The sequence below is a fragment of the Corvus hawaiiensis genome, chromosome 4 (genome assembly GCF_020740725.1).
Source record: "Corvus hawaiiensis isolate bCorHaw1 chromosome 4, bCorHaw1.pri.cur, whole genome shotgun sequence".
Classification (NCBI taxonomy): domain Eukaryota; kingdom Metazoa; phylum Chordata; class Aves; order Passeriformes; family Corvidae; genus Corvus; species Corvus hawaiiensis.
The window spans coordinates 2,922,992-3,211,349 of NC_063216.1; the positions used below are offsets into that span (position 1 = coordinate 2,922,992).

At 41.4% G+C, this 288,358-nt stretch overlaps 2 protein-coding genes and 1 long non-coding RNA gene across 8 annotated transcripts in view; 1 reads left to right on the plus strand and 2 right to left on the minus strand.

Moving 5' to 3' along the window:
• Positions 1-23,343: 23,343 nt before the first annotated feature.
• Positions 23,344-29,305, minus strand: LOC125325456. The gene is made up of 2 exons (XR_007203341.1): positions 29,198-29,305; positions 23,344-25,494 (listed from the first exon to the last, which is right to left on the minus strand). It is a non-coding gene; the product is annotated as an uncharacterized LOC125325456 (long non-coding RNA).
• PTPRO (protein tyrosine phosphatase receptor type O) lies at positions 28,462-173,935 on the plus strand. Of its 3 annotated transcripts, XM_048302501.1 has the most exons (27): positions 28,462-28,921; positions 109,476-109,749; positions 120,731-120,889; positions 122,681-122,833; positions 124,445-124,891; positions 125,291-125,452; positions 128,124-128,323; positions 130,623-130,743; positions 132,652-132,845; positions 135,256-135,367; positions 140,483-140,634; positions 143,164-143,284; positions 146,710-146,849; positions 149,465-149,597; positions 150,604-150,724; positions 152,288-152,356; positions 155,811-155,894; positions 159,060-159,095; positions 160,380-160,461; positions 161,478-161,568; positions 162,125-162,201; positions 164,496-164,630; positions 166,073-166,195; positions 167,372-167,526; positions 168,992-169,127; positions 171,383-171,503; positions 172,522-173,935. In XM_048302501.1, exons 1-26 carry the CDS (start codon positions 28,706-28,708, stop codon positions 171,485-171,487), a joined length of 3,798 nt encoding a protein of 1,265 aa, XP_048158458.1. In that variant the 5' UTR covers positions 28,462-28,705; the 3' UTR covers positions 171,488-171,503; positions 172,522-173,935. The 3 variants fall into 3 exon arrangements, with proteins under 3 accessions (XP_048158458.1, XP_048158459.1, XP_048158460.1); XM_048302502.1 differs by lacking the exon at positions 155,811-155,894; XM_048302503.1 differs by lacking the exon at positions 28,462-28,921 and having other exon boundaries at positions 109,480-109,547.
• Positions 173,936-178,501: 4,566 nt separating this feature from the next.
• EPS8 (epidermal growth factor receptor pathway substrate 8) overlaps positions 178,502-288,358 on the minus strand; it is a 127,554-nt gene continuing 17,697 nt past the window's right edge. For 2 of the 4 annotated variants that reach the window (XM_048302506.1, XM_048302505.1), the window contains exons 2-22: positions 273,076-273,215; positions 230,136-230,226; positions 229,002-229,075; positions 219,584-219,651; positions 217,480-217,641; positions 217,126-217,275; positions 214,761-214,843; positions 212,594-212,730; positions 210,792-210,865; positions 209,606-209,732; positions 209,151-209,239; positions 206,828-206,902; positions 206,072-206,220; positions 203,876-204,059; positions 200,003-200,136; positions 196,586-196,697; positions 195,569-195,712; positions 187,455-187,692; positions 183,769-183,949; positions 183,209-183,338; positions 178,502-179,927 (exon numbers count right to left, since the gene is read on the minus strand). In XM_048302506.1, coding sequence (XP_048158463.1) covers positions 179,814-179,927; positions 183,209-183,338; positions 183,769-183,949; positions 187,455-187,692; positions 195,569-195,712; positions 196,586-196,697; positions 200,003-200,136; positions 203,876-204,059; positions 206,072-206,220; positions 206,828-206,902; positions 209,151-209,239; positions 209,606-209,732; positions 210,792-210,865; positions 212,594-212,730; positions 214,761-214,843; positions 217,126-217,275; positions 217,480-217,641; positions 219,584-219,651; positions 229,002-229,075; positions 230,136-230,197 — 2,487 coding nt within the window. In that variant the 5' untranslated portion in view covers positions 230,198-230,226; positions 273,076-273,215 and the 3' untranslated portion in view covers positions 178,502-179,813. Of the gene's footprint in view, positions 179,928-183,208; positions 183,339-183,768; positions 183,950-187,454; positions 187,693-195,568; positions 195,713-196,585; positions 196,698-200,002; positions 200,137-203,875; positions 204,060-206,071; positions 206,221-206,827; positions 206,903-209,150; positions 209,240-209,605; positions 209,733-210,791; positions 210,866-212,593; positions 212,731-214,760; positions 214,844-217,125; positions 217,276-217,479; positions 217,642-219,583; positions 219,652-229,001; positions 229,076-230,135; positions 230,227-249,503; positions 249,624-273,075; positions 273,216-288,358 lie in introns of those variants that run through there. The other 2 variants (XM_048302508.1, XM_048302507.1) reach the window with 2 other exon arrangements.

Consider the following 288,358-nt stretch of genomic DNA (forward strand, 5'->3'; position numbering starts at 1 on the left):
ACTATGTAGAATCTACATCAGTTACAAAAATTAACAAACTGGTTTTTCCTCTGTGAAATATCTCAACTTTTTAAGGAAATTTTTTAAGTCCTGAAAGGTTAAGGCTTGACTAAGGAAGAGCTGTCTGAGGAGTTCTGTGTTCCAAAGGGCCAACAGTGTGTGAGTGCTTCTTCCAGCAGGTTTGTAGCATGCCATGGGTGATGTCCCTTCTTCATTGTTATCTCATGGTCACGTCTACCTAAATGAAACAGCAGAAAACTCTTTTCCTTGTGTAACCAGGCTCAGACAGACTGCAGAAATGTGCTGAAAATGGGTTCTCTGAAGACAAGTGTCAAAAGCCTGTAGTATTTTTAGTTGTATGACTTCATAACCCATGGGATTTATGGCTTTTCTTTACTTCATCTTGGTTAGCACGAGCACATGGCGTTTCCTCTCTATGGGATTCTTGCGTGGGCCTGGGAGTTCTTGCTGCAAGGAGATTTTTCCCTGCACAAGCTGCAAGTCTCGTGCAAACCAACGTGCTGGGGAAAGAGGTTGTCTGTGCCCCTCACGATCTCTTGTGCAGCTCAGAAAAGAGGCAGAAATAAGGGAGAGGCTCCCACTGCGCCATCCCAGAGTATGTGGGAAAAGGGAGGGTGTGTGAGCACACACACACAGGCTGGGCTTGAAGTCAGAGGGGATGAATGTTGACCTGGATTCAGGAAAGGAAGAGGGTGTGAGCACACACACACAGGCTGGGCTTGAAGACAGACTGAATTTTGACCTGGATTCAGGTGTTTTACTGCTGTGCTGCTCCTTAGTGGAGCTTGTCAGCTAGAGCTCGCTTTGGCAAGGAATATGAAATGTAGTCCTGGAGCTGTGGTCTTTGCCAACAGGCAGGTTTTGCTGGTTGCTTAGAGCCTTAATTAGTCCTAATGGCTGTGGGAGCAAGTTGTTGGGAGGAACGTGCTCCCTGGGTGGATTATCTGCAACAATGTCCTTCAGGGTGAGGCTTGGTGGAAAAGGCTGAGTTCCAGGGGGAAAATAATCATTTGCATCATATAATTAAGAAATGTCTCACTGAGTATGCACCTAGTGAAGGTGAATTATGGAGGCTTTTGGCTAGATTAAGTCTGGAATTTCATATTGTGTGTGTTCTTCTTGCGGTTTTTTTTAAATGTAAGCTATTAAAACAGCTCACAAGATGGGTATTTGATCTGAAACTGTACAGAAAAGACTAATAATGCAATACCTTATAAACAGACAGACAATTCAAGTCATTTTGGGAAGTGCAGCTGCTATGAAAGGCAGCAGCTTTCCTTGTAGGTGTTGCACGCAGCAAAGGTGCCACAACAATATTCTGTGACATTCACCTATAGGAAGGGACATGAAGACAAATAGATTTTAATTACAGCTCTTAACAAGACATGAAAAAATTTCAGATTTCTAAATATTTTTTTGAAGCCATTCTTTACTTTCTGCCTTAATTAGGCTACACCCTGACTCCAGAACCTGGGAACAGTCTTTAGGTCCAGATGGATTTTGACACAAGTCAAGGCGAGACCCCAGCATGCAGCAGCAGTCAAAGTCTGCCTTGCTTTCCACCAAAAGGCATCTGGGAGCCATCTGGCAGCAACACCAAAGGTATCTTCTCATATCTCCAGAGAGCAGCATAAATGTAGGCAGCTTATCAGGGCCCTGGCTCTACGCAGGGACTTGTGCTGCCAGTGGAACTGATCAAATTATTCGGGGTACCCCCGATCTGCAATGAGATGCTCTCAAGATGCACCTATTCTGTGACCAGCCCAGCTTGCTTTTCTTGCTCAAGGCTGCCTCGCTGCATGTCTTGGTTAAAACATACCCTGAAGGAACAGTCACACAAGATTGTATTCATATTGACAGTAAAGAATTAACATGCATCCCATCATTGCCTTCTACCAAAGCAGATTTTGTTTGAGGGATCATGTGTAACAGTCCTTAATTGTATTAGCTTTAGTCAGAAGCATTCTTTCCTCACAGAAATATATCCCTAGATATACTTGCTCAATAGCCACCTGGGCTTTTGCTAGGATAGTCAAGTAATAATTCTTTGAAAAAGAGCAACTAAGAGCTCAAAATATTGAAGAAAATCAGGATTCATTAATTATTTACTACATTAGAAGCAGTTTGTATCTTTAATAAAAATAACAGATATTGAAAATTCTAGCACTTTTTTTGAGATGAAAGTAGGAACAATCTGCTTAGAATGATTTGCCTTAAAGTGAGCTTGAGTATTGTTGTTTACTAGATTAGACAGGATGCATTTCAGTCGATAAATAAAGAATGGAGCTTTTGCCAGATGACTCATTTCCCCTAAATCATGATTGACTTTGAAAGGATTTGCTTTGCTTCTTATGTAGTTTTTCTGTTACACAGCTTGCCTGAGATGAGCTTTGACCAGCTCTGCAATGAGATGTGATTACTCTCTACTGCTCTATTTAACTGCAAAAATTGCTGTGAGCTGAAAATCCACTCACATGTTGAAGTTTAGACTGAGCTGTCATCAGAGCTATGGAGAGAAACTCCATGCAAGAGATTGCATCACTCATTCTGCATCCTTTTGAGAAGGCAGGGACAGAGCAGATTTTGCCCATCAATGTGCAATAAATGGTGTCAATTGCAGCACCCTGTGGAAATGATAAGATATTACTCAGAAAATTCTGGCAAATAATTTTAAACTGAAAAAAACACGGTGAAATTGCCTGGGAGGTGAAGTCAGGAGCAATGTGAAGGGCTGACTTTGATATGCTCTGAATTCAATTAGAACAAAGGAAACCCAAATTTTCCAACTCCTCACACATAAATGAGGATTTATTCCCTAGCAGGCTGTGGAATTTCTGACTCAGAGATTTTTGCCAGAAATATTGTTAATTTGTTGTTTAAAGACCTGCTACATCTAAAAATTAAACATGCAGGCCTCTAAACCTTATTGGAATAATGGATTTTAATTCCCTTGCTCTCTTCCTTGTTTAAGCTCTCTTGGTTTATGCTTGTTATCAGGAAGAGCTTGTGATTATCTCGTTGGCAAAGACCCTGTGCTTTTATCATTCTTATCATAAAGAGGAGAAAAAATATACTTTGGTACAGTTTTATGCAACTGTAGAGTAGGAAAGAGGTTTTTTCCTAGTGACCAGTTTCCTGAAACCAGCAGTGCATAAACACATCCATTCACCCAGATAATAATTTTCCCAGATTTGATTTAAGACACTTCATTGAAGTTACTATGCTCATGTAAAAGAGCAACCATATATGAGTGAGCCAGGCCTTAGGCCTTGATTTTCCTCTGAAAGATGAAAGCAAATGAAGAAATTCAGAGAACAAAACAATGGGTAAAAAACTGGAACTGAACCATTTCTGGAGGGAGATTTAGGACTTAATCCTTCGAAGAAAAACCTGCTCTGGCCCTGATCCAAAACAGTACTCAAGCCTTAACTCCAACTCCATCAGCAGTTTCACTGAAGCCTAATGTATCTCCAAGTGCTTTGTAGACTGGGGCCAGAATATCAGTAATTTGCAAGACTAAGCCCTCAAAGAAATGATCTTGGTCAAGTGATAAGGACTGGTAATGAGCTGAATTTGTAAGAGATAGAAGGAGCTGGCTGTGGGCATATCAGTGGGTTGTAAAATGAGGGTTAGTAGGGAAGTTGGAGCAAAACCCACTGAAAGAAATAGCCCTACTACTATTTAAACTTGTACAACTTTATTTTTTTTTTCTCAATAAAATAATTTCTAAATAGGTTTTGAAACAATACAATGTTTCTGAGAACTGATAATTTTTGTTGTGGCAAAACTCTTTTGTTTTTGTCCTCCAACCTTCTATCCAAATTTATTAGGTCAGAATTTAGAATCAGAATTTAGGCATGTGTGAATGCCTCTGCCTTTGTTCTCTGGAGGTAGAACAAAGCTTGGCTTTCTTCTCCAATAAATACCTCTGCTGCTCATCTAGTTATTTGATGTCACTCTTCTTTTTGCACAGTTCAGTGGTACACGTGTATAAATGGTGTATGTAATATATTCCTATTATTTGCTATCAGCATACTAATGCAGCCTATACCATTACCCATCCCTTGCAGATTGCTGCTCCTTAAACCAAAATCTTTACTGAACCATTTAAAATAATGTTTGTTCCATGGTTCCCACTCCTTTCAGGTAGACAAGAGAGCAGTGTTTTGGCTGTGGGCGAAAAAGGCAGCGCCTGAATGGTGAATTTCTTTTTGTAAGGCAACTATGCCTGTGGCAACATCAGTGGAGATGGAAATAGATTGTAGATAACTGCTTGGCACTGAATGTAGGTGAGGTGAGAGCACTGAATGCTAAGTGAGGTGGGAGAGCAGCCCAGAGCTGGCCAGCCTGCCTCCAGAGGTGACACCAAGGACTCTGCTTTGGGGGGTTTGCAGGTGGGTGGCCGAATCTGCCTGTGGTGTCGCCTCTCCAAGGCCAGGCTGCGTTCCAGCGAAGGGAGCAGGCTCAGTGTCCCCCCCAGCCCTGGACAGACGTGGTGGCAGAGGCTCCTGGGCTGGGAGAGTGACCCTGCTGCCTTCTGCCAGAGCTGGGCTCTCAGTGGGTTCAAGTCCTGCAGGGCCAGTTATGTCTGGAACTCACTGCAGGGCTGCTGTGGTTTGGGTTCTGCGTGTTCCTTTTCAAACTAAATGTGATAAAAAATTACTTTATAAGGAGTGATTTGTGCAAATAACCCAGGAATCCATATCTCATATGTGGGTCAGAGTTCAGCTTCAATTTTGAGCTCACACGTGCTGGCTTACAGTGAGCTGATTTAGAACTCCTCACGCTTCCCAAGATTTGCATTAGCATCCAGTGTTTGTTTGTTGTTTCTTTTATTCTTGGGTGTCTGGATGTGGGACTGTGGTTTGTGCCATTTGAGAGAGGACATTCAGATCCAGACAGAGAGTTTAAATGTAGATTTAATCTGAGACGTCTGTAGTTATGAACACATGTAGAGGAAGAGAAATGGGGAATAAAGAAAGCGACTAAATTTCTTGGTCCTCCAAAAGTGTTTCACTTATATTTGGACAGAGGTTTGAAATAATTTTCAAATTATTTAAACAGACCGTCTCCTTATGTCTTAATCTAAACTGGACCTCTTTCTAAACAGATCTTTTTAGAAGTGCTGCTCTAAACCAATTATAAATTACTGACGTGATGCAGGAATTCCTAATTCAGAATCTATGGCTTATGGTATTTTGCCATTTCCACTGGGTGATATACTGGCTAATCATTAAGGTGGTTAAGAGGAAGACATGAACAAAAGTAACTGCAGATGGTCCCCAAGCAGCTGGAGTGCTACATCCAGATTTCAGAGAGACCTCCAGCTGTTGAGGTTCTCATTATGCAAAGCAAGGGTTGCCCCAGAATTAACTTTTACTGCAAGCCCCCCACCAAGGCTTTGACCACCCAAATGCCTACAAAGAAAATTTCTACAGCATACCACCTCATTTTCCTTTATGCCACACTTCATTATATGTGCTAAATAAGGATTAGATAACAACCAACCAACAAGTGTCCTTTTGCCTACCACCCCACATGGGAATCATCTAACCTTAGTACGGAAGATGTGCTTTTGGAGTTCAACCAAGCTGGTAGTAGTCCTTCTACATTAGCTTGTCCTTAAGAAAATGCAGTTCATGCCCTTTCCCACTGAGTAAATGGTTCTAATTATCTGGAACATTAATCACTGGCTTCCAAAAAGCCTGGACTTGGAACAGAGTCTTGAAACTCTGCATGACCACAACAGTTTAGCTCTTATCTGACTTAATCTTGCCCACCTCAGGGACAATTTACAGCTATTTGATCTGTTGAAAGAGATACAGCCAAGGTTATTGACCTCCAGTGCCACTTGCTCACACAAGATATACCAGGGTTGCTTTAGCTCAATTGAGCGAGAATATTTTCTAAAAGTAGCCCCAGTGAAACTTGTAGGGCTGGCCACTTGTTTAGGAAAGTCATGTTTATGGTGTGAAAGTACCAAAGTTGAACTTGGGATAATGCTGCTTCCTTGATAAAGACACTTGCCAGGGAAATTCTACAGCTGGTAGAAAAATAAAATAAAACAATAAAAACCCCACTAGAGCCCGTATCATTAACAGCATTCCTAAAAGAGGAAATCTACACTTACCTGAAAATCGATGGGTTTTTACAGGGCCTCAGAAGACTGAAAGATTCATGTAGATCATCCTACAGCTTTTGCCTGTTGTTTAGGATGGGAGAGGATCCTCCAGCAAACACTTGGGCACAGCGTTTGCTGTGCTCCAGAAGTGGCTGTCTCCCAGTACTCTGATGGCTTCAGGCAAACTGGGGGTTAATCATACACTCTGCAGTAAGTGGAAAAGGGGTGGCCTCTTGGGTGTCTACGTTTGACATGACTACTCACTCTGCACAAGACACAAAAAAGAAAGGTGTTATCTCAGGGAGCAATCCGTTTTTTTGGTTGGGTAGGAGGTTTTTTTGTTTCTCTCTGCTGTTAACTGAATGACTTAATATTTTGAGAAAGTTAATTCGGATGGACTTATGAAGATGAAAGTGTAATTAAGGGTTTAATCCATCTCCACATCTGAGAAACTGTGTAAAACCAGTGAGAAGGAGCTGTACAGCCACAGTCACATGTGCTCCTTAAGCCTGATGCTGATAGTGGCTCCTTGGCTGGGACCGTGTGTGACCTTTTAAAGGCTTGTAATGGAAAGAGGAAGAAATGTCTCCTGACTGTAAAAGTCTAGTTTACCCTTTCAGCCTGTGATAAATTAACTGCTTTGTTAAAGTGACAGTTTATCCTGTTTGCATGCCAACAAAGGCAAAAAATGCAAGCATGCCTGCCTGGCATGAAGCATGGAAGTAAACCACATGCCTCCATTCACCCCTGGCTCTCTAAATCCACAGAAACGAAGGATTTGGAATGTATGTAGGAATGCCTTGGATGCAGCATCAAAGCATTGTCCTGATCACCATCATCCATTCACAATCTTGCAGAGTGTAGTAATGCATATTTTCTTGCTTATTCTTAGATTTGTAGTTTGACCCATGAGAATTATTTTAACTCTTGCTGGGATCGGGGGAGCAGACAGGCTACAACTCCAGCTTTGATATATTAGCTGATTAGAGCTTCTGGCAGCCTCCAGGATGGAGTTTCTCAGCAGCAAGTTCTCCAGAGGATTTCTCAGGGTGGGATTTAAGTTTTTTTCCTTCATCACAGTCCTGCTGCTAGTGGAGTGTGTGAAACAAAAGTTCAAATGTTGGCATATTCTCCTGTGGGATAGCCATACTCACAGTAGATAATTTCCATATCTGAAATAAGCTACACAATGATATGTTTTTCAGCTGCTGCACCCAGCTGAAGCATAATCAGTGATTACTAGTCTAGTTATTAATGCTTCTGTACTACTTTTCCCATGCTCATGCAAATTAATGTGAAAAGAAAAAAAAATATCATAGAAGCTATGTGATGTTTTTTCTATAAAAACAGAGCATCAAGAATTGAGAAATCAGGAATTCCTGCTCCCTCAGATGCCTGAGTTAGAAGCAGAGTAATTTTTCAGCTCTGATGCAGTCTTTGTAGAAAGTTTGACAGCTGAATTTCCTCCAAAAATGCTGATTCTCTCCAACGACAAGAGAAGAATCTTCCTGTACCTAGGTTCTTAAATTCAACACTTAAATTTGGATGGGTTTAGTTATTCCCCTCACAACAGCTGGCGCCTTTTGGGGCTTGCTTCTGTTCCTCAAGAGCTTTGAAAACTGTGATAGAAATCTAACTGTAGTTTCTTTTTCTTTCTCACTCAGTTTGGAACTGGGCATGGACCTTACTGCAGTACACTGGTAAACTGGGAGACTATCAAGAAACAGTATGTTTCAGACAGTTTAAAATAGATTCAAAACAACCAAAATACAGGAGTTGCAGCCTTTTACCAGCCCCACAACACGTGCAGGATAATTGAGCAATATAAACTGATGATCTTCACTACACATGTAATATTACGTTTAGGGGAATTTTAAAAGGGTCTAAGAGATTTTAAAATAATCTTAAAATTTGCTCCCTGCAGTAGTTAATCACCAGCTGTGAGCACTGGTTTTTCTCCAGTGCTTCTACTGAAGAAGGTGGGAGTTTCTTTCTCTCATCTAGCTGAGTAAGAGAGCTGGGATCTGAGATGTGTATGATCCTTGTGGCTTCCAGAGGAGATGCTACAGCTGAGCAAAAGCTCCTTTCCACCTCCTGGCTGTATATTCCTCATTACAATACATTGCCAAAATCTATTCTGGAATTCCCACTGTTACCATCTTCCCTTGCTGCTGTCCCCAGAGTCCCACTGAGACTTTTAGAGGAAGAAGAGTTTCCTTTCCATGTTCTCCCATGCCCCTTCAGCGATCAGGTCCCAGCCATGGGCATGGCTGAGGTGCCCCTGGGTGCCCTCCCCCTGCACCAACCCACGCAGCTGTCACTGCATCACCCATCCCTGCCACACCAGAGCATCACACCACAGGAGGGGCTGCTGCCTCGCACTTCCAGCTACTCTTGAAACTGTGGGTTTTTGTGTGCTTTTGAAGGAGAAGCAGGAGTACCCCAGATAAGATGACCTCGGTGCTCCCTCTGCCTCAGTGTGTGGGGTCAAAAGGAGTCCCTGATCTCTGTGGGATCAGCAGATAAGGTGTGATGAAGTGTGCACACAGCCACGTTGCTGCATTTGTCATTTCATTTCTGCACCTCTGATTGGCATGGTGATACAGAGGGCTAAGCCCACGTGCAGCTCACACCACCTTATGGCTTGATAATGAGGTCTAGGGGGACTTAGCATCTGCTAGCTTCATGTCTGTGGAGAAAAAAGGAAAGGAAGAGAAATTATGGATACTCTCCCTTGTAGCAGTACTGAAAGTGTTGAGGCTCCTGGAATAAATCCTTGGCCCAAAGAAGTCTTAAATGTATTGAGTGTGGAGTGGTAATTCACACCTCCTTTGAGCCTGTCAAGGTCGGCCAAGTAGAGGCTACAGAAAGCATCAAGTAGAGAATTTAATGAAATCTAATTCTTCCATACTCCCAGAACTTTATTGCTCCACAAAACCCGGCTAGGAAACCTGCAAATGATGGAAGATTAAGCACAAGTATCAACAAATTAGAAGTGAATTCAGCACTGGAACGTATCTTACGGTGAGTGCCCAGTGTAGGATGAGAATAAACAAGAAACGATCCATGAAATGGAAAATAGGAGCAATGAGAAGACAACTGCAATGCATCTTCAGGCCACTCTGTGCATCGCAATCCTGAAAAGCCGATCCAACATTGCCACCTGCGGGTGGCTTTGGCGAGGAGTGCAGGGGCCACGGCAGCGCTTCCCGGCGAGGGGGCACGGGCACGGACCCGAAGGAGAGTGGGAATGTGGGAATGCAGCGGCAAGCCTTTGGGAAGGGCAATGGCCAGCACATTCTGTTCTTCAAACGCAAAATGTGGTGCTGCCGTGAGACGCTGCTAAATGAAACACTCTTCCTGTTGTAAAACACCACTGTCGCTGACTGAAGAGAGGGAATCATTAATCACAGAGGCGTGGAATCATTGAATCAGTCAGGCTGGAAAAGGCCTTTAAGATCATTGAGTCCAACCACTAGCCCAGCACTGTCGGGCCCACCAGTACACCATGTCCCCAGGTGCCATATCTACGTGGCTTTTAAATCCCTCCAGGGATGGTGACTCCATCCCTTCCCTGGGTAGCCTATTCCAGGGCTTGACAACCTTCTCCATGAAGGAATTTTTCCTAATATCCAACCTAAATCTCCCCTGGCACAACTTGAGGCTGTTTCCTCTTGTCTCCTGGACAAGAGGCTTGCTACCTGGGAGAAGAGACTGGCCCCCACCTGGCTACAACATCCTTTAGGGTGGTTTTGGAGAGCAGTAAGGTCTTCCCTGAGCCTCCTTTTTTCTTCAGTTCCCCCCTTAGGTCAGATAACAGCATTGGTGATCCAGCTAAGTTTCTCTTTGTGGTTTTACCTGAGGATTTGGAGCCACATCTCATTCTCTTTTGCAATGGAGGTTTCTCAGTAGCTCCCTTCACTTCCCTGGGTGGTACTTGCAGGGAATTTTGGCTTCAGGTGAGTTTTGAGAGAATTTGTCAGTTACTGGCAGGTCTCTGGTTGAGCGCAGTCACTGATCATTGTTAAAAATTATATTCAAGAAGAACCTTTATTTCAGCAAAGGGTGAATTTAGCAGATATACATTCATGCAATAGTATTGTATTTAACTGCAGGTTTTAAATAAATATTGCAGTTTTTTCATAGTTTCATTCACTAATCATACATTCTGATTGCAGTACCTACATTAGTTTTTCTTAAAAATGAAATACAACAACAAACAGAATGCAATTGTTATAAACCAAAAGAACGTGCTTCACTGGTATTGACTATAAATATATATATATGTAAAAGATTTGCTATGTTCATGCCTACAAAGAAGCCAAAGTAAGAGGATAATGATGCACCTAACTTCTCCAAGGAATGGGCATCATTGAACTAGCTTGTGCAGTGGTCTGTTCATGCAGGTGCTGGGTTCATTTAGAGAAGCACTAGAACATACCATGGGCAGTATCCCACTGCTTTCCAGAAGGTTCCCTTCCCTCCACAGGGAGTGCAGAGAAATGAATAAAGTGCTGATTTCCCTGGATTTGTGCCTTCTATGGAGACGGGCTGAGAGAGTTGGAGTTGTTCAGCCCTGAGAAGAGAAGGCTCTGGGGAGATCTTACAGGACCTTCCAATATACAAAGGACCTACAGGAAAGCTGGAGAGGGCACGCAGTGACAGGGCAAGAGGGAATGGCTTTGGACTGTGAGAGGGTAGCGTTAGATTACACACAAGGAAGAAATTCTTTGCTGTGAGGGGGGGTGAGGCACTGGAATAAGTTGCCCAGAGAAGTCTCCCCATCCCTGGAGCTGTTCAAGGCCAGGTCAGATGGGGCCCTGAGCAGCGTGGAAAGTGTAGAAAGTATCCCTGCCTATGGCAGGGGGTTTGGAACCAGGGGACCTTTGAGGTTCCTTCCAACCCAAACCATTCTACGAGTGCATGACTTTCAGGTGAAGGTCTGGAATCTGGCAGAAAAATCCATATTGCTTGGCAAGTATTGCTTGGCAAGTGTTTTACTGACCAGGTTTCTCTTCTGGAAGGACCGAATGAAGCAGGTGGCAATCTCACAGAGCGTGTTGCCTGGATTCAGGATGACAAGTGGTCAGCTGGAGCAGGAGAGCTGCTGGCGTGAGGAGAGCTGAGGTGGAAAGGTGACCTATGCCATCTCTGCCAGGGAGAACTATAAAAACAACCCCCAGGAGACCTTGGAGCATTACACACACACGGCTCTTCTGGGGAAAAATGAAAGCAGAACTTCTCATGTTCTGCCCTGTGGGTGGTACCATACTTGCTGTGTATTCCAAGGAGGGGTGGAACTCCTTCTGCTACACTTGTAGTTAAACCAGCCACATCTCACTTCTTTCTGAATTATCTGTCACTCCTGTAAAGGTTCTGCACAACTTGCAATCCATTATTTTTTCTTAGATGAAAGTATTATAATAATATATGGCATATACCTTATGTATTCAGGTGGACTTTTTTTTTTGCTATTATTTCAGATGCAGCTAGGAATGGGAAAGGAGGGTCTGCTGTGCAAGAAGAGAGTTATATTTCCAACACTATATTTTAATCCAAGTGTAATACTGGATTTCTCCACCTTCAGAAGCTTGAATGTTAGGGTTTTTTAACACATCATTGCTCACAGAACATAGAGTTTGTAGGTTATGCTAAATGAAATTACTCTTGTTTAAACTATCATTCCGTGTTGTGAAAAACACGTACTTCAAGTAATTGTTCTGGAATATAACTGTGTGGGACAAAAGGAAACTGAACTGAAAAACCTCCTTCTAAAATAATTGAGACCCTCAGAATTATTTAATGTTCCTCCTTCTATATTCTCTGGCTTGTTTCACAGTCATGACATTTGTAGTCTCTCTGGGACTTGATATATTTCTTGTCTAATTGCAGAGCAAAGACATCAGATTGACTTAGGCTGTATCATTTGAAGGTGTATGTTCGTATGTTCCTATCAGACTTTAGGTTTTTTTTAGAATTGGACTGAAATTTCTTATCCCTCTTGACTTTTGTCTCTGTCTTCCCCCTTGGAAGGCCCTGGTTGTGTTCATAGCCTCGTTACCCCACCTCCCCACAGGCCAGGGAGAAGCAAATGAGGCCAGGCTGTTGCTTCAGCCTCTGCTTTAGGGTTTTGCTTCTTCTGCGTCCTGTGCATTGTGATATGCAAACCTCTGTTGGCCAGAAATCCCCAGTCTGGTCAGAATGAATGCAGATCATAAAAGGGAAGGGAAGGGTAGCATGCATTTTAATGTTTTTAAGCTTTTCTGAGGACATCTGGCCTGTGGTGATTTGCTTAGAAGAGGATTAATTGTAATGCAAACTCAGGAAGAATGGGGATCCTTTAATGACAAGTGTCACGTATACAGGAAATATATTGTGCATAAGAGCCAGTGGAATCAAAACAGAATTATAAAACCTTTCTAGGCTCTCCCTGATGTTCCAAAATGCTTTAGAGAAATCCATTATATGTGGAGAATTTCCCCAGCAGGAATTCTTCGTGGCCTCAGTGTCTTCCATTTTAGTAAAGAACTTGTTTGAAATCCAAAGTTACAGCAAATGAGGTGAAGGCTACACTGTGTTTTCCTCATGCACAGAAGTGCTTTGCACAAATGCAAAATGCAGCAAATGGACTGGTTTGTGTCAAATCACAGTGTTTGTGCCATGTAATTAAATTCTGACTATGTGGATGCAGATAGACATCAATATGGACCCACAACCTGATTCCTGTGGGTGAGTATTTGCAGCCCTACAGCCTTACAACCTGAGGAAGGAGTCAGAAAGCCCAGGCATCTCCTGGGGAGCTGGAGGCTGGTACAGAGATATCCAAAGCACCAGAGCTTCCAGCCACTGGGAATTTCCAACGCAGGAACCAGGTTTTCCAACACGGCTCTGAATGCAGCCCGGCCTCTTTTTGTGAGCTATGGTGCTCGGGCTAACAAACCTGGCCCAGGAGAGTCTTTGGCTGTGGTCCTACAGATGCCCATGGGGACAGATTAATAAATAAACCAGAGGTGTAATATGTTTCCTGAAGGGTGACACTGGACCAACTGGATTTTCTAATAGCAACGGCACTCGCTGGTTTTGAAAATGAGATACTGAGAATGGGAAATTGCTACTTTCAGAATAACATGGAGGCCAACTACTACAATGTCTGTAGGAAAGAAATATTGGATACCCATAAATAAGTCATGTTAGAGATGTTAGAAGGCTTTGGCTTTTTGTTCTGAGAACAAAAATGTAGAGCATCAGAGAGGAAGGCTGTGGTGTATGTTTTAAATGAAGGCTTTATTTTTTCCCATTCCCTCTAGAAGTTTTTTGAGAATCTGAGCTTAAATGCCAAGGCTGTCAGGAAAGTAGCTCTGTGGTCAGGAGTGCCAGGGAGAGAGAGCCCTGTCTGGCAACTGGAACTTAATTTTCTAAAAGTCTGTGTATGAAGGAGATTCAGAACAGCTGAGTTCCCTTTTTTTTTTTTTTCTTTTTTTCACTTGTGTAACTAACTGCTTGTGAGACCCAGAGCCACAAGCAAATAAAATTGTCATTTTCCTAAGACAAAATCTCCAAAAGGCAGGAGAGGGATAAAAATGTTTTTTTACTTGGTAGTGGTACTTGTTAGATTGCTTACTGCTTCAGATTGAGGCTTGCTTCCAAACAAAACATAAATTTAACATGACAAATGAAAACAAGATTGAAATACTAAAACATTTTCAACAACTTGAGATTTTTTTCAGGTAATTTCATGAATTTACTACAAATTTGTGAATCAGCTGATAAAAATGTTTACCTTTGCCAAAATGTTTTACCTGACTCTACTGTGACCTTTCCCAGTCGCTTCTCCTTTTGTGTGTTCATAGAAGCAGCACAACCAGATCCAGGTAAAAAGAGGGACACCTACGGAATTAGTGTGTGGTAAAAGTATTTCATGCTTTGCTTGTTCTTCTGAACACTCAGCTCAGCTTTTGTGAAAGTTTCTCTGCAGAAGGATGCTGTTCCCATCAAATAATAATCATTCAAAACAAGCTCATCCCACTCACCCTCCATTATGACTGTACTTTAGACTTGGTTCAGTGAAAAGACCTAAATCTCTCCTTTAAGGCACATTTTTCATCTTGCCTCTTTTAAAACTTCCCTTCGACTTCCCCAATCAGCTAATTACAGTTAAAAGTAATGGAGAGGGTCACTCTCAGCACTGGCTATATGCAGCTAATCCATTTTACAGCAGGGGAGGTAAAGAAGTATCTCATCCAACAGGAAAGAGCTTTGGAAGAGTTCGATCATATTATCCAGACAAGAACTTGGCTATGATGGTGCATTTAGCACCTGTAATCCTAATGGATGAGCTGTAGAATCCTTAGTAATCACAGGAGTAGTTAGGAAATTGGTTTTATGCCTCATCCAAAAGAAGTTAAAAAGATAGAGGAAGGAAGCAGTGAGTACCTGCCTGTGTATGACTAAATCAGTGGTGTCCACTGCAAATTTTTTCACTTTCTTAGGAGCACCTGCTCAGGATCCTTTGCATGGTCACAATTTTTCTGCTGACCAGGCAACAGAATTGTTATCAGCATGCTTGCACGTGCCTCCTTGAAAGTGGAGCAGGTTCCAAGCAGGGTTCTAACTGGACACTTGGGACAGCACACCCTTTCTGTACATCACCTGTATTTGTTGCCTTGATTACAGCTGTGTTGAGACACCACTTCCAAACAAGAATCTTTCGCCGGATGCAGTGGGGATTTCTGGGTGCTGCTAGATTTCTGGGTGGCAGGGAAGCAAAAGGAAGCAATAAGCACCTGTCCTGCTGGGGGCAGCCCCTGCATAAACCATGGTGCACCTTAAGCTTCCACAGTTTGATTTCCAAAAACAACCTGCCTCTGGCTTCCTGCATTTGCTGCTGATTACAGGCACCAGGAGTTTTTCACTTTCCCCTAAGCTGCTTAATGTTAAACTGCATTTAGGGGTTTTTCTGAAGCATGGAAAAGCATAGCTGTTTTCTGGGAAGGGCTGAGGGAGGATCTCATCATCCTCACTGCTTGAAATCTCATGAGGTCCCTTTCATAGCTGTGGTTTCTGTTTTCTACCCTGTAGAAAGCACTGCATTATGATAATATCAAGGCTGAGTGCTGATGCAGGCTGAAATCAGGAATCACTGAAGTTAAAGCTGTGTACACTGACATAGTGCTGCTTCTCACTGTTTTTTGAGACTTTTTTTTTCCTATATCATAACTGGAGCTATTTCTTTTCCAGAAATCTTTCCCTTTTCAACATTATCTGCCATAAAGGTTAAAAACAGATTTTACAGCAATAGAAAACTGCTTAACTGTTCAGTGGAGAATTGAAAATCTTATACTTTGAATTGCCACAGCGTGGCAATATTTCAGAGAATTTTGGTCGAGTCTGCTGACAATATTGGTGAACCCCAGCATTGAGCTGATGGTGGAGCATTTCCCTGTAACCCTCTCTGTACTCTGCATAATTCAGCGTGGCAGCGACAAGCTCCTGGGTAAAAGAGGGAGGAAGAATGCACTGAGATGCTGTGGTAGAGAATGAATTGCAGTGATTGGGGTGAGGATAGGGTACAGGGATTTAATTATATATTTTTAAAATTCTCATCATGTTTTTAATTTGGGTGGGAGACACTAGCATTGCTGTTCTCTGAGCTCTCCATGTTCTCTTCCTGATATTTCCCCCCTGCTAGGTCCTACTCAATTAATTTATTTTTCTGTAGGAAAAATCAAAACTGTGATTTTTTGAAACTAAGCAATGGGCAGAATGTCATACCTGCCTGTTTCTTACACGTTTGTATCCAAATATTCTGTAATGTGAAAATAGCATATTAAGATTCTGAATTGAAGTAAGGTTGTTTACAATCTTCCACATTATTGTTTTGTTTCATAAAGTAAAGTAACCATGGCAGTATCACACAGATGCTGTTTTAACCTCCCAATGCACTGACACTTGTGCCTCTTGGAAGCTTTACTCCAATAAAGGCCTGTGAAGGAGCAAATGTCAATATAATTTCTGAAATTAGCTGTATTTGACAAGGATCAGAGAGAGGACACAGCCCAAATCCTGGATCCAGCTAGCTTCAAGCTTAGCCAGAGTCTTGTAGCTGAGGCAGCTATCTCTATATTGCCTCTGTGTCCATATTTCCTTACAGAATTATTCACATTTAAATATTTGAATGGGGAAAAAATCAATTTGTTGGATTTTGGTTAATCCCTGGAATTACGTCTTGACATTATGCCCCGTAATCGTGTAAAATCAAAGATAGCTTTTCCTTTTCCCTGGATGTGATACCTTTTCCTTCCCCTTTTGCCTAATCTTGAGGTGGAGCCCCAGGGCTCTGCAAACACACCTGCTCTGTCCAGACTCCATCAGCTAAAAGCATCCAAACTTGTTTTCTGTGCTTTGGAAGGTTATGCTCAATGTTTAGCTTTATTTTCACCCACAAACAAGGTCCAGGGGGACATTATGGCTGCTGCTGGTGCAAGAAGAATTTCACTGTCAGTGTCAATTTGTACAGCACGTGGTGAATGGGTTGCACATCAATACCCTGGTGTGCCTGTGTTCCTTCTCTATCAAGAATCTCTAATGCATCTCCTTGCCCCATCCCTCTCCTTTCAGAGGTGCATCTCTGAACGTCCCTCCCAGCACAGGGAGCACCCTGAGCACTAGGAATTAATAGCTCTGTCCCACCAATTCACTGATGCTCTTTTTGAATCTTACCAAGTTTGGCACAGGCCTACTTTAACACCTATTATTTCCCAATGACATTCATGTTCCTGAGGGGATCTTAAATTCATTGAAGGGTTTTCCTTGCTCACTGTAAGATATTAAGCAATAGAGTTATCGTTGATACCAATTTAATTAATTCTGCTGCAAGACACTAATGTATTCAGAAGGCTACCACGGATATTACACGCACACTGTATTGCTCATAGCTACTCTAATTTACTGTGCTGCACTGGTATTGATTTTTGCTGTGGCAAAATCGAGTCAGACAATAATGCATGGATTTGGAAAAGCTTTATGGTTCATAAACATTGGCACATTCATATTTGACTTTGTCAGCAAAGGAAAATTAGTTCAAACAAGGTGCAATGATGCATTCACTGCTCTGGGAGCCTCTAGTTCAGAACTTGACACTGATAAACTATTATAATTAATTCTTTCCATTTAATGAGATGGCTTATACTATCAGCAAATGTGAGCTTTGATGTCAACATATTATATTGACCATCTTCCTATATTAATTAGAACACAACTTGATGGAGTCTTTTCTGATGGAAGACCAAAAGACAAATACAGTGAAATTTGTTTATGTGCCTAACTAACTACACATATTGAGGCAGCTCATGTGTGCTTACCCAGAGCCAGAGAATGGTTTTCAGCGATAAAGCAGAAGAAATTGGGAAAGTGAACTTCTTGGCTCTATTCCTGCATTTGTCAATGAGTCAGGCAAGTCATTAGACACAGTCTAAGTCCAGCTTACCTATCTGTTTAATGGAGATAATAAGACTTTCCTGTTAGGGAGAGGGATTTTAAGGCTTAATTAATTAATATTGTGGAGCTCTTTGCCACATTAAAATGAAAGTCAAAATATTGCTTGCTGTAGGTTAAATTGTGTGAAAACAAAGTGTAATCTGATAGTGCTTTAATTTTACGCATTTTTACTGAAAATTACACTAACTTGATTACAGTGATGCTAACATTCAAATACTTCAGAGATATTGGAGAGCTTGTAGGAAAAATGAGTGCAATAATAGTTTACAGATCTGCATGCAAAGGGCTAAGAATAGCTGGTTACTGATCCTGTTCTCATTTGATGATTTTATTTCGCTTTATAAGTGCAGAGAACGTGCCAGAAAAATAAAAAGTTGCAGTATGTTTTGACATTAACAGACACGAATAAGTGGTACTCAGTGGAGCTGAAAAATAAAGTGATTAAGTAGGTCAGCTTACTTAAAGAATAGGGAATAAAAACAAGGCTAAAACAGAGGTGAAAATGGGTAGAAAGCATGAAATCCATAGAAGACAGCAAGATTTGTACAGGTGTGCCCAGGTAATGCATTGGTAGTGACAAAAGAGGCATTTTTAACGCAAAACATTCTGGCAAAACAGGGTATTTGAGATCCATGTGCTGGATTCCTACAGCACTGTGCATGGGAAGGAGGGGCAGAAGCAAGTGCTTGAGCAGCTGATGGTGACTGATGTCAGCCTCAAACTGCTCTGTGCCATGTCAGGCTATGGCAGCACCTGTGTCCTTTGAATTCTGGGGGTTTGAGTGCCTGGCCACAAGACAAGGGCTCTGCTTACTCCTCAGTCTCTCTGCCAGACCCCTGCTTGATCATTTTTTTTGGATGAGGGCTTGCTCAGAGTAAGCATCACCTTAAATATCCACCTCTATGTGTTCTTCATGGATGGTGATCTCGGCAGGAAGTTTTCAATTGACTCCCACCTTTGTTACTATCTCCTTTCTTACAAATATTTTCCAACATTACTAGTTCCATCCCAGTGATAAGAACACTGCTATCTTGTGTCTCTTTGATGTCTACTCTGCTCATGAGAATTTTGGAAGAAAACAGGTATTTTCAGGCTCAGTCAAGCCTTTGTCCAGCAATGTTTATTCCTGTCATTGCAACAATGAACTTGTTCCCAGCGTAGTAACCAGCTTCACCTTTCTGATTACAGTCATGTTGACTGCTTGAATCAATATTGCACCTTAAAATGATAAAATACCTTGATTCAGGTTGGATGGATCAGCGCCTTGAGGATGATTGACAGAAATCTTGCAGATAAGTCTCCGACACTTAGAATGCACTGAAAATTATCCTGAAAATCTGTGTTTTCATTGGGGTGTTGTCCGTCATTTTAGTTTCATCCTCTTTTCCACACTAATTTCAGCTGACCTCAATATGTTGCGTTGGTTTTTTTTTCCTAGCACAGACTGATTTTTGTAATGAAGTGTGTTGTTATATATAACAGGATCCCATTTCTCATCTCTGTCAAATGTAATTACTTTGATGCCAATGCATTCAAATCCACCTTGATATTACAATCGTAGCTGGTTCACTCTGTGATGGGACAGAAACTGAAGACCGGTTTCTTTCCTTAACAAGGGCTTTTATGGTCAAACATTCACAACTTTAATTTGTGTTTTGGCAATCTGAACCCCAGCGTGTATCTGTGCCTTTCTGCTATTTGGGTGTGCTACTGGAGTAATGGAGCCCTCTTAATTTCAAGCTGTCCAAGGTCAGACAGCTCCTTGAGTTAGAAGCAGACCTGAGTGAAATTCCTGGGAGAAAGTACCTAACAAGACTTGGACAGTGGCGGGGTGTTGTGCTGGCCACATCAGGATGGGTTGAAAATGGGTGTGAATCCTAAAGCTGAAGTATTCTTGAGATATATGTGAATTATTTTCAGTCTCACCCCGTGAATTTCATGAACTGAGTTCTGAATTAAATTATGCTGAATAAAAGGTATTTTCTCCTATGAACTGATCCACTGACTTGAGTAGACATTTGTTACAGGAATGTGATGCTCTAACAGAGTAAGCCATTGTCAGGAAGCAGTCACAGCACTTCCCACACCTCTAATGGTGAATTCCACATTGCCACTTCCTTTGCCGAATAGAAATGCAAGGTGTATCAAATCTCACGGACATCACCCTTCGTTAGCTGCTTCTGCTCACACTCAAAGTTTGGGAGTTCATGTACCCGGGTGCCTTTGGTTTTGGTGTTTTCAGCCCTCTGCACCTATTTGGGTCACGTCAGCCAGCAGCCTACTTCAGAGGGGCTGCTGCCACGCACAGCCTGAGCACAGCTCCACATTTAATTATTACAGCTGAAGCTATTAGGCTTGCAAACACATTACCTCTCTCGAAGTCCCCATAATGTCATTTTGATGTTTTCTACGCTATTGATCTACCTCCTGCTTTGTGCAGCTTTCCTAAGCTGACAGAGAATGTCAGAGCTGTCTTGTCCAAAAGCACTGGGCCACTCCAGCCATGCCGTAGCCGCCCCCGGTTTTACGAGGCGCTGGGCACGCGTTTGAACAGCTCTGTAGATGCCTGTTTGATGTGTGATGTGCAGCCTCCCAGGGCTCCAGAGTTTCACCCCAAGCTAATGCCAAGGTTCTACTCTGTGATATGGAAATGCCAAGGTAATTTCATGCTTTGTAAAGCTCTATGAATATTTTTAATTATGACAAAAATGCCATGGAAATGAAGATTGTTCTGGGTTTTATTGTTGCATGTAGTTTTGTATGACTCTAATTTCATAGCAATTTAGTTCATTTGGTACTTTGAGATTTGTGGGTTGTCTGGAAGCATAAGAAAGTGCACCCCATATTTGTCATGGGTTTGATAACCTTGGCTAAGCTAATGTAGGCACTCTTTTGCACACTGCTAGCAGTGATGGATTTTTACTTTTTTGCCACTGATAGTCTCGAGGCTCTGACATGCCTCTGAAGTACAGTATTTCCCCACACTCCTTCAGCAGAATTCAATGCCACCCTGTAAGAACCATGTGGGTCAGGGCAGAAGACAATATGTTACTTCGTCTTTGTCAGCTCAAACTTTGGGTTCTCTTCAGAATCAGTGGGAGCTCTTCCTTGTAAAATCCTTTCTGCCTTGTCGTGAACTCGGAGCATCAGATGGTTTCCTTTAGGACCCAGGAACTCCATGACTAAATAAAACCCCCTAGTTTACTAGGTTGATACCTGCACTCAGTTTGGGCCACGTGTGTCTTTTTATCTGTTATCCTACCTTGAGCTTGAGGTGGGCATAGCTTTTGCTGTGCTCCCGTTGGGACTGGGTAAGGACACTGGCAGGAGTGTCCTTCATGGGGAGAGGACAGGCACTTGTCTTCTCCCTCAGCTTGTCCCCATCTTACCCAGGTCAATGTCACTGCCAGGAGGTCTTGTCCTCTGTCCTCCTCCAGAATTAGGAAAACGGGCTGATTGCAAACACGTTTTGGTCACGGAGAAGTAACTGAGAGCCCAGGCAGAGTGAGCTGTCACCTGCTGGTGACCCTTGGTGACGCTCAATGGCTGGTGGTGGACACAAAGCTGCCTGTCATCCTCCTGGTGGGGCTGGGTGCAGAGTGGACACCTGTACCGGCAGGCTTTGCTGGTCCAAGGGGCCAGAAGCTTGCAGATGTGCTCAGGGGACTCGTGCTCACCCCATCTGACATTTCAGCTTCTCCATTGGAAAAGGAGGCGCTGGTGTGTCTGCCCAGGGAGGTGGTGGAGTCACCGTCCCTGGACGTGGCACTCAATGCCATGGTTTAGTTGAAGAGGAGATGTTAGATTAGGCCATAGGTTGGACCTGATGATCTCAAAGGTCTTTTCCAACCTAGTTCATTCTGTGAGTCTGTGCTGGTTTCAGCTGAGGGCTCAGCTTTTGCTAACTCACCCTGACAGCACAGCCACCTGGCTGCCTTGCTCAGGTCTGCTGGCTTTCTTCTCATTTAAGGGCTCGTTCAAGATATCAGGGTAGGCACAGCAAACCACGGTCTTGGCATATTTTCACACCCAGCTCTTTCTCTATGGACTGTGAAGGATCATTCCTGGAGGTGAAAGCTGTGTTGGAAGACACAGTTGGCTGATGGATCCTATCAATTGCTGTTAGATTACTTTTCAAAAAAGAAGGCATCCTATGTCTGCTGGAGTAAAAAAATGCAAATCCTATTAGTGTGAGAGTGTGTTAGCTCATAATTGATGTATTTGACATATTAGTGTGCTAATTTATGTAAACTGGGTAGACTGTGAAAGACGATCATGAAAAAGGAAAGCAGGCCATTTTTAATTAACATCTTCCAAATAGGTATGTAGCGGGTCTAAAAATGGAGGGGGAATTCTATTGAGATGTTCTAACAGTTATGTTTCAAAAAGATTTTTTTTCCCTTCCTACTCTTGGAATGAGCCCACATATAATGTACAGGAAGGCAGAAATGAAAAAAAAAATATCATGCATCATTCTGTTCTTTAACAGTCTTTTTGACCCTTGAGATTTTGAAAAGGTAAAGATTGAAATTAAATAACAAACATTTCTGCCTTAGCTGGTAAATCTACAGATTTTCGTGCTATTTCCATATAATAGGTAAAATTCTCTTAAATCCTTCCAACCCGCTTTCCTCGGTGATTAGAATACCTGACTGTGCCAATAATATATTTGCTGAATCTTCTCTTTTCTTGCTCTCCTTTGAATGAAATTCACCCCCTAGGAAGTAAATTGTTAGTGAATGAAATGGGATTTTTAGGAATACATTTATGATTTCAAGCGCTTTCCCCCATCCTCACGTAGCCGCAGGCCCACTTTCCACACGGGGTTGCTTTTGAAATTGTTTACTCTGAGTGCCCAGTAATTGGCACAATTAATCAAACGGTGTGACCGATTGCTTTAGTCAGGTGCTGTTGCCTGATTGATCAGCTGGGGTTTTCTGACACTACACAGCACGAGCTACACACTTCCCTCACCTGCACAGTCAGGGGGGCAGATACTCCTTTGAAAAATGCTTCAGTACCTGTGTTTGGGAAGTAACACGTCGAAGCAAATAATACCTTTGCATAGAAAAAGACTATTTCTAAAATAAAAAAGGCTGCTCAGTGATGCCATTTGGGAAATGGGAGTGAAAAGGCACTGGTTTAAGGCGTGCATATTTGTATCAGGATATGGTACCCCCATACCATGGGGAGAGAGGAAAAAAATTCAGCATCGATGCCAGGGAACAAAAGGATGTTATCTGTGCAAAAATTTCAGCTCCTACTGTTAATTTCTGGGGAGAGAAATGTTTCCTGTAACTATGACTCAGATTTCTGTGAATCAATAGAGCCTCTGAGGGTCAGAGGAAGTCAGTATATTTCAGAGGTGAAAGGTGCTAAAGTCTGTGGCTGACTGGAGCCCAATTTTTCTTCTGGATATTTTTCCTTATTTTTTTTTTCCTTCTTTTTTTGATAAAAAGCTCAGATGGTTCTGCAATGTAAAGTACAGTTGAATCACTGAGGATTACCTCCCAGAAAGATATACCCCTTTTTCCCCCCCTTTTTTTCAACTTATATGGCTGTAGAAGTTGCTAAAGACAGTCAGAAACTCCCACCCTCCCTCTTTCCCCAGTGCAAGTGTGCCTTCGGCCGGCTTAGATCATAGACAAAAATGAAGAAGCAAGTTGCATCTGGAAGGAAACACTGAGGGTGCAATACAAAATATGAACAGTTAGAAACTGCAGTGATTTATTTTCATTTTTATCAACCATGTCTGCTGAGACTTGAGGGAGAACTATGAGAGTAAAAGAGACAGTTCTTGATAACAGTCAGGCTGGCCAAATACCTAATAGCTCACTAGAAAGGTAAATATATGAATTTTTTTAAATATAGAACTCTGTTCACAGAACTTGAGCTGTTTCTCAGGCATCCTGTAGCATCCAGACACCATAGGACAGATAAATGAAAGTGGCATACACTGGTTAAATGTTAAATAATCTCACCAGCCTTATGGGTACGTTTACTGCTTCCCTTCTGGAAAAAAAACCCCACACAAACCAACTCAGTGCCTCTCCATACCCGATTTCAGTGAACACTGCACAGTGCTGAAGGAACAAAATATCAGACAAAAATCTTTCCTATGCTTATTTATGAGGAAAAGATTCAATGTCAAAGGCAGGTTTCTGACTACTTTAAAAAGGGAAATGACCTTTTGCAGAATAGTTCACTGCTTCTCCTGCACTGAGAGACTAATAAGTGTCTGGAAGCTGATCAGGTTGCACATCTGAAGTGTGTCAATCATTCTTGTTATGAAAAGACAGATTTTGAAAAAACCTGACAACTTGTTTGTTAGGGGGGCTGTGGGACACACTTTTAAAAGTCACAGGGCCCGTACTTATCAAACTGAAATCGAAGATAAATTTGCACTTGAACACCTAAGTGCCAACCCTTGTACATTATTCTAGCCACCCTTTGCACTTGTTTTTGTTATTGTTTTATCCATTGCTGTCATTGAAATGAAAGGGCTTTAGGTGAGAATACATTTAAGAAGGAACCACACTTTATTTTCATCAGAGCATTTGTCACTGAAAAATAGCTTTGCTTCAAAAACTTCATGGACCAGGATGACTTCTTCTTAGGCTGGGCTTTTTTTATAAAACTCCTTTCATGCCATGTTTATCCAGACTTGCTGAGGCCTGTAAAGCTTCATATAAATCTGGGTTTATACTGCAAGTAGAAATAAATGCTAATTTATAGCTTTTTTCCCTCAGACAGGCAAAGTTGGTAGATCTGACAGAATGTTGCTTAGGGGTTTTCAGGGGTAAGGGAAGAATTTACCACAAACCTTAAATCAAGTCCACGTAAGCTACCAGCAGGAACACTTATAGTAACATTTGAAACCACAAAACATCTTGATTTCTATTTTTCTCTGATAATCAAGGGTGGTATATGGTAATTAATACTCATTTAGTTATGATGATACATTCATTAAATCGCTGATTAAAGCAACCACCAGTGTTTTAATTCATCAGGTCATTAAATAAAGGTAAAGCTCTAGCACTGTAACTAACACAAGCTTCAAGGGGTTGATGAGATACCTGAGAAGCTCTTGAAACTGTGTGTTTGATGTGGAGTCTTCCTTGTAGGTGGTGCTCTTAAAATGCAAGAGGATTTTCTTTAAACCATTTTTGTCTTCTAGGGCTGTGTCCTATAATGCCTTGAAATACTTTATCATGTTCCTGCATATTGTGCATCAGAAAATAATTCCTGCCCAGCTTTTACAGTAAATCTAGTGAGTAGAGACAGGACCGTGCATCATAAGACCATGTTATGCACCTCACTGTCAGGCCCCTCTGCTCTAAATTCTCTGCTTCACTGTGATTCTGCCAGGCTCATTCAGAAAGAACCAAAGTCCCTTAAGCCTGCTCTGACAGGTACTCACTGCAGCCCAGAGTTTGTCATAGATCAAGAAAAAATTAGGATGCCTTCCAAGTAGATGCTTAGGACAGATCCCAAAGGAAAAATGAGAGATATTTGTAATGCAATGTGGTCTTGTCATGTATCCATGCTGTAATGGAGGAGCTGGGCTTTGATGATCCTTGTGGGTCCTTTCCAACTCAGGATATTCTGTAATGCCATAAATGACCTTTGATGAATTCTGGGAAAAGGTGGCAGAGATCCACACGTGTCAGTTTGATGTGTGTGAAGGGAACTTGCTGGGGGAGTGAAGGACTCCCTGGTCAGAGAGCTGCTCTGTGTTGCAGGAGCTCCACAAATGCAAAGGTCAGGGCTTTCACTTACTCCTTGCTATAGGGCTGTCCTGGTAACTGGGAAGATGTTTCAGCTTCTGCTGTGCCAAGAGGGTTTTTTCCGGGTTTCTGGAATGCGAACAAGAGAGGGGAAAAAAAATTTAGTTCAAACCACCAAAATCACAGTATCTGATTCAGAAAAAGCTGTGTTTGACTCCAGAATGTGTTGCCCATTTGAGCACTTTTTTGCCAATTTTTACTTTTAAAATTTTTCTCAAGTGCTTGTGTGTTTTTCATCCAAATAAATGAAACTCCAATTTGTGAGGTATTCTGCTGAATACTTCCTTCCTTTCCCCCTGGGCTCATGGAGAGGGTTACAGAGCTCTGAGGAAGCCTTTTCACTGAGGGTGAACCTTTGAGCAGAGGATTGGGGCTTGAAGGATGTCTGGAGCTTCTGAAACACCCTTGCATCAGTATCTTTCTCTAACTGACCTCTTGCAAACACAAATTACCCTGTTTCTTTCTCCATGAGTACATAAAAGTTATCTCATTGTCTCTCCTTTCACAGCTTTGCTGGTTTATTAATAGACACGCTGCTTTTATTGTTTAGATTCTAGAAACAAATAAGGTTGCCTTTGTTTTCATAGATCCTCTTCTTTTTTTCCTCTGCTCTGTATTTTTTTTTCACTCCTATTCAGTAAAGAAAAAATTTCTTTTGCTCGTCCTTCGTGTTCTACCTTCTTGTGTTCTTAAGAACTGCTTTTTATGATTGTCCAGGTTTCATCCATTGAAAATGCCTGGAGCCAATCTTTGCTTGTTAGCTTTACTCACGGTGTGCATTCTTTCCCTGTGTGGGTGTGGGCTTTCCTTGCAAGGTGCTATTCTACTGCCTGTCTCTAACACACTTCTCAACAGCTGCTAGAAAGCACCTTTTTAAAATTTTTTTTAAACAATAATAAGACCTAATTATCACTTTCTGGAGGATTAGTTTCTACTTACAAACTGGAATCTTCCAAAGCATCGGTCCTTTGTTAAAAATGTTCAGTAATACTAGAGCCCCATAACTTAAAGAGGATGCAATCCTTGAATTCTCTTGGCTTGTATTTTCCTCTACTTCAACAGCCAGACCAGAATGCTTTAATATCTTGGTACTTTATTGAAGGTTTAATTCCAGAAATGTTTCTCGCTTCTTCCAGCTATTGTTCACTCTAACTCTTTGATTCTGATAGTGTTGTCCTGAGGCTAAAATGCTACCAGAATTTTATACCTTTTTTCTTTCTTTTTAAATATCTTTAATCTTTAGCTTTGCTGATGCCATTCTCCTTTTAATGTCTAAATATTTGTAAATTAGTGGAATACTGGAGAAGAAAGATGCATAAAATACAGTCCTAAGGACAAAAATCATGGACTGTTTCAGTTCAATTTACCTGATAAACAAGAGGTTCCCAGCCTAAAGTTTGATCTACAGCGCTCAAATACCGGTGAAATTTTAATTTCCTGAAGAAATTCACATCTTTGTCTTTCAGATAACCTCTCTTCATCCTAAACCTGAGTACTGAAGGAAATTTAGCTATGCTTAACCCCTTGCATACCAATTTCAGACAATGCTCCAAACATTATCAGAGTGGGGAGTACCCAAGAGAGGTCTGCGTCCTTCACTGGTAGCATTGAGCAGGTCTCCAATGTCCCTAGCTTCTTATAAATGAACATATGAATAGCATTTGCCTTTTGGATTTCTAAATTTAGGCTTTTTGCCAGTATCTACACGGGACCTGAATTTCTCCTTCACTTTCTGAATTAATCCCCATCAAGTGTGGCAAATCTTTGCTCAAGGGCCCATTTCAGTACAAAATAAGCACATCCCTCTCTGGCTTTGGCCACTTTGAAATCAAGCTTTTGTTGACTGAATGTCCAAATTATAAGAAAATCAAAAACATGCCATGTATAAGCTGGGCAGGGCTTTGAAACACAGATTCATTATTGTCCAATTTAGCAGCGCTCTTAGAAAACAGCTTTGTAATTGTTCGGTTTAAAGGACATTCCCACAAGACTGTGATAGAGTTCATCTTGCCTAAATGACTTAGAAAATTTGAAAACTATCCCAAGAATCTACTTTTAGCCTCTACTTTATCTCTTTAAGGAAGAGTGAGATGGTGGCCCATTACTCTAAGAAATGGCACGACACCTAGATCCAAAAGTTGCTCTAAAGTTTAATGCCCCAGACTTATTTTTATTACACTTACAACCCTATTTTGTTTGAATTGATCTTTGTTACAGCTCTGGTTGTGGTACCAAGGATGCACCCTAATTTACACCGGTGTGAGTGAGAGTGTGGTGTGTGACAAACCAGATTCTGAGGCAGTCTCCTAATTTTGGAAAGACTGTTTTCATCGTGGTGGTCGAACGGAGAAGGTGTTTAAGTACTTTGGGGTTTTGTTTTGGTTCCTCAAAGTGTTTGGGGTTTGTTTTTTTTTTTTTTCTGGGGACATCATCTTAAGCTAAGGTGAATAGCTTGTGTTTGCAGATGGCCCGGATTAACTTGCAGGGCTGCAGGGTGGGATGTGGGGGGAAGACACAACAGGGGAGGTGTATCCCTGGCATCCCTGGGCCTGAGTATCTTGTGGGACAGGATGAGTTCTCCATCCCTTGCAGGTTCAGCCCTGCACCTTGAACATTTGAAGAGCTGACCACCCGCTTAACGTGATTCCTGAGAACAGCCATAGGGACGTCTGCCTTGTGTCTGCTGCCAGTACCTGGCACGGGCTCCTGCTCCTGCAGCTGTAGCCCCAGCAGCGCCGCAGCCCCGCAGCCGCCTCCCAGGGCAGGGTCTGGCCGGTCCTTTCCCTGCCCCACCAGCCGGGCCCCGCGGATGCTGGCGGCATTTCTGTCCCCTGTTCGCGGCGGGGCAGGAAAAAAGACATCGGGGAGGGGTTGGTGCGCTCGATGGGGAGCGGCAGTGAGGATGCCTTTTTGCCCGCCGCCTTGTGTTCCTGCCCGCGGGGAGGAGATGCTGTGGGGAGGGGGGGGCCGGGGGTAGGGCGGTGCGGGGGCCGAGGGCGGCGGCTCCCATCTCCCGGCTCCCATCTCCCGGCTCCCATCCCTCGCCTTCCGCCGGGGGCTGCTGCCGCCCCCGCCCAGGAGCCGGCGCTCCCGGAGCCGGCGAGCGGCGCGATCGCCCAAACTCCTGGGAGGGGAGACACCACCCGCCGTCGCCTCCTCTTCCTTCTCCACCTCCTCCTCCTCCTCCTCCTCCCCCCCTCCCCAAACCCCAAATAAAAGGGGCGGGGGGCGGCAGGATGCGCCGCTCGGAAGGGAGGTCGGCGCTGCCGCCGGCCGCCTGATGCTGCCGCAATTCGCCATTGCCGGGCACGGCTCGGAGCCGAGCGGAGGGAGGCGGGGGGCAGAGCCGGGGGTCCCGGGGGCAGAGGAGCAGCAGCCCCCCGTGCCCGGCCGCCCCCGCGGGCCGCGGCCGCCGTCCTCCCCAATGCCCGACCGCCGCCGGCGGGGGGCCCCGGGGGCCCGCTCCTGTCTCCTCTGGCTCTTTGTGTTGCTGAAGGTAAGTGCCGGGGAAGGGGAGGGGTGCGGGCCCCGAGCCCCCTCCGCGCCGCCTTTGTGTGCCTGCCCGGCGGGACCGCCGCGCCCGCGCACGGCCCGCTGCCCGCTCCGCCTCCCCGCGGCTGGCCCCGCTTTGTGCTGCGGGGGACGTGCGGGGGGCTCCGGGGCAGCGGCGGGCGGGGAGCAGCCCTGTGCGCCGTGCCCCGGGGCGAGGTGCGCTCCTTCTCTCTGCCACGTCCCCCCGAAAGTGCCGGCAGCCCGAGGGAGCGGCGCTTACCCCCATCCTCGGCCCCCTCCAAAGTTGCCCGGCTCGGGGTGCCGAGAGAGGGGCGGGCTGGCGTTTTGGGGAGCGCTGCCCGCGGGCCGGGGGCAGCGGGAGCGCCGCGCTGTCCTTCAGCACCGCCCGGCTGCGGGGCTGCCCCGCCCGCTCCCCTCAAACACCTCGTACCTTTCCCCTGCCAGACGGCCGCTAATGAAGATGCCGCTAACAAAGGGGCGGCTGGTGGATCGTGTTTGGTTTATCGTGGCACAACTGAACAGTTCTTTTCTGATCGGCGCCGTGCTGTGTTCAACCTCAGCCTATCTTCTCGGCAGATTAATTTTTTCAAAGTTCTGCCTAATACCGCAAGCTTGGTTTCACATGACGTTTTTTGTCTTGACACTTTAGCTCATTTGATGGTTTCTTAAGTGTATTTAATATGCTTCGTGTAACTTCTAAAAGAAAATGTATGTCCTGCCCAGGTGAATACTGCTGGCTGCAAATGTCATTGCCCTAAAGAGCAGAGCTCGGCACTACTAAAAACTTTCTTGTATATTTGTCAGTCACTGTTAAGGAGAGCTCTGCGACTAAGGACCTGACCTTTCAGAGCCTTATAAATGTAAATGTTCTGTGGAAATCATCCGGACTCCCTGTGTGAATAAGAGTTTGCAGGATCATGTCCTAGAACAGCAGTGGTGTCGCTTCTAAAATTGACACTGCATTGACAGAACTATTTCAAGGGAAGCTTTCACAGCATCTGTTCACATATAGTAGTCAACTGTCAGCTGTCTCATTTTCATAACTGCTGAAACATACATTTATGCAAGATAAAATGTTAATATACAGACAAAATTTTGTTCCGTGGAATGTGGTAGTTTAAAAAACAAAAAAAAATTTAAGACAGTAAGTCTGTGGATGTTATGGCCCAGTAGAAAGATGAAGTTTCTAGTTTGTTCACAAACACAGAGGTGCACACAGTTTAAAGTATCTGTTTTATCCCACAGTCAGAGAATGTGCATTAGTTTATGTCTTGGTTTTTTTTTTTTTTTTAACGAAGATGTTTATGTGGTGTGTTCTTTTCTTTTACTAGCACTGCTGTGGTAAAGTAAGACAGAAGGTGGGTAGTTTAAATTTGTATTAAATGAATAATAATCTCAAGTAATTGGGTAAGGTAAAAAAACCCAAGGCCCAGGTTTTCATTCTGTTGGAAAACAACCATCACTTCTCAGCTGAATAAACCCAGGGCTGGGAGGACAAAGAAAGCTGATGAGTATTAGCAGAATTTTGTAGCGTAGGAGAAGGTAAAGCTGCAGCTTCAGATAGAGGTGCATCAGTATCACCCTGCGTGACTGGATTATGACTGGCTGGATAGCAAGCCCACTGTAATTAGTTATCTTTGCGTTATTAGTGGACACTACAATAAAAGAACTGAGACTTCAGAAGATAGTCAAAGTACATGTGGTTACAGGAGAGGAGTTGGAGAAGCAAGAACAGTGCTTGTTTCACATCACCACAACAGGACCATTTTCCTGAGCCTCAAATTCACTGAGTATTCTTCAAGATCTGTGTAATTTTTTCAGTGACAAATAATTGAAAAGAACTCACTTCAAAACAAGGCATTTCTCCAGTTTTGTGCTGTTTACTTCTGCCAGCTTGTTGAAGCAATACTAAGCTTAACCAACCTCAATTTATTAAATGGGTGCTTCACCTGGAAGTTAATCTCGTTGAGAAAGCAGTGGCATTGAACTGATGAATCTGAAGACAGGCAAAACTGATGTCTGTGTGCTTGCTGTTTCAGTGTTAGCAGCCCAAATGTCACTTGCTAAGCTGAATCTGCTTGATGTGGCCTTGATGCCCATCTGGCGATTTGTAAAATCATCAGCAGGCTTTGCAAAGTGATAAAGCTGCTCAAAGTACATTTTCTCTTCTCTTGGCTTCCAATTGTCATTATTTCATGGTGCAAATAGTGCCAACTTACTCCAACTCCTGGTGCTCTCTGAGGCTGCTGGTAGGGTCAGCGACAAGAGGAGGTCAAACAGGGGTATTGCCCACTGCGTTTCATGTGCCTGATACGGTTGCCCACGGGCTAGTAAGATTTACTTGCCCCTTTCAGAGTGTGATGTGAATGCTTTCTGTGCTCCAGGGTAGGAGCGTAGTACTATTTTTGGACATACAGCAATGTGATCTTGAACCTTTACCATTCTCCTTCTTTAGCAGTTTTCTTATGTGATGGCTGACTTAGAAATTAGCAGAAGGAAGGCATTGTGTGTGAGCTCAGACACCAGGATGGATTTGCAGTAGTTGTGAGAGGAGCAGGGCTGTGTATTTTGCTTCAGAGAACACTCCAACCAAGCTGCTGTAGGAATCTCTTAAAATATTGCCATTTTGTAGTGGGTCTGCGTTCTCTGTCAGTTTGTTTCAGTCAGGATGGCTGGAAGGCAGAGTCTTTAGCAGCTTGCTCTGTAATAATCTCATTTTGGTGTGGCAAAGGCAGGGCTGAACACAGCCCAAAGGAAAAGCTGTAGTTCAGCTAAATAAATAAGAATAAAAAGTGGACACATTCCCTCATTCCAGTGACTGATGTTATGTTTCCCATCTTTTCTATTTACAACCCAACAACCTTCCCTTAGTCATGACTACACTGAGCTTGGCCAGCTGAAGCTCTGCTCTGGATGATGTCCCTGATCTGTCAGATGTCCCATGCTGTTGGTAGCTTGCACCTGGGATATTTAAGGTTGCTTTATTGTATTATTTCCGGGAGAGAAGGTAGAGCGTAATTAGAAGACAAAAGCATCTTGAACAAGCCAAAGCTGATGCTGAGACATTGTTTACCACGTGTGACACCTCCAAGGTGTTCTGAGCAAGGCTCTCAGTAGGAAAATAATGAGAAAACTGGTTGTCACAGTGGTCCCATGTCTGGGCTAAATAGGAGCAATGACACTCTTCAGAAAAATTTTCTATAAGTGGAATAATGCATCTCTTATTTCCAGGAGACTGAGGTCTTTGTATATCAATCCTATATAAGCTCTTTGTTTAAATCCACAGCACCCTCTTTCTTTCTCTTAGCAAGGACAACTTTTTGTGTCTCGCAAGGTACAATTTTGTCCAATACTACAGCATTTTTTGTAGTTTGGCATCATAGTGAGGTCTCAATTCAGGTTTACACAGACCAAGACATTCAAAGAGGTTGAGGTTCTGTAAGACTTTACTCAACCTTACCCAACAAAGGAAATATGTTTCTACAGGTGTAATTTTCAAGAATATCCACATCTTCAGTTAATAACCTGAAGCAAAAGCCTTACCACCAGGATACTGCCTTTTTCTGTGGGAAAAACCTTTTTAAGAGAGAGGCTGATTTCACAGCTGAGAGCCCCAGTGTGTCACTGCTATTTCCTCCTGCTGGGAAAAGCAATGAATGCATAATTTGAATTTTGTTATGGAGTCCTTTTGGCATCTCTTCTGTCTCCCAAGAGATGGTGGCTGAAACTCTTATTGAGACAATTCCTCATGATCATGTTCTACTAGTGTCAGAATAAAATAAGGAAAGCCCCAAACCTATCTTGCCAGCTCATTTTTGTTTGCAAAACAAATGTAAGGGCTCCCCATGATGGGACAGGCCCAGAGGTAAAAGTCTTTTCTTCCTACCACTGTCCAGCCTGTATGGGAGAGAAAATCATCCTCCCAGGAAAAGCAGAGACTTTTCTTTTTAAAAGACCTATGAATAGTCATCCTTGGCCCAAAACTTCTACAGGTCATGTTCTCTCTCATTTCATCATTTTCATGGATTATATCTAGATCAGGGTGGTTCTGGAGGGCAGAGCTAAAGAAGAGGATGCTTGTGCCGAGTCATGTTTACGGAACTGCAGTAGGCACTTGCAAACCCCTCTCTGCCAGTGAAATAAGAGTCTTCTATTACCCTTTGGCAGATTTCATTGTGATGAAATGACAGTGGACCATTGAGAAAAGATCTTTCATGCCTGCAGGAGTTATGAGCCCCAGACTCAAATTGCACGAGGTCAGTAAGGCAATTTCTAGGTTGTATCACCTTGGTCAGAAGCTGCACTCAGGAGTGATCCCTCATCCAGGTTGAGATGGGCTGTGCTGAATATAGGCTTACCTGTGGTGATCCCATGGCAATTCATTAAAGGGCTCTCGGGCAGCGCTGGCTGAACTTGAGAATCCCACTAATCTCTGCATTTCTGCTGTCACCACACAGAGCAATCCAGGCAGATCATGAAATGACCTTACAGAGCTTCAGAATGAATGCTAAACTGAACAGTGTAAATCCATCTTGAGACTTACTTTACCAGACAGTCTCAGCTCTGGGGAAGGGAGCTTTTTTTTTACTCAGGCATATGGGTCAGGACAATAAATGTCAAAAATAAACCTTTGAAAACAGGTCTGTTTGCTGAGGAACTTAAAAGACTCATAGCTAACTTTGATTCTAAGTGTTCTTTAAAATTATTTTCCTTTTTAGTTGGAGAAATATGCATTGTCATCCTGAGCACTCTTATCTTGTAATAAATTAGCAATTTCATTTTTTGTTACTCAATGTTTTAAAGATTCTGTTCTTGAGACAAAGCTGAATTGGTTGCAGTGTGAAGAAAAAAAGAAAACTCTAATAAATACTAAGAATATTTTGAAATTAAAATCTTCACACAGACTTGAGTACCCACGAGTGCACTAATAAAAATTGAGAGACTGGTTTATTAAATTTCACATGAAAGTTGTAACTCTTTCTTTTTTTTCTTTTTCTTATTGAAGTTCTATTAATGTAGAGTTGAAAAGGGGAAAATCTTTGAGACAAACGTGGCAACATATGCTAGCTGCCACATATGTAGTATAACAGATGAATAGAGAATGGGAAATACTTGAAACAGAAAGGTTACCTTGCTTTTCATAGCACTCTGTAATCTTGAATGAGTGGCAGCCAGTGAAGGGAGCAAATCCTAGGGAAGGAGTTTGCCTTCTTACGGCAAGCCAAACATGATGCATTCCATTTCTGGAACTCCCTCATTCTTGTGCTGGGAAATTGCGGTGGCTTTTAGATGGAGTTCCAGAAATAAAATTATATGCATCATGTCTGGCTTGCCATAAAGATAGCACATTGTATCAGGGCTGTGCTGGAATGAGTGTGGCAAGCTCTGCAGCTTCCCTTCTTGTTCCATGCATGTGTTAAGGGAAGAAATGCTTTATAGTAAGTGTTGGTGATGGGAAAGTTGGTGACACAGCTGACAGTAGCAGGGAAGAGAGTTAGCTGGAGGAGTTTTAAGGGAATTAGTGCAGTCAGCTTTAAATATGCTGATCTTGAGGTGGTAGCGTGGACATGAGAAGAGAATATGTGGGATAGGCAGTTTGAGCTGGAAACGTAATACTGGGGATGGCAAAATGTGAGCATGGTACTTAAGCACAAGCCTTGAGCACTTCAGAGGAGCTGAATGGAGATAACAAGTAAACAACTCTGAGCTATTATTCTATGTCAGCCAGAGATTTAACGTGAGGGAGCTATTTGGTGGATATGAACCTCTTGGGGGATAAAAATCCTAAATTCCTTTCTAAATTCTCTGGTAAAAACAGATAAGGTTGCCTGTCAATCTAACAGTTGTGATTTTGAAATGATTTGGCCTCAGCACTTTTCTAGGTTGTTGAGACAAGGGCCTTCTAGTCTTGTCAGAAGGCTTTGAAGAACTGTAGGTCCTTCATGTGCTATAAACCTGCAGGTCCTCAAATTAGTTTTGTTGGTTTCCAGCTATATCACATGGAGGCCAAGTCTTTGGGATAAGAGAGGTCCCAGTCACTAAGTTGTCATCCGATCAGCAACTCCTTCAATTTTAAAGGCTTTCAATAATTTCCTTGTCACATCCTCTAGAATCAGCCACGAAGGGGCTTTTCTTCCATGCTGAGAGGAGCCCCCAGAGCAGGCAGACAGTCCCAATTGTCTTGTTCCCTTTGTGTCATTTGCTTTTTGTCTGTGATCTGCACCACAGCTATTCTGGATCATTTCGTGTTTGTTCATATAGAAGTCATTTGAACATGGGAAATCTTCACTCCTCACTGATCTATTATGAGAAGGAATGTTTTCATTCTGCTTACAAACAGCAAAGAAACGTTACATTTGAGCAACGGAAAAAAAGCCAACAAAACACTGGAAAAAACCCCACACACCCAAAATCCCAACATCTATTAAATGTGGTGAAGAACATGTGGGGAGAGAAAAAAAACACATGGAAAGAATGCTAATTAGTGTTTTCCTAAAGTACTGCAAGGCAGATTGGGGAAAAAAATGAACATTTTCCAAGAGCAATGACATTAATTTATTTATTATTTGCTTAGCGCTGCTGTGCCTAGCTTTGTTCTGTATGCAAAAAACCTGCAGACTCTGCCTGGAGTCTGAAAGATAGACACATCAAAATAAGGATGCTCTCAATAACTTAGAAATGATTATCATATATGCCAGTTGTTGGTACTCTCTGAGGGCTGATATACCTTACAAACAGAGGTCACAATTGTTTCCCCCAGGAGCTGAGCAGAGGGGTTGTTGTTGTTTGTTACTTTTTCTTTTTTTTCTTAATTCAGTATTGATTTCTACAGGATGTTGCTCTTCAGAGCTTCTGGACATTTACATCAGCTTAAAACATCAAAAAATAATTAATAATCAATGTGACTAATCCCTTCAAAGAGAACCCATTAACCTACAAAAAATGCTCTAGCTCACAATAGTTTCATGAAAGTAACTGTAAGCAGGGCAAGAGATGAAAGACAGAAACATCACTCAGATATTTTCCCTTTTCAAAGAGAACTTGTATTTGAAACAGAGAATGTAGCTATTATTTTATTGTAGTTGACTTACTGTAAATTAGGAGGTTTGGGGTTTTTAAAAATAATTTTCTTTAACTCGCCTGCCCCTGCATAATCTTGTACTGGTATTTTCTTGAGTCACCAGTGTCTGCTTCTGAGGAAAAGATGATGATGTCACAAAATCAATATCAGAGGATACTACACTGTAATCCCTTTTCAGGGAAGTCCATTAAATCAATGCCTCTCCTTCTGTGAGTAATGACTGTAGAATCAAGCCCTCTAATTTCACTGTGTGAAGGAATAAGCAGATGGGATGGGATTTTACAAATTAGCCAGCAGTTACTAAATAAAACAGGAAAAATTATGATGTTTTCTGAAAGAGAAACGAATACATAGTGAATATTTAAGTGTATTTCAAAATTATCTCTGCTATAAAATTACTTCTCAGTTGCATTGCAAAGTAACGTGTTAAACCAAAAATGCTTTTTTATTTTTAAACCTTTTGAAAACTTACTGAAGACTCCATAGACTTGGAAGCCCCACCAGGTTTCCTCAGCAGCACTGGGGGAAGCCATGAAAACTACAGAATGGCAGCACCATGTGATGTCACCAGCACTGAACTGAAATTGAGGCACTCTGGGAATAGGGATAATAACTTTGCCATCTCACCTGTTGTTTATGTGCAGCATCAATGCCTGTTAGCTGGAACCAGAACTGACGAGTTTCCTCTAATTCTGAGGAGGCTGGGAGCTATCAGAGAGTCTACTGTGCTTCTGGGAACGGCTCCAAAGCCCCAGTGAAGTCAATGGATGTTTTTATGTTGCTTTAAATGGGCTTTGGAGCAAGCTGTAGTGGGCAGACCTGCAGTCTCAGGCGGGTGATGCTGAGAAGTCTGACATGCAGCACAGAGCCAACGGTGACGGGGTGGTGGCCTTGGGCTCGCTGCAGTGCCGGCAGTACAAGCTGGAGGCCACAGAATGGGTTTGATTTCCAGAATCTGAGAGTCTGATAGCTTAAAGAAACTCCCCATCAGATAAATCTTGAGCAACTTTCATGTTTAGGGAGTAGCTGTATTGGCAAGAGTTGGTGTGTTGTAAGCCACGGCTGAAGCCAGTGTAGGAACTAACGTGAGTGCTTCTGCTCTGGGGTGCTTTTCTCCAGACAGAGCCATCCATCTCCTCTTTCTCTTCCTCTGTTTATTTCAGGGCTGCTCAAATAAGAGTTCAGATTTAAGCACATTTTAACCTTTAGCTCCTGTTGCTGGCATTGCAGCATTAACACAGATACATGGATGTATGGAAACCAGATTCTGCATCAGTACCAGATACTTGTATCTGGATCTGAAAAATCCAGCTGGTCCCTGCTTCTTTAACCATGGTACCAAACCCCAGTGACCATCTGAGGCCTTTGAATTTCAGAACATAAACTCTCATCCTGCTCAGCTCAGGTGCAATCTGAACACAGCTATTATTTCCTAGACCCCTTCCACTTAGGCCTTTGCAGCTAACTAGAGACCAGCAGACCGCCATAGCTGTGATAATACAGATGGAAACAACAGTTCAAAATATGCTTATCTGAAATGGAGGGGTGAACCAAAATTTGAGAAGTAACTTGAGATCGGTGTCTGGAATAATGCATCTCTAAAGGGCAAATGCACAGCCAGATTAACAACTGGCAATGATTCCGAGTTACATACTGGGTAGGAGAGCTGCTCGTGCTTGGAGGAACTCATGGTGGAGTCAAGCCCTTTAAATTCTTTCCATGAAGAAAAGTGGATGTATTCTTAGATGTACATGCAGAGTAATGGTAGAGATTAACTAAGCACTGTCTGTTTCTGCATGGACATGTTTAATTAGTTAATTTAATTAATACAGAATTAAAGGGCTGCATAGTCAAAAGGAATTGACAGTATCAGTAAGTAATGAAAGAGTTCTGGCTGTTTGACTGTGGTGCTTCACAACAGCTTTAAATGGGATCTACATCACTATTTACTCCATTTTGTAAATATTCTTTAAAAATATGATATTTAGGTTTTGGTGGTTTTTAGAAAATGTTTTGTCATAAGTGAACTGAACTTTGCAGGATCCTTTTTGCAAAGTATTGTGGCAGCCAAATACAATGCCAGTGTCACCCTGACTGGTGGGATGGGGAGGAAAATCAGGAAGAAAGAATGGGTTGAGATAAGAAAAGTTAAAAATTGAAATTGAGTAGACTAGAGTAACAATAACAATAATGGCTGTCCTGGCCACACTCCCTCCCAGACTCCTGTGCAGCTGCTCCATAGCAGAGCATGAGACACTGGAAAGTCCTTGCTTTACTCTAAGCCCTACCTAGCAACAACTGAAATATCAATGTGTTATCAACATTAATGTCATACTAAACCCAAAACATAGCTCTGTGGCAGCTACTAGGGAGAAAATGAACTCCATTGCTCCTGAAATCAGGGCAGCAAAGCAACATGCCAGGGAGCAGCTGGCTGTAGCAGACCTCATGGTTGATGCAAGGACACCAAACTCTATGCACTGAATTACAGCCTAACTATCAGGCACCAGCTTTTCCTGGTAGGCATTACTGCACAAGGTGATGGACAGCCCAAGTCAGGATATCAGTAAGGGTCCAGGTGGAGGAAACAAATTCTGGAATGTCTGTTGTATGATGCATGAGCGTTCAGCTTGGAGCAGAGCCACAATGCCTTCCCTATGGCCTCGCGAGAAGGACTGGTGTGACCGGAATAGTTGCAGGTGACATTATTTCAAGCACAAATAAAACATGTTTGTGGACATTATGAGGTTAGGAGATAAAATGGAAAAGAAGCAGAAGCATTTTGGAACGTGCCAGAGCATATCTTGCCTGCTTTGTCTGTTCCAGTTACGTACAAGGTTATTTTTGCATCCTGCCTGCATTTGGTAGCTAATCTTTAATAAAGACGTGACCTGTTTGGAGATTGCCTTTTAGTAATGGTATCTTGTAATGATTGTATGGGATCAGCTGTTTGTTGTCAACATGTACTGTGAGCAAAAGTCACCTACTGATCAGAGCATTTTCAGTTTTATCTGAAAGATTTTTCTTTCTTTCTCCCCACCCTGGAGGGAGGGATTTACCCTTACAGGTGCTGGTTATGTGATTAAAGCACATGAGAGCTACTGGACTATCATAGGTGTCTACTTGTTTATCCTTCTAGCTGGCTTTAAGTTGACAGCAAGGCTGCTACTTCTCACTCCGTTGCATAGCTGGGTGTAGAGGGCAACTGGAGCACATGGGGAAAGGAGGAGGCAAGAGATTGCAGTGGGGGTGTTGAGGAAGCAGGCGCTTCAGGATTGTCCCCTGGTTGTCATCAGAAGGGCGAAGAATGTGCTGTGGAGGAGGGGCTCTGTGCATCTCAGCGGATCGTGGACACATGTAACAGTTTAGAGTTGTGCAGTGATTTAGGCTGGAAGGGATGTCTGGAGACCATCTGGTCTGAGCCTCTGCTCAGGGTGAGGCCAAGTAGGTCAGGGGCTCAGGGCCGTGTCCGGATGGGTTTTGAGCATTTGTAAGGATGGAGATTCCACCGCCTCTCTGGACAGCTTCTTAGCACCCTGCAGGAGAGCAGTGACAGCCAATTAAATCCTTTTAAGGATCATGAATCGGGACACAAAAATGTATGAAATTTCTATTAACCTGACTGTTCTGTTGTTTTGCGAATTCATTTTAAAATAATTTGGGCTATCTTTCTTTGTAGAATTTCAAACTCTGCGTTACAGTCATAAGCTTTATGCTGAACTCTGCTTGTTTTCTTGCATTTATCAGTGCCTTGAAGCTTGAGCTTTAAATATTATATCAAGGATAAAATTCTTAGGGCTGCCAGTGTTAGACTGTACCTTAATTATCACTTTAGCTTTCTGCAGAGTCAGGCAGGTATCTGCCATCGCTGCACATTCACTTCACACGTTCAGAATTCTCAAGGTTTTTGGATTTTTTTTTTTCCCCCCTTAATTTTTTCCCTCCTCCTCTGAGTTACACTTCTGGGAGGAGAACTATGACTTCATATATTTTACAAGCTTAGGTCTTAGGCATGCAGGAAACCATTAAAGCTTCACCGAGGGGATACTTGTGAGCAACATAAATTAAAGGCTCTTGGTGTAGGACGGGCCTCTGTCCTGGCAGGCTTAGGGCTGGAGCAGAGGAATCTGTCATCACTGCACCCTGTGACCAAAACTTGTATAAATCAAGGTGGAAAAATACATGTCTCAAGGAAATACGTGGAATCTTTTCTGGAAATTTCCCTTATACTTTTTGTATTGATAACCAAAGCACTGCTCCTAAAATCAATAGGAGATTGCAGGGACTCAATACATTTAATGAGCTCCAAAGGAATAGTTTGGGCTGTGATTACAGCTTCTGCTGCCTGAATCTGCATCGTACTTGGATTTTATTCCTAGTAACTTATAATGTTGGAGGGGAGGATGAATATGGGAATTCATTAGTTTTTTTTCACAGATTCTTGCCTTGAACTTATGTTAGCTCATACTTTTAGATGTTTACTTGTCCATGCTAAAATACAGGTTTCTGGTTTTTAACTACAGGATACAGAATGAAAAAACCAAACACCCCTCTTCCCCCTTCCCCACCTCAAAAAAAAAACCGAACCAAAAAAACCCCAACCCCCAACAAACCCCCCACAAAAACCCAAACACAAAACCTCCCCAAAGTTTAAAAAGTCCCCAAGATGGTGGTTGTCTTACGGCCTTTCTATCTTCCAGTTCTCTTCCCTGAATCTTGATTTCCAAGCAATATCCCCCTAAAAAAGCCTTATTCTTGTATCTTTATAAAGTCAGATCTTCCAGTGGATAACATAAAAGCCTATCTTGCAGTTCAAAAAACTATTAAAAAAAAATCTCATAATTTCATCTGTTAGAGAAACAAAGTGATGTGTTTCCCCTGGAGACCCTACAATGCCAATTCTAATTTATTTTGGAAAGAAAGAGTATTCTGCAGAATGTGTTTACCATTTGTGAAGTAAAAGGTGTCAGCAGAGAGTGTGAAGATATCTTGGGGAACAGAGCTTACACAGAAGCAGATGAGTTTATAGAGAAAAATGAAAAACCTCTGGACTACTTTATATTTAACATAAAAGAAATGGATAGATGGGATTTGGAGATGTCATGCACAGCCTAGGGCACATCACCTGTGCTCAGACTGTGGTTTCAGAAAGTTTCGTCCTCTAATCCCAACTCTTTCAAATCCAGGCTTAGCTGTGGCAAGCTCTGGCCTCCCCTTCACAGCGAGGGTGGTGTGGAGGAGGAGACCTCGAGGTTCCTTCACATCCTGCTGTGCCCAGCAGAGCTCAGAGCACGTGGGAAAGGGCTCCAGGCTGGAACAGCTCTGCTGCAGAGCCCCTTGCCTGCGGCACAGTTTAAATGCATGATTTCAGTGAATATTAATAATTTGGGAGGCTTATAGATTATTAACACAGGAATTTCCTGACAGCTACTTGTCATGTGGATATGGGAGCTTCATACACCTTCTGCTTTTCCATAGCATGTTGGGGTTTTTTTCTGGTCTTTTACAAGTTTAAAGAACAAAGTCTAGAGGTGCCAGAGGATGCCTGAGGTTGTTCCTTTATGTTTTTGTCCAGAACACCCCACCCTTCAGTACTGTGTGAGGGATAGCTGGGAATTGCTGGATGGCCAGTGTGAATTTTTGCAATGATAACAGAAAGCCTTTTTGCATGAGGAGATGAGCCCTCAGCCTGAGTGTGAGAGGAAGCAGATGGACTGCAGAGATGTGCCTGCATCCTGCACCCAGGAATGCACGTGCTGTGTTAAGAAGGCTCAAAGAGGGGAAGAGCAGTGTCCCCTTCTGCCCCCTGATAAATCCATCCCTGTGCTGTCAGAAATGGCTGCGAAATGGGAGCTCTGTGATTTTTCTCTGCAGAAATGGTCTAGTCACATTTATCTCTTCTCCTCTTTGCATATTGGCATGTTCTTTCTGTGTGTGTATTTATCCGAAGTCTTTACTTGGAGTGTTGGACTAAAGGTCATATCATTTTTTTTCCCTCTTTCTCTCCTTTTTTTTTTTCCCCTCTAGTCCCTCTGTTTCTAAAGATGTCAAGCTAAATAACTGATGATTTCTTCTGATGCCAGAAGGCCTTCATAATATGCATATTAGGGTTTAGTGTATTTTTCTTTCCTGCATCTCAGTGCTCTCAATTTGTATGCAGAGCCATCCTCTTACCATGAGCTCCTATGCCCAGAGCTGAGGATTATGTTCTTATCCAACATATGTACTCAGCCTGAAATGCTAAATCTCAGCTACTAGAGGAACAGAAAGATGTTATGGTTAAAGGAACTGTGTCAAAGCAGCCAGTCAGATCAATCTATAAATCATTTTGTTTCAGAGGCAAGATAAAGATACACTTTGAATGTCTGTGTCCCCTGACCAGTACTAATTCATAAATTTAAATATTGCCACTCTGACTGTGAGGGATTAAACAAATATGGGTTTTAATTTAAAATAATAAAAACCACTTTTGTGACAGTGACAGAGGAGTCTCTGTGGATGCTGTTTTATAGAGCAAGGGCCAGATTTTGGTAACCTGTAGCATAGGGACTGTGGAAACAGCATGGCAGTGGCATAGTGGGTTGTTCCCTCGCCCCTTCAGCCAGCCTTGCAGAGAGACCAGAAGCAGCTCCTGCACGACTCCACCTGCTGATGTCCCTGTTCCATCCTATCCCTACTGGAGCAGCTTGTGTAGGAGGAGAAGAGAGGGCAGAATAACTCATCTGGCTTTGCAGCTGCACCCATTTGTGCATCCATGTATAAACTGTGGGGTAATCTGGTTTCCAGTTCCTGAAACTGTACTTGAGGGAGAGAGGAGGAACACCTCTGAGGCAGCATCTTGTTGGAGGGTTGAAAGGAATTTCTAGGAAAGTGAAAAGATGAATCTTTTCTTCTTTTCCCTCAGGAATTAAATACTAGATGATTTTTTTTTAATGGGCAGTGTGTGGATGTTTTATTTATTAATGCTGTGTAAAAAAATACTGTAGAGGTTGGGTATTCAGAAGGTTTTAAAGGCAAAATAATAATTTGGATTATTGACAAACACTATTTTTATAGTTTTTGCTATGATAGAGAAGCCTAAGAAGCTTCCCGGGAAATATTTCTGTTCTCCAGAAAGAGCACTTCAGTCCCAAGCTTTCAGCCCTCTCTAAAGTAAAAAAGAGGCAGGGGCTGTCAGTCAAGGAAAATTCAACAACTAACAACCATTTGAAGTTATCTGCAAATAGTTGCAATTGTCTGAGAGCTGTATTTTTCCAAGAATAAAATACTATCCCATTTTTCACATTTATCCTCTGCAGTGTTTGTCCCCTTGCTATTGTTTCCTTGGCCTCTTTCCTCTCCAGCCCACTTCATCCCTTTCTGCTTCATTTGTCATCCCTGAATCTCCTCCATCTGCACTTAACCCTGCTCGAGTCCCTTTGGCTCACACCCAGCCTCTCACACACCCTCCTCACCTAGAGTGTGTAACCTCATTTCTCAAGTATTTTGCTTTTAGCTTCTGCGTGAAGTCGTATTTCTCCAGTAAACATTTTGGGATTGCGTTTTATAACAATCAGCGGAAAGGCTTCTCTGCACACACCATTTGCAGTCATTTAGCTCCATAGTTAACTTCCAGTGGAATGCTAAATAGTCACAAAAAGACTGTGATTGCATGAAAAGACTATTTTAGTGAAGATAACTGTTATTCAAATAGAGATCATATTTCTCAGGGAAAAAAGGGCCAATTACTGAGCTTTGTCACCTACACTGTGAATTCAAATGAGCTTCATCTGAAGCGGTGTTGTTACACTGATTTTTACCAAACCTAACTAAACCCAGAATCAGTCGCTGTGCCTTTCTGCTCAGCTGGCTGTAGCTATGCTGGGTTCCAGAACCTTGTCCTGGTTACAGTTCACAGAATCATGACATGGTTGAGGTTGGAGAGAACCTCTGGAGGTCCAACACCCTGGCTCAGGCAGGGTCACCAGAGCTGGATGCCCACGACTGTGTGCAGACAGCTTTTGAGTGTCCCTTAGCAGGGATCTCCATACCCTCTTTGGGCTGGCCTTACACCAGCACCAGCTGGCTCTGGGATAGCAGCACAGAATCAACACACATCTTGATATAGATACACTACTGTAAAATATTAATAGGTTTATTTATGAACTTTTCCCCCCAAACTAAAAATTATTACTTTCTTAGAAATATGTGGTTGATTGTCTTAAAAATACTGTGCTATAATCTTAGAAGAATGGGGGCTCCAAGCCTTTGTGAAGACCTTAAAATTGATTTTTATTCTCCCCACCACTGCCTTCACCTTTTCATGTGAAACATTCAATGCAAGTTTGTTTGGGTTTTTTTGTCTGTCTGAATTATATATGTTTCTTCCATTTATCATACTCTAAGCTTTCTGGTAGATAAATTGGTCGTCCTCTACACCAGGACAAGTTGATGGCCCATAAAATAGATTTTCTAGGACTATAGCTATGGTTATGTGATTTATACCAAGGCCCTCCCTAAGTTCTAAACCCACAGTTACTAACAATAGTGGGGCTCCCACACGACATAGAGGAATTTAATTGATCCCATTATTAGCAAACAGGGATGCTTTCCCTGGAAGGTAAATGACCTTGCTTGGGAATATCACTGTTTTAAGTTCTTACAGTTTTTGCTAGAAAACCAGTCACTCTGTCACTTTGTGAAACCAAATAAATAGTGGACTAAAACCACAAAAGCACATTTTGGGAAGGTTCTCTTCAGAGTTGCATCCACGGATGGAAAGCCGGTGGCTCGGTGCAGGCTCTGATATCCAGGGAATTGAGTGGCAACTGTAAGCTGCAGCTGGGGATGGTGTGAGACCCCTTCAAGAGGGGTGTCCTGCTGAGGGCACAATTCTGGTGGCTTCTGGAGTGTGGGGACCTCGAGCAGGTGGTGCAGCTGGACAGGCGGCTCTGGAGGTGTGCGGAGTGGCACGTGGATCACGGAGCAGCAGAGAGGGGCCAAGCTGTGGAGGTGAAGCAGGGACACGTGCTAGGGGCAAACAAGCAAGCCTCAGGTGGCTCTGCAGATGTTTCCTCTTCTTCCTTGCAGAAATTCTGTCAAGACACATTTCCATGACTTCAGAAGTCTTCCCTGATTTCTGGGTGTCTCATAGCCAGAGCAGGTTGGATACTGCTCCTAGGAGCTCCAAGGCTTTGCTAAGCAGCAGGTCCAACCTGCTGAGAGTGCTGAAAATGCTGTGCAGGTGCAGAATAACTTAGAGTTAAGAGAAAAAGTGTTGCCTTTATGCTTCTGAACGTGTTAGGAAGAACTGCAAATGACTTCAGAGACATCTGCCTGTGTGTTTCTACACAGACCCAGCAGTTTGGTTTCCTTAATGTCACACTAACATAATTAGAGGTGGAGCAGCAAGGCAGAAATTTGTGAAGGAAGGATGCTGGGACTGCTGCCTTTCATGTCCTGTAACACATTTCCTGGATTGTCTTTGTTAGTGGGACAGACAGTAAAGAATGGCCAAAATTTTGATGAAGACCAGATCACTTTTAACTGTGGGAGTTCCATTGCCTTCTGGCCATCTCTAGAAATGATTTGTCATTAAGTAAGACTGTACATCTCAGCTGTCACTTGAAATAGGGTCTGGAATTGAAATACATTCAAAGTATTTCCCATTATTAAGCAAATGAAGTGACCTGAAATAGAAGCATTCACTTGGTCAAGCAAAGCAATTACTAATGTAAAACCTTGCTTGACTTCATTTTGGTAAACTGCAGTCCTGCACTGGAAGTGGTTATTTTTAGGTTTTTACTTCAGTAAAGACAGATAGGAATTTCTGCTGAGGTGGAAGCATCTCTGCAGATTAGCATGGGACAAAGGATAATTAAATCCTGGCACCTAAAGAAGCTGAGGGGTAGAGAGTATCCTCACTGGTGTTCAATACTTGCTCATGTCTGTCTCATTTCCGCAGGAAAATGAAAATTAACGATGCAGTATTTTATATTTTGATGACTCCGTATCTGTGTTTAATTGCAGTTTGTAATCCTGCAGGTTGTAAACCTGTCATGATTATGCAATGAATATTCCGAGTTTATTTTCTGTTTTGTTTTTTTAATTATAGATGAACATGTCCTTTTCAGACAGCTTACAGCTGGGTATTCTGCCCATGACACACCTAATGCACTTGCAGAAAGGGGAATAAGATCCAGGAAAGCAAATTGCTGCCTGTTCTGATCACAGGAATGAGCAATTTACTGAAAACAGACTAAATTTCAGTCATAAGTAATGCATTAACATTGGTATTACACCATCAGCATTGCCCTTCTGCCCTTAGTAAAACTAAAGGAAGTTCACCTTTTAAATTGTATTCAGATTTATAATTGAGCACTTTGAGTGATGGGTTCATCTAATGCAAGCAAAAGGAAGTGATTTACAATGTCTGTCAGTAGAACATTGTTATGTGAGGAGAGATTAACAATCATAATTTCAGACTCAACAGTATTTAGAATTCTGAATTGTCTGTTTTAATGCAAATGCTCTGTCTTTAAATACTGTGCTCTGTCTTAATTAGGTAAAATAACCCTTCCGTGCTTGGGTAGTCCCCTAAATTAGTGACCACCTTCAGGATCATGCTTTTTCATTTTTCAATCTATTCTGATCACACAAAATGAAAGAAAAAAAGAAGAAACTGGTCCCTTACATATGGAGCACGAGAGGCATGGCTTCAGATCTAAACTCCTTTGGATTCCTTTCCAGTCTTTCATTTTAAGAAGAGACTGATAGGCATCAGTGGGCTCAGGTCAGACTTTGCCCGACTGAGCAGCTTCCATACCTCACTCTTTGGGAATTTCTGCACCACAGAGGTGGTGTCAGTGGAGAGTTAACTGATGCCATGAAGATTTTTTGCCTTTTCTTTTATACCCCTGTTATACCTTTTTACAATTTCTATATTCCTAGTGGTTTTAGCTTACGTTCTTGGACTTGTTTGCCAAGCTAGGAGACTAAACACTTTAGAAGCTTCGTAGTTAGGGATCAGTGTGCCCCAGACCCCAAGGTCCTCTCCAGAACACATTCTGTAAACCAAGATAGAACCATCCAGGGGAAGGTTCCTTGGGGAGGGGGGCTCACTCGAGCCTCTCATTGGGGAATCTTTGATAGATCTGCTAATGAGTAACACCTATAACGTTATACCAGATCTTTTGGGGTGGGCATTGTGGTGTGCATGGAGGTGCATTCGACCTGGCCGTGTGCACCTAAGGATCCTTAAAATAAATACCAAGGTAAAATCCCTTTTTCCCTTCTAACCGTGTTTGACTCTTGATTTTAAGACCAGGAAAAGGCATCATAACCAAAGCAGCACCAGTGTGACCAGTGCACTGCTGACACAATGAACAGAGGACACTTGGGCAAGGGAGTGAGATCTGGGACTGGTCCCTGTGCTGACAGCAGTAACCCGCTGGCGCTCTGGCTGGATGGGCCTGCAGTGCGATTGGGATACATGATTACATCTCAGGTACTTGTGCATAAAATGCTTTTAATCTAATCAGGTCAGCTACCATCAGCAGCAGAGCTGTGGGGCTGCAGCTGCTGAGTGTGCAGCCAAGGTGCAGCCTGTGCTGATGTTTCCATGGCTCCACAGCGAGCGGGCACGGGGCCAAACTCCCTGCCACATGTGTAATCCTGTTAAACTGAGTGGGACCACTTCCATGAGGGCAGAGCAGCAGAATCAGACTGTGAAGCATAACCAGATTAAAATTGCTTGGCAGTGGAGTGCAGCTGCATTTGCAGGAGGAGCTTCTGGGAGCGATGGATAACCAGCCCACGCTGGCAGCGGCTCCTCCCGTCACAGAAGGACAAACTGCTTCCTGGGGCTTGGCCACTGCAGCTGAGGCCTGTGTCTGGGATGAGATATATCTCACATTATCCATTAAACAGATGTGTGTAGCCTGGGCATGAGCTGTATTTTCTGCTGTATACTCAGTGGAAGGGAGTGGATTATACATCCCAGATGTTTCATATTGGTGCTTACCCTCCAGACCCAGTCATCTCTGTCCAGACAGCATGAATCCAACTTGCTCAGACCAAGTGCCCCAGTTTTGAAGAGTTTCAGCTCGGGATGAAAGAAGTCCAGTGAGGAAACTCCAGGTTTTCTGGCAGCAGCCAGCCTCCATGGCCAGGAGTCTCTTCCTTTGTGGCTTGGGTTGTTCCTGTGATGGTTTTTCTTGTCCATGTGACAACACACGTAGAGGGATTTGGAGACAACAGATACCAGATTAAAATGTAGCATTGAAAATTACCTGGCATCCTTGAATATTAAGATTCAAATGAAATTTCATTTAAAAGTTGTTTGTAGATTATATGGAAAAGTGAGTGGTGCAGTCTTTGTAGCAGTGCATGGAAAGATCCTTTGTGGGGGTTTTGTGCTTCAAAAAATTATGATTTTTTGAGAACTGACAGCTTTAAACTTTCACATGTTACTGATATTACAAGCAGTATCTCTAATAATTATTAGACATCACAGTGAAACCTGCCTGGCCTCTGGTTCCACTATAATTTTGAAACTCCCATTAGACTCTTTGGATGCTATAACTGAAGTTCATATCTCTTAAATGCACCTTTCGGGCTGCATACGATTTTATGGTGCAAAAAGCACAGGAATTTCAGTATCTCTTGTTCATGAAAGCTCCTGGGTAATTTCAGCAGTTTTGAATGAAGTAATTTGGACTACAGTTTTCAAAGCTCTGAGAGAGATTTAGAAGACCATTAATGCGAGGTGAATATTAAAGCATCAAACCTGTGTTTTAAGTCCAGAATTGATTTCAGCTGCCATTTCAGAGTTAGGATTTCACCCTGAAGACTCAGTGATGAAACTAGCTTGAAAACTAGTCAGCTCTCTTTCCCTTTGTCATGGTGTAGGTCAAGCCAAGAAAGCATGTGTGAAATAAAGAAATATTTATGAGAGACCTTCCACTTGCTGTTTTGGAGATAGAGAAGAGTTTGTGTTTTAGGGTGCATTCAAAGCCATGTGATTATTCAGCTCTGACTACAGGAAGTACCACCTGTGTTGGATCCTCAGTGCCACAGACAAAGGTGTAAGACTTGGAGTATAGTACATCATTACCTTAGCAAATGAGGTAATTTATTCCATCAGCCTCCAGCTTTTGGATCTCCACAGGCTGCAGAGGTTTTCCAGATTGTTTGTGTTGGTTATTGTATTTCTGTCTGTAGACTCCTACCTCTTGTATTAACCTCCATACAGGTAGCTGAGAAAATTTCACTAATTTTGGCAAGCACTTGGTTAGATTTCTTGGAAATCTTTTAATTCGTGTTACCCAATCCATGAGAAGTGCTGTGGGAAGTGGCACAGAGATCTCATGTTAAGCTGAAGGAGAAACAGTAGCATTGTTTCTTTTTACACTTAATCTGCTTATCAAAAATGACTTGAACTCAGACAAGATTCATTTGCAAAACATCCTCTCCACAAGTTGAAATATTAACACCAGAAATAAAGTCAGCCTTAAAGTGCTTTCTTTTTCATTGATGTATCTACCTAGATGCTTCTTACAGTACACAGTGAACCCACATTGTTTCACTTCGTATACTTTGCTGGGTTCCATTTAGGAGTTTGGATTTTTTTACTTGATTCTCATGGTCTAACATGGTGTTATGGTTGTTCTTTTAAACAGAAGAAAAAGGTGGGGGCTTGGGGATTTCTTTGGTTATTTATTTTTAATTTTTTTTTTCTTTTTTGTCGTATTTCTTGTGCGTTCTTTAAATGTAATATTCCTAAAATATTTGTGTTCACATCAGGCTCCATAATATTTTTCCTATTCTCTTTGTTATTGTTACTAATGTTTTACAAAAAAACAAATTGGTATGCACCCTCTGAAAGGCTGAAATTTGTCTTTGAAGTGTAGTGTGATACAGACTTGACAGCTCTTTGAAACAAGCAAGGCTGGAGATGTGGTTTGCAGAAATCCTCCTGGATACAACCCATTTCTGGTGCCTGAGTTTCAGGGAAGTGGGTCAGCAGATTGTGCTGGTGGATAAAATGTGTGGTTAGGATTGTTTGCTTGCTTTGGTTCTTGGAGATGGATCAGATTTGTGTTTCTTCTCTCTCTTGTTGTCACAGGCAACAAGATCTATAATCTAGATTTTTGGTTCAGGTGTCCTATTCCTTTTCAAATCAGGATAGTACATTGCTTATATTTCAAGTTGTTCTTACTCTATGTATTCCTATTATGTGTAAAGCATAAGCCTTACACATAAAATAGTACGAGTAGGGAAGACAAAAGCTCACACACTGCCTGATAATTAGGCATACATCAAGACCCATAAACTGTGGAATTTTTTAAAGTCATACCTGAATCCTATGGTAATATGATTTTAAACAAATATTTCTTGAACGAACTGGGTGGCTAGGAGTGGTTTTTCTCTTTCCAAAACTGAATAATACCAGCAGTACATGATAATAGTTAATACCCATGGGAATATTTCCATTTCAGCTGCCAATCTCCCCCTGCTTTACACAAAAGTGTAAGTAGCTTTTCTCGCCGGGTTTATAGGAGGGAGTTTGCTGTACCACACACACCTCACAGATGGTTATGATTTCTACAGCCGTCACTCAATTGAGCTTGATCGTAATTTAGCCCATGGGAATCCTTCTCACTTATGTTGCTCTTCCCTTTTGTTAACATCAAAAAAAAAAAAAAAAAAAAAAAAAATCAGGAAGTGGATAACCAACACCAAAGCCTCTTTCCTATGGAAAGGTAGAATTTCCCTCCTGCAGTATGCCCCTGCCCTGGACCATCACCACACCTCCGTGCAGACACAGCTTTGTTTGGTTACTGGACCAGTGAAACCTGGACTTTTCCTTAGCAGGTGTGGGTGAAACACTTCCTCTGACCCTCTCACTGCGCCTCTGCTGGGGCTGCTGCTCCTGTTACAGCCTCCTGGTTTTTAGGGATGAGCCTCCCAGCCAGGCTTATCTACTGCCACAAGAAGGCAGCAACATTTGCTCTCTAATGCCCTTGGAGCTGGATTAAGTAGAAACCTACAAAAGAGGCCATATATCCCTTTCCAGTGCCGTGAAGCCATTTATTCCTATTAGCATAACTTTTTTGGCATCAACTTATTTTCACTCGCTAAGATCATTATCAAAATGCAGCGAAATTAATTCAGAAAAGAATATGCAAAGGAAATAAAAATATGCTAATCCCAGGGAATTACTTTTTCATGGCTCAAATAAAAGCAGCTTCCTTCTCTTTCTTTTTCTGCCTTTCTGCTTTTTATTTCACTTTTATGACTGCAATTTGAAATCTTAGGCCCTCGTTTTTACTGAGCGTAAGAACAGCTTACATGTTTCACTGGCACATGCAGAGGTCTTAATGTGACTGTATCTTCACCTTGTCAGAGGGGTATTAAGAGACTTGTGACAGATGTTCTGGTTCTACCAGAACGAAATTTTAAGCAGGGTGCAAGTGAATATGACATGGATATTGTAACTGGTTTATGCCTGGTTTATGCCCCTTCTTTTTCTCAATTTTTTCTTTTCTTCCCCTTAAACTTCTTTCCCCTCTTTCTTCAGAAATCAGAAAAGGTTTGTAATTAGCTGGGCAAGTTAGTGTTTAATCTCCTGATTTCCACCAGATGTAGGTGCTGGGGTTTGCAAATACAAGCGAAGCTTTGGACCAGTAACACTCTCTGAATTGAAAAAAATAAGAAAAATCAAGGAAATATCTCAGATTGTAATCTGAATAATGTATGGGAGTCCTATAAGACCTCAGAGTAGATAGTTGGAGTTCCATGACTTTTAAGACTGCTGGTATGTTTAGAACACTTTATTGCTCTGTGGAGCACTGATGAAATCTGATTTCAGTGTCAGGAGAGGGGCATCTGTGATTCCTGTTCTGCAAAACCCAAACCCTGTTACTGTGAGGGACCATATTGTAAGTCAGTGCCAAATTAATTTCATTCCCCTTGTGTTTACATGTTGAGTGAGTGAGAGCAAACATTTCAGCACCTTGGAATTCTTCTAGTTACTTGCCATGTAATGCTCTTATCAGACAAACTGTAAATAAGAGTGTAATTAATTATTTTCTACTTACATGACAAGTTGGATATAAATTCCATCCCCCTGGGAGTCTGTTATTTACCTGAAAACGAGGGCAAATTACTGCAGGGTTATCTGGAGACTACCTGGAAGATGAACATGGGTTTTGTGTTCAGTTGTTTGCACATCCTTCCCAACCTGAGAGCCAGATTTCTCCTAGGACTCCCACAAAGAAGGAAGGATTTAGGAGACACCAGCTCTTATAATTGCAGCTGGCTCGTTTTCACTTTCCTGAAAGAATCAACATACGGCAAATTCTTTATTCCCAAGTAAATTTTCTGCGCAAGAAAGCTGCCAAATTGTTAATTCTGGAGACAAAATCGCAGTGCTTATCCACACTAAAGATGCCACTGAAAGCAATGCCAGCTCCACATGTTGCAGTTCTTTCCCAGAGGCACTTCCTCGGGGTGAATCTGTACTTTGTGTCCATGGTAAGAGATCCTCTGCTTCCTTCTGCTGTAACCACTGGATATGGAGTGCTCTCCGGGCCAGGGACTGACTGCATTGTGTTCCTGGATGGCTCATTCGTGGTGTATGTAAGAAACATCAGGAAATCTGTTTTTCTTTTCCAACAGTAGTAGAACTGCAGTCTTGTGTTTTCTGTTCCCTTGTTCTGGCCCTCTCTTCTTTCTGATGTCTTAAAAGAAAAACATTAGGCAGAAAATTTAAGTATGGCTAAGTGTGAAAAGTCCTCCAAAATGTGAGACAGGAGAGGCGTGAAGACATTTGCAGAAGAAGAAAGGAGGGAAGGGTCTAATTAACCTTTTGCTTTGTCATTTTCATCCTTTTGCCTTGAAATTTTTATGCACCTTCCAAATTTCAAAGCAAAGATCTAATGTATGAACAGGTACAAAAATACTTCTCCCCTCCTTGCCCCAACTGTAATTTGTGGGGAGGGAAATAATAATTTTAAGTGATTTTCTCTTGCAGTACTGTAAACTAGAAGAGATTATATGGAGACCATAGAAACCTTAATTAGAAACCTCATTAATAACTACTGTAATGTTAACAAATGCTTTAGGATGATCCAAGTGTTAAATAAGTAAACCTTTGTACAGAACTTTCCCCAAGTGCAGTCGATGGCAGCATTAGCATTGACCTCGCAGGAGGTGAGACTGAACGCTGTAGCTTCTCAGTATGCAATCAGTGTAATTCAAGGTTGTGTGACATAATGATTTTTCTTATCTTCCTCCAGCTATTCTGTCTGTTTTGTAATTACCTACTGCTTCTCCAGGCACTGGAAACAAGATCGTACTTCTAATAGATATTGAGAGATTTGGGGCTTTTCTTAACAGAATATAGAAAGACACTTAGCATGTTAATAGCACACTGTGATCTGAAAACACTCTTTTTTTTAGAAATCGAGTTCACAGTTAAATCTCTTGAAGTGTTTCCATTTTGTTCAGTTGGGCTTCATTTAAAAAAAAAAAATCTTGCAAGGAGTAAGATTAGCTCCTTAGTGGAATTATCATTTTGGATTTCATCTGTAAAGGAAGGAGATTCATTGACCACCTTACTGATATCAGATGTGCCCTGTTGGAGATGGTCTCTGAGACTGAAAGGCAGTTATTGTGCATCCCTCCAACTAGTTCTGTCCACTTCTGCTCTTCCTGATTATCCATAATTTACAGCAGAAGTATGGCTTGGTGGAGCAGGCTCTCTCAGGACCAACTGGTGTGGTAAAGACACCTCCTCCACTCCAACATTACCATTTTTTTAGCTCTTTCTCTTCATGTAAATTGGATATTCATGTGAGTCTTTTCTGTGGTCTTGTGTCTGGATAAATTTTTCCTGGCTGATTGTCTCAGCACTATTGCAAATATTAGCCCTACCAAAGAAGAAAAAAAAGGACAAAAAATGGCAAATACATAGATCTGAATGCTGCTTGAAAGGGAAGAGGTAAATGAAGTGGAAGAAAGGCTTTACAGATTAGAAATAGGCTAAAGAAAAGCAGCTTAATTCAGTAACCAATTGCCCAGAGCCAATTTTAACCATGAAGAGGTTTGTTGTTTCAGCTTAGAATAAAATTGGGGGAAAAGAAACCAAAAACAAACCCAAAAATGAAACAGTTTGCCTTTCAGGATGAGGAGAGAGCTGTGAGACAGTAGCAAACCAACACATTTGCACACAACCAGTAGCAGGAAGCAGCCAGAATAGCATTTCTCACTTACCTGCATGCCAGGGCATGATCCTGACTACAGCTTTCCAGGTTTATGGGAAATTGGTCCTCAAATGTCATTGCAATTCAATTGGAGACGGCTGTCTCATTTCCTCCTCTGCAAATCTCATTTTCTATGAAGGACACAGCCAGAGAGGGCCAAAAGCAACATCCCTCAGGTAACACCCCTGTGTTCAGCATGCTGAGCTCTGTACTCAAGAGTTTACCCTGACAGAAATTGTGGTTTAAACCAGCAGCACCAACAGGGACGTGACAACGGCCTTTAGTATCATTTAAGGATGTGATTTTAATCGTAATTCCGCAAAATGAAATTTTGGAAGAGAGAAAAGAATGTTTTACACAGGAAAGGGAAAGCTGCTGAATGGAAATGCTAAATTCCCATCAACCCTTTGGCGGGAAAAGGACATCTTAGAAGCTTCAAAGTTCTCTGTTATTGTGTAAGAATTTGCATAAACCTCTCATCCCAGAAATGAAAATACCAAATGCCTCAAGCCACAAAATACTCTGTGTATTCCTGATTCCACTGTCACAAAGAAGCGTTGGCAATCTCAAGGAGATGAGTGCTCTCCAGGGATGCCACTCTGATTTCCTTTAGAAGTTGGCACAGCATAGGTGTAAAATGGCTTCAGATGAAATGATTGACGAAGTAATTAAAATAAAAAAACAAAGCAAACCAGCCTGGTGAATGAGGTATCTTCAAACCATGGTCCTATGATGTAGATGAGAATCCCATCAATATTCAGCAGTGAATTTTATGCCTTGCATTTTTCTGGGGTTAGCTCGTGGACTCCTTGACCTTCACTCTCATACTTCAGGGAATGAGTACTCCCTTTTTCTTTACACTGCAGTTGGCTCTTTGAGTTACACCAATTTGTCCTTTCTCAGTCCACTAAACAGCCTTCAGCTTCTTGTGAAAGTCAGGAATATGAAGAGGATTGCAATAAAATAACATTGTTCTGATGCCTTTTCCTGGTGTTAAAATCAAGAGTCAAACACGCTTAGAAGGCAAAAAGGGATTTTACCTTGGTATTTATTTTAAGGGTCCTTAGGTGGACATGTCGAGGTCAAATGCACCTCAATGCACACCACAATGCCCACCCCAAAAGATCTGGTACAGCATTATAGGTGTTACTCATTAGCATATCTATCAAAGATTCCCCAATGAGAGGCTCGAGTGAGCCCCCCTCCCCAAGGAGCCTTCTCCTGGATGGTTCTATCTTAGTTTACAGAATGTGTTCTGGAGAGGACCTTGGGCTCTGGGGCACACTGATCCCTAGCTACGAAGCTTCTAAAGTGTTTAATCTCTCAGCTTGGCAAACAAGTCCAAGAATGTAGGCAAAAAGCACTGAGAATACAGGAGTTGTAAAAAGGTATAACAGGGGTATAAAAGAAAAGGCAAAAAATCATCATGGCATCAGTTCCAAAATGTGCTTTTTTATTAGCATTAAATCTGGGAGCAGCTGCTAAGGGGAAAGGGTCATAAACATTATTGGGCACTTTTAATTACAGTAAAAGACAGTTCCAGATTGTGTTATCCTATCATCATTTGTATTCAGCTTCAGTCTTTTGATGGTAAAACTATAATACTGAGTTCTGTCAATATAGTATTCCCAAAATCATATGCCTATGGAAGCCACATCCTGTTTGCTTTCAAAGCCAGGTAGACCTATCAACAGAAACATCAAGTTAGTTAAGTGAAAGATATGTCACACTTGCTTTGTTTGGCATGAAGTGAACAATGCCAATGACTATTATTTACAGTCTATAAATATTCATGGGGAGAAGCTTAGTTTCTGTGACACACAGTGGAACTGGGTTGGTTTGTTGAATTTTTGCATCAAACTCTGGGGAAATTCAGATAAGGTGAGACTAAAAAAAGAGTAAATAAACTCAGCCAAAATGGGTTTGTCTGTGATTTCTCTCAGTATGGCATCTGTTCGCATTCCTTGAGTCAGAGCCTGGGGTTTAAACACTAACTTGACTTGTGTTTAAACTGCTGAAGTGACAAGCCTGGACTCCAGTTCTACTGACCCACTTCTCTCTTCAGAAGATCTCCTTTCTCTGCAGAGCAAGTGATGTGTTTGTGACAGGGCACGCCTGTGCTCCAGTCCTTACGTGATCAGAATTAGCCAGTAAGTTTTGTATGTTTTCATTTTCAAGCCGCTTGCAAAGTGTTGTGGTAGGTTTTTTGGGTGTGGGGTTTTTTTTTTGTTCTTTGTTTTTTCTTTTCTGCTATGAACATTAATCTTAGGCTGACGTATTTCTCAGCATTGCCAGTACTTATCTACCACTGCACTGACTGATTTTTTGTGCACAAAACAAAAAATAAGCTTGTTGGAGTTTCTAATGGAGTGAAATCCAGCAGCTGTAAATTAGCAGCTATATGGGATGTGAGATAGGTGAAGAGAATTGACTCCTGAGTTATTCCTAAGAAGGACTGGTCCAAAATAGTGTTGGTTGCTCTGCTCCCTTGGGCCCCGCTCACTTAATCTCTGCCCAGAGGTCAGCACTCTCTTCATACAGCAGTCAGCCAACCTGTACAGCAGCAAACATAGGTCTGTGTGGGGTATTTACACCCCACTGCAGGGATTCTGCTACAGGGTTTTATTTTCTCTCTTGGGGGCAGACAACCTCAGATGCAGATACAACAACCTGGACACAAGTGACCACACTGCCTGCTTCCATGGCACACGTGGAGTGGGATCACGTCTCACTGTCAGAAGGACCAAAGTGCAAATCCTGGTCCCTACCTTGGGTTCCTCTGATCAGTCCTGTATTACAGGTTAATGACTTTTTCCAGGTAAGAAGTGTGGTGGTTTTACTGAAGGATACTCATGGAAAAACTGGAGCTGAGTTGGTGACTTTGACTGTGTTGCATGTAATTCTGTTTTCCTTGTAGTTAGTACCTTCCCACTTTCAAAAAGGTGATGGAAAGGGGCCTCAGCAGTGTTTAATAACTTGCAAATTCATCTGTTTAAAGGAGTATTTTGGAAAAGATCTGGCTGCAACTTAGCAGAGCTTTTTCTATATCTTGATTAAAAGCATTTTCAGGGGCAGCTACAGGGAAAGCAAAAATATTGGTTGCCTGGTACTGGTTTTAATTTATCAGATAAAAGAGGAAAAGTCCAGTAATTAGGAAGAGAAGCTCTTGTCTAATCATGCCCACCTCTGCAGACCACTGGCACTGCTGCTTATAAGAGATCCTCTTCTGACAGCCCCATGCTGCCAAACCTGTCTGCAAGCTTTTGGATATCTTTTATCCAGATGCTGGATCATCTCAGGTATGCTCAATCCAGTTCCCAACTACCTGGTTATTCTGCAGCCCTGCATATCCTGCAAACCAGGCCACATCCCTGCTGCCCAGCATTGGTGAGGTGGGAAAACTGTACTGTTTCAGTGGGAACCCAGAGTGAACTTCTCTCCTATAAATCACCAGTAATGTCACTGCTGGCTTGGTGTGGGTAGGATTCAAAGACACATTCTCAGTGTTTGTAGGGTGGTTTGTCAAAATCGCTTACTCTTTGTTAGATTCTGGCTTTCAGAAGGAACTTGTATGGAGTCTTGGAGTAGGGACAGCTGTAGGAACTGGTGATGTGGTTGACAATCATAACAAGATGATCTACAAATGATACACATTTTTTATTTCTTGACAATCATTACATCTTGATGAAACCAGCAAGAGGTTTAACTTAGAAGAGGGAATGACTGACAGAAAATTACTCTTGGATACACCAGAAAATAGACCAGCATTATTTGTTGGTTTAATTCCTTTTTATTTCCCATGGGTCTGGTCATATCTGCCTCACCTGTTGAGCACAGGTGCATTTTTTTGTGAAAGTCCAGCTTTATTCACCCAGCTTATTTGCTTATGCAGAAGCACAAAGTTAGGAGAGGCCTGGGCTGAGCTCCTGTGCTCATGAAGGCAGAGAGCCAAACCCATCCCAGTGTACAGCTCGAGCCACCTCTGCCTTCTGCCTGTGGGCACAGTGGCCCGGGAGTGAAGGTGCAAGTGAGGACAAGCACTGCCTTGTGAGGGAGGCATTTTCTGAATGCCAGGCTCATCCTCTGGTCTTTCTGGAGGGGGACCTTCCTCTTCTTCTCCTCAGGTGGCCCTGATCATCCTCTGCCAGACAGGGGAAGTCAGAGGGCACTAGAGGTGAGGTGGGAGATGGTCATCAGAGCATGGTGGGATTTGGCAGACAGTTCTACTGCTTCAAACATAGGATTTTTAGGATATTAAATTTAGCTGTTACCAGCTGTCTTCCATGCACTCCCAAATCAGTGTAACAAATTTAAGGACAGTCTTTTAGCTCTTGAGCCTCTTGGCTAGAATTAGCTGGGGAATTTCCCAGGGGGAGTGACGCAGAGAAGGTGAGCCAGGAGGGAAACTGGATCTTTGTGCTAATCCTAAGTTAAAATCTGCTGAAGTAAATAAAAGCTCTCTATGGACTTAAAAGTGTTCAGTCAGGAAGTGCAAGTGCATTTGTACATGCAGAAGCAAAAAAGAGGTGAACAATCTGCTTGTGTCAGCTCAGCTCATCCTGAAGATACATGCATGGCTTTGGCTTCTTCTTTTATTTTTTTTTTTTCTTCCCTCTAACAAGAGTATATGTCCTGAGAGTGACCCAAAGAAAAGATTATTATTTTATCTAAAAATTTTTGTTCTGGGTTTGTTTTCCTGCTCCATAAAAATCCCATTGAAATGTAAGAAATTCATCCATCTCATTTCATTTCTCTATTAGCATCCAGACTCCACGCTGAGGTCATTAGTACCTCAGGTGTATTACCTCACCACAGTCTGTTGCTATGGAAATAGCTCCAAGCATTTTCAGTGTCTTGGCTGTACACTGCCCATGCATTTTGGCAAGAAAGGCTGCATGCAAGGGAGCAAAGAGTAGTTTTAAAACATGCTGTGCAAAATCTAAATATTTACAGCTATTTCAAAATCTTTACCTACCTGTAAATCTACCCATGCTTGCTGGGGATTTTATGCAGACATATTTCCTTCTTGCCTGCCTGATTTTTATCCCTCACTTTTGTGTGAAAGTGATTTCTGAAGAAAAGGAATGGCCTCTACAGAAAATAATAATCATATAAAGAAAAAGTTTTTTCCTCCCTTCTGCCTTTCAGTTTTCTCTTCCTGTGCACAGTTTCAAGCAATGTAACTATACAAGCACTGCATCTTATATGCTACTGAATTTAATAACAGGCCAAGCAGCAGATAGTGTCCTGTTCTCCCTGAACTTAATGGTTTGACTTATTCTCTTCATCCTATACTGGTAATTGTTGAATGGCTTAAACACAGCTTCACAGGCTGTTTTGCACCTTTCATTTAAGGATCTTCACTGGCTTTATACAAGTTAGGACTGAACTGAGCTGCTCTTACCTCTCTGAGCGAATATGGAAGAATTATCATGATGTTTTCTCTGTTCCAGCCTCAGGCTGTGGCTGCTGTCTCTGTGGTTTACAGCAATAACCCTTGGCTTAAAGGAGAGGGGACATTTTATGTGTGTGGGCCATGTGCATGGTGCTGTGCCCCTGTGACAGCGAGGAAGGGTGACAGATCAGGGAGGCCGATGGTCCCTGGTACTGCCAGGATTCCCCTGGAGAACTATTTGCTGCTGCAGTCAAATTAAAGGCACTTGTGAAAGCTGATCTTAAATTTCTTGAAGACTGAAGTGCTCTCCTTTCCTCCCCAAGCTTCAAGGTTGGGAAAGCCTAAAGGTGAAATAAAGCAAAAAGAGGGAGATTTTTCTTCTTTTTTTATTTTTCTTTTTTGTTGTTGTTGTTGTTTTGTTTTCCCACCCAAGCTGCTTACTTTAACTACGAGGTAGCATACTTCTGATTAACCCAGTGGAGAAAGTTTTAGATGTTTTCAGTAGAGAAAATCAGCCAACCCTTGTACCTAGGAAGGAAGCTGCAGCATTAGCAGGAGCACCTCCTCTCTGGGAGATGCACAGTGAATGTCTCTTGCCTGTGTGCTGTCTTTGCCTTTCTGCTTCTCTGCTCTTCCCTGCTGCCACTAAAACTTGGAAGCCCTTTTTTTCTTTTCTTTCTTCTTTTTGTCCCTCTCTAGAATGCCTTTCAGAAAACCCCAGGCAGGGCAATGAGCAAGACTTACGTTTTTAATCTACCTGGTTTGAGACGCACAGTGAGCAGTCCTCCTGTCATTCCTGCTCACTTGATTGTGCTGTAAGCTTATAAACTTCTGTTTGGTAGAGTGCTCTGGAGGCTTGCTAGCAGCTAATAATTTCTATAATCCTATCTCCCAGACCCAGGAGTGTGGGCTATATTCTGTTTCCACCTTTTTCTCAGAGCATAATCACTTCCAGTGGTGTCAAACAGATGTAACGGGGAGAAAATTTATTCTACGCAGTTTCAGAGACCTCACGAGGTGTTCTGGTATGAAACCTGTTTATCAGTGATTATCAGTGGGTTGAATTAGTATTACAGATGGTTTCCTAGTACTCCTTCCTGGCTGCTGGTGTAGGTAATTGGCCCATTTAGATCAGCAGGCTGGCTCAGGCAGCAGCCATGAAGCCTGAGGTGATGCAAAACCCCATAAAACCCCCTAGAGCACGGGTTTGTTTGAACCGTAGCAGGCAGAGTAGAAATGCTTGCAGGATTTCTTGCTAACCCTTGTTAGTGATAGACTCAGGCTTTGAAGCTGTGAGATTTGATTACCTTGTTTTCCCCCTCTGCACTTCATGCACCTAACACACACACACAAACACACACACACACACACAATTTTCCTCAGCTCCTCTTCAGCATAACAGGCTTGGAGAGGGGCAGTAGGGACGAAGGGGCAGCAGTAGCACACAATACTTTTCCTTCTGAACATGCAATTCCCAGTCTTGCTGTTATCCAAGCATGTATTTTATGCTTTCACTTGAAAGAGAAGACTTTTTCAAGCTTTAAAATTCCCTAGAGAAGATAATACTGGGGTTTTTATTGCCTGTTCTTTCATCTGTCATTTTTAAGATGTGCAGAAAGGGAGACATCCTTGCCTGATAGTGGCTGGTAGTACTCTTAACTATGAGGAATCTCTGCCAAGTTACACCCAACATGATCAGGCTTATTTTGGAAGGTTCTGTGCCGGGAGATTATCATGGAGTGAGATGTCAGAGTTGTGACGATACAGAATGTTGCACCTAATATTTAGCAGTGGAATTTGGCTTGATTTGGAGTGTTCTCACTGACTATGACCTCTGCTATGATGGAAGCTTTCATAATGTTTAAGAAAAGTATTATCAAATTAATTCTTAATGGCTGCTACCTTCAATTCCTGATTTGGTTGGTGGGGTGCAGAGTTTCTGCTGGGATTATAAATACAAGGCATTGCTGTCATGCTTTTTTGCATGATGAGCTGTATGTGGCCCCAAGGGTCACTTAACTTGTATCACCTCCCCAAAAGGAGTGGAGAGGTGGGAAGGGAGCACTGTTTGCTCCCAAGATGTTGACTGTAAGCATTTGTTAGAGACCAGAAGTATGCATTAATAGGAATCCCTTCTCTGAAGAAGCATATCCATCCTGGGACAGGTCTTTCCCTGCCAGTATCTTGTAGGGAGGGAGAGGGACAGTGATGGAGAAGAGAGTTGCTGGCACTGAAGGAGAGCTTTTGTTTGTTGATGAAATGTTGCTTGTGAGGAGCTGAAGTGAGTGTCTGCCAGGGTGTCATGACTGCTTTTGCTAACTTCTGTGTTCATGTGTAAACATCAAATCCACCGAACAGAAACTTTTCTCTTTTTTGGAGGATTTGGAGAGGGGAAATGCTGACTACTTCAGGTATCACTAATGCTGATTATTGGCAGTAATAGACACATGGAGCCCAAGCAAGAAAGACCAACATCTTCCTGTATCTTCATAATTGTTTGATGGAACTTTAGGTAATTATATTGCAGGAGATTGTCGTGCCAAGCTCCTGCTGATGCTGTTGTCAGTGGACCTATAGTACTGCAGGAAATAGTGGGCAGTCCTTTACAAAATAAAGCTTTGCACAGATATATGCTATTTGCAGACATCATTGAAAAAAAATGACATTTAGAACAGACCAGAATGAGAAAGGTACAGTTTGCTGGTAGGAATTAATGAAGTCCATATATTACTGGTTTTATTGACAAAGACATTAAGAAGTGACAGCTGACTTCAGGCAAAATAATTGTGGATCCTCAAACAGAGATGAGTTAAAGGCTAGTGACATGCAAGTATTAGGCACTGAACAACTTATGATGGTGTGGACATATATATTTTTCTGTTTATACTCCACACTTGCCACTTGCCAGTCATACAGGTCTGTGCCATGCAAACTCATATCTGAGAAAAACTATTGTAAGAGAAAAAAAAAAAAACCAGACCAACTGTGCTGTCTCTAATGTCAAATGCCTTGGAAAATGATCCCACCTGATTCTATTTTAATTTCCATGTCTAAAATGTGTCACATTTATTTATAGAACTATGCTGTATTTTCCTTTTTTTTGACACAGAAGAAAATCCAAGATCTAAACAAGAGTTTAAAGGAGTGGGAAAAAACCCCAAAAGCCACTTCCCTTCTATACCAACACTGTAAATTTCAATACCAGAAATGTAGTCAGATCAAGTGCAGGGCCATGTATTTCCTTCAGCTGTCAGTTCTGCAGCTTTTTGTTTATTCTTGCTGGAGATGAAGAATGCATCCATTTTGAAAGAACTCTGTATTATAAACCACTAGTCTATCAGTTCTGATTCTGTGGGATTGTTTTTACATTAAAATTTGTACTAAAGGCATGAGGACAAAGAAGAACCCCGAATCAGGCCCATAGCCAGAAATATGTGAAAACTTAAAAGCCAAGCAGAATAATTGGATCTTCGCTAACAAACTGACAGAAACTGTCACAGATAATCAGATTAACATGGCAGAAAGCCCCGGAAACAGTGAGAGAGTAATGTTCATTTCTTACCCACAGGAAACTTCGAGTTTAACAAGCCAAAGAACAGGCTAGCTGTGCATAATGTCATTATCAAAGCCAGAGTGATGTTTGCTGTCGCACCTGTATGTCTCTCTTAAACCTTTTGAAGAAAGGCAGCACCTGCAGGTGCTTCCCAGAGGAAGCTGGTTATTTCTCTCTGTGCCCCCTGCCTTTCCCAGTGCCACCCTTCACAGCCACAGCTGCCTCCTCATTTTGCACTGTGACCACAGCCAGAGCTGGATCACCACGAGTGGCAGTGACCATCTGAACCTTCCCTCGGAGTGATATAGCTGCAAATAGCTGCAGCTGCAAAAATGGGAAAGTATTTTTAGCACAGCTGAGCATGTTGGAAAAGCATTCTCCCAGAGCTGTTGTCAGCTGATAAGATACGTATGCAAAAGACTTGCGTGACTTATTTGATTGGGCCTTTCAGAGGCAAAATTAAGATAGGCTAGGGTAGAAGAAAAGAGTGAAAAAAGCAGCAAAAAGACAAACATAAGCCTATTTCCAAATCCTTTCCCTTTATAATATCCAATATAGTGATAGCAAAATCCTAATTCTCCAGATGTGTATTTGGGGGTGCTTAATGTGTGAAGAGACTTCTCTTTAAGCCTGGGCTTTGTGGAAACCTGCATTCAATTTCTTCAAACTGCATCTATTGTCTTAGGCAAATCACTTTAATCTTCCCCCGCTTCAAATCTCTGTAGTGTGTAGCACAGATAGATTAAGTTTACTGCAGATATCCAAATTATCAATGGCACAAACCCTCCAGGAAAAGATTCCTTTGATCTCACAGTAAGCAGAGCCCTAAGTGAAGCTGATGAGACTGAACATGCAGGATAAGTGCTGCTGTAGGTATAATAAAGCTACTGGTGAGCTGGGAAGGAGAGTAATTTTTCCTCTGCATCAAGATTGCATTTTGTTGGTGGAGGGACAGTGGAAATCCTAGTTGAGTCCATGTTTGTGTCTATGAAATGCCACTACATTTTTGTCAGGCTGCTTACGTATGCGTTCTGCTGTCCCCGCGTTCCTCATGAGTTTCTAATCCATCCTCCTCCAGTGACCCAGCAGTGATGAATTACCTCTCCTCCGCATCGTTTCATCACACTTGTGTTCTGCGTGGCACAGCTGTCTTGCGCTTGCTCCTGCTGGAATAAAATGTGCTACTTCAGGCTTTCCCCTCCCAGGGGGCTGACCTGCCCGGTGTTGAGAGGTGCTCTGGGTGACACCTCCCAACTCAACTGCAGGTCATGGGGCTGGGGCTGAAAATTGGTGGGTTGAAACCTGTGGCCTGTGTTGTGAGGGGTGTTGGCTGAGGAGGTCAGAGTGCCTTGAAGATGTTCAGTCTGTGCAGTCCTGGCAGTGAGGTGTTCAGGATTGCCAAGACTGAAGCTGGAGCCCCTTCTAGCAAAGCTTGTTCCTGCAAAGTGGTACTTGAAGAGTGAAGAGCATCACAAAGTCGCAGGCTGTTATTTGATGTATTTATTTTGCTAACTCTGCTGTCACTCTGCCTACGTAATTTTGGTGGAGCTTTGTTAAGTGCTGCCTTTCTGTCCTTTGTCATGCTTTCTTTATATTCTGAGTGCTGTAGCAAAGACACAAAGTATTTGGCCATATCCTTTTGTGGTGGTTAGGCATGCTGTTCGAAGACTGTTCCCGAGACCAGAGATGATGGAAAATACATTTATTTTCTAGTTTTCTCTACACAGTTACTTTTATTCTTGATTGACAGGGAGATCCCTCATTATTCATCTTGTAACTCCACGTTACAGGACCACAGAATAATTAAAACAGGAAGGGATCTCTGGTGGTCATCCGGTGCAACCCTCTGTTTAAAGCTGTGAATCTATTTTGTAGAAATAATGAACTTTGGTTAAAAAACAGAAGGGGAATTTTGAAGATGTGCATTGACTTTTCTTCTCTTCCTTAGGTTTCTTTCAGCAATCTCTGTATTATTATTTCTAGTAAAAATCCTACAGGTATTTTATTGTTTAGGTCTTTTTATACTGTTCTTGCTGCTTAGCTCAGCTAATGCTTCCTTTTCCTGTGCTTTGTCTATTTTTTGGTGATAATCACACTCCTTTAGGGAAAGGACTAGTTGTTACTCCATACAACAGCTAGTACAGATGAATTTTGATGGTGGTTAGATTATAGTAACAATACTCTTTAAAAAAGATGACACCACCACCTGCAGACAGGCTTTTCGTAGAGATGCTAGATACTAATTTTCTGTGACAGGACTGTGGTACGGGATGTCCAACATCCATCATAAAATGTTCTTTCTTGAAGCAATGAATGTTGGTGATAAAGAGTCACCACTGTCTCTTGTGCATAAAAGAAAATGAATGTTAATCATGGTAGTGAGTAATGACCCCAGGATGCATCTTGTGGAAGCAAATGTATGTTGATTTGCTTCGAAAATGGTCGTATTTGCCTCAATAACAGAATACAAAATGCTACAAAATAAGTCTGCTCTTAGAGGCTTTTCTGCTACCTGTCAGAGGTCCGTTACTGTGTTGTGGTGGTGTTACGTGGAAAAAGAAGGTATACAGCATATTGGATCCCTGCCTATGTGGAACACTTAAATGAAAACTGTGTGCCAAGGCAACTACAGGCAGCTTGTCAGGCTGAGGCAAAGCTCAGTACAAGTTCAAACAAGTTCAAAACATGTACAAGTTCAAACAGGCTTTTTTAATATGCAAGTGCTTGTAATTGCAGTTTTCATCAGCTGCTGACCTGGTTCCTTTGCAAAGCAGGGACTCTTACAAATTGTTCTGTGGACCAGAGGTCTCTTGGTTTAGGCTTCTCTTCCCTCCAGGAGAGGGAAAGACACGTCAAAGCCCCTAAGCACAGGAGGATTTGATGCTGCAGGTCTGCTGTGCTTCAGCAAGTGCATTCCAAACTTGGCAGAAGTTGAGGTATTAGGGCCCTGTTGGGTCACCCCCACATCCTGAAGTTCAACTGGGCTGTTTACTGGGTTGGTCTTTCCTGTACATTAAAGGTTTACAGAATAAATTGACAATGCCAAGGGGGTTGCAAATGACCTTTTAAGCAGTCCTAACCATCAGAGCAGGCTGAAAGCTTAGGGTCAAGGACTATGAACTATTTTGGTTGGTTTGTACTAGCATGGATCACTAATGTGAGCCTTTGTTTTGGTGTAGTTTCATTTCTGTTCTCTGAAATGACTTCTGCTTTGGACTGCTGTGTAGCACACAGGTTAATATGTGAACTAGCTAGGCTAAGATCTTTTAAGGCTCTGCCTACAGCAGGAAAAATAGGTTTTAACTTCCTAATTAAAAAAAAAAAAAACAACCACTTGGAATCTCTTTCAGTGTTTCATATTTTCAGACTTTGAGATGTTTTTACATGAGTGCAGTTTGGGTGCTGGGTGCTGCTCAAACACAAATAGGCAGGCAAGTTCCACACCAGACATCGACCTAGGAAAGACAAATCCAGGCAGCTTGATCAGCAATCTTGCAGCTGCAGGTGGTTGAAGATGGAGTGATGCTGTGATATGAGTTGACAGGGACTAAGCAGATGTGCAGTATGGCTTAATTGGATGCAGGGGGAGAACAATACCTGCCACCAACATAAACATCACTTGCAGAAAAACTGACTGGCAGCAAGAAAGGCTAGCAAAAAATAAAATAAAATAAAATAAAATAAAATAAAATAAAATAAAATAAAATAAAGAAGCCAGAAATACAGAGCCACCACTGTGTGAGAGTGGGATTTGTTGGGTTTGTGTTTTGGTTCAGATTCAAAGACACAGCACAGATCTTCATCTTCCTACGCAAACAGCTGTGTGTGCCTCAAATCTAGCTTTATTTTAAGAATAATCTCTTGGGCTAGCTTTTTGCTGATCAGTCAGAACTTTACTTAGGCATATATCAATTTCAAGCAGACTTTCGCTGAAAAAAGTTACTGGGTGCAAAATGACCCAAAATTACTTCAGTTTTGAAGAAACACTGATTCTGCAAGAGGTGGTATTTCAAAGACCTGAGTGTCCACCTGAGGTGTGCAGCCCTTAGGTTTTCCACCTGTTTCAGCAGGCTGCCCCTTGACAAGCAAATTCCCCCAATTATGGATGGTTGGGGCTCTCAGCCTTTCTGGTTGGAGCTGTTAATGTGCAGAGCTCCAACATAGGAGTGCCTGATGGAAATCAAGCCCTTTGTATGGGATGCAGTGAGCAGAGGGGTCTGAACTCTAATTTTCTACTACTCATCCTTATTCTTTGGACTATAAGCTCAATTTCTTGTAGGCCCTGTTAACATGTGTACACACAGAAAGAGATGACTCCAGGAGATGAAACACACAAAACCTGCACCAAAATAATGAGTTCAGCTGCAGTTAAAGGCAGCAAAACTTTTCAAAGGGGCATGTCTTACCTGTCCATCTTCTTCCCTTTCTTTTACTCTGGCTTTTCCTACTCTCCCTGCTGCTCTCTTCCCTTTCTCCTACCTTGTGTTTCTTGTTTCCGTGGAAAATTTTGCAAGCTTTGTTTCATCTTGGTGAAGAATAGGGAAAAAATAAATCTCAGTTTCTTTCTGCAAGGTGAAAGAACAATGCCCCACCACCTCAACTGATGTTCTAGTCAGGCAAAAACTAAAGAACCTGCATATTCAGAAAGCAAAACAGATTGTAATTATTACTCCCACTAAATACAGTAATTTTTCACTGCTGCCAAGTAGATCTTATAAAGGTGAGAAATTATTTATTAACACTTGTGAATGACAAATGTAAGGAAATAAAATATTTCTTGGCGTGGTCCAGCAATTTTAATAAGAGGGGAGAGAAAACAGAGGATGTGGGAAGAAAAAGAGCACAGAAGAAAAATACTCTGTTAGGAGGGAAGATAGGATTATGCCTTTTAGCAGTGTCAGTGCTGACATAATTAAGCTGGTGTCGGGCCTGGTTTGTGAGCAGTTGCTACAGAAGCAGCAGTGTTTTCTTTGTATCAAGTCTTATTCCTTACCAGTGACTTATTATTGCTTCCACTCGCTTTGCAGAGGTGGAAGCAGCTGCACAAAGCCTCCTCGGAAGAGCTGGGTGAAAAGCATGGAGAGGTGCTGGGGAGCAGTGAATAGAGCTGCAGAAAGAGTGAATTTTTAAGTCAGCAAATTTTTAACACCTTTTTTTAAATTGGCAGGCAGGATTTGGATAGTTCAGGGATGATTAATCTAACATACTCTGTCTGCAAAAGCAGGGGCTTTGACAGCTGTGTGCAGGCTTTGGGCTCCCCCCACTTCTCCTTTTCTCCCATTCCAGTGCCACAGTGAGACCTGACCCCACTGTTAGCCAGTCTTTGCTTTGGACAGCATCCTGGTTATCCTTTCCTCCCCAGGCTTTCCTTCTTTTCCCCTGTGTTTTTTGCCTTTAACCCAGATCAGTTTAATGGCTGGGTTCAGCGCAGGGCCTCAGAGTGGTGTTCCTAGGCAGGAGTGTGGGATGGAGAGGTGGGCAGTGCTGGGAGGGAGGGCATTGGTGCTGCAGGACCACTTTCAGTCAGCACCATGGCCATGGAACTTCCCCACTGACTGCTTTATATCAGGTGGGAGTTTCACAGCTTTTCCTTTGGTGCTGGTTAGAGTCATGCCAGAAAAGGAGCCCCTTCTGCACCTGCTGTACCCTTCACCGGCTCACTCCTGTCGCTACCCTTAGGCCATCCTGTTCCTAGGCCAGCCTTCATGTGTGTGGCTACACAGAGAAGGAGACTGGAGGAGAGTTTTGACTTGGAAATAACCACTCTGAGTGAAACAATGCAATGTGTGAGTACTGTGCCTCCAAGCAATGGCACAGGCTCCTTGTTTATCATTGTTCCTGGTACAATTGTAATTTGTGCCACAAGAGAGAGTGTCTCATTGTTATCCAACCTCTGTCCTTCTCCAAGTGGCTGAGTAGCACACCCTTAGAGCTACCACCTGGCTCAGACTTTACAGGGCTCCATAACAAAGTTTCTAACTGAGCATTTCCTCAGAGAAGAGTATTAGATTTGTTTCCAGGAGTGTCTGGCTTTATCTTACCCTGAAACGTCAGATATGTACAGTAACTGACTGTTCAGAGATTAAACTCATCATCTTTCCCACTCCCATGCAGCTGAAAGTTTCTCCTCTCCAAGGAGATGCCTCAGTGCGGAAGGGAAGCCACATGGGAAGGGGGAAGACTGAATTCTTCTCTTGCTCTGAGGATGGTGAAAGCAGTGAGAGGGTTGGCAGAGGAGCAGCAGGATTCCTCAGGAGGTTGCATCTCTTGTAGATCAGTACAAATGAATAACAAAGAGGGTCCCTGAAACATTAAGAGACAGAGGGACTGTCTCCTCTCTCTCCCCAAGCCAAAATCCACAGCCCCTCCTTGCCTCAGCAGCAGCTTTAGGAGCCCCCTGTCCTTCCTCCTGCCTCACAGTGCTGCGATGCAGAGCCTGTGAGTGGCTGATGTTCTCTGCTTTCCAGAGGCATAAAATGCAGCAGCCCAGAATGCAGGCAATCAGGGCCGGGGCAGAAATGCCAAGATTAGTTTGCAAATGTGTCAATTCATGCATTTTTAAACAGGTGACAGAAAGGGTGGTTGTTGTTTCAAAAGGCGTTTAATTGGCATTCCAGTTTGCCTTGTTTTAATTGCACAAAAATGCAGTGAGAAGAAAACCTGTGAGTGGGAGGTTAAATAGGACAGTCTGTCTGCAATAAAATGGAGTTTCTTTAATTAAATCTGCTCAGTAGTTGCAAAAATTTTGTCACTTGTTTTATTTCACCATTTAGTTTCTGGAAAGAGGGGAGCAAGTGGGTATTTTCACACAAAAATAATTTATTACTATAATTTGTGTAGGTGTCTTAACAGGCTGATGTTGCAGGGTAGAGTTCCTGGCAGAGAAATGGTTGAGTCACAAAGGCTTTTAGTTTTTTTAGGACTTCTGCACAGAAAATTCAGGAATTCTTTGAATTCTCAGCATCTGCGTGTGTCATATCTGAATCCATGTATGGACTTGGGAAATGCACTCGCTGTTTAACAGTATGAAGCAAGACAGTAAAAACTAAAGAGCATGACCCTAATCCCTGGCTGTTATACTAATATATTCCCTACTTTTAGCAAGGGAATGCCATGAATCTGCCAAGTCCACCACTAAACCATGTCTGTAAGTGCCACATCTACTTATCTTTTTAAATACTTCCAGGGATGATGGCTTAACCACTTCCTTGGGCAGCCTGTTCCAGTGCTTGACAAGCCTTTCTGGGAAGAAGTTTTTCAGAATATCCAGCCTAAGCCTCTCCTGGTGCAAATTGAGGTCATTACCTCTTGTCCTGTCGCTTGTTTCCCGTGAGAAGAGGCTGAGCCCCACCTTTCTACAGCCTTCTCCTGGGTCAGCCTGTTGAGTGTTTGCCCTGGGGAGAGGGGTGGTTTTTTCCATTTTATCCAGAATGTGGTGTTCATGCTTCCATAGAAGGAAACCAACAAATGCAGGTGAAATTTCCATAGGCCTCACCTGGCAAGCGGCACATAATGAGTTGGGTTAATGATACCACTTCCCCAGGAGCTAACTGGGGACTTTAGCTGCTGCAGTTGGTAATTAGGGATTTCAGCTGTTCTGCACAGAATGAGGTTGAGCTGACAAAAAGGTAATTACGCTGCAGTGCATTAAAAAGCAGGTAATGCATGTACAATTACTCAGGAATTTGTGTGTGTGTTTTCTTAGCTTCATAGTCATCCCCTAACAACAGAACCAGGGACGGCTGGTGCAGGGTGCTTGCCAAGAAAAGCAAATTAGGAGGGTTATTACAAACCAATGTTTTCCTGTGTTCAAAGCCAAATTTAACAAATGCTCACTCCCTCTTGAGAGGGGGAGTAAGAAATGGAAAGAGAACCAGAGAGCTGAATTTCTGAAAGAAATTAAAACACTTTGTTTATGTCTGTATGGTTATCTTCTGCCTTTGCTTTACCACTTCTAATATAATAACACAGCAGAATGGCAGTACATGGAAGAGTCTCAGAAAGCCTTCAGAATTTATTTCCATGTGGGGTTTTCTGATGTGCAGTGGCCATCTCTGTGGAGCTGGGTGGGAGCAGCAGTAGCCTCTGCCTTAGTGTTTCAAACTGCAGCAGCCAAGGGATGGGTGTCCCTTGCCTGGGGACTCCGCTGCCTCTTTTTGCTGGTCCCTCTGCTGCAGGGCTCATCCTGTGAGGGAGACTGGGAAACCACCAGCATTTCAGTGATGGATGTTGTTAGTTACCAGAAGCACTCTTGTGTCTCCTACGGCCTTTTGGTTCTGGCATTTCATCTGTTTTACGTTTCAGCTGGATCTTACATTCTCATTTGGTAGATGCTGTGCGATATCTTCATCTGTTAACATCCCCAGCCCTTCGCCCTTCGCTTTATGGGGACAGCTCTGCTCCTGCTGCCAGGAGGGGTGATTCCCTTTTTCTCCTCCCCTCCTTTCCATCCCCATCCCTTGAAAGGGTCAGGAACATGACAGCAGCTCTGTTCACTTCCAAGATCATTCATACGCAGGGCATCTTTGCCCGTGCGGAACTGCTGGGGCAGCTGAGAGGCGAGGCCATCTGTGTCAGCAATGACAGTCACTGTCTGTGAAGATTAACTTGGAAGTTCCCATTGTCAGGACCTCCTAGCTGTGGTCCTGTGTGTCCCCTGGGGTGTTTTGGTGGTGGTCTGGCAGGTCACCTCCTGGTGAGTGACTCAGGGCTCAGCTGGTGCAGTGACTCCAGGGCCAGGGCACTGGGCTAGTGTGCCGTGCCATCGCTCCACTTCCCTTCAGCATGGCAGTTCGGGCACAGCCCATCCCTCTAGTGTTTAAGTTACTGGAATAGTCAAGACAGAGATTGGTTGGATGGAGAAACTCATGGTGCTTGTGAGCATATTCAATGAATATTCCTTTTCCTGCAAAGCAAGGCAGTGTAGCCTCTCAGATCATGTGAAAAGGTGAGGAGCTCTGGGCTGGGTTTTCTCACCAGCTGTGATCACTGACCTGAAGCTACCTTCTTGACGTTTTGCATGAGAAATATATAAATTCAGCAAATTAAATGCTGTTAAAGGAGACCAACTACTTGTGAAAGGATCTTCAGCAAGGTCCCAGGCCGTGCTGTGTCTCCCCGGCCCAAAGAACAAATGGGGCTTTCCTGAGCAGGAAGGGAGGATGGAGAAACATCCCCTGCAGTTCCACAGGTTTTCAGTCTGCAAACAGAGGTGATCAGGAGTGACTGCATCTAAATTAAAAGGGAAAGTGATAATAATGTGCTGGTACCATGATGGGTGTTTCATCCCTACCTAGGTAGATCAAATTAGCCTTGCAAGGCATTACACAGCAAAACACTTCTGGGTACAATACATAAAAAATGAATTTGTAGTTGCCTTTTGTAGATAAAGTTGAGGGCTTCAGACCCTGGAGATCACAGCTTGTACATTGTCCATCCTCTTTTTTCGCATAGAGGTGTAAAGGAAAAGGAGGGTTAGTCTTCAGAGACACCACATCTGACTGGGGACAAGTTCCTGGATGAATTACACTTCTCCAGCCTGTGCTTAAGGTATGACCAAAGAATGGAGATGCCGACATTCTACTTCTGTATTCAAGAAGCTGCTAAAGATCTTTTCAGCAGGAATGCAGGGAGAACAGCAAATATGGCTGTGATGCCTTAGAAGGGCATTTTTTCCATCTGCAGGACACGTAAATGTAGAGAAAAGAATGGACTAGTGAAATGCTTGCTTGGTGGTATCTGTCAAGCTTCCCCAAAAACCCTAAAATCCAATACTAAAATTTTATAGGCTCAGGGAAAAGAATGCTGATTGGCATGCTGCAACAAAAAAAAAATGCAGGACTTTTTCATGACATAGATACAAGTGTAAAATAAACTTCTTTTCTCTGTAGCCAAATAAATCAGAAAGAACGCAATATAATAATGTATTGTTGGTACATGAACTTTTTTCACAGAGAGTAATTTCCACCTAAGGCAAAGTGCTGCTTTATCATAAGCAAAACAAGAGTAACAGTGAATGCAAATAAGGTTATCTTTTTCCTGATGGTCCAAATTGTGAGTCTGCTGCTGTAGACATGGCAGAGATGAGCATCCTGCCTGAGCAAGGAGCCCCAGCTGCATTCTGAGACGGTGGCACTGAGGATAAGGGAAGTCTGCTCGTGCTTCACGTCCTAAATTATTAATCTAGTTCTGCCTGCCAACTTAAGTATTTCTGAGGTCTTCAGGCAGCCAGATTTGCTCTGCCACGTGAAAAACCTTAGTTTCTTTCATGTTCTTCCACTCAACCCCCCTCTAGAAAAAAAAGAACAAAATAACAAAAAAGCCCCACAAACAAACAAACAAACAAAAAAACGAACACCAAAAAAAACCGAAAAACCAACCAACCAAAAAAAAATCTCAAAAAACCAAACCTATAGCTCAAAACCATGGAGGTTTTTATAACCAGCTCTAGTAAGCTGTTCTGTTGTGTTTTCTTGGTCACAAAGCAGTTGCATGGTACTCCCCTGGCTTTTTTGACATAGAAAGTCTTTTCTCTACAAGTCTGCATTGTTTCCAGTGTTGAATCTAATTTGCATGTGCTCAGGTACAAAGTTGTCCAGAAGCAAAACTGCTGGAAATTGGATTCTTAAGAGAGCCAAACACTTGCAGCAGAGTAACTACGATTATATCTGCAGTTATTGTGGTAGACTTTCCATCTTCATAATGGAAGAGTCTTTGCTGATAAAATAAGAATGAAGTTCTGCATTACACGGTGAAAGGCTCATGGAGATGCTGTTTACTTGAGTCTGGCACAGTTATCTGAAAGTTATTGAAAATTTTTAGTGCAGTATAACGTGATTCCTGTGGCATCCTGACAGCCCTGTTGTCATCCAGGGAGGATAGCAGTGGTGTGGGGATAGGAAATGCTTTCATTAGACAGGAGGGAACAAGATGATGCTGATGAAATTCCTCCAGATCAATAGGTCCTGGGTTAAATATTACCATGAGATTTGTCATTTCAGTGTCTCTGCAGATACAGCTTGTACTGCACAGATTTTTTTTTTTTCTAGACACATTCTCAACTATTTCCTGATCAGGAGAATTTATAAAATATTTTCTTTTTTTCTCTCTTCTTAGCAAAGGTTTAACTTTTAGTGCACTTACATAACAGTAGCAAACATATTGATGTGTCCTGGGCTATAGCAGCTTGCCATAGTCCATCAGCAGGTTTAGTTTAGAGGTTACAGAGGGGGAAAAAGCATTTTAAACAATAGCTATGAAAGGTCCCATTGGAATTCTTTCTTTCTTTCTTTCTTTCTTTCTTTCTTTCTTTCTTTCTTTCTCTCTTTCTCTCTTTCTCTCTTTCTCTCTTTCTCTCTTTCTCTCTTTCTCTCTTTCTCTCTTTCTCTTTCTCTCTTTCTTTCCTTTCTTTCTTTCTTTCTCTCTTTCTCTCTTTCTCTCTTTCTCTCTTTCTCTCTTTCTTTCTTTCTCTCTCTCTCTCTTTCTCTCTCTCTTTTCCTTCCTTCCTTCCTTCCTTCCTTCCTTCCTTCCTTCCTTCCTTCCTTCCTTCCTTCCGAATTCCTTCTGAATTCCTTCCTTCCTTCCGAATTCCTTCCTTCCGAATTCCTTCCTTCCTTCCGAATTCCTTCCGAATGCCTTCCTTCCTTCCTTCCTTCCAAATTCCTTCCTTCCTTCCTTCCTTCCTTCCTTCCTTCCTTCCTTCCTTCCTTCTGAATTCCTTCCGAATTCCTTCCTTCCTTTTCTCTCTCTTTCTCTCTCTTTCTTCCTTTTCTTTCTCTTTCCTATCAAATTAAGTTTTCCTGCTCCTTATACTTCCAGCCAACCAGGCTTGAATCATTCATGTGAGCAAGACACATTTACATTTAACAGTTGTATAAAAGGATGAGGGTTCCTCACCAAAGGCAGTATAGAGAGAGGCAATTTTCCTTCCCCAGCAAGAGCTGGTAAGTGGTTTAAACAAAGCGGTTTTTGCTAATTCTTACTCTCTCTAGAGATGGACTTTCACCCTTCAGCAAAATGTGGAAGAAAGATAATATGATGCAAAATAAACTTTCTTTTCTTAATATCTCTACGTCTTCCTAGATCTCCTTCTGCTGCCTTTGGGTAGGCTAGGTTCATTTCAGTCACAGATCTCAATTAGAGGTTATGAGGTTTCTTTATCACAAACATGCAATTTCACCAATAATTTTATTTCTGGACTAATAAGAACCAGCTTCTGCTGGATCTAGTAATGACATCCAACTGCCTGGTCTTATGACTCTGCAGGCTGCTTCTAAGCTGTATTTTTGATGTAACTTAAAACAGAATGCCACAAATTTGAAAAAGGCTTAGGGAAAAAGGTATGAGAGTGGTGCTTGGGGAACATAACTTAGAGTGGGAGATTAAAGAAGCTTGGTCTAGTTAGTTTATCCATGGGAAGGGAAGGAGTCACTTTGGTTGTGGTCTAGAAGAACCAACATTGATAGGAGACTTTTGATACTCAATAGTGTTTTGATCTCTGTATTTCTTATTCTGTTAGATCTAAGGATTTGATGCTGAGTTTAATATGCAAAAAAATACATTATGGATAATTAATCTCTGTAGATACTTAGGGAAGTAATGGATTCTTCTCACTTGTAAGACTTTAGTTCAGTTTTTCTTTTATAAGGCAAAGGAAAGTTGATACAGATGATGCCAAGAATCTGTGTAAAACTTTTATGGCTCAAGCAGAGGTTTAGGCTTTAGGCTTAAGAGAAATTGGTCAGTGTTCTCTGCCCTGAGTTTTGTAAAAGATCATGACAGAGGACAGAATGCTGCCTTTTTTCCTTACAAAAATAAATCTGAGATACGATCAGTAAGTAAAGTGAGCTGTTACAAATCAAGGGGTACTACTTAGCAAAGAAATCTGTAGCAGCCACATATGTTGGGAGAGAAATGACCAAATTAGGATTTTCCTATCTTGTTTCCTTCTGTCTTAGCAAACTTTGTCAATTCCAATGACTGCTATTATTGAACCAGTAATGGCCAGTTGTGCTTTATTGTCTCTGTTAACATCCAACAGTTGTGCAGGAGTAAAGCTCCCAGGCTGCTGCTGGTTACCCTGTCAGGGAAAGGCCAGTTAGCCCAATGATTCTGCAGAGATTAAGCAATGCAAAATAATCAGGCCTCTGGGAACTTTTAAGATTACCACCACAAGCCTTGGATTCCCCTGGGTGTATTTATCACACGGGGTCCTCTCCATAGAGTGGTTATTAATAGACAGCTGTTTGTGTTAGAAATGTTTTGCTGCTACTGGTGTGGTCCCTTGGAACATTCATCTGCCCTGTTTGACTCGCTATCAAAGGAGACAGTAAAGCCGCACTGCTGACTTTCAAGCTCTGCTTCTTAAGCTTAATACTGCTTTTCACTGGCACCCAGGTACAAGGAGAGGTCCTCATGTTACCTATCTCATTGAATTTGCACTGGAAGTAAAAACACTGGCTCCAGCAGCAGGGCTGTCAGGGATCAGTGGGCCAGCACTGACAACCCATCTCTCCCTGTAAAGCAGTCAGCAGGTGAGAAGCTCTCCTATAAATGACCTAAATAAACTGAGATGCCCTGTCAGTGACAGCTTGTTTCCCATGCTCTGCCAGAGATGAGAGTTTTACGTGACTTTATGGTGCAAATCTCTCTCACAAACTCAGTCCATTTCTGGTATGGCAGAGAAGAAAGGAAAGAGCCTTCTGTCCAGGAGGCTTTCCAGCTGCATGCCACAGCTGTGGGCTGCACGTGCCAGAGTGGGGCAAAAAGGACTGCCTGCAGGTCTGTCATCCCTGCAGCAAGGTTGGCTCTTGTGCTTTCTTTACCCTTCACTTTCTACACATACTTCATGTGATCTGCCCTCTCCTCGTGTCTGATGGAAGGTGAAGCTCAAGTCAGCCACTGAAAAGTTCATGTGCTAGAATCCCGTTTCTCTGCTTTTTTTACACCTTTTTAGAGCAGAAGGAAATAGCAGAAGTGAAACCATCAGTCTTCATGTAGGCTGCTAACATGCCACATGAGGAAAGTCCTTGGCAGAGCTTGATTAGCTGAAGCATGGGGTCATGTCACTTGTGTCCCTGTGGCTCCTGGATGAAGCAAGGCTGCACAGGCAGCCTGAAGCCTGGGCAAACCATTTTCCCATCTGTCTGCAGAAAACCTCTGTGGACATAGCCTGAGTAACTCAAGCTCTTTCAATTAAAAAAAATAATTGGGATTAGCAATTAGCCCGTTGTTTCAATGAGCTTTGGCTGGGGTTGAAGGCAAGTCCATATGCAGTACCTGGGAGATACCTGAAATAGATATAAATGAACTGCTGCTCAGCAGCACTGATGAGGCTCTGGAAAGGCTGCTCTGGCGTGGCTGCACTGCTGTGTTTCCCAAGTGCCCTGCTTCCTCCTGTCTTGTGTGGATGCCTCTTGGAACACAGTGCAGGAAGTAAAAGCCCTGCAGTCCCCATTCGTGCAGATAATGCTGTTGCCACCACTAAAATGATTTGTGTGGCGTAAGGCTTGAAGTTTGATCAGTCTTTTCTCCTAATTTAGGTTTTTTGTTTAGCTCTTCTGGAAGAGTTTTCAGATTATGCATTAGGAGGAAAGAACAGGACGACAGACATCTGAATTTTCTAAAAGACAGCGTGAGCATCCTGGCTTAATAACTGATTACTTTTGCATGTCAGCCTGTGAAATCTCCCTGGTTGGATCAGAAGATCCCTGTAGACTCAAACGACAAACTTTTGGCTTGTGTAGATACAGGATTTTGCACACAAAAAAAGATTTTGCAAAAGTCTTGAGAGTCTAATTTGAGAATCGTCCTCACTTAACATACAGGATTTTTGGGATGGTGGTGGGTGGGGTTTGTTTGTTTGTTCTTTTGAAAGGTCTACAGTAAAGAAACTGAGAGGAGAACTAAGAAAACAGATTGTAGAATACAGATATTATTGGGGCCAGCTTTGTAGCTTAATCAGATTCAATTAACAGACTTTAGCAGTGTTTTTCTCACTGTTGCATTGACTGGATTTAAGATAGTTTTACTGGAAGGGAGGGAATGTTAGAAGTGGATGATGTAATCTTAAACTGTTGACACCCCATAAATGAGAATTTGCCTTTGAAAGCCAAGTTAAAGTGTTATCTATTGAATAATGATGCAGTGAGCAACTATTGCCTTCTTGCTCTTAGCACCTGTCAGGTTAAGTAACTTCTGCATCAGTCATTCTGCATCGTGCAAAGTGTCATTGTACTAGGGCAGTGACATGGGATCAATAATACCTTCTTTGAGAATTAATTGTATTAGTCTTGTGCTGCTTGCTGGATCTTCAGGAGATCACAAATAAAGCAGAAAGTATTCAGGGTAACACAGAAGTGAATAAAACTGGGTTTCGGTAGTAGTATTGAAATATCCAGCATTAGGGGGTTTGCTGTCCTGAGACAATGGCCTCATCTTCTGAGACAGCCTTAAGTCTACCTAAATTAATTATTTACATGTTTGCTGGACATGCATGCATGGAGAAAACTGAGGAAAAGTTGCAGGCAGCTGTCCTGGCACAGGAACACACGGTGAATCTTATTTCAGTGGGAAGACACTCTCACATCATATGGGTGGAACAGGCCCAGTGAATCCATAAATCAACTGGTTCTTGCACACATGGTAAAAAGGTCTTTAGCCATCCACCACATTGGCACCATCACTGCCAAGAAAGGGACTTCTTACAGTCTCCTGTCTTTTCCTAATTGTACTGCACAACTCAGGGGCTCACACAGCTGAGGGCAAAACTGCCAATAAGGTTAATATCTGGGTTGGATGACTTAATGAAAAAAATGTGGGGAAGGATAACTTAGACAATGCAGCGGATACAGCAATATGGTAATTAAAAGAACTTACACTTCCCCTAAATTGCTCCAAATTTATAGCTCTGCAAGTGGTAGGGAACTGGAAGCAGACATGAAGCTTGGTGAAAGGGAGCTTCAGGAAGCAGAGGAATAGCACAGGCTTGGAAAAAAGAACCTGCAGGGGAAAGAGCTGAATTGCTGTTATTAAAACATAATAATCCAATTTTCTATTCATTTTTTGCTGATTTTCACAATGTGTAAAATTGAGTTCATTTTTAGTCATCCAATGGTATAGCCTTAAATACCTAAATACGTTCTTATATCCGTACATTTCAATAATATTTCATCTTTTTATCTTTTTCTTACTGGTTATGAGCATTGATCAAGTTCAGATAGGACAGTGTATTTATTTTGACCCATGATAGTATCTGTGGATGCTGCTTCATGTCATCTTCGTCATCAGATCCCATAACTTTTCCCATGAACAGAGTAAATTGGTCCATTTATTTGAGAAAAAAAGAAAAAAAAGAATAAAAAAAGGCATTGATGGTTTATGTCCTTAAAAAATGGACATGAAGTCTACAGTTCTTGAAAATTAGTGAATATTCCTGGCTGTAATAACAGACAGAAGCTCAGATGCAGATTTCCAGGTAGCCACATCAGGAACAGACGTATGCATTCAAGCATGTGAAAAATGGTCCTAACTACTGAAAAATCAGGGGGTAACTTGTACTCAGACCTGGTCAGTCTGAAACACCTTTACCAGTCTGAGACTGCACACATGCCATACACAGCTGTTCATATCCACGTGTCTATAGTGACAGCTGGGCAAGGGGTGGAAGGCACAGGCATTCCTCTGAGAGCAATGGACAGTAGGGGACCCTAAAGGGCTATATGTGAGTGAAAGCACCTTTGGATGCTGTTCTGTTTGTTTGAAAATAGATATTCTGGTGTTGCCTTTATCTTGGCACTGCATTCAAACCAGAAACCAGCACGCTGCTGGAGATTTTTCGAACTCGGTATTTGTCCTGAGAGCCAGAATGGGAGATTTTAGTTGTTGGGGTCGCTTCTGCGTGGAATTTCTCACAGCTTTGCAGGACTGGAGGTAGAATTAATGTCTGAAAGCTACCTGAATGAGCAGAGTGAGGGTGTGCACTCAGCTTTCAGATTCAGCCTTGCTCTCCTCAGAAACTCAGTTCTAAATTGAGAACAGGATGCCTGAAAAGGCTTCTTATGTTATTTCTGTGCTCATCATTGCTCTCAACATGTCAGCGTGATGAAAGCCACTATAGAAATGTAAGATCATTATGATCATTCTTGTTTTCCTCAGTATGGAATGAAAAAGAGGTCATGGAGAATGATGCTAACAAAAATGACTGGAGAAAGGCGAATGAAACACAGCTATTTGACTTCTAGTGAACATCTTGATGGATTAGATTGGAAACAGGACATTTCCTTGCTGTGACTGAAATCACTGCTGACCAGAACACCACAAATAGTAAGAGAAATGTCAATGCTGGATCCACATGCAGCATTGCTTTCCCTTATCTTCTCTGGAAACGTGATAATAAAACACGTTTAAAACAAGAATCAAGAGTAGAGCCATCAGTGATTTCCCCCCATCCTGTCCCACTTTCACAGCTCTTACGTGGCAGTCAGTTCCCTGGAGTCACATCTGCTTCCTGCTGCTGCCAGTGCAGAGTCTGGTGAGGGGAGCTGGCAGAAGGGGCTGTTGGTTTGGGCTCTGTCCCCACCTCAGACCCTGGCTTGAGCCTTGACCTTGGAATAGCTGATCCTTCCCCTTTCCTGCTGTGAAAAACCTGTAGTGGAATAATTCTGAATTACCTTGCAAGGCTATTGGGGGGGTCTTAATGAATATTTGCAGAGCACTTTGAGACCCTTAAATGAAAGAAGCTATAAAAATGCAAGATGTTATTATTTATTTATGAGGGTCCTTTGGGTTTTGGCCAACAGCATGAATTGTTGACATTTAATTATTGAAACAGTATGCCTATCAGACCCCTTATGGTAGGAGGAGATAAATAATGCAGAAGACTTCAGAAAACCTGGTCAATACCCTCTTGAGATCTGAAGCAAATATACCAGACACATAGCTCTAGCCTAAAAAGAACTGAATAATTAAACCAAGGAATGAGATCAGTTCTTTGGAATTCTTTTTATAATTTGTGCACAATGTTCTACAAATTGTTTATTATTAGTCCATTACTGCCAAGCAGCCTTTTCTGAATAAATACCATCCAGCTTTGCCTATAAGAGTGTCTTCATTGGGTGATTGTATTAAGGACCACTGAGAATGAATGAGCATTTTAAGTTATTTGAGCAATTACAATGTTTCTTCCTGGTATCTTGAAGTGTTAAGGGTTTTTTAAAAAAACCTTATCATAGCACTAAATTAATACTTTTAAATATGCAATCAGTCATTTTCATATGAAAAGAAAAAAGGATTTAGATGCTTAGAATGCTTTTGAAGAAGTTGCTTAAAAAGGAGGAAGAGTCTGTGCAGTCACATTAATTATACAGTATACTTTAGATGATGTTTTTCATCCAAGCGTGGCAAAGTTTTTACAACTGTTGAGGCTTAGTGTCACTGCAAGGCAAAGTACATAATTTACAGTACTGATGGATAAAGTGAGACACTGCTGTCTTAAATAATTGCTCAAATAACTTAAAATGCTCAAATACTTTCACTGGTCCTTGATACGTTCACCCAATAAAGAGACCCTTAGAGGATCTCAGGTGCACAGCAAGGAATCAGCAAGAAAATTCTATTCTTCCTCTCCAGGGAATACTTCCTTCTCTCCAAACTGTAGAAAAGCAGTGGTATTAGCATTTACAGAGAGTTACTAGAAGGGAGAGAGACTTCAAGAAACCAGCAAACCAACACCTTTTGCCCCACCTTCTCATTCGCTTGCTCATTTTAGCACCTAAATTTTGGAGGCACGAAGATTTATAAATAGGTGCAGTTGACTGACTCCAGGACGTTCTGGTTTATCTGATGCTGTGCTGCAGGCTGAGTGGATTTGAGATGAGAGCTGCTCCATTCCGTGGCGATGCAGTGATGCGTGGACGCGATGTTGAATGAAACCTCTGAGTGAGCAGTGGCATTGTAGCTGTGATTTGAATGGAGGGACTTCCCTGCCAACTTTCTTGCAAGACATTATTTCAGGAATGTATCCATTCCAATAGATCATAGTGACTTCGACTAACTTAGAGCTGTTCATTAAGTTATTATATTCTGTCATTTCAAGTAGAAAGAGTACTTCTTTTTGTTTCCAGCTGTGTCAGTTCTATCACAGCTGGCTGTACTGAGGGAATAATGCCCTGTGCAGAATCATGCAAAGTGGAATCTGCTGTCCATCCATTAATCAGCATCATCTCCATAGCATCTTGCCTCTCTCTGGCTGTCTCTTTATTAAAGTACTGACTGTGTCTGACCCTGCCTCAGTTATCAGATATGACAAGCTCACAGCCCTAGGTAGTGTGACTCAGAAATAGTTGGGGAAAGGGAGAACAGCCAATTTCTGTGACAGCTGTAGAAGAGGATTAGTAAATTCCACAGATGTGAATGATTCCTTCCAGCAATGCAACTACTGAGCTAGAGAATACTGAAGGAAACTAATAATTCAGGCTGAAAATCCTCTGGCTGGGGCAAGTGGTGCTGCTGGATGTTGCTCCTTACCTGAGTGGGGGCTGAAAGAATAAAAAATCACGTTCACTCTCACTTTTCTCTTGTTCTTTCTTTGTGTTTCCCTGATCCTTAGATGCTGCAGTTCAGGGTAACCATTATACATTTGATACTTCCAATGTATTTGTAAACTTTTGGAAACAGAACTGAAGATTAATATTTCATCTGACACGGAAAAATAGAAAGGGCAGATGATTTTCTCGGACTGTTAAAGGGGTTTCCTTTGCTTTATATTATACAAAAGGCTACAATGAGCAAATTACTTTTAAATTCTTATTGATGTGTTGTTCAGCTCAGTTTTTGCAGTTAAGCAGTTAAGCTTTCCAAACATTTGCTCTGATACTGAAACAATAGGAATTTCACATGCTGCAAGTATATGGCATTTTGGAAGAGTCTATTTTATAGCACTACGTGTGTGCCTTCCATTTGACTTTGTCACCAGTAAGCACTGTGCTTAGTATAAAGTCCAGAAATTAAATTGTCCATGCCATAAACCAGGATAGTGGAATATTGAAAACAGAAACCATATCCCAAAATACATCCCATGCTTAAAAATCCAGGGCGTTCTGGGATCACTGACAGAATGCAAAATGTTCCCGTGATCACCTTTCTCTAATGATTCTGCTTAATTGTCTTAAAGATTAAAGACAGTCTGAGGTGGGGAGAAACTGGTGGAAGGGGCAGGCTTAAAACATGAATGAGAACGTCTAGAATCAATCTGTGGCATTGACTTAGCTTAGTGATGCTAAATAAATCAGATTCTCTTCCTTTCCTTGCTGTATTCATTGAGAGGGAGGAATGAGAATGTCTGTACTTGTCTGGGACAGCTGGAGCCTGTGGCTGTACAGTGCTCAGGACAGTGTTACCCCTAGCTTGAATAATGTGAATTTGACACAAACTTCAGGAGCGCTGTGGTACGGGGCGTGGCAGGGGAGGCACAAAGGGGTTGTGGATATTAAAACTACTGCAGGTTTTGAGAAGCAAGGTCTTGTATTAATTTCTTCCTGTCATTAACTTTCCCAGTCTCACCAACGTTTTTTGTAGGAGGTGAAGTCATATCTGATATTGATTGCTGTGTAGTCTGAAGCCCAGATCAGTGTCAGCTTGCATTAAGCCGTAGTTAGACCTCTCCCCTCCTCCTCAGCCCTCCCCCTTCCCCTCAGTGCTTTAATGCTGTAAGTAGGTCATTGCAGAACTGGAAGCTGTGTTTTTTCCTTCTCCCCCATGTGGTTGCTGGAATACATTTAATTGCAAAGCAGAGCATCAAAGCTGGAGTAGCCAAGCTCACCTCCAAAAGATAATTAGTGCATCTCTGGTAGTGCAGGGTGCTGCAGGGTGAGCTGCAGTTGGAGATGGATAAATAAGCTGGCATTTGGAATCCTCACGTTTTTAAAAACAATTTCTCTTTGAGACTTCAACTGATGTGTGTTTTCCTGGGCCAGAGCAATGCTTGGATTCCCAGTTTGAATGCTCTGATGAGTACATAGGGAAGTAACGGGGACTTGGATGTCTTCAGTGCTGTACTTTGGGGTCTCGGCTAAAACATAAACCAGAAGTAACAAACTGAGGCTGAGGAGAAGGAGAGAAATGAGATTTTACTCAAAACTGTTGTCAGGTAGAGTGCAAAGGGCCAGCTTCCAGCAGACATGTGGTGAAGCTGTAATACAGCCAGTGATGCCTGGCATGCTTTTGGCACCAGCCCCGTCACTGTGAATATATGAGGACAGCAGTTTGAAAACACTTGATTTCTGGATGTGTTTAACACAAGGCCTGGTTAAGCTTTGGAAGGTTGAGATGGAGAATTGATCAGAGTAGGGTTTGGCTGTAAAAGTTTAGACAAACTGCTAGGTTTAAGTATAGGATAAGAAATTAGGATATCACGAGTGTCTTCACAACTCTGCTAGGAACTTCCTAAATTAACTCCCTGTATGAATTTTTACAGTAACCTAGTTCCCCAAATAAGGATTATGGTATTATTTTAAAGACTTTAGTAAATCATTCCACATTAGTGATTATGAGATAAACTGATAAGCATTGTCACAAAAATCTTTATTTACGACCCAAATATAGACTCTGATTTTGCCATTTTGAGCATCATACCAACATATTTTGGGGCGTTTGGTTGAGTATGGGTTTGGTTTGGGTTTTTTATGTGGGATAAACTTCCCCATCTTGGTCATATAGATTGTCTTAGTAATTGGACAGTTAAATGATAGAAATTTTATCCGGAATTTTCCTGCGGCCATAAATGCACATGTTGTCATTCGTCACTGGAAAGGGCTGTATCTGCAGGGACAACCTGTCACACATTAATACTGCTAATTAAGCTTCATTGGCAGCTACAGCCAGAAGATTTTTAATCCAGATGGCTTCCTTTCAGGTCAGGAAAAAAATTATACGTAGTCCTAAAATTCCAGAAGTTAACTTTTAGCTCTGCATAGTATGTCGAGCCCTCACGTTACCATTAAAGGAGAGATTACTGATGGCTTTTCTGGAGGCAGCTGGGGAATTCTGAAGGGGCTGTGACCTGTCTCAGGATGGGATGTCCAGAGGAGCTGAGGGCCCTGAGCAGAGCAGACCTGGGAAGGTGCAGCCCTGTGGGACTCCACAGCCCAGGGCTTTGCTCATGTTCTTCATCTCACCCCGGGGACAAGAGTAGAGTTTGGCAGTGCCCGTCAGATTTGAGAGGGTGGGTCAAGTTCAGAGCTGAGGTGAATCTCCCTTGAACTTGTGCCAAGATGGAAGTGACCCTACATGCTGTAACTCTTTGGAGCAATTATGTTAAGGATCTTTATATGGATCTTTATGAAGCTTTGGAAAAATGTGCATGCTGGCTCTTGACTGCTACACTTTACCCATTTTCTGAAATAGGGTAATAATTTCGTGTGGTGGGTTTTTTCTTGGCATGGTCGGCCTTGTCAAAAGCAAGGCTGGTTTATTCACTTGCAGCTAAATTCAGATTGAGAAAGGCAGGAAAGATTTTAGCCCAGAGTCAATGTGAACTACTACCTCCTTTCACCCTCACACCAGCTTTGCTTTACTTGGACATAAGGCTCCTCAGTTCCTGAGTTTTCTGAGTCATTTTTCTGTAGCTTTCCAGTCTGCCCTAAATCCTTGTGGGTATCTTTTTTTCTTGCCTTTTGAGACCCTGTCTCTGGATCTGCTACTATCTCTGCTGGCTACATGTTCCTTTCTGTGCCTTAATTTGTGGAACAGGGTAATGCTACTTTCTTCCTTTATAAACCCATTGAAGAGTTACAGCTGAAGAGTGAGCTTGCTATCATTTTTTTCCCTTGCTATGTGGGGAGCTCCTTTTCTGTGGCAGAAATTATAACATTCGTTCTTGGTTTATTGAAATTACAAATGGAATCTGTGGCTTCTGTGCAGAGACAGTGGCAGCACCGCAGCTCCGGGGTGCAGCACACAGAGTCAGGCCCTGGGCTGGTACAGCTCAGCATATTCCACTGGAGGGGGAATGAAGCTGGAATGTGAAATGGGATTTCCAGCAGATAAGCATTTACGGTATCTCTGAAAGCTCTCTCCACAATCTGTCACCTGCTATTGCGGGCTCAGCAGCAGGATGAGATAATAGGAAAGATAAGGAATGATGGGAAGGCTTGCTTTCTCCTAAAAGTGGCCAAAGAGCTTGGTCAGAAGAGCAAGACATAGGTTAGTCCATCTGTACTGCAAGGAGCACTGGCTCCAGCCGCTGTCCAGTACCTTTCATTCTGGGCCTCTTGTGGTTTTCCCAAACTTTAGGGTCACATTTCCAAGCCAGCCCTCTAGGCACTGGTTAATGGCAAGACAGTGTGTGATGAAGCGCACTAAAACGAGCTCCCTGAGTCTGTGCAGCTGGATATCCTTACCTGTGGGCTAGGATAGCTCCAAGGTTTCCCAGGACAGCTCCTACCTTTTCCACCCACAGCATGCAAAGCCAACCACGGCGGGGAACAGCGCTGCCACGTCCCAGTCCCTGGCTCCATCCCTGGGCACGTGGGCAGCTGCAGGACGGGCAGAGGAAGCTGCCTGTGTTGGCTCTGAGCTAGAAAATCCTGCAATTTCCCTTGCTCTTTGCTGCTGGAGCAGCTCAAAAAGAGCAGATGGCTTGAAGTGATTTGGTCAATGCTGTTTTTACTGTTCATTCCGCTGTAGAGCTTGCACATGAAATCTGTGGTTAGAGCCTTGCTCTATAGATAGATTTTGAGAGGAGTTATATGCACATCGTTGCAAAAACAAACTATTGAAGGAACAAGGTTTTTGCATTCTTTGTTGTCGTGGAGTTGAGATGTGTCACCTGCCATACTTTTAACTGAAACTTTTAAACTACTTTTTGGTGCTAATTTTTGCATTTACTACAGATATTTTTGAGGAAGAAAGTTCAACAATCAATGGCTTTTTGGTTTTCAACAGTCACTTTTGGTTCAATAGCCTTAGAAATATACAACTTCAGTTTATTTAAAGACGGGGGGTTTTTTTTAAGCATAAATTGTATGCTTTACCTTTAAATGCAAGATTTTTTTCTCTGAGGTGTGAAAGCCTGCTCTTCACTTTTCTTCAAAGACAGAAAATGTTGGATGACATTATTCAGCGACCATTTTTGAAGCTGTGTTTCTTTATTTTGTATTTCTGTTGAATGCCATGGAAAGCTAATTATTATTTGGTTTTACTGGCTGAAATGCGTAAGGTCTCTGACAAGAAAGTGGTGTTCCCTTTTCAGTGGGCATCAAAGAGACACTTCATCAATCTAATCTAACACCTTATCTAACTAATTTCCTTCCAGAGATTTTATTTCTTTAATTCAAACTCCAAAAATACCACAGTTTTTCCATGTGCTTGTTCTTTCAGACATCTCTTACTCAGGTGACAGATCTCTCTTTCATAAAATTAGAGATCATTTAAAAAGCTGCAGATTTCAGATCTTTCTCTTCAGGGAACTGCCTTTTGGGCCATAAAGAAAAAACCTGAAAATTATGCTTTTCCTGTGAAGTATAATTAGACCACTTTAAAGAAATTCCATTATGAAATAAGATGCTGAGTTAGTGTACAAAAGCACATCAGGTGTTTCCTTGAATTTCCTTAGAGAGCAAAAAGAATTTATTGCTATTATTATTATTATTTTTATTTTTATTTTTACTTGGCAGCTGATGTTATAGCATTGTTGTGTCACTGCCTTTTTTCTGAGGCCCTATCATTAAGGCTGAGCTAAGCCTTTTCAAAAAAATTGAGATTTTTTTTTTTGTCTTTAGTCCTGCAAATAATCCTTGCTGCATATTAAATCTGAACTTTTTCTAGCTGGTGAATTTTTTGGCAATCTTGTTTTCCATGCCTGATATCCATTCAGTACAGGAAGTGGAAGTACCAGAAATGCAGCAGGAAAATTGGATGAAAAACTGTAACAGCAGAAAAAGTATCTGAGATCACCAGCTGAAGATTCCTTATTTACCATATTAAGCTCAAAATGGCATGAATTTGAGCCTGACTTTTGATCCTCAGCCTACTCAGATGTACAGAAATCTGTTTGAATAGACAGAATATTTAAGTGCTTGTCATACATATCTGTGGCACATTTAAAGTAGATTGATGCATTTCCTTGGCTCTAGGGGTGTTTTTTTGTGATCTCGACATAAAAAAAATAATTTTTTTAAATACTAAAATTTGCATTCCTGAGTAATCTTGAGCAGTGCATCTCAGACCTTGTTTTATGGATATTAAAAATGTTAACAAATTCACATTGTTCTTCTCCTCCCCAGAGTCTAAGGGACATAAGCCCCTCTGAAGTCAGCAGGAGAGCTACCAGCATATCGCTGGCAACTTTCAGTGTCACCCCTGACCCTCTGAGACACACGGGGCCACGTGTACCAAAACTCACTAGAAAATTCTGTCCGATTTTTGTACATGGTCTGACTTTCCCTCCGAAATAAATGTGATCTGTTGAGGCTGTGTAGGTAAGGCTGACACAGAGACCTGGGTTTGGAGTAGAGAGTTTTATGATCATCTGGAGATTATTCTAAAGTTTTCTCCTTTTGGGACATAAAACACTTTAATGTTGCACTGATGCTACAAACTTACTTTTGCTGTTTGTTGACTCTGCATCTTGATAGGGATGTGGAATGAGTAAGAAATGTTCCCCAGCAGCATGAAATGTAAAGCGTTTAAAATGGAAACCCACATTCTCATTCCTCCTGCTGGAGGACTGGTAAGATACTGAGGGAACAGGCAGTCTCTTGTTTGGTTTTGGGAGAGGTAACAGTTTCTCTGTGTCAATTTTCCTTCTTTGAAACTTTCTTTTGCAACTTAATTGACTTGCTGTGAGAAGGGAGCTGGGTTTTCAGGTTGCAGTTAATGCATGACTGACCCATGGGGGCACTAGTGACCTTTGATTCACTTCGGTGTTGAGTGCTGAACCTTCCTATCAAACAAATTTTGGTTGTCTCATTTTTTAAACCTGTAAAAAGAAAAATACTGGACAAAATTTGCTGCAACCTGGTTGCATCTTGTTCTCCAAACAGTTACAGAAATTGGATATCAACAAGAAGAGGTGAAATTGGTGGGGAGGTGCTCTTTAAATGCTCTGAGCAGTATGACAGGAATGCAGCAGTCCCTGGAAGTAGTGATTTATGCTAACCTCAACACAGTCAGTTAATTTAGAGCTTCCTGTTTACTCTCTGCCCAGAGTATAAAATGCTGTGAGCCTCTGCATAATGCACACTTGTTCAGGTTGCTTCATATTCTGTTTCATTGTTGGGTGCCCTCATGATCCTAAAGGGTTTGACTGGGTTAGGTCTGTGTTCTGGGGATTTATGATCCCTTCTGAATGCAGACTCCATTGCAGGGCATTTTCTTCTATAAATGCCTAATGAGAAATAGAGTATTCTAAAGCCTCGATGAGCAAAGCCCCTTATTTAGCTAACCAAAAGACAGGGCATCTGGAGACACACTGCTTTTTTTTTTTTCTTTTTCTTTAAAGTTGTAACATGAGGATGTGTGAGGATCAGGAACAAAAAGTTTCAGAAGGGCTGAGAGCAGTCACCAAAGGATGGCAAAACCTGACCTAGATTGTCAGTTTATCCTTTTTAGTTTCAAAACGTATATTTTTAGCTGCTAAGACCTTCTTCTGTCAGATTTTTTGGGGCTTGGGGATTTGCATTTATTTTGAACTAGTCATCTGAATACTCTTTGTGGGTTTGTGGGCATAGGCACACACACACATATATAAGATGTTCTTGACAGATTTGCTGGGTTGTATCACATACACTGTTCCATGCTTTTCTTTCCCTTCTGTGGTACATGTTGTTTTGTGCTGTCTCACACAGGATAAATTGGAGGTGACAGTAAACAACGAGCCTGACTTAGTGCCTTGTACGTGATCTGAGGGCAATGTCGATTCCATCTCTCACGGATTTCCCTCAAGATCTGTACCTCAGCCTCAGATGTGCCAGGGCTAAAAGATGCTTCCTGTCAGAACTGAACCCCTTTGCACAATAAAACTTTCAGATAGGCTTGCAGCAAACTACATTAGAAATGAGTCAGTTTCCAGTGAAAGTAGAATAAATTTGACCAGTTTAGTGCAAAATTTGTTTCCGGTTGCAGAAGTGCCTCCTCCCACCCTCCCTGCAGAGGAGGGAATCTTTCCTTGCAGGTCTCAGTGTTACTACCCTGATTTACCTTTCACCCTGGAATTCACCCTGTGCAAAAGCTGTATCCATTCTGCTATGCCAACGTACACCCCACCACGAGCCATGGTAGCACTTCAATCATTGAATCAGGAGTCATGTTTTTAGTTTTGTTGTAAAAACCTCACTGCTGTAGTTTCTTAAAAAGGTGCTCACCTTACTGGAAGTTGAATCCAGATTCAATCCAGTCCTACATATGCAACAGTGTGAATGAATATTAGACTGATGCATAATTATTTTGTGGAGTTGACAGATAATTTCCATGGAGGAGCAGGACTGTGTGCAATTAAATTGCTGAAGGAATTACATGGACAATTATCATATATTTTGGGTAATGAAGAAATGCCAGCTCACTAAATGGATGTCTTCTGAGTAAACAGTTATGTTCATTTCAAACCTCATTTGTATAATGAATGATAAGCAAACTGCATTTGGACCGTAGTAGATACAGCTCGGGTCACCAGCTAATTTAAAATACATATAAATAATACAACTCCCTTGCAGATATAATTAGTGGAAAGTACCAAATTTGGAGCCTCTGGTCTTGAAAATGGGAGCCTTAACTTCAAAAACTGGTAGATTTATTTGTCAAATTGCTGCACAGCTTCACCCAACCTTCTGCTGGTCAAAGGAATAAGTTACTCTTCCCGCTGCATGAGGTTTCCACCTCCTTTCTCCACCTCCTTGACCCCAAACTGTCTTTGTCTTTCCCCCTGAAATACAGGAGGCTCCTAAGGTCATTTTTTCCCCTCCCCAAAGCTATTAACTCTTGTGAATAGGGGCCACTTCAATTTTAACTCCGTCAGGTGTTTCACAAGAACACTGATTTTTCTGAATTTTACCCTACCAGAAATGGTGATGAATCCTTTCAGGAGCCTTTCAGGCTGTGGAAGCAGCTGTCTCCCAGACAGTCCATGACTGACTGATCCCAGGGCACAGCAGTTTCTCTCAGGTTCTCTCTTGGTGATTGCACATGTTTTGTCACCAATTTTTCTCTTAGTTTTTCATGGATTGGTCATCCTTAGCAAGCCAAAGGCCAGTAGGGTGAGGGCTGTGCTGTGTTGCTGCAACATGTGAGGAGATGCACTTGAATTTTCTCATGTTTCTCCCACTGTTTCAGATGAAATTCTTGGAGCAATGTATGAAATTCTTCAGAGCATTTTCTTACTGACAAAGAAACAGAGCCCATCCGTGTACACTGTTTGCAGTATGGCAGACTAGGCTGAGATAGAAACCTTTCAAATGGCAAAGTTCTTAATTCAGTCTTTAATTACTACAGGAAAGGCTTAAGTACATCACTTAGATGGGTTTAAACTTCAGTGTACTTTTTGAATTGACAAAGGCAGAGAATTGAATTTATTCCATTTAAATCAAAATTTGCAGACTTGAATTCTTAGCAATTATAGCAATGACAGAATGAAACTTGTAGTGGTTATGGATGGCTTAGAGTTCAGAGGTACATTCTAGCTACAGAAGCTGCTCTGGGATTTGAATATGGGGAAGTTTGGAGCTATTTGGCTGCAGGATAAGGAGGAACCGTTAACAAAGACAAGAAGTGAGTATGGGTGTCAGTGTGGGAAGAGTGGGAGCTGAGACTCCTGGGTTTAGCTGACACCTAGGAAGCTGCTCTCTCTGGTCTTCCTCCCGCTTGGAGGACAGGGGGAAGCATCTTCCTCTCCACTTTCTCCTCCTTTTTTTGCTCTGAGAGGACAATGCAGCTACTGGGAGTTTCTCCTTTCCCTCCACCCTGTCTCAGTTCTCTCATGTCTGTGAATGCTGCCAGTGAAGTTTGCCTGCCTTGTTTGGGTTGAATTCCACCACGTCAATCATCCGGCGTGCAGGAAAGAAAGAAATCACTATGAAATGGGTGGTTTGATCCACCTTTCTTGATTCCACTGAGACTGGGCTAAAGATATCTAGCTATTGTGGTTTCAACTCTATTATTTACCCTCTGTGGGGCCTTGAACCATCTGTTTAACTTGTGGTAGTTCACAGACAGGCATTATTTTACCTTCCCATCCTCTAAGCTAGCAGAGGAGGTTAACACTGGCTAGTGCTAACCCCATGCTAATATACTTGACCTCTCATCAAGCTGTATGAGCACAGAGTCCTATTTATCTCAATTAAAAAGCGTCTGTCTGGCTCACAGTTCCTGTAAAGCACCAAGCAAACAAATCCTTCACATGTCTTCATTATTGCTCTGCCTCTTAATGGGGTAATTGCCACAGGAGTAGAGTGAACACTTCGAAATTACAAAGGGCTTTTCTGGAACTCAGTGTTAATAGTTAATTAAGCTAAGTAAAAATGCCATTCAGTTAGGGGCATAGGTAAGTTTAAGAGATTAAATATAGCTTTTCCTCCTGCTTTTTAATTAAAATCAAGTCCCACTGAGGATCTGTGCCTTTTGGATCCATATCCATCCCCCAGCAAAGTTCCTGTTCTTCCTTGCACCCTGCTGTAGACCACTGGCATAGTATGGGATGTTTAACCTAGGAGCTGTTAATACATCGCTTTAGACTTTATTTTCTTACTAGAAGAATGCTCTAAATTTTTGCCAAGAGAACTGTACTGAGAGGGCTGTGGTGAGCAGGGAACATTTCTCTCAGCCTGAATCCTGCTAACTAGAGTCAGCCTTGAGGCAGATTGACCCCTGAAGACACAGGTACTGCTATTTTGGCTAAGTTCTCACAGAGGAATTTGCCTGAATGCTGCTCTGTCACTCTTGTTCAAGCAGCAGTGTAGGTGATGTAAAATTAATAAGCCACATGAGTCATATACGCATGATACTGTATTTATAGCAATCTTGTGAGGGCTCATTAACATGTACTTGTAGAAAAGTACTTTGATATTCTTCAGAGAAGGATACCATATCACAGAAATACAGAGCAGTTTCCAATCTTGATATCAGCTTTAGTAAGTTCTTCAGTTTAAATTGTCTATATCTGAACTTCAGTTTAGGTTTCTCTCCTTCGAGGCGGCAGGAGCTGGAAAACTGAATGAGGGCCCAACAAGTCTATGGCTTGAGCACTTCCCATGTTACATTTGTACCATAAACCACACAGATTTTCTCATCTTCCCCAGTCAGCTGCAATAGCAACAGTAGAGCCACATAATTAACCAAAAATATTCTTTCATTACTATTTGTTAACATAATAGTTGGGAACGTAGGCTCAGCTAGTGAACCAAAACATACTCCTTTGCTACAGAATTTGGAGTGGGAGGAAGCGTGCTGGGGAAGAGAACATGAGTACAAATTGCCTTTTCTCCTCCACTCTCATTTGTTTTCAGAACTGAGCTGCCTTCTGAAAGGGAGAGAGACAGAGTTAAGGGAGCAAATTGGGATTAGTCACTGCAGCAATCATGCACAGAGGAATACACGATTATTTCAGGCTGACTTTCCTTGGTCTCTTGTCAAAAAGCACTGTTTCTGTGCACAAAATCAGAGGAAACTTAGCAGAAGGATTTTCTGGGCTGCCACGACTGACTTTAGAAAATAGTTCACAACTGAAGGCTTTTCAAACGAAATTATTGGCGGGGTTGTCACGTTGCTTCAGGTCAGGCTCTTATGTGTTAAAGAGGATGACATCCTTTGCACTGCACAGAGGAGATGCAAAACCCTTATCCTTTTGGGGAGGAAGAAATTAAAATTAAGATAGACTTCTTATCCCATAGCTGTGCTGGATGGCTGCAATGCAGACTGAAGGAGCAGTGAGGGCTCCTGGCAGGGCTGGAAATCTATTGGGCTGGTTGCTGGGTGAGGTAACCAGCTTAGTCTCCACAGGAGCAGCATCAATCCACATCAGTCAGGAGCAAGAAAAAAGAAAAAACAACCAGTACAGAAGAAGAGAGGGAGAGACTGCTGAGTGCAACACACGTGAATTGGTTGCAGACACAAAACACTTACGTTTCTGGTTTTTAAAAATCCATTTAAAAAGTGAGGAACATAAGAGCAAACCATATGCAAGTTTTATATGAAATATGCTTCCTATTGATATAATTTTTAAATACATACATGAAGCTAATTGACAGAAGCTGTTGAGATTTATGACGAACCTCTATATAAAGAAGGCATTATTGATTATTGATGGCAGGACAGTGTCATTTACAGGGAGCAGTAGGAAAAGAAGCAGAAATAGGTAGTTGTGGCTCCTGCTACTGGCAGAATAGGAGGCAGGTAATGGGAAAGAGTGGCATCAAATAATGGTAGTGGAAAAGGATAAAACCTTCGTCTGTGCAGGATAACCAGTGAAGGGATTCAGTATGAAAGCTGACATCATGGAAACACACAGGAAATGTATTTTAAATATTAAGTGTTCAATTCAACTTTCAATTATCCAGGATAACAGGAGCTGGGATAAACCAAAGCCAGGAGGAATAAAACATTTATAAACAGGGCTCTAAGAACACGAGCAGTGCATCCACCTTGAAAAGTGACAAACACGTACATGGTGTTGCAGTGGAGGCAGCAGAGGAGGGCAGAGCCCGAGTGGCTGGAGCTGTGTGTCTGTGCCTGTGGGCAGCCCTGGGCAGGCAGGGGAGCTGGGGGAGAGCAGAGCCAACGTGAGAGCTCCACACCTGCCCACACCAGTGCGGCTGTGCTGCGTGGGTGCAGCCTCCAGTTTGATCACCCAGCAGTGGCTCCAGGGGGTTGTTATTCACAGCAAAAAATGCTGTGTCAAACCCCTTGTGTTCCTCCGGTTTCTAACATGACACACAGCCACCAGAGCAGGCCTTGCTGTTACCTACCTGGTGCTGCTCCCACTGCAGAACAAGCCCTCCCTCTGTTGAGACACAGAGAAATGTATTTAGCTTCTCAAATTACTGAATCAATGTTTTTTTCCCCCCTCCTCCCCCAAATTCCTTGGTTTCTCCTTCTGCCAGAGATCACTGTAGCAGGAAAGAAGTCTAACAGCACTTAATGCAGATAATTACTTCCTGGATGGTATTGTTTTTTCTTTTGGATATGATGCCTGACAGTTAAAATCTTAAGAAAAAAAACCCCAACAACTGAGCGGTATTTAATTAAATCCCTCTTAAAAAAGTAAATCTGTCTTACCAGGACAAAATCCTTCTTACCATTTCTTTTTTGTGTATGTAGAATCAAATCAATTAGTTCTCACAGTTGTAGCTTCTTCTTCTCTTTGAGGAGTTTTGTTTAAATTATAATCATTATTCTGTCTGTGCTCTTGGTCTTTCTCCCTAGCTCCTCATTCTTGAGCTGCTTTTGCTAAAGCATTCTGAAATGTCTAGGAATAGCTCACATGAAATACTTATAATGAAACAAACCAAAACCAGCCATATAAGATGGGGACATCAAATATATTCATAATAAGTTTTCAATATTTAAGTGTGAATAGAATAACATGCAAGTTTTTCAGCTTCAGGTAAAATAGTTGAGGTCTCTTAACAAACATAAAGCAACATTAACATCAGTGAGTTAGCCTAGTTGTGCAGGAATTGTGCTTTGGCCCATGGTATGGAAGTCATAAAGGCCAGATTTGTAGGTCTGTGAAGATGCCGGTGCCAGTGGGATTTTTAAAAGCAAAACTTTTTATACTGGATCTTTAAATATCTTAAAAAATTTGAAAGTGCTTTGCAGCTACTGCCAACACCTCTGCCACTACCTTGCCAAGCCACAAGGCCAGGCAAACTTTGGGGTGGTCACAGTGAGGCTTGGCACATTCCTGAGCCTGCGTGCTGAGGTCACAGCTTCCCTGGTGGGGCGTAAGGAAGGATGATCTTGCTGTTCACCTGGCGCACTGGAACCCGAGGAAAACTGACCCAATTCACAGTGGAATGGAAAAGGTGGCTTTGTTTCCGTCCTCACGTCTGCAGTGACCAAAATGTGCTGTATTAGGTGATGATGAGAGCTGTAGGGATTTGATTTCAAGCTATATTCAGGCCAGACTGGGCAACTGTGTTTTTCTGACCTGCATCTGAAGGAGAGCTACTGGCTTTCCTAGGACATCATGGTCTTCACTTTCCAGCTTCTGTTTCACCACATGTGGATGCAGACTGCTTTTTTTCTGGCAGAGCCATCATTTTGTGTGTTTGGAATTAAATATTTCTAACGTGAATGTAGCAGATTTCAACCAAGAACGGTGCCTCAAAGTTTTTTTTCTTTTTTTTCTTTTTTTTTCCTTATTCACTTTGATGTGGAAGATGGAGTTGCTCTGTAAGCCATTAAAATTTAGAGGTAGCACAATTGCTCGTAGGCTGAAGAGGCTCCAGTGCTCTATGCTGCACTGGGCACATTACTGGGCCTGGTTTTTTTTCATTAGCTCTGCAAGAGGAGAAAACTTAGATTTGAGATCATACCTGTGTCACTTCATAATCATTCTTTAGATCTCAAAAATCTTCTGTTCCTCCACAAACTTCTTGTCAGGTTAGGGAATTAGTAATGAGCAGCGTCTGAGGTAACAGTACCTTGTATCTCGGAGCGGTGTGAAGAGGAAAAATTTGAGAAGTTCAAATACGAGGCACAGAGCCTCATCTGAGGGAATGAAACTGTTATGTGCTCATAAAGATCTCTCTGAATTGCAAAGCCATCCAGGGCTATAAAGATGTAGCTGTTTCATTCTATTTTTGCTCTGCGTGCCTCGCGAACAATTGGTGTGGTGTGACTTTTTGATTTCACACTTGCTAATTGCTATGGGTTCCAGGAGCATGTGCCAGTTTTGTTTCACAGCAAGAGCCCTAATCATGAATGACTCCTCGGTGCTACTGTGCACTTTCAAATCTATTCTAGGTTAGTGGAAAAAGTCACACTTTATGGCAGTGTGAGGCACTTGGAAAGAGGCCTTTTTTATGACAGAGGTTACACCAAGACAGCGTATTGAGAGAATAATAGATCTCCCAAATTTGTATTCATCTGCACATGTTGTTTTGTACATAGTGGGACTTTCATCTGGCTCAAGGAATACAGGACAAATTATTTCACAAGGATGATATGTCCTTGTACTCTTTCTCCAGTGAATTGGACACAAATAGGTTTTCCATTATCATCAGTCATGCATGTCTCTTTTTTCCCCTCTTTCAAGTAGAGACAAATGGGGAAAAAAATTCCAAGATTTCCCCAGCTTCTCTTTTTACCGTGGCCAATACTAAGACATTGCTGCTCTTTGGAGCATGGTCTCTACTCTTTGGGTCTAATTTTCTTATTAATGTAGACATTCTGCACTTGTGTGCAACTTCACGAGGATGTTGCTGTTTTTCTCTGTCTGCCTTTTTGGTATGCAAAGTGTGAGAACTGAATGAAGAGCTTACAGGGCTAATAAGGCGAGAAAGAAGAATACTGTCAAACTGATTACAGTTTATTCATAAACATGCAAATACTTAGTGCAAGCATTAATGTTCACTTTCACATGTGTGCTCTAAGTGCTTGCAGCAGCAGAGACAAGGACAGCATGGCTAATTTTGTTGTCATAGGTAAATACATTTTTTGTTTATAGACTGAGCTACGCCAACTGATTGTGTTTATGGCCCTAATCTTTGTGGTAATTTAAGTCAGTCAGTTTTGCCTGGTGGTTGAACTCAGAGAGTGCAGAGTCTATTACTGCTGGTGTTTCATTAAGCTGTGGGGAAGCTGTTGCTTGCAAATGACTTTTGCTCCTTCGAATTGCAGGGAGCTCAGGGTGCTGTTGGGTGATGAGTTTCTCCTCTGAAGTGTGGGGGGCTGGACAGAAAACTCCATGACTCACTAAGTGTGGTGTACTGTCCCCAGTTCTTTCATCACTTGAGAAATCATCACAGAAACATGCCTGGGGTTAAAATACTTGGTGTAACCTATTGGCAGCCACAAAAAAGAACCCCAAAAAACCACCAGCCTTCTTCCTTCTCTGCTGCTTTAAGTTTCTAAAGGCTGATGGGAAGCAGCTTGGTCAGGAGCATACTTCTGTCCATTGGCTCTCCTGGCACCTGAGTTAGGTGGCAAAAATTGCATCAGGAGTAAACCTGAGCTGAGAAACAACATTGTAGACTGATACTGATGATAAAGAGCTTCCACTGCTCTTTATGAGTGTATGAGCACACTGGAGTGGGAGAGGAGGGAAAACTGGATGATGTCAGTAGGGACCTGGCAGAGAATAAGTAAATAAAGTGATTAAAATTTAAAAAGGCTATAAAAAACTAAGAGAAACCACTCATTTGGCTTGGAGATGAAGCTGTTGCTGTTACCACAGGGGCTCAGTGCTGCCAGTGTGCCTCTTCTTGCATCTTTCTGTTGTACATATACGTGAAGGACCGTCCTGTGAGAGGTTTAAAGGTGCACATCTAAGTTAAAGTAAAAAAATATCTTGGTGCCCAACTCTGTTTTTTTGAAGGATCTCATAGATACTTACCTGCGTTATAGGACACCATATACATTTACAAAACTTCCCTGCTGACATTTTCTGGTCACATTTAGGGAAAAGGAGCCGTGTCAGTTTTGTAATTCCGAAGTGCAGGCAGCTGTGCTCCCAAGAGGATCATGAAAAATATTTTGGTTTAGTCAAAGAGTTGGGTAAGAGCTTAGGCAGTGTATTTATTGCATGAATTTGAAGTGCAGGAGTTGATGAGATGAGAGAGATCTGTATACTTGCGCTGCAGTTACTGAGGAATTACCATACTAAGACCTGCAAATGGCAGTCAGACAAGCAGGCTGATGTATTTTTGCCTGGATTAGTATAATGCAAAATGACCAGTGCTTATGTATGGAAGTACCACTTGCTGTGAATTAAATAGAAGGCAAAAGAAAAAAAAAATCCATGTCATCATCCTTCATTCTTATCCTTCCCTTTCACTGGCAACAAAAATTCTTCATAAAATGGAAGAAGAAAGTTATAGCATAAACAAATACATGGGGAAATAGTATCTAGAAGCTAACTAGGAAAGAAAATCATTATCACTTTTAAACTGTGCATATTCTTAAATGTCAGAATGATAGGATTACATATTGCATTGTCTAGCAGCCTGAAAGCTTTTTATATTAGCAATGAGTTAATGCCTATGAAATAAAGCTCAGTAAATATTTACTGTGGTGTATGTCTGGGAAAGGTCATGTTGACTCATTTAAGGTCATGCTGTTTATAAATTCATCCTTTTCAGAAGACACTACAGAGGTTTAGCATCCTGAGTTAAAATGAGGAAACAGCGTTCTGAAAATTTCTATTTTTGTTTTACAGTCAATTCTGCTGTAGGGAACAGGCTTCCCATTGCTGATGTCCACACAGCCTTTTCTCAGCTGATCTCATCTCTCAGTTTATTAAGCCTTCTCTGGCCTGGCTAGCCATTGTCATGCCTGGGGAAAAGCTCTGTCAGGTATTAAAAGAGAAATATATATAAAAGAAAGCTAATGGCTAAAGTTTAATTCTTTTAATTCTGCACTCACAGGGTATGTAGCTGCCAAACCAGACAGAAACTTGATGTGTATGCTCTCCATACCGTAACTGCTGAGCTACCTCAGCTGAAGATATTAGGCTGATGAATCTATTTGTAGTGGTTTGTCTGTGTCCCTCTTGGCCACTGGGTAACTGCCAAGTGTAAAAACCACATGACCACAGCAAGGAATAATAATTTCTGTGAAGAGAACACTAAACCTGCAGAACAGGGGTCTCAGCATCACATAAGAGACCAAGACTTTTATTATGCTTTGAGTGATTTTTTAGCAACCTCACTTCATCAAAGACTCAAAACAAATTAGAAGGAAGTTTCAGGGGGTTATTACTCTTTGGCAGATCCAGAAAAGAGACCTTGATCTCCTGATTGATTCTTTGTACTCAGGGCCTGCCTTTGTCACAGAGGCAAAGGATTTATGGACAAGCTTACATCTTTTGCTGAGTAGGACCTTCTGTGTGCATAAAGTTATTTGCCTTGCTCAGTCCTGGCCATCATGCACTTTTATACTGCTGAAAAAGAGAATAGCTAAACAAAATTTAAACCTTATAATATCAATTTGGACAAAAAAAGACTAGGAGCCATAATACATAAAAATGGCTTTACAAATCTGAGTTGCAGCTGCCATCATACCATACACAGCTGTTTCTGGTCTCATCTGGCTCTTGATGTTTAAATGGAAGGTGCACAGGGAGAGATAAGCATCTGCAGAAGGCAGCTTGTTTGAGGGTAAGTGGATAAATCAAATTCTTCAGATCTATCTCTCCCTACAGAGTACAGAGGGAACCTAGATGATTAGATTTGACTACACGCCCAATTTGTATTATGATAAAATGAAGCCAGATTAATCCCCCCCTAAGTACAGAAGTCTCATCACGAAAGTTCTGACCACTGTGTCTTTAAGGTGTCCTCAGTTTGAAGGCAGCAGCATATTCAACCTTTTAGTAATACTCACAGAAGTGTGCAGAATATTTAAGCAAGTTCTTGTGACAGCACAGAAGTAGCTGAAACATAAATGTGGTGGCTGTTGAAGCAGAAGGAATTACTGCTTTCCTACTCTGGTTAAACACAGTTGCAGAAGATCCTGTTCTGTGAGTTGAAGTCACTAAGCTGGTAGGAGAGGACATCGTAGCAGAATTATGTGTTTCATGAAGGACATAGAACACTCAGTAACCTGGACTGACATCCCTCTGTCAGGCAACAGCTGTCATTGTCCCCTGGCCAGTCTTCCTCTGGGCAGGTGGGGTGGCACTGTTACATCTGAAGGGACTTTGCAGCAGCTGAGGAGCCCGACTCCGTTCCTGAGCTCTTTGTATTCACTCCTCTCTTTTGCTTCCTTCAAGTCAGCCTGTGGCAGTTGTGCTAAAAACTAAATGCTTGATACACTACGAGCAAATAAATCCTGCTGGAGCTATCCCTGCAGGGCAAGGTGGCAGTGACAAGTTATGAGCTTTTTCAGCATTAGAGTTTGGGAGTGTTTATGACTTCAGAGCAGCGCGTTGCCAGCGCCGGTGTGACAGAGCATTCGTCTGTGGGTATGAACTTATCAGATCAGTACAAATGGCTGAACTGAGCCTAAAGCCACACTAGAAATGAATTGAAAATTGGGCTGTAGCCACAATTGAAATGTTCTGTGTGGATTTGCAATTGACCCTGTGCTGTACAAAGAGTTACAGAGCTCATCTCTTGCTAGTAATCAGGGAAATGGCACTGTCAGCTTGCTTCCCTTGGAGCACAGGTTAGAAAAAAGCAAAAAAACCCCTACCAAGCAAAACAATCTATCCCACACACACACTCTACCACAGCAAATACTTTAGCAAGAAAAGAGACCATTCATCTGCAGAAACTATACATAAATAACAAGAGAAAATGTCAGCAGCTTGTCTGTTCATCTCTTGCCAGTTTAGAGAACACAGGAATGCCACAAGGTAATCAAAGTGCAGAACGTCAGGTTCTGCTTGGATCTGAGAACAAAATAAACCTGCACTTGAACCTGAGTAAGCAATCTTTCAGGGATAGCCATAGCCACATTACACTTGTGGCTCAGGGAAGAAGGGTAGCAAGTATTTTCAGGCATAGAATATGAAAACTGGGGATCTGGATTTAGACCTAGGTTTTCCAGACCATGCCGTGACTCCTGTGACCACTGAAGAAAGGGTGGTGGGGGTTTGCAGCTTTTTTCCTGGGGAGCTGAGGGACAGGGGGTGATAGAAGAATGACCAGCAGTAAGGCAGACCACTTGTTTAAGGAGAACACCAGACCAAAGTGATGTCAACAGACTTAGATGGGGACAAAGTGTACCCCACATCTGCCTCTGGATTCTTCATGTCACAAAACCAGATTTGGAACAGGATGATTTTTTTTTTTTTTTGGTGAATGCATCCCAATTTCAAATTTCCAAACCTCTTTAGTAGTTTCAGAATTTTGAAAATACTTAAGAGCATTTTGGTGCCTAATCCCCTTTAAAAACATTTGCAGATACAGAACAAAGGGTTAGGATTGTGGAATAGCCCCTGTCTACAAGTCAATTCATTGTGTTTAGTCTGTTCTCTTATAATAGATTAACATGGTGGAGGGACAGAAAGTCTTGTTCTCTTCCACCATTTTCCCTTACATTGCTTTGTGATTATAAATTAATTTGATAACCACTTTGGTCTCCAATTTCTCTGACAAGTGAGAACTCTTAATTTCCTCCCAGCTGTGCTCTTTATAGATAATGCAAGTAGCAAAGCTTTGTATTCTGCCTTTAAAAACTAACTCACTTGTGCACGTATGAAGGGTATATATGCACCCTATCCATTCAAAATTGAGGCATTTCCACTCTTGTAGCACCCACCAGGCTCAGTGTCCACCCCTCTGTCATACTCCCTGCCAAAGCATGTAATATGAAGTTCAGCTGACTCCGGTCCAGTCCAACTCCTCTCAGCTGCACCGCGGTGCTGGAATAGTTTTCTCATGATGCAACATCAGTCTTCCCGTTCTGTTGAACATCAGGAATTTTCTGTGTAACTTCCTAATGTCACCTTTCAGCATCAGCAGCTGTTCAGAAACTGTTTCAGCATCAGAAGCTTCTGTTGCAGACTTCCATTATCGGCAGAGGTGAATCCACAATTTTGGAGCTGAAGGACTGAGCAGCATGAATGAATTTGTCCTTCATCACCAAAACCCACTTCTCCAGTATTCCTTCTCATCTCCCACAGGGCACTTTGCAATGTAAGACACCTCAGAGATTATTTCACACCATGGAAGGAGAGATTCCTTTCAAATAAGTCAAATTCTTCAAAAATCTACCTTGATTTGTCACTCACTTGTTCTCTCTGCCTTCTTCAGCCTCGTCATGAGGTGATCTGTTCCTCCTTGCCTCTGTGGACTGTGAACTGTAGTTGCAGGTGTTTTGCCCTGTGGATGCTGTGCTGTGAGAGCACTTACTCTCAGTTGCTGGAGAGTGTGTATGTTCTTAGGATAATGTGTACACTCTTGGGAGAATGTGCACATGGGGTATATCTTTCTCTTCCCTTCCCCCTATTTGTTCTTTCTGGCATTTAGTGGGGGATCCACCTAACACCTCCCACCTGGCGTATGTTCAACTCTGATCATGTTACATTGGTTCAGGCAGAAATTTGGTCTCGTTCTTGTCCCAGAGAACAAGCAGTGACTGGAGAAGGGCCATTTTGGTGGAATTACGGGAATTGAGGCAATGTGGTGTGTTTGCTGTGTCCTTACTCATTTTCTGTTACTCACAGACAGGCTCAAGAGGATGTGTTTGAATTAAAGCACAACGTTCATCTAGCGTGTGTTTGGCTGCATCCATAAGGGATGGCTAAAGTTCAATTGCAGAGGCCCCATAAAGATCTGAGTTGGGGAAGGGAACCAAAATCATACTTTCTTTTGGCAGAATTACGCTTTTGGACATAATTTTAGTACTAGGGAAAAGCTGAAAATCCAGAGTGGAGAGAAACCAAACTCTGTCTGGATGTGAATTCCTGTTGTATTTGGGGTGTACATGTACAGTCAGGATCAAAAAGAGGCAGAAATGCCATCCTAGAAGTCGTAACTTCGTTTCAAACTTCGTTAACATCAAGGTCTCTGAATTTACTGTGCTTGGGTTTTGCCCTCTGCAGTTTGCACTAGAAAGATGGGCTAGAAGTATATATTTGGCAATAATTTATTAAGTATTGGACATGTTAACAGTGTGATACATAAGATATTAGCCTTAACTGAAATTAGCATTCTGGCATCCTTAATGCTGTCGTAGTAGCAGTTGATTGTGTGAAGAAATATTTCCTTCCAGGTTATTAACTTCAGAATGGCAGCAAAACATGGTGGGCTGTACATACCATAATGATGTTTGCTTAAAAAAACCCGCCCTCATGTTCTGCATTTGTGGGCAGAGGTGGGAAAAAATACTTGTCCCTTTAAAAGCTGTCTCCCAGAGCAAAGAAATGTGGAAGCTCATTTATAAAATATGACCAGAGGATTGTTATTACTGGCTTTTTGAGACTCAGAATAGCAACAGGGCTGAGGACACTATTCATAGAGCAGAATGCCAGAAACGATGTGTTAACCTGAATCACAAACCATAAATTATTGAGAACTGCAGCTTCTGCTATCTTTTTACATGTTAAAATATTCCTTTTTGCATGGAAAATCTTAACTATACAGATTTGCATTTTTCCCATGGAGTATTTCTTCTGAAGAGTATTTATTAAGGGATGATCTTTACACAACCTGTGGGAAAGTGTAGGTAGAAACAAAAGCCCCAGAAATAAATAGGCTTTTTTTTTCCAAAAGTCTTTACATTGTTGCCACAAGGCTGTAACATTTTTGTTCATGCTTTTGAAGATCACATCAATCCTTTTCTCTTGCAGTCAGCGCTCAGGTCTATGCCTGCTCCAGAATTCACTGGAACACGTGGAAAGCTTAGGATGTTATTTCCCTAAGTTCTGTAAGGATGTCTTTACCTATTTTGTTCAGGAGCTAATAAGGATAGCTAGCAATTCCAGGGAAGCATGTTTTGCTATACTGTTTATTTCTTATGTGCTTTCTGTGGAGGTACCACTGCAAGACTGTAGCAGAGGCCAAAATCCTGAAACCTGCATCCCGGTCCTGTCTTTTTTGGACTCACTGCACCCAGTGACAGAGGGCTGCAGGAATATTGCCCAGCTGGGACCATCAGCCCTTAGGCTGTTTAGTGCATTTTCAAAAGTAATTCCAGCCTTAGATGAATCCACAGGTATTCTATCTGAAAAGGTCATGCTGGCTTAGTCGTTTCCGTTTAAGTACCTAAGATTAAGTGAGTTGAATCGTGGTGAGAATGAGTCATCGTATGATTTAGAATGAAATTAGCATTATTGGCCACCAGCACAAAATGTATCAGAGTGTAGTAGAATCATTCAGAAAATTGCCAGTATTTCATCCAAGAGGTCTGGATATAGTGTTCAGTATTGTCTTGTACTTGCATTGAGGTTATTTTTGTCCAGCATCATACAGTAGGTGATCATAATGGTAGCTAAGAAGTAGATCCTTGTAGCTTTAAAATTTGCTCCTGCTTTGGGATTTCAGATGTCCACTTTGAAAATTCTGTGATGCTGCACGATTTACTCAGTAAAAGCTGACAAAAGTCAGATTTGTTTGGGATTTTATTTCCACTTGTCTAGCATTAGATAATGAGATGTAGTTACCAGTACTTTAATTTTACAGAGCTGATGAGTGTCCGCAGCTCCTCTTAAAGTCAGCAGAACTTGTAACTACTTGCACTTCTGGTAATTGGGTTCTGGCACAATGTGTTTCGGAATGAGGCATTCAAAAGCCAGAGTACTTAAGATTAGGAGTTGTTTTGCAGCTTTGATCTCTTCCTCATGTGTAAAACTCATTCCGTTGTATGGAAATAAACTGAGGATATAAACTTCTGAAAAAGAACTCTGAGCTCTGCTGCACACCATTTATTTTCCTATTACTCTTTGCATATTGTTTATTCGATATGTTGTATATCTCCTTGCCTCCCCTTGCTTTTTATTTTAATTGGGACCTGGTTATTGGCTGGAAATTCCACTAGCATGACTCATCCCTGCTCTGTAAATGACTGTGAACAGGCATCACAATTGTGGGATTTACTTTCCTCTCCTTTTTTTTTTTTTTCCTAAGTGCTTTATCGTGGCACGAGCTTGTAATAATAAACTAGGAAGGAAGTTGGAGCTAATCATTGGGTTCTGAATGCACACCCCCTGCCAAATTTCCCCACAGGCATGAAACAGCCGCTCAAGCTGTGACACCAGCAAATTAAATCCTGGAGGTAGCTGACCAGAAGTAATGAAATGTGTATTTACCATACTGATGCTGTCAGTCTTAAGACACACTGCCTTTACAATCTAGTTAAGTGGGGCACGTTTGTCACTTCTAGTGGTGCTTAGAGAAAATACTCAGGTTTCTTCCTAGCCTTCTTTTCAAAATCACAAGCCCAGTGCTGGCTGGTAACCCTCACCTTGTTCAGCATGAAGAAAAGATGACCAGAATGGTCTGTTCTTTTAAAACACTGCCTGAGTGAAATCCATATTCCAAAGGAGATAAATGATTTCGTCTTATGACATGTTAATTGCCAATTCTTTTTGTTGATCTCTTACCTGCCACTCCAGTCTTAGAAGATGAAATTAAAGGATGAAAGTTATTTTAAGAGCCAGTGGATATGAAACAGCAGATGTCTCCCACAAGCCGTGTGTCCCATGCGTGCAGCAATTGAAAAGCCTGTGAGCACACAGGGGTGTGGAGGAGGGACACATAGCCACTGGAAGGGGACCACTCAAGAGAGGGATGCATTCTGCAGATGGGTAAAGGAAGGGGTTGGATGGGGCACATGGCTTCTAAAGAGAGGGCCCTCAAAAAAATGCATCATGGCAGCAGTGGTTCCAAAGCATCTGGACCACAGGTACATGGAGCAGGGAAGCTATCATTTCACAATCCCCACATGCTTAAGGTGATAGAGGACTCAGAAAAAGCTATTTACCCCAGATAGGTATTGTCATAGGTAACAACAGCATCCATCTGAGAGTTTTATTTAGCTAGCAGAGGCATTCCATGCTAATTGTGTGAGAGCTGTTGTAGAAGGCTCATGAATCATTTGCTGGATGGTGCTTGCTGTGGATTCACGAGAACATTAAGGGGAAAAAATAAAAGTACAGTCTTCATCATGGTTAATACAATACCCGTGGAAGAGTCAAAGAATAAAATCACAACCCATATGAGCATTCTCTGAAAGCATCTAATTATATCTTAGGAATGTCCATGACTCCGCAATTGTATGCTTAAATTCCAGCTGTACTTGGTTAGCATAGCAAATGATTTATAGCACAACCAGCTATAAGGAGCTTGCTTTGAACTGTTCGTTTGGCCCTGCTGGGTGGTTCTGCATAGCAAGGTAGGGACGTGGAGTTGGTACTGTGGAATTCAGTGCCAAGGCCAAGGGAAGGCCAGAATAATTTTAGAGATAACACCATTCTTTTTCCTCTAGTGTAGCATTCAAGTGCAAGTCTATGGAAGGTCAAAACCCACAGATACATGAACTTCAAGCTTATGTAGAAGTAACCTTGATGAGTCCTTGCTCGGTCTTGCAAGACAACCATGGCTTCTGTGATGAAATACTGCGTGTGCTTTTGGAAAGCCATCTCATCTGTGCCTTCCTTCTCCTGTCTTCCCACAGCAGGAGGGCTGAAGTAGGATTAATTCCACATTTTCTTAGTGAGCACAAAATAGGGAGGAAGAAGAATAAGAGAAACCCTACTTGGTTTTGACCAGATCTAAGCATAATGCCCAGTTAAAGGTTTGAATCTGTGTGAATCCAAATGCTAGACTGGGATTTAAGGCAAAATACAACCGCTTGAAGTGTAGAGTTTTGATCTACTCAAGGGTAAGCCTTTTGAATTCAGCTGAGGCTGAGGAAAACGCATGGAAGCTTTTATGTAGTCGTAGTCTTATATTGTAAGCCATTTGGAACAGTTGCTTTGCCATCTGTGAAAAATTACCCAGACTTCTGCACCAAAATATTCTCCCATTGATAACATTGGCAGATACAATTTTAACAACTTAAAAGTAATTTTTTAAAAGACTAATTAAAGTGAACCTCAGATCAGCAGCTGAGGTTGCATTGCCTCTGTTTTTAATCTCAGGCTTGAAGGTGTCCAGACAGGTTATCCTATTTGGGTTGGACTGGTTATATTCTTTGTGCCTTGTTCTCATGCTGGATCAGATGAGTGGGTTTGCTTAGGGCCTTTGTCTCAAGCCTGTAGCTTGGCCTATAGGGTGGTATAACATTAGGTACACTGTAGATGCCAAAGCCCAATGATAATACCATGAATTGTAAAGACAAACTGCTGCTGTTTTAAATCTTACACTCCTAGAACAAATTTTTTTTCTTGGTGGGTTTCTTGTTGTTGTTGTTAGGAGGTTTTTTTGCTGTTGTTTTTGTTGAGCTGTTTTTTTGAATTCTGGGAGTTGGCAGCACCATGTGTGTGAATTTCAAATAGGGATCCTGCTTCTTGCAGCATAAATCCTAGAAATATTGTTTTCATGGAAAAATTCCCACTAAACAAAACCACAAGAAGATAGGAGGTAATCAGGCTGCTAGAATTAATCTCTGTAGGAGGTCTCTACCTCTCTGGTACAGGGGCAACTCGATCGAATAAATTGCAAACTAACCTTGATTTTGCACCTTTCCCTGAGAGCTCTCAGCCTGTGAAATACGAAGGAAAAAGAAATACTGTGGAGTTGGGAACTGAAAATACCAGCTATTACAGTTTTTAGGGGGGGTAGAAAATTATAAGCTGTGGTGTGGTCTAATAAACAAAAAAGCAACTCTTAATGTAAGCTTGAACTTTTCCTTCTCATTAATGATCATGAATCTGTTTTGAAATTCCTGTAGAGAACAAGTGCTTCTCCTGACAGCTGGTTTGAAATTAATAAAAAGGAAAATGTTTTCAGCCAGCAATGACTTAACATGCTCATGATATATGAAAACAAGGTTAAATTGCTCCTTTCTCTCTGCTACTAATAAAAGAAATATTGAAAATTAAATGCTGTAGCTTAGGAAGTGAAAAGTGCCAGCCAAAACTGTGGACATAGCGGTGAGAGCTGCTTATCACTTGGTACTTGCTGGAACAGGCATATTTGGAAAAGCTTAGGCAGTGCCAAAAATTATTCTTCAGTTGTAGGCTTTCAGAATATATTGCATTGAGGAATATATGATCCTGTTTCTGCAAGATAAGAGTCTTGATTTAATCACCTCCTTTTTTTGGGATTTAAATGACTTTGAGGCTTTATCGGAAATCCTCTTGCCCCTGATACCCTTTACAATCTCATCCTTCTTCTGCTCTACTTCACCTTTCCTCATGAAAGAATGACAGAGGCTTTATTCCTCAGGATGTAAGGAATGGAGTATCTGGAGTATCAGAAAACACACAGCAGGATCCAGCCTCTGCTGCAGAGAGACTGGCCTCTGATAATCAGATACCTGTGGGCTTTGGCTGACTGTGAATTGTAGCCTGAAATAATTGCTCCTGTTTGATGTTAACTCTCTTGTAGAATATAAGATGTAACTTTATTGCAAATATAACGTGAGTATCTTTTGACTATCAAGGGAAATAGGTGAAAGTAAAATACTAGATTTTACTTCAACAAACTCTTTATTCTTGTCTTGTAGAATGCAGAACCTTTCCAAGTTGCTGTCCGAGAAGACAATTGTATCGTTGTCTCCCTGGAAGCATCAGATGTGGTGAGCTCATCCTCTGTATATGTTGTGAAGATAGCTGGAGAATCCAAGAACTACTTTTTCCAGTTCGACGAATTCAATAGCACTTTACCTGCCCCTGTGGTTTTTAATGCCAAATACCATGGCCTGTATTACATAGTAACTCTCTTGGTAGTGAACTCAAATATGGTTTCCAAGTCAGCGAGATCAATCACTGTGTTAACCAGTAAGTAACACCTTATTCTTCTTTTCTTCTGTTTCTTGTCTTTGTGTGTGGCTTTTTTCCCCAGAAGTTCTTCCTGTGAAGAAGGTTGGGTGGTTGTTGGGTTTTTTCAGTGGGTCCTGCTTGTGTGTAGGATGCACCCCTGTGTGAGAACAGTAGGGAAAAAGTCCTGACAACGTGTGAGTGAAAATTCACAAGTTGTGGGCGAAAAGAAAGGCAATGCTGTAGGTTTCCCCTGGCTGACCCTTCCTGAACACTGAGGTGTGACATACTAAAATAGTGTGATGAACGAACCCCCCTTTTCAGATGTTTATCCTAAACCCTTTGAACCAGGAGTTCCAAAAATCTGGTAAAGGGCATGACAGGTGTTGACTGACATTTCAGTGTAAGCACTCCTGTCGTATGGGGAGTTTTATCCTGTTTTAAATGCTGTAACATTGTTCTTTGATTGCTAATATGTTGAGGCAATGCTAAACTTGGAAAGCAGACACCAGTCACCAAAACCATGTGTTTGTGCCAGTACAGCTGAAGGTGTTTGTGATGGAGAACACATCTGTAGTAGCCTGTCTGTTACTATTTCCAGGTGCATTGATCCTGGGGGAGATGTGTGATTTTGTGTGCTCTGTCACCATACAAAGTACCACAGATTTCCAGCTGTGCTTCTGGCTCTGAGGTTGATCCAGGACTGGTTGCATGTGCCAACCTGAAAGTAATTTGTAGAATATAAAATAGTTTCTTCATCTGGAAGATGACAAAAATCTGTTTGGATGGAGCAGGACTAATTTCCAGATATTATTTTTTTTTCCCCTAAATGGCACCTTGGAATGTATGGGTAGTTTCAGTTGTCTTACATCTGAGGAATTGTTACGATTTTTTGTACCTGTATTATTGTGTCAATGAGGAAACACCATCCACTCTAACAGCATTCAGAGCATGTTAAAGCAGGCTCATGTGTTATTGAGTGAGGTTCCTAAAATTTAGGAGTAAGAAGATTTTGCATCATCTATATCATCAATTTGCATCATGTGTATCATCTTCAGCCTTCCCTTCTGTGCTCAAGTTGTGCCCTGGTGAGGAAAACCATGAAGGGCCCCATGGGAAGAAGTATCATGTTGTTGAGTAATGCAAGTACTGAACAATTTCAGGATTCACAGGCAGCCTGAATTTCCTTTCCTTTGACTACTTTAACCTTGTAAGCAAAGTAGTAATTTTAATCCAATTTTCTATTTCATGTTTGTTTTCTTCAAAGAAAATAATTGAAGCATGCATTGTCATATACAACTGTTGCAGTGGGGATCCTGCAACACGCATATATCAAACCAGGAGTCCCGTGGAAAGGAAATATATACGGACAGACAGATTCTTGATAGCTGTTTCAAAGAGATGTTTATTTCTCCAGCCGCATGGCCGGAGCTCTGCTCAGGAACTGTCCCAGTCACGGGACCAAGGGTCCTTCTCCCGCGCAGGGAACACAAACCAACCAATGGGAACGAGGCTGAGCAGGGGCAGGGAAGCCCCGTGTCTGTGCCCTCAGGGCCCCTCTCCCAGGGCTACAGGCAGGGGAGGGACCCCAACACCTCACCCGTTTTATTTTAATAAAAGGAGAATGAAAACAACTGGATAAACATAACAAGAACAGTTTCAAAACAAAACAAGCCACCCTCCTGAGTCTTTAAATGTCCAAACAGATTCTCTGGAACATCTTAGGGCTGACAGAAGGGAGACAGAATTCTCTGAGCATGCTTTGTGGGGAAACTGAGGCAGGAGAGGGTTTAACTTCTTCCCTCCCCCTTTTCATCCCCCACTCGGCATTGGAAAGGGATTTTTGGGGAAACAATTGGCAAAAGCATGGTTTTGTGAGGGAAACCATGGATGAAAAAACGGATTGGGAATACACTGGGGGTAATAGGACATAGGGTAAAAGGGAAAGGTGGGATTAGGAAAGGGAAACTGTAGGGGGGGCTTACAATGGAGATACTGTCTAACATGACTACGATTTTTTGCATATATACTGCCTTTTACAGGAACACCATCAGGCCCAGTGACCTGCGATGCTTGTAACCCTTTTCTCCCTAGTACAATATTAAATTCCACCACTTCTCCATCTCCCAAGCTCGGGATGCATTTTTCAGGGTTATTCTTTTTAATAGCAGTTCTATGCACGAATATGTCTTGCTGGTTGTCACACCTTGTTATAAAACCATAATTTTGCTTAACATTATACCATTTTACTATCCCTAAGGTCTTAGCTGCTATGATCTTTTCCTTTTTCCGAGTGTCTGCTGTTTTCTGTCTCACTGCGTCTTTGTTCTCTCTTTCGGTCGCTCCCGTGTTGGAATTGTCGGGGCTGCTGGTGCCTGCGCGCTCTTCCCGGGGTCGCGTTCGGGGCTGCGCAGGCCGGGCCGGGCCGCGCCGCTCAGTTCTCCGTGCGTCGCCTCCTCTGGTCGCAGCTTCGCTGCCGCTGCCGGGCGCTGCACCCACGTCTCGGCCGGGCCCCCGAGCGACGACTCCCCCGCGCCCCGCTCCAGCGCGCGTCTCGGCCGGGCGCGGCTCCGTTCCACCGCCACCGCCTCCAGCCGCCGCCCGCATGCCGCCCCTCTCGGTCGGGCATTCACGGGGCTCGCTCCACCACGCGCTGCACGGGGCCATTCGGGCACCGCCGGGTCCCGCCGCTCCCGCCGCGCCTCGCTCCGGCACCGACACTGCGGCTCGCATGGCTCCGCCCGCGCGCGGGAACTGCCTCGCTGCTGCTCGCAGAGCGCTCGGTGCACGTGGCCTGGGCCGCACGGTCCCTGCGCCACGCTTCCCTTCACCAGGACACAGCTGACATTGCTCAACAGTCTCAGTAACTAAATAATATTCACGAAAATATTCTTCCATCGGCATATATTTTGACTCCAATATTAACTGTGTCCAAACGGTTTTCCAAAAGCCCTTGGTAAGAATTAAATCCCAAGAAACATAGAAAAAGTTCTTAAACAACCATGCCAGGAAATGTTTCAGTTCTTTTTGAGCTTGAATCAAGCTAAAATTTACAAATCGTTGTTCAAGAATCATTTTAAGTTTAAGATAAATGTCCATATGCGGCTCTGAGAGCCAAGAGTCTTCCCACGGTTCCTCCATAGTTCAGATATGGAATAGCAAAGCAAAACCAAGAAGAGGAATCCAAAGTTTCCAGGGTTTACTCACACAAATCAGTCGCTTAGGGATCGGGGATCGTTCTGCTCACAAATCTCCACCATTTGTTGCAGTGGGGATCCTGCAACACGCATATATCAAACCAGGAGTCCCGTGGAAAGGAAATATATATGGACAGACAGATTCTTGATAGCTGTTTCAGAGATGTTTATTTCTCCAGCCGCATGGCCGGAGCTCTGCTGAGGAACTGTTCCAGTCACGGGACCAAGGGTCCTTCTGCCCGCGCAGGGAACACAAACCAACCAATGGGAACGAGGCTGAGCAGGGGCAGGGAAGCCCCGTGTCTGTGCCCTCAGGGCCCCTCTCCCAGGGCTACAGGCAGGGGAGGGACCCCAACATACAACTGAAAAAAAAAATGCCTCACTATGCGTTTTTAGCTGGTTTTGGATGCTGCATTTGGAGTTGTGCAGCAGGGCTCATTGCTCTTTGATTTCCAGAGCCCACGAGGGTCTCTGGGAGCAGGGAAAGTGTGATCCAAGCTGGCAGATGGTGCACACGCTCCTGTGCAGGGAATCTCTGAAGGAAGAAGGGAGCCAGAGTCACTCAGCCCATCAAAGCCAGCCCCAGGCTTCCCATTTGTGACTCAGGGGGTTTCCACAAGGTGTTCCTGGAAAAGTCTGAGTCTGATGGCTCCAAGGGCATATCCTGGATCACCCTCCCTCCTCCAAGGCTTGATGGTTTCACCACCTGTCTTACGGGGGTGTGCTGGCAGCATCTTGGGGTTTCCTGCTGCGACCTCTTCTGCTCCCCCAGACCTTGGAAGGAGCAGTGATTGTGGCATGCAGCCAGTGCTGCCAGTGGAAAATGTGTAACAAAGAGAGAACAGTGGATTTCTCTGGTTTTATCTCACCAGAGAGACAACCACGTTCATGGGAAAGAAAGGGCAATCCTGCAGGCAGCATTGAAGGATGTACTGAACCCTAAAAGTAGGTTGTAAATTGTGAGCTTTGGAAGGGAAAGGATCCAGTCTCCTCTGTGATATTTTCTGTCAGGCAGATGGATGAGTGCTGGCTCTCTTGTAGCAGCCTCTGCTCCTAAGTTCATCTTTTGGAGCACAAGGCTACAGAACTGAAAGGAAATTTGGAATGAAAAGACAGCATGGCAGCGTGGGCTTTTTCAGGTGTGTCGGTACCCTTCAGGTTTTGAGAAGAGATCTTAAAAACTCCTGTAGTGACCACTGGTTTCTCTTACAAAAATGTATGAGGTTGTACTTGGTTTGTTGTTGGGTTTTTTTCTCCTCTTATTGGTATTGTCCACTGCCTGTTTTACATAATTTTATGATTATGAATTAACTTGATTTTTTTGGCAGACAATAATTAGGATAGATTTGTATTTTTCTTTTTGCCATATGCTGTCTGACTGTTTAATATTCTTGGCTTATTTAATCATGCAAAGACATGTAACTATCTAAGTTATTCCTTATTCCTTCTGTATCTTACACATGAAAGAATGGCACATTGCAATTAGCTTCCAGTACCAAATTAATTCCTGTTCTAACTTCATTGGTGTCAGGAGAGCTTTACCAGTGGCAGATTGACCCCATTCATTAGGCTGCCACAAAATAAATCAAGCAGGATAGCCAGTGATGCCAATGTGGTTATTCCCAAGACAGTACTCTCAAGAGGTTTCTGGGATCTCCTGGAGTTTGCAAAGGACACTGTGCAGGGAGATGCAGCCTTTCAGCGTGGCCGTGTGCTGGAGATTTGAGTTTCACACAGGGTAACCAAATACTGCTTGTCAGAACGAGACCAAGGTCCCTCAAAGGCATTGCCTACTTAGGAATTCAGGGAGAGTCCTGGAAGACCTCTGCTTTCCGATGGTGTATCCTGATGACATTTCCTTTCTCCTGTTCACGTCCCCCATCAATATGCTACATCTAAGGGAATTGGAAAGAAATGGCTATGTCTCTTTACAGGCTGAAACTTTTTAAGCAAGAGAAGAACCCATTTAAGAGAAGACTTTTGTTTTACCCCTTGAAGGTTTCTGGCCGGAAAAGCATTGGAAAGCTAACAAAATATGTATTTTATACATTATAGATAGGCATATATATTATATATATATATATGTGTGTATGTGTAACTCTTCACGTAAATGTATGGGCATAAATATGTACATATAAAAATACAAAATCATGTCACAGAAATACACATATAACATAGAATCATAGTATCATTTAGGTTGGAAAAGACCTCTGAGATCATCAAGTTCAACCCTTAACCCAACACTGTCAAGTTCACCGCCAGACCATGTCCCCAGGTGCCACCTCCACGCATTCTTTGAACACTTCCAGGGATGGCGACTCAACCACTTCCCTGGGCGAGCTATTCCAGTGCCTGACCACCCTTTCAGTGAAGAAGTTTTTCCTCCTATGCAGTGTAAACCTCCAGATTTGTCAGCACAGTTTGCCTCTGGTGAAGCCATGCCGGCTGTCTTGGATCACCTCCTTGTCTTGCACGTGCGTGTAAGCACATCCACGCACGTATTCGTGCACGTATGTTACCACTTGAGGTTCCATTGTTCATTTGGTCCTTTTCTACAAGACTGCACAGTTCTGATCGGCTCTGATAGGAATAATTTCATTGGAATAATTTCTCATGTTAATCAAAACACCACAAACTGTAGAACTTCCTCGTTTAGGCGCCGTGGTCCAGATTGTTGTAATGAAAAGGATGAGCTATTTGAAAACTCTTAGATAGGAAACCTGTAACATGGAATTTGAGCACAAAATGGTGTTTTTTGCTCCTGATTCTGTAGCAAAGTTGTGTTCAGCCAAATTGGGCTCTCACTGAAGGAGAAGAGCTGAAACCCTGACCACTTTTTAAAGATCTCTGCAATGGTTTTGACAAGAATAGTTGTGAGACTCTCACCCTGCTGGCCAGATTCCTTTGAGTGCGATTATGCTCTGCCTGTCAAAGTGACCTTCCTTCCAGTCTTCAGTCTGGACAATGTTAGAAGTAGTTCTGGTATCTAACACAACTATTTCAGGCCTGCTTTCCTCTGCTCTTGGAGCTTTGGCTTTTCAATGGGGAAGGAGTAACTCCAGAATTTATGTAATTAATTGAGTGCTTTGAAATATTTGAAATAAAGTTTCACCTTTTTACTAATTGATTTTAAAGTAGTTTATGAGATAAATAAAGAGTACATCTGTAATACCAGTGACTGATACTCTCACTCATTCATCCTACGTTTTCCCAGCTTGAAGCCTTATTTTATTCTTCCCAGGGTGAGTCATACCCATATAGCATCTTTTTCTTCTTTTTTTTTTTTTTTTCAAATCCACTGTCAACTTTATACTGTGAAGGAAAAAAAAAAAAAAATTGTACATTAGAAGGAATGGGGAAAGCAGTACATTGCAAAGCTATTGTGTCCTGCAGGAAAAATGTGTCTCTGCTGGGAATTGGAGAAATCCAGATCTGAGGAGCTCTGATGGTGATTAAGAGCAGCTCTGCCTGGCTTTTATTTTAGCTGGTGATTAGGAGTTTTGAGTGGTAAATGTCTCATTGTTTCAAGAGCTGATGATTCCTTACATACATGACTGTGAAATATATTCCCTTCAGGGAGAGTTGTGCCTCTGTGTCTCCTACAAAAAGTATTCTCCTCGAGAGACCAACAGGCTGCTGCCTGGGACTCTGATCTCCAGCTCTCAGAGAGTAATTGGCATTAGACCCGGTTAATGCTCCGTTGTCATTGTGCCAGATGCTGCAGGAAGTGATTCAGCAGGTCCAGTCCTTTCCTCTGCCTTGTTAATGGATCAGAGTTCTTTAACTCGGAGCTTCAGAGGGTTTTTTCCCCTAATGAAATGTGAAACTTCAGCCCTTCATGTTTTTCTTTCTTAAAGGATGATGTGAAACATCTTTAGAAGGGCTGCTTATCTGTGGCAGCCCTAACTTTGAAATGTAACTCAGAATAGCATCTAGGTCCATTAGTGCTCAGCTTTTCCCAGCAAATAAACCATGTTATCCTCTTTTTAGGGTGGAAAAACCTCTCCATCAGAATCAAAGAAACAGAAAGAACTGCAACCATATGATTTCCTGCTGTAATTTCCATTGTAAGGAGGATCTAAACAATTGGCCTAAATCTGTTCAAGAACAATAGCTATGCCTTTGTTCGTGGAACAACATTATTTTTTAGGTTGTGTCATCTTTGTATTTATCATCCTATGGGGCCATGTAGAAATGGCACTATGTATCATCATTTCTCAGGAACTATTTTCACTTATATTCCCCCTTTGTAAGCAGTAGCACAAGATCTCTATTACCTATCATAAACTTGAACATTATGTTCCCAAAGTATTAAACAACATCTTCTTTAATCTCAAAGATGGTTTCTTTTTAACAAGAGATAAAACATCCTAAAGTTTACAGCATAATGGAAGCTTTACCCTGGCTGTGCCTTACTCCTGGTAATCATACAGATGTATGAACAGTGTCATCCAGATAATTCACAACTTCTTCCTGTGAATAAAGGGAATTACCCATGGGGGTTAGGTCACTCCATTAATGGGGCATCTTTTTCATAAAAGTCACAATATGGAGGTAAATAATGATTAATCTGCATTCCAGTGTGAGAAGCAAGGGAGTTGAGCTCAGTCCTACATGTAATGCTATGTCTAAGCTACCACAATAATCAATCTAATTCAATTTGTGGAGTGACCCAGTCTACAAATATTACAAACAAATTGATGTGGATTGAAATATGGTACCTATTTTCACAGTACTTTCCCCACCCCCCCCAAATTGCAGATATTAATGTGTCTGACACAAAGTGAATGCATTAATGGAGGATATAGCATTCAGAATTTCCCAGGACATTTGAGGAACATGTTAGGCACATTTATTGTGCTGTCTTGATGCTTGTGTAATGCAAGTTATATGCTAAATGCAAAGTGCTGGAAAGTCCAGGGTAAACAGAGAAGTTAAGTTTCCTGTTAACAGATAAGATGGGAAAGCAGTTGCTACAGAAGCAGTAGATTGTGAGACACAGAGAAAAATGGCAGATTTAGGACTTGGTCCTGCAATCTTGTCTCTCTGTGTGTAATATAATCTGCAAGTCTAAAAATAAAGAGATTGTAAGTGAAGAGGTGCCTTAAACTATTAGAGGGACATTGAAATGCACTAAGTCCCTTCTGTAATACGAATTCAATGTAGTACAGAGGTTTTATAAAGCTCTAAGTATTATATTTCTGTAATTCCACTTTATTTAAGCTATTTCTTGACAGCCCCTGAAATCTGTGACAAGGTGCATCCTAAACACTGAAAATGGTAAAATTAAAAAGACCAGACTGTTTATGCTCTGAATTATAAATCTAGGTAGTAAAGGGTGGCATTTTACGTATTCTTTAATTTTAATAACCCTAGGAGCTATTAGTAAGTGAAAGACAGAACATGATGGTTATCTGCTGAGTGTTCTTTTAATTTCACCGTGTGCAAATAGCTTTTGATGTGAAGATTTGGTGCCGAAGGAAGTAAGATAATGGAAGAATCTTTAAATTGCATTATATCACTCATGCAGCTCTGCTAACATCAGCCATGAGCAAGGAGAGGATAGCGAGCGGAAGATAGCGACACGAAAGAGAGTCTGCAGTGATTACCGCTTAATTCAATTGTTGGTTAATTAAATCAAAGCATCAGGAGGAAAAATCATTTGGATTAAAAATGAATATAACTTCCATCCTTTATTTGATTTGTTGTAGGAAGGAATAAATGGGGTAATTGAATCACTGGCATAAGAAAGTTTCAGTAATTCTTTCAGAAATGAGGAGACCTCAGATGTGAATGAGATAGCAGGAGAAAGCCCAGGGCACACCCGCTAACATGAGAGATGACTGCACATAAGCATTGTGCTATTTAGAGATTGTTATTGACATTTAAACTACTCTCATGTGCTGTGTGAGCTGTGATATGAACCCTCTGGTCATGTGGGCAGTCATCTCCACTGTTTATTTCGGAATAAGCGATGGGAGGAGTGTCGGCAGAAAGAAGAGGGTAGGCTTTGTTTCCTGTGATCTGCTTTACTCCTATTTGTTTCTAGGCTATCGTGAAATGTCAGCAGAATTTTCACAGATCCCATCACTGAAGTGCCTGTTGGTATCTGTGAGATGGGGAGTTTCTATTTGTATCTGGTTAATGTACAAATATATGGATATATATCTGACAAAGATAATTGGGTGCCTTTGCCATAAGAAATAGTTTCATAATCCCACACCATTGCATTTCCAAGCTCTGGCAAAGTTAGAAATGATGACACGTTGGTCTTGGTGAGAGATTCTGTTTGCATCTATGGTTTTGTTCCAAGTTGCTTTTTCTTCTGTGTTTCCCATCACATCTGGAAAGTTACAGCTGTAGTGAAAGTACTGTACTGGTCATTGGGATTTCCTTTTGTCTTTCACTACAGTCTTGCTTTTCCACCTTTGATTAACCTACCCTACCTCCTGCAGGATAATTCCACTTTTGATACTGATACTAATCTTCCCTTTCATCTACTCTTTCTTTTGCCCATTGTGACTGTATGCTCTTTGGTGAAAAATATTTTATTAGTTTTTCTCCAGGGCCTGTGGCAGCAGAATTTTGAACTCAAACAGGTCCTCTAATGCCGTGCTAATCAACAGCCTAAATTTTGCACTCTGATCCCTGTAGTATGCAAGAACTAAATCAACGTGCTAATCTTTCTAAGGATGTAGGCCTAATTGCATTAACTATCTCTATTAAAATATGTTAGCAGGAAAAAATTCAGCTAACAGGATAACCTTGCTTTGAGTATCTGCTTGGACCTCTTAACCACAGGCTAGGTGGGTTGCTGTCAATTTTTTCTTGCTGAGGAGAGCATTGAAAAAAAAGGTGTTTTTTTCTTTTAGTTTTTGTTGGGGTTTTTTTATGAATAGAGAAGGCTGAATAAAAATGTGGCTCTCTGATTGTCAGCAACAATCCAGCCTCCCAGCTGCAGTGAACTGGCATGGCTTTCCTGTGCTGATGGAGCTACACTGGTCTGGATTTCAGATGACAGGACACAGGATATTTTTCTTAGTTTTTGCAGCCTACCTGACTCTGAGTTCAGAGCATTAGATCAGCAGTTCCTGACTTAGCTCCTTCCTATGCACAGGCTTTCCCTGTGCCATCCAATAAACCACTTTATTTCTCTGTACCTCGGTTCTTCATCTGTAAAATAATGGTAATGGTACTGTTTAGTTTGTAGAACTTTGATGGGGATAAATATGTTAAAGGTGGTGGCCCTCTTACATGGTAGGAATGGGGGCTGTGTAACTACCCATGAAATAAAGAAATGTATAGATACCAAAATAGAAAATCTTCATTCATGTGGCTCCCTTTGGCCATTACACTGATAATCTTCTCAGCTCATTTTAAAAGCTCTACATTTATGCTGAAGTCACAGCAGTTTCAAGTGTTGCAATGTTTTTGTCTGGGCACTTTCACATGATTGACAAGTTTTAAAGATGAAAATCTTTCTGAGGTGATGACTGTGAGTGCTTAAATAATAACATATTTTGAATGTCAAATATGGAAATTTTTCCCTTACAGTGTAAGTGTTAGGAAGATCAATTCTTTGGAGGGAGGGGAATACTGAAATACTGGCTTTGTCAATGTCCCAGGTAGCTTTGCCCCACACCTCAGTGAAGCCCCAGATATCACCTGGTAGATTTAAGAGTGCCTGTGCCATACCTACAAAACCATTTATTTTCATTGGTATTGTATATGTGTAAAGAACTCAGTTTGCCTATTAATCCGCTCCTTTCTTCCTTTTTTCCCCTTTTTGTTTGTACATCCTTTAGAACCACTTCCAGTGAGCAATGTTTCTATCTATGATTACAAACCATCTCCAGAAACAGGAGTGTTGTTTGAAATTCAGTACCCAGAGAAGTACAATGTTTTTACCAGGGTAAATATAAGCTATTGGGAAGGAAAAGACTACCGAACAATGCTGTACAAAGGTAGGAGGAAACTGTTTCACCAAAATTCAATACTAATTCTGCTGGAAACATTTTAAACCGTGGTCTTAGGTGGGGTTTTGATATGTATTTATATTTCTGGTAATGTCTTTATGTAACAGCTTTTATATCATGAAGTAAGGGATGGGTCTTTGAATGGAGCTGGTGGTTCACTTGGGATTTTTAAATTGCTAGAATACTAGTTCTAGTGATGCTCTCTTTCTTTTGGATTTTAGAGGAAGACTTGGTGGTCTGGATTTTTGTAATCAGGCTGAAATCAGCCTGGGAAGGCATCCCCAGGTGCTGGTGCTTGTGTGTCAGTCCAAAGCAATACAAAAGCTCCCAGGCTCTTCCCTCTGACGAAGGTTTCCTCTTTGGTCTATAGCCGATAGGAAAGCTCTGGGATATCCCAGAGGAGGGAAACCCATTCAATAAACCTGATTGTTGGCACGGGACCAAACCTGGAGCCAAATTCTGTATCAGCATACAGTGACACAGTGCTGACAGTGTATATAGTACATTACTGCAGCATTCAGTGTTGTCCCTAAGCTAATAAACCCTCCTGCATAATACAAATTTCAGTGTTCTTAGACTAATCTAATCAAGGGCAATCAATCTAACAGTCTAGACAGCCAGCCTAAACAAACAACCAACCTAACCATCTAAATGATCTAAAAAGAGCAAATTCTTTCTTTATCTGTTTGTAACTGAACCTTTTCATGTATTTGTTTACAACTTTCGCCCTGCAGTATAGCTTAAGCACAGTATCTGTCTCAGAGATATAAACGGGGCTGTCCTGTGGGAAGCACCCTAAAAGGTGAGGAAGGCACCCACATACTCTGTGGGCCCTGAAATCCCAATGATTTAACATTCCATAGTGCCAGTAAAATGCCTTTGGGCAATCCAGTAGGTGCCGAGTTGAATTTTACACACTGAATTAAGGATCCCAAAACAGAAAACTGGTCATTGTAAACTCACTTTAAAGTCAGCAGAGGGAGATACACACCTCCAGAAAGGAGGTCAGAAAATTGGGGAGTCTCCTTGCTACAATACGAAGTGGGGCTAGAAATCACATTTTCAATGCTGTAAAGTGCCAAAAGTTAGGAAGGGTAAAGTCTGGACTGTAGCAGAAAATACAGGTGACCTCTTTCCAGAGAACAAAAGGGATGCCAGCAGTAATTTTTATCTTCTGCAGCTAATAGATGGTTCCAGGGGCTGTAACGCTAAAGCTGCTGATAAATAAAAGAGTCAACCTAAATTAGGAGATTCCCTAATCAGCTTGCATGCTCCTTCCCACAGCCAGATAGCCCTAAGCAAGTTCTCTTCAGCCCACACGTGTTGTGCTGGTGGCTCGTGCTCGATGGCAGGCGGGTGTTCCTTTGAAGGTCCCCCCTGAACGCTGGGCCTCAGTCAGCAAAAGACCAAAGAGGCTTTTGCGTGCAGCAGTTAAAGGTCTGCAGGAACTGTCAGATGCTCTTTGAGATATTCAGTGTCATGTGGAGCAGGTTGCCAGATTCAGTTCCCTTGCTGGTGAAAAGCAGCTCATGTTTCTTGTGCTGGGCCCTTTTTTTTTTTTCCTTTTTTTTTTTCTGGTAGCAAAGTGGCTTTGACAGCCAGGAAAAGTGTTGGCAAACTGAATTATTACAATTTCATGTCTCAGAGCAGGTTGAAAAAATGTTTAAACATCTAAAACATTGCCCATTCACCATGTGCAGTCATATTATGAGAAAGTGAACATTTGATGCATTATCCTCTTTTTTTTCCTTTCTTCTTCTCACTTTAAACCTTCTGCAGATTTCTTTAAAGGTAAAACAGTTTTCAATCACTGGCTGCCAGGCATATGCTACAGTAACATCACATTTCAGTTGGTATCAGAAGCAACCTTCAACAAGAGCACGCTCGTGGAATACAGCGGGGTCCAGCATGAGCCCAAACAGCACAGAACAGGTGAAGAAAATTCTTACACACCACTTCTTCCAAGTCTGTATTGCTGCTTTTCTTGCTTCTCTGGGGAGGGGATTGATCCCACAGAGAGGAGGGTCTGTGTGGGGGCAGTCCTGGGAGCAAGGGAGGAGGATGTTGTGGCTATTCCATAGGCTTGTGTGTACAAGCCCTGCAGAGGGAAATTTGTGTGGGTGTTCCTGTCATAAAAGCTTGCTTCTTAGAAAATAACTTCTGCTTCACGTGAGATATCCTGGGCCTTCTGCTAGGAATTAATTTTTAAGCCTCAGGAATAGCTGCACTGAGCAGACTATTGATCTATCTCTATTGGTCTCTCTCCTTGTGCACTGAATCATAGCTAAACTGCTTGAGAAGGCTTTCCTCACTGTGCACTTTTCTAGCACGGAGAAGAATGTCATAGTTGCCCGACTTGGCCGCCAGTTTGTGCCCTGAAGCATGAACTTTTAATTTCCAAGACAGCAATGTTGCAGAGGCTGAAAATTGCATTTGTTCAGGGTCCAGAACTAATTTAATTTGGTCCTGGGACAGTGCCCAAAACTTTTTTGTTAATCTGTTGGACCGCAGACATTTATCAAGGTCCAAAGTGAAATGAACCAGTGATAAAAATCAAAAGGCCAAATCTTCAGATGAATACACTCATGTTGGTCCATTGCCTTGGACAGAACAAAGCCAACTGATGCCAGCTGAGTTCCGTCCTGAAGATCCTAAATACAGTTCTTGAGATACTGAACCATAACCACCAGGATCACCTTTTTTTTTTTTCCTGCTGCCCTCCCATCCCTCATTTTTCACATGAACTGCAATGAGAATGTAGAGTTGGGTTTTCTCTTAGTGGCTGTGGCTGGGATGGGAGCTGAACAAATTAGTGTGCTGTAAAGTGCCAGCTTAAAAGGTGCCAGGCAAAATTATTTGCAGAGGCTACTCACAGTTAGAGTGTGTAAGGAAAGGCAGACAAGCAATTACAGTGAGACAGACAAAATGCTGTGTGTTCACGTCCTGGCATCAGCTGAAGTAACTTCTTTGCGTGCCAGAATCTTGTCTTGTGGAGACCCAAATCTTAAGATCAAGCTTTCACAAATATTAAAATTTAAACTGATGTTTAATGCTTGTGAAAAGGTGGCTGCTAAAAGCATATGAAAAGCCCTAGAGCAACGTGAAGGTTGTTTTTTTTTAATATGAGCTATGCCATATATGAGTTTTGCATATATGTTTCATTTCTACAGAGGTGGGGTTTTTTTCCATGATCAAGATCTTCCTGGAAGACACAATAAAATAGATGTAGATTCACTGTTAAAAATTCACACTGGAGGAGCCTTGCTGTTATAATAGCACTCAAGTTTGATTTACTGTGACTGCACATCTACTTTACTTCCTGGCATTCTTGACTTGTGATGATTCTGTGAATTTATACTCGTCTTCATCCCACTAGAATCACTTCTGGTATATGTATAAGAATATATAAGAGAAGGGAGAATCTTAGTAAGAACAAGTTATTTCAAACAATCCCTAGAAAATTGTTATTTGTCTGGGGAATTAATACATTTAAAGGTGTACAGAACATACCTATTAAAAGACTAACCCTTGCTTCTCTTTTAGTTCCTTACCCACCTCGAAACATTTCTGTCCAGATTGTACCAATCAACAGAAACAACTGGGAAGAGCACAGTGGGAATTTTGCGGAAGAATCCTTCATGGGACCACAAGAAATCATAAGGAAAGAGAAAGTTAGCCATCCTTCTGACAGCCCAGCTGAAATCCCAGCAGCAAACACATCTGCAGCCTGGCTGGATGACCGCTCCAACGGCACCGAGTACGAGGCCACCTCACAGCCATCCTGGTGGTCTAACGAAGCCGAGTCATCCGAGGGGGAAGAGGAGTTTGTCAATGCAGTTTCCAGTGATTATGAAGCCAGTGAGGCCAACACATCTGGCAGACCCACAGCAGAGCCCCCTCCCTTCCTTCCTGTGCAGATGGTGCTGACCTGGTTACCCCCAAAGCCCCCTACTGCGTTTGATGGCTTCCATATCAATATTGAAAGGGAAGGTAAAGCAGAGCCTTGTGCCTTCCTCATGCTTCTTTTCTATAACTCCACTGGTGGATTGTCTCCTCTACAAATTATTAATTATCTAGTATGGTGCTTCAGAGGGCTTTGTTAGAGCCCCTGTATTTCTTGAGGAGTTTCTTGCATTGAATAGCATCTACTTCTGGCTGGGCAACATAAAAGTGAGGGAGGAGGAGTAAATCGCAGTTTGCAGTTCTCTTTTGTTAAACAAGATTTATGCTGTTGTACACATTGCCACACTGTTTAAATGCAGTCCTTCTGGATGCCTTTTAATCCCACAGCTGAAACAAAATTAGCATTTCTAATGTAAATAATTTTCTTGGTGGCTGGAACCTTTCAAGTTTCAATTAATCCGCACTCTTTTCCCCCCCCCGATTTAGAGAATGCAACTGAATTTTTGACAGTGAGTGAGGACACTCAAAAATTTGTTGCTGAGCTGAAAGAACCAGGAAAATATAAGTTGTCTGTAACAACATTTAGCTCCTCTGGCTCTTGTGAAGTTCGGGGAAGTCAATCAGCAAAAACACTTAGCTTTTATATCAGTAAGTATCTCATCAAACCCATCTTTTTCTCCCTAAGCAACATAGCTGTAACGTGCAGAGTTTGACCACTGTGGCATCTCTGGCATCTGCTGATGGATCACAAGGGCCTGGTCTTCTGGAATTCCCTGTTGCAGGGAAGGAAATGCAGTGCAAATATGTTACATATTGCAACCTGCCTGGATGGGCCTTTGTTGTGCCGTCTTGGCAGTCTTAAGAACTGAAAGCAGGTGATGTGATGGAGTCAGTGTTCAGAAGTGGCTCACTGAAACGAGTCACCCTTTTGCATCTCTCACAGTGAGGATTTAATTCCAAGAATTAATTTGGTGGTTATGGAGAGTCTTGGAAATATTTAACTTCCTTACTCCTGGAGTACATACTGGGTTAGGGATGAAGGGCAGCTCAGGCTGAGAGTATGGGAATTGCACAATTAAACACTGAACTCTGAAATGGCATGGTCTCTGAGCAAATTACAGTAGATGAAGTGGTTCAGCCTGCTAAATTCAAAGGAGAAAAAGTAATTTATTATTTCCTTTTAGAATCCCAGAGTTTCTTAACTGGAGATTAGTAAAAGACAAAGTAATCATACGCTGCTGTGTAAGCTAATACCATGACTGACAATTAGATCAGCAAGTGAGACAGGTGTTGGTGAATTCAGACCATTATCCTTCTGATGGCTGTGGTCACCTTTGTACCTTTTTCTGCAAAAGGAAATAGATATACCCCAGAGAATGCCCATGGAATGAGAAAGGGGAATGCTCTCAGCACTGCACAATTTTGCATGCGGGAAGATAATGCCTTCCCAAACCGTGAACGCTGCAACAAGACACAGTAGCTGAAGCTGGCAGAAAAATTCATATTAAAAGGAAATGTACTCCAGTAGTTCAGTATATTATGAATAAAAATTGTGCCTTTAATAGCTCGTAACATCTACAAATTCTAAGTATTTAGACTTAATCATATTGCTGGACTGGATGTAGCAATTGCACTATTGCTCCCGTTCTTAACAGCTTTATAGTTAAAAAAACAAGAATGGGAAAACATCGAGAAAACATCGAGAAAACGACCCTCATGAGAGAGAGGGTCTCTGCTCTTGTAATTTCACTGTCTTCTGCTTTTCTTTAGGAATAGCTAGACAGCTTCATTATATGGAAAGCATCAAAGTAGATAAAGATATATGTAACATTACTATTAGTACCAAATGTTACTCCGTTTTGCAAGGTGTGACAGATTTTCATTAAGCAGTATTTAACACAGTGTTCTCCATGAAGTGTGCTAACTGTGGACCTGAGAGAAATGAGGACATGTTAATCCAAAGTATAGGGGTATGGATGGCTGAATTAAGGATGAATTCGAATCTCATTGTGTATAAAGTATTAAACTGTTACAGGAACATAATGATATTTTAATTTTACATGTAGCACATAAGAGCTTTTGGTTTTTTGAGTTTTGTCAGTTAGTTTTAGAGGCTTTAAAACAAAATGAGGGTTCTTGGCAGTTGTCTTATATATTCTGTCAAACACAAGGTCCTTAGTATTTTAGATATTTTTTATATGTATTTCTGGTAAAATGCTGAGTTGGAGATAGGCACAAATGCTCTCAGGTTGAAATTGCTTTTCCATTCCTCTTTATGACTCTGATCAAGTAGGCTTTGTGTGGGGACTACAACTCTGGGTCATGACATGAGGTATCTCTGCTCCCTTAATGCCAGTGCTGAAACAGTTTCTGAATAGTGAGAGCTACCTGTACATCCACTGTCTCCAGAGATTAATCTAATAATCAAATTCCTCTTTGTCACCTGCGTGGGTGTGGGTCTGCTGCTGTGACTAAATTTTGCCCACAGCATCAGTCTTACCTTTTCCTTGTAGCACTTGGTCAGTGAATCATCCTGTCAAATTACTGGCTTGTGTTACATATTTTTGTTACATCCAGATAGCAGTCAAATCTTATAGGCCGATCTTAAACCCCATTCTTGCACTGGCATTTGTTTTATTTTATCAATAAATGTAAATTACCACTGGAGTTGCACGGAGGAAGAATGTCAAGGAGAGAGCTGTCACAAGTATCACTTAAAAGTGACAAGAAAAATGGGCTACTTTCATGAAATACTAAATTTTTACCAGGTCTGGCTGAAGTTATTTTCCAAGCTGTTCTTTTATCTATATTTAAAGCTGTGTTCTCTACCAAGTGCTCCAAAAAGTCTGGTGGAGAGTGAGATTCTTCACTGTGGTAACCTCTGTGAACTTGATTTTCATGCTTCAAGGCTGTGGTACGCTCAGAGGGTGTGTTAGTATGTGGAGAGGCGAAAAATTCTGTGTGCTTATCCTTTAATATTGGTCAATGATCTGTACATTATTGGCTGTCACTGCTTTTAAGCATTCCCTTGGAGCAAATCTGATACTGCTGGGTGGTTTCTGGTAAGCAACAGAGAATACTGCAGTCTGAATTTTCACAGTCACGTTTGTCGTGTCATCAGCTCTGCTGCATGAGCAGCAACCTCAGGCTGTTTCCCAGGGCTGCCATCTCTCCTGCCTGCGGGCTGTGGAGGTGGACAGCTGCCAGTCCAACCTCCCTCACCAGCAATAAATAATTCCCTGAAAGTGGGATGTTTTATCACAAGTGCCTCAAGTGGATAGAGTGGCTTGCTGACCTGTGCTTTTGGAACATGTCCCAGGCCCCACAGGTGAGTGGATAGAGGAGCTCACTGAGAAGCCCCAGCATGTGACTGTGACGGTGCTGAGCTCCACGACTGCCCTGACATCCTGGACGGCGTCCCATGAGAGCAGTGGCAACAGCACCATCGTGTCTGTGCTCTCCCTCACCTGCCAGAAGCAAAAGGAAAGTCAGAGGCTTGAAAAACATTACTGCACTGAGGTAAGGGGCAGAAGACGGAGCATTTTCCAGTCCAGGAAAAAGTCGTCCTGCTGTTTAGAATCCTTGTGCCCCAGGGCTCTATCAGGCTGCAGAGGACAGTGGCAGCTGCTCCCTTCTGCAGTCCAAAGGGACATGGCTGGTGCAGAGTGGCGGGGAGAGCGCAGCAGTCGGGAATGAAAATGTGCAGGACACCACAGGATTCTTAAAACAGGATTTCTGCTGGACTTGCTGTGGCCAGTCCTTCACTCAGGCATATGCTGCAGTACATTTGTATTAGTGAGGTGCTCACATGCATCATTATTGTCAAAGTAGCATAAATTATTTCTTAGCTCTCCCACATTTGAATACAGAACCTGACTGTAAATTTTCTGGAAGTTTTGGGATGATCAGAAGTCAGCTTTTCATCCATAGAAAAAGGTGTCAGCACTGGGAAATAAATAGCAGTTCAGACCACCTGTGATTTGTGTGGACAACAGTTCTTCAGGGCTGCTGTATGGGTTGTGTTTATAATCATCAGGGGTCCTGAACCCCAAAACTTGACTGTTTTCTGTTACTTGAAACCCTTAGTGAGTGCAACCCCACATCAGACTCTGTGCCTATGATAGATCAGTGGCACGTGGCTTCAATTAGAAAGATGTTTTAGCCCACATGTCAGGGACCCCACCAAGATGCTGATACAGCCTTTTTCTGAGCAGGGCCATGACTTCTGTCTGGCTCCCTAAATGTGTGTGATGGAGGAGTCTGCAAGGGACTGCAGTGCTGCCCTGCTGCACCCTCAGCCCACCCCTGGGAATGGAAGGGGACTGCTGGCACTCCCTGTAAATCTTCCTCTCCTTCAGCTTTGTGATCAACCCTGCAAGTTAATTAATATGGAGAATTTTCAACCCTTAAAATGCCTTTTAAAATTAATCTCTGTAAAAATTCTGAGTTTTATTTCAGGAATAGCTGTGAATTTAAATGTTTGGGATTGTCTTTTCATGACCATTTGAGAATTGTTTTTCAGAATCAGCTTGTTATTGTTATTTATATTTCTAAAAAGTGCAGTCATTTAAATGGGAAGGAAATACAGTGAGTGATTATAAACACAGATCACAAATATATGCATTTATGATTTAGTAAATACTTCAGAACTCATCTACAAACTCAAAAACTGGTACCTAAAGTTAATCTGTGAATAAACAAGGTATCTGTAAAAGCAAATGTGTATTTACTGCAAGTAGGTAGAAAGGTCTAAATACAGTTAATTGTTTCTTTCTGTCATTACATATATTTGTATCAAATTTTATCAACTTACTGTACCTGGAACTGTTAATAGCTGTTGGTTTGAATTCTCCTTGATGAGCTGAAAAGAGCAAATTTCAGTGCAGAGGTCTATAAATTTCTAACATGATTTAAAAGTGATTTAGCTTTCCAGAGCAGCTGGTAAAGACAAATTCTGTTCCTCACAAAATCTGTGCTGGCACTGATAGAATTCGTGTGCGTTGCAGTAAACCACCAGTGCAGAGGTGGCTGTGATACAGACTTTGGAAAGGTTGTGAAGAAAATATTAGTAGGAAATACCAGCCTGCAGCTCTAGAAAGGATGTGTGAAGGCTTTTCCTCAAAGCTGCTCTGTGCATTTGCTGTTAGTGCAGTCTTCAGGCAATGAGCCTCTCTGTGTTGTATCAGACCAGGAATCCCTTGGTCAGGAATTCTTCCTCCAGCTCTGACTGAAACCTGGTGTGGCAGAGCAAAAATGTTAACGGTGATGTTTTCAAACTGACGAGAAGAATCCCGGTGCCCCTTAGTCACAGTTTGTAGTTCTGTGGAGGGGAGGTGACAGAGACTATTTCCTCTCTGATTTCACCATGGAGTCACTCAGTAGATGCACTCAGAAGGCAGCTTCCCCAAAATGCTGCCTTCAGCTCACAGAGCTGCATCAGATGACGGATGGAAAGCCTCAGGCTCTAATTAAAAACACATGGTCTAAATACTCCAGCCTGAATGATACCACGTGAAAATGAATAATGTAGCCTGAATATTTTAATAAACTTTGACAGTAGGAGAGAGTGGATCTGCAGTGAGATAGCTGACCTTATGCGCCCAGGCAAGTGCAATTCTCTGAGTCAGATCATTTGTGAAGTCAGTCCTGACCGCTTCCACAGTTTTGCCATGTGGGGCTTAATGAATGGAGTTCTTGCTGTCGATGCCAATGTGTTTGGATTCATGCCTTTTGTAACTGGAGTCATTCAAGTACAGTCTCAATATTCTTTTATTAACCAAGTGAGTGCTTCATATCTGATGAGTTCCTCTCCTCCTAGGTGAATTCAAGCAGCAGCCTCATTGAAAATCTTGTTCCTGGTGCCCAGTACCAAGTTGTGGTTTACTTACGGAAGGGACCATTGGTTGGACCTCCTTCTGATCCTGTCACATTTTCCATTGGTAAACCCCTGAGCCTACTGAATGAAACGCGTTTATTTGCTTTTAGGGTGTTTTTTTTTTGAATACAGGTAGTATATTCATTAAGTCCTGTAGACCATGCCTTGATTTTCTTGAGTTTAACAGTGGATCTTGGTGTTGTTCTCTGCTTTGGGATTTGAAAATGAGAAGAACCCTCTGAGACTGACAGTAACATTTTCAAGAATGTAGTTTCATGTCCAACAGGCAGAGCCACTGCCTGTGATTTAGGATTCCACCAGGCTCCTATAAAGGGTCATTTAGGACAGAATTCAGTATCTTTTCGTTTCGGTGTAATTTCTTTTGTTAAGATTACCACTTAAACAAAATGTATTAAGTAGAGAGAGGGCAAAGAGAAAGAGATTCAGTGTACAGAGTTACATTTGCAGAGAAATACTCAACCTGCCTCACCCAGTGTCTCCTTTTGACAAAAGGTCTGCTCAGTGGGAGAGCAGGTGGCTGAAAGTTACAGATCTTCAGTATTTTTAATGCTGCTTCCTCTCTGTGATTTAGGGAAGAAAGTGAAACAGAAAATAATGTTAACCTGTTAAGAATTTAATCCTTAAAAAAAAGCCAATATGTGGCCTAGTGATTATGGTGAGAGCCTTTTCTTTCCAGGCAATCTTCTTATATATTTTCATAAATTTGGTCTGAATAAAAATTTTATAAGTATGCTATATTCCAGTAAAGGAAAAATTAATAAGTAAATATTTATATATACTTTAATATTAAAGTTTCTATCATTGGGCAGTTTTTACAAAAGCTTTTGATCTTCTTTCTCACTCTAATTCAAAAACCTGAAAAGTTCTACTTTTATTTTGCAAAAGTAAAATCATGTATACCCAAAGTAAATAAGCTGCTTCATTTTCTCCACTTTTGTATGGCCTTACAACCGTGAAAGATTCTTAAAAAACTCAAAATGGCAATCAGTTTCTAAACAGAACATCTCATAGCTTTCTTATTTCAAAGGGACTGTTTTTATGCAGTAAAACAACAGTCATGTGAGTTTTCATAACGGGTTATTGAATTTGATGCTAAAATAATAGAACTGAAAAACAAATTGTGGTGGCTAACAATGAAGGAAAGTCAAATAAAATAAAATGCACTTTAAAAAGTATTCAGTTCTCGCAATGTTTATCGTAAGGCTCATTTTCACAGGGTGAGTATTAGCAGTGTAGAGAAAGCAAAGGAAGGAGATGGTAAATGATTTATAAAGGTAAAGGCAATCGTGTGCTAACATGGGCTGAAATAATCTGGGTGCTGGTCTAGATTCTGACCCTGTGTGCAATAGCTGGGGCTCTGCAACCCTGGCAAATGTCAGCACTAAGTCCTTATTTAAGTGGCCTCAGTGAAGTCATGAAGGATAATTGCTTTCCAGACCATACAGGTTGCAGAAGTTGACCCTTATGTGACATTCTTCAAATCACTTGACTCCTCTTTCTCAGTGTCACTGTCTGTGAGGCAAGAATAGCAATACATGACAGAACCTTTAGGTTCCCCAGGGAAGGAGGGCTAGAGATGAAAACTTTCCTGTCTTGCAGTGCTCTGGCTTTTGATGCTTTTGTTTTTGAGCATCTTGAAATATCTCCTAAGCATCCTGATTCTCAGAGTAGAATGGAACCCTCCATTTATGAAAAAGCAAGCCGTGTACTTTATCTCAAGCTAAGCAGCCAACACCAAGTGGTCCGTAGCCAGTTCTGAAAAAGTGGTTTTAAACTGGAGGACAAATGCTTAAAAAGTGGTATTCAACCCCTTGTGACCAAGATGTTCTTGGGAATTAAAGTTGTGAAAAAAACAGAAATAAGTAGGACTTGATTAAGGAAAGATACCATTTTAAAATAAAGTGCAGCTGATAACACGTGCACATTACTAACCATAATTTCTGGTTTACAGTGCCCACTGGAATAAAGGATCTGACACTTTACCCTTTGGGACCTACTGCTGTGGTTCTGAGCTGGAACAGACCTTTCCTTGGGGTGTTCAGGAAATATGTTGTAGAAATGTTTTACTTCAACCCATCAACGATGACATCGGAGTGGACAACCTACTATGAAATAGCAGCAACCGTCTCCTTGACTGCCTCTGTGGTAAAGTCACCATTACCTACTTGCTTTCCCATGCCTCTGTGGCCCTGGCACCTTGTGACACTTCTTTCCCAGCCTTTTCCCCATGGATGTGTATATATGCCTTCAAGCCTGGCACTTTTTACCCCAGCAAAGCAGAGAAAATGGCCAGGGTGCTAGAGGCATTTTCCATTCTAAAGTAAGGCAATGCCAGCTGAACCATGCTGAATTTCAAGCAGAGCAGTGAGACAGGAGATGAGCCTCTTTTCCTGTTGTTGTTCAGCAAGTCCAGAGGCAGCTTCAGTTTGTGGGTCATTTTGTCAGTCAAGGCTTTAAAAGTTCCATCATCTCCTCAGGGGGTGCACTCCGAAGCCTTATCTACATAATTAATATTGATAGTATGGATTTGGGGCTTGCAGGCTGGTCTCTCAGTGTGCCATCTGGAAGCCTTAGCTGTGGAGAGGTTTTTGTGAAAACAGCCTTCATGTTTCTGAAGCTGCCAGATCTTAGGCCAGGGTTTTAACTAGGTGAACACTGGTCTCTATCAGAACACACTCACACGTATACTCACAGGCGTCTTTGCAGATATAAAGTGAATTTTTCCTTGTCTTTTCCATTATTTCCTGGGGAAGGTGAACAGATTTTATTCAGACTTCGCTGTAGTGCGAGACAGAAAGCAATTCCAGCTGAAATTAGTTGTTCAGAAAGTTATGAGTATGCAAAAAAGATAGCAATAACTTCTGCTGCTGGTGAGAGCCACAGTGATTTACTGTAATTGATTTGCATAATACCATTTGTGGAGTCATTTTGGCTACAACGGCTTTCCTGTAATTGGGTGTGTGAGTATAAATTTAGCGCATAAATCTCCAGGGAAATTAAAAACAAAAATAACTTACCAAACTAGTAATTAATATCTTGTAATCATGACTCAGCACAAATAGATTAATAGCTGAGTGATCTAAGTCATCCAAGAAATAAAGCTGTCATCCAGAGTTAATGTGGTTCATTAGAAAAGGAGATGATGTTGTCCCTTACTGTTGCAAATCCTGTTCAGGGAAGCCAAGTTGGAATTCCTTTGTCTGGATTTCAGTCTGAAATGCAGCAGTGCTGTATCACAGCTAAAGTGAGCATATCTTCATGGATAATTTTAAAGAGTAAGCGTGAATTAGGAAAAGAATGTTTCCCTGTTCTTCTGTTGTGGCATTTAATGTACAGGTAGGTACTGGTGAACTTTTGGTTGGCTTCTCTAGTGGTGCTCCAGAATCCCACTGTGATCCCTATGATCTACTGACATCTCTGAGTGGTGTGTTCTGAAGCAACAATGAGAAGAATCAAAAATCAATGTCTCCAACAGCATGAAATAATCAAGTATTATTTGCTGGAGGGTTGACATTTGACAAGAACCTTTGGATCTGAATTTTTCTTTTCACTCTGTTTAGTTGCTTCATTCATTTTGTGCTCTGCAACTTCTGTGAAAATTGTCAAAGCGATGTTGGTATTTTCAGTATTAGCCAGGGGCATGTCAGAAGAAGTCCAAGTATCTTCAAGGTTTTGGTGTCAATGTGGATAAAACTTCTTCCAAAAATCATGAAAAGAAGAGATCACACCCCCTATATTTGCATTGCCTTGTAGTATCTGGAAAAAGAGGCCACTGCAAACAACAGAGATCTGTAAAAATAGCAATTTCTACGTTGTTGAAGTTGTTCATTATTTTCAATTTGCTTTTATTTTGAATTTTAAAAATATGAGGCTTTTCATTTAAACATAAATATCTGAAATGTTCTGTGCTGTCAGTGGAAGAATTTGAATTTTAACTTCAATATTACATGCAATATTATAATATAAAACATATTGCTTTTTATACTTCATTTGTATCTCATCTATATTTACAGATATAATTTATGTCTCATAAGTCATTTATGTTTCATTCATATTCCATTTATAATAAATGATAATAGAAAGTGAAATGCACTTTGAAAATCGGAAAAAAATACATCTTTTAAAGTGACAATATCTGAGACAAAAATGTTGCTTCTAATTTATCCTCAAACCCCATTTAATCAAACTAGAAACACCTACATTTTCCAGTTTAATATTTTGCCTTCATCACACTGGAATTGTGATGGAAGATTGCTCTGTGTGAGTGACTCTTACCACCCTGGAAATCCCTTAGAGATTCCCATGGCGGGGAGAACCTGAGGCCAGGTGGATGTGGATGAGCAGCAGAGCCATCACAACTGTGTTTGCTCCCCCTGCACAGATCTCTTAGTAAATTGAAAGGCCAAATTTCAGAGATTTCCACTGAAGTAAGGAGTGGGAGCTCAGAAAAATGAGCGTGGGCACTAGATTGATAAATACTGCTGTATTTCAGAAGTCCTGCCTCATGCTGGTGAGTTCTCTCCTGAGCTGCTCTTTGTGTTTTGTCCCTTTACAGAGAATAGCCAACCTGCTGCCTGCTTGGTATTACAATTTCCGGGTCACCATGGTGACCTGGGGGGACCCAGAGCTGAGCTGCTGTGACAGCTCCACCATCAGCTTCATAACAGGTAACCAGCCAGCTGAAAACACTGTGGGAATGCTCCCGGGGGCAGAAGCACTGAGAAGGTCTGAGCTGGGTGTGTGTTTCACCTACAGATAGTTGCAAGTTAGGATATTTATCAGCTAAGTGGGGTTTTTTTTTGGTTGGTTTGGTTTTGGTGTTTGGTTTTTTATTATTTTGTTTTTAAGTCTCTGAGGACTGCTTTAAATAAACATGTATATAAAATTTTCTTATGCCAAGCACAGTGCTTGATTGCTCTGTTCCAGTCCTCCATCAGCTGAATGCATGGCTCCAGTGAGGGCCAGTGGTCCTGCTCAACTTTTACCACACCCCCTGTTTGGCACATGGAGAAGTTAATAGGTAAATAAGTAAACCTGAATTCTTAGGTTTCTTAATATTATGAAACACTTTTTCATTTAGCTGCAACATTTCCAAATGTTTTTTCCTCCTCTGTCCCCCTCCCAGTAATCCCCAGGTCAGAGCATGACTTGTGCAGGTGAGACAGGTGAGCTGATACAGCCACATGGATTTCCCTCCTCCGCTTGGGACCAGCCATGGATTTAACACACTCTGGCATCTCTTGGCAGGTTATCTTTGGATTTGAATCTCCAACATGTCCAACAGATCAGCCATAGAGGGACCAGCATGAAAGAGGCCCTGTTAGCCCCTTGCCATGTGTTCCCAGCATCCAGGCTGGTTAGGCCTGGAGTCAGAGTTCTCCATTGAATCATTTTGCTTTTAAGTGTCACTGTTTATTTCACCTTGCTGAAGTTTAGGTGCTTGAAAGCAGTAAATAATTCAGTTTTACTGTGAGAGGCAGTGAAGTATGCCTTGCTCTTCTTTTCCAACTGTAGGCATCAAATTAGAAGGAAAATCAGGCTATAATGTCCAAGACACTCACTCCAGAGCGGACGCTAGCTTAGTCCCAGATTTTTATTTGGTGAGAGTCTGAGAATGTACCTGAAAAAGCTACTGAGGAAGACCCATTTCTAATGATGATTTATACAGTGCCTGTGCCTGAGAGAGCCATGGCAGAAAAGTCATCAGCAGGTTAAGTTCTAGCTCCACTGAAGTCAACAGAAGCCCTCCCATGCTGAGATACCTGATCCCAGGCTGCACTGCTGACAAATTCTGGCACTTTTCCAGCATATCAGAAACTCGTGACACCCACCATAGCCTAGTGAAGGGTCTCCTGGGATATTCCTTGTCCTTTGGCATCCATCAGCTTTGCTGTAGCACTCTAAGGAAGCAATTTTCCAGCTGGTTGGTTGCTGTGTGAGGGAAGAAATGTCTTTTCCAACTGATTGGGGTACCAGGTTCAGCATTTTAATAGTTGAAATGTTCCGGTGGGATACTCACTTCAGTGTTGTATCTCCAGAAACCTGCAGCAGAAATGAGGGAGATTAAGGATCTTCTAAAATGTAATTTGTCATCAGTACCAATCTGGATATCTGTATGATGACAGGAAAGACTGCTACTGCTCTTAAATGAAAAATGGATCAACTTCTTAACTAGAAGATGCAGACAAAATCAGAAATGGATGAATCTCCCAATGTCATCCGTTTGTGATTGGCAAAACCTCTGTTAGAGAAGGTCATCTGGTCTTTAGTGAAAATACCCAACTGGAATGTTGTATCAGTGGTAATTTCTCTTACTATCAAAGCTTTACACCCTATGTTTCTGATCTGAATTTTTCTGGTTTTAATATCCAGTCCAAAATTCTTGTTGCACTTTTATCTTGCTGATTGAAGAAACACAGAGCTTGCCCCCCCCCATACAGAATTTAGTTTGTTTTTTCTGTTAATAAATTGCTTCCATTGAACTCCTCAGGTGCTTTCACTTTTAGGTGTTTTCTCATGTCAGTTTTTTTCCCCACTCTGCTTCTCTAATATAAAAACTGAAAGTGTAATACCAGCCTGCTGAATACTCTCTATAGAGGCACAATCAGCTCCCTATTCAGAGCTCTCCTGTGTGTGTGCATCTAGGTGATTGCATTTCCTGCATCATCACACTGGAGGTCTGTGTTGATTTACTTCTGTTTATGGCTCCTGACAGAATTTATCATTTGGGAAGTGTTGTCTACGTGCCGTTTTCCAGCAGACCCAACTTTGCACCTGGCACTTTGAAATGCACTTTGTTTGAGCAGGCCCAGCATCAGGGGCAATATTTCAAAGCTCAGCCCTGTCCAAGCCCTGCACTCCTCTGCCAGTAGCCACGTTGCTTGCGTGGTTCATCAGCGCTGCTTTTACTTTCAGAGTATTGATGAAAATGTTGAATAGCAATGAGCTATTAAAATCACACTGTGATTTTAAGAGAAGAGTCCTAACAAAGAAAGCTGATTTGGTCAAATTGCAAGCACTTATCAATAGATGGTCACCACTGAATGTGAGCATTACATGCCCTCCTGTCCCCTGATTGCCTTATTACTTGCAATCTCTTCAGCTTTGCCCGAGAACTGCAGGCAGGCTAGCTTGTGAGGAAGTGCCTTGCCAATTTGTCATGTCTGCAGGTTTGAAATGTTCATCCCCAGTAGTGCTGCCTTTTTTAAGTTACATGGGGGCTGAGAGTTCTTTCTCACCCTCAGCCTCTTTCCTCCCAAAGAGGGAGCAGATGGTTTTGTGGAGCACTTGGGTCCCTTTCTGCATCATTTTGAACAATGCCACCTCCTCTGCGCAGGTTGCCAGGAATTAAAACAAACAAAAAAACTCCACCAAGAAGCCCTAAATTTTAAAAATACTGGAGTGGAGGTTTTGTAGCGTTGACAGTACCCCATCTGTCAGTTCTTCTGTGTATACTGGAGAGCCAACCTCTACACCTGGAGCATAAGCTTGAGTTTTAAAAACAGTAGAAGGATCGTCTGGGAGTTGGAGAATGCAGCTTGCAGAAAGCTCAGAGCAGACAAACCATTTCCCTAACACAGGATCCCACTGCTCGTGGGGAGCCTGTGGCGAGGCTGGGGCTTGACTGACTGCAGGACTTGGAATGATGAGATGTAGCTCTCTCCCACAGCAACTAGGGAGATGTCCCCAGGAGCATGGGGGAGATTTGGGGGATCCAAGAGGCTTATCAGAAGCAGGATTTGTTCTCTCAGCTCCTGCAGCAGCAGTTGCACGCTGTTGTTTTACTCAGGAAGAGATCGTGGCACTGCCAGTGTTGCTGTGGTGACTAATGAGTTTTTAATGCCACCTGCTGTAAACAGCTGGATTTAAAACAATCATAAGCAAAGGCTCTTTAGGCCACCAGCATTTGCTTTTTTTACCATGAGGATGCTTTTATCTTTGGAGAAGCAAAAGGAGTGAGAAAGACAAACTCTTGGGTTGGTGATTACCACGACGTGTGCTCCCTTTTGGTCCTGTGGGTGCTTCCAGCTGTCGCTTTGGACCAGGTCAGCAGCAGACTGTGACTTGCCACAGCCTCTCTGTGCCACTCAGCTCCCTTGTGCTAGGGCAGTGGGTCACACAAGCCCTGGCCCTTTGATTCTCATTTGACATATCCTGGACTTTCACTGTCATGAAAGCATACGTCAGTAACGAGGCACAGGGGGAAATCATTATTCGTGTATGAGACTCATGTCAGTCATGGCCTTAAATTGCAAGGAATATGCAATCCATGCACAGGGATGGACTGGGAGCTCTAAAAATTAAAATAAACACTGCTTTAAAGATTTTATACTAAATCAGGTTGCTTCTCCTCGACAGCATAAAAGGACATTTTCCTTTTATGGATTAACTTGGGAGAACAGTCTTCCTAAACGTTTCTCAATGGCTCTAAATTGTCTGTGCATTGCGTTTGCTGCCTTCCTCCGCGATTACTTCAGTAAATGTGTTCCCTAACAAACGTCTCGATGCCCGAGTCGAAGGAGCCCTCGTGGAAGCAGCAGTGCCATCTGGTGGCCCCTTCGAGGAGACCCGAGCTCCGAGGCCATCCTGCGTTCCCTGTCACCCACAGCTGTGCTGGCACACCGGGCTCTGCTCCTGGGCAGGGTCCCCTCGCCGGGCAGCTCACCTGACCTGCCTTGGCATGGGCACACGGGACACCCCAGGGCATGTGCAGGGGAAGACCAGCCAGTTCGCTCTGTTTTCCCTGCTGTGCTCCTCAAGAATCTGCCAGGCACAGAGGTTCATACCTTTCCCCGTTGTATCCAGGTTATCCCACTCATGTCTCTTTGGGAGGGGGTTGAGATCTTCGCTGATCGCTGACTTTCACTTTTGGGTCTCCACTCGCTATTAACTCCTCTCTGGGGCCCTGCACTTTTGAATTTGGCAATGAAGGTGAGCTGGCCAGCTATGCTCCCTCTGCAGAGAATGGAGAGGCCCCTCCCAGAGGGAATCCTCCTCTTAAATACCAATTTTAGGAGGAGATGAGTTATTCTGGAAGTTGCCATCTTCCTGCAGGTCACAGCTGATGAGAGACCCGGCAAGGGAAGGTGGCTGAGTCACAGTCCCTGGGGGTATTTGAAAGACTTGTGGATGTGGTGCTGAGGGACATGGTTTGGTGGTGGGCATGGCAGTGATTGATCTCAGTCTTAAAGGTCTTTTCCAGCCTGAGTAACTCTGTGTTGCCGGGGCTGCACAGAGAGCCAAGGACTTGCTGGCAGCTCCAGAACAAACAAAACCTTCTAATAGGCTGGAGGGGTTGTGATGGGGCCCTTTCTTCTTCCCTTCCACCCTGGGAACAAAGGTGGTCATAACTTCTCATGCAAAAGTTGTTCTTTGGAAAACTGCAGGTTTTGGACTTTTCCTTCTAGAAAGGTGCAAGCTCAGGGAAAATACATTTTTTTTCCTATGGAAAACCTATCAAAATTACTCAGTGTAACAATTGATTATTTCTTTTCAGTTCAGTAGCACAGTGAAGCAACATCTGAGGCTTTTAACTTGAATTTGAATTTCACTTACAAAAGATCGCAAAAAGAAGTGTAATTTTGTTCTGATTTTCTCCCAGGTGAAACGATGGTTTTCATATCTTTCAGCTAGTGCTCAAATGCAGTAGCTTTTACTGACACTTTCCTGCTAGCTTTGTGATATTCTCTTCATGACAGTATCCCTTGGCAGAAGTTTATCACTGGATTTGCCAGTCAGCTGTGTTACATCCTGTCTGTAACACGCTTGCCTTTTTCCTTCAGCACCCGTGGCACCCAAAATTACCTCAGTAGAGTATTACAACCACCTTCTGTATGTCACCTGGACCTATGGAGGAGATGGTCCTGACCTTTCTCATTCCAGGATGCTGCATTGGATGGTCATTGCAGAAGGAAAGAAGAAAATCAAGAAGAGCGTAAGTATCAGTGTATAAGGTGGGTGGTGTTAATTTCTCTGGGATTTTTTTTTTTGGGCAGGTTTTTGGTTTTGCTCAGTTGATAACTTTGTATTACAAAGTTTTAGCAAGTTTAGTAGAAGCCTGATTAGTTAGAAGTTACTTCACTGCATGCGCTTCCAAAGAATTGAGCTCTCAAAAGAGCCAGTGGAAAAATTGTTTCTGTGGTGATCCAGTGCAAGTGTTGATAATTTAGATAATTTAAAAAGAGCTTAAAAACTTCTTAGCTTCAGACAATAGAATTTAAAGAGTATTCTTGTATACAGATACGGTATTTTCCATTTTTATTTATTAATAAACAGAGTAAACTACTGGCTGAGTTTTTTTTAGTTTGTTCAAGTACTGTCTCTTCCCATTTTCTGACTTCATCCTCATGAATTCTATGTTCTTCATTTTATGTTTGAATACAAGTTCTACTAATTGTTGGGGTGAGGATTTCCCCCAGAATGGTGCACTTAGAAAACTTGCTAGAGGCTAAGGTGCCCTCTTGGTACATACTCTTGAACATTTTGAAAAATGGCTTAGAAAAATAAATCTGAGGGCTGCAATCATGGGTTAAAGTCATTAAAGTCAGTCCCTGGACACAGAGTGAGAAGTGTTGGGAGTAGGGGTGGAGCAGTGCAGGGCAGGATGGTGTAGCCAGCAGTGGAGCTTCATAGAGCCTGTGGCCTGAGACTGACTTTACACCTCTGTTATCTTTCAGTCATTGACAGGGAAAAGGTGCCTGGTCTTTTTCAAGGGAAGGTTTTCCCTTCCACTTAAGGCTTAGTAGAAGCTGAGTTGGAAGTGTATTTTCAGCAGAAGTGCAAATTCATCAGCAGTTTTCGTTTGGATTTATGTGGAGCGTCCTAGCTTTCATTGGATTCCTTGTGGCTGCAAGAGTGTGCCCATCTGGAGCTTGTTGCAGCATGAATCTAATTACTTGATTAGGAGAAGTGGTGACCTTTCTGAGCAGCAGGAATTTTCAGGATTTGGATCCTTATTTCAAACACGGAAAAAAACTAGATTTTAATTTTTGTCCTACAAATAAAATATTCTATCAATTGAATTCGAAAAAAAATTCACAATGATGTCCCTCTTTTCTCTTCATGTTTTCTGTACTGTTATTATTCTTTCAGTAAAAATCTGATTTCGCTACCATCCAACTTCACTGAATATGAAAATTGTAGATTAAATAATTATAAAATATTTAATATGAAAAATTAAATAAAAGCAAAATTGAATACATAACTTTAGATTAAATGAAATATTAAAAGTAGAGGGTATCTACAATATAGTATATCTACAAATAAAACTTTAAAGCTTTAGGGATGTCTTTACAAATGTTTGTCCTTATATTCCTTGTAAGACAAAGGAACCCAGAGGTTATTCTTTAGGAAAGTTCTGCAAAAAACTATTTATAGCTGACTTTTACAGTTCTGTTCATATGGATAAATATGGGTACACACTTGCAGGCATCAGGGCATACCTGTTCTCCTAAGCTCTGTTAGTCACCTTCAGAAACTGTTTCCTTTTAAAGTCATACTATATTGTAATCTCATAATATGGTTTATTATGATCGTTATTATGGTTGTTTTTCTTGTGGCATTACTGAAATAAATAGGTAACACTGTCAGACAATGTTAACATTTTCTTCCTGCTCCTTGTGTATTTCCCAAGACTCCACAGAAGCTGCTCAGTTCTTAGAGAAGTGAGGGAAATTTTGTGCAAAGCCCTATTAGTCTTTATTCAGAACTGTCAGTTTCTCTTGTATGTGAAAGCTTCAGCTTCAGAGAATTAAGTGACTATGAAAACCGACATGAGATTCCTGAATGTGGCCTTTATAGATAGACTCCAAGTGCTCTGAGAAAGGTGTGTTCTGAGTTCTGCATCCTTCTCTGTGACTGGAGAAATGGGGAGATTACTAGAAAATAAAAGGGAGGAGTTGTTGTCAGTCTTTTGTAACTCAGCTCAGTTTTGGATCTGATTTTGAACTTGCAGATTATTGAAGTCAGACCCTGAGATCTATTGTCAAGTCAGCAGGTCTCCAAGAGGTGTTAGACGTGCCCAAATGGATTTAATTTTTGGGTTTGTAGGATATATAAAGACTTGCCTACACATGGCTTGTGTGCTCTTCTTTGAGGTGTCTGACCTGTTTTAAATTCCTTTGAAATTGAAATGGACTCAAGTCCAGGGCTTGCTTGGCATTTTGCACAACTTGAAAAATCCAGATGCTCTCAGTGGTGTGAGGGAGATTTTCTTTTTTTCCTTAAATTTTCACTGGTCACATAGAAAGTGCAGCCTAAAATTGTCTTCTTTTTGCATTGTGCTCTTCTGCTTTCATGGTTGTTATCCACGAGAACTGGTTGATCTCACAAGTCTGGAGCATGCAGAAGACATGTGCTGTGAGGCACAGGGCTTTCTGTGTGGTGTTTTGAGTGACCAGGTTAATTTTACGAGGCAGTTGTATGGTTTGTGTCATCTTTAAGCTGCTGTCTCTCGATTGTTCAGGTAACACGCAATGTGATGACTGCAGTGCTGAGCCTGCCTCCAGGGGACATTTACAACCTCTCAGTGACTGCTTGTACTGAAAGAGGCAGCAACACTTCCGTGCCCCAACTTGTGAAATTGGGTAAGAAATGCTTGTTTGTAAATTATTGACTCACTCCACTCGTTTGACTGTAAGGTAACTCTGTCAGCAGATGCAGCACCTTCCTTGTTTCAGAGTTATGTACCTGTACCCCATTTCTTTTGCAAAGCTGTAATTTTCACCTCACCTTGCTGTGAAGATTTTCTCATTCCTGGGTGTGAAGATACTCTCCTGAAACGGTTTTGCTCAAGAGGAGCAAGAGTGGCAAAATTGGACTGTAAGTGGAAGTAGGAGAATGGAAATCACTTAGTGCCTTGCTGAGAGAACAACTGAACTTCGTCGTTGCTTCCCTGAGGTCTGGAACACATGTAGGTTTTGAGAATGGCAACTCAGGCTTCACAGATGACCTGTTCAATAAAAAGCAGAACCTTGCCTTCTTCCTTTCTGTTTCTGACAAGCCTATCTCTAGGTGTCTCTGTCACTTGGTCTGCTTTCCTGTCTCACTTCCTCTCTCCCTGGACATCTGCAAAGTCTTCCAACACCAAAAACTTACCCATAAGTACGAATTAATGATAACACTCTTTATAGAAACAGTCAGATTCATGAATGTGGAACCCAGCTTCATTTTAAGAGAAGTATGTGTAATATACTCATAGAAACAAAAGAAATCCTTAATGTAAGAGTTTCAAATATAACTTTCTACCTAATATCTTTCTTTACTTGGGAGGGAGACTGGACCACTGCACCATTATACCTTAAGAAATTTTAGTTCTCTTCTGAAAGTATGTGGAATTGTTGAGCCTTAGGTACCCAAAACTCTGAATTTCCAGGTGTACCAAACTGCTTTTACGGGCGTTAACTCCACTGAGAAGGTGGATAAGGAAGAGTTGGTAATTTCCAACTGGATTATCCTCTCTACATGAATAATAATCCTTTTGTGAGTCACCGTGAGAGAAGTGAATTTGAAAGACTCTATAATTTCTAATTGGATTAGAGGTCTTGAAACAACCATTGTCGATTTATGTTTCTCAGAACTCTTACTCACATCTCTTAAACAGTGCTGATGCAAACCGTACAGATACAACAGTCTGAAGTTCTTGCAGGTCTTCTTATCAAAGGCAGTGTTTGAAAGATGCAGACAAATTCCATGAATTTGCTTTTCCCTGTGCAGATCATATCCACTGTTTTCCCCATGCCTCGTGTCTGTGCAGTTTTTTTGTGTATTTGTTACCATGTCTGAGTGGGTGAATGTGTGAGGGTGAGTATAACCCCCTGTTGTTACCATTGTCCAAATATTTTAGGGTGCTGTTTCAAAGTATCATCTAGCTTTATCTTCCAGACAGATCCACAAGCCTTATTCATGTTGCGCACCCTGCAGCATGGTTGTATCTTCCTGTTCTTTCCTTATGGACAGGCACTCTTATGCAACTTGGGTGGGTATTTTGCCTTTCAGTGACAACAAAGACAAGGTGGAATGAATTCCATTTTGATAAATCCCTTCTAGACTTCTGGGTGTGGGGTTTTTTGTTGGGTTGAGTTTGATTTTTTTTTTCCCTTATGATATTTGAACTTTGAATAGACAAAAGTGGGGATATTTTGCCAGAGGTTTTCCTTCTCTCTGTTTCTGAGGGGAGCAATGGGAGTTGTAATTAGCAGTAGTGGAAACTGACTCTAAGTGATAGACAACTCAGCACTTGGCAGTCACTTAAGCATTCCTGCCAAATGTTCTTCCCTCCGTGATGTTTGCTTCATCCTGGCAACTTTCCACCTGCAGAAAAATCAAGCCATTTGCTGGAGGCAAAAGGAGGATTTGCTTGGGATGCTGCCCAAATGCAAAACTCATATTTTAATTGAGGCAGTTTTTTTACCTGGAGTGGAGAGTGTTTCTGAGTCCAAGAGCAGATACATGGGTGTAATTATGGGAGAGGGACACTTTCCTATGTAGCACTGGGACAATATGCACACTTCAAGCCCCATGACACACGTGAATGTGCCTCAGTCCCTGCCCAGCTCTTTCCATGATTCAATATGGCTTGGGCAGACTCCAACCCCGGAACACAGATCTGATTGTTTCAGGATCAGATACATCTCCAAAATGTCTATAACTACTTGAGCAAGTCCCTTGTGCCAAGGTTCCTGTGACAGCATCTCACACAATGAGAATAACAAATTATTTGTGAAAGGAAAAAAAATAAATCCAAAATGTTCTTGTGCATCTCCCATTGTATGCAGTCTGTCAGAATCCTGAAATCTGGTCATTGTTTGAGAATTACAGCTTTAATTAAACATCCACAGAACAGGAAATCTGAAAACTGTGCAGAACAGCTCAGAAATGTACAACCCAAACTTCACAGTCTCTGAAGGCAAAGCAGAAGAGCCCAGGAGGCCTGAGGTGTGGAAAGCTAGGGATTGCCAGTACCTGTCATGTGAAGTCATCAGGCTGAAAATCAAGTTCAAGCCTTGGTGTTTAAAAAATACTGAGGAGAAAATGTATCTCTCATCTTGACACTATGCCTAGGCTGTTTGCTCCTCTCCTGGTCCCCAAGGTTCCCCCTGCTGTTCTGTGCTTTCCATTCTCCAGGTTGGTTTGGGTGTGGTTACAGCGAGGGGTGACCTCCACAGGCGCCCACAGGCAGGGAGATGGCCCTGGAGGCAGCAGCCAGGGCTCTGGACATGGGGCCAGGGGTGCTGGGTGCAGACCCACATCCATGTTTGACAGGACTCTGATGCCATCACTGCCAGGAGACCCTCCATCTATCCCTGTTGTTACAAGGTTGTTCCCTGCTCAACAGACTCCTGTATTTGTTTGCCCATTGTCAGTTCATCCAGCACAAAAGCAATGAAAATCAAAGTGATAAATTGAGGATCTCTGGAGATCTGGACCTCTGCATTCCTACAGCTCACAGAAGTGAGCACAGCTCCAGTGGCCCTTAAATGTCAGCCAGAGAGGAAGAAAAAAAGACTACAAGTTTTTTTTTTGAACTGGTAATTGGCTAAACATTTCCTCTGCTGCAATTAAATGAACCTAGGCAGCCTTTGCTTGTGGGAAGCTGCTTCTTTATAGTCTCCTGGGCAGGCCTTGTGAAGAAAAGCTTTCTCAGGCCAAATGCATTGCTAAGAGGTGGACAGTCATCTTCTCTGAAAGAGTTTCTGCTGGCATTGTTCTATTAATAGAATCCACTGATCATCCTCAAACAAGGGCTCTGCTGAAAAGGGAAGTGAAGTAATTATCCATCTGTCCAAATAGAGAAGGGTTTAAATAGAGAAGAAAAACCAACACACTTCAGCATCTTCCCATTTTACAGTGGTAGTTTGTCATCATGAGAGGATTTACATTGGTAAGACTTTATCTGAAGGAAATGAAAGGTAGAAGGGCAGCAGGCATTGCTTTCAATTCTTTCATTTTTCTCAGTTGTCTGGAAACTTAAAGATAAGCTTAATGAAAGGAGATTTTTCTCTTACACCAGAACCAGCCCCTCCAAAATCACTGTTTGCTGTCAACAAGACTCAGACCTCGGTGACTCTGCTGTGGGTGGAAGAAGGAGTAGCTGATTTCTTTGAAGTCTACTGCCAGCAGGCTGGATCTGGCCAGGAAACAAAAGTCCAGGTATGTGTCTCTTCTTTGGTGTCCACTCTTCATCTCTGAACCTGAGACTGTGCCTTGTACTGTTCTGGTTTGGTGTCTGCTCCTTGGCATGTGCACGTAAAGCGCAATGACATTTTACACCAAATGTGATCAGGTGGTTCAGAACTAAACTTCTAAAAGCTAAACTACTAAAGCTACACTTGAAATACTAAAATATTTCATCGTTTTGCAATATTAAGGTTGACTTTTGTCTTAATGATGAGATTATGTAACTGGCTGGAGAGAAACTGTGTGCATCCAACAGTGTCAGTGTTTGGCTACACGTGGAAATGGCTCTGATAACACTGTGCAAAACCTAACTGGGCACAAAACTAAGGGAATGGCAATGAGCAAGAAGGGAAAAATCATCAGGTAGATTCAAAAGGAATGGGAAAAATAGACATATTTAGATGCCATGAGATCTCTTACACAGTATTATTTCTGGAGTGCTTTATTCTGTTAACTGAAGTTCAGTAGGAGCTTCCTTGCTGTTCAAAGAGTACCTTTATGCAAATGTGGCTGCTCCTCATGCATTTTATCTCGGGGTGTTTTCTTCAAGACCCACCTTCTGAGCCTCACAAATGAACTTCCTTTTCTCTCTGTCCAGTCAGGTACCCATGCTCAGAGGCCACTTGAATATAGGAGTATTTAAATTGGTAATGCTGTTCAGTGAAAAACAGAGAGCAGTAGTAGTTTTAATTCCTTGACATTCAATGCTGTACAACATGTGAGGTTTCCTTTGTGCTTTAGCTGATGGTATTATGAATCACTCTGATTACATGCCACAAAACATTATTCTCTCATGTGGACTGTGACACATAATGGGGAATCATTCAGAAAGAAGTGAAAAATTACCTACTTAGAACCACTGATTACCACAAAAGACTTGCACACTCTTTAATCCTATGGAAGATCAGTCTGAATTATTTAATATTCTTTTTAAACTGAGACAGACAATGACGAAAGGAAAAAAGAAGTGTTTAAATGCACTTTAATCTCTTGTATAGTTTCGATTCCACATCTAGATCCCTGCTTTTTCACGCTGAATAGCAAAGGTCGTGAAGTCATTATCATCACTTACCAGAGATTCAACATCGATGAGATTGGATGAGGAAAGTACCACAGGATTTGCAACTTCAGTTCAGATCTGTTTTTAAGAACATCAGGAAAAGACTGCTTCATTTGGCAGATGCTTCAGTGGGTGTCTCATTTGTTGACGTGAACATCTGGCAGTGGATAATGCACAGAGGTTGTCAGCTCACTCCTCATTAGATTCATCACTCTCCTTTCTGTCTCCATAAAAAACTGGGAAGGGCTCCTTTCTGAACTGTAAAAAGGGATGCTTTCCAAGCAGACTGGTGAAAATTCTTTGTGATTTTCCATGCTAATTACATGAACATTTTTGTCCCTTTTCCTGCATCTTTAAATCAGTGAAATGAAAAGCAACAGCTTTCTGATTTTGAACATCTTGGATTTGAGTTGACTAATTTAAATTTCCCAGAGGGGAAAATGGAAACATCCAACCAAGTCCAATTGCCAAAGTTCGGCTCTTCCTTTCAGCCCAGGCAGTAAAAGTCTCCTCCCTTACACTCATGTGCATGTGATTTCATCTGCATAATGTACCTCAGAATTGCTCTGCAGCAAGAGCCTAGAATTAGGCCATGACTGACAACAGGCTCCTGCAAATATCCAGTGCTTGGGACTTGTTACAGCATCTTGCATTCCCCATCTGGAATGAGTTCATTCATAAAACTTCTCCATCTTTCCCTTCTAAACCACTGGCTCAGTGTCTGTATTTTTCAACTGTAATCCACCCCTGGTTCTGCTGGACAGTCCAGAAAATCGAGGGCCTTAAGGATCTCTTTTTTTCAGTCAGTGTTGTGATGTGTTGTTCTTGTTGTGTTTGTTTTCTCTTGCTCTGTCAGCATTTAAAATCCACAAAAGCGTTCACAAGGGTCATAGTAATTAACACATTGTATAAATATGTTATATAGAGTTTCTGCCAGCTAGAAAAACTGAGGTGTAGGGTGTTTGATCATAATTATTCTCTAGCTTTGTTCTTCACCTTGGCTACTCAGAAGGGCTCAGAGGCCTTCGTATCCAGAGGAGCTGCCTCAGGGGCAGAGATGACATGCATTCAGATCAGCATTGTGGTTTCATTCATGGCAGAGATTGTGACTGCCTTGGCTGTTCTTTGAATAGAAATAACTTGGTTTTCCTCCTACCTCTGTGGCTTCGTAACCAGAGCTCACCAGCTGTGCCCACCCCTGGGGGTGTCCTGGAGGTCGCAGTGCTTCCCCCCACCAAGCATGTGCCTGACCAACCCACTATGGGGCACCTATCCCTCCCTCTCCAAAAGGCTCTGGGGTCCCTGGAGTGCTCTGGGATGTTCCTGCTGCTGTATTCACCCCTGTTCCTCTCCCTTTTCTGCCAGACTATCTGCCTGTTGGGTAGGCCCTGGTTACCTTTCCTGTGTTTCCAAATGCTGATTTCTTTCACCAGATCTGATTTTATCTGTCAAATACATGGAACACTGATTTGTGCTCTTGCATTTATGGGAGAGACAAACTCCTGTGTGTTTTTCCCCACGTCTGCAGGAACCTGTCACCGTCTCTTCACATGTCGTGACCATTTCCAGCCTAACCCCTGCCACTTCCTACAACTGCAGTGTGACCACCTTCAGCCACAACAGCCCCAGTATCCCCACTTTCATTGCAGTTTCCACCATGGGTAAGCAACACTTCCCTGCTTTCTTCTTCCTCATCCAGCTGCATCTGGTTCCCCTTGCTTTCTGAAGCTGCACTTCATAATGCTGGCCCCAGGGGTTGTTTGTGTCATGAAAAGGCTGCCAGATGGGGATGGGATGGGGATGGGGATGGGATGGGATGGGATGGGATGGGATGGGATGGGATGGGATGGGATGGGATGGGATGGGATGGGATGGGGGAGCAGCTTTGGAAGGTCCTTAGGAAAGTCCCCACTAGGGGGTTGACTTGGAAGAGTGTAAAAGAGGGCCTCAGTTCTGTGCTGGGTTTTAGAAATCAGGGACGTAGTTTGTGGTGTCAGTACTAAACATCAGGGTACTGCTTGATGATATTCATGGAGAAGGATGTTTTCTCATCCAAGCCCAAACAAGAGGAAAATCACATTCATAAGCTGTTAAGGTTTTGTGCATTCAGCAAAGAAGTGAGAGAGGAGAGAGGCCTCTGCAGGATCTTCATCATCACAGCCAAAATGCTCCTGATGGAGGATCCCTGGGCATGTCATTTTCCAGAGTAATTAACCAATTTCAACCCAGAATATTACAGAGCCCCAACTTATTATTTTGCTTCTGGGTCAGAAAAAGTACTGATTATTGTTGAAGAACAACTTCAGAGCAGAAATGTGCTTTGGAGATGTAGATGATGAATATCTGTATTTTGTATTGCCTTCACCATTTGCTCTTGTATTATAAATGTCAGCTAAAACGGAAAAAAATAATAAATCAGAACATGCCAAAGTTTAGCAAAAATTCCAGAGCAAAGTAATTTATTTCCCCAAAGAAGTTCTCTAAGAGCAATAGCTACTCAAACTCTGCCTTTATCTCCTGTGGTAGATTTTTCTCTCTCTAACACTCCAGGCTCTTTGAGATAAGTTTAAAAAAATAGCATTATCACAACTCGGGGGAAAACAAAACAGAACAAAACTGTCAGTACTCCTGAACTGAGTAACTGAGAGTCATTTTCTGTATGCACAGTCACTGAGATGAACCCCAATGTAGTGGTAATCTCCGTGTTGGCCATCCTGAGTATCCTCCTGATTGGGCTGCTGCTGGTGACTCTTGTTGTGCTCAGGAGAAAACACCTACAAATGGCCAGGTAAGTCCAGATTTATGGTAATTACAAAAAAAAAATTCAGACACCAACAAACACATCCTGACCATAGTTTCAGCTGGGAGTGCTTTTGTGTGCGGGTGTTACTTGAGAGGCTTGTGAACAGGATGTCTTCAGAAGAGTTGTTGTGCTGCTTTTGAAGGGTAGCACGTCTTCTATCTGCTTTCACTCTTGACCTGACTTACAAGCCTCAACCTTTGTCTCATTTTGAGCTCTGCAGCATTGAGTCCATAAGGAGTGCAATCACTTATTACAAAAGGGTTGTGTCAGGAACATAAATTACAGTTAGGATCTCAGGCACCTGGGCATGAGCAGGACAACAAGATGCTTTGCAAGTCTTTGATATGGTTTGGAACAGGAGATTTTCCCATATCAACAGATAACATTTTCTGGAGAGTCTCTCTCTCACCATTAGCCAGTCTGCACCAATCATTTGTAACTGAATATTGAAATGCAATTTCCTTTCATAGGTGATCTTGCCTGCCACAGTTCACTTTAATGTGGGTTGCTATGGCCTGTGTGAGCTGTGGAAGTTTCCCCAAACCCTAGGTATTTGGTTTACCTGCTGGTTTTGAAGGTGTCACAGAGTCTTGGTCCTTTCATAATCTATGTAATATATTTTATATTAATTTACTGTACTAAGTCAAGAAAGGAAATTATTTCATGCGAATAAAAAACTTCTGTAAAACATCATGCACTGAACAACCTAGCAGATGCTGCATTTTGTGTGCTGTGTCTTGGCTATGTATTCCATGCAACAGATGACCATATTACACACATTTCTCAGGTTATCTTTTCAAGAAAACATTACGTGGCTTGTTCCTTTCACATGTAACTGCCTCTGCGAAAATCCCAGCTAAATTAATTCTCTTTCCTGTTTAATTGCTGTGCAGGCAGCCCAAAGCTTTTTCTCTTCATCACTGCTTCTAGCCGCAGAAGATAAACAGCCCAGAAGGAAATTCAAAAAATAAATCCAGTAAGAAGCTGCAAGCAATTGTTTGCTTAAATCAAGGAAATAGTCAAGTCAGTTTATAATTCATAGCTGAAAATAATAGACTTGTCACTACTAGAATGTTATTCAGGATTTTTTTTTTTCTTTTCCCTACAGTTATTTTCTTAACTCAAAATTACCTATAATTACCCTGTAAAAAGGACACAATTAAACAACTTCTCCTTAGAGTTGGAGCAGTGAATATTTAGTATAGAAAGGTAAATATTTAACATGTGTACTGAGGCCAGAAACCATTGCTAGAGCCAGGCTGTGGAAAGCACAAATCTGCACGGCAGCTAAGGTTTATTTGAGAATTTCATTCTTTTGAAGCATTTTTAGGTAGTTTGATCTCAGGTGGTGTTGAACATTTATTGGTTTTGTACAATCATGGTGAGGGGTTTTAGTTATGTTTATTACAGATTATCTCAGACCTAGTCACAGATGTGAGTGTTCAGCACTTCCCTGCAACTCCAAGAGTTCTCTGTTAAATCAAGCTCTTTGCAAGTGTTGTGAATCCAAAAATAGTAACTTTTTACCTCATGGTCTTCCTGGAACAGGGAGTGCGGGGCTGGAACCTTTGTGAATTTTGCATCTTTAGAGAGAGATGGAAAGCTCCCCTATAACTGGTGAGTGTTTGAAGCAAAACTTATGTTTTTCCCCATCTCTGCTTCTTGGCAAATGTTATCTGTAATCTTAAAGTGCTTATTTTTTATGTCATTGCTGTCCCTCTTTAGGATAAAACTGCTATGCTTGTTAATTTAGTATTTTATCCCTTGAATGTGTTTTATTTCTTGAGTGATGACTGAAGAAATGCGTTCTGTCACCTGCTATTTTTAGTAGGCAATGATGTACATACATGTCAGCCAAGTTGCATAGATGTGTTTTGGGAGGATATTTTTCTTCCTTTCTCTTACAGACATATTTCCTAAAATAACACAACTGTAGAAAGTTGATCTATAAACCCATTAGCACTTCCATATATTTACATCCAGGAGTAAGCTTATTTGTAGATGACTAATTACCAACTGTCTTCATGCAGTGCCATTAATTAATATTTCCTTGCATGACAAGACAAAGACAAGCCAACTCAAGTATATACTGTAACTTAATGTTCAGTGCTGTTGAAAAAACTAACAAAAAAAATCCCCTAAACATACCTTGCTAGTCTAGAAAATCACCTGCAAGAGTTGCAGGCACTGACTATGGACTCTAAATCATCACTGTCACCATCTGCTGAAGAGAAGTATTTGAGCAAAGAAAGTCTGTAGGGTTAGCTTTTATAGAAGTAAAAGGCTCTGAGAGCTACCTGACTGGCACCATTGTGGTCATTTCCATTCCTATTTTGAGAATCAGAGGAGTGGTAATGACAGACCCAAGGTTTGCTGCTCTGTTGTTAGCAATCTCTGCAAAAACTTCTTCCCTTTCAAGGCGAGTCCAAACACAGATACGTACAAGCATGACATCAGCCCCATTCCAGCAGGTCAGAAGAAGTGCCTTGGTTTTACACCCATGGTTGGCTTTGCTGACTGCTGAGAAGTTGGAAAGAAAAGTTGGTGCACAGGGAACTGCTTTCCGTGATCTCACAGGACACAGCCTGCCAACAAGGCTGGGATTAAATGGAATGACACTGCAGCACAACAAGCCTTTTGCTAATAAGCCTGCAAACTGAACTAACAAGCCCAGCAAATCTTGTCAATATCTCACTGTGCTGCTAATTAACTGGATATTAAACAGGATTCACTTGCTTGGTTTCGCTTTAATAGCAGCCAGCTGTATGCAGTACAAATGAAACTATCCCTCAGCTTCTCTTGCTTGGACTCTGTTAATGGGAAAAAAGGCAGAAGATCAAACACTCATGTTAATTAAATAGCCAAGCTTGAATGAAATTATTAAACTAGCAACAGATGTTATTAAAATCATAAAAGGTGCTTTTTTTTAAATGGGGAGGGAATGAATAGGTTTGGATGTGAAAGTAAAGGTTCTTGTTGCTTGATTTAGTATATATGTATGTGTGTGTGTGTGTGTATGCATATATGTATACATACATAAATGAAGTTATAAAAATATGAACTGAGGACAGCATTCCTGCTTAATACCTCCACAAATTTTGTGTAAGTGAAGGCAGTGTGTGCTTATCTTACGGTCCTTACTTCTCTGATGGTTGTTCTGTGTGCCTCTGTTGTCTAATGTCAAGACCAGATTCACAGTCCATCAAGGCAGCCAGGTGGGAAATACGGCCCTGAAGACAGACAGGATTAAAAAACCCTTTTTGCTTGGACTCATTCCAGGGATCTAGTAAGGGAGCTATGGGTAGACCCACTCCTAAGGGAAGCTCAGCTCAGCAGAGTTTTCAGGACTTGAGCAATCTCTGTGTCTGTTTCTTTTAATTAAGTTCTTCAGTACACCTGAGCAGGATGTGAAAGACTGCATAATTGCAGAAGAGCAGTACTGTATTTATTGGGCAGTTCCAAATTTTTCATATGTTGAATAAAATCAATTGGTTTAGCTGTCAGAGCTCCTAGTCTGTGAATATAAATCAGTTTGCAAGTATGTTAGCCTGTGATTTGATAAAACGCGGAAAATTCTTGCGAGGATTGACAGTGAAAGAATCCCAGGCTTGAATAATTCCTTCTGCCTCTGTAGGCAAGAGGAAGTAAAAGCCTCACGTGGAGTTTCTCAAAGGGAAGAGAAGTATTCCAGCAACATCATCACTTCTCTCTTCTGAGCCTAATGGAAACCTCTGTGGCACCAGAGATCTGTTCATGGAAACCCAAATTTCCTCCTCAGTCGAGTCCCATAGAAACTCAAACAACAGATGAGCCTTAAGGCTCAGATTGTGCAGCTGTTGTGGTGTATGATTAACCAGAAAGGGCTCTTGCTCCTGGCTGACCACACAGTCCCTGCCCATGTCTGGGGAAGGTGCCCTGCAGAAACTGCACTGCCCATTTCCTCTACAGCAGCAAAACTCACTAAAGCATGACTTGGAGTTTTCACTGCATGGGCAGAAGATTTCCTCACTGGTTGGAAAATTGAGATTAGACATGATTACGCTTGACATGACTTATTTATCAGGAAAAACACAGTATCTGCCAGCTTCATAAGAGCCAAGAGTACTGAACAAGTAAATTTAACTTTGTGGTTCCTCTTTAGAACAGCTGCAGAAGGATGGTATCACTTTTAAGGCAGAAGATTTTCTGATGGGGAAAAAGCACACTGAGGGTATATTTGGCTAAAAAAAAATCCTTCTACTGGAGCCAAGTTTGTTTAAGTTTCGTGAGTTTTTCATATTTGCAAAGTACCTGAAGCCCATTTCACCAAGAGGTAGAACAGGCCTGAGTGGATTTCCTCAATGAATGCACAGCAGAAACTGGTAAACAACTTGCAAATACAGAAGTTTAGAATAATTTTGTACTCATATTTCCTTTAGCCACAGTAAAATCTGCTGTGAGTAGTTATTCATACAAACCACAGTTAGAAGAATTGTTCAAGCAATGTTTAGAGGAAAACCTAGGAGAGAAATTAAAGCACTCTGCAAAATGTTACATGGATGTTTTGAGAAATCTGACTCAGTAGAGGATATTAAGAGATATTGGAAGCATCTGAATTTATCTCTGGTATAGATCTTCTGATATCCACAGGATCACTTGCAGGAACAAATGTGGGAGATTATTGTAGCTGTATGTGATAAAAACAAACCATGTCAGTACTGAATATCTCAGAACATCAGAGAACAGGCTTAATAGCACCTATGCAACGGCTGGAAATCTGTTGATGTTATTTTCCTACTCATTTTACTCTCTGAAGATTGAGAATAATGGGCCTGAATCAATATGATACGACATACTTATTTTGACCATATAGAATTTTGTGTCGGATAGCTGAAAATCCTGCAGAGGGTGTCAGGTTGAGGAGTAAAAATTCTAGGGATGCTAATAATATTTTTAGGAAGTAAGTAAGAAGTAGGATTTATGGCTTTAGCTGATTTTTAAAATAGAATTTGCTGATCTCCTGATTTCTGTTTGTCTTACTAACTCTCCTCACTTTTTCATCTTTATGTATGTTATTTATTAATGCTCACAGGCGTAGAAGTGTATTTGCTTTCCTAACTCTGCTACCCTCATGCCTTTGGACTGATTATCTTTTGGCATTTTATATTAATCCTTGGTAAGTGATTTACTTGTTTTTCCATATGCAGTGTGTAAACAATGTGAATTTCTATTACATGAAAAATGTGTGATACCTTTGTTTTCAAACGGGTCAAAGCTTTTGAAGATTTAATTTTCTTGTACTAGAACATGGACTGGCGAGGATGTGGGTATCAAAGTATTTGCTACCCTGCTTCATCTGGTTTGTCTGTTTATGCTCCGACCCATTTTGGTATTAAAAAGCTAATCTTGCAGTGGTCATCGTATCCATCTCATTGTTGTCTTTGCAAATTTTGCTGCTTCGTTATAAGTCCTGGCTTCTTCTGTCCTGGTTATTTACATGTTCATTGCCTGGCACTGACTGCTGCTGCTGCTTGATCGTGCCCCACCTGTTTGGTGTGTGATGTCAAATACATTTGTTTTTTAAAGGTGCTCTTAGCTCTCGTGACATCAGTAAAAGTTCTGCTTTTGAAACAACCAGTTCACTGACAGTCGATACAATTAGGAGTCCCAAAGAGTAAAAATAGGGTCACTGTGAGCACATCTCATTGTATATGTGTGTATATTTAATACTTCAGTCTTTAAATAATTTATAAGGACTTAATAAACAACTGATTGTTTTTTTTTGAAAATACCTGACAAAGCCACTCATCTACTTAGAAGCAGAACTGTTTTACAAACCATTTAACAAATAATTATAATTAGGATCCAAAAATGCTTAATTCCTATAAAGAAACTGAAGTTCCTGATGGTCTTGAGTCCAAGTTAGAGGGTTTTACAAAAAAAGGTGGTAATGAGGTTAAGATTTTTTTTCCCAAAGATTCTCCCTTGTCTGACCATGTGGCACCAAAGCCCTGGCAGGCCCACATCAACATCTTCAGCATAGGGACTTTTGAGACTGATTTTCCTTGAGTTACAGTGGGTCTGTAGAAAAACCCATCTGAATTTTCAGTGGGCCTAGAAATGAGACTGTTTATGTAAGTAAAGAAAGGTCCATTTCTTCTCTCAGGAAAACAGCATGTTCGCCACACACACCCCGCTGAAGGGTCCTCCCCACCTCTCCAAGGTTCATGTTATATTGACTTGGAACTTGTCTGGTGTAAACTCAGCTAACTCTGGAGCTGCACAGTGGTGGAGGGTCAGGCAAGCAGGTGATTGTTATTTTGGAGGTCACACTGATCTCTCTTAGCTCTCTAATGGTCAAGAAGCCCAGGGTGGCCACTGTGGATGGCACTGCTGCAAAGAGTTGTCATCTTCTTTTGCCCCTCTGCCTTTTTTCTTTTATTACATATTAACTCGCCTTTCCAGATGCATATCTTTCCTCAGAGGTTTCCTCTTCTCCTTATTTTAGTCTAGATGGTTAAGTTTACAGGAGCTGAAGTGGAATGAGATGAGATTAATCCCCTCTCTTTGTCTTTTAATCTGTAGAGTAAATGGAATAACAGATGAAACACCAGCTAATGTTTCAAATGTCTTTGTTTTGCACACAAGTTGGTTTAAAATATTTATGAACATTCAGGAAACAATTGCAATGCTAAGAATTAACAAAGGCCTCTTGAAGCTATCAAAGCACACGAAATTCTTGCTGAGAAATGTATGTCAATCATTTGTTTTATTGCCTCTTGAAGTGTTCCTTGGAGAAGCGTTCTTAGAAGCATTCCCATCATAAAGAGCATTTAGGTATTTTTTTCCTTTTCAAATTAATTCTTATGTGCCCAGCATTAAAAGGTTTACCATAGTCACAGGGGATAGACATGTGTTGAATAATTTAGTGGAATTAACTTTAAGATTTCATTGGAAAAAAATCTTTGAAGATGGAAAATAAATACTACTAGTTTATGTGTACAGTACATATGAATGTACAGATAACATGATAGGCTGAAGAGATTTATAATATTTAATCTCCACATTAATATAAAGCTGGTATTGCTGTAGCTCTTGTTAATTCTGCAGGCAAAGCTCCTCGTCTAAATGGAAATGTACCTTGATAAAATAAGAAAATTACTACAGGTTGTGGCTGCTCCAGAAACTGAATGTTTTGTAGAAATTAATTTTGGAAAGTAAACGGTTATTTTTTTTTAATATAATGTCTAAACAGGGTAGAAAAATAAAAATACTCCACTTTTTAATATTTCTTTCTGTATATTTTCATTATTTAGAATTTAGTCTTCTCCTTTAATTTACTAATTGAAGCTGTGAACCAAGTGATCTAGAAATAATTTTCATATCACCATAAAATTTAAAATAGCATCATTATAATGTGAAAAATGAACAGATACTGTTTAATGCCCAGGAATTAAAAATTGATCCTACTAAACTTCCTTCTGAGTAAGCAAGAACCTGTTTGTCCTCTGTGGCTGATTGAAGAGAGGAGATCAGTAGTTTTAGACCTCTAGCAAGTTATTCCAGGGTGCTTGCTTCGTGTATTTAATCTTAATGTTTGCTTAACTGCTTGGTGGCAACAACAAAATGAACACACACCCCCCTCCAAAAAACCACGTGGTGATAGTTGGTGTAGGGCAGTTCTTAAGTCTGATCCTTTGGGTTTTACTGCTTAACACACTCAAAAACCTGCTCACAGCTGTTACTAGTGAATTATATCACTTATAAATCATTGTTTCACATGACTGGCACAATTACCTCCAGCTGTTAAAGGCAATTAAATTATCTAAGGTTTAAGCTTGAGTCCCGTTGAGGTCAGTAGGATATTTGCCATTGTCTTCATTGATCATCATAAGCAGGTTATGAGACAGGCCCTTTCTTTTTTCCTTCACCTTTTCTTGAAGTTGCAAGTGGTGGTCTTGTCCCTTTACCCGACAGAAGCTTCTCATTCCCAATTGCTCTCTAGTGTTGACATCCATTTCCAGGCTCAGCTGGGCTCAGGCCCTGGGGACTCAGCCCCAGCCCACCCAAAGCCAGTGGGCCAGGATTTACAGGGGACCCATTGTTTTTGCTGGGCACAGATTTTCCTTTTCATCGGCAGGTCATTCTCAGGCACAGAATGGGATATTCATCCCATTGGAGTCGACAGAAATGCTGCTATCAGCTTAAAATTGTCCAAGTTATTATCACCAATCTCCTCTGGAGTATGATGAAAAAATACACATTCTTAAATCAGTACTGTCTTTGAATAAAAGTTGTACAATAGCTTAATGAATGAAAAACACTTCCTTTTATTTTACAGGAGTAAAAATGGATTAAAGAAGAGAAAGCTGACCAAGTATGTAACTTCTTTGATATTTAAAGGAATAAGTCTTAGACTAAATATGCATTATGGATTAGATGGCATAGTGGTATTGCAGTTACAGATATAGAAAACTTCTCCATAGACATATCCCAAGAGCAGTATCTGAAGGCAGAAAACAAACAATAATTGGACAAAAGCAATTCTGCTCAACAAATTGTAGTAAAACTTATAAAATTAGTCATCAGGGAGAATTATCAATTATCCAACTTAGTGATTTCAACAGAGTTTATCCTCAGTTAAAAATTGTAAATGGTGAAAAAACTGGGATGCATTTGTTTGTAGTGATATTTCCCTCTTGACATGGGGCTCTCATTACAGTTGTTGCTAGAACATTAGATCATTAATGGTAGCTGGTAAGCAGGAGTAATTAAGTGCTGATAAGACAGGTTCCTTTGGGCATATTGCCTCAAAGTAAATGAGAAGATTGCTGTGTACATGCTTCAGTAGCTGGTAAATTAGAGTATGATAATTAGGTGAGAGAAGCTGTTTACCTGTGTTTCATTACTCGGAGCGTCAGCCTAATTATTTCTGTGTTATGTTCAGGGGCTGTGCCTGACTAACAGATAGATCTCACCTGGCAAAAACAGTGTGGAAAGGTGGGAGTCACTAAATCAAGGCTAATTCATACCTACTGAAGCTCTCCATGGTTTTGTATAGTTATGTACCACCTTCTTTAGCCACCATCTCCTCTGGGAAGACAGTTTGACTTCTGATAAATGTGTGTAGCTCCCAAAGCCAGCAGAGAAAGCAGGCAGGGCAGTGACATCCAAAGTGCTGGTTTAGGGGATTTTTTTTTTAGGTGGAACTTGTGAAAAAAAAACCAAAGCCTAAATATGAAATCCATTTTGCTGCATGAGCAAAGCCCTTGGGGACATACCCACCTGTAAAAGCAGTTCAGGGACCACTGATTGATCACAGGAAGGGTGTATGGGCCCCTCAGAACAGTGGTTGCCTGTGGGTAGAACAAGCCCAGCCTCCAAACCACAGTGCTTACTATCATCAGCACTGCCCCACTGAGGCACCCAGAGGGGTCAGCAGCCCCCAGCCTCTCTTTCTGGTGCCATTGTGATACAAGGAATGGGCAATACACCCACCATTTGATGGCCCTTAACCACCAGGTTCTTCATCCTTACTTCTTTCTAGCATTAGCAGTTCCAAACAGATATTTATGACTTGCTAGTATTCTGGGGAAAAGAAATAAAAGGTAGGAAAAAACCTGGGTTTTTAACTTAATTTCTGTGTATTTTTCTTTCAAAGCCCTGTCCAGTTGGACGATTTTGATGGATACATCAAGGATATGGCCAAAGATTCAGATTATAAATTTTCTCTGCAGTTTGAGGTAAATAAATCTCTGAGGGTTCTGCCCTCTGCTACCTGCCATGCTCAGATCAGCTTTTTCAAGATGTTAAGTCTGCGTGGCGTGCTGCTGGGTGCTCTGTGTTGGTTGATGTGTGGTGTTCCTGGGCTTCACTTCCTCTTCTGCAGAATTTAGAAGTGGAGTTTGGTGGTGGTGGTGGTGGTGTTTGGTGTTAAAGCCTGCATTTAGTAAACTTGATTGGAGTGGCTCATCACATTCAATTTGAGTTAGTTGCCAGAAAAACTGACTTGCTTTAAGTTTAGGACATGCTGGCAACCTGAATTAAATTTGGGATTTAAATGGCTCTATTTTATATATTTAATGCCCTTAATTTGAGAGGAAGTGTTGAAATGAGGAAGTAGCATCAGAAATCTCTTTAAGGGCAAGGAGATTTCTCTAAGACAAGTTCAGGTGCATTTTCTTAATTACCCAGAATTTAAAGTCAGCTTAGTAGTATAAAACTAAACCCCATCCCTGGCCTAGGGCTGTTTCCCAAAGATTTAAACATGGAAAGGCAGCGGGGAGGACTCTCAGGGTGTTACCATGATCCCTCCCTGACAGCAGATTCCTCTGATGCACATATATTATATGTAACTACTGAAGATAATGACTAGAAAGATCTTCCAAGCTTTTCCCCCAAGACTGAAAGCCACTTGAGGACTTGAAGAAGCCCCTTTAAGGGATGACCACCACAGAAATAACTGGCATGGCAGTGTTTTGGCTGAGCGTGGGTAGGGAGGAGCAATTCTCTGTCACAGCAGGGATGGCAGCCGTGTGTTGGAATATCAGCAGGACAAACCTCAGCACTGCTCTCCAGCTGCTCAGAGCCCAACTCAGAGGCATCAAATAAGGAAAATCAGTGTAGCCCTGCTGTCAATTTATGAAGCGATTTATGAGCATTTTCTGTCTGGTACCTGCCACAAGTAATCACTTCACAAAAAATTTTTCTCCGAGTGTTTTTGAGGCTGACCTTGGCATTTTCCTTGCTGTTATCTCAGGAGCTAAAACTGATTGGGCTTGACATACCCCACTTTGCTGCTGATCTCCCCATGAATCGCTGTAAAAATCGCTACACAAATATCCTGCCATGTAAGTACAACACACACTAAATCCTGCTAAAATCCCTAGAGAGGGCAAGAGGAGTTTTAATAAGAAAATTGGAGAATCAGGGGATTTTCTAAGACTGATAAAAGCCTGTTCTACAATCCTGCTCTTACAGAGAACCAGGCAAGAGATGTTTTTTGTTAGCTTTGAATAGATCTAGCTTCCTGGAAATGTTTATCGTGGCAAGAGTTTGGAGGTGAGAAACATAAGGTCTCTTATGCTACTGAGTAGTGTTACTGTATTTCTCTTATGATTTTAATGAAACCTAAGGGAGCCCAAAGGGACAGCACTTGGAGGGGGTGTTTGCAGAGCAGTAGTGATGGTGTGTCCATGTAGTGTTTGCTGAAGCAGACGTTGCTCTCTTGGTAAATACGAGAATTTTCTATTTTTTAATAGATTTTTTTTTTAATTTATTAAGATTTTAATAGATTTTTTTTTTTGCCATTCCTATAGGACTGATTTAAATTTTGCCTAGTTTTGCCTAGAGATGAGTGCCATGTTTGAGAGGCAGTTTTTTTCTAATTTCTTTTTCCTTTTACAGATGATTTTAGTCGTGTCCGGTTAGTCTCAATGAATGAAGAAGAGGGATCTGACTACATTAATGCCAACTACATCCCTGTGAGTACAGAGGTCTGGTCAGTGTGGACTTCAGTGTCCTGCACACCAGTCAGAGCATGGCCCTTGAGGATAGCACAGTATCTCCTGGAAGCTCAGTCATGTTCTCAGCATCTCCTTCAGCTTCCAGCTATTTTGCCCACAGGGAGCAGCCACCAAGAAAAAGAAAGGGAAGAAAAAGGGGTGAAGGGGGAAGATTTTTGGCAGAATTTTGCCACAGTAGCACTGGGTGAGCTGTGAATCTTTGCGAAATTTTGGTTGGACTGGTAGGGAAATGAGCAGGAAACTCTTTAAATTTATCATTTAACTCATTAGGGCAGTTAAATGATTCGGTGGCCTTTTAAGATAGTGAGGTAAAACATAAACCTTTAAAAGAGAAATTTTTCTAGATTTCTACTGCACACGGAAAAGAGGGCTAAGCCAGACACTCCAAATGCACAAAATGCACACACAACCCAGATGGTGTGTGGAGAGAACTTCTGCTTTCTGCCTCGTCTCTGATGCTTCCCCTGGGCCTCCCTCCACCTGGCAGGGAACAGCCACTTACCGGGGGTAGCACCCACAGTTTCAGGATAATTAAAGTTCAGACAGAGGTGTAGCCAAATATTTTGACACTGGGGGTTGGCTGAAACCTCATCAGTTCTCTCCACTCTTCCCCTGAGCTCGTGCAGTCACTTGGGCTTATCTCTGCCGCTGCCACAAAGGTTTGCCCCTCTGGTCGCCCCTGTGCTGTGAGCTGGAGAGCAACATTCACTGGGCTGCTCTGTGTGGAGAGGAGGCAGGGCACCACAGCAGCCCTTCAGGAAAAGGCCTTTCCCTTGGGGATCACAGACAAATTTTTGCAGTCCTGCTGTAGACAGAGCTGGCCCAGCCTGTGCTGGAGAGAGCTGAGCGAGCCTTACAGAGAAAGGAGGAGCCCCCGGATGAGTCAGTGGAGCAGCTTCTCTGTCACTGTGGCATTGCCCAAGTGTGCACTGTTGAGCCAAGTGTCTGTAGTTGGCTTCTCTGTGTCCAGAGCATGAACCTGAGCACTCACACTGCAAGTGCCTGAGCTCCCAGAGAATCAGGAAAGAAAAACGTTCCAGGATTCAAAAGCACTGTGCACAGCTCAGGAAACTTCTGTGACGTGGGATTGTGGATAATAGGACCTTAAGTAGCAGTCCTTTTCAGAATTCATTTCTGCTTTGCATCTCTTTAGTTCTACTTATAGCACAGTGCTGACCATGGAAACCAGGATAAACATGTGATATTAAAGCTGGGCTTTTCCTGACGATCGCTTCTCGGCTCAGTCCCTGCCTCCAAACACAGAAACCAGGGCTGATCTGTGTCCCTGTGCTAACAGGGATTTGTCACTTAGGTCAGACACAGCCCACGCAGACAAACAGGCAGCAAATTCTGTGTAGTGTGAAAACTCAGATTGAGCTGATTTGTAGAGATGTCTGGAGGAAGCCATTTGTGGGAAGTGCTCCCAAATCACAAATAATTTTATGAGCCACGTACTGAGGTGGCACAGAAATTGCCCAATTTGCATGGGATCATGCTGTGTGTTGGATGGATTTTTTGCTCTTGCTAGGAATATAAAACAACTTTCCAAATGCAATTTTGATGATACAATCTCAGCAAATATGGTAATAGCAGATGCCAAAAGGGTCATTCTGTGGTCTTTTATTATAGTCTTAATAGCAGTCTTTTGGTTTTGGAGAGGAGAAAGGAGTCTTTCCAACTAAAATCATGTTCATGGGGATAGGAGAGGGAACACATGGATATGAAGCATCTGGGCAGCTGTTTAGAGCATTGACTCAGCATTTTCTCTATTATTTTAAGCAGAATTCTAATTAATGTTTTATTAATTTAAGTCCTTATGACATAAACACCTGCATATAATCCTGTTCCATTGACACCAGTGACTGAAAATCACCACAGTTACTGCTTGGGATAAGCAGATTGGGCATCTGTAACTAAACAAAATTACCAAAAATTACATAATCTGTAAGGAGCTGGAACTCCCTTTTAGGGTTCTTATTACTCACTTTTTGCCTTTTCTGCTCTCTGGGCAAATGATTTGTATGGTAACAGCTTCATCTTCTGTCCTTTAGATTGCATATACTTTGGGAGCATCAAAAGCTAGCAGAAGTTGTCATCACAAATAAATACAAAAAAGAATAGTAATTTCTTTATATTAGAAGTCACTTTTAGAGCTACAAATTGAACTTGAGCAAGCTAAAAAAAATCTGAAAAATACGTGTTCTGAAGCAGTAACCATGTTGGTAAGCAGGACCTATCTCTTTGTCTCTTAGGGTTATAATTCACCGCAGGAATACATTGCAACCCAAGGACCACTGCCAGAAACTAGGAATGATTTTTGGAAGATGGTTCTCCAGCAAAAATCACAAATTATTGTCATGCTCACTCAGTGCAATGAGAAAAGACGGGTATGTAACAAAATCTTGTATGTGGTGTGAAAGAAACTACCCTGAAAACAGCTCTTTTGTGCTGAGTGAATGTCTTTGCATTGTTTCTGATCATGAGGCAGCATCACCACCAGCCCTGGAATGGCATCTGCCTTCACATTTCAGGACCTTCCTCGACATTCCCTGATGTTCCCTGACCTCCTTTGACTTCCTGGAGCTTCTTTATCCTTCCTTGACCTTCTTTATCCTTTATCCTTCCCAGGACCTTCCCTGACTTGCTGCACCTTCTTTGACTTTTCCTGACCTTCTTCAACTTTCTTTGAACTTTTTGACCTTTGATGACCTTCTTTGACCCCTTCTTACCTTTTTTGACCTTCTTTGACCCCTTCTTACCTTTTCTGACTTTCTTTGATTTTCTTTGACCTACTTTGACATTCCCTGAACTTCTTTCACATTCTTTGACTTTCCCTGACCTTCTTCAACCTTCCCTGATTTTCCTTGACCTCCTTTGACCTGCTTTGACCTGCTTTGATGTTCTTTGACTTTCCCTAACTTTCTTTAACCTTCCTCAACCCTCTTTGACAATCCCTGACCTTCTTTGACCTTTTCTGCCTTTTTACCTCCCCTGACTTTATTAGGGAGCCTCTCCTCTTACATGAGGAGAGACTGAGAGAGCTGGGACTCTTCATCCTGGAAAAGAGAAGGCTCCAGGGATCTTGTCACTGTGTACCTGATGGGGAGGGAACGGAGACAAGGGACTCCTTTAGTGGTGACTTGCCCAGTGACAGGTCAAGAAGTGATGTGCACAAATTAAAAAAAACACATTAAATTCATTCTGAAGACAGGAAACACTTATTTGCTGTGAGCAGGACTGAGCACTGGCACAGGTTGCCCAGAGCTTGTGGAGTCTCCATCCTTGGAGATATTCCAAAGTCACCTAGACATGGTCTAGAGCTGGCTCTAGGTGACACTGCTTGAGAGGGGAGGGGGTTGGACAGGATAACCTCCAGGGGTTCCTTCCAACCTCAGGAATTCTGTGATTCTGCACTCTTAAGTTTAAATAATTACAAAAGACAAGTTTTATGCTTTGTATTTTCTCTTGATGTTGTAACAGAAATATTTGGAATATAATTTGGGGGGGCCTGTGTGGACACTGTCTTTCCCAGTGTTTTGCTCCATTTAGACCTATTATATCAGGAAAAGTAACAAAAGGCACTCTTCTTCTATTCTTCACTGTACTAAAGCTGCCCTTCTGAAAACTAATATACAGCTGATGGCCACAATTAAACAGGAATGGTCAGACTGGAGCTCACTGCAGGATAAATTACCTCTTATTGCAGCAGCATGTGAGCACCAGTGTAGGCATTGCTGAACGTGATGTTCTGTATCCCTTTGCTTGTGTTTCTTTCTATGTGTGTATCTTTATATAAATACAAATATGCCTGGATTTCCCTCCCCTTCAGGTGAAATGTGATCACTACTGGCCTTTTACAGAAGATCCTGTTGCCTATGGGGATATCACAGTGGAGATGCTTAGTGAGGAGGAGCACACGGACTGGGTGTACCGCGGTTTCCGAATTAGCTACGTGAGTGAGAGGCTTCGCTTGGCCCTGCCAGAGGAGTGGGAGTGATTTCAGTCCAGCCTTTTCTTTAACTTCTGCCTGTTTCTGGCATTCAGTGGAAAACACCTAAGAGAGATCGATGTCCTTACTCTCACTCCACACTTGCAAACGGCCAAATCACAAAACTTTCCCCTAAAATTGTTGTCTCTGAATTTCTCACCAAAGTGCAAGGCTGAAACAAAAGTAGTACCAGAGCTCTGGGCACTTCTGTGGTACCAGTAATTACTGACAACAAATGTGTGAATTTCTTCTTTTCTGTATCTCAGGCACACGTTCTTGCTATAAATTAGTCAAAACTTGAAAATACCAATGTAGGAATTGAAAATATTTTTCAAAAGGGCAATTCTGCAATAATCATGTCTACCTATGAAGTATTGAAACACACACAAGAGCATGTGATTTCCAAATGAAAGCTCTCCATACTTTCAAGCATTTCTTTCCACCTTTGTTTCCTGCATCAGCTTGTTGCCAGCACCATCTCATGAAGGAAAGTTGAGGGATAAGGAGGGGATGTGGAGAAACCTGTGCACTGGCAATGAGCCTTTGGCCCAGGACTTATGTGTTGTGTTGAGGATCTTACTTCATCTAAAGCCAGTAGAATTTTTAGCATTGTAAATGTTTTTTGTCATAGTGAGTTTTTTCCTAAATGTTTCCCCTCGTAATGATTTTTCTTCCCTTTTGTTTTTTGTTTTTTTTTTTTTTCTTTTAAACTTAAAAAGAAAATCTCTCAAGAGTCCAGGCTTGACTGTTTGCCAGCAGTGCTGCTCTTTATCTGTGGCAAAATGAGAAGAGTAGAGGGAATGGAATAAAAAAATGAATAAAGCCCAAAGTTGAAAAATGCAACAGTTCTTGATTCAAAAGCAAAATAAAATGGAACTACCACAGGGACAAAAGCAAAAAGCAAATCCCAAACACAGAAACAGGAAGTTCATACCCATTTGATAATGAGGTCCTGATATCCTCCCCACTTTGTAATCAAATAGCCTGTTTGTTCTTTGCCCTTTTTTTGTCTGGCTTCACTTTTTTAGGCTGTATGTGGGGAAAAAATGAAAACCGCAAAATGACAAAAAGCCCTCAGTGTGACTGTGATTACCCTGTTACAGCTCTGTGAAAACGCTGCTGTTCTGCTTCTCCCATCAGGCTGATGAGGTGCAAGATGTGATGCATTTTAACTACACTGCCTGGCCAGACCACGGTGTCCCCACGACCAACGCTGCCGAGAGCATCCTCCAGTTTGTACAGATGGTCAGGCAGAAATCAGCAAAGACTAAAGGCCCCATGGTCATACACTGCAGGTAAATGCTTCCAGGAAAAGGAGAAGTGCGAGTTGCGATGTTGAATAAGTTGGGAAGCCATGAGAAGGAGAGATTTTGAATGGGTTCTGCTCACCTGTTGGCTGAAGATGGTTCTCTCTGGTGTTACGGTGTTTTGCAGCTCTCCCCTGTAACCTCATGGAGAATTTCACAGAGGAATATTGTTCTCTGAGTCTTTGTATCAAAAAAAGTGCTCATAAGACGGGAGAAACTTATATATAACATCATGAAATCAAACCCTGTATTTAGTACTTAATTATTCTGGGAAAGAAAAACAGCAAGTACCAGAGAGCTGGGCAACAACTGTAGTTTTTTCTTTTTTTCAGTTGGGATGCTTCTAGCAGCAAAGAGGGATATTTTCAGATAGTATTTTTAGACTATACTGTGCATCTTAGACCACATAGATTAAAAGTAGCATTGCTGCAAAATTAGTGGGGGGGCAAAGAAAGAATGTATCGATCAACTCCTGCAGCAATTGTTCTCAAACCTTGAAGAAGGCACAGAATGAATGCATCAGTTAATCTGTCCAGTTGATACATCAGAAGTTCCATTGTATCGACCTTGTTTAAGAAATTAATGCAAAAAAAGCCAAAATAGAGACCTGTTTTATGACATGTTGAGCTGAGATGAACTGTTCAACATTATTGCAAAAACTTCCAAGCCTTTTCAGGAAAAGCATGACAAAAGAGGAGAAGGAACTTTTGCTATAATACACACTTCCAGCCTAGGTAGGAGGGTGTTGGGCTGCTGTGTGATACTCTGTAAAACCTCTAATGCCACACTCAGTGAAAACAGACTTAAACATCGCATGTGAAATTACAATGCAAAGAATCGTACACGCATGAGAATCTCTAACTGAAAGCAGTGTGTATTTTTTCTAGTTGCTAAGCTTCCCTTTGGGGAAAATGAAGATTTTTCAGCTGAGTGGGAGCTATTTCTGTCTCGTGCTCCTAAGGCAGAAGTCCTGGAGCGCAGACTCTTCTGGGTGGTTTGTCCTTTGAGGACAACCTGCAGTAGTGCAGCGCCTTTGCAAGCCAAGAGCTTTGCAGTGTGGCGAGCTGTGGAACTGAGCCCTGCAGGTGTGACCCCTCTGTCCCTGGGCATTCATTGCTCCTGAGCAGGTCTCTGTACCTCTGACTCCAGCCCCTGGAGTTAGAGGGGTCTCTTGAGGTTTGTGAGGGGAGCAGTGACAGCAGGAAGAGCAGGCAGCTAAGGGTGGATGAGGGTGTGCGTGCACGTTCTGTGTGTGAGTGCATCCACTGCCCAACCAACGGATGATGGGTTGTGTGCCAGTAAATCCCACAGATTAACCAGCCTGCCTGACCTCAGAGTAGTTCTATCTGATTATTGCAACTGCAGGACTCCTGCTCTTTGCAGTGCCACTGATTTTGTTGTGTGTCCCCTGCAGAAGAGCCTGAAATGAGATGCATGTCTGTGTGTGTTGCAGTGCTGGCGTGGGACGGACGGGAACATTCATAGCCCTGGATCGGCTCTTGCAGCACATCCGTGACCATGAGTTCGTGGATATATTGGGCCTGGTGTCGGACATGAGGTCCTACAGAATGTCCATGGTGCAGACAGAGGTAGGATCTGCTCACTGCAGCACTGTGACATTGTATTGTTGTGCCCATTTCATACCCCTCTTCAGCATGTCTGTGTCCAGTGACTGCTGTTCCCCCTGAACACTTGACAAAATCACTATGAATTGATACAATCAGGTTTTCATCTTCGTTGTGATACTGTCACATTATTAACCCACTGCATAGGTGGGTTTGATAATATATCTGCAATCTCACTATCTTCCAGAGGAAATGAGTTATTCTCACCTTCTGTAAAATTAATATGCAAACAATGCATTAGAAGAGATTAACATATGGAATTTTCAAACCACACTGAAAAGAGTTGGGCTTGCTGAGGGGATTAATGGCTCATGAAATTATATCAGTATCAGGCAGCCTTGTTCAAGTATCATGTTGATATCATCCAGCCAAGCATAGGAGCTCATGACACAATGGAATTTCAGATGAGCAAAACAGACAAAAGGATTGTGAGTCTGCCAGACATCCTCCTCACCCCTCTCCCTACCCAAATATCTACTGGGTAGTTCTTTTCCTGTTTTTAAGAAAAAACATATAGACAATATATACTGGGGGGGGGGGTGAAATCATAAGCTCTTTCTTCAAAGCAGAAGCTTTTATGCGTCTAAACCTTCCCTGTTTGCCTAGTCATGAGGGAAAGATTTCATATTTCGTGCCTGTTGTACTCTTCCTTGGTTAGACACAGCATAAACTGGCAATCTCCATGCAGTTGGAAGTGCCACCATCCCTGTTTTCAGGCTAGGTCTGGCAGATCGTTTGTTGCCAAGGGTTGTTGAATCCAAAGCAAAGCAAAAAAATTTGTAGCAGGAAGAGGAGAGGAGGAAGAAAACCTGCAGTCAAAACAACTAGCATCTGGAAATGAAAAAAAGTCATTTTCACTCTATTCTGGATCATTGCTACCAACCTGCCTCTTTTCATCACAATTCACTGTATTAATCCAAAGGCAGATCCTTATGTAGACACCAGAGAAAAAAAATCCTGATGGTTGATTGATTTCAGCTGCAACTGTTACCACTCCAGAGGTGATGTGGGTTTTTGTAGGGTGGTGGTTGGTTTTTTTATTTTTATTTCATTTTTTTCATGTAGGACCTCATTGCCTGGCTGGGGCTGATGTCAAGGGTGGTTACTGAGCTCTTGCTGCCATGGGCCTCAGAGGTCACTAAGTGACACTGACACTCAGTCACAGAGGCCACCAAAATGTTTTTCCTTACAAAATCTGGAACCACTGACAGCTCACCTGAGTCCACATTGCCTTGTATGCTGGAAACTTGGCAATGTCTCAAGGAGCAGTTTCAAAAAAACAAACGGCACAGGCCCAAAAAGGGGGTTAGCATGGGAAATACCCTGAATTGAAACCAGTCTTTCCAAATCAGTGGGTGTGAGGAAATCCAGACATTTCTGTGGTGTGAATCATGACTCAAACTCATACTGGTATCTCCTGGCATCAGCAGGCCACTGGGGACAGGGGAGAAATGCAGACTTGGGTTTGGGGACAGTTGCTTTGGTTGAAATTCACTTGGCTCCTGTGCCTTGTACACATAAAAGTTAGTGTCAGGATTCATCAGGGATTGCCTTCTCTCTCTTTGAAATTGAAAAGTCATCAACTAAGGTTATTCTAAATTGGATTACGGTGGTCAATCTGTATGATGATAATGCTCAGAAAAGTCAGTCCATAACCAAAGTGAAAGACAGCCACGGTCTCGTGGCAAAAAAGCCTGTCCAGAAATACAGAGATGCATGTGATTGACCCAGCTCACAGTGTCACTTGCATAGAGGTTGGTAACTACTCTGTGAACAAAATCAGGGGTTTTCTTTTAATTGGTAAAGAGGTCAAACACTTAGGAACACGAACCTCATTAAAATATTTCAGGTGCATATGTGGCATGGGTGTAATTTGTTGCACATAAAGCATTCAGATATCTTTCCTGGAGTTCCTTCCTTTTTAGGCAACGTAAAGTAGATCCACTTTACCTCAGATTCAACTCTTCTGTCATCATTCAGGTTATTAATAAGTGATTATGGTGCCAGGTGGATTTCATGCTTCCTGAGCTGCTGTCTGTAACAACTGTGGACTATTCTATTGGGAGCTAATAACTCACTGTGCATTGCGAGGGGCTGAGGTGGGAGACATGGAGCTGTGCAGGCTGTTACTGTGAACCATCAAACTGTTTCACTGCTTGGGTTTTTGTCATGCTTTCTGAGGTGCAAAAAATGCCCACTTACTTGGTCTTTTCTCCTAGGAGCAGTACATTTTTATTCACCAGTGCGTGCAGCTGATGTGGCAAAAGAAGAAGCAGCAGTTCTGCATCAGTGATGTCATATATGAGAACGTCAGCAAGTCCTAGTTCAGAGTCACAGGTGGTAAGTCAGGCAAGCCTGGCCCTGTGCCATGTCCACAGGCTCACACCTCCATTCCAGGAGCTTTGCTGGCAGTCTGGGGCTTTCCTTACTCCTCTTTCATGTTCACATGGAGAGTTAAGGGAAAATCCATCTAGCCTCTCATAGTAAATAATCCATTACCCTTTCCATGGCACTGTGAGATATATGGGCTCACTCATGTTTAAAGAAACAGAGACTCCAGAACTCTCATGAGCCATCTCACCATTCCCTGCCAGTTGTCCTAACATCCCTTGCAAAGCTGAAAGGGAGAGACAACTTCAGCATCTTCAGTCATTTTCAAAAAACAATTTTGCCTGGTTACCAAGGCCAGCAGAGGCTTGGGGATGCTCTGCTGGAGGATGAGTTGGTAACCAAACAGGTCTGTTATAAAACAGTGGGAAATTCTTGCATAAATCTAAAATCATAGAACCAGGGAAGCAGCAGGCTCTCAAACTGGTACCACCAGTAGCATAAGTGAAGGGTCGGCCTTGCCTTCCCGCTGAGGCCCCATGCCTGAGAAAAACAAGTGGCTGTGACCATGAGATTTGGTGGTGGGGACAAGCTGTGAGGACCTATGTCACTGCTCTTAAAGCTACTAAGCCTTGGTTCATTAGGTGGCAGCAACAACCCAGCCATAACCTTAATACTCGCTTTTGGGTGGAGCAGGAAGCTGCAGACTTTGACACAAACTGCTTCTCAGGCAGCTGGTGGAGAGCTGGGCTGAGGGCAGCACCTCCAGCCTGTCTGCTGTGTGTCTGTGGTGTTGCACGTGGGCCTTCATTAACCTCTGTGTGCATCATCCCCCTGCCTGTAAAGGAACCCCAGTTTGCCTCCCTGTCCCTAATGTTTGGGTAGTTCACTGTCTAATCTGAGTCCCAGCACCCAGCTGCTGGTACTGATGCAGTCCCAGCCTCTGGGGGGAGGGTCAGTAAAAGAAATGCTTAGAATTGTATTTATTTGCTTTTCTTCTTTCTGAAGCGTTCTGTTTGCTTGGTTGCAGGTGAGACCATGAAGCACACCCATCTTCCCTTGCTTCTGATTTTTTTTCTGTTGATGGTTTGAACGGGCAGGTGTTGTGCCACAAGAGACCACTGCTTTGCAGTAGATGGACAATGAGGGAAAGAAACTTTTACCTTTCTGAAGCACTGGGGAGACAAAGCCTTAACGAGCCTGCGGTGTCTTTTGAACTGTTTAATTTCTGGACATTTTTTTTAAATACTGGACCAAATTCAACTAAACAACATGAAGGAAAAGACACTATGTGTGCATAAGATAGATTGCTCCAGAGTGTTGGGGTTTTGTTTGGTACTTTTTGGTTAATTTCTTTCATAATTTGTTTTCTTCTGTGCAGGTTGGGCTTAAGGTTAAAGTAAGTGCAATATTTTTTTAATGGTTGACTGAAGAGCTTTCTTCATGTGTCACTGGTCTGTGCTAACGTCCCTAGGAGAGCAGGCATTGTTAGTATCTAATAATACCTCATTAGTGAATAGCGAGGCATGAACATACATGAAGAAATCTGGAGATTGTGAACAGGGGCTGGGAGGGCGGGGGGGTTGCTGGGTACATGGATTTGACTGTTTCCTTACAGCACTGATGTACGTGGGGCCTGGGGGGAGCACAAGACCCGAGGAACGGACTGACGAGCAGAAATGCAAGCTGTGAAGCCCGAAGCTGGAGTAGGCAGCTGACACTGAGAGAAGGGGTGGGTTTGGTTCTTCACTGGGGCTGCCACTAATTAAGCAGAGGGATTGCTCTTCTTGCCAACCTTTTTCAGTAATGCCACTGATCAGGCTCTTGTTCTAGATGAATCTAATCACAGGGCAACTGAGTTTCCAGCTGGGATGTCTTAGCATACATACTATAGCATTTAACTCTCTGAGCAGTCTATGGTGCCTATACCCCTCACTCATTTATTATTTTTAGTAATTATTAACCCTGTGTAAAAACGTGAAGCTGGTTCAGGTTGGAGGGGTGGAAAGAAAAAAAAACAAAAAAAACAAAAAGTGCTTTAATAGATGTAACTATTTTTCCTGAACCAGGAATTTACAATGTTATGATGCAAGGTTTTGGCATGTGAAGGGCTGGTTATCAGTTTGTTGCTACGAAGCTGCCAAAGTGTCAGTATGGATTCCTGCAGGGCCTTTGGGGGCAGGGCGGGGGGCTCCTTTCTTTTTTGCTGTCCGTTTCAGTTCTAGTCAAAAGAATTAGCTATATATAAATTTTTTTTTTTTTTTTTGGTCTTTGTATAATTCCGGTACATCATTGTGTATTGTGACATGGATGCTGTCAGAATGGATGTTTGATGGCATTTTTGTAACCTGTTGCTTTGTGTCATCTCATTGGAAGTTAGCAGCAATGGTACTCAATGTAAGCAAAACAGACTTGAACTGAAAGTAAACACACTGGATTGCTTACCTGTGGAGAAGTCACTGTCAGCAGAACAGCAAAACACACCTGCATACGCTTTTTATTTCACTCACCCCTGGTCTGCTGTCACCTGGCAGGGTGCCAGGGTGTAGGTCAGTAGCTCAGCTGCTTCCAGGAGCCTGATAATCAATCTCCTTCAGCTGATAATTCCTTTTTCTTCTTCCTTCCAAAGTTATTCCATTGGCAAGTAAATAGGTGTATACTTACTGATTAATTACTTCATCATGGTATTGTTTACAGTGGAAAACTTCCTTCAGACTGTCCCATGTCTATTGTGCAAAACTGCATAGACTTAACATAATTCCCCAGTAAAACAGGTCCTTGTGAGGGCAGCTAAAGAAACAGGACCCCACCTCTGATCACTAAATGGGTATGATATGCATTTCCCTCCCTTCTGTTTCCATGCATCTAATACTACTTCCACTGTTTCCACTACTCCCAGTCCTAGAGCAGGGATGCTGTTTCTCCAGGTACAAGATGGATGCAGAAGGGCAGAGCACCCTGTTTCAGGGAGCCAGCTGGTAACAAAAAAGGCTTCAGTGGTGCACATTTCTCCCTCATTTCCCTGGTGTGCCTCAGCTGGAGGGCCTGCCATTCCAGTAGGAACAGCAAAGAGCTGTCTGGCCTAAACTCAACAGAAAATAGAATTATAAATGAGCACTCGACCATTTAGACCTTGCTGCCATGCTTTTTAAAAAAGCTGTGTTTTAGAGATTCATTACATGTTTACTCAGAAAATAGGTTCATACCCCTCTATAGAGAACTGGTGGGGAAAAAAAAAACAACCCACAAATGTTCTTTCTCATCTGCTGTCTCCTCCCTCCTGCTGGCCATTGCCCATCGAGTCTACATTTATTCTGTATCACAGACCAGAGTAAGCAGGTTACTTCTACATCATTCATGTGTGCTCACAAAATGTCACAGTGTGAGCTGGCTGTAACAGAAGCTTGGCTGAACGTGCCAGGGTACAAGATTGCTGCAGAGATGCCAAAATCACATTGTTGCAAAGGACACTGCCTGAGCAGCCTGAACGTACTGGACAGTTTTTGAATGCATGTCAAAAATGATTCCATTTGCACAGTAGCAGGTGCGTGTTTTTCCTTTAACAGCTTCTTAATCACAAAGTCAATTACAATGAAAACTCCATCAGAATATAATACCTTTTCCTGCCCCACACAGTATGCAAAACTGTGTACGTGGGCATGTCGGGATGGCAGTGGAAACCACCTCACCCAGCATTCAAAACATGAGTAAAGCAGTAAGTGAGTCTGGAAGAGTCATGCAGAGCCTTTTAGCCTGAATTGACATGACATTTGGCCTCACCTTGTCATGCACCTTCAAAGTAAAGCCAAAACAACGTTTCTGGACTCATGCTTCATGTTAATATTGTTTCCAGCATCTGTCAAAATAAAACTCTCATGTCATCACAGCAGTAAAGCTGTCTGAAGATTCAGGTTCAGTAACAGATTTTTTGAATTATGGGCTTCATGTCCATAGCTCTGCTGACACTACTGATGCTCTGTATTGATCTGCTGCTCTTCCCAGCATCTACTGACCCAGATGTCTGTGAAAGCAGCCCTGTGCAGTGAGTGACCATTAACTGAAACCAGCACAGGTTTTCTCCTTGTCTCATGCTGTGCATGCTGCCATGGAAGCAGAAAATAAGTAAACTGAAGTACTTAAGTTAGGAGGGTGAGAAATTGTTAGAGGCGTGTGTGAAAGTGTTGAATCTCAAGCGTATCCTGTTGCAGTCAGCCCTGAGATCCTTGGGTCTTCAGAACTGTTTCCTTCAAACCTCACCAAAAGATTAAGAACAGGTCAGGAAGCCTTACCTGTGCTTTATTTCAGTTTAATGGTTTTTTTCCCCTATACCTAAATAAGACAAATTTCCCCTGTCAAATAATCAACATCATCATCTTATGCTCTGACATGGCCCTTCCCTCCCTCCACCACCTCCTCCCACTTCCAACTTTTTTAATGGCTTGTGTGAAAACTGTAATTTCATTGAGGCAGGCAAAAGCTGTTATTTCAGCCACTTCTTGTGAGAGGATTATGTTGTCAATGCTCTTGACATGGATGGGAGCAGGTGGGTTGAGCTTTGCTGCTGCTGTGGTGGGCACCAGTGGGGGCTAGGAATCTTGTAGGAAGGCTCCCTATTTTTATTCATCTCCTCTTTTAATCTGCAAATATTACCAAGGAGTAGAAGCACAGTCTCATCCTGAAACTCATTTTGGTCTGAATACTGAGGAAGTAGAGGCCAAAGTTGCAACCTAAGCAACTCAGAGAAACTGAAAAAAAAGATAAAGGCAAGCCAAAGGCACTTATTAGCAAAAAGTTGACATAGCTGCAGTAGAAATTAAAGTCTGAAATATTTAAACACAGAACCCAATACAGATTCTCTCTCATTTGCACTTCTTGTATATAATGTTGGTGCTTTTATGCAGAGGTGGGAGACTGAGCACAAAAGTATTCCCTCAAATACTCTTGATGCATCAGAACCAATCCTTAAACAGGGCTGGTTTAGACACCAGTCTCAACTTGACTGTTGAGAAAAAACTGTGGGCTCCTATGAAAGGGTAGTTTGGCCAGAAAGTTGAGTTCCCATTCATAATCATGTTTCCTTTATGCTTGAAATGCAGCCCAGGAAAATCAGTGGTGATCCCTGCTTGAACAGGGTCTGGTATTCAAGCTGTAGCTTGCTTCTGTCTATGCCTGAAAAGTCAAAATTCCTTCATTCCCACATTAAAATAAAAATTCTGTAACTTACAGGTTCCATAATTAGAAATAATTCCCATCTTACAGTTATTCATGGGTTCTTTTGTTTGTTTCCTTAAATTATCAAAATACTGATGCTGCTGTCCAGCAAAGCACTTCAAGAGAAGTTCACTAACACTGAGAGCTCTGCACATTTCAGACTATAATTATCATTTTGGATATGATATATCTACTGCTTTATCAACCATTTATCTCTGCACACATCACTCATGGATACATGCACTTATTTCCCAACCCCACTCAAAACAGAAAACAAACAACAAACCACCACGTTTTATACAGTTCAATGCTTTGGAGCAATAAGTAAAATCTCACAGATCACAGTTTGAGCAAAGCCCTGTTTAACATTTGAATGGCTAGGTGGTAAGTAAACTGCTCCACCCATCGACATTGGTTAGAAGTGTTCCTCCTGAATTAAATGAGAGGTTTCACAGTGGTTTGCTCTCCCCATGGTGTCCCAAGGGAACAAGCAGCCTAAAGTGGGAAGAAGCACCTTGCTGATGTTAGGAGGTTTGTGCTTTGAAAGCATAGAACTGCTGAGTGAACACGGGCTGCTAAAACTCTCTCCCCACCACCCAGTTAAAAAGGCAGATTGATGGCAGCAAAACAGTAAATTACTCCGTTACCAAATACCTAATAAGGCACTGATTTTGGCATTTAAAAAACGGCTTTGTTTCCTTCTCAAAGACATATCACATCCTTCTAAAATATTAGTATTAAAAAAATAAGCCTCACTGCTCAAATCCTAGAGAAAACATTTTGAATGAAACACTGCATTTTACTACTGTTTTCGTTTAAACCACGGAATATTTTGAAGAAAACATTTCATTTTCATTTGAGGAACCCCAAACGAGATGTCCTTGTGATTTCTTACAACTGCCAACAAAATGAAAATTCAAAAACTGCACAGCATAGGGGTGAAGCTCCCTGCAGTGCTTTAAACCACCAAGGAAATTCCAGAAAAAAGGGAAATACTTGCCTCAACACCATTCAGATTTCACAGACTGTACCACAGAAATCATAATGGTTAGTTCAGCCAAGTTTAAAGGGTAAATACAACTCAAGGAGTGCTTGGTTGTTAAGTCATTAGTAGTTAATTTAGAAACTGTGGGGGGGAAAAAAAAAAGACACCAACCACCCCCCAAGATGATTCTGCTCATCCCTTCAGTGTATGGAAGGGGTTTCCTCTTCTCCCCCTCCAAGTGGCTCCCAAGATGCCTCTGAGCACACTGATCACGTTCAGACTTGTCTGGCACTTTCTAAGCAACAGCTACATAGAAACCCAGCGTCAAAAAACCCCAGCAGCTGTGAAGCCCCCTCTTTTCTCTCAGAGGTGAAGCACAGGTTCTCCCTCCAACACCTCCCAGTGCCAAACTTCACAAAGTCTGGGAAGTCCCAGAGCTGTTGCCTCTTTCTGGGCAAAAGCAAACCAAATGCTGAATGCTGGAATAAGCCAGTGGAGAGGATGAATATTGGCTTCCTATTCTAGTAATTATCAGGGGACTAGAGGTGGCAGGTTACCACCACAGTGCTTTTTATGGAACCAGACATCTTTCCCATGAGAAAAGACAGTGACTCTTAAGTTTTGAATAGGAGTTTCAAAAACCTTTTAAAAAGTTTCCTCCTCCTGTGTGCTTACACGGAATGGGATTTCTCAGTTCTTGACCCATTTCTGAATAAGGCCATGTTTATGCAGACAGGCATAAAGGATATATATAAAGTGTAAAAACATACATGGACACACAACCAGCCACACAGAAGTAATATTTGTGAGGACATTTACAATAAATGGCACTAACACCTTTATTAAGATTTTAGTTTTTCATTTGTGAAAAATGAATAGATTTTTTTTTCCCTTGTATGCAGAGGAAAAGCAAACTAATGGCAAAAATCAAGATTGCTTTCTTACTTCAATACTGTCTTCGTAGCCACAAAGATACAACAATTTAACAGACAAGAAATACTGTTTATTGCAGACTTTAAGCTGATTCATGTGAAAAAGGCACTATGAAACTTAATCAAACTAGATGATTAAATTTGTCTAAATTAAGTGATATTATATATTATATATAATACATATATTATATATAAAATCACATGACCATGTGAAACAACATTTTGTGACAAAAATCATTGCATCTTCAAAAATAACATTTTCTGGAAGAGATGTTTCTCTTTTCTTTTTCCCCCTGTTTTGCCTCCACTTTTCCAAAAGATTACATTTATAAAGGAAATTACAAAGGCTTTTTACATAAGGAAAAACTGGTATCTGGGATCAACACACAGAGAAGTCTAGATTATACACTGTTCCTTTTCATGGGTTAAGTTACAGACAAAAAAATGCAATTTTATTAAAAAAAAATGTACTGTGAGTTGTTGCATGGCTACAGCAGATCTCATCACCTCTTTGAGCTGGGCTGTGTTACTAATTTCTAGTTACTCCTCCTTGTGCAATATTATAGTTCATCACAGGTGAAATATGGATAAAATCAATGTACAGAGTATTACTTTGCTATAAACAGCATCATTAGTAATAAAACATCTTGGGAGTGATGCAAGAAAGATTCAGTCTATGCTGGGCTGCTCTTCATTCCCTAAACATTTCCTCTACATTTCCTGGAGTCGACAACTTAAGTAAACATCCTGGAGCCAAATGCCTGACAAGAAAGACTGAGCCAAAAAGACATAAATGCACACTACAGCAAGAGATGGGATTCAGAATATTATTACTGAAGGGTTCAAATGCTTTTTTATTGCTGGCTCAGCTTCCCTCAGATGAATCACCAACAAAGATGTGCCCCAATTTATCTGTCATGCTAATTCCATAAAGCCAACACTCATCTTTGGGTGTAAATGAATCATGGACCAGTATTTTCACCTGTCAGGAAGCTCCACCGTGTTTCTTACCTGTTCATTTTTCACGATGAGAAGCCAGCAGCAGGTACTTCTGTGGAGACTACTGTAAATTTTCTTTATGTTGGCTAGTTTACGTTTACAATACAATAAGACATTCCCCTTCACTGCTCCCTAAAGCAAAGCTGGATGGTTTAATGCTATGGACAATGGGATTAAAGAAAAGGGGAAACACACTTAGTGGCTGCTTCCTTCATCAAAGGACTCCACACCTGAATCTGTGGCAGCTGCACTGATTTTTTCTTGCCGTCTTCTCATAATTTCTTGCAGTTCTGAACTACCACTGTTCGCCTATAAACAAAAAAGAGGAGTTTACTTGTGGCTTTGACAGGTACTGAAACTCCTCTGCCAGGATTTTGTTAAGACAGTTGTTTGAACAAACAAACTCACCTTGAAGCTCCAGTAGGAAAGTATTTACACCATCCTTAAATATAGACCAGAAAAAACCTGCAGACTATTAAAAGCATGAGCTTGCCTTTCAGCACTGCTGAGCATCTTTAATTCTCACATGAGGCCCTGGAAGTGTTGGATATTAAGGGGGTGAAATATGGCTTCAGTAAAAGCAGGGTTAAAGCTCAGCGAGTTTGTTAGGATTCCACACTTAAAAATCAGGGCAATAATACTTAGAAATAAAAAACCTGAAAATAAATCCTTGGTGGTTTTAGATTTATGTAAACACAAAGCTCACGCATGCACATGGGATTGCATAGGCAAGGCCTAAGTGAGGATTCTGTCTCAGGTTCTCACATCTACACAATTCACCATCAGGCATGTGCTGCTCAGAGACAGGTTTCAAACTCAGAGCACAGTAGTAGGAATTGAACCGTATTACAATATTAGCAACAAGGAAGTATTGTGAGGACAAGGCTTTATTTCACCTTTTGAGAGTGAAAACCAGGTCTGCTGACAACAGCAAACATTGCTTTGACAACATCAATAAAATTATTAGCAAGGCCAGGACACCTATCCACCAGAGCAGAACTTCCCAAAGTGTGCTTGACTTGTAAGTAAAACTAGGGGATTATAAACCAAGAGCCATATCTGCTCCTGTACTATTTGACCATGACATGACCTTCAAAACTTCAAAATCAGCTTCCAAAATAGCCTCTGAATAAGGAAGCAGAAACTGGTTTTCAAATGTCTAAAACAAAATTCAGGACTGTTAAGGGGAAAATCCTGCAGTTGATTCTGGACTCTGAAAATGTGTCCTATCAATTTCAGAAAATTTAATATAGATTTATCCCATTATATCCATTACAATGCAGTACCGGATGCCACAAGGAGTGAGAAATTTTCTGAATTAACTACAGTGCTCCTCCTACTTAAAACACCATTGCTCTCTTCTCCCAGAGTGGAGGGGCAAAGCAGGGGGCCTAGAAGTGACTCTCTGAAAGTGAGGGGAACAGCTTTATTTGTCTTAATTCATCTTGTCCTTGCCCTCTTGGTTTCAGATACAGAACAAGTGCAGCACCCATTAGTGGAGTCAGGCATAAAAAACCATCGGCAGACACCCAACAACGTGCTTTATCAGAGGTCATGTAGGAATATTTGTCTGAGAATAACTGAGCAGCCCAAGCTGAAAGAATTTGCCTTCCTGATAACATCAGTGACAACATGACTGATGAGCTTGAAATGCTGCCCCACTAAACCAGCTGCAGCACACATGTGGCACAGTGCACCAGGCACATCCTACTCAGAGGGGAGGGAGAGCAGAGTTCTTAGGAACATGATCCTTGGAACAGACCTTGGCCAGAGTGATTTACACAGCTTATGATGATGAGGCAATAGCAATTCCATCAGTCAATCCCACTTCTGTGCCTGGGTCTTTCCTTTCTCCAAGGTGTCAAAGAGAATAAGCTGTTCTTCCAGGCAACTTGATACATGTATTAGACAGAAACCATTTTCACTTTTAAAGCAATGTGTGCCTACTTCCTACTGATGGAGCAGAAAGAGGTTTAGAATGTGAGCCTCAAGTGGTCCCTTCTGGAGAAAGGTGTTCAGGATATTTTGTCTTATCTTCTGCAGAGCCTGAAGTGCTCAACAGCATTATATTATTATAGGGAGAGAAAGGACAATGCAACTTCCTTTGATGATATAAATCAGCAAACAACAGGCTAAAGCCATCAGGAATTGCATAAATTCTGAAGTTCAACCTCAAATAACCAAGGCAGAAATAAATATTTCAATTACCTTTTCCCCAACAAAAAACCCACGACCTTGTTAGACTCTAAGTGCCCTGTTAATTCACTCTGGTAGGGCATTTATTAGATTAAGCTGGGAGTTTACAGTTTCCTGCAGAGCGAGACCTAACTGGGGCAAGCAGAGTAAGAGCACGGTAGGGAAAAGACCCCTCCCATCCAGTGCATCTCTGCTTTTCTAACCAACTCCCACTGCAAAGCTGCTTCCATCTCAATACACTGAAATAAGATAGCTGACATGCAAAAAAGCTGAAGAATACAAATGTGTCTTCACTAGGAAATGATGGATTGCTCTGGACTGTAGTGACTTATATTCCTAAGAGTAAAGGGGAAATATTTCTCCCTTCCTCTAACAGGAAAATAGAGCTTGAAGAAGGGAATAAAGCGATTTTAACAGTGTTAGAAAATGATGCTCTCTGATCCACACTGATCAGGTAAAGTGTAAAATACGCATCTTCATAAACCTGTCTTCAAAAATATGCCTGGTAGGTAATGCTTAAAATCATTTAAGTGAGAAAGTCTCAGCTTAACAAGAAGATAGAAAAGTATTTTAAACCTCTTCAAGATTTTCTTCTAAATAAGATGTGGAGAATATAACTTCTCAGTTGGGTTAATCTCACCTCTAGATCATTTCTCCACTTGCCGCAGCAAGTTAAAAAAAAAAAAAGTAGGTGCATCTCCAATTCTACTGGTTTAAGCTTGGCAAGAATTGTCCCTAGCACAGCTCTGGATACAAGCTTAAGGTGTTTAAGAAACAACACTTCTGTAATTAAAGCAAACTGCTGCAGAGCAATAAATACAGAGACAAGATACTTTATCCTTGGCTCAGAAACTCTGCTAGCACAGTGCCCAGTGTGTTTTCCCTTCAGAGCAGGTGCCCCAGTGTTTGACCTGAAAGGCCAACAGCAGTGGGCTCACCCTACCAATTTCTCATGCCTAAAAAATCAGATCTCCTCTACAAAGACACAGCAAAACTCACTTATCACCACCAAAATTATTGGGAGTACTTGTTTGTCCAAGTACCAGGCAAAGCATGAAGCAAGAAAAGGGGCATTTTTACTCCCTTATTGTTTTCCCCAAAGCTCTTTTTGGCTGATTTTGTTTTCTTGCAGTCTGATTACAGCACAAAATGTCTTAAACTTGAGTGCTATTTCTAATGCTTTTTGGGCCCCTTTAGAAGTGGGGAGAGATCTCACCTGGTGTTTTGATGAATGCTGTTCCAATGAATTAATACCAAATAACTCAGATACAAATAATGTTTATCAACGTGATGGGAACTGAGGGAAAACCACCTGCCTCACAGAAAGAGTTATCTAATTCCACAGGTTCAAAATTGGTGACCCAGACTGGGTGAGTAAGAAAAGTTGTCCATACCTCCAAGGCAGATTTCTGTACTGTAATTTGGCTGTAGACTCTCGAGCCTTCTGGGCAAACAGTCCTCAGTTCCTCTTTATTGAGGGAGAAAAGCTGAGCCCCCGTCAGCACACCAAGGCTGTTCACAGTCCTGGGGACACACCAAGGGAACAAACAGGAAATCAGCAAAACCACACTGGCCAAGGGAGAGAAATAGGTTGTCTTCATCCCACATTGCCTCAGGTAGGGCTACTAAATTAAGAACAAACTTTATGAAGCAGGACTGCTGAAGTCAACTGAGTATCTAAGCACCACGTTTTGGTAGACCCTAAAATACGTATATGCACACACACTTCTGTACAGCTATAACCACACTGACATATATTTTTATATATGTATTGGGTACACTTATACACATATCTATATGTGTATGTAAAAACAAATTGTTTTTTCCAAGAGTGCAGCTGACATCTCTTGATTTACAGGATGCTGCTTGATTTTAAAAAGCGGTCAGACCGCATCCTTCTTCCAGACAGGAAAACAATTTAAAGAAGTTTTCCTACATTTTCCCTCAAACTTACACAGAGTTGAATCCTTTGGACTGCAACCAGGCTTTCACATCCTCAGGAGAGGAGTCGTAAGTGATGTTCACTACCGGGATGTTTGGCCGTGGCACGTGGAATTTCCTCTGGGCAGCGCTCCGGCCGATGGTGAGCCGGTGAACAAGTTCATCCTGCACCTCCTCCATCTGGGATTTCCTGCCTAGAGAGAGAGAGAGATCCCACAGGAGTCATTCTCAAGGTTGCTTTATCAAAGCCAAGTCATTCCTTACATGCTACTTTAAATCATAAACTTTTTTCTTTAAGGATTCACTCACTAGAGCTGATTGAATTATTGTTCTCCTTTTCCCCCAGGGAATATTTCAATATTACCAATCCTCTCTTTGCAAAACAAAACAAAAATAAACTAACAAAAAAGCCCCAAACGAAATTCAACTAAGACCCAGAAAGGAGAGATGAGCTGGATGTCACAGACAGGCATAGATCAGTGTGACAGCACCCAAGCTGTAGAATAAAATGGGAGTGGAGGATTATTCAGTTATCATTGTCTGCCTTTTTTAAAATAGAATTGAGGGTTTAAAAAAGAGAACAAGAAAAATATGAGGAAGGTTTGCTCACACTGTGGGAAGGTAGTACTTTCCACAAACAGATTTTTAATTGAAAGTTCAACTTTTTAGTGCAAATCAATGTAGGCAAAAAAATTTCACAGCTGCTGACACATATCAACTTACATCTCATGAGCTATTGTAGCAATCGCATTTTTGACAGGATTTTGAGAAATTTGAATTCACTCCAAGCCTGGAGTGGCTGCTTAGCTGAAACATTGTCACACTTTGCATTAAAAAAGGAATAAAAAAAAAAAAGGGTAGCTGCTCTCATCAGGGACTACTCAAGAATTGGGCAAGACTTGTTTATTTATTTATTCATTTTAAACAAAACTGTAAGAATTCATTATCCCCCAGAACCCATTTGTCTGAAACATTTAGTTCAGTTGCTGTTCATTAGCAGGCAACAAACTGAAATGCTTTTTGGTCATTTCAACAAGATCAATGGCAGTGAGAATTGTTTAAAATGACTATAAAAATTTCTATGGAGAACTTCACAAAAATAGGCAGAATTCAAAAGGGTGTAAGTAACCTTTTGGGCTCAGAGAAGATACTGATTTTGCACAGTTGAACTCTCTGTGCCGTAACATTGGAAAGAACAACTATAAAAATCCTCTGACAAACAACTCAAATTATCTCAAAAATTCTCAGGATTTCCTTGCCAAGATATTTTTAGTGATCTTTATCCAACCTTCTCACTTTGATACCCAAAAAGTAACTACACCACCCTCTCAATGCACTCAGATAGCAAAACCTATTCCTTTTCTCCCATTACACTGATAGGAACAGACGAAAACAACTCCACTAAGAAAAAAACCGGTAAGATGGAAACATTTTTGCGTTCTCTACTTTCCTTTTATATTCTCTCAAAACCTCTCCAGGGATCAATATCTCTGGCCAGTTAAACAAATAAAAACAAGCTTTACATAGGCCTCTAGGATTATTTCTTTAATCACCACGGCAAAAAGAAGAAAACACTTTGGTTTAACCATTTCCTTTTTTTCTTTTACAAGATAGCCTCAGGTTGAAAGTGGAAAAAATACCTCTACTATAATATTTGAGGCATTCAGGCCCTATTGTGCAGGGTTTCCCCCTCTCCCCCCACCCTGAGTGTGAATCAGAAGCCCAGTGACACGAGCTCAGTGCTTTGTGCAAAGCTGACAGGGGTTATACGAGGAAAGCCTTCAGGCAATGTTATCAAAGCTTGCACCCGCTCTTCTCCCAAGCAGGAAGGGAGACGGAACATTGCTATCTTCCTTCTATTTACACAGATTTTGAAAGACTTATGCTTAATCTAGACCAAGACTGTATCAAGAGACAAATATTTAGCTGTTAGATAAGAGATTCTTCCTGCTGTTAGATGTGTTATCAGAAATAAACAGGATGCCCTGGGCATAGAGCAGGTTCTGCAGTGCTCTCTGCAGGGTTCAGGTGGGTACTTGGCCAGCAGGTTTCCCATCACCTTTGCAGAGGCAGCTATTCTGTGAGGGTTTTTGCCTGAAGCCCATTAACTGGGCTTGAGTGGGAGCTCCAGGAGGGAACAGGAGCTCCTGTGAGTGACCCAGGGCCTCAGGGTAGGCTGGGAGATGCCTTGTAACCACTCAGTCTACAGCAACTCTTCACACCTCACACTGGGTACCTAAAGACAGGATGGTCTTCTCACTTTCCATCTAGAATGGATAGAAAAGGCCATTGTGGATTCAAGGACACAGCCAGGCTACAGCAAAGTCCTTACACAGAAATAAAATTATCATTTTGGTGCATGCGTGTGTGTGGGAAACTCACCCTCACTTTCCACATCCTTTGTAGCTGTTTATTTTTCTGATTTTATTTAGGTAACAAACTCTTTCTTTGGGAAGCAGCAGTCAAGCCTGTTCCTCCAACCAGGCTGTTCCCCATTTATAATTTCCAGCCAGAGAGTCCATTAGGTGAATTTACTGAGAAGTTCCCAGAGTCCTCCTGAGTTCAGAGCTTAGGCAAAAGCTTGTCCTCCACCAGGCAATGTCAACACAGACTCCACCCAACAGGATTATCCACACAGGCACACTTCCCGTCCTCTGGGGACAGGGCACAAAGAAGCCCTTCCCCAGAAAGGACTATGCTCAATGTCACCTTCTGACCTTAGGTGGAGGCAGGATTTTCTAGTAAGGCAGTGAGGCAGAGGATACGAAAAGCTGTCAACTCTTGAACTACAAAAAGCTCATTATTTTTACAGCTATTACTTTAAAAGCTATAGCAAATGCTTGCCTGTGTGTTTCAGTTATTTCTAAGCTGAGCAATCACATTGTTTAGAGTGCAGTTAGGACAGAAATTACTGACTAAACAAGCTCTTCTAACCCTGCCTGCTTTTCAGTCAATACAGAGCAGCAGCCTCAGCATGCTTCAACTGGCGTATTTACAAGGTGGCCTTAATCAGAACTTCTCAAGACAGCCACACGCTGTTGGAAGCACATTACCAAGTTTTTCCAGCTATAGAGGCATGGATTACAGGATACATTCCTGTGTCCTGCTGGGACAAGGACACCAAAGCCTGCTCCATGGCCTGCCAGCTGCTGCTGCTTTGACCAAGCCAGGGGGCCCTGACTGTAAGTTAAGTCTCCAAAACTATTACAGCGTGGTTCCTGTGCATCAGCCAGATTTGTAAGTGTTCTTGAAGCCCTGAAAGCATGTTTCAGAATGGTGCAAATGACCTAGAAATACGGGTGATCATGAATTGAAGTGCAAAAGCAACGTAACTGATTTTAAAAGCAATTTAGGTTATAATGCGGCAGTCAGTTCAGGTGGAAAATGTGCATTCACCAGCATATCAGCATGGGCATTTCCAGTGCTGAAAACCACTGACTGGAGATCCCAGACATTCACAAAAGGACAGGATTTGGGCTGGGACAAGTGTGATGTGTTTTTCCCTAAGTAGCATTACGGTAATTACAGCGGGGGTCAGAACACGCATCCGTAGCAAACCTGTATTTTAAACGTAAGGTTAAAACTAAACTTTTCATGAAGATTTATGTGAAACGCAACTTCAAGGGACCTCAGAACGAAGCAAAACACAGAGGGGAAAGGCAGCAAAGCTTTGTGTCTTGCTTCTTAGGGCACACTTACGATCCACAGGAATTTGCTTCTGCCGTTGGGTGTCCCGGGCGACGCTGCCGCCGCTGTCGCTGGAGGTGCTGCTTTGGCGGCTGACAGCTGCTGGCGCCTTGGGCACAGGGACTGGGATGGGTGCTGGGGCACTGGGAGGCAGGGGGACAGCCACGGGGACAGGAGCGGGTGTGGGAGGCGGCGAGGGCGTAGCAGGAACTGGATCGGGCTGTTTCGGTCCATAGTCTGTCCTTTGTTTCTGAAAGGATGCAGAGAGGCTCAGTCAGACAGCAACATTTGGGCAAGACGTCAGGCAAACCCAGACTTTGCACCAAATGGTGTCACTTACTCCACAGAAGCATCTTACTTGCCAGATGTAGTTCCAAAGCTTGCCAAAACTTGATCTGGCATCAGTGTTTGGCATCTATTTCCTTCTCTGCCAGACACGAGACTCATCAGCAATGGAATCATCTGAAACCCATTTCTTTCTTTCAAGCAGATGAATTCCATAAATGAGATTGTTTTAAAATCCCAAACTTCTACTAACTGGCACTTTTGTAACAGCTTTTAAAATTTTTGACTTGTTGAACTTTATCAGTGTAAAAATGTGTATTTTAGAGATGTTATGGAAAAAAAAACCCTGTGAAAAATGAACATATCCAGCCACATCTAAACTCAGCTAATGTTTTAACTTATAAATGCCACTGAGGTTAGGATAATGCATTATTTCTTGAACTGCAGACAGCATTTAAGAGGTTCCTGCTCCTCTTTTCCATTCATCTGTGCCTTTTCATCTATTGACATGATCACTACAAGCCACATCAAGGCAATAATCTGATTTAAAAACAAGCCCCAAATCTCACAATTCTTGGATGAGGGCTGTTATTTCTTTCTCCCCCACTTCATGCAATGTTCTAACAACGTGTAAGTTATCTTGCTGCTAATAACTATCTAGCAGGTGTCTCAAGAACAATTTTGGAAAGTAATTTCCTTGTCTTTAGAATGGCACCAGGTACAGGAAGAACACCTGTATTTTGCCAAAGCAATCATAAAGACAGACAAATCCACAAGCAACCTGTGCTACTCCTTTCTTTCAAGCAGTTCAAACTCTGTATCTCACTGTTTAACAATGTTCCCTCTCCACAGTTTTGGACCAACACAGCTTGAATGTTCAATATTAAAGTTTGTTTGCTCAATAGGGATGCCTCATTTCGTAGTTACGAGAAGTCTGCTTACTTTGGGATGAAGAGAGATGAACACATTCCCCAGATTCATTGCTCCTTCCTGCAATACCTTTCCCTATTTCCTTGGAGGCAGAGGGTTTACAGAGGATCAAGTAGGGAAATATTTGTAGGAGCCACATGTTAGAATTTGAGCAGCAGATCACTGCCCTGGCAACAATCAAACCTTCATTAAATGTCAGCAACTGCCCTTGCACAGGAATCCCCAGCTCAGTGAAGTCCAGCCAATGGACAAGGAATTTAGTAGTGAACGTAAACTGTTACAGCAATGCTGATTTACACCAGCAGAATATTTATCCCATCGGCTTCTCCAGCCAAACAATTAAGCCTGAGAAATGAGCCTTACTTCCCTTGGATGATTTTTCACTTAAACCATAATAGTCAGTTACTAAATCAAACGCACATCCCTGCAGAACATTTCCCATTAAACAGTTTTGTTTGTTCATTTTTCTTTTATCTCAGCATTTAGTTGCTCAAAGGCATCCATCTCAACTGCTTTGTGCAATGTGGGGAGATTAAAAAAAATAACCATGGTTGACTTTTCTGTATTTTACTGCTTCAGTGTTAAGACAATAAATGCTTTTTTAACTGTCATATGACAAGAAAAGTGAAATGCATAACATGAAAGTGAACAAGCAGAATAAATATATTTGTGAAATTTGCCCTTTGGGGGAAAGAGAGTGCCCTACTAGGTGTATTGCAAACATACCATAATTTATTATATATAGATGTACTATGATAGACTCAAAATCTTGTCAGTGAATTAAAAAATTTCACAGCTACTAAAACATTCCAATGATATTCACATCTTCTTGTCTTGTTCACAGATTTCGATTACTAGACTGTCATCCCCACAACATACCTTCTTCATGTGTGTTTTGACCTTCTTAAAAAAAAACACAAGGAAAAAGTAGCACTTTTTTATGACAGAGAGGATCCATTACAAACCAAGGCATCCACTGCACGTTGCCACAATCATAATCCAGAAAAAGTCATAGCTAAAAACTATGTGTAACTCTCCATGGATGTTACTGGAGGAGCTGCAAAAACATGTTGTACTGCAATCATAAGCCTCATCAAAACAACCTGCTGCAGTGAAAACAAAAATTAATCTGGAAGCATCACTCAAATTCTAAATTTACAAATGCAACCACATTAAAATACACTTTGCATATTGCTGAACAGTGCCCAAAAGCCAATTATATATTTGAATCCCATTTAAAATTTCTTTTTTTAACACTTCTTTTTTAATTCCAGATCTTCTGAGGACATGCCCACTTTCATCCCATCACTTCTATTCATTGCTACAAAAAGAACCAAGCATGCACTATGGAATTTGGTGACTACATAGCCCAAAAGAGGGATTTTTGAGATTCAATATCAGAAGAGTAATTCAGTTACCTCTGAAAGCTCTCCCAGTAATTGCTGTGAGGAAAATGGAGCAAATCACATCGAATAGTATTGTTAGAAAGGTAAAAAGTAACTGTCTCACACATCACTCCTGAAATTTCATACACATTAGCAATTTAAACTAAAGGAACATTCAGTCTTAGTAATTACCTCTTCTTACTCACTAGAAAACTAACAGTGAGTTATTCTGATATTCTTATTTTGAATAGGGAACAGTGCTGGCTAAAAAACATACTCATGTGATACCATATAAGCAACCAGCTCTTTCCAAAGCACCTACCCAGACAGGAACTTAAGAAATAGATATCAAAATAGATAGAATAGAAATCAAAACCCAAGGAAAAGACTGCCAATGGATTGAAGATCATCAGGTGAATGTAAAGAACACTTGCAACTGTAGAACAGTAAGAGTCAAGTCACAGCAGGCATTTAAAAAGTGTTTGTTTGTTCTAGCTCAAGAAATGCTGGCTAGCTCAGCAAATGAGATAAAGGTAGCTGCTCTCAGACATGTACTCGTAGGGTGGTTTGGGTTGGGAGGCACCTCAAGGTTCCATCTAATTCCAACACCCCTGACATGAGCAGGGACACCTTCCACCAGACCAGGTTGCTCAAACACCCATCCAATCTGTCCTTGAACACTTCCAGGGATGGGGCATCCAAAGGCTCTCTGGGCAACCTGTGCCAGGGCCTCACCACCCTCATGGTGAAGAATTTTTTCGTAATATCCCATCTAAACCTGTCCTTTTGAAGATTAAAGCCATCACCCCCTGTTGTATCACTCCATGCCCTTGTAAAAGTCCCTCTCCAGATCTCTTGCTGGCCCCATTTACTGACAGGCCTTTGGAAAGTCTCCCCAGAGTTTTCTCCAGGCTGAATAATCCCAGCTCTCAGCCTTTCCTCACAGGAGAGATGTTTCATCCCTCCAATCATCCTGGTGCCTCCTCTGGGCTCTCTCCAGCAGCTCTGTGTCCTTCCTGCTCTGGGCCCCAGAGCTGGAGGCAGCTCTGCAGGTGGGGCACAATCCCCTCCCTGGACAATCTGACTAGCTACTCACTGATTTCTTCACAGCAAGAACAACAGTGAACAACTCTGGGGTTTATTTTTCCTTCTTCCTCATATTTTTATTTCTTTTAAGAATGAACTTGCACTCCTCAATTCACGTAAATTGGAACAAATGCTCTAAATTATTTGGAATGGTGATGATACACACATTAGAAATCTGGATATATCACAAAAGCTTACTGGGACTAAATTTTGTTTTCTTATTTCTTGCCAGAAGATGTTTGTTTGTACAGGAAAAAAATTAAATCCCAAAGCTGTTTTCAACACACTACAGGCTGCATCTGGTTAAAAAAACAAGATTCAGTATGATTCAATCTATTTTTAATGGAAGCAAAATAATAAGTTTGAGTAAAAATGCTCATGGTATCAACCCTAATTCTTGATCAGGGTAAAAGAGTGGGAACAATGTATTTTCAAATCTATTTTAGCATTAAAAAAAGGGAATATACATATTCAAACTATGGGGAAAACAGACAACATTAAAGAGGCATTGGAAACAACCAAAACCAATGTCAGTGCTGGGAAATGCTCTCATTAAGTTAACACAGACACAGAGCTTTCCATTTACCCTCCTTCTGAACGTTTCAGTGCCACACTCCTGTTTACACAGTGACACGAGTCCACCAAGAGGGCTGCAGAGCATTCAGCCTCCGTTTTGTCAACAGCACTGTGGTCTGGATCTTTTCCTGAGACTCATTTCAAGGGACAAGAGAGAACCAACCACTTGTCTTCAACCAAAAGGGCCAGTGAGGAACCCAAGACTGGAAGAGAAAATTTCTTTCAAAAGGGTCTTTTGCCAGAGTTTACTTTGGTGGGCTCAGCTATTATGCAAACAGCTGGCTATTAAAATCCCATTAAAAACCACCTAAACAGTTCTTTGTGGGGAATACATTTGTGGTTTTACTGAATTTACAGGAAACTTAGGCAGAATTTACTTATTCAAATTGTTATTAGCTAGGATTAGTCCCCATTAAAAAAAAAAAAAAGAAAGAAAAAAAGAAAATATGGTCAGACTGGGGACTTTTAAGCCCTATCACTAATCAAATCCTTTTTCAACTACTTGATACATTTTTGTGTAATAAGTGGCATCCCATAATTTGAGATTGGATCAATGCTGAACTGGACAGGAAACAACTTTTTGGATTTTTTTAGCCCTCAAAAAATCTTGGTCATGTGAAAATTTGATGTGAAATAAGATAAGAGAGATGCTGGCCCTTGGTCAAAAATGATGACATCTCTCTGGCTATGGCCACATGAACACCTGGCATCTGCATCTCTTCATTATCCAACACTTCATGATCTGCAGGAAGGGCACCAGCAGGCAAAAGCTGAGTGTGACACCACGACACTGGCTTGGAGCACAGAAGCTGTGCTTGAGGGGAAACAACTGCCCACAGAGGTGTTTGGAGAGAGCTGATAAACAGAGAGACTGGAAAGAAAGGTTCTGACAGCATATCACCAAGACAGGCAAAGGACACTCATCCCAGTTGAGGCACAGACTTTTTGTCTTGGTGTTTCTCTGCCACAGACTTGCTTTGTACACACACTCTCACACTCTTGTGGACAGTCATGTTTTTTTAAAATGAGACTGCAGGACTGGATCTTATTAAACATTTACTCCCTGCCTAAGGATTTCATACACATCACTAATAATATAACTGTCTCACCTCACAAAGGGTGTCAGCAGATTAATTAACATGCCCACCAAGATACACAATTCCATCCTAATTATGTTCTTCAAATTTCACTTTCAAGAGCATTAATAAAAAGTTGATAAAATGCACATAAAATAGGAAATACTACGATGAATTGTTTTATAGGTTCACCAGCAATACTTTTACAAATTAAGAAATCAGAGTACTTGGGAAACTCTTTATGTTCATATATAATAGGATGGTTAAATACCAATGCTGGCTCACAATAAAAAAACAGATTAAATGACCAACACCCCAGAAGACTCTGATGAACAATAATTAACATTAGTAGAAAATAGAAGAATTCAGCAAAATGCTCTCCTAAAAATACGAAAGTACCAAAACAAGCAAAAATACTGTTTCCTGGAACTAATTCAACTGACCAGAACTCAAACAATGTTACAGCCTCTGACTCACAAAGATAATTAAAAAACTGGGGTATTGCTGGCAATGTTCTGCAAGTATCACCTCAGTGCTTTCAAGTGAGTATCTGGGACCTGGATCCTGAGAGCAACTGAGCGAAAAATCAGGATTTAAAGTAATGTGTGGCCTTAGAGCTCACTAGGCAGGGGAACAGAGTGAGAGCAAAATAAACTTTGCAGCTCTAAGAATAATTGTGATAATGAGGTATCCATCTCTCAGAGAAGGGGTGTCTGTAGCATAATCAAGTGAAAAAAATCCTCTCTTTCAATGGAAATCTTGATCCTTCCAAATAATCTATAAACACCCTTTGGTGAGCAGTGCACTGGAGGTTATTAGTCTGTGAAAGAAGCCACTACCCTTGCACATAACACTTATCTGCAGGTGGCCACAGCAGACAGGCCACTTTGAAACACACTAAGGCAACTTAGGAGAGCAGCAAAAGCTGCACAGCACCAAGCACTGAGCCTGCTCCTGTTCAGGGTCTGGCAAAGGCACTGATAGGAACCACTCCGATTTCCTGCTCTACCCACAAGTTCTCCTGTCTGACTTTGGGCACGGCTTTCATCCCTTCAAGGCCTCCTTTCTCTCTGAAATGGCAGCAAAGTCTCATAGGGCCGTTGTGAAAACAAATGGAGCTATGCAAACACTTCCCAGATGAACCATGTGTCCATCACAGGAAAACAGACAAACGAGCATGTTCAGAAGTGCTAAAATTATGAAAATCACCACGAAGTTAAGAGCAGCCTTACTGAACTGTCTTGGTAAAGACTTAATTTATCCTGTGCAATTCATTACATTCATAAATAATTTCACAATATTTCAAGCTCAGATTTCAGTATGATCAAGCTGTAGAATAACCTGCCAGAGGGCAAAGTAACAAACTTATCTTAAACGTTGTTCCCTGACCCCTAATTTTCACAGGTCCATGGAGAATGCTTTGCGGAAATTATTATTTTATTCAATGCCATGTCCTGTCATTATTTCAAACAGAGAATTACAAACCCTGCAATGTGTTATAAAAGAAGAGTGTGAGAACCTCTGCTCAAAACTCTACTCAGCCTGCTCAGGACGTGGTGGCAAATTCCAAACACACAAAATGACATGCACAGGAAGGAAAAAAACAAGCCAGATCTTTAAATCAGGATTTGAAAAGCACTCTAGATGCATGCTTCACTTCACAGACAGGCAAACCCACAATCAGTGCACAATGAGCCAGTATGTTACAGGCAAACAATTTGGGACAGGAAAGCTCAGAAATGGTCTGCTTCAAGCCCACCAAGATCAAGTCAGGTCTACTGCATTATTTTGCAAAACATTGTGGCATTTCTTGGTTTTCAGTCATCAGCTGGAAGGTGCAGACCCAAAGAATTAATACTAGACTAGATTAAATTATTAAACTTCAAGTTTCACCAGAAGTTTGGTTTAAAAGTCTCATTCAGAGGCAGGCGTGGAATTTCTGCTTAATCCAAACTTGTTTGCCTAAGCTTTCAAGATCATTAGAAAAAAAAAGGAAGAAAGAGGTCTTAGGAAATATAACTTCTTCTTTTAGCAGCCTCTGACCCCCTTAAATTTTGTCTAAAAATACACACTACAACTTTATCCTGTATATCCTTACTTGGGTGGATAACTGCACTGATGTAAGAATTTTTTTTAAAGTAATTTACCCTCTAATTCTGTTCAACATAGAAAAGAAATAACAACAAAAAAAATATATTAATTCCACACCACTACATGAAAGAAAATTAAAATTAGGTCAGGATAATAGAGTGCTATTGATGCACAGACACAGTAATTGAAAAATACCTGCTTTGTGAATTCAAAAGCAAATATACCTCCTTTTTATGACTCTAAAATTACAATAATTAAATAAATTCAAGACTGGGAGAGAGACACACAAAGACAGAAAATAAAAAGAAAAGCTGGAGTTCACTCTTCTAGGAAAAACAAAGATGACCCTACCTTAAATAATTCAAACTCCTTCTTTGGCATCAACAGCTATCAATTCACAAAGGATATTTGCAATTAAAATAAATGCATACACATCCATTAGGACTGAAATTACCACCTCTAAGCAAATAAGCAGGTAAAAAAACCTGAGGTAAAACATTTTGCTGTATCTCTCAACTATGTTCTGAAGTTAGACTCTCTGAAATACAGACATCACCTTCAGCCTCTACAAGAAATGTAAATTAATTGTGACATATCAGTGGAGCACGCAGCTATTTGAGCCTTGCTGTGACTCTCCTCCTCCACATGCACACACTGACACTTCCAAGGGAGGTTTTGCTCCCAGGATGGGCAGTACCTGGATGGTGCGGGTATAGGCAGGCTCCGGCCATCCCTGACCGCCTTCTGCATTCCTCAGAGGGTCCAAAATGTTGTTTGGCACAAAGCCTGTGCTGCCACTTTTGTTCTGAACCTTCCACCACTGCTTTCTGTCATCGAGAATCTGAAATAATTTGGTAAATTAATTACATTTTTTTTCTGACTTTCCTCCTGCCAGTACTCAGCCTGTGCATCATTTCAAAACAAAACCACGACTTTGCCAGGTTCTGCGTCTGCCAACAGATCTCGCACAGAGAAAGAAAGTGTCCCTGAGAAACCCCTGTACCTCCCCTGATTCTCACCATCATTAATTCTACATGGTTCTACCACACTTTTCAAAATGGGGCTCTCAAGGAAAAATATGTGTCTAATGAACTTCAGTCAACTCAGGCACGTGCTGGATGAAAACCAAGTGGAGTGAAAATCAAGTACTTGCCGCCATCTCTACAACCCATATGCTGTTGGCAAAAGGAAGAAATTATTACTAATAAGCCAAGTAAAGGCATTGCTCTGGGAGAGCACAAATTTGGAGACATGGCACTTCTTAGTAAACAGGGAACAGGAGCAGGATGGCCGGGAGCAGACAGAAGTCCGACTACCTACCCCACAATCTCATACTCTGCATTTTCTCTCTTTGTTGCTCCCTCCCTTCCAAATGCATCTCACTTTTATGATGCCAAATCCTCTCGGAAAGAACAGCCCTCCACTATACCCTGTGTGTACACAGATAGTTATTTAAACACCTCTTAATGTTTAAAAGCAACACTAGAGAAGATGGAAGGAGCACAGAAATGTATTTTTAGCACGGATCTCTACAGCACCCTTCCTAAGTCAGCAAAACTGATGCAAAACAAATTAACTGAACTTTCCATACTAAGGCAGACAAGTCAAACACATTGAAGCAAACATTAAGGGAAGCCACACCGTCCACAGGAAAGGTACCCTCAGCTTTGAGCAGCACCAGAAATTTTTGTGTTGTCTTTGCAAACAAAATTACCTCTACAATCTCTTCTTTCATGACAGAAAGCTCACTGTTGTTTCTTGCCACGAATTCATACTTGCATTTGGCGTACTTCTTGCTCTGTGCTTTATTGTGTGCTTCATAGTTTCTGCAAAGCAAAGATCAGACTATTGTTCAGAGAGACAGGCAAGCAAATAAAACCACAAAATGCCCTCTTCGAACAGCCCACAAAACATTTTTTAAACAAAAACCTCTCAACCACAATATGATGCTGCCATAGATGACTTGTTCACAATACACTGGTTTAAGTGCCAATAAAAGAATTAAAAACAAAATAAAGTGGTGGCTGAAATACACAGGCCTCAAGAACTGCTAAGCTTTATCAGCTCACTGCTTGCACGATGTATGATAACAGCCTAGATTAGCAGGTGCTATTGTTTTAAAATAAACATGTACTCTATATTTAGTTTGTTTTCCTACAGAAGGTTAAACAGTCATTTGCCATATAAACAAATGACTATACTTAGGATATAATTGATAGCTTGTGCTTTGTATGAAATTGTATTTCCAGCGTTCATCACAGATTGTTTCAAATACATAATAGGTGAATAAATTTTTGCCATCAACACTAATGGAGTTAAACTCTAAAAAATGTTCTCCTATTGTAGATCAGTTTTCTTAATCGACCATAAGATGCCATCAACTTTAACAGCTTCAAGATACTTTATCAATTAAAAATGAGAAATAACTTCTTGCCAGTTACACACAGGATTCATTGTAGAGCAAGGCATATCACAGTAAGCTCTGTATCCTTCTGTTTCCATGAGGAAAGACCTGTCCAGAGCTACTACTTTCTTTGACACTACACTTTTTTTTAATTGAGAAGTCCCCAGCCAACTCCAAACAGGTCCACAAAACCCCCCAGTAACTTTATTCACTTGTTGCAAATTACACCCAACGACATAAACACATACCGGGCAGTAAAGCAAGCAAGCAAACAAACAAACCCCAAATGAATAAGTAAGTAAATAAATAAATAAATACATAAATAAATAAATCCAAACAGCTAATGAAAACATGAAGCAATCCATGGCTTGAAATGCTGGGTTCAAGGTCACGGCCTGGGGGTATGAACACAAGATGTTGCTGCTGCTGGTGCTCTGTAACTGTGGGTTCCAGGTGTGCCTGAGCAATCCAGCAGCTACCTGGCTATTGCACGGCTGTGGAGAACTGTCTCACTTGACTTGAAGAGCAGAACCAAGGAAAATCATACTTGGATTGAAAGATCATTTTGAAAGAAAGACAAAACACTAACAATATTTAAGGAGAGAGTGAAAAGCAGGGGATGACCCCCAGCCTGCAGAAGAGCTGTTACAAGGCTGAACAACGTGTAATACCACTTTTTCCTGTCACCCACTTAAAATTCATATAATTTTGAATTTTGTTCTTCCTGTCTCAGAGATACAACTAATGTAGCTCTGACAGTACTTTTACTTACAGACTGCCTTTCCAAAATCGTTTCAATAACTGTGTCTTCCTATTTTGTCCACACCTAGCTATCCTGATTCCTTCAAACATGGAACTCAGCAAGAATTTTTAAAAATTTCTACGTTTTAGTTTTACTCCACTCAGCAACATGCACATGACCAGCCCATGGCTGCATGCCTCTGAAGAGACCCTAATTCTTCAAGCCCAGGCTCATCAGACAGTTTACTCTGGGCACAAATATTCTGAATGCTTCCCTCCACCCATCCTCCACTGTGTTTCTTACTGCCTATCAGATATACCATAATTTCAGGCCTCAGCTCTTCACTGCACACTGCTTGAGAGCCTAGAAGCTTGCACAGACTTTCAGAGAGCTTTTCTTCAAATGACAGTGAAAATCAAACTACACAGCAAAAAACACTACTTTGAAACACCACAAAACTTGCTGAAAATTATTCAGTACTCTTGTGGCATCAGAGTTCCTGAAATATCTAATACCCACTGAAAGTCTAAGATTCTGACACTTCATTTGCATCACCCAGGGGAAGAATGTCTTACATCAGTGGTGAGAAACAGGCACCACTACAGCAGGTCTCATTCCACAGCTTTCGAAAGACTAATTTCAACTTTCATGAACTGCTTCTTAGAAACAGCCATTTCTCAACCACAAAGGAGGCTTGGATAACTCTTTCAGTTCCAGACAGATGCCCTGGTATCATCAACAGTTCAATGCAGTGAGACTCACTCTCTAAAACTGGAGGCAAAAACACTTGCATGGAATATTCTTACTCTGAAAGGACAAAACAGGTCTTACATGACAGATAAGGTCCACATTACAGGTGAGGGAAAGGAATTTAGAGTACAGATCATCCAGATTTCAAGCTGACTGGTCCTGAGACAAGAATGCAACAGGCAATCAAGTTTAAGAAAACAATTAAGAGATGACTACTCTGCTGCTGTTGCTATGAAGAATAAATTCAAAGTTCAGGGAAATAATTGAGTCTTCAACCTGCACACCACATGGGAATTTGCTTGCAAGCAGATTAACAACAGGATCTTTTAGCACATGTCTCAAAACTAGGAATTCTGAAAGGGTTTTCACCAAAAGAGTTTTATCAATGATGCTTTAACCAGCGATTTGATCTCCAAAACTTAGCTTAAACATCTTCCATGGCTCATAGGACAAAATACTTTTCATATAGTGTATATGGAATATGGTTTGGCACAGGAGAGCAGTTCCAATGCTTCTTTACTGATCTGCTTCCACAGCCTGTGCTGCTATAAATTCTCCCCAGACACAAGGCCAAGGATCACTGCATTTCATCTTGTCAAGTTATTCAGTTTTAGGATAAAATGAAGGGGGTGAGAGAGGATGTGCAAAAAGACACCGTTTGCTATGCAAACATTTCAGAGCATTTTCTGTAACATTTGAAAGAGGATGGAAGAGACAGGGTGTCACTGTTCTGAAAGTGGGTATTTATACACCAGCCCAGAAAACAAAGAGCAGGAGATGATGGAGCACTAAGTGAGCAGCTAAGAAAAATCAAACAATCAATCAAAACAACTACAGGTGAATCTCAGAGCAGACTTGTCATTCTTTGTAATTCTGAAAAGAGCAAAGAGTGTAGTTAAAACCATGAAACAAATCAGAACGAAAATCTGAACCCAAGTGGGAGGATTCTGTGCTTGCCATTGGGTCGGAATTCCACCGTATCATTTTTGACAAAAGCAGCAATTTAACATCATCGATAAACAGGGTATTTCACAGAAATTATATGGAAAGATCTTAAGGACACATCTTAGAGAAGCAAAAGCAGAATACCCACTGCTAAACAGAATCACTTCCCCCAGTACAGAGAACGACCCTCTCCAGACACAAGCAGAGGCAACCACAGACCCCGCCACCCCAAGAGCAGTAAGTGGGGACAGTTTTCCACAGCACCACGGCCGCTGCCGAGTCAGGGTTACCTATCTACATGCCGGCTAACAGTTTGCTTAAAGGCAGCCACAGCTGCCCCCTGGTCCAGCAGAGGCCCTCTCTTGTACACTGTGTTACTGAATGCGTACCCATCCGCCGGGGGGTAGTCGGGAACGCCGGGAGGCTGCAAGACAAAAAGGGAACAAAGCCGCAAACTGGATTAGTGCCATCCGCCCCTGCGCTTCATCCCGCACCCCCAGGGGCCCTGCCAGCATTCCCCCATCCTCAGGTGCCCACGGGTCTGCCATGAAAAGTTAATAACTTCTGCGTTTCAAGTACATAAACGCGGAGATCAAAAGGATAAGAATAAAAGAATTTCTATCCTGAGTCATCCCACTGCATTAATATTGCAGCGGATGTTCTTTAGGAAAACAGTTCTCTGGGGCAAGGGCCGTGTCATCTCTCAGATATCACCACAGCAACACAACTTATAAACAGTGGCTGAGCTGCTTGAAAAGGAACTGCACGGTAAAACTGCTCTGAGCTTCTGTTCTGGGTGCACACCTCAAGCCACAAACCTCTAGCCAGCCAACAGTAAGTCTGTGTAAGAAAGAAAGTAAAATTATCACTCTGTTGCAGGATCATAATATTAAAGAGCTCGTTCATGTCACACTCTCACTGAATATGGCTATAGTCCATGAAGAAATGCAAAAAGGAGTGTGATAGTTGGTATAATTATGGGTTTTAATTAAGGAAAATAATCATACTTGATCACAAGCACATATGTAAGAACATTCAGAGCTTTACGAAATTCCTTTTTTTTTTTTTAACAAAAAAAAAGAACCACCTTAAATTCAGCATTGACACTCCCCTTCTAGGCAAGAATGATTTTAATCACCATTTCCAAAAACAAGACCAAGCTCAACAGTTCATTTGTGGATATTATGATACTGAAATAGCTCATTTTATATCCTTTCCTTGTACCACCCAGCTGCACGAGTTACACTGGCTGAGATTCACCAGAATTTGCCAAATCTTTATGCCTGGTGTGTTGGGGTTTTTTTTTTTTTGTTTTCTCCTGTGTTGTTTTTGCTTTTGGCTTATTTTTTTTCTTATCTCTGTTAATGTGGCTACAGAAAAGTTACTCGCCCAATCTCTACCTCCAGGTGTCTGACTTGGCACCAGAGCCACTCACTCAGGGGACTGAGGGTTTATGAAAAGCAATTAAAACCACACACAGAACTCCCCATACAAATAGAATATTCTTTAAAACTGTATTATTAAGACCTCTTTGGAAAAAAATCTCCAGTGTGACCTGGCTTATGCCTTACACCAAAAGACACCCAGGAAGCAGGAATTCATTTTACTTCACACATAAATTATTTGCATTGCTTTAGCCTCACTGGACACTCTCTGGTGGCTGTTCCACCACCATTTGAAGTCCTTGTTGCTGAACTGCCTCCACCTTAAAACCCCTCTGCTGGGAGCTGCATGTGTGGCTGGATCTTAAGGTTCAGGAATTCGGGAATGGAAAGAAAAAAAAAGAGGTTTTCAGGGGTGGGAACCTCCAATGCACTTTTCCTGGTGCTAGAGCCCAGCCCAGCAGGGAGAACAGGGCCATGCACCCCTCTCCACTCCCAGCACAGATCTCCCCAGGCAGCCTTGCTTCTGGGGAGATGAATTCCACACCGACACACACGAGGCCAATCAGCGGCAAGAGACCAACACTTCCACTCTCATCTTGTTTTTCCAGCACTCCTCATTAAACAAACTGTTACAGCAGACTTAGGAAGGAATAATTATCTTTGCATCACCCACTCCAGGGCAGCTTTTGCTCCAGACAAACAGCATTTTGCACTCAGGCAGCTCTTTCCAGCTGAGCACCTGCAGCATTTCACAGCTATTAAAGCAGCTCAGTGCCTTTTCCCCCAGGGATGTGCTAGGGATGCATGGGCACAGGGAGCCAAGGTACCAAGGTTAAACCACTTGCCCAGAACCTTGTGGGAATCAGTGACAGTCATGAAACCAATGCCTGACATCCCAGGAACCAGGCACACAAACTACTTCAGTGAACTGGGAGATATACATATATATATATATATATATATATATATAAAATAAACAACTACCAGTGCATGAAAAAGACTGAAGTGAAATCAACTCCCTGAAACACAAGCAACTGAAACACCTCAATATAGTCTCCCCCTTCAGACTGGTTTTAGGTTGTTATATATATAAATAACATGAAATTCTTAAAATCATCAGAGGAGAAAAATTAATGACCTTTTTTCAACACTATGGAAAAAAGTTTCAATCTTGTTGTCTGATGTTGTTGTAGCTACTGTTATTATTATTATTATTATTATTTAGAAGGAACACAATATAAACAAAACCCCACATGGAAATGGAGACCAGTAATGAAAAATGGGACAATAGTTGATGTTTTTTGGGAGGTCACTAGGGAAGGGGGGGTGACAGCAACAGCAAAAGCTACATTTCACATTACTGTGCCTGCTAACTTTACTAAATGCTTTTATTCTCAAAAGGAATCACTAGCAATAACTTAGTTTTTGTCACATTTATTCTTGTATATCTTGTTAGGCATGAGGCCAAGCAGTGCTTTAAGTAATCAAATGTGTATTATGTAATCCCCCCTTTGCTTGGCAGGCTTTTTACCAATTTTATTTGTCTCTATAGCTGAGTAGACTTTTTTTTGACTAACAGAGGTTCTCATGAAAGTAAAGTTTTAATGTGACTGGGAAGTTTTGTCAAGTTTTTGCTGGGGAGGCTTTGCTATCTCCAATTAGAGAATTGATCTGCAAGAAAACAACATCCCATAACAACCAATAAAAATTCCCCAAGATGGAAAAGACTCTTAAAATTCTTAGGTGCATTTCCATCTCACAGCTGCTAACAGGGTACCTTGGATTAGCTAACACTTGATTTAAACTAAAACCAGAATAGAAAAATAAATAAAAAATGTAAATTAAATCCTGTGTCCTCCCAACAAAAGACAAAACCTTCCAAAAGGAAAACTTTTGTATGTTTAAAAAGGATATAGCCTTTTTTTTCCTGTTAATTAAAGAGCAACAAAATCCACATGTATTCTTAAAATTTTTCACAAAAATCAAAGTTCATTTTCTGGTAAGTTCTATTGAAAATAGGATAGAATAGAATCTTGAGAAACAAGGGGCTGGCTATAAAGTTGGTCAGAAAATGCAACCTGGTTTCTCTAAAGGCTTTAGATGGGGATGCATATTTCCATTCTTTGAAGAGAATAACCTAACTTTTGCTAAATTCATGACGTTCCTTTGAAGAAAATTTTGGGAAAATGTTTTTGACAATAATTTTCCTGTCAGCAGGGTTTTTTTAGAAGTAGACCTAATCTACCTGATATGGTATTGCCCTGAGAGCACCTCTGAATACTTACAAGCAATACAGTGAAAGTATCAATATGTTAGTGAAAGGAATATTAAATTCCACATTTATGAAGAAGCAGTTTAAGTCCAAAATTCTACCAAAAATGGGGGGGTTCTTTCATTTAGACTGTGTGCCTGTGATTGAAAGCACTTTGGTTCAAACATTGCCCAAAGTATCTACGATCAAAATCAATGGGATCTGATAGCAGAGCTCAATCAAACTGAACCTAAGGGCTTGGACTGTCCTCCCAGCTGAGGCAGGGAAGTGCACAAGTTCAAGGAGAGCAGCAGGCAAAAAAAACTTGTATTTTCCTAACTGCATTTTTGGTGGCTGAACAGGTATATGGCTTCCTGTGACTTCAACGTTAAGTGTAAAGAGCTTGCACTGACAGAGCAGGTGCCAGAGCAGGGTTTCTCCAGGCCTGTCCCAGAATATTGTCCTTAGGGAGGCAGTGGCTGGTGCTGCCCTCAGCTAATTAACAGAACACTTTTGCAGGACCTTACCTCACTTGACAGTCTTTTCATCTCTTGCTTCCGCTGTTGCTCTGCAACGTTTGCCACAGACTCAGCCAAGTGGTTGAGCTCTTGCTCCTTTGGAGCTCCCATGAAGTTCAGCAAAGGAGGCTCCCAACCATTTCGGAAACGGGGAACATAAGGGGGAATAAAATGGTCCTTTGGCCATTCAGCTCTGTGTGAAAAGCAAATTAGAAATCTGTGTCAAGGGCCACACTGGTTTAATAGGGATCCTATAAATTGAAATGCTTTAGAATTTTTATCAGTATAGAGGAGAGGCTGGGATTACAGTACAGGCAGAATCATGCTAGGAAAGAGAAAATCAGCAGAACACATTTATTTATCACAACTATCCTCCCTGCAGCGCCCTGCAGAAAAGAATTTGCTCCTTCTATAAGGACATGTCCGTGCTAAAGCACAACAAACAGAAGTTTTTAGCAAAGGATGGGTAATAGAAGAATCAATCAAAACAAATCTAGGACTTGTTTTAACAGTGAGACATGGGCAAAAATATTGCAATGCTCTATTTGTGTGAAAGCACCAACAAAAGACTGAAAGAAAGCATCAGCTTTGTAAGAACACCTGAAAGCAGGCATGAAGCATGGAAGCTACGCCTAAACCGAAAAATAAACAAATGCTTTCACAGACGTAAACCCCACCCAACTCTACATGCTCCAAGACACAAGAACTATCATCACATTTGCTGTTTCATAGTCCAGATTGATCTTTTTAAAGACTGTACTACTTTTCAGAGTTCCCCTAGCATTCTCTATTGTAATACCAAGCACCTAAATGAATGCTTTCCTGCTCTGCCTTTGCACTACCCATAACACTCTGTCCCACAGCATAAATTACTGTGTCCTCACAGTGGAAGCAGAAACAGGAGTGTACCTTACAGTCTTTTAACAGGCTCGTTGCTGACACTGCTCAAAATCAAGGGACAAACGCTGCCAGCCAGGAGCAGTCAGCAATTCCCAGCTTATTAGCAGGCCTGGGATTGGTCAATAATCCCTGATTTTATCATCCCCCTCTCCTGCTACACCCCACCCCAGGGTACCTCTGGATACTGAGATCAATCACGCCATCAATTCTAATCTGCATGGGTCAGCCAACTACATTTTAAGTGCTTCATTCTTCACCACCAAACACAAGCTATTTCTCTTTCCATTACCCTTTTTTCAGGATGGACTGAACAAATGGAGTAGTTCCCAAGACAGGGAGCCCATTATTTTGCCCAGTGATCCATTCTCCCTGCAAGGGGCTCCAACGCTATGAGGCCATTTCCACTCCATCCATGCAGCCTTCCTTACACTCTACAGCTTTCAATGAACCAAATCATTAATAAAAACAAAAATCCATCTGGTAGACATTTGTGTTCCAATCTGAGATCTGAGAGCAGGGATAAATAAACACAAAAACCGTGCTGCATTTCCAGCCCAAGCGATTGCGTACTTCATCATCATTAAATGTACTTATCTACCACAGATTACAGAGTCCAAATGCACTTTGCTAATTTAAGATTTTTCTTTTGCATGCTCAGTTCACCTAATTTCAAGCTACAGAATTACCTCGAACCCAAGAAATGCATAAAGAAGTCAACTTCCAGCTAAGCTAAATCGTAACAGTGAATCCATTCAATGCAATGTTTAAGGTATGCACACGTGGCACAGTTCAGTCAATTAACTTTTTTTTATAATTATAAACATTTTTATAGCATTATGATGCTTGTAAAGAAGTAAGTACATTGTAAATTTTTAACTTTTAATAATCATTGGAAATTGAAAACAGACATTTGTAGCTCTTATTTAATAGTTTGTCACTTTTTATTGCATCTTCAAATTGTTTTTTTAATGAAGTCCAGATAGATGGGCTGGAAAAAAAATGGTGAAGAACAACTGGAAACATGCAAGGGACAGTTCAGAAAAACGTACTCCAGAAGATTATGTCAAGAGGTTCTGGATATCACTGACAAAAAAAAAAATTCTCTCTGCATTTTCTCTCCTTGAGATCCCAAATCCAAGTGAAGCTAAAGAGTTCCTTTCCAAAACCTTCAAAGAACAGTTCCAAAGAGTCCAAATCCTAACAAAGTAATATTGAATTTATTGGGGGCTGGATAACCTGGTTAAGATCGTGTCAATAAACTTGATTTTTAGAGATGTCCTCTCAAATCTGAAGACTTTTGCTCACCTGGCTTTGGTCCATGAATCACCCAGGGACATCCACAGCTGTCCCTCCTCGCTGGTGACCGTGTATCGCAGGAAGTCTATGGTGTCTTTTGTCAGGAGGGGGCTGAGCACAGTGCCAGCAAGCTCTGGACCTCCTGTTGTCTGCACCACCTAAACCCAAGGATTAAAATAATGTCAAGAACACACACACTATCAGCAAGGAAGTGGCTGTGAATTTATGTTATCTGCAGTGCTGCTAGGAAACAGTCATTACTCATAAAAAAACCACTCCCCCCAGAAGTAAAAACCCCCCTGAGAATCTAACAGTGTGTCTTGATGTCCTAAAAACTAACTAAACTATTTATTGCTGAAGAACTGTTGTTCTGGTCATCAACCATTTTTTATTTAGACCCACCCTGGGCAGTGTTATTTTTGCTTTACTGATCAAAGCCACACATACTTCCATTAAATATGCTTTCAACTCTCCTCCTGCACTATGTAGAGAATCTCAATTTTTTATTGCTAGTTAAAAATTATAATGGCAAAGTGTAACACAAAGCTAAAGATGATTTAAATAAACACATTTAATAGATGGGAAAATATGCAAAAAAGGATATAAATAATTTTCTAAAGAAAACCTCATCCTGAGATACAAACATTTCTCCTTAGTTATTGTCCAGGGACACAACATTTCAATCTTGTTATCACTGAAAAGGTTACAGAGCTTTTAAATACAAGAGTTCTGAAGGTAAACACTCAGAAAACTGTAAAACCTTACCATATGTAATGGGGTAAAGAGAAAATGAACCAGATCAGCTGCACTAGGATTTTGGATATGGAACTTCAACTTGGCCTGAAGGAATAAAACAAATGATATGTTTTAAGAAACATTTAACTATTAAGGGAATAAATACTTCACATAAGAATGGCCATCCCCTGCTCAGGTCCACCTAAGCCCAGGGCTTTGCCTGCGACACCCAGTAAGTGCAAGTGCTCATCCATCCCATTGCTCTTGAATCCATGCATATTTTAGCACCTCTTGTGCAAAACAAGATGTTCCACAACTAAATTATATTATGAAGCAGCATCTCCTTTGGGAATTTGACTCCGCTTTCTTTCATTAGTATTTTGTTCTCCAAATAAAATTCAGTTATCCTTCTCAACTCACTTTTCTAGCAATGCTCATAACCATTTACAGACTTATTAGATTATTCCTGAGTCTGGCCTTTTCCAAGTTGAAGTAATTCCTTTGAGCATTCTTGTCCACCCTGCACCTTCTTCAATTTTGCTACACTGGAAAAAAATCAGGCCAGGTAACATAATGGCATATTGATGCTCTTTGTTAATGTTCTGTTGTCTTTTTTTCCCTGATGGCTTTTACCACTTGCTTGGTTGATCACACTGAGCACAGATGTCTTTCTCCCAGGAACCTCTACATCAACATTTTGTTCTGATTTGTTTTATGTATGAGATTTTTCTTCACCAGTCCATGACCATCATATCTATCAACCCTGAATGTCATGTATCACTTTATCTGTTATAATAAGATATTTCTACAAAGGACCTCTGAGATCATCAAGTCCAACCTACGACCAAACACCACCATAAAAAAAAATATTCTAAAAACCCCAAACCATTAAAATTCACTGATACAGATTCTCAGAGGATTTCTTTTGTCTACTGATCACCCATTGGCTTTGCAGGCTCCAGAAATAAGAAGCCCAAATGTGCTTTAAAGAGTTATAGTAGTTTCTATTGCATCTTGCCATCTGTTCCTCAAACTGCTTTTGGCTACCCTTGTTCTGCTCTCACATCCAACTGTCCCTCCAAATGAAGAAAGGAGGAGGATTTTGCTTCTAATCACTTCCTATACATTGTTCCTCAGTCATAACAACCCAGCCTCAGTCTATCTGAAGTTTTTTGACAGATGGTAGACATTTCTAGAAGCTTCCACCATGTGGTTTTAAAATGATTTCCATTCTACTCGAAGATTTTATTCTTCTAGCTTCTCCTTTTATTTTTAAACCAGATTCTTCATTTAACACAGTTCTCCTTGCCTGACATAAAGCACAAACTTCAGGTTTTTGTTGCTCCTGCAAAGCTGCTGAAGTAAAGCATTGTTACAGCACAACCCCTCAAAAGCAACACTAGAACCAGGTCCCAGGGGCTGCTGAGCATCAAAACAAGAGCTGTGACTTCTCCTGCACAGAAGATAAAGATTCAAAGAAGCACAGGTTGTTCTTGGGGAAAAAACTAATTTAAATGCAGAATGTAGTAAAAAGAATGGCAAAAGCCCTGGACATTATGCCTTTTACTGAGAAGGATAAGCATGTTCCAAGACATTCATCCTCCCTCAAAACAGCAATCCCTTAAGGTCAGAATCACAACACTTGATGTAGCTTTTTTGGTTTTTTGGGTTTTTTTGGTTTTTTTAAAGATATTTTTAACATGTCTAAATATTTCCTACAGCCCTGCAATCAGAATCCATTCCCCATGAGGAAGAAAGAAGCTGATTTGACTCAGTGAATTCAAGAACAGTTTTCCCCATGGGCATAGCCTCCCCAGCAACTGGAAGGGACACTCAGTGTCTGACAGCAAATGCTTTGAAGGTGTCCCACTTGCTGCCTCTCTCGAAGAGGACACTCCCACTTGCAAAAGAGGAGATGCCAGGAGAAGGCTCTTGAATTATCATCTCTGCTTATTGAGAACCTATAAAGAGACAGCAATTTGTTGGATGGAGCGTTCTGAGGCCAGAAGGTCCTGGGTAATGATGGCAACAAGCACAGGGAGTCTGATGGGCATGGCTGAATAAAACTAAATCAAGGCCACAGCTGGTGATGCTGGCAAACACACAACAGAGCTGTGATCCCCACAGACCTTCCTAGGAATCCTCTTATGACTCAAAATCAAATTTCCCAAGTAAAAGGCTTTAAAGAACCAGGAAAGGAAGAAACACAGTGATGCTGAAAACCAAATATGCTCATCTAGTCATTGCGTAGAGAACCTGAGGAGCAGCATCCCAAAGCTCAGAGGCCAACTTAGGCCAGAGGTAGCCAGCCCTGGTCTGGTCTCACATCTCATATCCACTAGTAGTCACTTACCAGAAGGTTGAAGCCATGCTTGAATTTTTGGAAGCAGTCAACAAATTCATCTGGAGGTGGTGGCTTTGCACGGAGAGTAAGAACACCCTCTGGTGAACAAAATGAGGCTTTTATATATCCATTCATATGTATATAACTGCCATAAATATTCCAGATAGAGTAAACATGTAAATGCATAATAAATTTACCATCTTACAGAATTTTGTAAATAAAGAACCAAGGCAGGAGCATATTCTGTGGTCACATCTCTAATAAATCACTCCCCACTGACTTCAAGCAAATGCTTTTGATAGGTTTCCCTCTGAGAATATGATGCACAGGAACTTTCGTGCTCAAATTGAGAGAAAATTACTACACTGATTAAAAAAAACCCAACCAAGCAACACAAAAAGACATTTCCTGGCTCCTTCAATTATCCTTAGAGAAACAGAACTGTGTGCAGAAAGAACTCCTACCTCCAGGTCCTTTCTTTTTACTTTTCTTAGTTTTCTTCCTCTTTGAAAGTTCAGCAAATGCTTCAGCAGCTTTTTGCAGTTTGGTAACAAAATACTCTATGTCATCCAAAATATGGTTCAGAATTTGCTATGGGAGAAAAGACAAGTAAGTGTTTCTCTACAGAATCTATAGCAGAAATACTCCAGAAATTGAAATGTCCAGACTCTCAGACACCAACAGCTTCCTTGGAACAAATTCCATGCTGGAACATTCTGTATTTAGATGCCTTGTGTTTTTAAATTTACATACCTGTAAAGTATTTTAAATTTTGTTTTTTTAAAAACGTAGGGCTGCTGGAAATTTTCAAAGTATGTGTAACAAGGTTGTTAAGCTCAGATTGTAATTCCACAATTTGTTTCCACATTAGATTTTTGCCGAAAGCACATGAAAAAATTCGAATTATTTGAATGGACAGCATTTTCATAAAGAGTATAACTTCATAATCTCCTTATGAAATGCTAAGTACTCAGCTATTTGGTGACGCTCTCTACAAATTAAGCTGTTTGTAGAGAAGTGCTCTTTGAAGAATTGATTTCAAAGAGTAACTGGAGAAGAATGAACGAACCCTGGGGGAAAACACAAATACACCAATCCAACAGGACCCAACATGCTCTCCTCAAGACCCTCTGATGTTGCTGAGGGCAACAGCAGAGTGGAGAAGTAGAAAGTTACAAATGACACATGGGGCAACATTTCATCTTGTAAATGCCATAGAACATGCCCAATGTTGGTGCTTGTAGGCAAGAAGGCTTTAAATTATAAATAAACATGGGTCCACCTGTCTTCAGAAATGATCATGTTTATTTTCCAGGTATTACACATATCCAAGCCCTGCTAAATTGATGGAATTTTTGATCCTTACATAGTTTGCTGAAATCAGTCTACTGAAAAAAATTACAATTTATATTTCTAGCTCTCCACAGCAGAAAACCTGCCATCAACATTCAGTGTGTTTTTCTTTCTTTTTAAAAAAGAAAATTAAGAAAAAAAACTACCACCTGTTCATTTTTAGATCTACCACACAAGCAGAGGCTGCTTGGAAAGCTTTTCTCCAGAGCTGAATTTCCCACGTGGAGAAAGTCTCCCCACAAAGGAGAGTTGTAAAATTTCACAGACATGAAGCAACATTTGTAGCTTCTCACTTACAACATCTCTGTCAATCCTGGCTGCTATCATCTCTGCAGTTTCTTCCTGCTCATGGTATTGTCTGTGCTTTTCATCTGCAAAGAGGGAAGAAGAGAATAAGACATGCATATATGTGGAATTAGTATACTAGTATGTAGCAATTTCTATACAGTTTATGCTTTAAAGTAAGAAAAAGATGCTCAAAACTCTACCATTCCCTTTTCAAGGACTCCCAACAAGCTGAAAATCTTGTACCTTAATGCCTGATCCTGTCAAGTCTCAAGGAAAAAGCTTCTGTACATGCTTTCAGTCAACTTAACTGAAATGATAACTAATGAAGTTAACTGCAGAAGTGTGGTACCAGGCTTTAAATAAAAATAAAATTCAGCACGAAGTGGCAGATTGTAAATACAACGTAATTAGGAATCATCCCATTTTGCAAAACATGCTGAAAGCTACTCCAGTAGAAGCAAACAAGAAAGAGTGCAGCCACGGCTTTGAAGACAATTCTGATGCAAAAAGTTATTAGCAAAAAGGGATGCCAAATCTGGAAACACAGAAAGAAGAGAGAATGATGTGACAGAACTGATATTTACAAATAACAACAGCCAGAGTCAGTGACTTGTTTGAAAAGAAGGGTGACTTTTTTGAGGAATTATAAGTTTTGCATTTTTAACCCACATTAACTACTGCACTGCATTTGTGAACAGGTGGGATTTCAGTGAATACATTTTAGAAAAGATCCACGTGAGTGGAGTAAAAGAAACTGCAGGGAATCAGATCCACAACTGGTCTGACAAGACACTAAACTAATGAAACTTTTCTGATGTGAGAACTCAAGCAGAAGAACAAGATAGCCTTTACTCATAACAGATTTAATACTGTAGGTAGATAGATTAAATAGTTCTTAACATTTCAGATTTCCCTTAACATTTGTAGCTGTTTTCTTTGCATAGTTGTGTATTGTGTTAAGTGATATAGATATAATTTAATAAAACAAAAATTATAAGGAATCCAAGGTTTTTTAATGGTACAGTCTTCATACCGTCTATTAAAAGAACCCAAGCAAACGAACTAAAAAAGGCCTCATCTTATCCTTTTTAGTCTGTTTTACAGGAGGAGCTTTATTCTTTCTAAAGAACTTCTCTTTTTAAAGAAATCGGATCAAAATGTATTTCCCTAAGGGATGCGAAAAAACACACAAACAACCACTAAACAGAAAAATCCAAACCCGTTAGCAATGTTACAGTTACAGCATTTCCTATTTAATGCTTTAAAAAAGACAAACCTAATTAGCCATACCAGCCATTATAAAGATAAATATAACATAAATAAATAACACTGATCTCAAAGCACCTTTTAATCCATGACTGCATTTTTTAATTGTCCAAAATACCCGGCCCTACTCCTGAGGAGAGCATCATTAGATAACATTACTGTGTTACTGCTACCACCCTGACAAAAAAAGCCCAGATCAAAACCTGTAACCCACACCCCCACCCAGCCAGGCACAAGTGAAAGCAGCTCCCAACAGGAATCCAGAAAATGGGTAAATGCAAGTAGATGACAAGTCAGATTATGACAGGCAGATCTCACTCCCCAGATCAGGCAACAGTGGCTTGGGGCATCCCAAGCTAGGCTGGGAGAATCATGGCATCAGCTGCCAGCAAGGGCAGAGGGCTGACCTTGTGCAACCATTTCTGCATCCTCTTACTGTCATCATGAAAGTGGTCTTTCCAAATTATTTCTCTTGCTACCAAGCATCATAAAAAGCCACTCTTTGGCACCCCAGTGTGTGGCAGCAGGCCCCCAGCAATACTCACAGTCCCCCTGCTCCGAGGCCCACGCCGACCACGCTGCCACGCGGCTCCGCACGTCCACCTGGGTGATGGTCCCGGGGGGCACGGGGGCAGGGGCCCGTGGGGGCGGTGGGATGGCACTGTCAGCTTTGGATATCATTCTAGAGGAAGAGGAGAAAGCCCACAAATGACACTCGAAGGAAAAAAACGTTCTGTTCTCTAGTGCTTAATCAGAGAAGACAAGGAGGCTTCACAAGGACCTCTTCGACTGCAGACCGCACTATGGGCTTGCCAAGTAAGCAGCACTCAAAGAGCAGGATGTGTAAATATGTTAAACACAGCAGGAAACTCACTCCATGAGGGAGTTAGCAAACCTTTGTCACCTGAGAAATCCCCAAGCAGTGCCAAAGAACACGACGAGACCTGCCAGTTTGCAACAATAAATTCAGTGCCTTGGATTTAGCAGGTGATGTTTTTACTACCACAGGCAGTTGTAAGGGCAGGACTTGCCTTTATTATGAGAGCAAATTAGATTTGAAGCTCCCTTTCAGCCATCACAAACTAAGTATCTAGTCCCCTAAGTCTGGCCAGTTTTCAGACACCTTTTTCTTAAAACCCTACCAACAAAAGCAAGTTCACTGACAGATTTGTTTTGTAACAGGGGCCTGTTCATCCTGTCTGGATACAAACATATAGATGTTCCCACCTGCAATTTTCCAGTTCTTAGTGTAGTTTTAAATACTGTAAAGAAAGAGGTCTTTGAATTCATTCTGCAGCTTGATACCAACAGACAAAAAAAAAAAAAAATCACAGTAGCTCCTGTCATACATATCCCCCATTCCTTCCCCAGAACTCTATTTAAAAACTAGATCTTCCCCTTAAATTCATCTTTTTTAAACCCATCTCATTCACGGCATTCAACAACAAGACCACAAAATATCAAATGTTGTCTGGTCTTTGAACAGTGACTAACAACGAAAAAAAATTTCCTTTGCCTTTCCTTCCTCCAGTCTCCTTTCAGTCATCAATAACCTTGCAGCACCTCAGAACCTCAGTGAGGCAGGAGGGTCTCTCCCTGTGACCCAGTGCCAGCAGGCACATGATCCAACAGGGAGTAACCAGCACTCAGCTGCCACCCACGTTTGACCTCCGGGCCCCACAGCCCTCGGAGACTGATATCTCGGATTATTTGTCCCAACAGATGTATTGACCTACATTCTTTTCCCAATTAAATCTCATTAGTTTCCCAGCACATCCAATGTGTTCGAGTCCCTCTGGATTGCCTCTTTGTGCTTATACCTGGTTTCAACAGTCCCACAAATGGTGAAGTCTGTTTATTTAATTTTAAACCTGCAGATAAAGTTAGACACAGCTCAGGTTCTGTTTTGTTTTTCTAGGAGTGCCCCTGAATCTAGGAAATCTTCGTAAATTGCACATCAGAATTTAACAGGTATCCAGAACTATTATAAACTCATTCTGAGTTTTATCCAGCAGACACTTCTCTATCTGAGAACAGTTATTACTAAGAGATACTAACAGCGTGTAGCTACATAGTGAACTTCTAACAAGTTACTCCCATCACCATTCAGTATCTAACATATTTGTGCCCTTGCTTCTAAGCCTCTGTTTCCTACCTCTCATTTCTGTATTAATCTTCTCTGAACCCAACAGATTCTTTCCCCCACATTTTCCAACTGGCAGAGAAGCTTTTGCTACCAGGGAAACAAGAAGTCTTCAGCATCATTAAACAGGCAGGCAGGAAGATTATTCAATCTTCAGTTGCTGTTTTATTTAACATCTTCAGATCCCAAAGCCTTTTAGCATAATCTTATTCACTTGGAATTACGGGGAATTTGTGTTTTCAATTTAAATTCTGAACTACTTGACCCATATGCAGAACTGAGACATGCAATGCCATTCTCTGGCAAGTGGAATTGATCTCAGCTGTTCCCATCGCTAAGGTGGACTTGGGAAAGGTAAGACTGACACCATAAACTGACAGAACGTGAGAAAATTATTAAAGCAAGATAAGGCTTTAATACAGATGGCTTTGGAAGTACATTATTAGCTGGAAGGAAAAAAGCTCAAGCCCCCCAAAAAACCCAAAGGACAGCAGGCAGACCTGGAGAGCTTCTGAAGGCTGTCACACTATTTGATGATCCCACACACTGCCAAGAAGTTGGATTTTTACCTCAGTGTTTCAAGCCTCTTCTTTTGTTTCCCACTTTTGCTGTCACTGATTGCACTTTCAATATCTTCATGAATAAAGGTAGCCTAAGGAGACAGGAGCAGAAAATATCAGGTACCAGCTACTGTGTCCAGATATATGAAACAAATATCTCACCTTTAGATAGAGAATACCTTACCAAATCCCATTTATTTAAAAGCACTGGGACAAATTATGCTACACATAAACAGAACAAAGAACAGAACAAAATCTGGGAGTTGGTATTTTTGTCACTACTCCAATCTCAAGCATTATCATCACACAAGTACGTAATCTAGATACCAAATTTGTCTGAACAGCTGTAATTACCTCAAGTCAACTGCTATTGCATAAGCTACTTTTTCCCTCTGCATACGTAATTTCTGGTTGTCTCAAGTATTTTGTTTGTCTCATAGTATAAAAAGAAAACCTGTTATACACAGAAGCAGCCAAACCACTATAGACGGCAGCAGCATAAGCATTAAGAAAGTAACTCGTAATGAAACAATTTCCTTTCAGAAATAATGACAGCCTCCAATTTCTCTCTGTTGTAACAGAAGATGAATTTTTCAGAAGATTCCCTAATCTGTACGTTCCTGCCACTCCACAACTGCAGCCTGCCTCCACCAGTGGCCCCAGAAGTGAAATTTTGATGCACATCTAAAGCATTATTTTAATAGATCTTGCATTAAATAGGTCATGGCTTCTCGTAGGATTTAGAATGCTCTGTTACATGTCTTCAGCTGACAAATTAATTTCCTGCAAAGGCTGTCAAAGCCCAGATCTGTCAGTGTCTGGCTCACTCTGCAAGGACCACTTCTTTCCTAGTACCCTCATAATGCAGAAGTACATACCTTTTTGGGAGGAGCATGTAACTTCTGCTACGACCAGAAGACATTGTTGAATTTAGGATTCAAGGGGATTACAGAACTTTTCAGGCTATAATGGATTGCGCTACAGAATAGTTATGAGGGATACCATAAGTTTACAGAATTAATAGAAAAAAACTTTAGAGGATCAGAGGAACTTAAACCCAGAAGATTTCCACTAATCCAACACTCTTGGTATTTACTATTTAAATTTTTTCTTGTTTATGAAATGTTAGAATGCCCCAAATGGTATTGATTCTTAACTATTTTTTATTGCAGAGGCTCCTGGGGTTGCTTGTAACTTCTAACAAAAGCAGGGAAAAGCCAACAAGGACCTGAACTTTCAAAACCAGAAAAAGTTTCACAGGTAAGGAAAAAACCCCAGGGTATGGCCACAGAATCAAACAATACCTCAGAACAAAGGGAGATCCTGGACTCCCAAGTCATGCTTACATACTCTACATTTTTATGGGTACATAGAGTAACAACTTGAAAAATGAAATGAAAAGAGACCAACTCCACATGTTGAGAAGCTGGGTCCAAACACTCTTCAAAAGGGATCCCCACATTATTTAACATAATAACCCCTGAACTTCTGATAGGGTCTCACTTTCCTTTCAAACAGCAAGTTCTGTGCAACAAATCACAGAATAACTAATCATCCTCACACCACTCTCACCACACTCATTCCAAAACTGTTGCACAGTGTGATTAACAATCTGTTGTTTCAAGACAATGATACAAACTACTACAAAGGAATTAAGAAATCCCCATGAAATTATCAATTGGAATTACAGAGAATAACTGACAAAATTAAAATTTATAACCTCAGAAATAAAGAAGAATTGCAGAATACATTAAGAAAATAATTTACACTTGAAGGTAATATTTTAATCAGAGACTAGCAACCTCTTTCCTTGTTTCGCCCCTCCTGCAAGGAATATTTTCCCTTTCAAGATCTCTCCAGCAGAGCAGAGATGCAGAGAGGTGAGATGTAGAGAATGTTTAATTGTTCAGTGACAAGGAGAGCAGAAAGAGTAGGTAAGACTCAGGGCTCAGATGAGCTCTTTGCAGGTTATAAAACAAATTTGAGACAACTCAAATTCCTTTACACCACTTTTTTCAGAAGTGTGAAGGCAAACCATAGATATTTTTCCAGAGCTTTATACATTTGCCAACCTAAATTAGCAGCTACAGAGCCCAGGAACCAATATTTAGAGTAAGGACATATTTGAATGTGCATGAGGGATTCAGCTTAAATACTGGATTACTCCTTTGCAATACAAACCACACTACATTTACTAACATACTGTCAGTAGTGCTGATATCATAAGTGCATTATCTTTTAGCATATTTATGAGAATAGAAGTACAGAATTATTTTCTATGAATCAGCTCATTTGTCTTTATCCACTGTACTGGTCAATTCATACAATCTCCCCTATGCAAATAAGTCACAGCAGACCTCCATTATTATCTTACCTTAATTTCATCACACTGGAAAAGATGCAAATCAGGCTTGTTTTGGGTTGGTTCTTTACATATTAATGCAAGAATTGAATTGTAGTTGCATGCATTCATCACAGCTTGGCAATGCTGAATTGTGCTTAAAGGAAAATTCTCCAGTTCATTCTGTCAGAAGAGAGGGGAAAAAAAAAAGGAAACACAAAATACCACCTTACTATACAGTGTACTGATCTCAGAAAAACTGCATGAGCTAAAAAGGGAAAGTGATAATAAGCTAATTAAAATCTTCAGTCTCACATACATCGTTTTTCTGCTTGCTCCCTTTTTCTCTCTCTCTCTGAAAATGAGACTGTCACTCACAGATCTTACCTTTGATTCCAAGTCCACCAAACTGACAGCTTTGTCATCCACTTGAAGAATCATGTCTTGAGTCCACACTTTGCCTTTGGCATCCAACAATTTCAGCTTCCTTATTCCATCATCTACTGTAATCATTGCCTCTTTTCGGTCCAGAACAAAGGTGGTCAAGTGCTGGTGAATAAGACACACATTTAAAAGATATTATGATTGCAATTCTCCCTATTGTTCAGAAGTGTCAGTATTTAAATTGTCAGGAAGTAGCAATGCAAATTATTCATGAGTAAAAGTGCCTTTGTGTATGACAGAGCCCACCTCTAATACATGAGAAAGGCTGTTTAGTCCATAATGTCATTTTAAGTCAACTTATTTTTGTAGCTTGCTTTTCGACAGCCACTGTCATTTCCTCACTGCTCTAAGCAGTTAGACTTGAAGGCACATTCTGACATCCTTCAGGTACCAAAGCTAGAACCAAACCATGAGTTTTAATTAGCTTTCTTGAGGTGTGAAAACCTCTCTCTCTCCTGGCAAGCTCAGTTCAGGAGGTGCCAGCGGAAGCCTCCCAGAAGCTCACTGCCAATGCAGCTCCACCACCACCCGGACCCAGAGTGTCCTCATCTCTTCCAGAGCTGCCAGGTAGCCTGCTGGTGGCAACCAGGATGGGCTTGCATCTAACTGGGACACCTTATGGACAGGCTGGTCACTTTTATGTGCAACACGGTAGAAAATAGTAACTACTTTTGCTCACCATCAGCTTGGAATATTCTCCAGATTCAATTAATGGCCTGGAAAATAAATAGTACCTCACAAACATCACCTCAGCTAGCTTCCCTGTCATTATGGTTGTGGCAATTTCTCCTTCAGCATGCCAACTGTGCAAGAAAACCCACAAAATTGTTTCATTTTGTTCAGGCATAAATCCACCTTCACATCCTTATTGAAGATCTGGTAACGCTCATTCAAGCTGAACCACATTTAATATATGCCTGCATATTTTTCTTCTACATAACTTTAAAAAATAATAAAAAAGAATTAACTGTGCTTTCTTCTATTACAGGATAACAGCACTTGGCAATTACAGAGAAGAAAGTAGGTGTAAGCTGCATATAATCAAAGCATTTAAAAGAAGTAAAGGGAAACAAACTCTGTACTGGCTGCTTACCCAGGAATGCCTAGATTCCAAATGCAAGTACTAATTGTAATGTCAGTACAGGACCTAAACTGTTATGAAGAAACCACACAAAAATAGACAGGCAATCAGAACCAACACATGTATTTATTGATGAGCTGATCATAGTACTGAAGCACTTGAAATTAGGAGTCTTCTGCATATGATCTCACAATCCACAGATGATTTAAAACCCAGCAAAAAGGAGCTGAGAATCCGTGGTACTTGCAAGACTTGGCTTAACCCATGGCACTGGTCTGATGGCAGGAGGAGAAAGTTTGAGCCCAAGTAAGGCTACAAAAGGAGGCACTACATTTAAAAGTGCTTAACAGGTTACATACAGGCACTCAGGCTGACCCTGCTGAGTATTTTAAATATGAGAGCAGCATGCAGTAATTCTGCAAAGCAGCTCAAGACAGCAAGTTACACACTTTGCTCTTCACACTGGGGAAGAATCTGTGCAGGCAGAACGTATTTAACTGCTACATATTCGACTCACTGGGGCTTTGAGGGGTTAATGCTCAGCACTTTATGAATATTCTAATACCTCTGCTGATTATAGCTGATCAGAGTATTAGTTTTAAATATCATCCAGTGTGCCTTGCCAGCAGCACAGCGTTATTCAGCTGTGCCTCATCTTTGCAAGGAGCCAGGTTCAGAGACAGGGCAGGACAAGATGTTGTCTTGATGCCCCGTTGAGAAGTCCTGGCTGTTTGCCAAGCTACACACAACTTTGCTTACATTTTTCTACATCCAAATTCGAGCTCATTACAGCAAAGCTATAGAATTTGAGACATTTCAGTGTAATCTGTTCTGAAGTGACCCCAGGCTGGCAGGATATTTTGGAAGATGCATGTGCCTTCAAGCTTGTATATCCTCAGAAAACATGTAGGCAAAAATAACTGCATGCAACTGAAATCTGTAATTGGTGTCTCACTCTCATCTCACCTCTACGTGATACTGTGACGTTTCAGATATGCTGCTGACACTGTCTCGTGCATAGTTCTTCCTTTGTTCTAGAGATGGGAGGAAAAGAAAGAATAATTATTCATTCAATGTCTCATCCTGGTGTCTTGAGTGTTTCTCAGAGATACTTTGGACAATTGTAGATAAGAGAAGAGGAGATAAGCTGTGGTTAATATCTGTATTTCAGCAGAAAATACCAACACCCCACAGGGTCCATTCTTACGTCAGCAATGTTAACAGAGAGCTGGTGGGTGCACACAAAAGCACTTATCTCATCCAGTGAGTCAGGACACCGGAGGGGAGCAGTGCTCTGACTGGAAACACTTCCTTGGGAAGCCTGATTATTAAAATCTTTGGCTTGCCACTTTAGTAGCAGTGTGATAAACTAGCATTGGGCTCGCTGTGTTTATATGAACGCCCTTGAAAGCAAAAGTATTTTCTGATATATCCAAACACTTCTCAGGTTAAATCTGCAAGACGGCAAAGCCACACACAAAAAAAGACCTGACTCATCCTTTATTTCTTCATAAAGTATTCAATTCATTGAATTGCTAATGTAGAAATAGGCGTGGAAATATACATATATACACCAAAATATCTCTAAACAGGAATGCTTTTCAGCTAACAGAACACAATGCTGCAAAAACAGAAACATCACGTGTCTTTTACTCTGTACAATAGATGCACGTTAAAACAGGAGAGGAAGGATGGGGAAAAGCAAGATGAAGACACAACACACACCCACACCTCAAAATAATGAATTTAGATGAATACTGAAGAACACTTTTCAACTCTAGTGGAAAAGAATTGAATACAACATATGGAAATGTTGGGGTTTTTTCACTACAATCACTTAAGTGCCTGATCTGGAACATCAGGAGCTTTGTTGTGAAAAAGTCACTAAGGGAGTGGCTGAGAGGGGTCTAAGGAAACTCTGGAAGTAGGTCATTTTTTTTCTATATTTCATTTAAAATCTCAGTTTCTGAGATTTTCTTCAAGTAAAATAGGTGGTTTGATTTTTTTTCATATGATGAAAATTCAAAATACATCAATTTCATCACACCTGGAGTAGCTGGAGGTAAAAGAGAAGTGATTTTGTTGACAGGAAGGTTAGGTTACTTTTTGCAAAATAAAAAAATCTAAATACTACCAAGCATATGATCTGTGACATACAGAGATCTGCAGTGAGGACATCATAAAAGCCCCCCTGCAAAGGTCTCTTCTGTGACCAGGGCTCCTTCACACAGGAATTCCAGGTGCAAAAACAGCAGTGCCCTCATTTTCAGATGTCACTTGTGGAAGCATTTGTCACATTTTATAAACACACCATTATCTCTCCCCTTTGCAGTGTTTTTCATGAAAAACAAGTTTCTGAAATACATCACTGGCTTGAAGCCCCCCTCCCACGGTGACAAATGCCACTCACAGAAGAGAGCCATCCTAATCCTGTACAGCAGCTGCTCAGTTTGCTTCAGCAAGAGAAGTGTGCAAACAGTCAAACTTAAGAACACCACAGATTATCAGAATTTTTAGCCAGGTGTGTGAACATTTAAAAATAGATATCTTACTTTCATTATGCATCATTCTGAAATCCCAGGGCAGAGGATCAACACTCATTATTCCATCTGTATCTACTATTTCTGCTTTTGCAGCATGTCACTTAAATTATTTTTTCAGTTGATTGTCTTTGTAACCACAACACACACACATGCACACCCCAAAAACGCAGTCAGTAAAGCAGTACTGCCTGATTTGCTACCTTTCTTTTTTTGTTTGGATGATGATCTGAAGAAGTAAAGTCCATCTGTTCCTAAAGAACAAGGGGATTAAAAAGCAGTATCTAGTTTATTCCCATAGAATTATTCACATCTCCAAGGGGATCAGTTAGCAGTCTTCTGCTGTGGACTGTAAATGATACTTAAATACTGTTCAGTAAGAAAGAATATATGCTTTGAAATAAAAAAGAAAAAATTACTTGTTTCAATTAACAATGCACCAAATACTCAGTTTTGAGTGTTATCTTCTTTTAGGTAAACAAAAATGTAAGTTTTATGCTATTAAATTAAACAAGCATGAGAAAGTTTACAACCACTGTAAAATTTATCAATGCTGCAAAGAGTAACAGTTGGAGTTGCTTTAAATAAACAAAGAAAGTCTGGCATATGTAGAGGCTCCAAAGGAATTAAAAAGAAGAGAGTAAATTTTGCAGGAGGCTCCTTATTCTGCCTCACCTAAGTTTTGTCCTGTGTTAAAACAGGAATTCCAAAACCATTTGTAGCACTGATTAACTCATCCACTCCCAAAGAGCAGCACAACACTCCCAGTCAGACATGATGGAAAGAAAGGCGTTCAACACACACTGCCATGGTGAGAACAAGAGTGTTTGTAGAAGAGACAGGGCATTCTGAGTGGTAATCAAATCTGTGGCTGCCTACACTTGAGAGCTGAGGACAGCCCCTCAAGTTCTGCGTTGTTAATGACAATATAATAGTTACAAGAACTTTAATAAAATTTACATTTAACAAAAGTCAATCAGTGTTTGTGTTAATAAACAAAAAGTACAGACACAACACTTGAGAGTCCACACTGAGAGCAGTTCATATTTACCAATTTGTCTCTTTAATGCAGGTAGAATGAAAATTAGAACCTGCTAGAGACCCAAGTTACCATTTAGAGTAGAACAGAGCATTTCAGCTGAAACTGAAACACTGCTATAGAGGATCTGGAGGGGGATACTACGGCTGCACCCTGAAATTATTCACCCTTCAAAATACATCTTCTAATAGGCATCCTGGCATCAGGCAAAATTCTTCCATTGTGGAAGGCCTTGTCTTCAGCCTTTGTTTTTCAAACCTTTTACAATCCAGTGGTTTGTAAGTGGGTCTCCTTTCCCTTACAGCTGCTCACCACCCAGGCTCCCTGAGACATGGTTTTCTTGGCTGCCTGGCATGAATCACACTGAAGGAAGAATAGCCCCCCACGACAATATGAACATGGCACAGAGAAAGAGGAAGAAAAAAATTTAAAAACAAAAAGGAAAGGAAATAAAAGAAGAAGAATGGCAGCTAGAATGCATGCCTTGTCCCATGGTTTTTGCCAGTAGCTCAAAATGAAGTTTCAGCCTCTGCTTTCTCCTAGTGTTTGGCTCCTGTCCCAGATTCTACCTACAACTCTCCAAAAGTTCTCACCTTGCCATCAGAAAGGACACAAACCATTTTGCACTCCTCCTGCTGAACCCTCCAGCTCCACTGCCTTGAGCAGCTACAAAACCTGATACGAGCCTGCAAACCTGTTCTCTGTCCTCTATCCAGATGACACAAGAGACTGCTGCTCCCTCCTACAGCACTTCTGTGTTTCCACTTCCAAGTCAGAGAGATCTCAGCACGGGACTCCCACAGGTTTCTACATCTGTCTACAACTTCTTTGTCTTTTCCTACAGAGTTGCTTATTGCCATTCTTCTGGAAATGCAGCTTCCATGTCTCAACTCTTTCATGTATCAAAGTGACGGATTATTACCTATGAATATTCATCTGACTGCTTTTAGAGAAACCTTAAAACATCTCTTGATTTATTACACGAACTGTTCTTGAAAATGGGCAACACAATTTGCTGATGTGCTGAATGTAGCGGGTCTGGCTAAGATGGAGGTGATTTTGGATCTGATAACACAGGGATATTTTAGCTGCTGCTGAATGGTGTCAAGGCCTTCTCCATTTCTTATTCTGCTGCCCCAGTGAGTGGGCTGGGGCTGCACAAGAGGTTGAGAGGGGACACAGCTGGGACAGCTGACCCCAACTGACCAAAAGGATATTCCATACTGTTTAATATCCTGCTCAGCAAAAAAATTGGCAGGTAGTCTTTCCAAAGCCTCCTTGCCCAGATAGTCCGGGCATTGCTCTGCTTATGGAAGGTTGTGAGTAAATGCCTTTGTGTTACTCAGGTGTTTTTCCTCCCTGCTCTTTCCTTCACCTATTAAGCCATCTTTATCTTGATCCATCAGGTTTTTTTCTTGCTTTTGCTCTTCCAATTCTCCCCCCTATTCTGCTGCAGAGAGGAGACAGAGGGAATGAGCAAGCAAATGGGGAGGTCCTCAGTTGCTGGCTGGGGTCAACCCCTGACACTGAAAACAGAATAATGTTTTGTATGCTCTGTTTCACTCTCCTAATCCTCCCAATCAATCTCAGCCTCTCACAGGTCCCTTCATGCATGAAGAGGCTATTGAAGCTGAAGTGAAATACTACAACAGAGACCTCCAGATACGGTGCATAAAATTACCAAAAAATGAATTAAACTGTCAAAATTATTGAGTTTTTTTCCTACATACTCTACTCATTGCAGCTCCTCCATCCAGCATTTAAAGTACAGTGCAGTCTTAATACCAGGTTAGCTCAAACTCTGCCGATATGCTGCACACCATTTACATAAAGGATTTCCTCTCTGGTGAAATAAAAAAAAATAAAAGAGGATCATGGCAGAAGACATTCAAGTTAAATTCTTAACCACAATCTTTAGCAAATGCAACCCAGAAGAATTTGATTAAAATAAAATCTCTCACGACACAAAGGCAATAAGGTGAAAAGCAGCACAGCATTTCACTTATAGGTCCTGAATGTAAGATCTACTAGCTACTAAAGCTTCCAGAGGAACAGGAACATTGATCCACAGAAACTAGTACTCTTCCTGATGTCTGATGTGGATGGATGTTACTGCTATTCATGTTTTGTGAAATTATTGAATTCACCAATCACCAGGAGCAGACCATGTTTTTGTTTCCAAAGAGATGTTGAAAACTACTGATTTTATTTTCATTTTTGAAAGCATCCAAAACAGCAGAAAACAAAAAGAAACCCCTTAACCAAAGACTTTTGGCCAAGTCAAAAACACTACCAGACAGTGTAGAGACGACACCGATAAACAGGACTGTAGATTGCTCTGAAATTTGATGGCAATCCACACAGACATGGATTGAGAGTCTGCCCCACAATCTGTCCTAAGAATCCTGAAGTGACAGTGTAAAATATTTCCACACATCATCAAGCAGAAAAGCCCAATACTTAGTTTACTACCATTTATCTGCATTGGACTGACTGCTGATAACATGAATTGCTGAAGAAATTGCAGCCCAGCCAGAAAAAAATCTGCTTGAGGCCGAGCAAAGTGCAGGAGACGTGACCTAAACATCCGGGGACAAAGGTCAAAACTCAAGTTCAAACCAAATCTCCTTTTCAGAGGTGCAAACACTATCACTTTCAGAGATTTATGCCACAAGCTTGGCTGTGTGGAACTAGCTGTCAAAGGAAGTGTGTCGTTTAGAAGTCAATTGTCAACTTAATTTGAGAATCAAAATGCTACAAGCATGTTACTTGGATGGCTTCTTTCAATGGACTCATTTACCTGCCTGGGAGCTGCTTGAGAATTCCTTGAATTTGTTACACTGCAGTTCTTGCTCTGAATGAGGCATGTGAGCAAAGCAGAAATACACAGGCAGTTCCACTTCCAGCTCCAAATCACAGCTGTGAGAGTATAAACTCGGTGTACACAACACCCAGTCCTTTCTAACGCGCTGTGCAAAGACAATTTTAGCAACACCTTTCAGTTCCATGCTGCACAATAATCTGACAATCTGGATTGAGCTCCTGGTTCATTCCTCCTGAGGAATGAGGCTGCTCCACACCGTGCCACTGGCTGGCAAAGCCCCAGCACAGCCCTGAGACTGCTGCACGTCTCCCCACAGGCAGAACTGCTCAAGACAGATGGAGAAGCCAGTGCTAGAACAACAGATGACAGCAGGAGCCAAAACCCATTTCAGATGGAAAGATCAGGAAGCAAATGATGAAATAAAGCCCATAAAAATGTGCAGAGGGCACTTTCCCTGGCGGTTCAGAGAGAGATTTGTCATGCAAATAGAAAGCAGTTCATTTCAGGAAGGAAATAAGTGAAAACAAAGGGATTATTTGACACAGGAAAAAAGGCAATTGCAGGGAAGTTTTCACTATCAGACAGGCACAGTAGAGATAGCAATGGCTCCAGTCTGGTTTTTAGCTGAACTGCTGGTAACACCAATAATATTCCAGCCTCCTTTCCCACTGCACTGTGGCCAACCTTCTGTCTGATGGCTGAAGGGCTGAACAGTCATGAATCACCTCAGCAATGGGATCTAAGGCATAAACTTCATGCCAGGACACAAACATGCCTGTGTATATACATAAACATACACACTTATACCAATAAGCAATAATAAGTAGTAAAAATAATAATGGTGATAATTATAACAATAATTGTATTGGTAATAATAACAATTATAATGGTAATAATAATCATGTTTATTTTAGTTTAGTCTTTACAGTGCTTGGAAGAAATTGAGTTCAAGATCAAGTGGTCACTTAGGAGCCCAGGTACTGTTTTCACTCGTTGATAGTCATGAATATGTGGCTTGGTCCAAACGACCCTCAGGTTTTCCAAGAAAAGGAACATTTTGATGGGGAAAGTTTGCTGCTTATGTCACATTGTCACATTTTAGTAAAGCAAAAAAAAAACCACAGTCCATTTTACTTTTACAGTAAAATTTTTTTTTTTTCCAGTATAAGTGACTCTATTAAACACATGAGCTTTCTGAATTAACCTAAATAATATAAAACATACATTTAAAATATATGTACACATCAACATAGAAAAAGAAAGCGAAGACAGCTTCCTCCTGCTTTATAGGATCTCAGACTCATGAATCGCAAATAAAATACTTCAGTTAGTTGTTAACTATCAATTAAACACTTTGTAACGAGCGTTTTCAACACATTTTAACAATTCCAATGTCACTCAGCTGCTTCCCACCCTGTTTCAGACAGTATGCGCAGAAAATTTAACATCACAAAGGAAGAAGAGGCACGTGTGGGATGCAGAAGAATAGCAACTTGGTTGCTAAAAATTAGAAGAAATGCCCTGAATTTGAGAAGGATTTTAGGTGTTTTCCTTGTTTTCTCCAGCTCATGCATGTGATGGTAGCGACAGCCTAGTTCTCTATGTGCATAAAACAGAGCAAAAGTAGTAAAATGTGCAAACTCCACTCTAAAAGCTGTGCCAATACATAGCTACTTGGAGCTCCAGAATAACTGATCCTTCTGTTTCATTCAGCTCCTGGCAACTGCAACTACAGTTTTGTGATATATCTACCAGCTACAGAAGTGAACCAAGGACAAGGATTCATTTTACAGGAGCCACCACCCAGCAGTTCCATGGCAAGCATTTTCAACTAGTACCTGAATTCAGTTAAGTACTTTGGAAGTAAAAAAATACCATTGTATACATCACATTTACTCACTTGTCCCTATCTTCTCCTGACACATGACCATCCCATCATGTTTGATATGAAAAAGCTCAGAGAGATTTTAAAAGCCCACAAAGATTAAAGGACATAGTTAAGACACTGATACTGCCACACTGTTCAAACCCTGTACTCCTGAAAAATTATGATGATGACATAAAATGAAAAAGGGATCACAACACTCTTATCGTATCTCATAAAGAAATAATCTGCTAAGGTTTTTTTGCAATGTCTCTTGCTGGTTTCTGTTACCAGCTGCTATTTCTGTCAACACTTGCAATCAGTTTGTTGAGTGAACCCATACAGGATGCAGAAATCACTCTTTAAGTTGATCAGCTCAGAAATTTCCTCAGTTGCAGTTCCTGCCTTCAGCACTACATCAGGTAACTGACTCTAGTAGCATAGCACTAAAACATAGTAAACTTGAACTCAGAGTGGTTCACATGCAGCACCATGTTTAAGCTGAATATTAGGAAAAATGTTGTCACCAAAAGGGTTGTCAAGCACTGGAACAGGCTGCCCAGGGAAGTGGTTGGATCACGATCCCTGGAGGTATTTAGAAGATGTGTACATGAAGCACCTGGGGACATGGTTCAGCGGTGGGCTTGGCAGTGCTGGGTTAATGGCTGGACTTGATCTTAAAGGTCTTTTGCAACCTAAAATGATTCTAAGGTTCTAAAGCATGCTGCCATCACTCCCCTAACCTCTGAGGAGTTAGGGAGCTAACCTCTGAGCTCACTCCCAGCCATCACTCCAGCCAAAACAGGAGGGAGAAAAGATTACTACTTGGGATGTTGCAGTTATTAGCCACTGCTCTTCGAGCTTTCCAGCTGGTTAACCTGCAGAAGAGTGGCAGATGCCCAGAGGGAGAGCTGGCTGATGTCTGAGGGGTCCAGCACAGGACCAGGTTCTCAGGGGAAGCCTTGTCCTCATCAGTCATATTGACTTTCAAAAGAACATTTAGCAACAGGCACAGATTTACAAAGCAGAACTTCTCACAGCCTCACTGCTGCTTCTACTTCCATTACCAGCACAGCTATCAGTGGGATGTATTCACAGTGGAGGAGGATGACCTGAAAATGGTGCAATTTGGCTGGCAAGGAACATGACTGCATTTCTCCTCCACAGTGATTTGGCATTAGGCTGGAGAGTAGTGTGTACAGCCAAGACAAATACTAGCAGTTGTAGCTGGTGAGTGTGGATACAAAAATACAGCTAGCAAGAATTTCTCTTGCTTCTTTCCAGTGCCATGAGATACTTTTCTCTCTCACAAAGAGAGTAGCAGAGGTCTATAAGCTATGAACACCTGCGACCGTGCAGAGCTTTGTTTATGGTACAGTAGAAAAATATTTTGACAATGGATGTTTTAGGATTTTTGCCAATCACCCCAAGGGGTGGCTGATCCTTTGTCCAATTAAGACTATGAAGAAAAAAGTCTATAAAAGAGTTTGTAAAATAATCAATCAATCAATCTTGCTGCACAATTCCTGCTTGTTGGATCTCTCCTCTCCTCCCTACGGCTGGGGGATACCGTAATAGGCGAGTGCAACCACCTTTAGGCATTTGTAAGTGACATCACATCTGACAGTCACAGAGCCTGCTGAAAACAGCACGCCAAATAGGACTCCAAATCTGCTATACCAACTCTGATTTCCATTAAATCCTTGTGCCAAAGAAGAATAATATTTTAAGTGCCTTTTGTGCTTAGAGGGGATGAAGCTGGGGGGGCAGAAGGCGGTACAGGTCAAATCAAACCCACAGCCCAGCTAAACCCCTGGATGCCTTCTCCCTGGTGCATACCTTAGCTATAGGATCACTGAGTTTTGTGATGAATGCTTTGCACATTGCTGCCTGAAAAATGAGCAGGTGGGAGCTCTCTACTTAGTGCACTGAGCATTTTCTAGTTAGCTTTAGTAGGAACGAAGCCACTTTGTTTTTTAAGTTAGTTGACAGACACACCCATGTGTATGTACACACACTTTCAGATTAATCTGTGTAAAATATTTCTACCACGACATCACAATCAGTATTTAAACAGCAATTTCGCAAAGAGGTTTAGAGACTTTGTGCTGCCTTACCATAGAGAGCTTTTGCACTTGTTCTTGAATTCTGCTCCCTCTCCGCCTGAGCAAACGTTGGAGAGCCATAGCCACTGGAAGAAAACATTTCTGATTATCTTCTGTATGGATGTATTTGGCAGGCACTGAGAAAACCCCTCCCCTTATATAGGACTACACATACCGACAGCATTAGTAACAGAGGGAATGATACTGGATATTTGTTCCACACCACAAATATGAGGAAGAATGTTCCACTTGGGTTGCAGACCTTTCTGGGTTCTCTTTTGTTGCATTAATACATCATGCACAAGCGGGATGTGGTATACAAACAAACACCACTTTAATTCAAGTAACAAAATTCACTGCGAAATTATAATAACAACAACAATAATAATGACTATGCCAAAGACTTGGGTAGGATTTGGGGTATTTTTTCTTGTGTCCACAAGTGTTGATAGCTTCTAAGAATTTTAACTGCTTTTAATGCAACACTTAAAATGACTGTCACTGTCTTATGCAAATGAAAAGGCAATATGACCACAAGTGCTTCAAGAATGCATCATACACGAGTTCACCTTAAAGGGACAACAATATGAGAAGCACGAGACAGCACAGATATCCTGCTCCATATAGGAATACATGTTCCTTGGTGTCAGATAGGTAAATTCTCATCAGTGTTGTCAGTAAGTCTGATACAGGGATCATCCTCTTATCTTAGGCAAGCTAACACTTCCAGGTAGCACCTGCTCAGTTCTGTTTACTGGGAAACAGTCTGTTCTCACAGATGGGAGAGGCAGCCTCATCTTTTATGCATAAAAATGCATTCACTCAGAGCTAACCTTAACCATCTCAGGCACACAAAGACCTCTCTGAGTAACATAACAAGGATGTCATGGCTACAGCAATTTATCTTCCTGTTCCAGGTGAGTCCGTGCAGCAACACAGCTTTCCCTTACACTAATACAGAAATCAGTCAGACAGTATCTGTCACTTTGGCTCCACAATTTGCAAACCCCTCACTCTTTTAAAGAAAATGCCTTCGTGTAATTCCAATGAGATCTACTAATCATAGCTCTAGCTGCAATGAAAACCTAAAGAAGGAAGTACAACACTATTTTGTCCATAAAAGGAAAGTCAAAGGCATAACCTTACTTCATTTGAGGAAAGTAACTTCCATATCCACCGGGAGGGGTGTTTGATATATGTCCATTCATTCTTACTGCCCCTCACTGGGAGAAACGACCTAGGAAAAGAAACAACAGCACATGAATTGAGTGTCTTAAAAGACAAAGGTTTAATGCAGATGTAATACAAACCTAATGAGAAAATGATGGTTGAAATGGGAACGAAATTGCATCAACAAGCTCAATTGTTATTAACTGCATCCCGGTGATGCCTCCAAGACTTGCCATGGAACTTCTCCCAGTAGCAATTTGATAGTTATTGCTTCAAATAATTTATAATTTAGTGAACAAAGCTATTATTTTTGACACAATGGTCTTTAGGAATAGCTGTAGAAATAAAAGGCTCACTAAACAAAGAACAACATCTACTGCAAAAGTGAACAAGATGTTCCGAATGGCAACTTTATTAGTCAAGCGTGCTTGATTTCAATTCATTTCTTTCAAATGAAACTTCTGAAATGACCTTTTGATACATATTCTATGAAACATATCAGCTGAGTTGTTAGATGCAGTATCAAAATAAAACAATTGTTAGCACAAAAGGAAACTTGGTTAGCTATTTTGGTACTTAAGAAAACTTTTTTTTTTTTTTTTTTTTTTTTTTTTTTTTTTTTTTTTTAAATTAAGCAGCACTTAACATCCTGAAAGTTTGGCATGCCAAATGAAACCTTTCATATAAAGGCACTGCTGTAAAGGCCATGATAAGACAGTTTAAAAAATGCCTTCTCCCTTTAATAATCTGTCCATTGAAGTTAAAACTGATTCTGGAAAGTGACTTTCATAACCCTTTCATATTCAAATTTACCATGGGCAAATATTCCTTCATTTACATATATACATGAATAATATACATTTGAATATTTCTCTACATTTCAGTCACACTGGGGAATAGTTAAAAGTATATCAGATAAAAATTTTACCTACAAAAGCTCCATTTCCAAAGCAAGCACAACCTGCTCTGTTTGCACCAGAGGTGCCTTACAGCCAGCTGATCTCCTGAGCCGCTAAGGCAGCTCACTGCCCCACATTAACTGCTCTCTTCCTGTTTTACAAAGAAGCAGCAGCTCTTCGACCTGCCAGTACCTACTGAGTGCCCACATCCATTCTGCTACTTCCTTCTTCCACGCAGAAAGCCAATCAAAATCTGTGCTAAGCTCTAAATTCTGCCAGTTCAAGAGACATACAAGCTGCAGGTCTTCTGTGCTGAGGACATAGGTTTTATACCTTTCTGAGGAACACTTGGCATCTCCTGCCTCAGCTGCAGTTAGCAAAACTACCCAGAACAAAGGTGTATTTGACATGCCAAGTGAAATCACGTGGAAGGGGTGGTGTTGCTTTTAGTGGCTTCACACAGGCTATAATTTGGCTTAGTATATCTTTTTTTTTTTTAGTTTATTTAATTTTCTTTGAAATCTTTGCTTGCTCCTTACAAAACCTCTTTAGTGGCACAAGCACATTTTGCTTTCATTCCCCCATAAACAAATCACATATCCAACCTGGTAGCCTGTTTGGCTGCTCTAAGACTCTTTTTATGGAGTGCAGTCCTCAGCAGCTGCCTCCAATAAATTACTACCCGTGCTGAGTGCTGCTCAATTCATTAGCAATTACAACCTTTGGGAAGCATCCTGAAATCATCCCATGACTCGAAAGGATACAACTACTCATTTTCCCAGCAGAATTTGCCAGCTCACTGTGCACTCCCTGTTCCGTTCCAGCGACTGCCTGGACCAGAGCTGCTCGGAGTGCTCCTCTCCAGCAGCTCAGGCTGCCACTGAGCTCTTCAACACTTTCTATATCAGCTATTAATTCTTATCATCTGCAACCACGCTCAATTTGCTGCCCTGCTTAACAGTTTACCCTGTGATTGGCTTCCAAAGAGTGACCAGATCTAAAACACACAAATTATCCCCACTGCTGTTTGGTATCCCCACTTTACATCTCACCCACACATTGTTTAAGATAGCACTTGTTTAATACTTTGGTTTGTTATAATCTTTTATGGTTTGTAGTCTTTTTCATAGCCCTATTTATAACAAATTTTGCAACTATCTGCCTTAAAGTGAGATCTGGGGGGGGGGGAAAAAGCCCCTTGGTTTAAAAATCTCTCAGAATAATTCCACTGCTCTGACATCTTAATCTGACAAATACTTGGTTTGTATTTGTATTCACTCAATTTTATGGAGGTGGTGAAAGAGATATTTTAAGTAGAAGGAATGTAATATATTAGAATTTCAAGCTTCAGCCTTTGAAGTCAGCGTGACACGCTGAGTTTTAAAGCGGCAAGGAAGCTGAGCAGCAGATTTTCACATTGGGCAAAGAAAACATCTCTCATGACTAAATACTTGCCCACTGTAAGGCATAACACCACTGAAATACAAGAAGCTTCAGAATATTTTGAATGAAGAGATACTGAAAATCTGAAGCCAAAAATTTTGACTATTTAAAAAAGAAAACAAAGCAGCAAGCAGCTTGTTCTGCCAAGCAAACACAAAAGTTTTAGTCAGCTTTAGCTGATATGCAAACAAAACACCACTTGCTATTAGATAGCTGAGTAAAACCAACAATATTTCCTGTCCCTCATGAAATTTTCCAGTGCTTTTGAAATGCCAGGACAGCTACCTTGACATGACAATTTCAGTGCTATTGCAATTTCATGCAATGCTTCTGTCACTTGGATCAAGAAAACTCCTGGATGTGAATACAAACAAACCCTTCACCATAATTATTTATAATTAGTTCAAATATTTATAACAGCATCAAAAAGCTGCTTGTGATTCCCCAAAATTATCAGGCAATTTGATCATATTCAACTTAAATGTTTCAGAAAAAAAACATTTTAGGAAAACTCTTTAGTTGGTTTTTTTTTTTTTTTTTTTAATTAAGCACATGATGAAGAAAAGTGAAAAACCACAAAAGGGTAACAGTATGTGCAGGGCTTTATTATTCACCTGTGAAGCTTTCTCTGCTGTGTTTCTCATCTCAAATGCTCTTTCATCTCTTATAACCAGTCAGTCCTGTAGCAAAAGTCAACCCCTGCACACTGCAAAGCCATTGTCAACCAGGAGTCTATTAATAAACTCCACTTCCTCTTTAATCTTCCCTTTCACCTCAGCCCAGCAATTCACAGCAGCCCATGGTGGCATCCTAGACTTAAAAATAAACATCCTCCACAATTAACTGTACCATCCCTCTTTAATTAGGCCTGAAGTATCAACAGTTTACTTGTGAATATGACCAAAAATGGTCATGTCTCAGGATCCTGAAAATATTAAATCATGCCTGCTCTGAAAAAGAAGTATTTTAAACCAGGAAAGCTAAGCAAGGTTTCAAGAAGAAAAGAATAATAAGCAAATAGATACAATAATAATTAATAATAAGACAAGTACCAAGGTATTTATCTTTAAGTTTGTTAAAATAATATATAATTAAAACCAGTAAAAAATAGTTACAAATATTATATTTTCAAAGACAATAAAAATCCACTAAATTGTCCCAACAACAAAAGAAATCCACTTGGGGACTTCCCTGCTGCCATCAGCTTTATTTTTGAAGGGATATTGATAGTGAGCAGCTCTATAAATGACAAGGGTCCAGCCTTTATAACAGACAAACCACTTCTGAGACAGATGTACATTGGTCCTTCAGCGGTCAGCAGTTACAGGTGCTAATCCCAAGCATGGGGGGAATCATGCCAGTACACAATATGATTATATCACTCATAAATACTCTTTTTTAAAAATGTCAAAATGCAAAAATATTCTTTGTCTTCCCCATCTTGCAGCATGGCAGCCGTGGGAAAACAATGCAATTTATGTGGTATATCACCAACTCACACATCCTGCCATTTCATTTCCTAATAGGAGTTTGAAAGCAACAAAATCCCCCAGCTTATTTAAAAAAATACCCCAAACACCTTTTCTAGAAAGGTAGAGCTGTATCATTAAATAAAATCAGATATTCTAGAGCCTGGTGCTCTTTTCCACTCACCCTGAAGCGATCAGTCCCATCCAGTGGCAGATCACAATGTCATATGGAAACCAAAAGAGAAACAACTTAATGATGTGGATATTTCAGAAATTATGGAGGAGGAAAGGCTATGGAGAAAAGGACGCACAGGAAGGAACAGGAAAGCCAATAATGGCTGGAATGATAACTGTCTACTGGTTAAGAAATGTCATTGTTATCACATACCCACAAAACCCCCCAAAATTCTCCCCCAGCCAAGGCACAGGCTGTAACTCCAGCCTAAACAAAAAGCACTGGACTATTACCAAGTAACACTATTCCCCAGTGGATTTGGGAATGTAGCGATGTCAGATAAGGACACTCTCTCTCCACCCTTCCCCTTTTCAAAGTGTTACGGAAGAACAAAACAACAGCAAAAAAAAAAATATCCACGTACTCATAGCTCACTGTGCATTCAATAAAAATGTCTCTTCTGCTGTCCCACAGCTTTCAGCACTGCTGACCTACAGAATGTACAAAAACTGTTTAATTGCCATTTTTCATCTGTTTCTTTTCCAACCTCGTCCCGTTCACCCCCACACACTTTCCCTACTAATTTTTGAACAGTATCTCCTCGTGTCTACCTTGTTGTTCTGACCCATCACTCTCCTATTTGTATCTTCACTCCAGCCACAAATCTTACAAATGGGAAACTCCTGACAGAAGTACATCCTGTGGAGCCAGATGAAGTGTTGCTGCTGCCCTCTGCTTCGGGACTTGCTTCAGAGCACAACCAAGAGCAAACATGAGTTCAGCTGGTTGTAAGACATCTTGCCTTGAGATAAACACCATAATGCACATGAATGCATAAGTAAGTAATACTTCTGGAATGATCCCTGGGGATTTTCCATCCGCGGTGCACTGATACCAGAATTTCTCTGAGAAAAACTGCTATCCTTTGAGCTGGCAGCAGCTTTGCTCTGTAATGTTTTCAGTTTCCTATTAAGCAGATTTGGAGCATCCAAAAGCTGGTAGAAAAGATGAAGGCAAAAATCAATGCAGAAAATTGGAAGCCAGGCCCTACAAATGCTGCAGTTTCAGCACGAAATAGATGAACTTGATTCACCACCACTGTGACTGTTGTCCCCTTGGCCTCTCTCAAGCCACTCTACATTCATGAGGGGGGTTTTGAAACTTTCTGAGCTGTATAGACTCCAGTATTCACTCCTGTGTCCAAGCACCAGGAAACACATTAATACAATAGCCACAATAAAATAATTTTGAAAATGCTGTTTTTTTTCAGGTCCTCTCCATATTCAGAGCAGTTGTCCAGCATGGCCATTAGCACTAATTACATTGCATTTTAGTTTATGCAAATCTGCACTGAGTTGCATCCTGTTTTTAGGTTTTAGTGCTGGATGCAGTGTTAGCTAACTGGGGTTCCTGATAAAGAAACCTGGGGGTGGGAGGAAAGGACTGGGTGTGTCTCCCTCTCCTCCATGGATTCTACTCCTTAAAGAAAGCTGAACTTAACCCCACAATATTATCTGCCTGTTTGGGTAAGGGGTCACAGGGGTAGAAGCATTTCAAGCAACTAAAGACAGCGACAGACAAAAAATACAACTCTGGCCAGGCAGGGGACAATGACAAGGCAGAGAGTGCCCCGGAGGGATTTGTAAGTGTATTCACAACCTTCTCCACAGTGCAGGGCAGCAGACAAGCTCGATCAATGCTGGTTTTGCCAGTTTCAGAAAGTGTTTTGATTTTCACTGATGCCTTCTGAAATCTAATACTCCTCCCTCAGTCCTTCACTAAGGAGGAGGATGCTAAGTTCATTAGCAGCATTCCTTTCATCAGGAGGGATAGGATGAATTTATTAAGAAAATTTGTTGTCATAATTATCGACCAAAGTAGAAGACTTAATATCAGAACAGTAATTGTTAGCTAAAAGAGAAGGTTTCCATTAGGAAAAACTAACAAGATGAAAAATGCTCTGGAAGTCTTCTTTTTCCTACTATGATATTTTCCAGTGATTCATTGTTAAAGTAATATTCTAACAATACAATTAAGATAGCTATCTTTTATTTTGACAAAGGGGAGAATTATGAAGAGCAACAGGAAGAACTAAATGAGTAAACTTCAGACAGATCATGTTCATAGACTTAGTCCTCATTACTGCCACACTACTAAAGACCCTGCTTGAAAACAAGTTCTTATTCTGGCACGGCAACCTACTTCCATCCCTTTCACTCAGGTCTGGGCCATGCTTTATAATTAACCATATTGAAAGAAAATAAAACAGCTTTACAGATACAAAAGATTCAAAGACTTAAAAATCCCCATTGCAACAAAGGAACGTTAATAAATATGCCAAGCACTGAAGCCACCACTCACTGCTATTTTTAATTAGAGAATTAACCAACTCATCTAAAGCAACATGAGTATTAATTACCAAGATCAAGATCATTATGCAGTCCTTGCAGAATGTATCACCACAGCTGGAATACCTTGTGTAAAAGAAGAAGGATAAAAAAACCAACCCAAAACCCCAAACAAAAAACCTTCCACACACAGAGAGCAGTCTAAAGAGAAAGGTGTCTATGGCAAATGAAGGAATTTGCAGAGGAAAGCAGAAAAAAGGGATCATAATGTACCACATACATCAGTATTTTTGGTGAGTCTACCTCAAGTAGAGCACTGAGCTGGCAAAAGATTGGCATAAACCCCAATTCCGACATGGCTGCAACAACACGCTCAGTATCTCCACTTGAAGAGAGATGTACAAAAACTTGTCCTGGTTTGGGTTTTTGGTGGGTTTGTTGCTTGTTTTTTTAAATTTGAATTTTTTTTAATAAAACCAAAACCAGACAAACCAAAACTGCCTTGGTATCACGGACTGGTGAATTCTGCTGACCCAGTACAGAAACCACTGCTGTATTTCCCTTCTTCTTACTCTCTGTTTTTTTTTCCTTTATTTCCTTTTATTCTTTGATACATCATAGTTCAAATAAGATCATCAGATTTCAAAAGAGGGCACTCCAGACACTAATTTGAAATTCAGTTTGCAGTGTACAGCCAACAAGCCATCACTTTAGAAATGCAAACTTCTAAAAACTTCCGAAGTATATAAAGATTAGTAAAACAATGTCTTTAGGTGTTGTCTGTTGTTTTAGATAAAGTTTTCCTCTCATTTGGTCAAAAAATGAAAGAACTTCCAACAGAGTTAAAATACTGCTGCGAGTTGCCCAAATGAAACTGGTTTAACCACATCCCCACATTTATTTGCAAGTTAATAACCGTGTCATGACACAGGGACAATATTAAAGTTGGCGTGGTACAGATCACAACAAAAGCTGAACTGAAACCATATAATGACATACTCCAACCAGATCATAAAAACTAACATGAAGGAGGAGGAGGGGGAGGAGGAGGAGGAGGAGGAGGAGGACAAAAAGACAGGAACACTCATCAATACCTCTCTAACTTAGTTTAATAGAAATGTGGCGAGATTTAATTCTTGTTTTCACAGATTTGCTTTCTTCAGTTTTGGTGAAGTTACTGAAGTCCCTCAGCTGCTCACATAGACAACCAATTCCTATGCCAGTAGTAGGTTATAAGCTTGAATTAAACAAGACAAAGTTGAGCAGGAGCAACATCCACTGGCTTCCTGATCATCTTAAACACCCAGGCTCCAAACCATTGTGGACCTCCCACTGATGGCATTCCTTGATGGTTTAGCTGTTTATTGAATCTTCAGCTCTTCCACCAGTAAAGTGCTCTGAATGCAAAGTCACGTGTATCTGAAAGGCCTCAAACCTTACTATGGCAAGGGTTCATATTCCCTGTCTTGCTGAAAGAAGGGTTCCAAAAGAGTAAATCAAAAAGGCAGTTTCCATGCAATTCAGTGAAAACAGAAAAGGCCCTGTTTAATAAAGATGAACAAATACGTACAATTGAGGAGTTATTGATCAGACCACAACAAATCAGCAATGCTGAGCAGAAGGGTAAACTCACACTGGGGCTCAATAGTAAATCTAAAAGTTTAATTTTAGAACTTAATAAATGAGCACATACTATTCTAATAATGCTGAGGAACTCTTCAAACTTCCCTAACTCAAATAATATGCAAACAAGGCTTCACAAGACTGATACGCAAAACCTCATGACTTCACGTAACACAGTCTAAACCAACACAGGTTTTGGGGATTGAACAAGTTTTTAATGCCAGAAATGTTAGCAGAGTATTCATATTCTCAGAAGTAATTTAAAATATTCCCCTAATATTGTCAATGTACTTGCAACATCATGCATATATGAAAGTAAATTAACACATGATTCCTGGGAAGGATTTGAATTAATTCCAAATCTAGTCAGCAAGCCTCCTAAAAGGGACCAGGTTTTCCCTTGTCATACACACATAAGCCACATAAGAAGTAGAATTTGTCCTCAAAGACATGTGGTTATGAAGCTGCAGTGAATGGCAGCAACAATGGCAATACCTGTGAGTCAAACCTGTGCCCTACTTCAGCACAGAGGTTTGACTCTGAAGCTGGTTCACAGACACTCTCAGCAGAGAACTGTATGTTTCCTTTAAAACTTACCCTGTGTTACAGGAATCTTATTTCTTTCAAACTCTGGGGCCTACAAAAAGTACTTTGTCTTGAATCTATGGGGGAAACTGCTGCTCCTGACTTCCCATCCAGAGCACTACCTCTTGTATTTTGTTACTAGTAGGAGACATCATGAGAAGGGGCCTAGATACACAGTGTCCACATGGTAAGGTAACAACAAACCTGTAGAGACTCTGAAGATGAGGTAGAAGAGAGGCAGGGAAGGCAATTTAATTTTTAAATAAAATTGGAGGATAAGTTGCACTATAAGCTATTTTAAATCCTAGCAGCAGCAGTCACTGACTTTTACAAACAACAAATTTGTTCAATTTTCCCATCTATGAAAAAAAAGAACCCGTAACACCATCACTGACCCAACTGAGATATTCAATTTAATACTGTCCAAAAATACAATTATTTTGTTGTCACTGAAAAACATGCACTGGAAAAAATATTTTTCAAGGGAACATGACTTTTTATTTTTCTCCCTTCTGCTTTAAATACCTCCTTGGCACCAACCAGGAAACCCAAAATCGTTTCCTACTCCACTGCAGAATGGAGTAAAGTAGAGACACGAGAAGAGCTGTGTGACTTTGCTTGCACAGAAGAGTGAAGTCAAACAATCTTCTCTATCATATAGCATTTCCCTGATGGTTTTTCCTTCTGAAGCATGAATCTGAAACAATAAACTTCAAGGACAACTCCCGCTCACCTGAGCGTAAAAACAGGCATGTGACTGCAGTAGGATGCGTGACCTTGACCGTGGTCCACGCAGCTCTCAGCACTTTCAGACACGTAATAACTCACCTGCATCCCAGCAGCAGCTGGAGATGTTTGCTGGGGTCACCAAAAAACTTGAGCATCAGTTTTTGTTGGCATTAATGCGCACATCACCCAAGAAGAATGTATTGAAATTCAGCAAGTAAACAAAAGGCGCTATCTTAAACATCGGAGCTGAAGTGATCAGCCCACATCGGGGCCACAGTTATTCAGCACAAAGTGAGTCAAGTGTAAAAGAACTCACTGAACTGAGGTCACAGCTGACTGAAGTCACACCCTGCCACAGTATTTACAGTGCACTTATGTAACTCAGCAATTGTTTCCTGGAAGCAAATAGGCTGAACAATAGCAGATCCCACAATCTGCGGGAAGAAAATAGATTTAAACTTTCGGTGTTTCACCTCTCTGGTTTTCCAGTTGCAATCATTTATGTTTTGCTGTACAGATACAATTTTCTCATCCATTAATCTGGGCCAAGCCCCTCCTTTATGTGTGTTTCCATCCAAGGAACATATATTCAGCAAATGCCATATTTTTGAGGGGTTTTTTTTGTTTTAAATCACCTAAATCAAAAGCATAACTGTGATTCTTTTCCAAATCAATTCACAGATTCAAATTTTCAGAAGCAGGCTCTGCTGTGAATGCCCAGGTTTGGCAAGTTTACAGGCTTGACTTTCAGAAGTAAAAGTATATATACTTTATAAACTGTTAATGCTTTTACAATCACATATCAGGTTTCCAGCTAACATCCAGTGATTAAGGACGACAAAATTAGAAGCCTTTATAAAAGATAATCACTGCAAAATGTTTTTGCCTGCAATTAACTCAAATTATGGAGTTTGATTCTTCATATTATCACAAGAAAATTTTTCCCAGGAATTTATCACTGATGGTTACCAAGCCAAATTTACCAAACTGTTACTAGAAAGGGATTCTGAAATGCTACAACAGGTATTTTATTGCAATTTGCTCATTCATTCAATTGAAAATGTTTGCTGAGGCATTTTTAATATCAAATTTTTTTAAAACTAATGCCAGATAGTCTGGGAGAGAAGCCCTAGACACCCTGCCTCCAGGAAACCTTAGAGGAGCTACACTTTTTGGAAAGCTCCCACGTTTTGAAGGAAGATAATTTTCAAAAATCTTTCCAAATATTAATTTATTGTTCTTCAACTGGTGCTTTCATTAGAAATAAATGTGTGTGAAATAGGTGTGGGCAGGAAGGTGGAAAGGAGAAAGGGAAGGAGCTAAAAAGCCATATGAGGTAACGCTTTTTGATCCTTTCCTCATTGAAGGAGTGACAGGTGAGGCTGGGGAAATTTGACTGCACCATTCACTTCCAACCTCTACAAGAACTGCTGTAGACGTGATTGTTGTGACTTAACGCTACTTAAGAAGCGCTCATCTCAAATCTTCCTTCAGGTTGCCCTCCTACAGACCTCAGAAAGATTAAATAATTAGGTTTTTAAGTTTCAAGTCGAGTCACCAATTTATGGGGATCTTGCACAAACGACCCTCACTGGAGACCCTGCTGCTACAGGATACTGCCAAACTTCAGGGGCTGCCCGACTTTGAATGGCAATGACACGACGCCAAATGTGCTCCAGCTTCAGCTGGAATTAGAAGAATTACCCGTGGAGACGGTCCTTGGAGCCATGAATGTTATCTTAAAAACTATTTTCCATAACGCCCTTATCCTCCTGGCTACACCCATGTGGCTAGAAAAAGTTAGAGCCCTGTGAAAGATGCTAGAGGGAAGGAATCCATAGAAAATTTTTGAGGGACAGCTACAAACAACATAAACACAGAGCTTCCTCCCACATTCTAGGCAACTAAGAAATGATGCTGTTTATTATAAAATTATGCCAGCTCCTCCAATGATTAAATTTTGTTTCTAGAGCTCTGAGCTGCCTAAACTGGAATACATTTTCTATTCTGTGAGATTGAGAAGTGTATTTTTCCCTTTTCCAGAAGGCACACTAGATAAACTTTAAACTTGTACCCAGTTTCAAAGGAAAAATATTTGTCCTACACAAAGCCTCTATTCAGCGACCCTGTTTTTACTACAGTAAGAAAAATAGCTGTGCCCTGGGTAATTTGTTCATGTATGCCAATAAAAGCACATTGAACTAGAGCCAGCACTTCTAGCAAGCTCCCGAAGACTTCTGAAGAGCTATGAAAAGCAGAACTTTTTTTCCCTACTTATGCTTTTTCTATTTGCCATTTCCAGAACTTAGTACTTGTTTCCATTACATTTGCCTTTATGTTGCTGTGAGAAGCGACTGGAAGAAAAACATAAGACCAAAGAATAAACCCAAAGCTTTTAAAGAAGCCCTTTTATGAAAAAGAGCTTTCAGATATCTTCATACAATGTTTCAAATGTTAAGCATGTACTGTTTTGAACTCCATGCTATTTAAAAATTATAAAAGAGGTTGAAGTATATTCACATTTTAGACATGAAACATACAAAGAATTAAGGAATATACTGACATAAATACTTGTATTTCTATGCTTTCATGAAGGAATCTGATCAAGAAACTTGCTGCTGAACTAGGGCATGTCTGTGACGGACCCAGAGTAAAAAAGAGCTCGGATGAAATTATTAGGAAGTTATTCAGAACAAAGCAATTGCCTGTTCGATATGGGCTTCCCAAAACTCAGTGTTTTTTGAAATGGTTTCCCAAACAATCACAGAAATGGGGCTGAAAAGAAAGGAAGGCATCTCACATCCTTAAGGCAGGAGTAACTGTGCCAAGGTAATTCCCAAAAAGCAGTACTTCCCAACCTCTTCCGTGGGCCTCTAATGAGGGCCTGGGGAAATCCAGGGTCTCATTAGCCATATGCTGGAAAAGTTTTTCTCAAAAAATAATCTAAATCGTGTTACAATTTAAACTCACTTGATACTGCTTCCATCCACAACACACCCAAAAAATACATTAGATCCTTAATTTTAGGAAAAGAAAAAAGGAAACAGCACGCATCAAATCAGTGTTAAACTGGGCTTACAAAAATATCCTATTCCTCTGTCTTGTTTGATCAAGAATAACTGGCTTGCTGCTACCTCCTCTCTCTTCTATAACTTATCACTCCTATCAACACTGCAATAGGCCCACAAGGATGTTGTCTCATGCGTATCATCTCATATGTTTTTCCAGCTAGGCAATCCAAAGTAAGCAGATGTCAACTTCTATTTTCCCTCAGGAGCCCACAAGGCAAGTTTCAGGGGGAACAATATTGCAGTTACTTCATCTATATATTATCTTTCATTATCTCAGTGTTTTTCTAAACCATATCCCTTTGCTTCCTGAACTTTGCATAACCTCTACTCTTTCCTCATATTGTTTAACACAGCCTTATGCTTTTCTCCTCCTTTTCCTTTTTTCATGCACATCTACAGCAGACTTTCTGGGGGGAAAAAAAAAAAGAAGTTATTCAAGGAAAAATAATTCAAGTGTAGACTCAAAAATAGTTCCTGACATTGTTCAAAGTCTTTAAGATGGGGACTCAGCTTGCCATCTCTGACTGTCCTTCATCTGTTTGATTGGGTTGGATGATCACTGAGAAAATTAACACTGACAATTGTAAATATTGCCTTTCCCAACAGAGACACCAAAAGAACTAGAAGTAGAATTTTTTTTTTTTTTTGGTGGTAATTTATGTTTCCCAGCTATTGCATTAAGCTTTCTTAAAACTCATTCACAGACAGGTTTAGGTGAAATGGCAGAAGCAATTACTGCTCTAATTGGCTGTGCCCTCTTTCTGCCTTTCCAAGGATGCAAAAACGTGACGGAGAACTCTCGACTTCTTTGTAGGCGCCAGTTTGAAATCCAGGGAAGAGGAGCAAGCTGCTACTTGCAGCAGTTGAGGGTATGGCCCAAACAAGATTTAGCACAAAGATAAGGTATTTTAGTAGGACAGCAGGAAGGTTGTCCCCTTTGTCCACCCATGAAGAGCTGAAACAGCCCCCATGTGTGGGTGGGCCTGGTCTGGGTCACACTGAGCCACCTCCTCCAGGAATGACCTTGTGGGCCAACCATGTCACCCACTGCAGGCATCCTCATCAGCCACACAGGAGGGCTGGTGGGAGCACAGCCACAAATTGGGCCGTGGCACGGTGTGGTGGGAACAGAAGGCTCACCAAATCATTCCCTGCCCTTGCACAAGGTCAATACTCCTTGCCAAAGGCATCGGCACAATTAATATCTAGTCAGGCTGGCCAAGCTACCTTTATGCCCTTTGTTGAAGGGAAAACAGCACAGCTGCAGTCCAGAGCACTGAAGGTGACATTTAGGCAAACTACAAAAGAGTTTGCTTCCTTTGCCATTATTGAGCTTTGTGACTCAGCTCTTTAAAGCACACGAACATCTCAGCCAGTGCCGGGCTTTCAGGTGGTGTTGTTAATGGGAGATATTCCTATCCATTTTCTCTGAACGAAGGTAGAAATATGAAATAAGATCACAGCTCTAATCACACTGGTGGGTCAAGGATTACAGAAATTAGAAAGAGAGGAAGCCATTGGATTCAGCCCTTCTACAAGACCATCCTCCTCGACACAAGCTTTCCAGTTTTACTGCTGGAGCAGCACCTCTTGAAAATCTTAGAGCCAAACAAAAAAAAAATGCAGGTGAGACACAGGATTTCTTGTGCTGGCAGAAATGTAGTGCTGAGGGCACAACCACACTGCAGTTCCCCTCCTGTCACACCTGCACAGCAATCCTGTCAGCCAGGAGTTTCTCTGGAACTTTAGGAGGGGCCCTCACAACTGGATTCTCACACCCAGCTAAACGAAAGAGAGGTTTCAGCTGACAGTTTTGAGACTTGCCAAAACCCACACTTATTTGGAATATACTGAGAGCTTATTATCTCTGGATGGGGAGAAAGCTCACAGAGCTTTAGGTTCCAAAAAGGGCACTTGTGGTCAATAGTCTCAAAACCCGTTTTTGTTTCTGAAAGGTCAAGCCCTGTTGCCCTCATCCTCCTCATTGACTCTTTCCCCAGTGAAGGGCATGTACAGCTCTTTTTCTAAAAGTTCCCAGATTATTTGAGTGCTTCTGCTTGGAACATATTAGAAAACCAAAGATTTTTGTAAGGGGGGGGGGATCCATTACTCTACAAGCAGGGAAATCCCAACAGATGCCCTAACATTCTTTCCTGCTGCCCAGATCGATTGGCGAGCACCAGGGGCTCCTGTGTAGTTCACTCCTGCCAAATTTTAGCATTACTTAGCAGATGGCTACTTCTCACTGTGCTCAGGGCTTTCCCCTCCCTGGCACTGGATGGTTTCACATCAGAAACACAGGAGCTGTTTTCACCACCAGCTCCCTTCACTCCTGCACCAGCAGCAGCGTGGCCTCCCTCTCTTGCTCAGGCTAGGTGCAGTCTGGAAGCTCAAGAGATGCTAAACATCCCCTTTTTCCTTTGAATCATGAGCAGAAGAGGCAGTGCAGCCCTAACACAATGATCAGACAGCTCTGGCAGGTGACAAGAAGGATGAGGTGCTCGGGTAACACAAAACCAGCAGCAGCTCCTTCAAAATTTGGAGCATATGTTGTACAGCACCCTCATTCCCAGTAACGAAGTGTAACACAAAGAACTGCAGCAGGTGGCACTTGCTTTCAGTGGTTAACAAACAAGTCTTTAACCACTGCAAATTGTCCTCAGCACATAAATTAGTAAAACATCTCTAATGATGGAGGAGATGATACTCTCTTGGATTGCTCCTGAAATGGAAATATGTAAACCGTGATGTCATGTCATTTGCATTTCCCTAACAGTAGGTTGCTCTTATCTAGTGTTCCTCTCCTTCTCATGTTCTAGTGTACTCCAGGGGGATATTATCCAAGAGGATAATTCAAAAGATGCAGAAAACTAGCCACATGCAGTATAAAAACTGATGCCAAACTGACCACAAATGCTTTTCCAGAGATTTCCAAACCTGCCTGAGGGGAGGCAAGAAGTGGAAGAACTCTCTCACTCCTGACTCACGCTGTTGGCCTGAAGACAAGAGAGTTTGTTACTCAGAAATGGAATTTGGACACGCCCCTTCCCAGGAGTAAAGTACAGCAGAGGAGGGAGGAAGCATCCACAGCTCCAGATTTATGGAAGAAAAAAAGATTGCACAAAACTTGAGGAATCTGGGATACGTTTCAAGCCACAGGAGTAACAAAGGAAACTGTAAGCAGCATAATGATTTTTTGGTGTATTTTTGAATTATCCAGAGGGAACTATATCTCCACAATATATTTTGCCTACTGTCCACATCCCACAGAGTTTGAATCAGCCGTGTTGTTTCTCTCACAAACACATGAATAAGGACAGGAAGAAAACCTTGCTTCCACTTTATTCTTCATTCTTGCCTATTTTTTTTTTTTAATCCCTGTTGAATTTTAATCCCCATCTTGTTGCACACAGAAAACAGACACTTGAAAAGCGATTGCCAACACAAGAAGTGTTTGGATCAACAGGTCTGTATTTAAAATCAAATTACGAAAGCAGAAAAAGAGGTCCATAGGACTTGCAGGAGTAACAGAACCCTGTCAAAAGGTGGAAACAACTTTTAAGAACTATTTGGAAGAACAGTGGAAGGGATAAAGTCACAACAGCGTACTGAGTATGAACTGCCTGGACACTGAAATAGTTACTCAGCACAGATAATTATTACAAGTCAACCATGAGATAAGCTAACAGACAGCATGGATTAGAAGGAAAAGACACCTCTAAAAGAGCATCATGAGATGCAACCAGTCTTTCTCCAAATGAAAGCTGCAGTTTTCCATTTTTTTTTACCTCTGTTCCAGAGGCTTTCAGGGGAAGGGGTTCAAGGAACCACAGCTTCCATTTGCCCAGCTTCCATTACTCTCTTTTAAGCACTGATTTTGAAAAATCCTATGTCCTGAAAATCAAGGTTCTCTCATGCACCTAGATGATTCTCAGAAGAAAAAGTAACATTTGGGTGCGCAGTAGTGCACTCAGCTGGATATTTTTGTCATCTTTAACACTCACTTTCAAATGCCCCATTCAATAATTTATTTCATCAGAATATGCTCGCAGGACTAAATCTCACACTGTAATTTGAGCATTGCTGTACATAGATCAGCCTACTCAGAATGCCCAAAATATTAATTAACCTTGCCTGACTAAAAACCTAAACCATCAGAGCCAACTGGCACTTTTTGAACTGCCCAAATGTAAAAAAAAAAAAAAATAAAAAAAAAATTAGAAAATATATTTAATCTTTCCAGAAATTTACAATCCTCCACTTCATCAGGTAATATTGAAAAATTGCATCCCTCCCTGTTTCCTTCACACTCCCTTTTATTTGGATATGAAGTAAAAAAAAAATCTCAATTGCCAATATCAGGTTAGTCAAGAACAAAACTCAGATGCCCAAAGGTCATAGTTCGATAGACTAGAAAAATAAACAGGGAGTCAATGATCTTGAGAGCCTGCTCCTGTTTGGAATTGCTAGGCCAAGCTGGAACTAACACATGGCTGCTCTGCAGTTACATCAGTTGGTGGGTTTTTGACTGCACAGCATTTATTATCTCATGCAGATAAAAAAGGTGTGCATAGCTTTTAATTTTGGGTGGGTTTATTTTTTTGACTATGCTACATGACCACAGGGTCTGGGAAAGAAATTAAAAGTTAACTGTTATAAAATTACAGCTAAAACCAGTCTGGGTTGAGTGAGGGTTCCACAGAGGTTAAGCTTAATTATTTACAGTTTAGGCCCTAAGAGACCAGGTCCCAAGGTCATTTATTACCAAGAACGAACATAAATCACTGGTTTCTATTTCTGCAGTGCAATCACCAGCACTCAGTAAGAGCTATCAGGTGAGAGGAGATATTCACCCTTAAATAACCATATGGGACAGACTTTATGAGTGAAAAATATGACACAGAGTAAATATATCTCCTTAAGAATTAGAACAGGAAGAGCACACACCCCGTGAACCAAGCAAATACAAGCATTTCAGATACAATACACCTGGGAGCAGGCACAGCAATATGGGCTGGCTGCAGCTTTTAGACCAACAAAACAATCTCCAGAACTGGGAGGGACCTTGGCCACAGCTGGAGAGTGTACCCAGTGGTGCAGAAGGAACCCCAAAATGATGGTTTTATGCTACAGCTTGGATTAGATGCCATCCCAGGTACCTCCACACCTGCATCTTTATTGCAGCAACCATCGTGGCCCTAAAGGTAACTCTCGCTGCCCATAGGAGGCATGGCATGGGGCCAGCACTGTCACAAACTCCCAAGGCTGATGGTGGCTGGAATAACTTGCAAAGAGGATCCTGAAAAGAAACCCAGGTGGTTTGGGAGGCTGTAACTTTGCAGTACAGTTATTAATCATACAAGCCAAAAGAGCATGATTTTCAGTACCTGCCTTCTGAAAATAAAGGCAGCTTCAAGTAACTAAGATTGAAGATCACAAGATATAAAAAAAATGCATTAATTCCTGTGTTGATCTGACTTCCAAGCAGGTATTGGTACCATTTAAGACCCATTTATTGTTCCAAAAGTGTATGATTCCTCTTCTACTTCAAGGAAAAAAATGCTACACTATGCACTAGGAGTTAAAGTACATTGGAGCACAAATCACCAGCTGTAGAATAAACACTTTAAGAGGGCACATATCATTATAGCCCAGCAATGGTGTTTATACTTGTGTGAATGCTTGCGGCAGCAAATCAAATGCTTAGTTATATGAGGAATGAAAGTTCAATGATTCAGTAATGGAACAAGTCATCTGCAAAATTAATATATACAAATGCACCGCTAACAAAAGCTATTGTTGTAGAAAGGTTTATTTTGGTGAACAACTGGGATCGCCCTGCTGTTACTGAGCTACTTTCAGATGGGTATAAATGAATAAAAGTGTGTTAATGGCCTATCAGAGGTGAAAAAATCTACAAGTTAAGCCTTCTTTTATAAGCTGTTTCCCCTGCCACACACATGCTACTTGTGTAGCCTTAGTAGTAAACATTTCGTGTCTAGCTCTCTTTTAAGGAGAGTTAAGACTAAGAATTTTAAACAACATTCATAACAAACATATGCCAGACCTTTAGTTCTGTGACCTATCAATTAGATAGTGGATTATCAAGAGCAGCCAATATTTGAATACCAGCCCATGGAAATGTATCGAGTTGCAGAAGAGAGATACATGCTTGACTCTTCTTTATCTTTTAGCCCATGAATCACCTTTTGTTTCCGAATTCTGTGCTATGCTCACCAGTTCTTTTACTGCACCTGTCTGCTCCTTATCTGCGCTATGTTTAAGTAACAGTATAAATTGCAGAATAATTTAGGTTGGGAGTGAACTCTGGAGGTCATCTGATCAAAACAAGACTAACTTGGAAGTTAGACCAAGATAGAATCTATAATCCTGTACAATAAACACGACTTCAAGCAGTCCACAAACAGCTCCTGACCACAGGTAAAATAAATTGTCCCATTTTGGTCCCATTTTGAGCACAGCTGCCAACCTGTAACTCAAATGCAGTTCAGAAGCATTTTAAGAAACCTAGTGTTGAGACAACCAGGCTAAGGAGGAGACAGCATGTCAAGGACAGAAAGCTGCCAGAACCCAGAGGAGCAAGGTGGACAGCCAGGGCTGGGGGAAGGACTGTGGGTGGAAAGCAGCAGAGCATTCCTCTGGAGGAAAGAAGCACAGCTCAGCTGGCTAACCCATGGAGAGGGACCCCGAAACCCATTTATGTATGGCTTACGTGGTGCCTGGTGGTGTGGTTCCACTCCAGGCAACAACTAAGTACCACAGAGCTACTCACTCCCTCCCTCCCTGCCTGTGGTGGGATGGGGAGGACAAGAAAAAGGGTGAAACACATAGACTGAGGTAAGAACAGTTTAATAACTGAAACAAAGTATAATAGTAGTAGTAGTAATAATAATAATAATAATGCTATTTTTGTAATGAAAAGTTAAGAGACAAAGAAATAAAGCTCAAGAAAGACAAGCGATGCACAATGCAATTGCTCACCCACTGCTGACAGATGCTCAGCCTGTCCCCCAGCAGCCATGGGCACCTCCCAGCTGGCTCCCCCCAGTTTATATACTGGGCATGACGTTCTATGGTATGGAATATCCCTTTGGCCGGTTCTTGTCAGCTGCCCTGGCCACGGTCCCTCCCAGTTTCTGGTGCCTCTCCTCGCTGGCAGAGCATGAGACACTGCAAAGTCCTTGACTCAGGGTAAGCACTACTTAGCAACAGCCAAAACATCAGTGTGTTATCAACATTATTCTCAACCCAAGTCCAAAACACAGCTCTGTACTGGCTACTAGGAGGAAAATGAGCCCTGTCCCAGCCAAAACCAGGACACCTGGTGACCCAGAGATCTCACTGCAGGAAGACACATCTGTATTCAGAGCAGCCTTGCTGCAGCTGTTTATACATTCCCCCTAACCGAGGCCTCACTATGGGGCCACGGGGAGAAGAGTGATTGAGTTACGAGAGCAGAGAATTAACATTTCCTATCCGGCACAGACAATCTGTCAAGCTGTGAATTGATACAATTGCTTGGCATTAGCATAAGACACACACACATATGTACAGATACAGATTTAAATAGGAACTCTAGCACCGCGGTATGCCCCAATGAGTCTGGCTTTGTCTCGTTGGATTTGACATACACATCCAGGCTCAAATAAGGAGCTACGCCAAGTGCGGCAGGCTGTACATTATTTAATGGCTTGACCATCCTACACTACAGCTTGTCATGGTTCCCACATGCAGAAACAGGCCCTCTTAAGCTAACAAGCTTGAAAATGGTCACTCTGGATAGTGCTGAAAGCAGTCTGCACTTCCAGGTGTGCCCAAAAGAGAGGAACAAATTTTGCTGTTCACACTTCGATCATACTGGAAAATTGAACAACTGCTTCTCTACCAGCAACAGCAACAACAAGAATGTTCTGAACAAATTCCAGGTACTTTAACAAATCACAGTTCTTAAAATGACCCACGGCTCAAAATCCCTTGAGGTTGTAGTGGTTCCTGGCAAACTGAAAACATTTTTCCTTCCACACTTCCTCTCTGCAGTACAGCTGAGTGACCTCGGTGGTGGGAGAAGGTCAGAGTAGATGAGAAAAGAGTCTTTAAAAACACTATTTGATTTTAAGTACTAAATTCACATTTTGAAGACAAAGTCAACTTAATTAAAAACATTTAAGTCTTGCAACTTAAAAAGAGTTGCAATGGTTCCAAGAACAACTATTTGAGACTCCCTTGCCCCCCAACAATCCCTTCCTGCAAGTCAAGGAAGCAACAGCATGAACAACCTCAAAAACATCAAACTACTGGAACAAAAAACAAACAAACCAACCAACCAACCAAAGGAAAGGGGAAAGGAATGGGATGAGGGGGGTGCTTCTAAATTCACATACCCCTCATTTTGTCCCATTTATCGCAAACTGACATAAATCACTTCAAACTTTTGCAGATCACGCTTAGGATTTGCTTTATTTGTATTTTTGCTCTTTCCCAGTCTCTTTTTGTCTCCTGTCCTCCATGAAGAAGCAAAAACTGTCAATAGTATGGAAGTGAGTTCAGACAGCTTCTCCATGCCCTGGAGAGGTGAGTTACAAACTTCTCCACAGTCAGGTCCCAGCATTCTTTTGTTTTTTTACAGACAAACATCCTTACCTTTACACAGACCACTTTACCACTAAGAGAAACAATCTCAAATTAATTTTAAGCAAAAGTTTACCGTAGGCCACATGTGCCATCTAGACCGAGGGTGTCCCAAATTTCAAACGAGGAGCTGGGCCAGAAGCCACAGAATACACATTAAATAACATAAAGGAATAGTTGCCCCAGACACTGCAATCCCAGTACTCAGTGTGGCTGCAGCAGCCTTGCAGGAACCTCTGCAACAACCCATGCCCACCTCAGCTCCCCTCACTACTCTTCAACCTGTTTCTCCCTCCCTCTGCCCCCACAGCTATCCTCGTGTTAAAACGTATATTTAGAAACTGGCAGCAATTATTCTTTCCAACGATTAACCTCAAATCCCGGACACAATATTACTCTAATGGCATTAATTCCCTCTATTTCCTCTTTCTGTCATAACTCACTGCCTGTTTACAGCCAAGTTGCATCTTCTCATGTGCTTGCCAACAGTACAGTAATAGCCTTCTTGTACCTCTGGCCACCGGCTAAATGATAAAAATAAAGTCAAGAAAATTAGCATGTACAAAAAATAGCAAAGCTGGGAATAAATGAAGTATTTGAAAACCCTCTGCTGGTCTTGTGCTACACTCCAGCTCACTTCACTTCAATGCAGGCTGATGGGGATTATACCACAGGTGCTTTATCAACAGCTCTAGGGTGGCATAAAGGTGACTTAAAGAGAAAGTTTCTTTGAAGATGTTTGATAAATATTGAAATAATGGAGGAAATAAAGGAAGTAACTTCTAAAAGCAGACTTGGAGCACTTTTCCCAGATGCTGATTCTCCTCAAATAGGTTTATACTTTTCTCCTGGAAGAGTACCAGTCTCCAAAATAAATAAAGTAAATGCTTTGAGAGTAAAGTCAGTAGTTCTGGTCTGATAAATAGCAATATAAAAATGGCACTTTTGCACTCAGCAGATCTGCCTCTGGTGTGCAGTCAGGAGTGATTGCTGCTGACTGGTGAGATAAACAAGGCTCTGCTACTTTCATGCTTGTTTGAGACAGGATTATCAGTGCTATTGTTGTGCTGCAAACTGAATGCTAATGCCTTCCATAAAAAGCTACGTTCCTCATTAATTTTCAGTTACATATCTGGACACTTCTTGCTGCACCACTCAGGAACAGGTAATGGGATGCAGGGACAATATCAGAGCAGGCTTCACTCTGCACAAACTTTATGATGCGAAAATGCTCAGGAAGGGAGATGGGTCTGTGAGATTGGGAAATGCTTCACTCAGAGCCAAACAGAAATTCCTGCCTTGTAAAGCTACTTTTAAACAAGCACTTTCCAGATTCAAGAGCTGCAGTTTTTCTTTGTAGAATGCTACGATGAAATCAAACAAAAAAAGCAGTGAGTTGGTGTAAAAGATCTATCAAGCAATTTTCACTGCCAAAGTTCAATGTCACGTGTGTAGGCTGCAGGTATAGTACATAAAATAAACAAAATTTGTACGTATGCATAAATATCAGCTCATCATTTCAAGGAAGAACATAGGCCAGAAAAACCTATTTGAATTTCTGATACTACCGGAATATGACTAAATTTTAATTTGCAGGAGTGGTTGGTAAGTGATAGAAAAGAAGCAAATTCTCAGCATTCAAACTTGCAAACTACCACTTTTTAGAAACTACTAGGAAACACATGCTTGAAAGTGAGGATCTAAAATATTTTGGAGTATATTTTGACAATACTTGAATAGTGCTTGCTCTTTAGAACTTCAAAGTCACAGAGATAAGGATGCTTCTGAACGAAGAAACAGATAGGAAAACAAGACCTGCTCCCAGAGCCACCCAGAACTCAGAGAAAAATACATCACCAACAATTTTTTTTACCATTATCTGACTTGAAGCTCCTGAAAACTAACTACTTCTCTTAAATCAAGTACAGCATACATCATATTTCCATCTGGAAGTGCTTGGATCTTTCTCAGCATCTCAGCAAGCATGATGTAAGATGCTATTTCATCTCACACTAGCCTTTTTTTCCATGAAGTCCTCACAAAAGTCATTATACCAAGCCTGAAAATTCTTATAAAGAAGACAAGCAGTATTTTTCTCTTTTAGCTAAGAAGTTCTGCCTCAATGAAGTAGTAAAGGCTTTAATAAACTGCTCATCTTAATGAACAGATAAAGACTGAATTAGTAGGCAATATCTCTTCTAAAAAAAAGCATTACTAAAACCACTCCATTTGTGCCAGCAACTCTGTACGTGCTGTTGGTATACCAGAGACATTTCATCTCATGACACGAAAGAACAAGTCAAGAACTCAGGTCAGGGAAGAGAAACAAATGCACTAAAAGTTTAATGCTTTTACTGATAATCAGAGCTTTTCATTCCTTGCATATTTCAGATTTAAGAGGAGGGTAGACATCAACAAAATATTTTCCTTACATTGAAAGAGTCTGAAAATGGAGCCAAAGAAGATCTGAGGAACTTTCTTTTTTGTTGCATCTTGAGGTCAGACACTTTAAATAGAGGTTTTGGCACACAATAAAATAAACTAAATCAACTTCTCTCAAGTTCCTGGCTGTTTATAACTCAAGCTGCCAAGCCTTTTAGTTATGCCAAGCTTCTGCAAGAATTAAACACTGCTCAAGTTAACCCAGCATAGAAGGCTGAGTCGTTATCAGGTGAACATCAGCAGAGCTGTCAGCTCAGGAGCTCCACAGCCTGAGGCTCACAGGAGCTGTCTCTGGGCCAGGACTGAATCCTGCCAGTGCTCACCTGCAAGCCAAGGTAGCTCTGGGGAGCAGAGGGAGGGCTTCTCCCACTAGTTCCTGCACTTACTCACCAGTAGTGCTACGTTCTTCTTTACCCTGACAACACCCTGAGCTGTCTGAGCTGCTTAGAGATGAGCAGTGTGAGGCTGTGCAGGGCAGGGGGTACGACTGCAGGCTTGCAGAGCATCTTGATCCCATCACAGGCCTGGGATGAACCGTGCTGGTACGGGAGAAATTCTGGGGTTTTGTGGAATATTTGCTTACATATATTCCAAACATTCGCACACCAGAAACAGTTATAGCAACTTATTTCCATGCACTTCATATGGTGATGCTTGGTTTAAAAATAAATGCGCATTTTGGTGCGAAACTGACGGGGAACCAAAATGTATCATTCCAGGATTTCAAAGGTGAGAAAACTAATTCCAGCTATCCCTCCCAAGGCAGGCTTGGGGCTATCCCTGATCCTCACACCAGCTGCAGCTTTGTTAGTCCAGGCTGCCACATCCTACCCTTCTGAAACATTTCACATGTGGCTTCTTTTACAGCTCCTCAATCTGTGCAGCACATCTTTCACCACAGGAGATAGGCTATTTCTCTCCGTGCTTTACTCTCTCTCACACAAGACTTTGCAAGCACGTGCTCTCTGCCAGCAGGCAAGCACCAGGCTGGTATCAGGAAAAGGTCCCTTTGTATCCCTGACAATCCAGGAGTAGCATGCTGTGCTCTCTTGTTTCACAAGGAATCACCAAGGTGTATTTTTTGTGCCAGTTCTTATGACTCAAGGGGGAAGACAGGCGCAAACTTGCAGAGTTTATCAGCAGATGTTCCCTCAAATTTATGAGCTATTTCCCTGTTTGGGCTTGAGGAGCAAAAGCTGATAAGTGCTGGTGTTGTTCTACCTGCTCAACCAACCTACTGTACAATTAGCTCTTGTGTTTGTGCATGGCCTTCATCTGGATCACAGGCACATGATATAACAAAGAAATACATCGGAAATCTCTCACATGAGCCTGTCCACCCACACAGCAGCACAGCAAGATTTTTTTGGTCCACTCCTAAAAGCAGCAATGCCTGGGCACTGCTGTATTGCTGCTGGGGCTGGCAAGAGCTCTTACCCGGTGGCTAAACACACAAATGGGAAATGCAACAGAGAAACCCCTTGGAAAGGGACCTGCCTTCAGCTCTGCAAATACCACACACTGCAGGAGCAGACAGATTCTCACTGGACAGGTGCTTACCAGAGGGCAATGGTGTCAAACCTTTTGTTACAGAAGAGATTACTTAGAAATCACAGATCAAGAAATCAAATCATCAGAGAAACCTAGCACACAGCTGATCCAGCTTGTTAAAAAACACTAAGGACAGCAGCACTTCTGTTTCCATACTCCCCTCCACCTCCTAGCCAGCATCTTCTGTACCACTCTCCTAAGCAGATTCCTCTGTCATCACCTTTTTCTGCACTTGCCACAGGCAATCAGGTGATGAAGCAAGGCACATGTAGTAAGTATCCCTTCAATGCCACCTCTCTGGACTTTAAAAGTCTTTCTGTCACCTGCATTTCCAATCCTCAGCCGATTTTTGCTTTCTGAAATGACTTCACAAAGCTCTACAGGGCTCTGTGTTTGTCAAAACACTTCAGAAGCTTTGCCCTTTGCTACTCTACACAATCCTTTAGAAAGAATCTGGGTACTGTTTTGGAGAAGCGATTGCTGAATATATACAGGCCCCTTCAGCCCACATCACTACAAACAGATTCTCAAGGAGCTTTGGCTCTGGATAGGCAGCTTCTCCATTTATCACATCCACTGATATGCTACAATGTTCTCATTTTGTATTTATGTTTAAAAAGTTTAAAAACTGTGTGTTCTAATTCATAAGCAGTGTGATAGCTTTGGATTTTTCGAGCATTTTTTACTACAAACAGAATTAAACCATCTAAGCTCAGCTGTAAACAGAGATTTTAGTAGACCCTAACAACTCAGGTAGCAAAATAAATAGCAATATTTTTTCTAGGCTAACCCTGATGTTTGGACAGTTGTCTGGGATTTATATGACATAATGGTTACTGAAGTATTCACATCTGTGCATTTAAACTGTCACCAAGCTACAATGCTTTTCCCTCCCTCCTGATTTGGATGAAACCAAAAACAAAACAGTGCCTTGCAGTCCTCAGAGTTATCTCCTTGGCTGATCACAAAAGTGAACAACCAGACTGATTTTCTATTTCCAGCTGAAACTGTGTAAGTGATTAACAGCCCCCTGCACTTTGATACAGTGCTGAAAGGTCTTCTGAAGCAAAGACAGATCTTCTGTTTCTTTTTACAAGCAAAGGAAAAAAAAAAAACCAAGGAAAAAGAGAGGGGAAGAGAAAGGGTGCTTTCAGTTTTGTTTCTGCATGCCTCTTTCATCACAACTCAAATTTGTATACCCATCTTTTCCTGAGAAGAGAAGGGGTGGCTGGAAAACCACTACCCAGTTTTATATTAAAAAAAAAAAACAGGTCAAAAACTTTTTCATAGACTGTTTACCCAATCCTACTCCTCCAGAGGCTGCTACAAGTCAGACTTCCTCAGAGCTCTTCTTCATGGCTGTAGTCCTGCACTTGCATTCACGTGGCTTCCAGTCACATCAGACTCCTTCAATTTTGAGTAAAACTGAAAAACTGCAGGACAAGGGAGGAGGGCTTATGAACACCAAAGGAAAGAGTGCAGCCTGGCCCCAGCTGGGAGTGCTGGCTCCTGGGGAAGAGGCAGAGACTCATTTAATTGCTTTGCGTCCCTTGGGATTGAAAAAGAAAAGTAAAACTCAAAGAGATGAAATTTTTAAATCTAGCCTCTGCTGTTTCGCTCTCTTTAATTATGTATTGAAAGGAATTCAGACTGGATGAGTTTGATGCAAGTGCCAAGTATCAGTGTAAATCCAAGCATACAAAGCATGGTAACAAGAAGGAAAAAAGAATTAACTTTCAGAAGGGGAGGTGGGGGGGGGAAGAAAAACAAAAAAGAGAAAAGAGTGCAGTTATCCCACATGTTGAGCTCCTCAATTATTATTCAGCTACTTGAAAGCATCCACTTAGCTTGTGTTCAGAACTTTTCTTTGGAAGCTCAGCAAGAGCTTCAGCAGCGCACAATAAATAAACACGCAAACGAAAGTAAATGGAAGTTCTCTTTCTAAAGCAAAATAATTACAAACAAAAAAAAAGTCTGATGAACTCTTAAGTATCATTATTCCTTTATACTAAAGGAATATATACAATATTTTTTTTAAATATAGAGGAGTTGACATTGTCTTTTTCAGGACAGGAGGAGAGGGAGGCTGGGTGCTGCGGAGAAGGCAATTGAGGGGTAGAATGAACCCAAAAGTAGGACAGCCATCAGTGCTGCATCTGAAGTAGTCATCACTGCTCACCAGGCTGCTGGAGCCCGTGCACCACTCGTAACTGAAATCATATTAAAAGGCACTCAGAGCCAGGGAAGCTGCACCAGGGAATCCTTTAACATGACTCAACAGGCACAGCACAAAGCTCTCCCAGATTCAGGGTGTTTTAAAAATACATGGAAAATTTCTAAAAATCCTCTCACGCACATCAAGTAGGGTTGTTTGCAATTTCATAGTTTTGCTGGTGACAAAATATTATTTAATATTTAGCACAAACAGTGTAAAATAAAGTATTAAAGTATCAATGTTAAGCATATTGAACTGTGAAAAATAAACCAAAAGTAACAATGTCAAGGTAAGGTGACTAAGAACAGTTTTCTCTCCAAAATTTGGGAGGACATTCAGGCCAACTTACAAATTTTAAGAAAAACTTCAGTTTAAATCTTACTATAACTTATTGTACCCTTAAGTGGAAAGCAAAATTTGTAATTTAAAAACATTTCCTACCGCTATCAACTTCACCTCTTCTATCAAAACCCCAAATTCAGTATCATCGGTTTTTTAATTCAGGATTCCAACTTAAATAATATTGTCCAAATGCCAATACGGGGTCGCCTGAAGAACTCATTCTATAGCAATATTTTTTGAAATACCACATCCATATTAAAAAAAACGACAGATCATGGAAAGTAGACTGTGAAATAAATGGGAGGAGGCATTTCAAGTGTAGCTTGAACCACGGTGCAGGTATACGGAGTTTGAGCAAAAAGCCACTTATGCTGAATCCCACTGCTCATTCCTGGGGCTGCCTGAAGATGGGAGAGGGAAAAACTTGCAGTTGCTTCTGCAAGCACTGGGATTTCAAGAGGTCCATATTTAGCATCATTAGTAGTCACAGTAATTTCTTAGCAATTCGGTCAAACACAGGTACATGGGTCAGCCCACTCCATAATTAGATGACTAATTCTGAAGGTCAAACATAAAAGAACAGGATACTGACATCCAAAGGATGCTTCTAGCAAACGAACTGAGAAGCCAACCTGGTCAAAGGGCAGGACCTTGTCCCTGGGAAAAAAAGTATTTCCAAAAAAAACCCCCAGTGCAATTAAAAGGGCTAATGCCAGAGCAGTGGAGTAATACTGCAGCTCAGTTCAGTGTGGCTCCACTAATTTCCAGTGAACTGATTCCAGATGGTGGGAAGTTCCCTCTTTGCCACCTTCTCTCCTAGGAAAAGGTGAGCGGATACTCGGGAGCATCCCTCTGTCCCACCTCCCTACAGCCCCCTTTTCCAAGCAAGCAGCCTGGCACTCGGATCCAGCTTGCACCTCTCTTCATTCCCAGCAGGACCAAAGTGACAGGTGACAATATAGGTGTGGCCTGACATTTCCATCCTTGAGTCACCACCCTGTGACAGTAACCACAGAGCACAAAGGGACCCTCAAAGCCATAATCTCTGGACTGCCCAAGCAGTTACTGAACCCAACCCCTTCTTGCTCAAAACTCGAGTATGATTTTCTCCCATTCTGTGGCACCCTTTTTTTGCTGTCCTCTCAGGCAATTTAGTTGTGCAAGGAAAGAAGCAATGGTGAGTAGCTTTATCAAATTAACCCCAAATTAATTCCTCCACTGCAAATAGTAAAGGATATACTGCATGAGACAATCCTCAAAGTTCAGTTCTGTAAGAACTTTAAAAATCAGAACAAAACCAAAACAATTACAATTTTCAACTCTTTCATTATGAAAATGACAGAGCCAAACACAGCATGGGTACAGACAGGTGAAGTAACCTTGGCTCTGCCATTCACAAGATCAGAGTTCAAAGCGTTCCATACATTCTGGAAAGAGTTTGTGTTACTGGAATACATCAAGGTACAGGAGGAACAAGGTGTCATAAGTTACCTTGGACTCAGGCCATTCACATTGCTCAATAAAGTATGGATAAGCACTTTAATCCAACCATTTCCAGTTGGAGGAGAAAAAAAACAAAAAGGCAAAGATTACGGTAGAAACGTAAGATTTCTTAGTGAGAATCAATGTGGTTTGAAAAGATCAAATAATATCTACATATGTCAAATACATGTTCTAATAACAGTTAGAGATAATGAATAAAATTTAAAGGGGTCATTTTTAGGAACCTAGGATCCACTAGAAGACAGACCTCTTCAGAAGTGCTTGAGAAAATATAATCAGAAGCATTTGCTCTATTTTTGAAAAGCATCCATATCAAAGACGTAAAAAATTAGAATGGGATCTTATGCAATACTTCAATTTTCTGATCTTTGTTTTGTTAGACCTTGATTAGTAAATGGCATGGAAATATGTTAATATTGGAATAATTGGCACAGCATAACCATGACCGTGAGTAACATGGCAGCTACAAATGTTCAGAGAGCAGGGCTGGGGTTTTTCCTCTCGTCCTGTGACGGCTTGAGCAGCCAACAACCCACTCCCAGTACAGAATGGACCCTACAGAATAATGGAAAGAACCAGCTTGAACCAGTTTGTACTCATTGGATACGGTTTGAACTGGCATGAACTGGTCACAACAAGCCAGAACTGGTTGGAACTAGTCAAAACCAGCCAGAATGAGTCGGAACCGGTTTGAACTAGCTTGAATGGGACGGAACCAGTCTAATCCATTTGGAACTAGTTTGAACCATTTAAAATGGGCTAGAACCAGCTGGAAGCAGTCAGAACTGGCCAGAACTAGTCAAAACTGGTTTGAACCTGTCAGAACTAGGTTGAACTGGTTGGAACAGGTTTGAACCAGTTGGAAGCAGTTTTAACTGGTCAGAAATGGTTTGAACCAGCCAGAAATAGCCAGAACTAGTTCAAACCTGTTCCAACCAGCAGTTCTGACACCTTCAAACCAGTTTTGAACTGGTTTGAAGGTGTCAGAACTGCTCTGGACTGGTTTGAAGCAGTCAGACCCAGTCAGTGGTTGGAACTGGTCAGAACTGTTCTGCACTGGATTGAACTGTTTAGAACCAGTTTGAACCAGTCAGAACCAGCCAGGAGCAGCTGGAACAATTTAGGCCGTGTTGTAACAGTTTTGGACTGGTTAGAACCAGTTAGATCCAGTTTCAAGCTGATGGATCCAGTTTTTATACTTTCTTTTTCTGCAAGAGAAGTCCTCCCTCCCGCTTTCCTTCCCAGCCCCCTGTGCAGGATGTGCATCCTGCTGGGAGTGCAGGAACCCCCAGCCATTGTGGAGAGCCTGGAAAGGACAGCTGTGCACAGGGAGCCATTGCACCTGGTACAGAGCCTGACCCAGCCCCACGCTCATCCAGAGTCATGGTGTGCTCCTCTCCAAAGGACATGGCCCTCCCTCCCCTCCTTCCTAATCCCCCCTGGGCCATGGCTCCACACCACCTCCTCAGAGCTCCTCTTCCCTCCTCCTGACCTCATGGCTGTCCTACTTAAAGGCTCCAGCTGAAACCAGGGACTACGCTACACCATCAGGAAAACACTGGAATCATCTTTCAGGCTAACGAAATACCCTCAGAGCACAGGCCCTGCATGTTTCTGTGGAAGTTCCACTGAGACTGGATTTGCTCCAAGCTGAAACAGAGGCTGCTCCTACAACCACAGCGTCTCACGTGCCGTGGGCACAGCTCAACAAAAGTGCATGCAGAATGTCAGGACTTTTAAACCAGTCACCTTGGAGATGTCCCAGATCCACCTGCCCACATCACCCCTAAAACAGATTATCTTCCGTAAACAAAATAATCTCTCAAGAGATACACGTCTCATTCTCCCCCTTAACCAGATTCACCATGGATTCTCACTAATTCACATCTCAATAACTACTTTTCCCAACCTCTAAAACTAGGAACAGGCTTGTCTGCTCTCATCACATCCTCTCTCAATGGTTAGGACAATTCAGAGTAAAATTAGCACAGAAACATTATTTTATTTTAGAACAGCACTCAAAACAAGTGATTCTTCACTATTTGAAAACAGTTTCAAATAGTGAAGTTTGATTACAAATTATATATCCACCAACAACAAAAAAAAAAACCTAGATCACATTTAAGCCAAGTTTTTTACTTAAATACCAAATTTAGTTGTTCTAATGCAGCATCTGCTTCCAAGTCTACACTGTCCCTAAGCCTTAACCATATGCTGAAGGGAGTTAGAATTAACACCCTTCATAACTTCTGGCACAAAATCCTAACTCTTAGAAAGGAAATCCTTGGGATTAAGATTGTGTTGTCACAGCTAAGATCAACCTGAGCTGGACTCTATTAACAACTTGAAACAGAAGTGTGTAAACTTTATAGTTCAGTGTCAGGAAAATAACTTCAAATAAAGCCCAGGACTGTTGTGATAATCATACTTTTATCATCCCAGAGCTATCGGATTCCGGTCTACCCTGCACTAACTTCGTGACCTACTTTGACAAATGACAATTAAAATAATTAAAATTCTCAAACAGCAAACAACACATTCTTTCATAGTTAACAAGACATTCCTTCAAACCTCCACCTCAAAAAAAAAAACCCCAAAAGGTTTAAGACACAGTCAGGCAATACTGACACTGGAGATGTTGCTTTACTTCTTCCCTAAATGACAAATGACTTTGCATATCAGCAAAGAGATGTCATCTTCTTTGTGAGTAAAGTATTGTCTGACATTCCTTGCTGAGTTTTCCAAGGGCGTTATTCAAGATTTCTTTGCTTTATGAAGTCAGTGCTTACCTTGTTTCTGTGCAACACCTATCCACTGCACAAGCACTTTACAGGGGTGGATACCATCGTAAAATGGAAGAGGAGAATCAATGCCCAGCTACTCAGAGTGGTTTAACTGAAGGCATCATGAATTCACTATCAACAAAGCACTAAATTACTGTATATGTCAAAGCAGAAAAGGCACTTTTACAAGGTAAACATCTACAATTTTACTTTGCAGTCTTTTCAAAGCCCCCAGGACCAAGGTCAATTTTATTGTGCTATCCTACCACAGGAGATAAGGACTTTTCAAAGGCATAGTTGTCTACTTATTGTAATTTTTAAAGGATGTAACGTGAAAGAAAAATAATTTCCTAAATTTACAAAGCCGCACAGAAACAGTGAGAATTTCTAGCAACACAAATACTGCTTGCAGCGTTATGCTTTCCAATCCAAACCTCACTGAACATATTTTGAAACACCATTTATAACGAAAACCAAGCACATAAAATCACTAAACATGTCCCATTTGCCAGAACCCTGTAACATTTCAACCACACCCATTCAATGCCTACCAAACGTGTCGAAAGGGATGGAATCTGCAGCGATCTACAGGAGCAGTGTACAGTGTCATGCTCTGTTATTTCAACAGCAAATGTAGCACCTTACACCTGAGCATGGGGCAATTCAGAACACCAGGTGACAGGCTGGGTGTATTCTGGATGCAGGACAACATCAGACAGGACACATTCCCCCGAAGCTTTGCTTTGCCAGGTCACCCAGGTCTTGGGTACCAAAGCAGGAGACTAAAGGGCTGGTTAAAATCACCTGGAAATTGAGCTCACATGCATAACTTTGAGGAAAATCCCAGCTGCTCAAACGAAAGCTGGAATAGCAACAGGTTTCAGCAACTCCTCCCACTTACAATCACCTAATCTCTACAGTAAATGATAAATAGCACCTGAAAGGTTTTGCTGTTTCAATAGCAAGGGTTTGTTTGCGAGTAAGGAATGGACATAAGCCCAGTGAAAAGAGAGCAGAGAAAGCAATTCCCACTCACACATGCACAAGGAAGTACAGAAAGTAGGAACTGTCTTGGGAAAGAGAGTAGGGGAAAACAGGCTGTGGCTTACAGCTGCTTGATTAATTGTATTTTTCATATTGATAATGAATTTTAAAAGCATGTGTTGGAACCCAAAGTGCAGGGAATGTTTCTCTGCCTGTCCTGAGGGACCCGTCCCCCAGGAAAACACTGCTTTTAACCTTTGTCCATGGAGAAAGCTGCCAAAGCTTTGGGATGAATTGGAATCTACAAGGGTGTGAGTTAGATGATAGTATAATATATAGCTTGTTACAGGGTGAAAAATTTAGAATTTTAGGTGTAGATGAAAGCAAGATGGAGGAACCTTGTGGTTTTTCAGGTCTCTTCCTTCTTCTTCACCTACTCCATTTTCTGCAGTGTTGGTAGCACAGAATGATTGGTTAGGAAATGCTGCAGTACTGGGCTATGTGAATGGATAGTTCATTAGGCACTGGTAGAAAAGTAATAATAATGTACATTCCTAATTATAATTGGGTAGTTTACCTTTAAAAGGGCCTTGAGATTCCTGCATTTTGTCTTTTGGTACTTGCTCTGCTTCATGCTATGTCAGCAGCATGTAAATTGCTGATAAGATATAATAAACAACCTGAAGACCGAGAAGATCCAAATGTCCTGTTCATCTCTTATTCCTGGCAAGGACTTGCACCCCCATCCGGGGAGGACATGTGGAGGTTGAGAACCCGCACAGCATGCTTAACTCTAAATATTTAAGTGGGACACCGCTTTTCTAAATGGTCACATGGTAGAAAGATTCATAGCTCTGGTTTTTTGTTTGGGTTATTTTTTTTAAGATAAGTAATGATAATAAAGACGTGGAATGAATTCTGGTCTGAATTCACTCCTCCAAACAAGAGAAAGAAGCATGAGAAACAATCTAGAACATGTAGAAGAAATATTCTACTTCTTTTTCTTAGGCATCCTGAAAAGATTTGTAAGAACTGTAAGAATAATTCATTTACATGAGAAGGAAATGCCAACAGTTTTTTGAATGGGAAAAATTATGGGAAACAAGGAAAAAATGAGTCCGTCTTTGCAATACACAACCATAAGTGACACGTTTTATCCATTTACTTTATTATTTTGTGTATGTTAATAGCCAATTCTCCATGGTCAACCACAACATAAAGCAGATGATCTTTGTGATCTTCACTGAGAGTTTTAGACAGATAAAGTCCGTTCCTCTTGCTGAAGAGGGACCAGCATGAAAACCAAAGTAATACCTTCCTCTTTAAAATACCTTGCTCTTTAAAAATGGGGTATAATAATAAGAACAACAATAATAAACATAATAATGGGGTTAAAATACCATTTGTCTTTGAAACCTTGAACCGGTGCTTGCAGCGGAAGGTTATAAAACTGTACAGGTGTATCAATGCCTTGCCAGTATCCTGAACTTTACTCTTCCTTTTCACAAAAGGAATGTGCATTTCCTTCTTTGCTGTACAGCATGTGTTTCTGCACTTTACCTCTGTTACAGGAATTATTAGCTGCAACCAGCCGCACCTTCCTCCAAACAGGCACGTGCCAAAGCTCCTGGTTTCCTGAAGCTCTTTGGGGAGCACACCACCCTACCCAACACAAGTTCATAGGAACATGTCGGTACTGTGTAAGCTGAATCAGATCCCTGTTTATCAGCAATTAAATCTACCAAGAAATGAGCACAGCAGCCTCCTCTTCGCCCAAAAAAATCAGCTTCTCTGCTTACAGCACACAATGGTGCCCAAACTCCTCATTTTTTACAACCAGTTGTGAAAGCCAAAGGAAGAGAACTTGGATTTAAAAACTCACAATTTCATCCTTAATGATCAGTACCATCTAGACTGTCAGAATAGCAACCTAGGGATCTAGCAGGGAAGAGAACCAGGCAGTTTTCAGAGGTCTGAGCATTCCCAGAGAGGATGGACATGTTTGTCCCCAGGTTCGCAGAACACGGTAGTTCCACACAAGTCGCTGGCGCACAGCTTTTACTGCTTGTTGGGTTAAATGATGAAGGACTGAACACTTACCTCTGCATCTGCAGCTCATTTACAGATTCTGCATGTTTATAACCCAAAGTCCCAAGTGGGTGCTCAAATGAGTGCCAGACCTTAATAACTGTATTTTAACACTCTTTAGTATTTTAAAGGAAGATAACAAGATACTGTCGGCTATTAAGCCATGGCATCCCCCCACGAAGTTCCCTCATTAAACACATGCAGGAAAAACAGTGTAGTCTACAGGAAAAAAAAGTAAAAAGAGCATGTATTGACTCCTTCTGTTAGCCATATTTTCTTAATACAAGCCAACATCAATCAATCAATCTCTTCACTCAAAGTGCAATTCTCACCTCTCCATGTGGAACACGTTAATTAGTTTCCATTAAGAAAAAAAACAAAACATCATCTACATTTACCAGGTACACAGAAATAACAGGCTCCAGTGTTGCTTTCTCTGTGTCAAAGAAAAGCTAAGGGTTCTTCTCTTACCATAGGATACCAGACACCATTTTGACTGACACAAAATACAAGCTCACAAAGCCAGCGTGGGTGCTCCGTTTTGGTATATTACTTTTTTTTTTACCCTCTCTGTGTTTCTGCCAGCACTGAATTTAGCGTTAATTAAAAAGTGCTGGCTCGGCCCTGCACCAGGAATGCAGCTGCAGTGCAGCTACACTGTTGAGCTGCAGTAGCAAAAGTGAGATGGAGAAACTTCTTGCAGGGCGTTGTGGTTAGATGCAGCTAAGCGTCAAGCACATGAAATCTGTTATTTTTCATAAGGGAAAAATAAGAAAATATCGAGGAAAACTAGAGAGCTGCGGGGTAAAACAGGCTCAAACTTAAACAATTCCTGTACAAAGAAAAAAAACCGTTTATTACTAGCATAATTAAAAGTAAAAGGAAATAAGAAATTAAAGCAAACCTCCCCTCTCTTCCAGCACCCCCCTCTTTGTACTCAACTCGCACAAAGGATAACAGAACACGGGGTTTTAGCCAGTGTTGTAGTTCTTGAAAAGTCTCTTTCTTATGCTTAAGGAAAAAAAAAAAAAAGGTTTCTTCTGCTGCTGCAGGTGATGAGAGATCTCACCACCAGCAAAGGGTGGTCTCTGCAGCTCTGGAGACCATGAGGGAGTCTAGGAATAAAATATGGCCCTCCTGCTACTTAAAAAAAGTTTTACAGTGGCTAAGGAGGCTCTGCTCCTCCAAGAAAAGTTGCCTTTCCTGGAGTGAAATGATATAATGAAGATTACATACTTGGGTGAATAAGCTTCTGGTAACAAGGAATGCTTTTCCCTAGAGCTATACACACAACCCAGCATGAACACAGTCCTCACCACAGAAATCCTGGTGAGGAGCAAACTGGGAGAAGAAAACCAAGAGAAGTGGCCCCTGGATAAGATCAACATATTTCAGGCCATGAATCAGCTGGCTTCCATATCCAGTATGTCATTTACAGAGAATATTATGGACTAAAGATTTCACTTATAATTACGAGAACAATAATTGCAATCAGGAAACAACCATTTGTTGTGCTGAAATGCTGCCTTAAATGCAGTTTGCAAAACAGCTTCAGGAGATACATTTCACCTTCCTCTGCTTGCAAACAAATATAAAAAGTGATGCACGCATTTTGGGGGGGGGAGTGGAACAAACAAAAAAGCTGTGTTGTCTCCTTTTGCTCGTTTGAATAAAACATGTCTTCTCTTCAGCTCATCCTCTCAAGAAAAACTCTACAACCAAAAAACGTAAAGAACTGGTGATGAGGTCAAAGGGTCAGGATTTAAAACCAAGCAGCAACCACCACACAGGAGTTCTACAAAGCTTAGTGCAAGTCATCTCCTCATTTCAGCCTACATCTGAACAACTCTCTGCATGCCAGTGCACAAGTGCTGCTTGTAACCACTTTGCTCTCACCTCAGCAGGCGAAATCACAGCTCTGCAGATGAGGCTGCAGGGGCATCCCAGAGCTCATCCAAGCACACTTCGTTCAGGTTTGTTCTTTTCTTTTTGGCAAACAGCACCCAGATACTGCTCTGGTGTAATCAGGTCTCCTGACAATGTGAAACTCACACTTTAAAGAGCCCACTGACAGATGGATCCAATTTAATGCATGACTATGAACAGCTGCTCCTGATCACCGGCTTGTACAGCGCACTCATTCATCACAAAATATTTCAAAAGGCTGAGCTGAAATGGAACAAATGAATTTGAAGGAGTATGGGAGGTACCATGCTAGCCTTGGAGAATGTGTCAGATGTAAAAAGCACAGCTATGGGACTGCCATTAATTTATTCCTGTAAATGCTGCCTCCACTCTATTAGCAGCATTCTCCAGATTCTCAAAAATCCAGGAGGGCAGCCTGAATAAGGTATTAGAAGGTGTAATTAAATACTCCTTACTGAAGGTGATTTTAACCAAGTCACTAAAAGGAGCTGACAGCATGTTTAAATTGTGATGGGGAAAACTTCAAGATGACAAGCCTCAAAGAAACTGCTGAAGGAGGTTATTTCCCCAAGTGCTCTAACTCAGAAAGAAGATCCATCAGCCATGCAATGGAGGGCCACAGACCTGCCTTTGCCACCTTCATTGTAAATACCGGGAGAGGCCTTACTGCTTTTAAAGTTTTCATCTTCCTCTTTGGTCCCTCAGCGCGGCTGCAGCCAAGAACACGTCGCAGCCTCACAAATGAAACCACCCATTTTGATGGTCTGTGAAGAGATGGAGAGCTGACACAGAGCTGAGTAATTCACATTCTTTTCTTTTTTTTCCTTTTTTTTTTTTTTTTTTAATTTCAGGAATTATGCAGCAAAAATAGACACTTTAAACATCACAGTGTTTGTCATGGCCACCGGATCATCTCTGAGTGACTCAATTTTTCACAGAGCACTTCCTACAAGTTGTGCACAGGGCAGCTTCAGAGAAGTTGGGAAGGAGGGTAATATGCAGGAAGGAAAATTCTCCACGAGTTGCCTCAGGTGGCAATTCATTCTTGCCAACCCCTAGGTTGCTAGGGTTTTCTAGGAGAGGGGAAACAAGTTTCCAAGACCTTTTTGAAGGCAATTCTTATCTAGAAGTGATATTTATAGCATCTTCAGACACCTGTATCATCAAAGTATAGCCATACTTGTGTGAATTCATGAGGAAAGCACGTAATGCTTGTGCAGAATTCTAAATTTCACACACTTTTGTATCACTACGCAGTTGTTAGATCAGATCTTTGTATCTTAGTATGAAAAACATACTTATCTATTTTGAGCTGCAGTAAATCTAACAATAATTTGTTGTAACACTTATTGATAGACAGGGAGTAAAAACGAAAAAGAAAATTTCCTCGGTATAGAAAATGTAATCTTTGCAATGGTAGGGGGGAAAAAAAATGGGTAATATTTCACCCTTTCCTTCTACAGATCACCTTTGCCAGTCTCGTGCTCTACCTACTCTCCTTCCTCAAGGCCAGGTAACATTGCAAAGCTCAGGTGTCATAAGCTTGCACAAATCAGGCCCTACAGCTTCCCTTCCACGCAATGGAAAAAAGCCACTGCTTGCCATCACCCAGCCCCCTGCAGCATGCCTGCTAGAAAGCAATGAGGGGAACTGACAAGTAGATCTCTACCATGTCAATAACTAGCTCTGAGACAACAGTTTCAACTTATTTTGGGAACCCAATCCGCTGCCAGGGTACACGCTCCGACGCGGGGGTGAGAAGCCGTGGGCTCAGCAGCACTGTTTTATCTGCCAGAGCCAAGGCAGGAGCACACACTCTCTGCAAAGGTTATTCATCACCACAGCAACCTCCAAACAAAGGTGGGAGCCAAGGCAAACAGCCCTGTCCCTCTGATGACAGAGGGTGAAGGTGCTCTCCCCTTGCACCCTACAGGGGACTTAATTGCTTGGGTTGGTTTTTATGTCACTGGATCTCACAATTGCACTTCCAGCATCCCAGCACGCATGCCCAGAGCAGAGAATGGCCACACTGATGCATTAAGCAATCAAATTCTTCTATAGCCCCAGGTGAGAGAGAAGAACTGGCTGATACACAATTCCTTCTTGCCACACGGCAAGCAAGTGCCATATTCTGTTACACGCCACTGCCACCCCGCCTTCTCTGCGTGCTCCCCTAGGTACCAGGAATAGCTGCTGTAAAATAAATACCCCACCTAAAACCAAGAAAACCCCAATCTGTTCAACTACCATTCTGTCCTTCCTCTCCCTTCACCACTTCGTTTCTTCACATCCTTTTTCACTCCACGGGAGATTAACGATTTTGGATATGTTACCAAAATCCAACCGAGACGATAGAACAATTGTAAACTCAGCACAAGTGCAAAGCAGAGTATCTTTTTCCCCCCAAACCTGGAAAGAACAAACCCCAATGCTTCCCAAGTCACTCGAGGAAAGAGATTATGATCATTTCTGAACCTTTTCAACTACAAGCCAGGAGGAAAAAACACTGTTTGTAATGACAAGCTGTCAACACTCGGCGAGCAGCATGGCTCTCATTTGTGACACTGAGCTTTTGCCTGCAGAGCTGAGCATGTGGGCACCAGCAGCCAACACCACATGCAATGACAACACTGAAAATGCCCAGATTTCTCTACTTCTCCTACAGCACATCCCCCACCTGAGCAGCCAGGCCTCAGGATTTAAAAGGCCGGGTAACCATTTGTTTTCAATCATGGGATTAAAAAAGAATCAAAAAAACACAGTGGTTCCTAGGAATTTTATTTTTTAAAATCAAAGCCACAGGTGACTGGAGCAGATAACAAAATCTCATTATCTCTCATTTACTCCTGTCAAGAACTAGAAAGAAGTTAAATTTTGCTGTAGTAAAATGATCAGAAATACCCATCTAGCTTCAGTGCTTCTTGGATCTAAGCAAAATGTATGTTAACAAAAGGGTGGTTTGATTTATACCAATAGCTCATTTTTCTTGAGTTTCCAACCATTAACCATTAATCTTTTGCAGGCTTATGATGGTTCACAATTTCTGTCAGTGTGTTTCAGCACCCAACCACCTGAGGCAGGAGGTTCATTTACCTGATTCTGCAATATTTGTATTAGCCAATCACTTCAGTGATTTGGTACTTCAAGGGAGCCTATGGGAAAGATGAGGACAGACCTTTTGTCAGGGCCCACAGCAACAGGACAAGGAATCGTGTTTTAAAGTAAAAGAAGGTTGAATTAGAATGGATATAAGGAAGTTTTTTACAATGAAGGTGGTCAACTGGTTGCCCAGAGGGGTGGTGGATGCCCCATCCCTGGAAACATTCATGGCCAGGTTGGATGGGGCTCTGAGAAACCTGGTCTAGTTGAACATGTCCCTTCCCATTGCAGGGGTGCTGTGCTCAATGGTCTTTAAAGATTCCCCCAATGCAAAAGATTTTATGATTCTATAATACTGCTCGGACATTATAATTATGAACTACAAACCGAAAAATTTTTTTTTTTTTAAAAAGTGTAAGAAAATTCAGCTTCCAGATGAAGGCTCAAACTGCAGTTTCCAAAGTTCGCATTGTACTTGCAGGTAGCAAGCAGCAATTGAGCAGAATTGCAAGCAAAGTGCAAAACACCACTCAACCCCAAGGGCAGGACATGCTCCAGGTACCCTGCACTTCAAGTTCTATCCTCTATAGTGCTCCCAGAAATAGAAAAAAAACCACAAAAACCCAAAAATAAACAAAAAGCCCCAAACAACAACAACAAAACAACCCAAAAAAAAGCCAAAAACCCCCAAAATCCCAACAACCAGAAACCTGTGTGCGAGCTCACACACATTTCTTAAGCACAGCCATAGGGAAACCCACGAAACTGGATGTACTCAGAGCACATAGTGATTTATGTCACAGCATAATCACCACCTGACGTGATAAGCAGGCGCTGGCTTGACTCAGTCTTTATTTGTGCACACCTTCCTGATGATCTGGAGTTTCAAAAGAAACCTCTCCACATGCAGATGGTTTCCCAGCCATGTTACACAGGAGGAAAGGTTTTTGCCTTCTCCCCCACGCTGGCATTCTGTCTTGTGAGGCAGACCAAGACCTCAGACACAACACACAGACATTTGTGCTAAACTGGTGTCCTCCCTGACCAAGACACAGATGTGCTTCCACTAAAATTACTGGGCTTCTCGAAAAATCTGTGGCCTCCAACTTTTAATAATTGAAAATATTTACGAGCAGAAAATAAAGTGCACTTACCCAAGTGATAACGATTTTAAATAAAAAAAAGACTGCTTCAGTTACTACCTTGTTTCCTCAATTTCTACACACACTTTTAAAATTGCAACAATTTTAAAACCTTTCTCCTCCAAAGCTGCTGCCTTTAGCACTCAAGTTGCTGTATTATTTAAGTGCTGGGGTTCAGAGTTGTCCAGCAGTAGCAAGGAACTGCATCTACCTTCAGTGGTTCCCAAGATAGCAGCTGTTACGCTTGAACTGAAGCAGGAAGAGCAGCAGCAATAAAAAGGAAAGGAACTTAAGGACAGGTATGTTCCACCTTGCAAATATACAATGGTTACGTGACAATAGCACCACATTTCTTTTCCTAAACTTTCCATTAATTAAAGCCTACTTGTTTTAGTCTGGCTTAATAGGCTACTGGACCTTGAAATAATGTACTTGTATTCCTTGCTCTGCTTTTGCCTCCTCCAGCATAAAGCAGAATTACCCTCGTAATTTTTCAGGCCAGAGTAATTTTCCAACTCTGTTGCTGATCTAGGTACCATGTACAGCTCAGGACAGTGCTGACCTTCAGGTTTTTGTCCAAATATTCCAACAAGCCCTTTTAACAATATGGCAAGAGCCTGCAAGAGTCAGACAAGTGCCCTGGATGCATATTGCCCTTCCTGCACACATCCTTACAGAGGGCTCCTCCCACCTGCTCCAGAAGAGCCTTTCAGGGATTTCTGCCTAAAGCACAAATCATCTACCCTGATATTCACAGGACAATTCAGCACCTGATGCTGAGCTGTGTCATGCTGATGCTTTAATGGGACTCTATCCATGTACTACATCCCTCAAATTCCACAGAGATTTTTAAATGATTAGCTATAGCTAAGGCCACATACGTTGTTTTTAATAGCAAACGTGTGTTTTACAGACCAGGCTGCATCTCATCAATAATTCCTTGGTGCCACACTCCCAGAAAGACAGCAGTCAGCCCAGCATGACAGTCTTAAATAAAGCAGGGTGTTACAAGGTGTAAGGCAGCAATCCACACATTTGCTGTCAAAGAATCACAGCATTTTAGCTTCTGGAAGAAGCAGATTGACATTGTTTTATCAAGGAAAATCACAGACTGGAAAAACTAACTAGAAACCACCTTGCCCTAAAAAAAATTAATTGTTAGCTATTGTCTTTTGTAGAGAGGTTATGTCTAGGATTGAAATGGAAACAGGATCATGCCTCAGAGGTCAGAACAAGCTCTCATTTTTTTTACACAGCATCTAGTAAAAGGAAGCTGGGGATGAACTTTGTCTGCACACAGCCACACAGAGATTTAAACAGGAAAAAAAACCTCAAATCCATGCACTTATATAAAAGGCTTTGGGTAGTTTCATTTTCTATTCAGCTGGAAAGGGAGTGAACCAGCACGCACACACACATTTTTAATCACCCTCGTGCTGACAGCAGCCAGTCACTACTTCTGTTATCAGAACCCCACAGCTTGCACTTCCAGGTTGTGAAGAGCTAAGGAAGAGGGTATAAAATCTCCTCTGATTAAAAAAACACAGTGATATCATCTAGTATAACACACAAATGCTACAGATTTGAAGTTTGGCCTCACCAGGACGTTACTCATTCAGTGGAGAGCGAGGGGAAAATAATCCATAAACATACAAACAAATAGTAAGGATTTCCTAAGATTAGCGGGTAACCTCGATCACTCTTATTTTCTCTAAGCCCATCAGTCACCCTCTGGGAAAAACAAGCATGGCAGGCCAGTCTGTGCATGCAGAAACTTAGAGTTTGCAACAGATGCCAGTTGTTAAAGAGACAGAGAGGAAAGAGAGAAGCTGTGCTTATGCTCAACTCACCAGTGATCACTTGTGCAAATGCCACGTGCCTGGGCTTAAAACTTCAGCTTGGGTAGATGCTGTTCCTGCCACTGCTTAATTCAGCTGGCTGGCATCTCTCCAGAGGTGCTCAGAAGGCAGCTGCCCAACAGGACAAATCACTGAAAACCAGAAAAGAAATAGGTTCAGCTTTGCAATTCCACTGCACATTATGCAATGAATTCAACTTGCTAATTCCCAACTTCTTAAAATATGATTTCCCTCAGTGCATGACAGGGAGAAATACAGTTCTGGTTAGAGTTCATCCACTACTGTCAGCGTGAATTTCCTAAATACCAGTAATACCAAAAAGAATTCCTATGTACAGCTAACAGGACTCACGGTCAGGAAAACTGGAGAGCCGCCACCACCCTAAAACCCTTCAAATTTTGTCACCCCTCAATTTTGAATCTGACATTCAAGAGTTAGTCCTTTTCTATTTCATTTCTTTATTCATATCCGAGACATTATTCTTACTTAGTTGTAATACAAGTCACTTCCAGCTTCATAGCTGCACTATTCCAGGTACTGAGCAGTGTGGACACAGTATTGCTGCTAGCAAGAATTTCTCTTGCTTCTTTCTAAGCCCGTGGGATACTTTCCTCTCTCACGAAGAGATTAGCAGAAGTTCTGTAAACTATGAACACCTGCAACCTTGCAGAGCTTTGTTTATAGTACAGTAGAAAAATATTTTGATAATGGATGTTTTAGGATTTTAGCCAATCACCCCAAGGGGTGGCTGATCCTTTGACCAATTAGACTATGAAGAAAATAGTCTATAAAAGAGTTTGTAAAATAATTAAATAAATCAATCTTGCTGCACAATTCCTGCCTGCTGGATCTTCTCTCCTCCCTATGGCTGCAGGATACAGTAATAGAGCAGTTCTTCAAATTTTAGCAAACCTGACCAATTTACAGTGGAATTTTCTTATGAGTTACCCTCTTTAGGCCTTCATTTTGACATTATCCCAATTCTGTGACTTCTGTGAGAGGTTCCATTTCCTCTCCCTTACAGGGCCAGCCCCCCAAGTGATGTTTTGCACTTTATCCACTAAATCCAATTAAAAATAATTTAGAAGTACAGATCAATTTGATATAGCAACAGAACTAGAAAGAAGCAGTAACAAGTCAACTCAGTAACAGCACAAGTGACAATAGGTCAATTCAGCCAATCTGAATTGATCCTGTAGTTCAACATTAATATAGAAAGGAAATAGTATACTGAGCTAGTTTTTGTACTAAGCCTTATCAAGCTGCTGACTAGTATGACCAGATTCTAGTGGTGGTTTATCTATTAATCACCTAATTCTGTCAAAAATGTAACATTTTAATATCTGAAGGGGAGATAGACAATTAATGTTTTTTTCTGACCAGGAAACAGAAGAAAGGACAACACACGGGCACAACACTTTAGGGCAGGTTGCCATTCATGACCCTCAGCCTTGCCCAGCTCAGTGACCTGGGGTAAGACTCTCTACCCTTCCATGCCCACTTCATTCCCTTCAAAACAAGGATGAAGTTCAAGAAAGATAAGGAGCTACTGGAGAGGGTCCAGCAGAGGGACATAAAGATGATGAGGGGTCTGGAGTGTCTCTCTCAAGAGGAGACTAGGGGAGCTGGGCCTGGTTAGTCCAGGGAAGATAAGACTGAGGGGGGATCTCATTAATGCATATAAATATCTCAAAGTGGTGCCAAGAGGATGGTGCCAGGCTCTTTTCAGTGGTGCCCAGTGACAGGACAAGGAGCAGTGGCCATAAACTAAAAGACAGAAGTTCCACCTTAGCGTAAGGAAGAACTTCTTTACACCGAGGGTGGCAGAGCACTGGAACAGCTGCCCAGGGAGGTTGTGGACATACAACCCAACTGTTCTTGTGTAACCCGCTCTAGGTGACCCTGCCTTATGTGTGATTCGGTAAGAAAGGGGAAAAAAAAAGGACAGGCTACTCCTCTTTTCTTTTCCAGTAGTAACTTAGGATCTCAGTAGCTTCTTACACAGAAATTAGTTCTTCTCACCAGAATGGAAGACAAAAGAATTCTGCTAAGAAAAGGAAGTAGCAAACACTAGCATACTCATTGTTTCCAAGCTCCTTATCTCTGAAATTTGTTACAGGTTTTGGGATTCTCATCTGAAAGCCAGTGTAAAACAGAAAAGGACAAAACAGATTTCACTGGTGAGTTTCTGAGCTCCTCCTTGCTAATGTGATTGCTCTGTTTGCTGCCCTGGACATGAACACAGTTAATGAATAATGACTGTGCAAACAAAAAATCAGACAATGATGGGAGGGGGAGGGAAAGGCGAAATGATTGTGTGGGAGGCTTGGATTGGATTCGGCAACAATTAGAAAAATTGATGCCCTTTTAAATATAGGAAAAGGCTTTTCTGGTAAGATAAGATGGACATGACATTTAAATCCAAGAGTAAAGTATTTTGAATGTATGGAAATAGAAAGTTCAAAAGGTTGGGGTTCTTCATTGTGTTTTCCTTTTATGTTAAAAAACATAGCTCTCAAAACTTACATCCAAATGTGTGTGTAAACCTTCAGCTCCCTTCAAAGCTGTTACAGGACAGATTTGTTTTGTTTTTCTCAACTCTCTGGAAGTATTACTTACTACATGTAGCACTGCCTCCTACAAGGTACAAGACATCTTTGATTTTCCTCCTAGTAAGAGCCCAAGACAGTAGAAGTTACAGTCACTTGAACAATCAGTCCAATAACCTACTAACATCACTTAAGATCTTCCCCTAACTGGTTCCACCGAGTGTATTATCAAAAGAGGGCACCAGAGATTGCTCCCTGTTTGATTAAGGTTGCACAGTGCATATTTCCTTCTCTGCTGTTATTTACAATTCCGGCAGTTCCTGCCAGATTCTCACATGTGAGAAATGCCTGCTACAAGCACATGAAATGCATTATCCCAGTACTCCTTTTGTAGCACAGAGTAGCTTAATAACGTCCTTTAAAAAGTTAAAAGGGAGAAGGACATTCCTCTACAAGACTCACACACAATTCCTCAATTACAAAATAAATAAAAACCTCTTGCAGTTTTACTCTGTGCCTCTACAGCTCTTTTTCCTTAACATCATATTTACATGATCATTTCTACAATGAGATACAGCCACTTCTTAATAAGTGCTATTTCATAATCCACATTTACTACCCTAAAATTTCTAATCACCTTTTCTGTTATTCAGTACCTTTCATCAGCAGACCTCAAATAGTGTTTAGAAGATTTAATTGTGTTGAACTACCAACTACCACTGCAGATGTGACTTACAAAGTGAAAGCACAATTATACAAGGCAGGATTTATCCAGGAAATATGGACTGTGATAGTTATTCTTGCAAAATAACAGAGAGATAATTTAAAGTAAGGTATCTACAAAGAATAGTGTCTGTGCCAAGAGACTGTTTGTATTGGTTTTGCAAAGAGCGGACAGAATGTTCTTTTCCAAAGAACCACAAAACAAACTTCCTGAACCAATGTGAGTTTTCTTTTTGCTTGCATTTAATCCAAGTAAATGTGGCCCAGCCAAACGTACTTAATAAGAAGGGAAAAAAAGAATCAATTAATTTGGCACAACCTTGCCTTGAAAAAGTACGGTCACACGCTTCAAAGTGAGTGGAAGTGGTCACCTGAACAGATCTAGAAACACTGCTACTATGTGAAATTGGTAATAATAGTAGGGAAGGGGCTTTTGGACTATTTTTTTAAACCATTTTTTCCACAGCATTATAAGCAGCTTTAATTAACTTTCTTCCTTTTTGTTTTTTTCTGGTTTTAATGCTAGCCTCTTGATGCACACCAGCAAGGTTTGAGGATGTGGAGAAAAGAGAGGCAGTGTGTGGAGATGGTAACGCAGCACACAGGGAAAAGAACTTGAAATTATCACACACCAGTCTATTTAACCTAATATTTTGTTCCTAAATCAGTCATTTATGTAATCAAAAAACAAAAAAAAAAAAAAACCCAGAAACAACTAAAGATATCCAAAACCCACAAAAAACCCCCTCCAAGTTCTGCTCAGCTTTTACCTCCTTTGGCCTTTCAGGAGCTGATGGGTAAGTCCACAGGGAAAAGCCTCTTTGCAAGGCAAAGATAAAAGCATTACTGGTAAAGTCAAGAGAGACAACATATCCTTTAGTGTGATGCATTTGTAATCCCTGTTTTAGAAGTAGTGATGAATTTAAAATTAAAAGACATAACACACATCCTCCACCCTACAGGGAGATACTGAGACCCCCAAAAAGCGCATCCGTGTCTAACTCTGCAGCAGGTCCATTTACACACACATTTGTGAAAGTTTCTTGGCTAACAAAAATGCTCATTTCACAAGATACACAATGCAAGACTGCTTCCAGCATCTCTACAAGTACAGTTATTCCCTGCACCACGGACAGATTTGTCACGTTTGCCACACAAATGCCCATCTCTTCTCTCTCATGGGCTAAGGTGCTGCATCATTTCATCAGAATGCCAGAAGGAAAGGAAGCCTCCACACAACTCATGTACAAGTAGGACACTTAAAAGATTATATTCAACAATATAATTTCAAATTCTGCATGGTAATTCCACTATAGTTATCCTAAAGAGATGAATAAAATACCACCCAAGAGTGGGATGGATATAAAGAGAGACAGAAATCTGATGGGAAGACAATAGAACTGCAAAATGAGTTTCACCTTACTTACACTGATGCAAAGTTTTGAAAATCCAATTTGATGTCTAAAAGTTTTCCATCTTCATTCCCACAGGAGTTCAAAATTCCTGTAGATATTTATTATTATTATTATTATTGCCACCTTTTGAGTGTTTATACTTTCCTTGATTCCGTACATCAATGCCAGACTTGGTTTATTACAGCCAGATACCAGATTTCAGTGCCTATTGTCACAAGCTGTTTCCTTGTTTACTTCTGCATCTTTTCCAGCTTCAGCTTCTTACAGGGTAGACAGTGAAACCTGCTTTTACTTTTAGATTCCTCCTGCCACAATGTTTGGTTTTCAAACTCTGCAAGGATCAGGTTTAATAAATTGAAAATCAATCAGTACTATTTTTATTTTGAAATCAGAGAGAAACTATATTAGTCTCAGGTATTGTAAAAGTTCCTTTCATATATTCAGCTTGGATCCACTTCTGAACCTGAGTGCATTAAAGTTACACTGTCAAATATACTCATATGTAAACCCTTATTCTACCTGCCAGAGGCATATCTTGGTAGAATTCCTACAGTTGTTATTTTTTCAACTGAAGCAAAGAGAGATTATTAATAAAAAAAAGAAAAAACAAAAAAAACTCCAGAGGTTAAGTTCTGCCTTCCTGAAGTCAACACACAGTTGGTCTTGCATTTCAACAGACCTGGGATTCCTTGCTAGCGCTACAAAAGACTAATCTGTCTCTTTAGATACTTGCATGGGGTAAGCAAACAAAACTGAGAACAGGGTATTATTTAGGAAGATTAGATTATTGTCTTCAAATACCACTACAGACTCTGAAAGGATGAGCATAGAGAGCATTGCAATGGGGAACAGACACGGGGTGTTCCTGGCTCCAGATTAAATTCACCACCCACTCCCACAAAGGGACATTGCAAGCTTGGGAGGGCTCTTAAAAACGACATCAACTCCCAGACCTTTGACAAGGACTGATGGAGCTTAAAAGACATGTGGGAAACATCACATGTGGTTACAGAAAAAGCAGTAAGAAAAGTAATTTGGGGTTTGGAAAGGAGCAGGAGAGTGCAAGAAGGGGTTGGTTTCTTACTAGTCACTCCGGAAGGTGAGCAGAAATGCTCAGCCTTTGATTCTCAGGCTTAGCACTTTTGATGGGACTTGAAGAACATTCTAAACACCAATTTCCAGATACTGCCTTGTGGCAAAAACACCCATCATATCCCTGCTCACCCTTTGGATTCCCTCTGCACCACCCAAAGACACTGCTTTTATTTCAGGGGCTTTTTCCATCCTACCACTGGCTTAGAAGGGGAGGTTGTTTGCCACAGGTGCTCAGAGCTGTAGAAAATAAGCTGTGAAAACTAACTGTAATAGGTCTTCTAGTTGACCTTTTTTGTTCAATTTGCCTGTTCAGCAAAGGGGAAAAAAAAACCAAAAAAACCACATGAGATTCCACAGAAACAGGGAAACAGAGAACACGGACTAGTGTAAAACAACATCCACTCTTTGCATATCTCAGCACTAGAGATTACAAAAATGTCCACTGCGCTCAGTAGCAAAGTAACTTAATTTCCCAGCTGCCTGCTATCAAGCCCTTCCTTTGCTGGCCCTCTTGTAAAATGAGAGCTGAAATAATCCAGGCAACTCTCCTGCTGTAGCCTGAAAAGTCAGGCTCTCTTACTTTTTCAGAAAGGCAAAGCACACTATTAAAAATGCCCAGTATTCACGTGAAAATTTAACAAATAAAGAAGCTAGTTTAAAAAAATTGCAAATTTTGCCTTGTGTAAATTTATAATAGCTCATTAGTTGTGTGAGACTTCTAAAGATGTGGAAGAAGGAAGTCAGAAAACAGGGATCTCTTTAAGAAGAAGGATGGGGGAGCAGCACGAAGGAACAGCCAGTAACTCCAGAGTTAAAACTCAGGGCCAAAAGGAGAATGACAGAACATTTGGTTCAGGCTGGTATAAATTTAATACTGTGCACTTATTAGCACACAGATTAGGAACCTGGCCCTCCCTAACACTGGAAAACTCTATCATCAGGAAGATCCTGAATCTTTTCTGTCTATTAAGGAAAGCACGAACTGAAGCAGCCCTTTGAAATCACTTCCTCAAAGGAAAGCACAGGGGTTTTCACATCAATACACCTACAGACGTTCACCACATTACGGCCACTGTGGTCATAAAAGTTATTTTAAGCATGGCCTGTAGTAATAAATTAGTTTTAGTGCCAATAATTTTCTCTTTGTAGCTGGGGAGCAGGAGGAGTTTCTCCATCATGATGTAATCAGAAGTTACTTTGAAGCTGTATCGAAACTTGGATTTATTAAATTTTTATCCCAAGAGTAGACAGAGCACACCATAGACATGGCCTCTGAAACACCTAAAACTTGTATCAGTCTCTTAATTTTTTTCCCCATACTCATTCACATCAAATCCCACTGTTTATAGCCAATTATAAAACCAGACAGTCCTTCAGCAGTACATGCTGTGCTTTCCCTGGGAATCACAAAAGAGCCACAGTATCGAGACATCTGGATGCCAGAATCTTCAGTCCATCTCCCCATCTTCTCAAATGTCATTTCTTACCTATGCCTTTACACTTATCCCCAGTTAGAATCACTGACTAGCTCATCTAGACCCCTGGCATCAGAGCACTGCACTGTTGGTGATGTTTTCCAGTCTCTTCTGATATCGCCCATCAAGGTCAGAAACCTTCTGCTCTAATTCAAAGCAACCTGTTACACAATTCAGAAACTCTGACCTTTTTTCTTCTACTCCATCATTGGTACTGACCACAGTCCTGGGACCTCTCATTATTGACCTCTACTTCATGAATTAATGGTTTATGATAACACAATGAAGCACGATAAAAGCCAAGTTAAATCTACCTGAAAAAAAAATCATTGCAACTAGGAAAAGCAAGGTTGGTAATAGGCTTTATTAGTTAGTAGTGCATGTATGGAAAAAAGGAAAAAAAAAAAAAAAAGACAGCAAACATGTTTTCAGGCCAACTATCAGGTCTAACAAAAAAATTGACATGTTACTTTGAAAAGAAGAATCAAGCACCTAATAGCCTGTCTAGTCTGCAGCAAGGACAAGGCGGCAGCTTCCTCAGGGCCACTCTGTTCCTTCAAAAGAATCTGCAACACTCCCAACAGAGTATAACTACTAATTCCTATTTAAATATACAAACAAACAAGAAAACAACCAAAACAACCTCCCCCCACGAAAACCAGATTCAAACAATAAAACACATTTTTATAATACTGGTCACTACCACCTTACTACCACTTTTAATGTGATTTATTCCCATTGCATCCATGCACATCACCATGGGCAATCCAGTCTGGAGCAGTACTCTGGCCAGGACAGAGCTCAGGACAATCTGAAAGGCAAGGACTTCTAGAGGCCTTGGCCTAGATATTCTCCTCAGATCCTACACGAGAATAACAAAACATGACAGTTCCTTTGCTGTAGGGCAAGGTCCCTCCCTCAGTTTCCTGTAGGTGGTGAAAGGTACCAACGATGGCCAAGTACTCATCAGGAGCCCTACAAAGGTCAACTAGAAAATAATACTCCTTTAATCAATTTCTACCCAGCTACTCCCAAGCCTGAGCTAGGAATCAACTTTCTAAAAGGTTCCACTTCTTTAAAAAACCCAGAAGAACAACAGAAACCACCACTTACATCTATAAAGGTCTTCTAGCTAATGTTTCTTTTATTGAAGTCTATTAAAAAGTAATGCTTTCAGTAATGCCTGGCAGTAATGCCCTTCTGAAGGTTAAGGGTGTACAAAAAGGAAATCCTTATGCTTAAATACCTTCCAACTTTGCTAATTATCTCTCTTCCTCTGTTTTATAATTTTGGAGCAAGGGTGTTCGCCCTTGATCTGATCCCAGATTCTCTTTGACTTCCTTGTATCATCTCATCTGTGCTTTTGACTTACTAATAAGGAGCTGATTCTGCAACATGGCACATGTAAGTACAGAAGTTAATTAATATTCATTGTAGGCCAAGAGCAGGATTTACACCACAAACAAAAGAGCCTAATCCTGGGCTAACAAATCATACAGAAGAACAAACACTAAACACTCAACCTCCCTGCAAACTGGAAAAAAACCCAAAAAATCCCAAAAAAAACCCCCACCATGGTTACATGGATACTTTTCCTTGGCTCTGTATTAACCAGTCTCCATATCTCTCATGTTTCCACACTATTTTTGCCTGGCAAAAATGATCAAACCAGAGTAACTTAAATCAATATTGTTAGACAGCAAAGTGAGAACATTAAAAATTTTTATGACCAAAAGGGACTTTCGTGCATCCCATCCAGAGGAAAAAAAAAAAAAAAAGTAAAAGCCTTTAAGTTTCCCAAGAATGCCTTAAATTTTGTCTTGCTACTAGCAACAAAACGTTTCAATTGTGTTTGGTTTTGTTCACTGCACAGAGTCATTAGCAATGCTGAACACACTCAAAATCCCTCTGAACAAACAATTCCTATCCCAATGTTTCATCATTTTAATCACACCACCAGAATTTTTCTGGGAAAAATAAATAAAATCAGAAATCTGCTCCAACCATTTAAAACAACATTCATTATGTCGTTATTTTATGCATTCAAAGCTACTTTCAGGCTTGCAATTGTGGCCATAAAATACCAATTCATGGTGATGAATGAAAAGATAAAACCTCAAATTGGTAAACAAATACAAGAAAAATGTGAATAAAACACTGATCATTGTAGGCTGAAAGAGGCTATTCCACATCTTTGCATGGGGGAATAAACCTGGGGCCAAATCACAAAACTTAAGATGTGAGGCTATGGAAAACCAAAACACATCTTACACACCAGGCTTAGGGGAAAAAATGGAGAAAGCTCTTGCTGTGTTCAAAGCAGGTTTAATGCAAACCCATGAAGCTCTTAAAAACACTTCTCCTTTCTTCTCTTCCTCACCATCTCTCTCCTTTCACAGAGCAGAAATCTGGCATTATCCCCCACAGAGTAAGACAATTCTGCAGCCTCAGGATCCTGCAGAGGACAACAAATGTATCCTAAACTGAAGCTGCCTGTTTGGCAGGAAGGAAACCAAATTTTTCTGCTACTGGAAACTAGAACACAGCTCAGCTGAAGTGGGTGAAGCTGTGACCAAGCCAGCAGGTGCCCAGTCTTAAGCTCTCACTAAACACACAGACTTGTGAACACACAATGTCCATGCATGTTATGATTTTAGCTAAAAGCTTTAACATTTGTTTCACTGCAATTTATTTGACAATCTATTAAACCACAGCATAAGAAACTGGGGACAACCTTTGTAAGCCTTTTGAAGAAAGCAACAGTTAGCAGCCTAACTGGAAGTTGACCTTTTCCAACTGTTTGCGGGAGATGTGATGAGGTGAGAAACTCTAGAAGTGCCTCCAGTCTGCCAGGTAACCCACTGCATTATTTACATGGCCCAAGCAGTGTCATTTGTCTTGAACTTCAAAACAATTTGTGCACCCTTATTAGAGTTGAATAATAAATCCGCAGTTTCCCCTCTGTTTGCTTGGATGAAATAAAGACTGCTAAAAAAAAGGAAGGATGTACACGGCATAGGAAAAAGAAGAGAGAGAAAACTTTCAATGCATCAAAATCACACTCCAGAGGAAATATTTTCACTTCCCAGGAAGCTCAAAACACTGCTGTCAGTGTCCTGCCATGCCAAAAACACCCCCAAACATTAACCAGCTACTTCAGGTTGCCCACCTAGGACACAAACTTACAAAATATATCAATTATGTCAGTGGATTACACCAAGCACATCCTGTGCAAAGCTTCCTGCAAGCTTCTAGGAATTGTTTCAAAACAAGGTGGATGAAAAAACGGGCCAAAGGAAGTAGTAAATGACAGCTCTTTACAAGAATGTTTCTAGAAGACCAAAGCTAATACTGTCTTTCACAGCCCTAAAACACTGAAAACTAATATAAAGCAAAAACCCCCAAAATATGCTGGTGATGTCTATTTGTACAAAAATTTTCTTATGAGATAAGAAGAGATAAAGAAGAACATTAAATACACTCTTCAGAGTAAGAAATGGAGAGATGTTTTGTTGCTTTACAAGACGGTAATATTAGCCTGATGAAGACAAGAGTTTAAAAAAACCCCTTCTGTTGGATTTAAATCAAAAGAAAAAATTTTCCTCAGAAACAAGAAATAGACCTCAAGATGCAAAACTGGCATCTGTTTTATTAAAATGCAGACATCCTCAGGAGATTAAGTAATTCTGCATGGTCTCACACATCTAAGGATTCCTAGAGCAGGATTTGAATGGAAGATTTAAGTCAACTCCAGAACACAAATGTAAGTGGCTTCCATCTTCATCACTTTTAGCTTTTTCTCTTTTGAGTATATGGAAACATCCACCATAGAAATTTTGTTTCTAGTACTAACATTACTATTAGAGTTGCAAATTTCATCAAAATAATTTACAGGCTTAGCATGACAGGATGGGCTTTATCAAAAGAGCTTTCAAGCTATTGGTCTGAAAAACAATATTCCCATGAAGACAAAAGCACAGCAGTCACCATATTACTGAAGGTCTAACTCCAGCCTAAAAATGAGTAAGTTAAAATGTACTTAGAGAAATCTAAATTTAAAATGTATTTACATTTTAACCAGAAAAAGTAACAGTCTGCTTGTCTAATGACCCTTTCAAGCTTTAAACTCCACAATATTATCTTTTTCTTTTTTTTCCCCCCTGCTATCACAGGCTTAAATTTAATTAAGATTAATTTGATTTACTGATCCTTTAGGAATTGGACAAACATAATTAATACATTAGGCTGAAAATTCAAACTTTTATTAATGGGCTCAGGCAACTCCACAGGGACCCTCAAGTCTTTCAAAAAGTTAATCCTCATGTAAGTGTTGTGGCTTCAAACACTGGGCTTTTCAGTAAGAACATGCAAAACTCTCTCCCCACCCAAAGGAAAACAAAGATATGGTAATTCTCACAAAGAATTAACAGAATAATAGCTGGACATATAGTGAAAAGGTTCTTTGTCTTGAATGGCATAAATGCATCTCCCTGCATAAGAGATGACTGCGTTAACTGGAGCACTGCTTATTCTGTTACACTAAATATTGCCTCAGGACCTCAACGAACCATGACACGGCAAGGCTACGTGCCAATTTATGAGGTTACTTCAGAAGAATGACACTCAGGCCAGCATCTCGAAGCTCTAAATCTTTCCTCGTAGGAAACGAATGTAGATGCAGGATGACTTCGAGTACAGCAGCAGAACCAAGGTAAAGCATTCAGTTTGTGCTTGTCACCTTCTCCTCCAGGCTAAGGCAGCCCCTCCCTGAGAGAGGACACATCCCACCTACAATGCAAAAACTTGTCTGTAGTAGCTGTAAGTTTTATCATCTACAGCATCCATAAATTAAGTCAGTAAAAATTTTGCTTAGTAGTGATGCTGGGCCAGTGGCTTCACAAGATCCCCCTGATACACCCTTGTGAAAGTAGGGAGATTAACACACTCCCTAGCCTCTAGAACAAACAACATTGCAACAAATTCCCTCGGGAAAATCAGGCAGGAAGATGCTGTATTTATAAAAAGGGGAGTTAAAGTCACTTGGCTCCTTTTTTTTTAACCACTCATTATTTATACTGATACTGGCAATCATGGGATGGCTGCAGAAGGGACCAAGAAGGAAAGTTGTCATCACAGTGCTGTCAACATGAAACTGGGAATTTAAATACCACCTCCTGCAGTGAGTTGCAATCCGTGGCAAAGCTTTGTCCCCAGAATGCTACAGATTTTCATGAAACTGCCAGAAATGAAGACTGCATACAGTGGGCAAAATCAAACACAGTGGGCACAGATGGATTGGAAATAGAAATATCTATTACCAACTGCAAAAATGCTGCAGTCACAGGAAAATGAGAACATTATGTTTAACGTTCCTGAGAGAAGTAAAAATGTTTTGCATACAAGGCTTCCTCGGAGACATAACAATTCACAGAATTAAAAACATGACATATTTTTCAGCCTAATTCTTTTCTAGATACTTGAAGTGCAGTTTTCTTTGCACTGCAACCACTCAGTGCTGATACAACAAAGAGCCTGTCAGTCCTGTAAATCATACCTTGAAGTTCCAGTGAGACATGATTATGTGTTTTTCAGGTTACATGTGCACTCTTCTTGACAATATGAAAGCTGGCAGTCCTCTAGCCCGGCAAGAAAATAATTATTTCCCCATATATCAATGCTTAGACAGTTCCTAAAACCCTAACTTCAGCTTGGCATATTGGGGTTTTTTTCGGAAATCTGCAAATCCTTTGTGATTTGACAGCTTCCAGTACTATTTTCACAGTGAACTTCCTTGCAAAACCAGTGCTGAAAATTACATTCCTCTGTCACAACCTAAAGGAGAACTTTTTGCCCCAGCTGAGCACTTCCCAGGGCAAGCACTGGGACACAGCAGCAGACACAGGAGCGCTCTGATCAGCTTGTGCCCAACAAGAAAGAAAAGATTGATATTAAAGTGCCTGTACTTGTTCTTTTTCCTCTTAGAAAGTTGCTACAAGCCCCACATTTCACTGCATTATGTTCCAGCTTAAACAAAACAGCAGGACAAGGAGGGAGTTTGGGCAAATGTTTCCCACTGGATTTGCACGAGGGAAGGCAAATATCTGTGGCCCTGCACAGTTATCCTCAGCCAGTGTCCTGGGGGTATAAACTATACCTGTTCTACCAAACTGCATGGTTATTTGCATTCCAGTCAGGACTGAGATGCAAAGCATCAATAACAGATTTCTAATTATAATTACGTAAAATACCACCCCGCTCCCAAGTATCAAACATCACAAAAGAGAAGAAAGAAAGAACTGTGGTTGTGCACAATAGCTCTCTCCTCCACCTCCAGGAAAGGCAGAAAGTTGACTACAAGCTTTGTTTTTTTAAATACTTTACACTTGCCTCCTCTCCAGGGAGATTTACAGAAGAAACAAATTACCTACGGCTTGCAAGCTGGTAACAGAGCTGGTCTGCAAAAATGTCTCAGCATAAAGGCTCAGGTCACCACCCTAAATTTCTTTGTATCTCTCGCCTTCAGCAAGTTCAACTTGTTTACCAAAACTGGCTCAAAGAACCCCCACCAAGCCCACAAGAACAACAACAAAAAGTAACCCCCAAAATCTATAGAGGAATATTCTCCAAGGGCAAAGAAGAATTGGCAGGATTAGTTGAGAACTAGATTCTCCCCTGTGCTTCTTGGGGAGGGAGGGTGGAGGGTAAGGGGGAAGAATCCCCACCTCACAATATCCTGGCAAATGGAAGATACGGAGTTTTCTACCTCCTGAATCAGGAAATATGGCCTTTTACTCATCAAAAAGTCAAGGAAACCATGAGCAGGCCCCAAAGAAAGATCCACCTGGTCTTTATTTTTTACCCCAAAGGCGCCAGAGCCATCACTCAATGCCACAAACCAACTGATGATGAGAAGTAGGCAATAGGAAGCCAATGGCTGGAACTGAATAAATAGCAAAAAAAATTTACCAAAAAGCCTACAAAAGTTGAATGCAGCAAGCTAGAAGGACTTGGCCATGGTGAGAAAGACCCTTTGAAGATTTTTTGGCAGTCAGTCCGGGCACATCTCAACCACACACGCACATGAAGTACACCAACAACGGAGGTTGCCATCCCCCCAAGCCCCTCTCCAGAATGTGAGCCCTGCTGCTGTCTACAAACAGCTCACAGATGGTGTTAAAGCCCTCAGCCAGACTGAAAAGAAACTCAAACATAATTCAATCCAGCTGCAGGCTCAGGGAGGCACTCGATGTGCTCTGCTCCATTGAGCACTTGGGGGCACCAACAGGGTTGGCTCACTGTCCTGCCACGGAATGAGTGGTAAAAACATCACCCGAAATAAGAGAGAATCTCTTACACAGAAGGAGGAAGAGAGGAGCCATCACATTCCTGCATGCAGGAGATGATCGCTTCTTAAGAAATCTCTTTGGATTAGAGTTTGGCAAAACAAAAAAGCATAAAAATCAAAGAGGAGGGTATTATTCTCACTATATAATGTAAAAATATTTACACAATGGTTCCTTACACTTCATCCCCACAAAGATTTTCTGCTTTCCTTTAAGTCCATATGCAGCCCCTTCTACTCCTGTCATGTTTTTAGGAAGGAGGCAATCAAAAAAGATGTTTGAACTGCCCTGGACAAGGCCCAGCCTGCAGAGCACCACCTCTGAAGGTGAGCTCTTACCTGTGGTGCTTCAGAAGGAAACAATGCCCAGCAGGGCACAGGATGCCAGCTGCTTTATGGGCAAGAGAAAGTGATTTCCAGGAGCCCAAACCCAGCAGTGCAGAGAGCACCAGCACCTGCAGTGACACAGCTGGGTGTCCACGTGTCATGCTCACCTCCTGAAGTGTCCACAGCCTTCCCACAGCCAGGGCAGTGATGCCATGAAGATTTTCTGCCTTTTCTTTTATACCCCTGTTATACCTTTTTACAACTTCTGCATTCTCAGTGCTTTTTGCCAACATTCTTGGACTTGTTTGTCAAGCTCAGAAACTAAACATTTTAGAAGCTTCGTAGCTA

Excerpts from the sequence above, each read along its gene's own strand:
- PTPRO (XM_048302501.1), top strand. The coding sequence starts at position 28,706 with ATGCTGCCGCAATTCGCCATTGCCGGGCACGGCTCGGAGCCGAGCGGA. Across the intron at positions 125,453-128,123 it reads AACACTTAGCTTTTATATCA|GCCCCACAGGTGAGTGGATA; the intron begins GTAAGTATCTCA and ends AACATGTCCCAG. Across the intron at positions 143,285-146,709 it reads GCCCCAACTTGTGAAATTGG|AACCAGCCCCTCCAAAATCA; the intron begins GTAAGAAATGCT and ends CTCTTACACCAG.